The sequence below is a fragment of the Pelobates fuscus genome, chromosome 3 (assembly GCF_036172605.1).
Source record: "Pelobates fuscus isolate aPelFus1 chromosome 3, aPelFus1.pri, whole genome shotgun sequence".
In the NCBI taxonomy this organism is placed as follows: domain Eukaryota; kingdom Metazoa; phylum Chordata; class Amphibia; order Anura; family Pelobatidae; genus Pelobates; species Pelobates fuscus.
In genome coordinates this window covers 170,901,988-171,163,695 of record NC_086319.1, presented here as the reverse complement: position 1 = coordinate 171,163,695, position 261,708 = coordinate 170,901,988, and the positions used below count along the sequence as shown (strand labels likewise).

Sequence of the window (261,708 nt, the reverse complement as noted above, 5' to 3'; positions counted from 1 at the left end):
ATAAGGAATGCATTGTATGTTTCTGTGTGTGTGTGTGTGTGTGTGTGTGTGTGTGTGTGTGTGTGTGTGTGTAAGGGGTGCAAAGTTTGTTTCTGTGTATGTAATGTAGTTTCTGTGTCTAAGAGAATGAGTGTTTGTGTGAACGTAAGGGATGCATTGTGTGTTTCGGGTGTGTGTGTGTGAGTAGGAATGCATTGTATGTTTCTGTGTGTGTGTGTGTGTGTATGTGTGTAGTGTAAAAGAAAGGGTTTGTGGGGTAGGATAGGGACTGAGATAGGGAGCAGCTCTTTATTTATTTATTTTTAAAATTCATAGTGCTCTCCCCTCCGGTCAATTATTGATTTCCCCTTCCCTTCTGTCCCTCCATGTTCTCCCCTTCTGTCCCTTAGTGCTCTCCCTTGGCCCCCTGTCCTTCTGCAGTTCCCCCTTGGTGGTCTTCTCACTCCCATCTCCCCCCCCCCCTCTTAGTGGTCCTCCCTCTCCCAAACCCCTCAGTGGTCCTCCCTCTCCCAAACCCCTTAGTAGACCTTCCCCTACTCCCCCCGCCCCCTTAGGGGTAATCTCCCCCCCCCCTCAGTGGTCATTATCCTCTCCCCCCCCTTAGTGGTCCTTACCCTCCTCCCCTCTCCTTAGTGGTCCTCCCTCCTTACCCTCCTTTGGTGGTCTTTCCCCCCCTTAGTGGTCCTCCCTCTCCCAAACCCCTAATGGACCTTCCCTCCTCCTCCCTCAGTGGTCCTTACCTCCCCACCCCCGTTCCCCCTGTGTTCCTTCACCCCCCTCCCCTAGTGGTCCTTACTCCCCACTCCGTTCCCCTTGTGGTCCTTACTCCCCCCTCCCCTCCCCTAGTGGTCGTTACTCCCCCCTCCCCTCCCCTAGTGGTCCTTACTCCCCCCTCCCCTCCCCTAGTGGTCCTTACTCCCCCCTCCCCTCCCCTAGTGGTCCTTACTCCCCCCTCCCCTAGTGGTCCTTACTCCCCCCTCCCCTAGTGGTCCTTACCTTCCCCTCCCCTAGTGGTCCTTACTCCCCCCTCCCCTAGTGGTCCTTACCTTCCCCCTCCCCTAGTGGTCCTTACCTTCCCCTCCCCTAGTGGTCCTTCCTCCCCCCTCCCCTAGTGGTCCTTAACCTCCCTCGTGGTCCTTATCCCCCTCCTCCCCTAGTGGTCCTTATCCCCCTCCTCCCCTAGTGGTCCTTATCTCCCCTCCTCCCCTAGTGGTCCTTATCTCCCCTCCTCCCCTAGTGGTCCTTATCTCCCCTCCTCCCCTAGTGGTCCTTATCTCCCCTCCTCCCCTAGTGGTCCTTATCTCCCCTCCTCCCCTAGTGGTCCTTATCTCCCCTCCTCCCCCCTAGTGGTCCTTATACCCCCTCTCTCCCCCCTAGTGGTCCTTATACCCCCCTCCCTCCCACCCCTAGTGGTCCTAATCCCCCCCCCTCCCACCCCTAGTGGTCCTTATACCCCCCTCCCTCCCACCCCTAGTGGTCCTAATCCCCCCCCTCCCACCCCTAGTGGTCCTTATCCCCCTCCCTCCCACCCCTAGTGGTCCTTTCCCCCCCCTCCCTCCCACCCCTAGTGGTCCTTCCCCCCCCCCCCGCCCACCCCTTAGTGTCCTTATCTCCCCTCCTCCCCCCTAGTGGTCCTTATACCCCCTCTCTCCCCCCTAGTGGTCCTTATACCCCCCTCCCTCCCACCCCTAGTGGTCCTAATCCCCCCCCTCCCACCCCTAGTGGTCCTTACCCCCTCCCTCCCACCCCTAGTGGTCCTTTCCCCCCCCCTCCCTCCCACCCCAGTGGTCCTTCCCCCCCCCCCCCCTCCCGCCCACCCCTTAGTGTCCTTATCTCCCCTCCTCCCCCCTAGTGGTCCTTATACCCCCTCTCTCCCCCCTAGTGGTCCTTTCCCCCCCTCCCTCCCACCCCTAGTGGTTCTTTCCCCCCCCCTCCCACCCCTAGTGGTCCTTTCCCCCCCCCCACCTCTAGTAGTCCTTACCCTCCCCTCCTGCCTTTGTAGCGTGGCCGGGCGGCGCGGAACGCGGGCCAGGAACCTTTGTTTCCTGTACCCGGCCGTCGGCGGACTGAAGGGAAGCGCTCACTGAGTGAGCACTTCCTGTCATTCCACCGGCGGCCGGGTACAGGAAACAAAGGTTCCTGTCCCGCGTTCCGCGCCGCCCGGCCACGCTACATGGAGAGACGGCCGGGCGGCGCAGCACTGCAGCATGGAGGGCGGCCGGGTCACTCAAACCCGGCCGCCCTCCATGCTGCAGTGCTGCGCCGCCTGAGGCTTGCAAGAGCGCTCAGGCGGCGCAGCATGAGGAGTGACACCGGGTGCAGGGATCCGGCGCCCCCTGGTAAGTTGCCCCTAGTAAGGTGGCGCCGGCCCTGCTTGTTGTACAAGCCGCGTGGCCTGTTGCCACTGGGTCTTTTTCCTGTGGGTACAGAGGCGTATGAGGTGACCTCGGACCATGCGTTTGTGTGCCTCCCATATTGTCGGAGGTTCCACTTCTGGTGTGGAGTTCTCCTCAAAGTACCGTTGTAGCGCTTCTCTCATCTCCGTGGTCGCTTCCAACTCTTCCAGGACTTGCTCGTTGAGCCTCCATTGCCTTTCCCTTGGTTTGTATAGCGGGGAGGCGATGCTGGTCAGGACCGGCGCGTGATCGGACCAAGTGGCCGTTCGGATCTCGCTGGATTGCAGGAGCGTGAGGAACTCTAAGGGGAGGAATATATAGTCCAATCTGCTGTAGCGGTTGTGTATTGTGGAGTAGTAAGAGTAGTTCCTTTCTGTCGGGTGAGCTACCCGCCACGAGTCAGCCAGCCCTGAGTTTCTGAGGGCCGTAAGAGCCTTACGTTAGTAGGAGGCTGGTAGTGAGCTAGATCCTAGGGATGTGTCAAGGCGTGGAACTAATGCTAGGTTAAGATCCCCTGCAAGGATCAGTATACCCTCCCTAAAGCGTTCCAGGGTGTGCAGCGTGCAAATCAGGAATTTATGTTGCGCCGTGTTGGGTGCGTAAACGCACGCCAGGGTGTAGAGGTGTCCAGCGATCGTGCCCTTCACGAATATATAACGGCCTCCTGGGTCTGCTGGCTCTGCGTGGCTCTGGAAGGGTACCGTGCGGGCAATGAGGACCGCCACCCCGGCCTTTTTAGCGTGTGGATGGTTTGCAAAGTACCTAGTAGGGAAGCGGGAGTCCCAGAGCGCCGGGGCATTACGCCCCTGGAAGTGCGTTTCCTGGATAAATGTAATCGATGTGCGTGCCGACAACAGGGTGCATAAGAGATGAGAGCACTGTTCTGGCACGTTCAGGCCCCTGACATTGTTGGACCATAGGCAGAGTTCAGCCGGTTTGAAGTTACAGGTCATTTTCTGCGAGTGTGAGGGGGAGGAGGGAGGGAAGAACGAACAGAGAAGAGAGATAGAAAAAAAAAAAGGGGGGGGGAGATGGATTTGAGTGGGGATAGGGTGCCAGTCAGGGGTCAGACCCCAGCGGAGGCCGGGCCACGCGGCCAGGAGTCGTCCCACAGGTCCCGGGTTCCCGACCTCCCTACCGCCCCTGTCCTCACGTATCCTCGGGGTTGTGAGGCGTCGTTAATAACTCAATGCACTGGGTGTGCCTGAGGGGTATGAATCCAACTAAAGTCGGGTGTCCCTAGATCTCACCTTGTGGACCTGTATAGGTGTGCGTCTGTTAGTAGAGCGTGACTACTGTCCAGGTTCTGTCACACTATGTTCAAAGTATTGTCTGGCGTGTGTGGTAACAGGTTCCAACTAGTGTATCGCCAGCGTCCCGTGTCTGTCACCGTCCCTCAATTATGTGTACTACCCTCTTAGTTACTCTGTCGAAGTGCGGTTGGTGGTTACGAATGTGGGACCATTGGGGTCAAACTTGGACTTCAGGTGGGGTTTGAACTCGGGTGTCTCGGGTGTTCCCTGGAATTCTTCCCGCCTCTGTGTGTCCCTATTGCTGGTAGTTCATATGGGTTGGGCTCCACTCCGTCAAAGGCTTGCATGTCGGCATCCAGACCAGGGGCAGTTTCTGTACATTGGCATAGCGGGGCCGCGGGGGGGGGAAGAGGTCACTTTCTCTGGTTCATCAAGTCCGGTCTGGGCCTGCAGGTGTCTGTCTGCCTTCCGTGACATCTGTGCGGGTTATTCCGTTGTACAGGCTGTCCAAAGGCCACATGGGGAGGGGGGGATCCTATCCGTCTGGGCATGTTATGCGGTGTGTCAACCTTCAGCGTTGGGCATCCCTGTGACAATGGCATTCACCCACCGCCCCATCCACACCATCTACTAGGGATCGACCGATTATCGGTTTTACCGATATAAATCGGCCAATTTTCGGTATTTTCGGCAATATCGGTATCGGCCAATAGAGATACCGATATTGCCGATAATACCTCCTAGGACTGCCAGGCTCATTACAAGCCCGGCGGTCCTGGGGGGGGGCCGGCAGCAAGCGTTTACTCACTTCCCAGCAGCTCCTCCAGCTCCCCAGAGTAAATCTCGCGAGACACGCGACCGTCAGAGCGTTGCCATGGGTTACCGTGGCAACGCTCTGTGAGGCACGCTGGCTGCGAGATTTACACTGGGAAGCTGGAGAAGCTGCTGGGAGGTGAGTAAACACACTGCATTATATACACACACTATACAAACAAATACTATACAAACACACTGAATTATATAAACACACTACACAAACACACTGCATTATATAAACACTGCATTATATTCACAGTGTGTTAATGTAGTGTGTTTATATAATTCAGTGTGTGTTTGTGTAGTGTTTTTATATAATGCACACTACACAAACACACTGCATTATATAAACACACTACATTCACTATACACACACTACACAAATACACACACACTACACAAACATACACACTTTGCATTTAGTATATACAGCATTCACTTTACACACACACTGCATTCACTTTACGCACACTACCCACACACTACACAAACACTCTGCTTTCATTATATACACACTAGACAAATACACACTGCATCCACTACACACACACTAGACAAATACACACTGCATCCACTACACACACTACACAAACACACACTGCATCCACAACACACACACTACACAAACACACACTGCATCCACAACACACACACTACACAAACACACACCGCATCCACTACACACACATTACACAAACACACACTGCATCCACTACACACTCTACACAAACACACACAGCTCCCCTGTCTAAACACACTGCATCCACTACACGTGGCATGTATATTTTGTGCATTTACCTTTAGAAATAGTTTTTATTTTCCAAAATGGTAAATGTACAGAATATCGGCAAATTATATCGGCTATCGGCCTGAAAGTTCACAGAATATCGGTATCGGTATCGGCTCTAAAAATTCAATATCGGTCGATCCCTACCATCTACCCCCGACAGTAGTTAGGCGCACAAGAGTCTTGTGTCCCCAGAGGCGTGAGGACCACCCCATTCCGGAGACTTGGCGTCGGGGTCCCTCCCCCCCACCAACCCCACAACCCCCCCACGCCCGGGCACAGGTATATCCTAGCAGTGTTCAATTATCCCCGCATGGCGTACCGGGCAGAAGTAGGGCGTCAGGATGTGTCTCTACCCCATCCCGACCCCCCCCAAACCCATGCCCCCTAGAGGGCTCTGGTGTGAGGTGTTGGTGGTGGCTCCACAGAGTGCCCGCCCCCCCCCCCCCAAATGCATGTGAGGTCTGGTAGCTAGGATTAAGCTGGGGGGTGCGGACGCCCAGGCCAAGGACACCCCGCCGGGACCCCTCCCCGGGGGGGGGGGGAGACCCACCGTTTGCTGCAGTTCATGCGGTGAGGTCGCAGGGTGCCCGGTTCTGTGGTGTGTTAGAAGAGTCCAGACTCACTCCTCCGCTCCCGCTGGTCCTCCCCAGCGGCGTGGTGGTGACATCCGGCCCAGACTGGTGGTGGAGGGCTGCAGGCCTGCATCTTCTCCTCTTCTGTGGCCCGTGGGCTCCTCCAAGAGCCAGTTGCGAATTCTTGTGGGTGGAAGGTGGAGCGCCCTGAGAAATCTTGGGGCGTCATCTGGCATCTTGATCGTGTGCCAGGTGGTTCCCTGCTGTGCTTGGAGGCTGAAGGGGAACCCCCATTTATAGGGTATCCCCTCATCGCGGAGGGCCGTGGTGATAGGCCACAGCGCACTTCTTGCGTCCAGCGTGAGGCCGGAAAGGTCCTGAAAGAGCGCCAGGTCTGCTCCCTGAAATTGGATGGTCGGCAGATTCCTGTCATGACCTGCTCCTTCAGCGGAAAGGAGTGGAAGCAGCACACCACATCCCTGGGTCTGCCGTCTGGTCTGGTCTGCCCCAACGCTCAGTGGGCCCGGTCCAGGCGGATGTCGGGCGGTGCGTCAGGGCCTAGGATCTGGCGGAATAGCTGTGTCAGAGAGGCCGCCAGGGGTTCTGTGTCCGGCTCCGGGAGGCCTCGGATTCGGATGTTGTGCCTCGTGCTTCGGTTCTCCAAATCTTCCACCTGGCGTCTTAAGGTCAGCAGCATGTTCCCCTGTCGGGTGGCCGCAGTCTCTGCTGCTCGATTTTGCTGGCAGCAGATTTGCCTCAACCGAGTCCATTCTTGCTTCCAGGGCCATTAATCTCTCTATTTTTTAGAAGGTAGTCAGCGAGTTTCCATATTGGAGGGACCATGTTCTGCCCATCCAGCACTTCTACTATTAATATATCATGGTCTGACCATGTGTTTTCTACTATAGCAATAGCAGATATTGCCTTGGAAACAATCAGATTACCGAAAATCATATCTATTCTGGCAGATGAATTATGAGGGATTGATCTGTGGGTAAAGTTCCTTTCATTAGGATGCACTAATCTCCAGCAATCAAACAGTTCTGCTTTCTTAATCACTCTATTAAGAGCTGCTGCCTGTTTTTTTTAGGACTTTATCTGTTGATGCTGCGCCAATTGCTTATCCATTAATATATCCATAATACAGTTAAAATCCCCTGCAATAATGATTCTTCCTTTTTTAACTTGCTATACCAATCTGAGAATCTTAACCAACGTTTTTATCGGATCTTTATTTGGTAAGTATACATTGACCAGTGTATATTCTATTCCATTTAATTGTCTTACTAATATAATGAACCTCACCTCAGGATCCAGATAATTATAATAACATTCAAATTTGACCATCATAGCAAAAGCAATTAATACCCCGTATTTTTTTTCCCCTTGAACAGATGCCGAATATATTATCGGATATTTCTTATAATGCCATAAAGGCTTTGACTCCCTAATCCAGTGGGTTTCCTGGATGAAACCCACCTGAATATTTTGCCTAATTAAGGTTTCATACAAAAATCATCTTTTAATATATGTTTTAAGGACCTGAGCATTGAGCGAGACCATTCTAACCATACCCCTCTTTTAGGCTCTCTGTCCACACTTTCCAAGTACCTGACCAATAGCACATAAAATACATAACATAACACATCATACAAACATTCATATCCCAACATCTACCTGGATCACTATACATAATCCAAGTACTGAGTACCCATTCGGGAACCCACAGGGAGGGACTTAAACATTAAGGTGGCCTTCGAGAAGTAAACAGATATTAAGTTTAAAAACTTATTTCTAAGAATATTCTGTTATTTAAGTGAGTTCTATATAAACATAAGCCTGCTTCCCTACTATTCAGAGGTATTAAAATTTATAATATTAGTGATTTGTATACATAACTCTTTATATTAAGTCCCCCAATCGGTGAAACTCATAAGAATAAAAAACAAAAAAAAAAAACTAACTTTAAATTATTATATCCTACGTATTTTTTTCAATTACATTAGAATACATTTTAGAATATCTTGTAAATCCACTCTAAAAATTGTGCCCTAATTCTTGAAGAACTATGCTTTCCGTAATAAAATCATCTTCATGCATGACAATGCACCATCTCATGCTGCAAAGAATACCTCTGCATCAATGGCTGCAATGGGGATGAAAGGAGAGAAAGTCATGGTGTGGTCTGCATCCTCCCCTGACCTCAATCCTATTGAGAACCTTTAAAGCATCCTCAAGCAAAAGATCTATGAGGGTGGGAGGCAGTTTACATCCAAACAGCAGCTCTGGGAGGCTATTCTGACATCTTGAAAACAATTTCAAACAGAAACTGTCCAAAAACTCACAAGTTTTCGCAAGACTTGTGAAGCTGCTATTAAATAAGGGGTCCTATGTTAAAATGTAACGTGACCTGTTAAAATGTTTAAAAAGTTTAAATGTTGTTATAAGTTTGATTGAAATGGCTTTTGATTTCAGTAAATATGCTGCAAACACAACAAATGACAATTTTCGGTTCTTTACAACCTATAAAGTGTTTTGAAACTTACTGTGCGTAATAATTAATTTGGAACAGTGCATTGTAAGTTTTTTATGTTTAAAACAAATACTGTTATCATTAGGAGGTTTGTTCAATAAAATTTGAATTGTACTCTTAAAGGACCACTATAGGCACCCAGACCACTTCAGCTTAATGAAGTGATCTGGGTGCCAAGTCCATCTAGGATTAACCCTTTCTGCTGTAAATATAGCAGTTTCAGAGAAACTGCTATGTTTACATATGGGTTAATCCAGCCTCAAGTTGCTGTCACAGTGATTTTCACAGTGAGAAGATGCCAGCGTCCATAGGAAAGCATTGAGAATGCTTTCCTGTGCACTGGCTGAATGCGCGCGCAGCTCATGCCGCGCATGCGCATTCAGCCGATGACGGGGAAAGGAGGAGGAGAGTCCCCAGCGCCGAGGGAGCCCGGCGCTGGAAAAAAGGTAAGGGATTTACCCCTTCCTCACCCTGAGCCTGGCGGGAGGGGGCACCTGAGGGTGAGGGGGACCCAAGGATCCTATAGAGCCAGGAAAATGAGTATGTTTTCCTGGCACTATAGTGGTCCTTTAATAGTTGGTCCTTTAATAGTTGATAACATGAACATTGTTATTTACATCAATTATTTAGGTAAATGAAAAAAATATATAATTTGCATAATAATTTGGAACAGGGTGTAAATTTCTTTTATGGCCTTTATATTGATGAAACAGCTACCTTACAATATAGCATCATGTATCTCATAAGTGGGGATTGTACCACTGTATGCTATTTATACTAGAGCTGGTTAAAAGCTCGAAAAAACGTGAGCTTTTTATACTGGTATTATCTATCTCTGCACGCTTAGTCTTTCCTTTTTGTTTTTACATACAGATTTGATGAATACTCTGATCTGACACTGCCTTAGAATAATTATTCCGGACATATTTGAGGTTATATCTTCTGGCAAGTTTTTTTGGGACTTTTATTCTTTTTATTGTATTATTCATATATTGGTCCTTCTTTTTTACTTCTTATTGTTATTTGTACCTATACATTGTCTATATTGTTTTGGCACAACCTTATCTCCTCCTTTGTCTAGTTTTACTTACCTGTGGGGCTTAGAGGGAGCCCTACTATTTTAGGTGTGCTGCCTCAATAACATACATTCTATTTTTTGTTTTTGCTTTTTAGAGCGCTTATCCTTTTTCCATTTAGTTTAACACTATAATGTTAGGAATACATGTTTCTGTTCCTGACACTATAGTGTTTCCTTTAATTGCATTTGTTTTGGCATTATATTTATTCTGTGTATTTCTCCACGTTAAAAATAATTGAGGCTTTCTGCAGTGTAACTCCAACTTTAGCAAGGTTACTTTTTTTTAAAGGGGAACTTATTAGATTAGATTTACTTTTGAGTATAATTTTTATTTCAGTCAATGAGAGATCAGCAAGATATCACTGCTGATATCACTGCTCCACGTCTAATCAATATCCTTACTATCTCTATCCTTTTCCCTTTGTACTTTTGAGATATTCTACACTTAAGAGTGATTGGTCATCATGGTGGTCTTCTGAAACTTTTGAGTGTCTCCTGAAAGCTGCCTATCATTGGAGTTTATGTTTGTTTTTTACCTTGGGATTTTTGACTGTAGATAATAACCTCTTGGTTTCTCTGTGAATTCTATTAAATAGCCCACTTCTAAAATTGCTTACACATGTATCCTTGATCAGGTCTCCTCAGATTTGAAGATAGATGAGTTATCTTGCCCCTTTGCTATCCCTTTGGGTTCCACCACATTTAAATTGCTTGAAAGTGTTGAATTATGTTATATGTCTGGTCTGACTATGAGCTTAAAAGTATTCTTCCTTATCAGTCTAATGGAAGCATAGCTTTTCTACCTTCCACTACCTTCTGTTACTTCACCAGTGACTTTCTAAATAGTAAGTTTCCCTAAAATGGTAATGCATACATATTGGATTTGGATAAGGTATTTGACACTTTGATCTTGGCTAAAGAGGTCTCCTTTTTGTCATCAACAGCCATTTCCTTTGGAAGTATATAGCATTGTCAAAAATAGCCTCTACGGTATTTTGTTTTACGTTTGACATATTTTACTTTTTCTAGAAGAGAAAGCCTTTGGACTACTTATTCCAATATCCTTTGCCATGTTATTTGGCCATACTCTATTTGCTGTATAGAGGGATGTAAAAACTACTGTTTAGTGTATGGCAGACCCTAATGCCAAGTGTTATCCATCCATTTATCCTTTGGGAGAACCATTATAATATCAGATGTGTACGGATGTCCTGAATTTTGAATCTTTACTTTGAAAGAGGAACAGTTTCCTAGTCTTCCCTTTAAGAGAAATTATTCTTTCAGGCCTAAACCCATTCTGACTCATTAAAGTCTACTTTTTATCTAAATGTTGAATTTGACCTAACACAGTTTCACATTTAAATGAGATTATTGACTATCTTATAAATCTAAATCTTCTTCTTTTCTCATGTTGTCCTAGATATAGTGGCCTAAATATTTTGGAATATCTATTTGGTGAGTTTCATGGTGAGCCTTGTCATGTTTAGATGATTTTGTGGTCTGCATTTGTTCTTTTCTACTAGATTATTGGGTAGTCTTCTACATTAGCCTCATTATCTGCTTACTAGGAATGCTCTTTGGATTACAATTTGCTAGGAAAGTAGATATCATATTCCCTTTCTAATTAGGATGTGATTCACTTCTAACAGACTGTCCTCTTGATCAAACAATTGGCTCTCTGCTCATTCTTTTTGAGGATTCTTGTACTTCATAGCTTGTCATGTGACGCCCATTTGGGGAAAAGAGCTTAGTACCTATTATCTGATACCTGAACTCCTTGTATTATGTATCCATCCTATTTTTGTAGCCAGAAAGGTCACCACTCTGAGCTGTATGCTAACAGCTACTATGACTATGGTGTGCCTGCATGGTTTTACTGCCCAAACAATTATCTCAGGTAGTAGACATACTTAGAACTGTTACACTATAAAATAGGATAATCGTTTTCACAAAACAGAGCACTATTTAACTAGCATCTACAAAAAATATTCTTTTCAATTATTATTTTTTTCTCTTTTGTAATGGAACATTCAATGCAACGTAATTGCAACAGCCCTATAGGCATCAAATCATCTTTGACTTAATAAAGCTGTTTCGGTGTATAAATTATGCCCCTGCAGTCATGGCCGCCACCAGAAATATTGGGGCCCCTAACTCAGCTCAGGGTCTGGGCCCCCTGGGCCCCGCCTCCAACCCCGCCCACAGGGTCCGCCTCCAAATCCCACCCACAGGAATACACACACAGAAACAAACACACACACTGATACAAAAGGACACAGATACACACACACAGATACATACTAACAGACACACATACTAAAACAGACATACACGCATATAGGCATACATACTGACACACACATACTGAGACATACACACATATATAGACACACAGGCATACATAGTGACAGACAGACACATACTAACATACATACAGACACACATGCATGAGGACATACAGACACATATATACATACACACAGACCTACATTCATAATGACATACAGACATTCATACTGGCATACATACATACTGACACACATACATACATTCAGAATGGCATACATACAGACATACATATATACATTCATACTGACATACATGCATATATACAGACATACTGACAGACATACACACATTCATACATACTGACATATATGCATACTGACATCCATACACACATACACAGAGACATACGTTCATAATGACATGCAGACATACATTCATACTGACATAATGACATACAGACATACATTGATACTGGCATACATACATATAGACATACATGCATACATTCATAATGACATACAGACATACATACATACATTCATACTGACATACAGACATACTGACAGACATACATACATACATTCATACAGACACTGACATCCATACACTCATAATGACATACATACAGACATACACACACAGCTCATTTTTCAGCCACCCTTCTGTTTCTTACCTTTTTTTGCAGGAGAGAGGCTGGGGCTGATGGGAGTTGGCGCAGCTCCCTCTTGGCTGGCGCACGCTCCTCCCGCGCGGAGTGAGCTCGGAGGAAGTGACCACTACCTTTGATCAGGGTCATTATTCTGGACAGGGACTGTTGCGGTTGTGCAATATGTAGAAGGATGTCATCTTGATCTCTCTACCTTGCAGAGTGACACCTCTAATGTTGGGGTCATCACTAATAGATTGTAGGAGGAGTTCTAAGACCAAAACAAATAAGAGTGGGGACAGTGGGCACCCCTGCCTCGTGCCGTTAGTGACTTGGAAAGTGAGGAAATAAAAGCCGGTTGTTATACCTGTGCTGCTGGATTGGAGTAGAGGGCCAAAACTTGTTGTGTGACCTGAGGAGGGAACCCATACTTTTGTAACACTTTCTTTAGGAAGGACCAGCCGAGCCTGTCAAACGCTTTTTCAGCTTCTAGCACTAATAACAGACCTCACTGCTCAGCCCCCCTCATTCTATCCATTAGTAAGGACATGTTTCAGGTGTTATCAATGCCCTGTCTTCCCTGGATGAACCCAGTTTAGGACCTATTATATTGGGCCAGATCTTGGCATATAGTTTAGCGTCAATGTTTAAAAGAGAGATAGGGCAGATAAACAGTATTTTTTTTTATACCCCCCATACCTGCATAGCCAGCACAGAGGGGAAAAAACTTTCCTGGCCTCTCAACTAACTCACTCACGGTTTGGGAACAAATATGCATTAACAAGCAGTTACCACCCCAAAGCAAACCGATCTCTCTATGCTACAAAATACTGTCAGAACGAATCTCATACGCCGATTCATCACCGGGTCTAGTTACGTTTTCTACCCATTTGGAACAACACCGGAAACTGCTGTACAAACTACATAGTCTATACCACACAACCTCCCAGATCTGTTGGAGAGAGAGGCACAATGCTACATGTGTGGTGGCAATGCGACACCATACATAGTTTTTGGGAGGAAGTGAGACAAATGATCACACAGGTGGCTTCAAGCCCACTTCAATTCACGCCTCTGACTTCTCTACTAATAGACATGCCAACTGCTACACCATGGCACCAACAGAAAATAATAATGAAAATATTACTGACAACACACCAGTCACTAGCATGGACTTGGAATTCCATCCACGATAGCCCCACAGATATTGCGCATTATTGCTGCACTGGATACGCAGAGAGTATATGAAAAAAAAACTACACCTTTCTTCTGAGACCATACATAAAGGCCTGGGAGGCATGGGTAAATGGAGGAGGTCATGGGCCCAGGCTACTTAATACTTACTACCTAAAGCCTTGTATGCTGTCTCAAAAATAATGTAATAAATACGATGTGTAATGAATATTGATTTTTGATGATGCTTCCTTCCCCCCACCTTTTTTCTTTCTGTACCCCCAAAATATTTTTTTTATTTTTTTAAATTCTTTGTTTTATTGAAGCAATGTGAGTTCGTTACAGAAAGGAAGAAAAGGAAGAATAATATATCAGTGAGTTTACATACATATGCAATAACCATTAACATTGATATACATTTTCCGGTGTGTCTGCTTTATTTTATTTTTTAGGGTGTCGCTGTGTCTGGTTAGTTAGGCACATGTGATTGTGGTAATGTAGTACTAGGCATAGAGAATAACATGAGGATAAATTCAACCTAACAGATTATTTGAACTGGCACAGTGTGTCATATAGCGCAGAACTAGGGCTTTAGACGATAACTGCTTATTACTACGCTACACGACCCGCTGAGTTACTACAGCTTGGAAAACTGCTGCCACTGAAGCTCAATTAAAGATTTGGCAACCACTCTTTCAACAGTACGGCTGAGGTGGGAACACTATGGCAGCTGTGATAACAGGCTAGAGCAGTTGGTGTGGCTGGGTAACATAGGAGAGATTGCCGGCTAGTTAGCTAGGGTCGCTTGAGAGATGAACCGCTGTGGCCCCATAAATTTATGGTAGTGGGCAAGCTGAGGAGGCCTGTTAAGGTTATGGTTGTCAATTAAGTGTGATGGCCAGGGATACATATTTCAGCTATAGAGAAAACCGTTAAGTATAGCATAAAACCATCTACAAGATTCAAGCTAGGATTAGGGCATATTGGTTATGTATTGGAAGCCATGGTCAAACCGTGTGTAACAAGTCCTGGATCTAGGGGACAACTTGCAGCTTTAACCAACTCCCAGGCTCGGGAACTCCTGGGTATAGCTTGGTGTCAGTCCATTGCGTTGCTTGGTAAGATTGCCGGTCCAGTCTCGTTCCTGCAGAAAGGGCTGTAGCACCTTGTGGGAGATTTGTAGTCCTATAGGGCTCTGATGGCTAGCAGGTCCCTGATGGGACAGCAGTCGGAGCACAGCTCTCCGCTTCCGCCTGTGTTGGTGCGTGGTCTCTCTTTGCTGCTGGAGTCGGAGCTTGACTCTGTGCCCCTTCGGTTTGCGAGGTGCGACTCTTTTCCCTCTAGGTGGTCGGGAAGGGGTCGGGCCCCTGTATTGCGGCTTGGGTGAACACGTTAGGAGAGAGGTAGGATGCTGTCGGGGCTTGCTTCTCCGAGGCAGTTTGACCGAGAGTGACGTTTTCTTTCGTGTTTGTTTTTTAGGTTGTGGGTCGGTTGTCGCCATGAGCTTTTCCCATTTCGTCCAGATCTCCTGGAAGATTGCTGTCAATCTCTGCGAGGTTCTCTCTACGCTGATGCCCTCTTCCCCACTGGTTGGTGTCAGGCTCAGTTCCGTCATGGAAGACCTTCCCGCCATTTTGTCAGGCGCGGGTGTGCACTCTGTGGGTAGTGGTGCCGTCTGTGATGGACTGAGTGGGTCGGTTTGATAGGGACCGGGATAACCCATGCCGGTCCAGGGGGGGGGGGGAAGATGTCGGAGCTGAGGTGGCCTGCTCAGCAGACTTGGGAGCGGGGGAGTCGGCCGTCCCCCCCCAGCTCTGTCGCCCGCAGGCCTCAGCAGGCCCCCGCTGTCTCACCGACGTCGGAGGGTTTCAAGTGAGGTATTGGTGGGTTCCCCACGGCACCCCTAGTTCAGGCTGCTTGGAGTCATCCCATTTTGGGCACAGTGGTGGGCGATTTTCCCCGGCAATCGGTGAGCCAAGCGGGAGCTCGCCCAGTGCACGTCTATTCAGCATGAGGCTTAGGCTCCGCCCCCAAAATTTTTTTATTTGAAAATCAATAAAATTTAAAATGGAAAAAAATCCTGTTTAGAACTTTCTCTGCCACAAAACGACTTCATGTTTATTAAACTTCACTCCAGCAATTTCCCATTTCACCAGCAGTCTTTTTGAAAATCCTTACTCACTAATACACACCCCTTTACTACCTCACCCCACTACAGCTATAACCATACCCATCCCCTAACCTCCATAATGCTTGCCTACCCTCTTTTCCGTGTGCTTTTTCCTGATTCCGTTTGTTGCCACACTCCTACCCCCACTACTGGAGTAAACTACAATTTCATGTCATTTTCTCACATTCCTGAAAACACACATTATATTTCATTGACACTTCTGGAATTTCAAGGTGCAATTCCTCTTGTGTTCAGTAGAGGGCCAACTGTTTCTGCATTTCTTTTACAGCATGTTGTAGTCAGCTCAGTGTGAGCAGGTGTTGCAATATCCTCTGAGTATAGAAAAGGTGTGTTGCAGAATGGGATAGGTTCCAGCTTCCAGAGCGTCTTCCCTGGGGATTGCAGGCACATCACAACAGCACAATTGTCTAACACGGCTTTCTCTGTTTGCTTACTTCAAATACTCTTATATCACAATGAGCTGGGGTTATCTTTGGAGGGCAGACCACACTCATTTGGGAGCTATCAAGTGATCAATTGAGTACTAAATATTGCAAGTGATCCATGAACAGGCCGTGCAGTCTCAAAGAAACCAAGGAACTAGCACAAAAAGCATCTCTAAAGCATTCTATTTAAAGGGTAATTAGCTTATTAGCTTCCATAGACACATAACAAAATTCTTTTTACAGAGAATTCTTTTTGAGTAGGCATCTAAAAAGTCATATATAGGTATGTGTAATGCCACAGACCAATCTTAATGCAAGGTCACACTGGGCAGTTGCCCATGGGCCCCATAAGCATAGTGGCACATAGGCTTGCCAGCTTTACAGTATATTATTCCCAGACATTTATTCAGAACCATCAAACCCTCTATTTTTTTTTTTTGAGAAATAGATCAGAGTGGTATATGACTATATGCTGATGCCAATCATTGATTATGGGGATGTAGTATATGCATCTGCACCGCAATCCCACATTAATAAACTTAATACATTGTATAACTTGTTCTGCCAATTTGTGCTACAATGTAATTATAGGACCCACCATTGTGAGATGCTAAAATAACTAAACTGGCTGTCGCTGGATTTCAGACGCACCCTTCATCTTTCCAGCCTCTTCTGGGAAACTTCCACCGTACCTGAGCAGAATGCTCTTCTCGGTTGTTCCCACCTCCTATAACCTCCGATCCAGTACCAGCACTTTATTTAGTCTACCACAATACAAAAAGAAAGCGTCCCGATCCTCCTTCTCATACAGAGCGCCGCAATTGTGGAACGACCTCCCGCACACTTTAAAATCTTCCCCGAGCCTAAAGTCCTTTAAGAGATCCCTCTCTACATACCTCAAAATAGAATGCACCTGTCATGGTTGATTATATATTTCCTACCTGTTCTATGTTCAATTTTGTATATATTGTATATTAATATTATTTTTGTATTTTATTGTACCATAATGTATCAATGAAATGTTTTGTGGACCCAGGACATACCTGAAAACGAGAGAAATCTTAATGTATCTTTCCTGGTAAAATATTTTATAACTAAATAAATAAATAATTATTATTATTTAAGGGTATACCTTTTTCATCATTTTCCTTTCTCCTTTCCGCCTACCTTCGTTTCCCTTCCCCTTATTTCATCTCATTATATTTTAGAAACCCATATAAATGAGGATACAGGAAGAGGAAAAAGAGGGTCGAATTTGTCAAACATCACGGGATATCCATTAACAAGCAATATGGATATACAATGGATCTCATTATGTCAGTCAGACAAAAAAAATATACAATATCCCAAACTGAAAGGATCTCTCTATTTTACAATATAACCTCTGATATCTATATCATCAGTATCAAATATGTGGTGGAAAAGAAAGAGAGAAAGAAATAAAGGGGTAAGGGGAGGTTAATGGGGGTGGGGGGTTGGGTCTGCCTATTACAAATTCTACAACCAAGTCATTTACCTTCTAGGGTCTAATCTAGTACACTATTTCTGAGGGGTCTCTTGAGTGTAATAACCAGGGCTCCCAGACCTTGAGGTAGTCATCTCTCTTCCCTTGGACCGACCAATGGATTTCCTCCATCTCCCTCATTTTCTCAACTCTCTGGACCCATTGTACTCTGGTCGGTACAAGGGGCTTGCACCAATGTACCGGAATCAGAGCATTTGCTTCGTTCAGTATAAGGTTTAGCAATTGCTGCTTGTGTTTCTCATGAAAAGAGGAGGGTCAACCCAACAGTATCTGGGAAGGAGTTAACTGCGTATATGTAGGTAAGATCTTGTGTATGTCTGCTAAGACATGCTGCCAAAATAATCTGATGTGCTTACATTGCCAAAAGATATGTTCCATATCTCCTTGCTCAATATTACATCTCCAACATTGATCACTAACAGTTGGCCAATATTTGTTTAGTTGAATTGGGGTCCTATACCATCTAGTAACACTTTTATGCTTACTGGTGTTTTCATCCCCATTTTAAGGACGTAAGACCAATCCCTATCAGTCAAGTGGATGTGTAAACCCTGCATCCACTTCCGTTGGAAGGAGGGCACCTGCACTTCCATAGCGCCAGTCTGTATTAGGTGGTATATACTGGACAAATAGCATTTATGAATTCCCCCTGGGCCACATTGTAGCTAAAATTGTGTTTTATCTCTCGGTTCCCAGTGTAGTAAGACTCCCATTATATCTAAAAGTGTCACCCTTCTATTCAGCTGGGAGAAATCCCTCATCTTTGGAGGGACATCCTCTGTCAGAACCTGTCAGGGTGGCGGTCCGGTGCCCGTGACCCAGACACTGTCCGGGCGGCAGTGCAGGACCGGGACCCAGTATGCCTGATGTTCAAAGTAGGAGTCACAGCATGGAGGTGGATTAGCAGGGTCTGGTGCAGGGTAACCGCACGCCCCCTGGTGTTGAGCACCAGCGTTTGTGCAGCCACATACCAAGACCCTGAATCAGCTTAAGCGGATACCAGGAACTAGGAGCTTGGAAATTAAGCAGACCTCCCAGGAGCTGAATAGGAAAGCTCTGCAGCAAGATTGTATCCAGTACTAAAAACAAGGAAAGACTAGAGATAGACACCAAACATGAAAACAAGACAGAACTAATAGAACCCAGAACCAGAGAAGGATAGAAAGCTAAACCCAGAACATATACACAAGACATGAGGAAAACATGAACATAACATGGGCATGACTGGACTGGACAGGACTGTACATGGACTGGGTATACAAACTAAAACAAGACAGGATAACATAGGCAAAACAAGAGGAGAAATAACTAAGTACTACATATGGAAATCATGGGGATTTAGTCACACTATATGATCATACATTGCATAAGCCTGCCAACAACGCCAATGTACCCCATATCTGGCAGGTCCTACACTGCCTAATGTATGCTAAAATAACCACAGATTCAGAACACATATATAGCACTTACCTGCAAGAAAGGGCAGAAGCTTTGAGCAGCTGCCTGCAGGAACTGTGACACATAATGAATGACTGAAAACAAACAGGTGTGGCACCATAAAACAAACATTTAAATGAATCCAAGAGACTGGGAAATCCAGGGGTGGATTATAGGAATGAACCCAGAAACCCAGCATAAAGAAAACCAGACATAGAATAGAAAACCAAAAAAAACAAGAAAAACTAAACAAGAATTAAAACAAGAGTACTGGATACTAGAAGCCAAGGCCAGACATCTCCACAGATCAGAGCAGGACGTGACAGAACCATTGGTTAATCTCCGGGTCTGGGACCCCCGTTAATCTAGTTAATAAATTACTACCATGTGGTTCTTGAAATCAGGGTTAAATGCTATGGGAAAGTATGCAGATAGACCTAGTGCCAGTCCCCAGGCGTCTTTAAAACGTCTCCATATCTGTTTGATGGATAATTGGGTGTGTAGTAGGTGAGAGTGCTCTTAGTTGGCATGTTTACCATGGGAGTGTGTTTAGCCTAGCTTTTGTGAAGCTCTGCTCCAGAACATGCCATGTTTTTTTCTTATCCTTGGCAGTCCACTCCCTTATTCGCATAAACAGCACAGCCACAAAATATCTATATAAGTGTGGGAGGTCCAATCCACCTCTATCTATAGGAGATGTGAGTATATTGTAAGCGATGTGTGGAGTTTTATTACTCCAGATAAAAGAGGTGAACAGAGACCGCATTCTACGGAAGAACTCTCCCAGTGCCAAGATAGGCATGGTCTGGAACAAGTAGAGAACTTTGGGGAGATCCATGGTTTTTATGATGTTTACTCTACCCATCTTGGAGAAAAAGGGCATATCCCATTTTTTTAAGTCTTACCGTATGCTTTCTACTAGCGGTCCGTAATTTAATTTATATAGTTCTTTATAATGTGCTATCAGTCGCACACCTAAGTAAGTTAACCCAGTGTCTGCCCACTTATATTTATATTTTCTCTGTATTTGCTCTTTCAATCTAGTGTGTACAGAAATCCCCAATAACTCACATTTGCCTATGTTAACCTTAGAATTCAAAAGTACGACAAATTTCTCTAGTTCCATCTGTAGTGAAGGTAAAGTATGGGTCTGTGATCGTGAGTAAAACATCATCTGCAAATGCGGAAACCTTAACCTCTCCACCAGTGAATCTGTATCCATTAATACATATGTTATACCGAATGGCTGTAAGGAATGGTTCTATTGCAAAAACAAAGAGAAGAGGAGGTAACCGGCATCCCTGACGGGTGCCATTGCTTATGGCAAAAGATGTAGATAATTGGCCATCAACTCGAATACTAGATGTGGAGCCTCTATAGAGTGCCTGTATCCAGTTCCGGAGTCTAGGCCCAAACCCCAGAGCCACTAATAAAGTAAATAGATAGGATCAATCCACCCTGTCAAAGACCTTGTGGCAAGGAACAAAAACCCCTTGATCAGAGTGGATCAGCCCAGGCATAAGGGGCTTGAGCCTATTTCCTATTAATTTGACAAATATTTTTAAATCAAGATTAATAAGTGAGATAGGTCTATAACTACTACAGACCTCCAGGTCCTTCCCTGTTTTATGTAGAACTGTAATCGCAGCTCTCAGCATCGTGGTGGCAGGGGGGCACCTGGAGTGAATCCGTTTCCTAAGTAAGTGTGGTCCAAGGGTAGTCTGGAAAAGTTGACAATAGCGTGCAGTTAGACCATCTGTGCCTGGGCTTTTGCCCTTAGGCATAGTTTTAATTACTGAGGAGTAAACTGAAGTAAACTGAGTTTCTAATTGGTCTGTTGTCAAACTAGGTACCTTAAATGGGATGTTCGTGGAAAGATGGTTCTCTAGGTCGGAGGGCGTGCGATCAGAAAGAGGTAGATTGTAAAGATCCTTAAAGAAGTCCCTAAAGGATGCAGCCATAGAGTCAGTGGTGTTACATCGATTCCCATCTTTATTTTTAATTTTAGGTATAAATGTTTTCAGAAGTTTCGCTTTCAGTGCCCTGGCCAATAATTTCTCACAAAAAAACAATATGTGCTGGCACTCAATTAAGTGTTAGGTGCCGGTATTCGAGGTATAACCCCACAAAAAACCTCCTAATCAATATCATAAACAAAATATGAATACCGCACTCAATCAATGACAATAAGTGATAGTTAAACCTATGTTCAATTTCATAGTATTTATTGAAAAGCTTTTAAGAATAAACCATAAAGATGGTGGTATTTCATCAAAGTAACACAAAATTCATCCTATATACACCAACTATATACATATATCTAGACACAGTATCCTCCTTTGTTCAATGAATAGTTCAAAGTCTGTATATCTGTACACGTTAATTGGTGATCTTAAGCGCAAAAGAAAAATAAAAAATCATGTGGGAAAATGAAAAAATAAAATAGTGAAAAAATAAGAGAAAATTCTAGGAGAAAATAGCAAAATCGAAAAAAAGTGTAAAAAAATGAAAAAAGTTGAAAAAAATTGAGAATAAGAAAAATGAAAAAATGGAAAAAATGCAAAATACTAAAGTCCTGATAAGTAGCAGTCCAGTATATAGTGCACTATATGTTACCCACTATCCGTGGGTTGATCTCACCAATGTCGTCTATTTCTTTCTGCTGTGTCCTGTAGGAAGATTCTGTAGTCTGTGAAAGATGGTCTGAATGGAGTGGATGGAACCAATTCCTGATGGTTGTAAAAATGATCGCCACACTGTATCAGCGGGTAGCTGGTCAATCCTGCTGTAGTGAATGAAGTCAATCGTAAGGCTCTGCTATAGGTAGGCTGAAGTCAATCGTAGGGCTCTCCTGTAAAAGGGCTGCGCGCTCGGGACATATGAGTCCCTTCGATGGCCCCAGTATCCGTGCTGTGTAATTTCTCACTCTGATTGCCGTATGTGTAAAAGAAGCTCTGTGTCATCTGTGCCGCTCTCTGCGCCTCCAGTGCAAAAAGGGATCAGAGTTTTAATCTATTTACTGTTCGGCGAAATTGTCTTGTGATGGGATCTGTTTGGGGTTGATTTCTGAGTCATGCATTACTCTAGTGAGGGAATGTATTTTTTCTCTTTCTCCCTTTTAAGTCAAGATCCCCATTTAATTAGAATACCCCGAGTCACCCCTTTGTGTGCTTCACATATCCAAGGATCAGTCATATCTGGTGTATAATTTTCTGTAAAGTAGTGAGAGATTGTTGTAAATAGGTCCTCAATCATCTGTGGGTCATCAAGGAGAGTCTTAGGCGCCAATTGGCGTTCCGCCTGAGGAATATAGGGGCATGATCTGACCACTTGATATTTCCAATTAAGGCTCCTTTAAAGGGACACTATAGTCACCAGAACAACTACAGCTTTTTGAATTTGTTCTGGTGAGTAGAATCATTACCTTCAGGCCCTTTGCTGTAAACACTGTCTTTTCAGAGAAAATGCAGTGTTTACATTACAGCCTAGTGATTACTTCACTGGCCACTCCTCATATAGCTGTTAGAGATCCTTCCTGGGTCATGGCTGCCAAAAATGCATCCACACATTCAGTATCTCCTCCCTCTGCATGCAGACACTGAACTTTCCTCATAGAGATTCATTGATTCAATTCATCTTGATACCGGAGAAACTGACGGAAGCCAAGCACAGAGAGATGGACACAGGTTTCTTCAGGAAGGAAGAGATTCTTTATTGGATCACCGATCGGGACTCAGAGGGACTAATGTCACCAAAATACAGCAAGTTCTGAGCCCCGGACAATAGTGCAGGCTCCTTATATAGGCACATAACTCCTCCCATATTAGGCTCCACCCGCACATTCTCTTAACCAATCAATACAAATAAGAATTAACTTCCTGCTTGACCGCATAGCCTGTCCAGCACAATGGAGGAGGGGAATACTACATCCTGTATTCTTGCACATGCTCCGTACACTACTGATCGTATCTTGCCTCGTGCAATCAACTGATCGATACGTCAGCATATGCACGTACACATGCCACGTGGTAATCTCGGCCTACTAAATTTATTTTTACCGAGATTCCACCACATTCCCCCCTTTGATGCCTCTTGATATTTCACAATTACTTGAGGCATCACTTAACCTTAGTTTGCATACACCGCAAGTTACCATGAACCAGATCAGACTTATCTATGATGTGAATCTTCAACACTCATCTTCCTGCATTGGTCCTCCCTGATCTAGAGCCTTATATTTATAAATTGCCATTATCTGTGCAGCAGCCTTCCTCTCTGCTATATTTTCGATCAGGCTTTGCACAGACCTAACTACTAAGGGTATAAGACACGGCAGGAGTAGACACAACATTAAAATCAGTAGGACTCCACCTACCACTGCCTTAAGCCCTCCAAACCACTCATACCAGCTACCAAACCAACTACTTGGATTGTACCCTTTCCACACCTGAGTAGGCACATGCGCTAGTTTAACCATATGGCTAGTAAGCTCAGCTATTGCTTGCCCTTCGTCATCTATTTGAAGACAGCAATTGCTCAGGTTAAACTTCCCACATACACCTCCCTCTACTGCCAAAAGGTAATCCAGAGCTAATCTATTTTGGTATACTGCTGTCCTCGTCCTGGTATTATGCTTTGCTAGAAGATTGAGCGCTTGTGATGTCTCGTTAGTAATGATCTCAACCACTGCCTGTAATCTTATAATACGGTTGAGCATATAAATTGGGGTTCTATAACCAAAGGTACCATCCTCTGCCCACGTGGCTGGCCCATAGTAATCTATAATACGCTGGGGAGGCCATTCATTATCTTCCCAGGTGCCTATCTCTATGGGTCCCCTTTTCTTCCTATGATTCACATCATACACTTTAACACCTAAAGTCTCACCTGTTTCAATAGGTAACAAGAAGAAGGATGGCTTGAGCATACCCAACACACATGCCCCCTCCCAGTCCTGTGGCAACTCTGAATAGGCTTTCTTACCACAGATCCAGTACAAATTTGCTGGGGCTCTCCAGTTAGATGTGATGGATAGATCAAACCACACATCCTTTAAATTGGCGTATTTTGCAAACGGGTTAGATGGTTCTGAGACATTTGAAGCCGACCACCAAGTTGTATTCTTTGTATCATCATCATAAGCTTTTTGCCCTAGACAAGTTAATTCTCCTACAGAAGTATTATACATCATTCCTTTCCTTGCTATGCAAACATAACCTATGATGGAGGTCTTTAATCTCCACTCAGATTTACCTCTAACACTCATATGATAATCGGCTTGTGTAGATATTAATTGGTCAACTGCCTCAGAACCGGACATTACCTCCTTTGCTTCCCAAGGCCATTGGTCTCCCATGTTAGTACCTCCACACACATAGCAGTTGGTAACATTAAGACTACCGGCAATACTTTCGGCTAAATCAATGAACAGGTTTTTAGCATTATGGGGGATCTTATTATCTATGCTCATCTCTTCATAAAAGGAATGGTATACTTGATGAGTTTGGGAGGATACCGTATCAGTCTCTATCCCTATAAACAATACTGTCCCAGGATCTAAACCCGTCCCATATATTTGAAACCCAAATAAATTACCATATTTATCTAAGAACTTGTCGGGGTTATTTATAAGTATATGGACTGGATTGCATTCCATAGACTTACAATATGGACTGGTAGGCAACTTAGTCACAATCATGTCCTTGTCTACTGTCTGTCCCCAAGTTGCCCACCCCACACAAGACCAATATGGGCAAAAGTTATAATCTCTATTTGTGCATCTAGGACTCACATACTTATTTTTACTACTGGGACAAATATATTTATCGTTAGACCCATACGTCCTCTCCCATCTAAGATCCCCACATACATTCCACGGCTTTCTACCACTTGATATCGCTTTACACGCATCAAATAGCAGAACACCTGAAGAATATACGGATTCTAATACCGTTTTGTTAATTAGGGTCCCCTGAGGATCTCCATTCCTGAGAGTCAACCAAATTGTACGGGGTTGATACTCTGGACTGAAGCACTTAGGTTCTCCTACTCCTAAATGGCACACACTATATTCTATATTTAAGTATCTACATCTTGATACATCTCCTTTACACTCGTATTGCGAATGCCAAATTAGGGTCTGGGAAATATGGTTACCTGTTCTTGTAGTCTTAATGCATACCTCACAGCTAGGAGTGTCGGTACCTCTACCTTCCTGAATATAAAAATACTCATAGAAAAACATTATTAAGAATACATCTTTCGTCGTCATCCTCAGTCTTCGTCCGTGCGAAGGCACCTCAGCTTCCAGGATGTAAGGGCTGCAGGGAATGGAGTTCTGCTCGTCTTCACAGGGGTCCCTTCGAGACTTTTCCTGACTTATACACTCGTTGGTGAGCGGACAGGCTTTATTATGGCCTTCTCACTCACTTACCAAATCTCTGAAACAATAAAATTTGTAATCCACAAGGTTCCTCGTCACTCCGACTGAGTCGTGCGCTTTAACCGGATCTTGCAGGGATTCTCTGGATCTGCTGTAGCGTGCCAAGAATCGACTGCTGCTGGTTTAACCCTGGAGTGATGTATCCACGGAGTCACTTCGGCTACTTTTATCGCTGTAGGGGTAGACAAAAGAACAACATAAGGACCTCTCCACTTGGGCCCTAACGGTACATTATTCCACTCTTTAATCCACACTTGGTCTCCTGGGTGGTAACTATGAACTGGGGGATAAATATTCACAGGTAATCTATCTTGTATCCATTTCTGTACCTCCTCCATAGTCTTACCCAACTCTACAACCTGCTGCCGGGTAATTCCTTCTCCCAACTGACTCAAATCCCCCCTTAAGTTACCAAGTAACCCAAGTAACTGGTCGCCCATACATGATTTCAAAAGGAGAGAGGCCCATCCTTCTGGTAGGTGTACTGCGGATTCGCAATAGAGCTATGGGTAAGAGAACGTTCCACTTAAGTTGGGTTTCCTGAAACATTTTAGCCAACTGATTCTTAATAGTTCTATTCATTCTCTCTACCTTACCAGAACTCTGGGGTCTATATGCCGTATGAAGCCTCCACTTTATACCAAGCATATGAGTCAGTTGTTGTAGGCACTGATGAACAAAAGCTGGACCATTGTCCGATCCTATAGAGCAGGGTAGTCCATATCGGGGTATTATTTCTCGTAGCAGGAATCTCACAACTTCTCCTGCTTTCTCTGTACGAGTAGGACATGCTTCTACCCAGCCTGAATAGGTGCACACAACTACCAGTAGGTAGCGATGTCCACCAGATTTAGGCATTACTGTATAGTCAATTTGTAAATCGGACATGGGGAGTCCCCCCATAAACTGGACTCCTGGTGGCTTTACTGGTCCTTGCCTTGCATTATTTTTAGCACACGTTACACATCTTCGTACAATGGCCTGAGTCAAGTTGGACAATCTTGGTATGTAGAAATGTTTTCTGAGAGATTCTTCTGTGCTGTCTCTCCCAGAATGTGTCCCGTTGTGATAATTTTGGACAATTTCTACCGCTAGTGATGCTGGAATGACTATTCTTCCATCTTCTAACTGATACCATCTGTTCTCCAAATATTTTCCAGGTTCAGTTTTTAACCACTCCTCTTCTTGAGCTGTATAAACTGGAGTCCATTGAGACAGTGGAGTTGGTATAAGAGCAGCTATATGCTCCACATATTCCTGTCTTTCTGATTCAGCGGCACGCTTAGCTGCACTATCTGCCATCCGATTTCCTTTGGTTACATCACCATCTCCTCTCAGATGCGCTCGACAATGTATAATACCGACTTCTTTCGGCTCCCACACTGCTTCCAGTAGTTGTAGGATTTCAGCTGCGTACTTGATTTCTTTGCCTTCTGAATTCAATAGTCCTCTTTCTTTATACAAAGCTCCGTGGGCATGAGTGGTTAAAAACGCATACTTGGAGTCCGTGTAGATGTTCACTCTTAAACCTTCAGCCAATTGTAACGCTCGTGTCAGTGCTATCAATTCTGCCTTTTGTGCTGATGTTCCTTTTGCCAGTGGTCGAGCTTCTATCACCTTGTCTATCGTTGTTACTGCATATCCTGCATAGCGGATCCCTTCTTTCACATAACTACTGCCGTCGGTGTAATATTGAACATCGGGGTTCTGGATGGGAAAATCACGAAGATCTGGTCTACTTGAAAATACTTCATCCATCACTTCCAAACAATCATGTTGACTTTCAGTAGGTTGTGGCAAAAGGGTAGCTGGATTTAAGGTATTTACAGTCTCTAAATGCACTCTTGGGTTTTCACACAACATTGCTTGATACTTGGTCATACGGCTGTTACTAAACCAATGATTTCCTTTATAATCCAACAACGTCTGTACTGCATGTGGAACTCGTACATAAAGTTCTTGACCCAGAGTGAGTTTATCGGCTTCAGCTACTAGCAGGGCGGCTGCAGCTACGGCTCTTAGACAAGGTGGAAGTCCGCTGGCCACTGCATCCAGTTGCTTAGACATGTAGGCAACAGGTCTTTGCCATGATCCCAAGTACTGTGTCAATACTCCCACAGCCATTCTTCTTTGCTCATGTACATACAGGTAGAATGGTCGTGTGTGATCAGGTAGACCTAATGCTGGGGCACTCATCAAAGCCTTCTTCACATCTTCAAATGCCGTTTGCTGTTCTTGAGTCCATAAGAAGGGGTCATGCTCTGTACCTTTGATAGCTGCATACAGAGGTTTTGCCAATATCGCGTAGCTGGGAATCCATATCCTACAGAAGCCTGCTGCCCCCAAGAATTCTCGCACTTGTCTTCTATTCTTGGGTATCGGTATTTGGCACACAGCTTCTTTTCTCTCTGGCCCCATAATTCTTTGACCTTCAGAGATATGGAATCCCAGATATTTGACAGTTGGCAAACACAACTGAGCCTTCCTTCTAGACACCTTGTATCCTGCCTTCCAGAGAATGTGTAGTAGATCGTGCGTTGCTTGCTGACATATTTCCTTTGTAACTGCTGCTATCAACAAGTCATCTACATATTGTAACAATACACACTCTCCTGGGATGGACTCGAAATCCAGTAGATCTTGACTTAGAGCTGAACCAAATAGGGTAGGTGAATTTTTAAACCCTTGGGGCAGTCTTGTCCAGGTCATTTGGCGTTTTGAGCCCGTCACAGCGTTTTCCCATTGGAAAGCGAAGATACATTGGCTTTCTGCGGCAATTCGGAGGCAAAAGAAGGCATCTTTGAGGTCTAAAACTGTAAAATAGGTAGCCCCGCCCGGAATTAAAGCAAGCAGGTTATATGGATTGGGCACAACTGGATGTATACTAACAACCGCATCATTGACTGCTCTCAAGTCCTGCACAGGTCGATACTCATCTGTACCGGGCTTTTGAACAGGCAGCAATGGGGTGTTCCAGGGGGAAGTACAGAATTTTAGGATACCATACCGTATGAACTTATCCAGATAGGATTGGATGTTCTTCTTAGCCTTCTGCGGGATGTGATATTGCCGTAGGCTCACTGGATAAACCCCAAGTTTTAGTTCGATTTTAATAGGTGGAATATTGCGGGCCAGTCCTGGTGGGTTGTTCTCTGCCCAAACTCCTGGTATGTTGAATAAGGATTCATCACTCCTAGGGTTTTGGATAGTCAACGCTGTATAAAGTCGCCACTCTTCTTCCTTTGGTACGGATAATGTCATAATACCTGAAGGTCCATTAAACTTTAAGGATGTTGTTCCATTTGGTAGGAACGTAATCTGCGCTTGTAATTTGGATAGCATATCACGTCCCAACAATTGGACTGGACATTCAGGCATGTAAAGGAATTGATGTTTTACTACGTGGCCTCCCAATGTACAGAGTCGACTTTTAAGAACCGGTTTTGCAGCACTTCTTCCAGTTGCTCTTATTACAGTAATAGTTCTTCCAGATGGAGGAGCAACTAGGTTAGTCACCACCGAATGTTCAGCACCAGTGTCGATCATGAACGCACTCCTTTTTCCCCCTATTGATACATCGACCATAGGCTCCGCTCGACCAAGGGGGATGGAGCCCGGTCGGTATCAATAGTCCTCCATGACCGTGTCAGCCAATCCTACAAAGTCCCTACCTTCTCTATCGCGGGACCTTTGCGCTGCTGGATAGTACCTGTCTTCCCTTACACTTCCTCTATTACCATTACTTCCTCCGGGGCCTCCTCTACCTCTCGCTCTGCCTCTAAAGTTTCCGTAACCTGCCCTGGGTAGGTCTCTCTCGTACTGCTCTCTTTGCGGACACTCGTTTTTCCAATGCCCTTCTTCCTTGCAATACACGCACTGATTCCTACTCAAAGGCTCCCTATTCCATCTACTATCGCCTCTATCTGTTCCCCGTCTATCTACGCCTGCGATTGCTACCGCTAGCATATCTGCCTTTCTACGCATCTTGCGCTCTTCCTCTTTCTTACTTTCTGTTTCCCTGTTCATGTACACCTTATTTGCTACCTCCATTAGTTGGGTGATAGACATACCTGCGAACCCTTCTAACTTTTGTAGCTTGCGCTTAATATCTCCGTAAGCTTGGCTGACAATGGCGGAGTTTACCATTCGGGAATTATCAGCGTCTTCCGGATTAAAGGGGGTATACAAGCGGTATGCCTCCAATAATCGGTCATAAAAGACACTGGGCGCTTCATCACTTTTCTGAATCACCTCAACTGTCTTCGACATATTAATAGCTTTCTTCCCTCCGGCTTTCATGCCAGCAATTATAGCGTCTCTATAGGCTTTTAGTTGAACCATATCTGCGCCATTAACATTCCAGTCGGGATCGGTGTTAGGGTAATGTGTTGCGGCCCATGCTGCTGGATTGGCTTGGTTTAAAGCACGGGCTTCATCCTCTAGCGCTTTAATGGCCGCTTGGTTAATCCTAGTCCTTTCCTCATTATTGAACAATGTCATTAATAACTGCTGGCAATCAGCCCATGTCGGATTATGTGTCTGAACTATCGAGGTGAACAGATCGGTCATAGCTTGTGGTTTCTCAGTGTACGAGGAGTTGTGGGTCTTCCAATTCAAGAGATCGGTAGTCGTGAACGGGACATATACGAAGACTGGGTCAGCATATGCCATTTGACCTGCGGCATCGAGATAGGCTGACCCAGGATTCAGACGAAGGGGCATCTGGTAATGTTTGAGTTGTTGGGTACCGGTCAGTTGTCGGGTTAGTATAGGGCTACGTGGAGGGGCGTCAGTTATGGGTTCCAGTCGGGGGGTAATAAAGCATGAGGATGTGGGAGCTTGATTTTGGGAAAAGTCGGTGAATAGAACACTCCGAGCCGAGCTAGAAGAAGCTTGACCGGAAGTTTGAAGTGGCGCCAAATCAGGATATTCAGATCTAACGGGGGTTGGTTCTGGTTCCGGAAGGGGAGGTTTAATACGAGGGGGGGTGGATTCTGCACTGGAGGAGGAAGCGGAAGTGGATGGGGGCAATGGGGGAAGGGGTGTAGAACTTCCTGTACTCGTACCATTTCCTCCTAAAGGGAAGTAAGGGGGCAGCAAAGGGATCTCGGACTCAGGGGGCGTGTCCAAAATGGGCCTAACCATAGTCCTAGTGGACAAACAAGTCCTGGCCACCATGAGGCGACATTGCTCCTCGTGGCATATCCGAATCCATCTTGGCGAGTCGTTTACGGCCTGTCTCCAACAATCAATATATGGAAACTGTCCGTAAAGTTCAGGCCTACCTGATACAGCCACGTGTACACGCTGTACCAGAGTTGGATCCAAACTGCCACGTGGCGGCCATGCCGCAACCAAAGTAGGCCACTCCCTAGTGCACAAAGTGACCAAACGTACAGGAGACATTTTAACCCCAAAATCACATGTTTTAAATCCCTTTTTAAAATTCTTTACCATACATCCTAAGGGATCCAAAATCGTTGACTCCGACGCGCCCATACTTATCAATGGAACGTCGTTGACAACGAATACTATGCACGCGTTCTATTCAACAGTCACACCCGTTTCCTCTGGCAACAGCACCACGTGGTACAGTTACCAAGTGAAACGTACACAATAACACAATAAACACTCAGGGAATTCCCGTACACACACAGCTGTTACACCAGTCACTAAATAATCAATATTATGCCCTTTGGCGAAACTATACAGTCACCCACGCTATAATTCTCTATATATGAATTACCCGTCTATAACACACCCCAGTAACATCGTCTTTTACAAATAGCGGTTACAGTACGGTTAGCATAGGTCAAAGCACAATTTAAGGTCACAATACAATTATTAGTGGTTATGGTGTTAAACATGCAATAGACGACAATGATTAGTACTTATATACAGTGTCAGTAAATATACAACAGAACCCTCTTAGTCTTTCTACTCTATCAATAGTCTAGTGGGTTCCAAATTTACACGCCTTCCCACTTAGCCAAGATAGGTTGAGATCTAGCAAACGATAATGTACATCAGAGTCTGCTTAGTCTCCCGGTCCCTCCGACCTAGCGAACAAATTGTACACCCTAGAACGCTAGTCTAGACAAGACACCGGTGTCCGGCTAGGGCTATTTACACAGAACCCCGCCTGACTCCAAACCAAATCAAACGGTCTTACTAAAGAGCGTTCGATTGAGCGGTGCGCCTTCGCTCCTTCCCTCCGACAGAGGGGGCAGATTCCATACACAGATTTAAACCCCTTTTGGGCCTACCGCACAATCGGTATACCCCTAGTGGGTCCGCCGTCTAAAACAGCAGTTGTCTTACCTCCTCGTTCCTGAACCTGAGTTCACACTCATCGACGGGGACACCCCAGCACTTCTTACGTAGAGGCCGATGATCTCCTGGACAACAGACCAGTGGCGCCGAGACGAAGGGAGGTCCACGCAGAAGTTTAGGGGTGCAGCCGTAGAGAACGTGGGCAAAGATAGACCGTCTCACGCCTCTGCCTCTCAGCTACCGTTGAACGATGGGCTTCCCGGCCAATGCACCAAATGATACCGGAGAAACTGACGGAAGCCAAGCACAGAGAGATGGACACAGGTTTCTTCAGGAAGGAAGAGATTCTTTATTGGATCACCGATCGGGACTCAGAGGGACTAATGTCACCAAAATACAGCAAGTTCTGAGCCCCGGACAATAGTGCAGGCTCCTTATATAGGCACATAACTCCTCCCATATTAAGCTCCACCCGCACATCCTCTTAACCAATCAATACAAATAAGAATTAACTTCCTGCTTGACCGCATGGCCTGTCCAGCACAATGGAGGAGGGGAATACTACATCCTGTATTCTTGCACATGCTCCGTACACTACTGATCGTATCTTGCCTCGTGCAACCAACTGATCGATACGTCAGCATATGCACGTACACATGCCACGTGGTAATCTCGGCCTACTAAATTTATTTTTACCGAGATTCCACCACAATCTCTATGAGGAGATGCTGATTGGCTAGGGCTGTGTTTGAATCATGCCGACTCTGCCCCTGATCTGCCTCTTTGTCAGTCTCAGCCAATCCTATGGTGAAGCATTGAGATTGGATCAGGCTACCACTTCTGATGATGTCAGCAGACTGTTTGTTTTTCTGAGTCTAACAGCATGCAGATTTACAGCTTCAGGCTTGCATACAGTAAGATTTTTATTATATTTATGGAGGCATGAGAGGCCCAGGGGGGCTAGATGGTGGTGTTAACACTATAGGGTCAGGAATACATGTTTGTGTTCCTGACCCTATAGTGATCCTTTAAGCAGGTGTAAATGTTTATGACTAACAAAAAACATATCTATCCTTAAATAGCTACCGACTGCTGGTGAATAAAATGTGTATTCCTATCCTATCCTGTGGGTGAGTAATTCGCCAGGAATCAATCAATTGATGGGAGTGCAATGTAGTTAAAAATAGCGACCTCTGGTAATACTGTGTATCTCTAGCCTGTGAAAAGCTATCAAATGTATAATCTAGCACCATATTCCAATCCCCACCAACGACCAGTGTCCCCTCTGTAAAAGCTTCTAATTTTTTCAAACAGGAGCCTATAAAGGATACCTGGCCCGAGTTAGGTGCATATATATTTGCTAAGGTGATTGTCACGACTACTAATGTGATCCAACATGCAAAACTATGTAACATCTACATAGAATGGAAAAAAAGACAGAACGTAAACCGGTCCTTAGAATGGCCTGATTAATAAGTTGAAAGACAGAATGGTCAAGGGAAAGCCGAGGTCAAGGAAGCTGAAAGACCTAAATTGGTCTTTCAGCCAAATTTACTAATACTAAGTAAAGATTACTTAGTATTAGTAAATTATGCCCCTGCTCGCTATACTGCGAGTAGGGGCATGTCTATTAAACAGTGAGCAGCCTATGCTGCTCACTAAAAAAAAAAAGTCCCCCCCCCGAGCCCCCACCCGTGCTGCGTGAGTTGGGGCTTCGGACCTGAAGGCGGGACTTATTGCCCCCCCCCGAACGGCGGGTGGGGGCTCTACAGTAAAATAAGGGGGGGAACCTAATGTCCTCCCCCCTGGTCCCCACCCCTGAGCGGTGGGTGGGGGCCCTAAATACTAATAAGGGGGGGGACCTAATGTCCTCCCCTCTGGTCCCCACTCCTGAGCGGTGGGTGGGGGCCCTAAATACTAATAAGGGGGGACCTAATGTCCTCCCCCCTGGCCCCCAACCCTAAGCGGTGGGTGGGGGCCCTTCAGTAAAATAAGGGGGGGGAACCTAATGTCCTCCCCCCTGGCCCCCACCCCTGAGCGGTGGGTGGGGGCCATAAATACTAATAAGGGGGGACCTAATGTCCTCCCCCTGGCCCCCACCCCTGAGCGGTGGGTGGGGGCCCTAAATTGGAATAAGGGGGGTGACCTAATGTCCCCGCCGCTCAGGGGTGGGGGCCAGGAGGAGGACATTAGGTCCCCCCCCTTATTCTTGTTTAGAGAGCCCCACACACCTCTCAGGACAATAGGTCCTCCTCCCTTTTTTACTTTAGGGCCCCAACCCACCGCTCAGGGGTGGGGGTCAGGGGGGATGACATTAGGTCCCCCCCCAAATTTGTAATTAGGGGCCCCACCCACCGCTCAGGTGTGGGGGCAAGGGGTGAGGACATTAGGTCCCCCCCTTATTCTAGTTTAGGGCCCCCACCCACCGCTCAGGGGTGGGGGCAAGGGGGAGGACATTAGGCCCCCCCCCTTATTTTTGTTTAGGGCCCCCACTCACCGCTCAGGGGTGGGGGCCAGGGGGAGGACATTAGGTCTGCCCCCCCAATTTATGTTTAGGGCCCCCACCCACCGCTCAGGGGTGGGGGCCGGGGGTGAGGACATTAGGTCCCCCCCTTATTCTAGTTTAGGGCCCCCACCCACCGCTCAGGGGTGGGGGCCAGGGGGAGGACTTTAGGTCCCCCCCAATTTGTATTTAGGGCCCCCACCCACCGCTCAGGGGTGGGGGCCAGGAGGAGGACATTAGGTCCCCCCCCTTATTCTTGTTTAGAGAGCCCCACCCACCGCTCAGGACAATAGGTCCTCCTCCCTTTTTTACTTTAGGGCCCCCACCCACCGCTCAGGGGTGGGGGCCAGGGGGGAGGACATTAGGTCCCCCCCAAATTTGTAATTAGGGGCCCCACCCACCACTCAGGGGTGGGGGCAAGGGGTGAGGACATCAGGTCCCCCCCTTATTCTAGTTTAGGGCCCCCACCCATCGCTCAGGGGTGGGGGCCAGGAGGAGGACATTAGGTCCCCCCCCTTATTCTTGTTTAGAGAGCCCCACCCACCGCTCAGGACAATAGGTCCTCCTCCCTTTTTTTACTTTAGGGCCCCCACCCACCGCTCAGGGGTGGGGGCCAGGGGGGAGGACATTAGGTCTCCCCCAAATTTGTAATTAGGGGCCCCACCCACCGCTCAGGGGTGGGGGCCAGGGGGAGGACATTAGGTCCCCCCCCCTTATTCTTGTTTAGAGAGCCCCACCCACCGCTCAGGACAATAGGTCCTCCCCCCTTTTTTTACTTTAGGGCCGCCACCCGCCGCTCAGGGGTGGGGGTGGGGGGGCAATAGGTCCCCCCTTTAGTTTAAAAGCCACCACTCGCACGTCGACGTGTATATGGCAGCCATTTTAGGAACCGCACACCTGGGACCCGAGCAAGGTCACCTCTTTCAACAGGCGACATGATTTGGCCCTGTAAAACTATCCTGGATATTCTCTACAATTTCTATGGATATGGCATTGATTTATGTAACAGGGAGATGGAAGAAGATGCTTGGTCGGTCCTCTTACTTGAAATTTGGGGCACTGCGCGGGCAAGCTAATGTGCCACCAGATAGGAGTGGTGAGTTTAGTATTGTTCTGATCAGTTTAATACCTTCCGCGTCTCCTATCAGTGGACGTGTAAATGGCAGAGATTTTTAATTGTTGAATCACCTCCCCTTTTTTAGACCAAGGTGGGAAGATGCTTAGACCACTGGTATATTGGTGCCATCTTGGAGGATTTTTTTTTGGTTTGGTTTTTGAAGCCACAGTGCTGCACCAGTGGGCCTAAAAATTAGGCATGTACACATGCCTGAAAAATTTGGTATTGTTGCAGCCGCTGCAGTAGCAGCGGCCAGAAAAATTGATGTTTGTTTCACAGGCAGAAAGTGCCCTAAAACATTGCGGCTTGAACCCTAGTTGGTGGCGGATAAGTCACGCAAGTCAAACGTCATTCAGAGCTAAAATACAGCAGCGTGTGGACCATTTTTAGCCCAAGGCAGCTCATCTCATCAGGCCTTTTTTAATCGAATGTATCGCCCAGTGTCAGTCCCTTCGGGATCCATCCCTCATTCATCTTAATAAAGGTGAGGTAATCTAGACTTTTTTGACCTAGGCGACTTCTCTTCTCAGTGACAATACCTCCTGCTGCACTGAAGGTCCTTTCTGACAGGACACTTGAAGCGGGGCAGGCCAGAAGTTCTATCGCAAATTGGGATAGCTCAGGCCACAGGTCAAGCCTGCACACCCAGTAGTCAAGGGGTTCATCGCTCCTCAGAGTGTCGATATCTGCAGTTAAGGCGAGGTAGTCTGCTACCTGTCGGTCGAGTCGCTCTCTGAGGGTGGATCCCGAAGGGCTGTGGCGATGCATAGGACTTAAAAAGGTCCGCATGTCCTCCATCAACAACACGTCTTTAAAGCGTCCTGTCCTTGCCGGCGTGGTCGTGGGAGGAGGAGGAGGAGGATGACTTCCACCTCTCCCCCTGTTAGATTCCCGTTGTGCTGTGACATCACCCTTATACGCTGTGTAAAGCATACTTTTTAATTTATTTTGCAAATGCTGCATCCTTTCTGACTTGTTGTAATTCGGTAACATTTCCGCCACTTTCTGCTTATACCGGGGGTCTAGTAGCGTGGACACCCAGTACAGGTCGTTCTCCTTCAGCCTTTTTATACGAGGGTCCCTCAACAGGCAGGACAGCATGAAAGACCCCATTTGCACAAGGTTGGATGCCGAGCTACTCATTTCCCGTTCCTCCTCCTCACTGATGTCATTGAAGGTATGTTCTTCCCCCCAGCCACGTACAACACCACGGGTACCAGATAGGTGACAACGAGCACCCTGGGATGCCTGTTGTGTTTGGTCTTGCTCCTCCTCCTCCTCCTCAAAGCTACAATCCTCCTCTGACTCCTCTTCCTCACAATCCTCTTCCAGCGTTGCCGCAGGTCCAGCAAGCGATGCTGATAAGGCTGTTTCTGGTGGTGATGGTGACCACAACTCTTCCTCTTCACGCTCATCTACAGCCTGATCCAGCACTCTTCGCAGGGCACGCTCCAGGAAGAAAACAAATGGTATAATGTCGCTGATGGTGCCTTCGTTGCGACTGACTAGGTTTGTCACCTCCTCAAAAGGACGCATGAGCCTACAGGCATTGCGCATGAGCGTCCAGTAACGTGGCAAAAAAATTCCCAGCTCCCCAGAGGCTGTCCTAGCACCCCGGTCATACAAATATTAATTAACAGCTTTTTCTTGTTGGAGCAGGCGGTCGAACATTAGGAGTGTTGAATTCCAACGTGTAGGGCTGTCGCAAATCAAGCGCCTCACTGGCATGTTGTTTCGCCGCTGGATATCGGCAAAGTGAGCCATGGCCGTGTAGGAATGCCTGAAATGGCCACACACCTTCCTGGCCTGCTTCAGGACGTCCTGTAAGCCTGTGTACTTATGCACAAAGCGTTGTACGATCAGATTACACAATGTGCCATGCACGGCACATGTGTCAACCTGCCCAACTTCAATGCCGCTATCAAATTTTTTCCGTTGTCACACACCACTTTGCCGATATCCAGTTGCTGCGGAGTCAGCCACTTTTCCACCTGTGCGTTCAGGGCGGACAGGAGTGCTTGTCCGGTGTGACTCTCTGCTTTCAAGCAAGTCAAACCCAAGACGGCGTGACACTGCCGTATCCGGGATGTGGAATAGTACCTGGGGAGCTGGGGGGGTGCCGTTGATGTGGAGCAAGACGCAGCAGCACAAGACGACTCAGCCGAGGAGGTTATGGAAGAGGATGGAGTAGGAGGAGTAGAGGAGGTGGCAGCAGGACTGCCTGCAATTCGTGGCGGTGTCACCAACTCCTCTGCAATGCCACGCATTCCTTGCTTGTCAGCCGTCAGCAGGTTTACCCAATGCGCAGTGTAGGTGATATACCTGCCCTGACCATGCTTTGCAGACCAGGTATCAGTGGTCAGATGGACCCTTGCCCCAACACTGTGTGCCAGACATGCCATGACTTCCTTTTGCACAATCGAGTACAAGTTGGGGATTGCCTTTTGTGAAAAGAAATTCCGGCCGGGTACCTTCCACTGCGGTGTCCCAATAGCTACAAATTTTTTGAACGCCTCAGACTCAACCAGATTGTATGGTAAAAGCTGGCGGGCTAATAGTTCGGACAAGCCAGCTGTCAGACGCTGGGCAAGGGGGTGACTTGGTGACATTGGCTTCTTACGCTCAAACATGTCCTTGACAGACACATGACTGTGGGCAGATGAGCGGGAACTGCTCAAGGCGGGAGACGGAGTGGCAGATGGTTGAGAGGGGGCAAGAAGGACAGCAGTGGTTGACGTGGCTGAAGATGCTAGACCAGGAGGAGGATGGCGACTTAGAGTAGGCGTGCTGCTTGTACTCATGTGTTGATCCCATAGGCGTTTGTGATGTGAGATCATGTGCCTACGCAAAGCAGTTGTACCTAGGTGGGTGTTGGACCTCCCACGACTCAGTTTCCTTTGGCACAGGTTGCAAATGGCATCGCTGTTGTCAGAGGCAGACACACAAAAAAAATGCCACACTGCTGAGCTCTGCAATGACGGCATTCTGGTGGTGGACACAGCATGCGTTGATTGGCGTGCTGTCGGGCTGACCCCGGGCGCCGATGCATGCTGTCTGACTGTGCCACTAGCTCCTTGCGACGACCCCCCCCTGCTTCCAACTCGTCTCCTCCTCCTCTCTGTCTCCCCATCTGAACTTTCGCCCTGTTCTTCTTCTTGCCGAGCGGCACCCACGTGACATCCATGGACGCATCGTCATCTTGTATCTGACAACTCAGAAAAGGAAGCAGCAGCGGGTACAACATCATCATCATCACACCGTACCTCCATGTGTTTAATGCTGCCTGCCTGAGACATATCCCTGTTATCTACATCCTCTAGCAATAATGGTTGCGCATCACTCATTTCTTCAAACGGGTGTGTGACTAACTCCTCTGACATGCCAAGTAAAGCGGCTGTGGTGCTAGTTTTGGTGGTGGCGGCAGGCGGGTGAGTGGTATCTTGAGAGGTGCCTGAAGCTAAGCTGGAGGAGGATGGTGCGTCAAGGTTCCGAGCGGAGGCTGTACAAGATTGGGTGTCCTGTGTTAGCCAGTCAACTATGTCCTCAGAACTTTTCAAGTTCAGGGTACGTGGCTTCTGAAAACTGGGCATTATTCTAGGGCAAAAGGGAATCACAGCACCACGACCACGACGGCCCCTGCGGGGTGGCCTGCCTCTGCCTGTCATTTTTTGGGGGGATTAGTGGTACTATGCGTGCAAGCTACTGTGAGACCAGATATGATTGGCAATGTGAACTGTAACAGTTCTGCAGAGCACACACTGTAGGCCTGACACACCCGCTTGAAGACAAGTAACTGCTATTCAATCTATAACAGTGAAAAACAAATTTTCTTTGTAAAAGCACGCTATAGAGACACCAGATATGATTGGCAATGTGCACTTGAACAGTTCTGCAGAGCACACACTGTAGGCCTGACACACCCGCTTGAAGACAAGTAACTGCTATTCAATCTATAACAGTGAAAAAAAAAATTTGTTTTTAAAAGCACGCTATAGAGACACCAGATATGATTGGCAACTGTCAAAGCACGCTGGCACAGGTCTGCAGAGCACATGCTGAAGGAAGGACTGACAGAGCCGCTTGAAGGACACTGACTGGCTGCTATTAGCTTACACTAGAAACCTTTTTTCTTTGTAAAAGCACGCTATAGAGACACCAGATATGATTGGCAATGTGCACTTGAACAGTTCTGCAGAGCACACACTGTAGGCCTGACACACCCGCTTGAAGACAAGTAACTGCTATTCAATCTATAACAGTGAAAAAAAAAATTGTTTTTAAAAGCACGCTATAGAGACACCAGATATGATTGGCAACTGTCAAAGCACGCTGGCACAGGTCTGCAGAGCACACGCTGAAGGAAGGACTGACAGAGCCGCTTGAAGGACACTGACTGGCTGCTATTAGCTTACACTAGAAACCTTTTTTCTTTGTAAAAGCATGCTAAAGAGACACCAGATATGATTGCCAATGTGCACTTGAACAGTTCTGCAGAGCACACACTGTAGGCCTGACACACCCGCTTGAAGACAAGTGTGGTGGAATCTCGGTAAAAATAAATTTAGTAGGCCGAGATTACCACGTGGCATGTGTACGTGCATATGCTGACGTATCGATCAGTTGGTTGCACGAGGCAAGATACGATCAGTAGTGTACGGAGCATGTGCAAGAATACAGGATATAGTATTCCCCTCCTCCATTGTGCTGGACAAGCCATGCGGTCAAACAGGAAGTTAATTCTTATTTGTGTTGATTGGTTAAGAGAATGTGCGGGTGGAGCTTAATATGGGAGGAGTTATATGCCTATATAAGGAGCCTGCACTATTGTCCGGGGCTCAGAACTTGTGGTATTTTGGTGACGCTAGTCCCTCTGAGTCCCGATCGGTGATCCAATAAAGAATCTCTTCCTTCCTGAAGAAACCTGTGTCCATCTCTCTGTGCTTGGCTTCCGTCAGTTTCTCCGGTATCATTTGGTGCATTGGCCGGGAAGCTCATCGTTCAACGGTAGCTGAGAGGCAGAGGCGTGAGACGGTCTATCTTTGCCCACGTTCTCTACGGCTGCACCCCTGAACTTCTGCGTGGACCTCCCTTCGTCTCGGCGCCACTGGGCCGTTGTCCAGGAGATCATCGGCCTCTACGTGAGAAGTGCTGGGGTGTCCCCGTCGATGAGTGTGAACTCAGGTTCAGGAACGAGGAGGTAAGACAACTGCTGTTTTAGACGGCAGGACCCACTAGGGGTATACCGATTGTGCGGTAGGCCCAAAGGGGTTTTGAATCTGTGTATCTGCCCCCTCTGTCGGAGGGAAGGAGCGAAGGCGCACCGCTCGATCGAACGCTCTTTAGTCAGACCGTTTGATTTGGTTAGTCAGGCGGGGCGCTCTGGTGTAAAATAAGCCCTAGCCGGACACCGGTGTCTTGTCTAGACTAGCGTTCTAGGGTGTATATTTTGTTCGCTAGGTCGGAGGGACCGGGAGACTAAGCGGCGTCTGTGTAAATCCGGTTCGCTAGTTCTCATCCTATCTGGGCTAAGTGGGAAGGCGTGTAAATTTGGAACCCACTAGACTTTTGATAGTACGACTAAGAGGCGTCTGTGTAAATTCGGTCCTCTAGCTCGTTGTATAGTGCGACTAAGAGGCGTCTGTGTAAATTCGGTTCTCTAGCTCGCTATATATGTGGTGATTGGGCAGTGTGGCTAACCAAAACGTATGTAGATTGTTTTTAGGTAGTCCATTCAAGGTACTGGCCAATAGTTTAGTTGGGAATTGTAAATGTGTTAGCGATTGTTTAGTAAAGTGTATATCTGGTTAGATAGCGCGAGCTCAGCCGTCTAGCGAGAGTGTTAATAGTGTGTTGCTGTATTATAGTGCACGGTACCATAACCCTGTATATTTACTGACACTGTATATAAGTTCTAATCATTGTCGTCCATTGCATGTTTAACACCATAACCACTAATAATTGTATTGTGACCTTAACTTGTGCTTTGACCTATGCTAACCGTACTGTAACCGCTATTTGTAAAAGACGATGTTACTGGGGTGTGTTATAGACGGGTAATTCGTATATAGAGAATTATAGCGTGGGTGACTGTATAGTTACGCCAAAGGGCATAATATTGATTATATAGTGACTGGTGTAACAGCTGTGTGTGTACGGGAATTCCCTGAGTGTTTATTGTTATTGTGTACGTTTCACTTGGTAACCGTACCACGTGGCGCTGTTGCCGGAGGAAACGGGTGTGACTGTTGAATAGTACGCGTGTATAGTATTCGTTGTCGACGACGTTCCATTGTTAAGTATGGGTGCGTCGCAGTCAACGATTCCGGATCCCTTAGGATGTATGGTGAAGAATTTTAAAAAGGGATTTAAAATTTGTGATTTTGGGGTAAAGATGTCTCCTGTACGTTTGGTCACTTTGTGTACTAGGGAGTGGCCTACTTTGGTTGCGGCATGGCCGCCACGTGGCAGTTTGGATCCAACTCTGGTACAGCGCTTACACGTGGCTGTATCAGGTAGGCCTGAACTTTACGGCCAGTTTCCTTATATTGACTGTTGGAGACAGGCCGTAAATAACTCGCCAAAATGGCTCCAGACATGCCACGAGGAGCAGTGTCGCCTCATGGTAGCTAGGACTTGTTCGTCCACTAGGACTGGTGTTAGGCCCATTTTGGACACACCCCCTGAGTCCGAGGTCCCTTTGCCGCCCCCTTACTTTCCGTTAAGAGGAAGTGACGCAAACGCAGGAAGTCCTGCACCCCTCCCCTCATTACCCTCATCCACTTCCGCTTCCTCCTCCAGTACAGGATCCACCCCCCCTCGTACTAAATCTCCCCTTCCGGAACCAGAACCCACCCCCATTAGAAACGAATATCCTGATTTGGCGCCACTTCAGACTTCCGGTCAAGCTTCATCTAGCTCGGCTCAAAGTGTTTTATTTACAACCTTTTCCCAAAGCCAACCTCCCACATCCCCATGCCCTATCTCTCCCCGACCGGAACCCATGACTGACGCCTCTCTACGTAGCCCCATCCAAACCCGACAGTTGACTGGTGCCCAACAATTAAAGCACTATCAGATGCCTCTTCGTCTGAATCCCGGGTCAGCTTATATCGATGCCGCAGGTCAAATGGCACACGCTGACCCAGTCTTCGTATATGTCCCATTCACCACAACCGATCTTTTAAACTGGAAGACCCATAATTCCTCGTATACTGAGAAACCACAAGCCATGACTGATCTGTTCACCTCAATAGTACAGACGCATAATCCGACATGGGCTGATTGCCAGCAGTTATTAATGACTTTATTTAACAATGAGGAAAGGACAAGAATAAATCAAGCAGCCATTAAAGCATTAGAAGATAGAGCCCGTGCTTTGAACCAAGCTAATCCAGCAGCATGGGCCGCAACACATTATCCCAACACTGATCCCGATTGGAACGTAAATGGTGCTGATATGGTTCAACTCAGAGCCTATAGAGATGCTATAATTGCTGGCATGAAAGCAGGAGGAAAGAAAGCCATTAACATGTCGAAGACAGTTGAGGTGATCCAGAAAAGCGATGAAGCGCCCAGTGTCTTTTATGACCGATTATTGGAGGCATACCGCTTGTATACCCCCTTTAATCCGGAAGACGCAGACAATTCCCGAATGGTTAACTCCGCCTTTGTCAGCCAAGCATACGGAGATATTAAGCGCAAGCTACAAAAGTTAGAAGGGTTTGCAGGTATGTCAATCACCCAACTAATGGAGGTAGCAAATAAGGTCTATATGAACAGGGATACAGAAAATAAGAAAGAGGAAGAGCGCAAGATGCGTAAAAAGGCTGATATGCTAGCGGTAGCGATCGCAGGCGTAGATAGACGGGGCCCAGATAGAGGCGATAGTAGATGGAATGAGGAACCTCTAAGTAAAAATCAGTGCGCTTACTGTAGGGAAGAAGGGCATTGGAGAAATGAGTGCCCGCGAAGGGAACAGTCTGAGAGAGACAGACCTAGGACAGGTTATGGAAATTTTAGAGGCAGAGCGAGAGGTAGAGGAGGCCCCGGAGGGAGTAATGGTTATAGAGGGAGTAATGGGAACAGAGGAAGTGTTAGGGAAGACAGGTATATTCCAGCAGCGCAAAGGTCCCGCGATAGAGAAGGCAGGGACTTCGTAGGATTGGCTGACACGGTCATGGAGGACTATTGATACCGACCGGGCTCCATCCCCCTTGGTCGAGCGGAGCCTATGGTCGATGTATCAATAGGGGGGAAAAGGAGTGCGTTCATGATCGACACTGGTGCTGAACATTCAGTGGTGACTAATCTAGTTGCTCCTCCATCTGGAAGGACTATTACTGTGATAGGAGCAACTGGAAGAAGTGCTGAAAGACCGGTTCTTAAAAGTCGACTCTGTACATTGGGAGGCCACGTAGTAAAACACCAATTCCTTTATATGCCTGAATGTCCAGTCCAATTGCTGGGACGTGATATGCTATCCAAGTTACAAGCGCAGATTACGTTCCTACCAAATGGAACAACATCTTTAAAGTTTAATGGACCTTCAGGTATCATGACTTTATCCGTACCAAAGGAAGAAGAGTGGCGACTTTATACAGTGTTGACTAGCCAAAACCCTAGGAGTGATGAGACATTATTTAACATACCAGGAGTTTGGGCAGAGAACAACCCACCAGGACTGGCCCGCAATATTCCACCTATAAAAATTGAACTAAAACTTGGGGTTTATCCAGTGAGCCTAAGACAATACCACATCCCGCAGAAGGCTAAGAAGAACATCCAATCCTATCTGGATAAGTTCATACGGTATGGTATCCTAAAATTCTGTACTTCCCCCTGGAACACCCCATTGCTGCCTGTTCAAAAGCCCGGTACAGATGAGTATCGACCTGTGCAGGACTTAAGAGCAGTCAATGATGCGGTTGTTAGCATACATCCAGTTGTACCCAATCCATATAACCTGCTTGCTTTAATTCCGGGCGGGGCTACTTACTTTACAGTCTTAGATCTCAAAGATGCCTTCTTTTGCCTCCGAATTGCCGCAGAAAGTCAATGTATTTTCGCTTTCCAATGGGAGAACGCTGTAACGGGCTCAAAACGCCAAATGACTTGGACAAGACAGCCCCAAGGGTTTAAAAATTCACCTACCCTATTTGGTTCAGCCCTAAGTCAAGATCTACTGGATTTCGAGTCCATCCCAGGAGAGTGTGTCTTGTTACAATACGTAGATGACTTGTTGATAGCAGCAGTTACAAAAGAAATCTGTCAGCAAGCAACGCATGATCTACTGCACATTCTCTGGAAGGCAGGATACAAGGTGTCTAGAAAGAAGGCTCAGTTGTGTTTGCCAACTGTCAAGTATCTGGGATTCCATATCTCTGAAGGTCAAAGGATTATGGGGCCAGAGAGAAAAGAAGCTGTCTGCCAAATACCAATACCCAAGAATAGAAGACAAGTGCGAGAATTCTTGGGGGCAGCAGGCTTCTGTAGGATATGGATTCCCAGCTATGCGATACTAGCAAAACCTCTGTACGCAGCCATCAAAGGTACAGAGCACGACCCCTTCTTATGGACCCAAGAACAGCAAACGGCATTTGAAGATGTGAAGAAGGCTTTGATGAGTGCCCCAGCATTAGGTCTACCTGATCACACACGACCATTCTACTTATATGTACACGAGCAAAGAAGAATGGCTGTGGGAGTATTGACACAGTACTTGGGATCATGGCAAAGACCTGTTGCCTACATGTCTAAGCAACTGGATGCAGTGGCCAGCGGACTTCCACCTTGTCTAAGAGCCGTAGCTGCAGCCGCCCTGCTAGTAGCTGAAGCCGATAAACTCACTCTGGGTCAAGAACTTTATGTACGAGTCCCACATGCAGTACAGACGTTGTTGGATTACAAAGGAAATCATTGGTTTAGTAACAGCCGTATGACCAAGTATCAAGCAATGTTGTGTGAAAACCCAAGAGTGCATTTAGAGACTGTAAACACCATAAATCCAGCTACCCTTTTGCCACAACCTACTGAAAGTCAACATGATTGTTTGGAAGTAATGGATGAAGTATTCTCAAGTAGACCAGATCTTCGTGATTTTCCCATCCAGAACCCCGATGTTCAATATTATACCGACGGCAGTAGTTATGTGAAAGAAGGGATCCGCTATGCAGGATATGCAGTAACAACAATAGACAAGGTGATAGAAGCTCGGCCACTGGCGAAAGGAACATCAGCACAAAAGGCAGAATTAATAGCACTAACACGAGCGTTACAATTGGCTGAAGGTTTAAGAGTGAACATCTATACGGACTCCAAATATGCGTTTTTAACCACTCATGCCCACGGAGCTTTGTATAAAGAAAGAGGACTACTGAATTCAGAAGGCAAAGAAATCAAGTACGCAGCTGAAATCCTACAACTATTGGAAGCAGTGTGGGAGCCGAAAGAAGTCGGTATTATTCATTGTCGAGCGCATCTGAGAGGAGATGGTGATGTAACCAAAGGAAATCGGATGGCAGATAGTGCAGCTAAGCGTGCTGCTGAATCAGGAAGACAGGAGTATGTGGGGCATATAGCTGCTCTTATACCAACTCCATTGTCCCAATGGACTCCAGTTTATACAGCTCAAGAAGAGGAGTGGTTAAAGACTGAACCGGGAAAGTATCTGGAGAACAAGTGGTATCAGCTAGAAGATGGAAGAATAGTCATACCAGCATCACTAGCAGTAGAAATTGTCCAAAATCATCATAACGGGACACATTCTGGGAGAGACAGTACTGAAGAATCTCTCAGGAAACATTTCTACATACCAAGATTGTCCAACTTGACTCAGGCCATTGTACGCAGATGTGTAACGTGTGCTAAGAATAATGCAAGACAAGGACCAGTAAAGCCACCAGGAGTCCAGTTTATGGGGGGACTCCCCATGTCCGATCTACAAATAGACTTTACAGTGATGCCTAAATCGGGTGGACATCGTTACCTGTTGGTAATTGTGTGCACCTATTCAGGCTGGGTAGAAGCATGTCCTACTCGTACAGAGAAAGCAGGAGAAGTTGTGAGATTCCTGCTACGAGAAATAATACCCCGATATGGACTACCCTGTTCTATAGGATCGGACAATGGTCCAGCTTTTGTTCATCAGTGCCTACAACAACTGACTCATATGCTTGGTATAAAGTGGAGGCTTCATACTGCATATAGACCCCAGAGTTCTGGTAAGGTAGAGAGAATGAATAGAACTATCAAGAACCAGTTGGCTAAAATGTGTCAGGAAACCCAACTTAAGTGGAACGTTCTCTTACCTATAGCTCTATTGCGAATCCGCAGTACCCCTACCAGAAGGATGGGCCTCTCTCCTTTTGAAATTATGTATGGGCGACCACCTCCCGTACTTGGTAACTTAAGGGGGGATTTGAGTCAGTTGGGAGAAGGAATTACTCGGCAGCAGGTTGTAGAGTTGGGTAAGACTATGGAGGAGGTACAGAAATGGGTACAAGATAGATTACCTGTGAATATTTATCCCCCTGTTCATAGTTATCATCCAGGAGACCAAGTGTGGATTAAAGAGTGGAATAATGTACCGTTAGGGCCCAAGTGGAGAGGTCCTTATGTTGTTCTTTTGTCTACCCCTACAGCGATAAAAGTAGCAGAAGTGACTCCGTGGATACATCACTCCAGGGTTAAGCCAGCAGCAGTTGATTCTTGGCAAGTTACAGCAGATCCAGAGAATCCCTGCAAGATCCGGTTGAAACGCACTACTCAGTCGGAGTAACGAGGAATTATTGTGGATTACAAATTTTATTGTTACAGGTGTGAGTGAGAAGGCCATAATAAAGCCTGTCCTCTCACCAACACATAGTGTATAAGCCAGGAAAGTCTCGAAGGGACACCTGTGAAGACGAGCAGAACTCCATTCCCTGCAGCCCTCACATCCTGGAAGCTGAGGTTCCATCACACGGACGAAGACTGAGGATGACGGCGAAAGATGTGCTTTTGATTGTGTTTATTTACATGTGTTTTTATATTCAGGAAGGTAGAGGTACCGACACTCCTAGCTGTGAGGTATGCATTAAGACTACGAGAACAGGTAATCATATTTCCCAAACCCTAATTTGGCATTCACAATACGAGTGTAAAGGAGATGTATCGAGATGTAGATACCTAAATATAGACTATAGTGTGTGCCATTTAGGAGTAGGAGAACCTAAGTGCTTCAGTCCAGAGTATCAACCTCGTACAATTTGGTTGACTCTCAGGAATGGAGATCCTCAGGGGACCCTAATTAATAAGACGGTGTTAGAATCCGTATATTCTTCGGGTGTTCTGCTATTTGATGCATGTAAGGCGATATCAAGTGGTAGAAAGCCGTGGAATGTATGTGGGGATCTTAGATGGGAGAGGACGTATGGATCTAACGATAAATATATTTGTCCCAGTAGCAAAAATAAATATGTGAGTCCTAGATGCCCAAATAAAGACTATAACTTTTGTCCATATTGGTCTTGTGTGGGGTGGGCGACTTGGGGACAGACAGTAGATAAAGACATGATAGTGACTAAGTTGCCGACTAGCCCTTATTGTAAGTCTATGGAATGCAACCCAGTCCATATACTCATTAATAACCCCGACAAGTTCTTAGATAAGTATGGCAATTTATTTGGGTTTCAGATATACGGGACGGGTTTAGATCCTGGGACATTATTGTTTATAGGAATAGAGACTGATACGGTATCCTCCCAGACTCATCAAGTATACCATTCCTTTTATGAAGAGATGAGTATAGATAATAAGATCCCCCATAATGCTAAAAACCTGTTCATTGACCTAGCTGAGAGTATTGCCGGTAGTCTTAATGTTACCAACTGCTATGTGTGTGGAGGTACTAACATGGGAGACCAATGGCCTTGGGAAGCAAAGGAGGTAATGTCCGGTTCTGAGGCAGTTGACCAACTAATATCTACACAAGCCGATTATCATTTGAGTGTTAGAGGTAAATCTGAGTGGAGATTAAAGACCTCCATCATAGGTTATGTTTGCATAGCAAGGAAAGGAATAATGTATAATACTTCTGTCGGAGAATTAACTTGTCTAGGGCAAAAAGCTTATGATGATGATACTAAAAATACAACTTGGTGGTCGGCTTCAAATGTCTCAGAACCATCTAACCCGTTTGCTAGATACGCCAATTTAAAGGATGTGTGGTTTGATTTATCCATCATATCTACCTGGAGAGCCCCAGCAAATTTGTACTGGATCTGTGGTAAGAAAGCCTATTCGGAGCTGCCACAGGACTGGGAAGGGGCATGTGTGTTGGGTATGCTCAAACCATCCTTCTTCTTGTTACCTATTGAAACAGGTGAGACTTTAGGTGTTAAAGTGTATGATGTGAATCATAGGAAGAAAAGGGGACCCTTAGAGATAGGCACCTGGGAAGATAATGAATGGCCTCCCCAGCGTATCATAGATTATTATGGGCCAGCCACGTGGGCAGAAGATGGTACCTTTGGTTATAGAACCCCTATTTATATGCTCAACCGCATTATAAGATTACAGGCGGTGGTTGAGATTATCACTAACGAAACATCACAAGCGCTCAATCTCCTAGTGAAACATAATACCAGGATGAGGACAGCAGTATATCAGAATAGATTAGCCTTGGATTACCTTTTGGCAGTAGAGGGAGGTGTATGTGGGAAGTTTAACCTAAGCAATTGCTGTCTTCAAATAGATGACGAAGGGCAAGCAATAGCTGAGCTTACTAGCCATATGGTTAAACTAGCGCATGTGCCTACTCAGGTATGGAAAGGGTACAATCCAAGTAGTTGGTTTGGTAGCTGGTATGAGTGGTTTGGAGGGCTTAAGGCAGTGGTAGGTGGAGTCCTACTGATTTTACTGTTGTGTCTACTCCTACCGTGTCTTATACCCTTAGTAGTTAGGTCTGTGCAAAGCCTGGTAGGAAGTATAGCAGAGAGGAAGGCTGCTGCACAGATAATGGCGATATATAAATATAAGGCTCTAGATCAGGGAGAACCAATGCAAGAAGATGAATGTTGAAGATTCACATCATAAGATAAGTCTGGTCTGGTTCAAGGTAACTTGCGGTGTAAGCAAAACTAAGGTTATGTGATGCCTCAAGTAATTGTAAAATATCAAGAGGCATCAAAGGGGGGAATGTGGTGGAATCTCGGTAAAAATAAATTTAGTAGGCCGAGATTACCACGTGGCATGTGTACGTGCATATGCTGACGTATCGATCAGTTGGTTGCACGAGGCAAGATACGATCAGTAGTGTACGGAGCATGTGCAAGAATACAGGATATAGTATTCCCCTCCTCCATTGTGCTGGACAAGCCATGCGGTCAAACAGGAAGTTAATTCTTATTTGTGTTGATTGGTTAAGAGAATGTGCGGGTGGAGCTTAATATGGGAGGAGTTATATGCCTATATAAGGAGCCTGCACTATTGTCCGGGGCTCAGAACTTGTGGTATTTTGGTGACGCTAGTCCCTCTGAGTCCCGATCGGTGATCCAATAAAGAATCTCTTCCTTCCTGAAGAAACCTGTGTCCATCTCTCTGTGCTTGGCTTCCGTCAGTTTCTCCGGTATCACAAGTAACTGCTATTCAATCTATAACAGTGAAAAAAAAAAATTGTTTTTAAAAGCACGCTATAGAGACAACAGATATGATTGGCAATGTGCACTGGAACAGTTCTGGAGAGCACACGCTGAAGGAAGGACTGACAGAGCCGCTTGAAGGACACTGACTGGCTGCTATTAGCTTACACTAGAAACCTTTTTTCTTTGTAAAAGCACGCTATTGAGACACCAGATATGATTGGCAATGTGCACTTGAACAGTTCTGCAGAGCACACACTGTAGGCCTGACACACCCGCTTGAAGACAAGTAACTGCTATTCAATCTTTAACAGTGAAAAAAAAAATTTGTTTTTAAAAGCACGCTATAGAGACACCAGATATGATTGGCAATGTGCACTGGAACAGTTCTGGAGAGCACACGCTGAAGGAAGGACTGACAGAGCCGCTTGAAGGACACTGACTGGCTGCTATTAGCTTACACTAGAAACCTTTTTCCTTTGTAAAAGCACGCTATAGAGACACCAGATATGATTGGCAATGTGCACTTGAACAGTTCTGCAGAGCACACACTGTAGGCCTGACACACCCGCTTGAAGACAAGTAACTGCTATTCAATCTATAACAGTGAAAAAAAAATTTTTTTTTTAAAAGCACGCTATAGAGACACCAGATATGATTGGCAATGTGCACTGGAACAGTTCTGGAGAGCACACGCTGAAGGAAGGACTGACAGAGCCGCTTGAAGGACACTGACTGGCTGCTATTAGCTTACACTAGAAACCTTTTTTCTTTGTAAAAGCACGCTATTGAGACACCAGATATGATTGGCAATGTGTACTTGAACAGTTCTGCAGAGCACACACTGTAGGCCTGACACACCCGCTTGAAGACAAGTAACTGCTATTCAATCTATAACAGTGAAAAATAAATTTTGGTTTTAAAAGCACGCTATAGAGACACCAGATATGATTGGCAATGTGCACTGGAACAGTTCTGCAGAGCACACGCTGAAGGAAGGACTGACAGAGCCGCTTGAAGGACACTGACTGGCTGCTATTAGCTTACACTAGAAACCTTTTTTATTTGTAAATGCACGCTATAGAGACACCAGATATGATTGGCAACTGTCAAAGCACGCTGGCACAGGTCTGCAGAGCACACGCTGAAGGAAGGACTGACAGAGCCGCTTGAAGGACACTGACTGGCTGCTATTAGCTTACACTAGAAACCTTTTTTCTTTGTAAAAGCACGCTATAGAGACACCAGATATGATTGGCAATGTGCACTTGAACAGTTCTGCAGAGCACACACTGTAGGCCTGACACACCCGCTTGAAGACAAGTAACTGCTATTCAATCTATAACAGTGAAAAAAAAATTTGTTTTTAAAAGCACGCTATAGAGACACCAGATATGATTGGCAATGTGCACTGGAACAGTTCTGGAGAGCACACGCTGAAGGAAGGACTGACAGAGCCGCTTGAAGGACACTGACTGGCTGCTATTAGCTTACACTAGAAACCTTTTTTCTTTGTAAATGCACGCTATAGAGACACCAGATATGATTGGCAACTGTCAAAGCACGCTGGCACAGGTCTGCAGAGCACACGCTGAAGGAAGGACTGACAGAGCCGCTTGAAGGACACTGACTGGCTGCTGTTAGCTTACACTAGAAACCTTTTTTCTTTGTAAAAGCACGCTATAGAGACACCAGATATGATTGGCAATGTGCACTTGAACAGTTCTGCAGAGCACACACTGTAGGCCTGACACACCCGCTTGAAGACAAGTAACTGCTATTCAATCTATAACAGTGAAAAAAAAATTTGTTTTTAAAAGCACGCTATAGAGACACCAGATATGATTGGCAATGTGCACTGGAACAGTTCTGGAGAGCACACGCTGAAGGAAGGACTGACAGAGCCGCTTGAAGGACACTGACTGGCTGCTATTAGCTTACACTAGAAACCTTTTTTCTTTGTAAAAGCACGCTATAGAGACACCAGATATGATTGGCAATGTGCACTTGAACAGTTCTGCAGAGCACACACTGTAGGCCTGACACACCCGCTTGAAGACAAGTAACTGCTATTCAATCTATAACAGTGAAAAATAAATTTTGGTTTTAAAAGCACGCTATAGAGACACCAGATATGATTGGCAATGTGCACTGGAACAGTTCTGGAGAGCACACGCTGAAGGAAGGACTGACAGAGCCGCTTGAAGGACACTGACTGGCTGCTATTAGCTTACACTAGAAACCTTTTTTCTTTGTAAATGCACGCTATAGAGACACCAGATATGATTGGCAACTGTCAAAGCACGCTGGCACAGGTCTGCAGAGCACACGCTGAAGGAAGGACTGACACAGCCGCTTGAAGGACACTGACTGGCTGCTGTTAGCTTACACTAGAAACCTTTTTTCTTTGTAAAAGCACGCTATAGAGACACCAGATATGATTGGCAATGTGCACTTGAACAGTTCTGCAGAGCACACACTGTAGGCCTGACACACCCTCTTGAAGACAAGTAACTGCTATTCAATCTATAACAGTGAAAAAAAAATTTTGGTTTTAAAAGCACGCTATAGAGACACCAGATATGATTGGCAATGTGCACTGGAACAGTTCTGGAGAGCACACGCTGAAGGAAGGACTGACAGAGCCGCTTGAAGGACACTGACTGGCTGCTATTAGCTTACACTAGAAACCTTTTTTCTTTGTAAAAGCACGCTATAGAGACACCAGATATGATTGGCAATGTGCACTTGAACAGTTCTGCAGAGCACACACTGTAGGCCTGACACACCCGCTTGAAGACAAGTAACTGCTATTCAATCTATAACAGTGAAAAATAAATTTTGGTTTTAAAAGCACGCTATAGAGACACCAGATATGATTGGCAATGTGCACTGGAACAGTTCTGGAGAGCACACGCTGAAGGAAGGACTGACAGAGCCGCTTGAAGGACACTGACTGGCTGCTATTAGCTTACACTGGAAACCTTTTTTCTTTGTAAAAGCACGCTATAGAGACACCAGATATGATTGGCAACTGTCAAAGCACGCTGGCACAGGTCTGCAGAGCACACGCTGAAGGAAGGCCTGACAGAGCCGCTTGAAGGACACTGACTGGCTGCTATTAGCTTACACTGGAAACTTTTTTTCTTTGTAAAAGCACGCTATAGAGACACCAGATATGAGTGGCAACTGTCAAAGTACGCTGGCAGGGTTGTGCAGGGCACACGCTGAAGGAAGGCCTTACAGAGCCGCTTGAAGGACACTGACTGGCTGCTATTAGCTTACACTGGAAACCTTTTTTCTTTGTAAAAGCACGCTAAAGAGACACCAGATATGATTGGCAACTGTCAAAGCACGCTGGCACAGGTCTGCAGAGCACACGCTGAAGTAGGCCTGACACCCAGACGCTTGCAGACAACTAACTGCTCTTCTATTACAGTGAAAAAAAATTATTTATTTTAAATGTAAAGCTTAACCTATTGTTAAAACAGATATGAGTGGTGGCACTGACTGTGCAAATGGGCAAGGCATCCAACCTGACACAGAAGCTGGCAGGCAGGCAACTGCTCTTCTATTACAGTGAAAAAAAATTATTTCTTTTAAATGTAAAGCTTAACCTATTGTTAAAACAGATATGAGTGGTGGCACTGACTGTGCAAATGGGCAAGGCATCCAACCTGACACAGAAGCTGGCAGGCAGGCAACTGCTCTTCTATTACAGTGAAAAAAAATTATTTCTTTTAAATGTAAAGCTTAACCTATTGTTAAAACAGATATGAGTGGTGGCACTGACTGTGCAAATGGGCAAGGCATCCAACCTGACACAGAAGCTGGCAGGCAGGCAACTGCTCTTCTATTACAGTGAAAAAAAAATATTTCTTTTAAATGTAAAGCTTAACCTATTGTAAAAACAGATATGAGTGGTGGCACTGGGCAAGTAGGCACAGTATCCAATGTGAACCTCACACAGAAGCTGGCAGGCAGGCACCTGCAATTACATTACACACGCGAGCACGCTAAGTTTGCCGGGAACTGTTCGCCGGCGGACAGTTCGGTACATCACTAATTACCGGTCACAGCAGTAGTTTCTACCTGTACTGAGGAATGCTCAGTCTTACCCACAGGTCCATTCTTTTTAGGAATATCTTGAACTGTCAAGCGGGAACTAGTGGTCGGCATCTCATCAGTTAACCCTTTCAGGTCTGGATCCTGGAAGCTAGTGGCTGCTGGGGCTACTTAAGCCTTTGGCTGAAATGAAAAAACAGAGGAACACGTTGCGCCTCCTTCACCCGGAAGTGAAGTGACGGGGTAGGCAATAGGTTTCCTAACACAACTATTGTTTATTTTACTGTTAGTACCTGGAAAGGAAACAGGGTTAGGTATTATATCTATTGACAACCTAGCCTGTTTAGTCACTGTAGCTATATTTGCTGCGGCACTTGTTGTTGCTGCTGCAGTTGCACAGGTGGCTCTGCAATTGGAGCTGTCCCTAAAAAAGGATTATTGGCAAAGACTTGGTTAATCTTTGTTGTGACGAAGTGCCCTTCGCCACTTTGTCCTGGAGAGGCCTGCTTGCCTGCCTCCTCCCCTGCGACTATGGTCCTGGACTATATTGCACTGTAAACCCTGTATTCAGGCATATGGACTTGTATTAGACTGTCTTTTTCCCTCTATCTATGCTGTAGGTTTGGACTACTAATATAACCTAACAGCCAGGAGATTTAGGCGAATATATTGCATAAGAATCACATTACTGGAGAATACAGCCGTTCGCATGATTTCATGCGAATTCTTTGTGCTCTGAATAGGTGGCCGCCATTTCGGGACTTTTCCACGTGTTCGCGGCCATCTTGCGTGCGAACAGCGGTGTTTGCCTGTGAACGCATGGAACTGAAATCGGCAGCGCAAACAGGCGAATACCGCTAAGACCTCCAGACATCCAGAACTTCGCACGGAAACTACCGAACGACCGGCCGTTCGGTAGTTATACTTAACTTAGTATGGGGATTCTAGCGACCACAAAGATGCGAATGGATGGCAAGAATTTCGTGTGTTTTACCGTGCGAACGGAGACCGACCGCAAGGCCAAAACTCATGGAACTATTTTCGGCTAGTTGGTCTGTGCGGTCGGTCAAAACTTTGGAGCCCTGTATCTCCCGAACCATCCATCCGAATGGGCTGATTTTTGGACAGACTGTTCCCCTGAACAAGGGCTATTTGGGGATACCAGATTTAAAGCTGTACCCCCTGTTTTTGGGGTACATCCAGAACTTGGGTAAAATAATGTATGTTTTAATTGGGTTATGTGCTTATCTGAGGGGAGGAGACGTGGGGGTGTTACCATGCATGTGATTGGTCAATTTCATCCTCCCCCTGGGAGTGTCCTGTATGTACCTGATCCTAATAAAAAGCAGGCTGGGTGTTCCAGTCCTCAGAGACCTCTTCTGACCCTCAATACGTAGCCGTGTCTCGTTATTGGAGGGAACTGCTATATCACACTGGGGATTGCTATGCGCTGCATATTCCCCTGAGCTCTTAATCACTTAGCTCTTGTAAGAGCTTGTTCCGGATACGCTCTCCTGGAGGAGAGGTCTTCCCCACACGGTCCTGGAGGACAGAAGCCGATCCAGGGTGGAAGGAAGACGGCGCGGCTCCAGTTAAGCTACGGTGGTTGTGGAGCCTGCGGTGGTTGTGGTGTCGTCTGCAGTGCTTGGAGTCCTCTGAGAGCGCTAGGAGCATCCATCAACGGAGGGTACTCGGTCGGAGTACACGGAGCTCCGTTACATTGGTGGCAGCGGTGGGATGGCGTCCTAGTGCGAGGAGAAGCAGCTCAGAGACACGGGTAACGTTTGGAGTTACAATTGAGGGCAACGCTAGCCATTGGGCAGCGCCCCTGGCTACAACAGGATGGCTTCCCTAGTGCGAGGAACAGCATCCTGGGAACACCAAGCAAAACTGGACTATTGGTATAGTCACGTACAGTTTGACGCTATGCTGAAGCGGCGGTTGGCTATCTACGGGCCCCTCCTAACAGAGGAAATTGTACCAATAGTGAGGAGAGAACTGGCGGAGTATCTGCAGATGGAAGCAGAATATCGGGCAGTGAGGGCAAAGTATTCCGTCCCTGCGCCCCAACAACAGCGTGAGTTACAGGGGGCCGAAGGTGCCGTCCTTCCCCCCCAGCAGCAGTGTGTCCTACAGAGAGCAGAGACAGTTGGTCCCTCTCTACAGCAACAGGACCATGGTAAGGGAGTGGAGACAGGCGGTCTCCCTCTCCAGCGGCAGTGTGTACCCCAGGGGGCCGAAGGTGCCGTCCTTCCCCCCCAGCAGCCGTGTGTCCTACAGAGAGCAGAGACAGTTGGTCCCTCTCTACAGCAACAGGACCATGGTAAGGGAGTGGAGACAGGCGGTCTCCCTCTCCAGCGGCAGCCTGTGTTTCCGGGAAGGGAGCACAGCACCCCCTCTCCCCAGCGGCAGCTTTCCCCAACAAGGGGAGACACCAATCCTCCAGACGGCGCAGATGGGACCGTGGTCTCTGTGCCTGACCTACAGGGATGCTGGACAGCCTTTCCAGATCCCCAACTACCCTCACCGGGACACCCAGAGGAGGGGGTAAGTACAAATTCCCCTCCCCAGCTAACTCCTAGCGTGGCACCAGGGTTAACGGAGGCGATGCTAACCCCTCCTGACGTCCAGGTTCCCTTAACTACTGAGCCGGATTATGGTCTCAGTACCCCAGTAGAAGAGCTGGCAGCTGGGCAGAATGCAGTCGGCCTCTGCCCTACCTTTGTCCCTGGTCCAGAGCCTGATGTCCTGCAGGCTACCCCAGCAGAAGAGCTGGCATCTGGGCAGAGTGCAGTTGGCCTCTGCCCTTCAAGTACCCTCGGCATGTGGCCTCATTACCACAGCCAAATACCCAGGTGCAGTGACTGTGTGTTGTGGGTGGGCTGTTCCTGTACTTTGATGTTGTGGGGGGGCCACTCGGACATCTGTTTATTGTGGGTTGGTGGATCAACTAACGGAGGCACTGACCGACAGAAGGTCAGGTGCCTGGTTAGTCTTCCCCCCAAAGGGGAGATGTGTGACGAAGTGCCCTTCGCCACTTTGTCCTGGAGAGGCCTGCTTGCCTGCCTCCTCCCCTGCGACTATGGTCCTGGACTATATTGCACTGTAAACCCTGTATTCAGGCATATGGACTTGTATTAGACTGTCTTTTTCCCTCTATCTATGCTGTAGGTTTGGACTACTAATATAACCTAACAGCCAGGAGATTTAGGCGAATATATTGCATAAGAATCACATTACTGGAGAATACAGCCGTTCGCATGATTTCATGCGAATTCTTTGTGCTCTGAATAGGTGGCCGCCATTTCGGGACTTTTCCACGTGTTCGCGGCCATCTTGCGTGCGAACAGCGGTGTTTGCCTGTGAACGCATGGAACTGAAATCGGCAGCGCAAACAGGCGAATACCGCTAAGACCTCCAGACATCCAGAACTTCGCACGGAAACTACCGAACGACCGGCCGTTCGGTAGTTATACTTAACTTAGTATGGGGATTCTAGCGACCACAAAGATGCGAATGGATGGCAAGAATTTCGTGTGTTTTACCGTGCGAACGGAGACCGACCGCAAGGCCAAAACTCATGGAACTATTTTCGGCTAGTTGGTCTGTGCGGTCGGTCAAAACTTTGGAGCCCTGTATCTCCCGAACCATCCATCCGAATGGGCTGATTTTTGGACAGACTGTTCCCCTGAACAAGGGCTATTTGGGGATACCAGATTTAAAGCTGTACCCCCTGTTTTTGGGGTACATCCAGAACTTGGGTAAAATAATGTATGTTTTAATTGGGTTATGTGCTTATCTGAGGGGAGGAGACGTGGGGGTGTTACCATGCATGTGATTGGTCAATTTCATCCTCCCCCTGGGAGTGTCCTGTATGTACCTGATCCTAATAAAAAGCAGGCTGGGTGTTCCAGTCCTCAGAGACCTCTTCTGACCCTCAATACGTAGCCGTGTCTCGTTATTGGAGGGAACTGCTATATCACACTGGGGATTGCTATGCGCTGCATATTCCCCTGAGCTCTTAATCACTTAGCTCTTGTAAGAGCTTGTTCCGGATACGCTCTCCTGGAGGAGAGGTCTTCCCCACACGGTCCTGGAGGACAGAAGCCGATCCAGGGTGGAAGGAAGACGGCGCGGCTCCAGTTAAGCTACGGTGGTTGTGGAGCCTGCGGTGGTTGTGGTGTCGTCTGCAGTGCTTGGAGTCCTCTGAGAGCGCTAGGAGCATCCATCAACGGAGGGTACTCGGTCGGAGTACACGGAGCTCCGTTACATTTGTCATTTCCTCCATTAATTTGCCCATCTGGTCTGTCAATTGACCAACCTGACGACGCAAATTATTTCCCCCATTGCCGTTTTGTCTTTGCCCATTTGAATTTGGCTGGGATGGCTGAGACTGTTGGGAGTTATTGGAAGCAGATTGGTTGTTTGTTTCCATATCTCATATTTCCCTGAGGATTCCTTCTCCATTGGGAATTGCCTTGGTTCTTATTAACCCAGGGGCGTTTATTCCCATTGGCATTGGATTTTTCAGAGTTATCAGAGGAATTTGCAGAATTGCTTCTTGCGTTTTCCTGTTTCTGAGGTTTTCAAAACCTCAGAATAGGTCCTCTTTTTCTGTTGGGTTTCTAAACCTAACTGTATTTTAGTCTCTGACACCATTTTATCACCAGGTTTCTTAACCTTTGGCTGATTTTCGTCATGTGCACAGTGTATAGTATACAATTTCATGCACTGACTGACTAGCCATTCTAATGGTAACTTACAATCGTAATCTCTTGCGAGATTCATTTGTATGTTTACTGGCATGGCATGGAAATACAGATCTTTGAAGTCTGTACTTTCATACCTGGGTTTTCTTTGGGCCACGGAGTATGCATTTTTAAGAATTATTAAAAATTCTCTGGGGCTTTGATCTGGACGCAACTTTAAGTTATAAAGCGCTTTCTTTGCAGAAGCAATGGTTTTATACTTAACATATTCCATGATTATTTCATATTTCATCTTGGACCAGGACATTAACTGTATAGCTTGAAGACTTTCTAGATAAACACGGCACATTGAATCAAAGGTCCACGTGATGAACCATTTCTTATGGATGTCATCATACATGCCCAATGAATTCATTGCTCTATCATAAATTACCAGATGTTCATATATGTTTCCTGAACCTCTAGAAAATTGTGGGACAGTCTCTCTAAGGAATTTAATAACCTTTGGCGTTTCATAAACAGGCATCATTAATTTACGATCTCTGTTTCTGTTTTCCCTGTGTAAACATCTATGCGATCTGGCTGCTGGAGAGGAATTAGATCCGTACAACAGTGCAGATGGCATATCAGTCACATGGCCTTCAGAGAGGACAGTGCAATCACTTTCACTCCCATCACTCTGAGCTTCTCGTTCACTGTCACAATTCTGATCAGCATCAGAATTCTGCCAGTGTACAGAACCATGTCTGTTTTCATTCCTATCACCTTGAACTGGACTCTCCCTCTCAAGTTTGGCCAAGGCAGTCTTTTCAAACTGTTCTGCCCAAGATTGCCAAGAATCTACAGGTGTTTTCTCAGAATTACTCACATCTTTACTTTGAGACTGTTTTATGAAAACCTGGTGTGGGAAAAACATAACAAGGAGGGGATTTACAGATAGTCTTTTCTTGCCTTTTTGTGCAACTTTTTGGCACAGAATGATGGCTGCTAACTTCCCTGTCTGATTTCTGACTCTCCTCTTCATACTTATCCAATTGCATTTTAAGCTGATTTATTTCCTGTGCACATTTATCCGTCAAAGCTTTCATTTCTTTTTCATGATCAGCCTGACGAGTATTATGCTCAGCAAGTAAATCTTGGTATTTCCCATCCTGAATGCCCAGATTGTCACTGTACGTGTCCAATTTGGCATTCAGTAACTTGTTTTCATCGAACGCCTTAAGAAGTGCTGTCATAAAGAAAGGCCAAGAGTGTATTATGAACGCCATTTTCCTTTCTATGTTCTTTTGTCCAGCAATTTCTTTAAGATATGTTATTATGTGTACATCACTTAGAATGGTGTGTTTAGCTTCCCATTCTATGCTTTTCAACAAAATCTCATAACTTGAATCATTTTTCATATATTTATGAATATGGACTAAAGCATTTTTTCTTAGGTCTTCAATTATTTCAGTATTATCTGTTACAGATGCATCGCTGCCACTGGCCATATATTTTTATTTTTTTTTATACACTGAATCTCAAAACAAAACTCTTTTCTATATCAAGATTAATATTGCATGAATTACACCAATATCATTGTATATGGAATATAATTTCAACTTAAACGATCTCAGCACCGTGCCTCCAATTTGTGGGGATATTTATGGGATAATAATAGTAAACAGTTGAGAATTGCCCACTATTTCAATTCTCAGATCCCAAAGATCGTTATCGTGTAAGTGAAATGTATTCCATATAAATAAAATCACAATTTGTTATAAAAATAGATACAATTTATTGTGACAATTAAATAATAATAATAATATGTAACATGCGTGATAATAATCAATGAATATTCAGTATAAAATAGTATGCAATACAATATGGTAATGTAAAAACATTTCCCAATGGCTAACACAGCCAATTGTCAAACAAGATTTATGACTGTACTTCACAGAGAAACGAAAGTGAAACTTACACACACAGAGCAGCTTGCAGCTTAAGGCCATAAAACTTTAGCTGACGGTTAGAATAACCCTTTCAATGCTGGCTAGACCTCCTAGGTGATTAAGATCTATTCTCATGTGATTTTAAATAAATAACATTTAAACCAGCTCATTAGTCATTTCCTGGAACCATCCAATAAGAGTAATCTACCATGTTCTATAAGCAGAATCTTAACTTGCCTTAACAGATATTTTATCTTATTTTAGGGCAAATCAATACACCTGGATAAATATCACGATATGCTAACATGTGATAAATCACATAAATACATCATTATTCTGATTCCATCTGCAGAATGGAATGGTTATAACTATGTACTTCTTATTTAACTAAGATTTCTAAATATCGAAATCTGATCGTGATTTATCCAGTCATATATCATGCTATTAGAAAATTTTAATTAATTTAGATTAATTAAATGAAACCAGTATAATTACCAGTTGAGTCGATATTTTCATCAGAGTAGTAGGTAGTCTCAGGAACTAAATGGATGTGTGATGGTGTGCAAGAAATTCTGAGTGCCCTGGAGTGGATATCTGTCATGGATTTCTCTGCATTGCCCCTGACTGCTCAGTCACCTCTTTGCTTCTTTGCTTCCTTTGCATACCTCCCTCTTCCCTTTGTCTTAACTTTTTAAAGGGAAATTCACTAGGTGATAGACCAATAGAAAACTGGAGGTGTGGTTACCTTCCAGATAGCAATTTAAGTGTTTGGTCTGTAGAGGGCAGTCTCGTCCCACTAAACATTCCTATCCAGGAAAGAGTTAACTTTTCCTGGTGGCTATTTTGACGTCATTTACCTTATCTTTATGGTTACCTATAATTTAAGTTTTCTGTCAGTTCAAAGAGTTTCTTTGGGCTTTCTTCAGACTATGTGTCTGGCAATTCTGCTATAATTTCTAATATGACAGTTATAACTAAATATGACCCCTAAACTTACAATGGGATGTTATACAATATCAAAAGTAACATTAAATTATTTAATCTTCTCTGTCACAAATGTCTGGGTTTAGAATTAATTATATTCCATTAGCATTTAGACAGTCTGTCCATCCCCCGTTCTCATTTCTTATCAACAGGTTTGTATATACTAAGCATTCCTTTACCTCTGGCAAAGTGGTTAGTTTTACAGAAAGGATAGAATCTTGTGTCTTTTGTTAGCTTGAAGATGCTCTGTTCAGAATGATTTAGGCAATATACACTTTAATTTCTATCATAGCACAATATGTCTGCCGATATAAATACCCTGACAATGTGTGCTGTATTTCTGTAGTGACAGCTTGCAATTTTTCAACGAAGCTGTCTTCCATCTTTTTAATCATAGTCGTTAAATCAGACTTTGAGGGTAATTGAGCCAAAATGGCTCTAAGATCTAAACCCTCTGTGGAACATTCCGAGGCTTATGGGCTCAATGGCGGGCTATTTTGCTTATTTATTTAAGGAGCCATTGTGCCATGCTGCTTTTCGTGATCTTGTTCAGCCTGTTCAGTAAGGTAACTCCGTAGGGGGGATTTTAAAGGTGCTGCATTGGAGCCAGAGGGCGCTGCCTGACAATGCTTTTTCGGCGCCATTACTCCCTAGTTAGCCGGGTTTAGTCAGTTTTACCCAGAGGATAATGGGGATCAGCTCCCATGTTTATTTGCACTGAATTTCAAACCCTTAATTCAGATGTTGTAAATATTTATTGTTGTGGGAATTTATCTTATATACTAGCTTGGTTGCTACTCATATATAGCTTGGTTGCTACATCTAAGTGCTGCTTCTAAGTGTGTGGTTGGAGATATTCTGGAGAGTGTTACTAAGATTTTGCTAAGAGTTTTCTTTTTTTACTGTTACAGTTAAGATTCATCTGTAGGAAAAAGTTATTGATTGCACAAGGTTTGATTTCCTGTTGGTAATTAGTAAGGCATTTGATTTGATTAACTAGGTGCTTGCTATTGATTGATTGTTGGTTAATTAGCTATTGTTTGCAAATAAGCATAAGCCTACCCAGGTGTTAAACATTCCTAGTGGGTGGTTTTAGGAGTTATATAAGGGTTGTGGTCATTAGCTTGGCTAATATAGCTTGGTTGCTACTTCTAAGTGCTGCTTCTAAGTGTGGTATTGGAGATATTAATTTAAATCAAACAAATATAAAAAAAAAAATATCCTCCTGTATACCTCAGATTAAGTCCAGTTTCTCTGAGGTATACATGAGGATAAAAAAATAATAATATTTGTTTGATTTAAACTATTCACCTCATTAAAATGGCAGAGTGTAATAGTGTAATAGTTGTTAGTTTAGTGTAATAGTTGTTATGCATTTCCACTTTCCACTTTTTGGAGATTTGGATGCTGTCTAATCTGTAGACAGTTCTCTATATTGCAGCAGGAAATTGTATTTTTGAAGTCTGAGATTTGTCTGCCTTTAACTGTATGTTTGGCTCTGTGACTGTCTGCCTGTAACTGCGCATGTGTGACTGTCTGCCTGTAACTGTGTGTGACTGTCTTTCTGTAACTGATCGTGTCTGACTGTCTGCCGGTAACTGAGCGTGTCTGACTGTCTGCCGGTAATTGAGCGTGTCTGACTGTCTGCCGGCAGGGCCGGTGCAAGGATTTTTGGCTACACAGGCGAATATGCATTTTGCCCTCCCCTTCTCCCCCTCACCCCCTAAAAAAAAAATTTATCTTCACCTGTGTGCCTCGTAACTCCTTTTTTAAAATGTTCTTACTCCCTTTAGTATCCCCTCTTGAATGTGTTATCCCTGTGTGTGTTACACCCCCTTTAGTGTCTTACACCCACCCTGTGTCTCTAACAAAGTGTGTACAGCTGACAACATACAAAGAATACAGTATTCTACTGTATATATCCTACATTCACATGCATACACTGAATGACATTGCAAAGTGTGTACAGCAGCCAACATACACATACATACTATACAGTGGTTAATATATACTGCATGCCATAACAAAGTGTGCACTGCAGCCTCCATACACATCATGCAAAGCAGACTATACACTATTCCACATAGTGCATGTCATAAAGTATGTACAGCTACCCTATGAGAGCCTTTGATCTCTTGTACAGGCAATCTTTTGTGTGTTGAATGTAAAGAATATTTATGTTATAGTAATTATATACATTTGGTTAAGGAGACCACTAGGTAACAAATGCAGTAAGATGCCCTACACAGCTGGCAGTGAACGAAATACTGTTTATAATTAGGAAACTTTATTCAGTTTCTGTCATAAAGACATTTAGTAAAAAAAAAAAATTATGTGTTTCATTGTTCACACAATATTTATATTTGTGTTAAATTTCTTGCACTGCAGTTAAATCGTTAAGTACCTTATATTGCAGTTGCTTAAATCTATACATTAAAAATTATACTTAAATAGCCATTATTACAAGTAAACTTTTATTTTCTGTTAATAGCAAAAAAAAGGTAACCGTTTTTCTTTCATTCCCAATCCATTTAGCATTAAACTAAACCGATGTTTATCAAAATCAGTGTCACTCTGCTTCTTTTATGACACACTATCAACACCACTACAAGAAACAGAACATGTGCATTTACTGGGCTGATGTAAATCCAAGCATGAGTACTCAACACTGCATACATAACATAGGTGTCATATCCATTGCTATATAAAATATGTATAGAGTATAATGTGCCAAGACAGTACTCCATTGTTACAAAGTAACCATTATTTATCCTGCTGCACTCTTACTACTCTACGAACTACAAACAAAAAACTCAGTCTCTCACATTCACCAAATTCCTTCCATCCAGTATCAGTAGAAGTCCCCTTTCATTTGCAAGATTGGATGGATCAACAGTGGCTGTTAAGTGAAACATCTCCATACAGAAAACAACAAACGATCATCATGAGAGGGATTGGGGGACACAAAGAAATAAAGTAACCAAATTCCTAAATAAACACACACACAATCCCTACCTTCTGGGGTCCACTGGGCTGCTGCACTGCTCCGAGGAGGGAGCTCCGTTCCAGATCTGCATTTCCTGTAGAGGTCCTGGGAGCTGGAATATGACGTCACATTTCAGCTCCCAGGACCTCTACAGGGCGCGCGAGGGAGCTATACATACAGGAGATGCGGAACTTGATCAGTTCCCTCGCGCGCCCTCTCCTTCTGCGCCGCACCGGACTGTGGAGACAGTGGAGGTACTGGCGCTCAGCCACGCTACAGGAAATGACAGGCAGGAGAGGAGTGCTGTGCACTTCTCTCCTGCCGGTCAACTGGATATTTGCGCCCCCCCCGGCCGGTGCGCCCTAAGGCGGCTGCCTGTGCCGCCTTATGGTAGCGCCGGCCCTGTCTGCCGGTAACTGAGCGTGTCTGACTGTCTGCCGGTAACTGAGCGTGTCTGACTGTCTGCCTGTGCCTGTGTGTGTGACTGTATAGAGACAACTTGGTGAGGGGGTGTGCGTCGTGAGGGGGCACAGGGCGCCTAATGGCCTAAGCCCGGCCCTGACCCTAACCTATACATAGGTGCCTTGAATGTGCCACAATCCTATTAGAGTGCCATACCTCACCATTCTCATCCAATAACTATATCATGCCAAATCAGCAACTGCTAAACAGATATTACTCCTCCCATGTCAAGTCTGTTTATGTAGAGACTAATAAATCCCAAACAGCATAGCAAAAGTAAATTTTAAATTAACCCCTTAAGGACTGAGCCAAATGTACACATTGTGAACAGAACAAAACGTAAACAAAACCTGGCATTTGCGCTATATGTCTGTCCAACCGTAATTCACCTCTTTCATATTAAATGCACCCCCCTTATTATATATCATTTTATTCAGGGCTTTCATTTAATATCAAATATTTAGCTATGAAACATAATTTAATATGAAAAAAAGGGAGAAAATAAGAAATGTTATTTTTTTTAGTTCTACATGACATTTTAACTGTCAATGTCATAATACTGTTTGCTTTTACTGCAATAAAATACACATATTTGTATTCAGCAAAGTCTCACGTGTAAAACAGTACCCCCTATGTACAGGTTTTATGGTGTTTTGGGAAGTTACAGGGTCAAATATAGCGTGTTACATTTGAAATTGATTGGTTACGTTGCCTTTGAGACTGTATAGTAGCCCAGGAATTAAATTTACACCCATAATGGCATTTGCAATAGTAGACAACCCAAGGTATTGCAAATGGGGTATGTCCAGTCTTTTTTAGTAGCCATTTGGTCACAAACACTGGCCAAAGTTAGCGTTAGTATTTGTTTGTGTGTGAAAAATGCGCTGTGGCTACTAAAAAAGACTGGACATACCCCATTTGCAATACCTTGGGTTGTCTACTATTGCAAATGGTATGCCATCATAGGGGTAATTTTCATTGTTGGGCTACCATAGGGTCACAAAGGCAACGTAAGCAATCTGGCGAATTTTAATGTGAAAAAAATGAAACACAAGCCTTCTATTTAACACTGTAACTTTTGAAAACACCATAAAACCTGTACATGAGGGGTACTGTTGTACTCGGGAGACTTCGCTGAACACAAATATGTGTTTCAAAACAGTAAAAAGTATTGCAGCAATAATATCGTCCGTGTAAGTACTGTCTGTGTGTGAAAAATGCAAAAAACGTCACTTTTACTGGCGATATCATCGTTGTAATACATTTAACTGTTTTGAAACACTAATATTTGTGTTCAGCGAAGTCTCCCGAGTAAAACAGTACCCCTCATGTACAGGTTTTATGGTGTCTTGGAAAGTTATAGGGTTAAATATAGTGCTAGCAAATTAAATTCCCTATACTTTCAGCATGGGTTGTCAGGCAGGTCCTGCTAATTGTAATTAATTAGGATACCTAATTATGTAAAAATATTACATAAATATATGTGTAGAATTAATATATGTATATATATATATATACATATGTGTATATATATGTATATATACACATATCATTTTTTTTATATTTTTATTTATATATAGGTATATATATATATAGTGATATATACGTATATATTTATGTATATAGATATATATATATATTATTTTGTTTTACATGTATTTTGATATAAATATATATATATATTAATATCACAATACAGTTAGAACGAAATAACACACATCTATATATTTTTTAATTATTTATTTTTAATTATTTTTTTAATTTTATTTTTTTACGTATTTACATATTATTTATATTATATATAAATATATATATAACAATAATTATATATATATTTAATCAGTATCAGTCTACGTGTAATTTGAAATTAATATATATATAATTATATATAAATTAATAGTAAAATACACCTAGACAGTGTATGTGTTTGTATGTATATGTGTATATATATATATACTTAGATCATATATATATATATGATCTAAGTATATATATATTTTTTTTTACACTGATTTAACTTTTTTTATTTTATTTCCAGCCAGCAGGGGGACTAACTGTTATTACAGTTAGTCCCCCTGCTGGCAATGCAGCAGGCAGCTAACCCGACCATGTGATTGTGAGGTCCTCGCAAGGACCTCACTCTCACATGGCCGGGGGGGGGGGCTGCTGGAGGGTGGACGTGCCGCAGGGGGCTCCCTGGGAGTCCCCCCTACCGCGATCGCCGGCGTGGGATCGCCGGCGTGGGATCGCCGGCGACCGGGTAAGTAAGAAAAAAACGGAGGGCGTACAATTACGCCCGGCGGCGTTTAGAGCCGCTCAAAATAGGGCGTAATTGTACGCCCTCCGGTCTTAAGGGGTTAAAGGAACACTCTGGGCACCATAACAACTTAATCGGAATTAACATGTCAAATTGCAAGGAGTTATCTAGAGCTGGCTTATCTGAGGTTAAACTGTTAACAAGCGGTTTAACCCTTTCAGGTAAGGTGGTGCCTGGGACCTCCTCGTATAATCATATCATAATAATTGTATTCCCATAACGTTGTTATGGTTCTCAGAGTGTCCCTTGAACCCAATGGTTATTGCAGAGCCCACTGTGGCATGAAATGCCTCTATAGTCATGCTCAGCAGTGATTCTCAGGGCACACAAATAGTCTAGGTCAGGAATAGGCAACCTTCAGGACTCCAGATGTTGTGGACGTCATCTCCCTTAATGCTCTTACAGCGCTAATGCTGGCAAAGCATCAGGGGGGATGAAGTTCACAACACCTGGAGTTCCAAAAGTTTCCTAACCCTGGTCTAGGTTTAAACAGTATCTCCCTAGGAACAGAATTGGATAGGAATGTAGGGTCAGACTCTATTGTCAACCAACCAGGTTCTGTTCAACCTAATATGCTTACTGCATGTTAGTGGCTGCCTATGAACCTACAACAGCAAGCAAGTTAGGTTGAGCCGCAGTTGGTCAAATAACAGCAGTCTCACTAAACATGGTTACTCAGCCAGATGAAACCGAGAAATAGTTTAACCCCTTAAGGACCAAACTTCTGGAATAAAAGGGAATCATGACATGTCACACATGTCATGTGTCCTTAAGGGGTTAAAAAAAAAATCATCAAGTTTCGATACTCTGGATCTATTTTTTATATTTTTCTTTTGTAGTATTTTACCAACCTTCATTAAAACATGTTAATTACAAAACAAAATAATATTAAAAAGTTATGTTTCATTAAATATAATCAACATTAAAAAAGCAAGAAGAGAAATTTTGATGACAGTTGTCCTTTAAATTGTACAAAATAAAAGACTTGAGAAGCTTTAATATCTTACAACTTACAACAAGATTGCCTCAAAGATGTCCTAGCAATACATGCTAAGGACAGGCTCACATTTAATTAAAAAATAAATAAAAAAAACCACTGACATTGTGGTAGACTCTAGTTTCCATGCTCCTTTCTCTTTACACACAATCTTACACACAATGAAATCCTTTCTCCAATCTATTGTTCTTATTAGAACCAGTTTTCCAACCTTGGATCCTCTAAAGAACACAGCTTAACATTCACCCAAACAATTTAGTTTCCCTCCCCCCATCATTCAGTACCTCCTGTCACGAACGCACCCTACTTCAAGAGTGTGCGTGACGTCGTTGTGGTGGTAAAAGGGTTAAAGTTCACTATTTGTCTGCACTAGACCGGAAATAATGATAAAATTCCACTTAACACAACCTAACCATAATAATATAAATAATACTATTTTAATGCTGCCACCACCAAGACAATTTATAAATGGGGTGCCTTGGTCCCCCAGGTAACTTAATAAGAAAAACCCACCAAATATAACTAAGCACAATATTTTTTTTTTTAAATTCTTTATTTTTGCGTGCTGTTTAACATAGGGTAAAGTAACTACATGCAATAGTGGACATCAACATGTATATATCAGTTTCAGAGTTACAGCGCATATGTTGTAATTTAGCACAATTTTTATATTTTAGGAAACGTCGTAAGACTTAGGAAGTGGGTTGGTATTATACTAGGTGTGGTGTACTATTTGGTTTGTGGGCGTCCATTCCTAGGGCCTAGATTAGAAGAGAAGGGGTGCTCCATATTGGGTGGTTTGTACCAAGTCAGCGTTAGGCTTGGAGTCGAGGTTTTATATGGAGGTAATGTCCCCTGAATGGATCTGTGATTCTGGTAAGTGGTCTGTGGTGACGGTCGGGTCGTCTTGGGAGTAGTTTGTCTAGAGGTTATTGTTTGGTCTGTTTAAACTACTCTTGAGGTGTAGTACCCCTAACCTAGGGGCTGTCGGGGGGGAAGGTGTGTGCCCTGGTGCAGCACACATTCTCCTGGTGCACTAGCGTGCCGGCGCCATCCCTGGCATGCTCTTAGGTCGCCACTAGGGTCGTGGTACTTAAGTCGTGGAGAAATCAACAGAACGTTAACATTAGAAGGTAAAAAGTAGTAGAGGAAAAAGGAGAAAAACCATAGGTAAACGGCAAATTACAATTTTTAGCCTGTGAGCAGGTTGGGGTAGGAGACTTCTCCCCCCCATCCCGTCAAGTGGCCTGGGTGTCCATTCTCTGTGTCCTCGGGACGAATGGTTCGATCGTCTCTGGGTCCCAAGCGGGAGAAGCGATCTGGGTGGTCTTGGTTGGTATACCCAGTTTTGATAGTAGCGAGGCAGCTTCAGTCCCTGAAGTGATTTTGTACGTGTGTCCTTGGTGTGTAACCAGGAGGTAGCGTGGGTTTCCCCACCGGTATGGTATGTCCACTGAGCGTAGCTGGCTGGTGTAGTCGTTGAGGGTTTTTCTCCATTGGAGAGTGGCTCTAGTTAGGTCCTGGTAAAAAGTCAATTGGGACTCTTCAAAGTCGAGTGGCGTCTTGCCCTTGAGTGCCGACATTATGTGTCCCCTGTCTTGGGGAAGGGCGCAGCGGAGTATTACGTCTCCAGCGAGGAGTGTGGATGCCCGTGTTGGAGTGGGTAGTCGGTATATTCCGGCAAAGGTGAGTTTCCTTGCCACCCCGGGGGGAAGTATGGACTGCATGAGACGTCGCACATAGTGAGGTAGATCTTCCCTGGAGACTGATGCAGGGATACCACGTATTTTGATGCTGTTGCTTCTGAGTTTGTCTTCTTGGGCTGCCATCTGTACCTCCAAGTTTCTTTGAGTATGTTGCATTTGGGAAAGGGATTCCTGCAGCGAGGTGAGTTCTTTTTGGATCCCTTTTACTTCTCCCTCTGTGTGTAATACTTTGTCAGTGATTTGTTGCATGCTGGTTTTGAGGGTGGGCAGATCTGCAGCCAGTAGGCTTTGTATTTCTTGCAGCATGTTTTGCATGTGCTGTAGGTCTTGTTTAGTGGCAAGTTCAGTGGTAACCTGCTGGGGTATGAGGTTTGACTGTTTAACCCCTTGAGGGCTATGTTCCACTGATTGAGGCTCTGGAGGGGGAACAGGGCCTTGTACGGCCGCCATTTTGGCGAGTGTTTGTTTTAGTAGCAGTGTGCTGATATCAGGCTGTGCTGTACCTGGTTGGGGTTTCTGCGATCTGCGCCCCATTCCGAAGGTTCCGTGGTCGGAGTTGTGCTGGGACGTGTCCCACGCGTCGTCCAGGAAGTCCCCGTCAAACAAATAATCCAGGCCGTGGTGGGCTGATGGAAGGTAGGCCCGGGTTCTAGTTTTGGCCTTTGCCTGCTTCGGGGTGTACCTGAATGGCATCGGTCGGTTCCGGGGGTTCCCCTCCGTGAGATGGTGCTATTTGCGCCGGTGGATGGTGATGCTTTTATCCGATAACCGTCGGATTGAGCCCGTGGTTGTCGGAGCTCGCGGTAATGGCGACCGGCCCGTTTCTCTGCCAGGCTCCGCCCCCCTAAGCACAATATTTAAGCAATTGCAAAACACTAATTAGTCTCTTCAGGTAACATGGTTCTTTACCAGACAAAGACAGAACTTAATAAATTAATATTTTCTTATGAGCAAAAAATAGCCACAGTGCATACAAAAAATAGATGATAAATCATTTATACCAACAGATAAAAACAAAAGGGATAAAATAACATAAGTCCTAATCACTTACTCAGGTTTTCAAAGTAAACTTCTGCCCAAGGGGTCTCTGGTAAGAAAGGTGGTGACTCACTTAAAATTAGATTCTGGCCCCCAAGCAAGAACAAATACACATCTAAGTATCATTGGATGTATACCCTGTAGATTACTAAGCCTCGCCTAGAGGTGTAGATAAGACGTACCTATAGTAACTATAAGGGACCACCCCCTTGTGTTCCAGACCAACATCAATCCAAATGAAAACATTTGGTTCAATCTGCTCTTATGTACTTGCCACAGAAATAATAATTGCATCTATAAATTTGTTACCATTTTTTCCAATCCATAGATATGTCACACTTCTTACTTGTGACCCAATATAGCAGACATCCCAACCCCTTCCCATATGGTGAAGTTATGCCAATCATGTTTGGGTTTGTTTAGAAGGTGGTGCTTGTCCCATTTTAAATATAATAAAATGAGGCTTAATTATTATACTGTGGGTACATATTAATGCTTCTTTTGGATATGATACTTGAACACAAGCTAATGATCATTAACATATCAAAGACATTAACTCATCAATTAAGAGGCAGAGGGCATATGGCTGAAGTCAGCTAGTTTACATCTGGACTAGACATTCAGGCATCTCAAGTGTAAAATCTCACACTTTGCAGAGCTTGTAACTAGATAGCCAGGCATCTCCAGTGTAGAATCTCACAACCTTCAGAGCCTTTGATTAATTCATACAGATAAATCAACACAACCTCACAATTTGCTTAAATAGGAAATCCAGTTATTTATATGTAATGATGAATTATATTATTCATTTATATTGTATATTCCAATGTGTCTTTGCCCCGTTTAATACATAGCTGGCATAGCTCAATGCTCCGCACTCATCCCAATTAAGAGAGATTAATTTAGAAAGCCAAAATACTCTGTCAAAAGCCCTACCAGCAGTTTTATATAATAACCCTTATGTTACAATTCCTGTTTTAAATCTATTAGCCCTCAGAAAATATATTCCATTTTAAACTTTTCCCAAAAAATTATGAGAATCATAGAGGCCGCAGATCACAAAACAATCCTCCATCTGCGGTTCTTGTATCATTTTTGACGCAATGCATCATTTTCGAGTAGATCTTAATGGCAATAGTTGACTAACTTCACACCTGCATCCTTCTGATGTCAATACATGATGCCAGGACATTCCTATTCCTATATAAGTCCTCCCAGCTTATGGGGTTTCCCTTGCGAAGATTCAATATTTTGTTTATATTGTTTGACTCCTGGTTTGTTTCTGATTATCCTTCTGTTACCCATGATCTCGTCTTGTATTCATATTATTGTTACTCTTTATTTTACTTGACCATGGCTACTTATTGACCATTCTCTCTTATAGCTGTTGGGCAAACTTAAAGGACCACAATAGTCACCCAGACCACTTTAGCTCAATGAGGTGGTCTGGGTGCCATGTCCCCTAGGTTTTAACCCTGCAGCTGTAAACAAAGCAGTTTTAGAGAAACTTCCTGATAGCCGCTAGAGGTGCTTCTGCGACGCTCGATGCGAAAATCACATTCGGCTCCACTCGGGAGTTGACATCGGAGGGGGAGGAGAGGTCACCAGTGCCGAGGGAGCCCGGCGCTGGATACAGGTAAGTGGCTGAAGGGATTTTAACCCCTTCAGCCAAGAGGAAGGGGGGCCCTGAGGACTATTTAGTTTGTTTTACTGACACTATAGTGATCCTTTAAACCCTGCCAGATCTAAAGCCTCTCTCCATTTCTATTTCTACCTAAGCTTGATGTGGCTTAAGCTCTGAGAGTTTGACCTGAGGTTATCATGACACATACCGACTCATTTATTTTTTCCAACAGTATGCATTGACTGAGAGTTTCAGCAGATAGTTTGCAGTCATTGAATACAGTGAAAACCTGGTATGATAATTCAGACTATGAACGTCTGCTTTATCACAGTTGCCAGATAGGAAGAATCGCAGGCACAGCAAGATTCTGTAAATGTCAATGCATTCCTAAACAGTTTGACACTTTACTGGAGGATAGCAATCAGGGGCTCCTGGCTCAATGACCATTACCAATGCTGTATTAGCTATAGTGCTTAGACTATTCCCTTAAAGAAAATGTGCTTTTTTATTTTTTTCGCTTAGGATAGATTCAACATAGATATTAGAAAATGAGATTAATTTTCCAATACGTTCTTTGAATGTGGAAAACCCTATAGGCATATCTTGATCAACCTATCTGACAAAAAATTCAATCAATCTGGGATATTACCTTATGATACATGCATAAAGTCTTCCTGGTTCAACAACCTATCCCATAGGGTTCACGCTTCTTATTATACAATTTTCCTTTATTGATATATTTGGCCTACAGGTAGTATAGTATAATAATCCTGTTAACTTCCTTTCATAATTATCACTCATTTATTGATTTTGTGAGGATATTTATGGGATGATAATATTAAACAGTCGAGAATTGCCCACTATTTCAATTCTCTTAGATCGTAGAGATCGTTATCATGTAAGTGAAATGTATTCCGTACAAATAAAATCACAATTTGTTATAAAAATAGATATAATTTATTGTGACAAATAAAATAATAATAATATTAGGCAGCATGCATGATAATAATCAGTGAATATTTAGTATAACATAAGTATACAATACAGTGGAATGGCTATACACGTTCCAATGGCTAACAGCATCAACTGTCAAGACTTTAGATTTATGAGGGTACTTCACAGACAGAAAGTAAAACTTCAGCGAACAGTCATAAAACCTTGGCTAACAGTTCAACCGAGTAACCCTTTCAATGCTGGCTAGATCCTCCTAGGCATATAATATCCTATTCTCATGTAATTTTCAAATAAAATAACATTCAAACTCAGACAAGAAAACCTACAAAATTAAAGAATTCATTACATGCTATACAAAGAACATAATATATCTACTAGAATGCCTGTGTGGGCTTAAATATGTAGGGAGAACAACAAGAGCATTACATACACGTATAGAGGAACATTTTAAAGCGCTATGAGAACCATAGTGTTTCGGCTCACTTTGGAATCTGTCATCAAAAAAATCCTATAGGTATAAAATTTGTAGGTATAAAAAAAGTTCGGAAAGATTGGAGAGGAGGGGATTTTAATAAGACTATAGGGAAAGCAGAGATGGAATTGATCTTTAGGCTAAATACAATGATCCCATATGGACTAAATAATGATTTCGAGATCTGCCATTTCCTAAAATGAAAAAGATAATAATCCACTTTTTAGAAATAATTAAATATTAGACCTTCTAACTTTTAACTTAATTACGGATCTTTCAATGAATGAAGAAGTATGGAAAACTGCTATTTTTTATTATTAAGTTAATTTTCTATTGCAATTTTTAATTCTCTATTTCAAGAATTTAATAGGTATAGATTGGATATCTAAATTTTTTTAATTGTAGTTATGTCCTATAAATCATACAAATTAGAATACAAGTGACACTTATTATACCTAAATAGCATAAGAGAGAAAAAATGTACTCTATGTAAAGTGTTAAATCTACTTATTTGGCTAAAATATAGATAAGAGAAAACTTGAATCAAACCTTCATGAAATATATGTTGCAATAATAAAATATGATATTAAGTATAGTGATGTTTGATTTATTGTACAATGTATATAACAGTATTTATTTTCTTTTCTCTTTTTCATACATATATAATGCACTTATAAGAGGGATACTCTTTCTTTTCTCATTGTAAAAACTTTCAAAATAATGAATTGATCTTATATAATTTTTATAAATCATTTTTTTACTCCGAAAAATTGAACTTTTAATGGTGAGACGCATAATGGAACGCAGATTCCAGGAAGGAGGGAGGAGCGATATAACACGTCCTCTCGCAACATATCAGGTGTCCCACGAACTTTCACCTCTACGTAATGACGTCATGCGGTTCATGTACTCATGCCGGAACTGAGGCGTGGACCGCAAATACAGCGCGAAAAAGAAAACAAACGAGCGACAGCTGCTGATAAACGGATAGAGAAAACATTTAAAAAGCGGAGACCCACGAAGTCACAATTAGAAGACTGAGGAAGCCGAATTGAACGGTGAAACGCGTTTCTTTATTGATAGACTTTTTCTATATTTGGTATTTGTATTTTTATACCTTTATTGTTTTTTATAATGAAGTAATACTTTTTTACCTATTTGAGTCTCCTGCATCTACACAGATGGGTGTGTAGTCCCAAACTACACTAAGCTGTTTTACTGAGCCAGGACACAGGCTCTACACTTGTGAGTATACTCCTACTTGTAATAAGTTGCAACTCACTTCTAGTGGACCTTCACTATATATATTGTTTTCTTTTGAGAGGTAACGTTGGATATACACCAGCACTGGAACAAAAGAGGGGGAGGTCGCCCACAACGGACCTAAAAGCAGTCCACACCAGAGCTAGGTCATATTAGCTCTGGAATATGTGAGTTTTCAAATTTTTCTCCCTTATACCTTTACAAAAATAACAATATCACACTATATGCAATCCTTTTTTTTTTTTAAAGGTACAGAAGATACCAATGTAATAACCGAAAAATCCCAGCTAAGTGCTATAATATTTCATTTTGGTGCACAATATAACACTGGGTTAATATATAAGCGCTCCACGGTTTTAAATTTTGTATTTCATGGATTTGTGTGTTTGGGGAGAATTACACATTCAGTGTGGAAGCAGCTTGATTTTTAATAACAACTTGATACATTGTATCTATATAAACGTTCTCACTGCACAGATTTGTTTTTCTGTTATAACATTCAAACCAGTTCATTAATCATTTCCTGGAACCATCCAGTAAGAATAATCTACCAGATTCTATAAGCCGAATTTTAATTTGGCTAAAAAGATATCTTATCTTAATTAGAGCAAATCAATACACCTGGATAAAAACAGCGGTATGCTAACACGTGATAATATCACACTAATATATAATTATTCTTAATTCCACCTGCAGAATGGAATGTTTATAACTATATATTCTTTAGTTACCTAAGATTTCTAAATATTGAAATCTGACCGTGATTTATCCAGTCATATATCATGCTATCAGATTTTTAATTAATTTAGATTAATTAAATAAAACCTGCATAATTACCAGTTAAGTAGATATTCGCATCAGATGAGTAGGTAGTCCCAGGAACTTGAATGCGTGTATGATTGGTTGTATGGAGGTATGTAGTAATAGTAAAAAGTACGTGTTGCTTAGAAAGTAAGAGTAAAATTCTAAGTGTCCAGGAGTGTTTCTTGAGTGTTAGTCCCAGAGTGAATACCTGTCATGGATCCCTCTGCATGTCAGAATCTGAAATCCCAAACTCCAACTCCCCTCTCTCTTCCCTTTGTCCTAACTTTTAAAGGGCCAGACTCTCTGTACGTCATTAGTTGATAAGGCCAATAGGAAACTGAAGGTGTGGTCAACCTGCAGATTGCAATTTAGGTATTTGGTCCATAGAGGGCAGTCTCGCCTCACTAAACCTTCCTATCCAGGAAAGAGTTAACTTTTCCTGATGACAATTTTGACGTCATTTGGCTTATCTAAAAGGACTACCATAAATTAATTTTACTTGTCAGTTCAAAGCGTTTGCCTCAGTCTTTGTGGCAACGATTTCGTAATTTCTAAAATTGACAGTTGTAAACTAAATTTCACCCCTACTTACAATGGGACCTTGTAAAATTTAGAAATTAAAATTAATTACTTAATCTTCTCTGTCACTAATGTCTGTGTTTAGAATTATTTCCATTCCATTAACATTTAGACAGAGCATTCCATCCCCCTGCTTCATTGCTTATCACTTGGCTTGTTTATATAATGCATTCCTTAGCTCAGGCTCAGTGGCTGAAAGCAAGGAAATTATGTGTCTTTGTTAGCCTAAAATCCAAAATGGAGTCTGCTCTGTTCTGAGTGACTCTGACAATATACAGTTTTAATTTCTATTTTAGCACAAAATGTCTGCCGATATAAATATCCTGACAATTTTCGCTCCCTTATTTTCTAAAAAGTGAAAACATACTGTGCAGCTTTCCTGACTATATTGCTTGTTATCCTTTGACACATACTTTAACATGGATTGTATTTTATTGTACTATTTCCTGCTCAAAAAAATGTTAAAAAAATACATCTGGGGGCAGGGCCTGAACTGCATGGCGGACAGACATGTTGTGGGAGAGCTCCTGTCACAGCCTGGACTTTAACAGTCTTTACTCACTCCCATCCCACCGATCCGGCCTGTTTCAGCTCCACAGACCTGTGAAGCTGTGCATGGTCCTAAAGGGTGCTCCACGGAGAACCCTGTTTTGAATAGCCATGGGGTACCTGTGAAGCCTTGTGTTCCTGGTAATCAGGGGAGACGGCCGATCTCCCAAACCACGCAACAAGACTCCCACACAGTGGGCTAAAGCTACCTGTGACGAAAGCAACTTCACCACTGGTTTTTGGAGAGGACTAATGGCCAGCCTCTTGCCCTGTGACTATGGCCCCTGTGATAAACATGGCTAAAATACTTTAAACAGGTTCTGTTCATGTGAGTTATGTACTTTTGTACTCCAGACAGAGAGACCGACCATTAGCCATGATTCTATGGAACTGTTTCGGGCATGTGGCCATGCTTGCGGTCGGTCAAAACTCCAGGAAATCCATGATTTCCAGTAAATTCCTGAACCCCTGCTCTGATCTGGGTGATTTTTGGATATGTTGTTCACCCAAATCAGGGCTATCAGGGGATGTGATTATACTTTATGGGGATATGTGGTGTTTTGGGGTGTTTTCCAGACTTTGTAAAAATGTATGTTTTTTCTGCTTAGAGTTAAATGAGTTAGTCCATTGTCTTCGTTAATTGTATCACAGGCAGAGGGGAGGGATTGTGTACACTGTATGGGAGTGTCTGAATGTAAACCTGTTTTTATTGGCTTGTATGTTTTGTATTCGGTGCCCAACTAGGTCCACCTGGGCATCACCTTTGCTGTAAAACTTGTAAAAAAGACCAGTGTGTGCCATTACACTTTCTGTTCCTGTTTGACCCTCAACACGTAGTCTTGTCTCGTGATTGGAGGGGAACTGCTACAATCACACTGGGGATTGCTACACTTTGTATACTCTCCTGAGCTCTAATCACTTAGCTCTTTTAAGAGCTGTTCCTGATATGCTCTCCTGGAGGCGAGGTCTTTCCCACACGGTCCTGGATGTCGGAGGTTCATAAAGGGTGGAAGGAGGACGGCGAGACCCCAACCAAGCTGCAGCGGTTCGTGGGGTTTACAGTGGATATGGTGTTCCAGTGTAGTGCTTATGGTACTCGCCAGTACATGGAAGCAGCGATTGACGGAGGTAGGCCTCTATACCGGCTTGGGGCTGGGAGCAGATTCTGGCTCGCCCCTTCTACAATGCCTTCCTCCGCATAAGGAGAGTCTGGGTCCGGCAATCTACCTGTGGTATCGGATGAACACCTGATGCCCCATAGATATACTCCTGTCTATAAAGCAGGGAATTATGTTTATCTGTCCTATACCTTTCTGGAGTGTGTGGGGTCTGGTATAGTTTAGCATGTTATATTTTTCATCTTTTAGTCTTTGTCACTTCATTAATGGGCTTTTACTATCCTTCCTTATCACACATTGACATCCTACTGCCTTTATACACAGTTTTCATGATCACACTTAAACTTCCCACAACTTACTTGTATAGCCTGCTTAACACTAAACAATGTGCTGATCCACCTCTATGATCCATCTCATAATGCAAGATGTTTGCTGCACTCAACCTGACACACATTAGCTCTTGCATCTGAGACATCTTCCTACCTGCCTATTTCTGAAGCCCTTTCTCATACATTATAAAAAGTGCAGAAATCTCATAACATTCCTTAATACCCCTCTATTCTCTCATGGTTATATATAATCTTGTGACATGTCTATACAAACTTGTATTGTTATACCATGCACTGCAAAAATAAAGAATACAAAAAAATACCTCTGTGTAGGTAAATTTAAATTATGGGGTGCTAAACTAAAGCAAATGGAAGCCGGGTGCTGTAAAGATTAATAATCAAAATACACATCTCCCAGATATGGTCTAACTACTACTATCGCTGTAGTCAAATCCCCTCCCACTCTGTAGATCAGTGTGCTGTCCCTACTGATCACACACTGGTGTTGGACACCATGCTCAGCCCTATGCCAATCACTGTTCACAGGAAGGCATGAATAGAGACCTGATCAGGGTCATTTTGGACCTCAAGCGTATCCATCTGTCTCAGTGGAATCTCTGTGCATTCCAAGAGAATTACCATAGCTCAACGCATCCATTCAGCCACAGTCATTTAAAGACCAGTATAAAATAAAAAATTAGGCTATGCACACACTTAATTCCCAAAGACCCTAACTTGGTGCCACTCAGAGGGAGGTGGCAAATCCTCAAATCAAATATGAAAAATAAAGCAGGTTTGGGCACACAGGATGCATCCTATACAGAGGTTTATTTGGAACCATAAGGCAATGTTTCAGCTAACAAGAGTCTTTATCAAGCCATCCTTAGATCAAAGCAGAGACAACATACTCTATGTTCAGACCCTTTGGATAAACGGAATCCAATTTCCCTATCTAAAAGGCCTGTCCCAGTTTAAGCAGTCATATCCTGTCACATGTTGAATTTTTGGGAATTTGAGTTGCGCAATGTTCTCTTTTTTTCTAGGTAGTCTCTACTACAAAAGCATTTTAATATATATACAACATCTTTAATCTTTTCATCCCCCTTCATCTTATAAAAAAACCTAAAAAAAACACTTTTAGCATAAGGTTCAGATAAAACCGATCTAAATCAATGTCTAGATTAACTCTATTTACCATACTTGTCGGTGAGCAGGAAAGTCCTCGCGACAGTACAGCAGACTCTTCTTTAGAGAAGAGATAGTCCAATAGATTAATTATTGGTACTTCTTGCATTTGTGGCTTGTTTGTCTCACATGTCACCAGTTGGGTGACAAAGTCGCTCCCATTTGGTTTACGTTTTCCTCTGTGTGTTTTCTATCTCTAGATGCCCCCCGATGGGTGGGATTCATTAAAAAAAAAATGTAAATATAAAGTGCAGTCTAATGAATAATCAGATGACATATCTTTTGTGGAACACAAAAGTTATTCCATCTGATAATTCTGATATGTCATCAAAGATAAAGACTCAATCGACCTTACGTGCCATCCTTGGGCTTTAAAGTAACACTCCACGTTTCACAAGCACTGCAGTTCACCATAGTGGTTATGTTGCAAGCAGTCAAACCATTTAAGAATAATTTGACAATTTACCATGTCCTTCAGATGCCCGCCATTGCCTCCCCTGCTGCTGGAAGCTCCTGTAAGTTTCCAGTTAGCTCCACTAAGCCAAGCCCAGGCAATCAGGGCCATGCTCCAAAGGTGGAATAGGTGGCACTATCTATCTATCTATCTATCTATCTATCGATTTCTCCATCCAAAGGCTGAGAGAAACAGGGGTATAGGTTATCTATCTATCTATTTATCTATCTATTGATTTCTCCATCCAAGGGCTGAGAGTAACAGTGGTTATCTATCTATCTATCTATCTATTGATTTCTCCAACACAGTCCAGTCTCTGTGTATAGGCTAATTGTGTTACTGAATAATTGTTAAAGTGGGTGGTTGTCAATAGAGAGGATTAAGAAGGCTTCTCAAAGCACATTAGCCGATCCCAATCCTGTTCTTCTAGATTTAGACAATTGTTTCAAATCTATAAACTTCACTAACTAACGCTTTGACAAAATTCTTTATCCAGATTAGGTTGTAGCAGCTTTGGCTCACTGCCTGTCTATATGTCCAGCAACTTTCCAAACATGAAGTGATAAGATTTTTGACACTTACATGCATAGGCGTGCGCAGCCTATTGCATTAGGGTGTGCACCCTAAAGCACAAACACACGCCGCATGTATATGTGTGTGTGTGTGTATATATATATATATATATATGTGTGTGTGTGTGCTGTGTGTGCTGTTAGTGTGATGTGTGTGCGAGGGTGCTGTTAGTGTGATGTGTGGGTGAGGGTGTTTGTGTGTGTGTTTGTGAAGGTGCTGTTTGTGTGTGAGGGTGTTTGTGTGTGTGTGTGTGTTTCTCCTGTGAGGGTGGAGCTTGTGTGAATGTCGTGTATTTGTGAGGGTGCTGTTTGTGTGTGTGTTTGTAAAGGGGCTGTGTGTGTTTGTGAGGGTGCGGTTAGTGTACTGTGTGTGTGAGCGTGCTGTGTGTGAGCATGCTGTGTGTGAGCATGCTGTGTGTGTGAGGGTGCTGTATGTGTACTGTATGTGTGAGGGTGCTGTGAGTGTGCTGTGGGTGCTGTATGTGTGTTTGTGCTGTATGTTTGGAGGGATTGTGGAGGTGGGGGCAGATTAGTAAATATCCCCCCTCCCTTCTGACCTTATGTAGGGAGGGGGGATCCTTGCTGCCATGTGCCATCCCTGGTGGTCCAGTGGAGAGTGAACTCTAGCCTGCGGGGCTAGAGTTAACTATCGCAAGATCTGAGCGTTGCTGCGGCAATGCTCAGATATCGCGAGAGGAACCTGGCGGAGCTGCTGTCTAGAGCTCCCTAGGTCCTCTCCTGTTTGCCTCCATGCTGCTGTGGGCCGGTGAGGTAGATCTTTGATCTCCCCGCCGGCACATGGAGGCTTAGAGCAGAGCCGTCACTCAGATAGCGCCGGCTCTGCATGAGCCGACAGGGGAGATCGGGAGGGTACAAGTCCTGTGGAATAATGTGTGGGAACTCTCCCAAGATTCCCACCCCCCCCAAAAAAAATAATGTACACGTGTGTGTGTACAGGGACGTTTTAGCCGCGAGGCAAACAAGGCATTTGCCTTGGGCGGCATTTTCCAGGGGGCGGCAAAAAAAGCCGCCCCCAAACGCCCAAGGCAAATGCCTTGTTAGCCTTGCGGCTAACTGACATGCCGGCCGGCCGGGCGTGCAGGCTGCTGTCTGCTGGGCGGCCCGCGAGGGAGCACTTCCTCTGAGCTGTCTGCTCAGCTCCCATGATGACGTCATATTCCGTCTCCCAGCCTCACTCTGAGGCGCGCGAGGGAGCTGAGCAGACAACTCAGAGGAAGTGCTCCCTCACCAGCCGCCCGCCAGCACTGCCCAGCAGCCACTGGACCACCAGGGAGAAAGATACCCTCCCCCCAGCATTCCCAAAGGCAAGGAGGCTGGGGGGGTTAAATAAAAAAAAAAGTGTTAAATATGTGAGTGAGTGTGTGTGTGTCTGTTAGTGTGTGTCTGTTAGTGTGTCTGTTAGTGTGTCTGTTAGTGTGTGTCTGTTAGTGTGTGTCTGTTAGTGTGTCTGTTAGTGTGTCTGTTAGTGTGTGTGTGTTTCTGTTAGCTAGTGTATGCGTATCTGTCAGTGAATGTGTGTGTGTGTATTTAGAAGGCGGGATGGGGGAAGGGTTGGGTGGGGGTGGTGCGGGTGTGGGGGAGGCGTGGGCGGGAGGGGGATGCCTGAGTTTTGTCCTGCCTAGGGCAGCACAAAACCAGGATACACCACTGTGTGTGTGTATATATATACATACATATATGCGTACACACACACACACACATTCACGGACACATACAGAGACACACACACATTCACAGACACACACAGACACACACACACATACAGAGACACACACACATTCACAGACACACACAGACACACACACACATACAGAGACACACACACATTCACAGACACACACACACTCACATACACACACACACATTCACAGACACACACACACATTCACAGACACACACTCACAAATTATTATTTTTTATTCAAAAAATGTCCACCCAGCCTCCTTACCTGGAGAGCTGGTGTGGATTTGTCCCTGGGGTCCAGTGGGGCGGGTGCCTCTCTCCATATCAGCCGCGGCATGGGAGCTGTGTGCTGTCTGCTCTCTCTCACCGCACGGGCTGCCTGCTGTAGCGGGGAGCCGGAATATGACGTCATATTCCGGCTCCCGGCATCAGCAAACGGTGCGCGGCGAGAGGAAGCAGACAGCACACAGCTCCCTCGCCGCGGCTGATATGGAGAGAGGGGGGGGATCCATCACCTCTTGCCCCCCCCCTTCATGACAGGGGGAACACGGGGAGGAAGGGGGGCATTTGGGGCGCTGAGTGCCTGCAGGAACAGCGTTCCTGCTAAAAAAAAAAGTGCAGGAACGCTGTTCCTGCAGGACTCAATCCATAGTGCGTGCCGCGGGGATTAGGGTGTGCCCAGGCACACCCCGTGCGCACGCCTATTCTTGCATGTGCTTTTACCCATGTCTTGCTTTAAATTAGGGATTCAATTTTGCTGACACCGAGCAACACAAAAAGTTAAAAGAAGTATTTTTGTTAGAAATAGGACATGATATGACATTGGATAGTGGACGACTCTTTACACACTCGCCAGCTATCCTCAAAGCTGATGACAGTCAACACTCTTTCATCTCTTCTCATCCATTGGATGCCTTGTCATTGCCGGATTAACGGTGTGGGCTTTGTTAATGATTGCAGGGCTATATTATAACCACTGCAACACAGGCCACAAACAGTTTAAATCCTAGTAACTTGAGTCTTTTTTAATTCCTTTTGACACGTGCAACATACTGACATCTAAAAGATGTCCTTTGGGGGGCGGAGCCTAACTGCCAAGCAGGACAGACGTGCTGTGAATCAGCTCCTGCACAAAGCGACAAAACTGGGGATAAATACCCCGAAAACAGACACGATTCTGAGCCGGAGGGCACACAATGAGTCAAGGGACCCAAGGGGCATCGAATGAACCTACTAACGAGATTTACACTGCCCGGGAACCCGACCAACAGCACATGGGGCCTACATGCGACCGAGCCAGGGAGAGGCGGCCGATCTCCTGGATGGTAAAGCCGAGTACAGCCCCCTATGCACACTTGGCGTTTCTATTCAAGTTTAATGGGTGGGAAGATGTTACTAAACATTTTTTGGTTCGGCAGGCAATTAAGCGCTTCCGGAGAGGGAGGAAAACAGTTGATTCGAGACGACCAGTGTCTTTTGGGATACTTCAGGGGTTGGTGAAGCTGCTGCCCTCAATATGCCGCTCGCCTTATGAGGTAGCGTTGTTCGCAGGAGCGTTTGTCTGGGCCTTTTTTGGGGCTTTTCGTATAGGCGAGTTGGTAAGCGGGAACAAAGCAGGGGTTGGGGGGCTGCAACAAGAGGATGTGGTGATCAATACTGACAGGGTGAGTATCAAGCTGTGCCGATCAAAGACGGATGTTTTTGGTAAAGGCTGCACAGTGGTATTGTATGAGCTACCGGGGTCAGAGGTATGCCCAGTGCTGCGAGGAGCGGGTTACCTTGCGCTCCGACCTGAGGGTACGGGCTGTTTTATCGTACACGCTGATGGGATGACGTTGTCACGTTTTAAGTTTACCAGGGTCTTTCGGATGGGACTGCTGAGAATGGGCCTAGAGCCTATGCAGTTTGGTACACACTCGTTCCGTATTGGGGCCGCAACGGAGGCGGCGAGGTTGGGTTTGGGGGACGAGAGGATCAAAAGGATAGGTAGATGGGAATCCTTGCGCTTACGATCGTACGTGAGGCCCGACAGGTTGGTGTAAGAAAAGGGGGATGGTGTGATGATAATGGGAATGTGTGTTTGAGGCCAAGGCACTAACATTTGTTTCGTTGCAGGTTGGAAGGTGTGGTTGATCTGCCATTCATTTGTTTATTGGGCGCAGAAGAGAGCTGCAGCTAGAAGAAGCGGAACACAGCTGGGCTTTCCTCGGAACGGGTGGCGATCTCGTGGTTTGGTTTTAGGGGATTTGGTTGGCAAGGTTTAAGCAGTGTATTGTTTAGGAAGCTGTCAGAAGGGGCGAAGCCAGACGTGGTAGTGATCCATGGCGGGGGGAACGATCTCGGGCTTGTCCGCCAGAGGGAGTTAGTGAGGCGAATGAAGAGGGACATGGAGCGGCTATTGGAGCTGGTCCCTGGCGTGGTGGTGGTTTGGTCTGAGATGGTCCCCCGTTTTGCGTGGAGACACGCCAGGGACCCGGTTGCAGTGGCGCGCTGCAGGGGCAAGGTTAATAGGGCCATGTCAGTGTTTATTCCGCGTTTAGGAGGCGTAGTGGTTCAGCACAGGGAGTTGGAGGGCATGTTGCCAGGTTACTTCAGGAGGGACGGTGTCCATCTATCAGATGTGGGGAGCAATTTACTTAATCTAGGCTTTCAGGAGGGTATTGATAGGGACCTGTTTTTGTGTGGTGGGGGTCGCACATGTCCTTAAGGGGTCAAGGCATGTGCTATGGCGGAACAGGGCATGGTAAAAGTCGGAAGTTGGCTGGAATTGGAAGTGGATAGGCCAAGGCCTAGGCTGGAGTAGGCCAGATGGATAAGAGTGTTGGTAGGTTCAAGCTCTTCGGTGGCTACGAACCTAAGGGGTAGGGGTGTCTGGGTACACCCCTACAGTAACGTTTGGTTGGGGCCTCTTTGGTAGGCCGTGTGTTATAAATTAAATGTTATTGGAATGTTATTTATTGTTTAAGTGCTAGGGTCATTGTCAGGGGTATTGTGCGGGGGGATAGTAAAAATAGTAGAAATGTCAGAAAGGACAATGACCCTAAATATGTTAATTTGTTTAAGATTTAATAAAAGCTGTGGACGTTATACTCCAACAGAATAACTGGTGTCCGAGTCTTATTGAAGGTAAATTAAACTAACACCTGCCGAATAACGACTGTGCCTATGTCAGGGGAATTCCAGAGAAAATACTGAAACTGTTGGAAGACAAGCAAAATGTATAGACCAGAATATTCATTTTGTTCACAGATAGCTTCATTGAAGTTTTTCGTCTCTTTGTCATAACATTCAAACTTTCCCTTTTTAACCCGGCTTTCTAGATTTGACATTTCCTTATCTTAACTTTCCAGTTATACTCTGCCTTTCCATAGCTTTCAGGATTTAATCTTGCCTTCCAACAGGTTTCCAGTTTTAACCCTGTTTTTCTCTAGCATTCTTTAATTAACACCTGCCTTCCCTTAGCTTTCCATTTTTAATTCAGCTTTTCCCTAGCTTTCTTTCTTTAAACCTGCCTTCTCCATGATTAATTCTGCTCCCCCTAGCACTTATCTCAGTGCAAGAGCATCCAATTACCAAGGAGGTGCACATGGGTTTTGAAGTTCCACCGTGTGAAAATAGGATCATTGTCCATGTATGTATTATATCAAGTTGATGGATTTCTTTAGTACCTATGTCCTATTGTGTAGTTGTTCCATGCATTCACTCCCATAACCAGTCTGTAAAGCATGCATATTTATTTTTTCCTTAGAGCTTTAACTATGTTAATTAACAGAGAAGAATCCCAGACTTGTCATACAATGTACAATGTCATACAATGTGGCACATAGTTTTCCATAGTCTCTGGGGTGATCACCCAGGTCCCTGAATCTGGATCTGTTACCTGGTCTTGAGAGGACTGTTGTGCAGAAGAAGCATATGTTTAAATGTGATAATGTTGCAGTGAAATATAGGGCACTTAAAGGACCACTGCACACACATAAAGCACTTTGACGTTGCTGAAGTGCTTTATGTTTAATGGCACTTTATAAAAGTGACTATTTCCATGAGAAATCATGACTTTTAGAAGTCAATTAGCAAATGCCTCCCTGGCTATGAATCAAACTGCCAGGGGGGGGGGGGGTTCTTTTTCTCATATAGGTGAAGATGTTATTCAAAAATAACATCTTCACCTATGTGCCTCTTAACCAGCCCCTCTCCCCATCCATTATTGGTCCCCTCCCTTCCCTGTCCCTTAGTGTTCTTCTGACAGTCACACACACTCAATGACAAACACAGAGACTCACTGATCTGACACACACACTGATTGACACTCATTGACAGACACACTTATAGTCACACACAGACTCAATGACAAAGATACTCTCACTGATTTGACAGACACTCACAAACACACACTGACAGACACACACATACACTGACACACTCACATGCAACACTCATACAATCACTCACAGACACACATACACTCACTCACTCACGCACACACTCACAGTCACTCACAGACACACATACACTCACTCACGCACACACTCACAGACACACATACACTCACTCACGCACACACTCAGTCACTCACAGACACACATACACTCACGCACACACTCACAGACACACATACACTCACTCACGCACACACATAAACTCACTCACGCACACACTCACAGACACACATACACTCACTCACACACTCACAGACACACAGTCACTCACAGTAACACATACACTCACTCATGCACACACACAGAGACACTCACACACAGACACACACTCACAGACACTCACTCACACAGAGACACATACACACTCAGACACACAGACACTCACTCACACACTCAGAGACACATACACACTCACAGACACACAGACACTCACTCACTCACACACACTCACACACAGACACTCACAGACACACAGACACTCTCACACAGAGACACATACTCACTCACAGATACACACACAGACACTCACTCACACACACACTCACACAGACACACACACACACACACTCACACAGACACTCACACAGACACACACACACACACACACACAGACACTCTCACACACACTCTCACACACACTCACACAGACACTCACACACACACTCACACAGACACTCACACAGACACTCTCACACACACAGACACTCACACAGACACACACACACTCACTCACAGACACTCACACACACACTCTAACACAGACACTCACACACACAGACACATCACATACATTCACAAATTATTTTAATAAATAAATAATATCCACCCAGCCTCCCTACCTGGAGAGCTGGCGTGGATCATTCCCTGGGGTCCAGTGGGGCTGTTGGGCGGCGTGCGGCAGTGCTGCGATCAGGCGCTGCGAGGGAGCTCTAACCTCTCTGCTCTGCTCCCTCGCGGGCTGCCTGTCTGCTGATACCGCGGGAGCCGGAATATGACGTCATATTCCGGCTCCCGCGGCATCACTAGACAGCGCGCGAGGGAGCAGAGCAGAGAGGTTAGAGCTCCCTCGCAGCGCCTGATCGCAGCACTGCCGCGCCGGGGGCGGAGATGGTGGCCGGCAGGAGGGATAGCTTCCCTCCTGCCGGTCACTGAAATCTTGCGCCCCCGGAGCCAGTGCGCCCTAAGGCGGCCGCCTGTGCCGCCTTATGGACGCGCCGGCCCTGCATGCGCTGCATTCTCTACTTCTGGTCTTCACCTGGCTCCTCTGTCCTCCCCAGTTCTCCCTTCCAGTCATGACTGAGAATCAGCAACTACTCAATGATAAGTCTGAATGGTCATTTCCCTGGCACAGACTAAAAGCCTGTGCTGGGGGAAAAGGAGAGGTTTGCAAAGTCTGCAGGGATAAGATCTGCAGCTTTAGCAAGCTTTTTGTTTAGATACAGGGCCGCCTTCAGGGCATGACAACCATGACGGTTGTCATGGGCCCGGCGGTCCTGGGGGGCCCGGATCGCTCAGGGAGTCCCGGGCCCCACATTAGCTATGTGCACACATATATAGCGATTAACGCTATATACATGTGCACTGCAGACCCCCCACTACCTGTATTGTGCAGGGGCCCAGCACACTTGAAATATACTGCCCAGATGCTCTGCTGTGTCTAAGTCTCGCGAGCAACGCGATCGTCGGAGCGTTGCCACGGGTTACCATGGCAACGCTCCGCACGGCTCGCGAGACTTAGACAGAGCAGAGCATTTGGGCAGTATATTTCAAGTGTGCTGGGCCCCTGCAGAATACAGGTAGCGGGAGGCTGCACCATGCCTCAGGACCTCCGGCTCCAGACAATGTGACCTCCCCCCTCCATGGCCACAGGGAGGGGGGAATAAAACATTACAATTAATGGAGGGGAAAAAAATACTTTAGGCTTTTCTCCCACATTATGCAGCCCCATATATTTACACATACTATTCACTAACATTTATACACACTATACACTAACATTTATGCACACTATTCACTAACATTTACACACACTATACACTAACATTTACGCACACTATTCACTAACATTTACACACACTATACAGTAACATTTACGCACACTATTCATTAACATTTACACACACTATACACTAACATTTACACAAACTATACACTAACATATACACACACTATTCACTAACATTTACGCACACTACATCCTTACACAAACATACACTCTGCAGTCACTACACACACTAGATCCTTACACAAACACACACACTCTGCAGTCACTACACAAACACACACACACTCTGCAGTCACTGCACACACTACATCCTTACACAAACACACACTCTGCAGTCACTACACACACTATATCCACTACACAAACATACACTCTGCAGTCACTACACACACTATATCCTTACACAAACACACACTCTGCAGTCACTACACACATGACATCCTTACACAAACACACACTCTGCAGTCACTACACACACTACATCCTTACACAAACACACACTCTGCAGTCACTACATAAACACACACACACACTCTGCAGTCACTACACACACTACATCCACTACACAAACACACAGTCTGAAGTCACTATAAACACATTAAATACTTACACAAACACACACTGTGTAGTCACTATACACACACTACATCGACTACACAAAGACACACTCTGCATTCACTATACACACACTACACCCACATACTCTATTCACTAAACACTACTTCCACTACACACACACTACATCCACTACACACACACTACATCCACTACACAAACACACACTTTGCATTCACTATACACATCGCATTTCTGACTCGAACAATTTCGCCACATTGCATTGGATGAGCCTGGTTGCCCGCCTGCTGCCTTTAGACTATGGCCCCATGTGGGAACGCTTGATTTTTCCCTGCAAAGACACGAAAGCCGGGTCATTCGGTGCTTGCCCTGTTTGAGCGGTGATACCCCAGATAGCCATGCCATGGAGCCCATTTGTATAATGAAAGACTATGGGAAAGACTTTAGCTCCATGGCAATTGAACTGTATGTGTGTGATCTGAGCGCCATTCAGTAATAATGTGCGCTCAGATCTGAGCTATCTGGGGATATGAATTTACCTGTTTTATGCAATGGCTGGCTGCACAGTTGTATATTTTTATGTATTTTATTGTCTTTTGCTGCCATGTGTTCAGTGGAGTTTTGCCTCTGTCCTTGGAGATAATTGGATTACTTCCCAATTATCTCCAGGATAGAAGACTCTGTGGAACTGGTTTTGGGCAGAAAAGCCATGCTTCATTTGGTCACAAAGGACTACGATCTATCTTTTGAACCACTGGACCAATTTGTATGATTTTGACGTATGTTTGTATTTGGAGTATGCTGATTCTGAAAATGTAAGTGAATGTGATGCATACTTTTAAAGTTATGAATAATGTGGAAAAACTGTATTTCTCTGCCTGTGATAATTGCATTACCCATTGTGTAAGGTAATTGTATCACAGGCAGAGGGGAGAATTTTTTGTGGGAGTGTCTGAGTGTATTGTACATGTTTATTGGTTGTTTTCCAAAACCCTGTGGGTGGTACTAATGTGTATATAAGAACAATAAACCCACAGCTCTGGCTGTTCACTGCTTGACCCTCAACACGGAGCTTTGTCTCGTTCTTGGGGGGATTTATTGTATGCTGTTCCAGTTCGACTGCTAGGAATGTAAACCTTTTGTATGGTTTTTCCTATTCGGCTGTTTACGGCATTCATATGGTTTCCTGTTCGGCGGATTGGTGTCTTTGGTAGCTGCCTGTATATCTCGAAGGGGAATATCTCCTAAACGTCTTTTAACCCCTTTAATGCCTGGGGGTGCCGTTACAGCATTTAATACACACAGACACTACATCCACTACACTCTGCATTCACTACAAACAGACACTACATCCACTACAAAAACACGCATTCTGAGAGGCGGGGTTTGGACGCCATGCTGAGCAGCCGCAAGGGAAGAAGGCTCCTCACGTTGATCCCCTAATTCTCGAGAAAACTATCAATCCCGGGGTGAAAACGATTCCTGAACTCACCTAAGCTACTCTAGAGCACCTCGGGCGTCTGTTGATACACTCCAACAGCGGAGTTTTGAGCCCGAGTACCTGCGGCCTAGTGTGGTCTCTGCTGGGAGTGACGGACGACCTCCTTGGTGGGTTCCCGCAGGCAGAGCTGAGTCTGTAACCTGTTCCCCCCCCTTTGGACTGGTGGGGGTCATCCCGGTCCACACTGTGTATCCCACAACTCTGTCTCCTGTTACACCAAAATCGTGGAGGACCTCCTTCCTAGGCCTACGCTGACACTGACTGTAACGGATCGACGGGCACCCCGACTGGATAGCTCCATTGAAGAATGCTCCTAGCGCTTCCTGAGGACTCCAAGCACTGCAGCAGACACCATAACCACTGTAGACTCCTCCAGAGAGCAAAACAGGAACCAGCGCTTACAAGAGCTTAGCAGTGATTTAGCAAGGGAGTATGACAAGCATAGCAATCCCTTGTAGCAAATTCCCCCAATAAGAGACGGCACTCCAAATTGAGGGTAAAGTAGAACTCATGTTTAATGGCAGGTACTCTGCTTTTATGCAGTGCTCCCCTGCAAGGGAGACGCCCACAGACAATTAGGCATTAACCAACCAGATAACGGTTACATCCCACAGATTCCCTCCCCTCTGCTTGGGAGATAATTGAGTTTCTTACTGTATCTCCTCAATTATCTCCAAGCTAAAACTTGTAAATTTTTATACATTGTTATAATTTTCTCATTTTACATCGTACATGAATAAAACTTACATTTTTATGAACAACACAACTTGTGGAACAACATATTCAAAATATGTGAAAATCCGTCCAGTGGTTCCAGAAATATTAAAAATTCTCTTTGGACCAACTGCACAGATTCAGGCTGTGTGGTCGGTCTATTTCTGCCTTAAATAATTAACAAAGTCCCATCCAAAGGCAGCTTTCGAATAGTCGAACGCACTTCGACTTCTGTCGAAGTGTCGAAGTGAAACCGGGGTTGCGTTTCCGTGGTGTTAAATTGTCTACCAGAGGTCTATTTTACACTCAAAATGACAAAGTCCCGTTCGAGCGTGTGTTCAAATCTTCGAACGGGACTTAGTCTCCAGCCGCAGATTAAAATGGCCACCGCCACGTGTTCGACTGCTTCGGCACTTCGGCTGTATCTGAAGTGCCAATTTAAAGTTGCAACACTGCTCCAAAGTTTTTAAAGGGCCAAGAGCAGCATTATACAAATCCATTATGCCCAAATACCGTTCTTAAAGGGGTAATACATCCCAGGGGCATGGTCGCAGGGCAGGAGGCTAGCAACCAGGCTTCTCCAGTGCACAGTGGCGAGGTTGGTTCCGCCACACTGATGGCACAGAATCAAAATAACGCTGTTGAGACTTGCCTGTGGAGACTGGAGATTCGCTCGCATGGCATCGCCCCCACCAAGAACCCAAGCTTGAGATCAGGGGACTCGAGTGCAACGGAAGGGTGGAATCCTGGCGGCCACTGCTCTACCTCAAGCAGACGCTCTGCGCTCTACTTTCAGGTCGAAGGCCACCAGGGGTCACTCCCCAGCGCACCAACAACACAAGCAGAAAACTCGTAGACGGCGATTAAAGCCGTCAGCAACCCACCATTCTCCTAAGCAGGAAAAATACTTGGAATACCCAAGACTCCAAGCCAGCGCGCGGAGGCTACGGTCCTGCAGGAAAATCCAAGGAGACTTGCCTCAAACCTCTTGCAGAGGAATGGAAGCGGCACTACAGCGCCCACAAGCTGACCCACTGCACAAAAGCACTCCGCAGACGCTGCACTTATAACTCAGGCCGATACCCCAGACCTCCAGAATGGGCATAGGCTGACTGCTGTGAACTGTCATGGGGACTTGCACCACTCAGTAATGATGCACAGCACAGTCCGACCGCACAACTAGTGGTTAATGCCTCTGGACTGTCTTTTCATTTATATTTAACTTATATTGTTTTTGGTTTGCGCCCTCAGGTTTCCTTTTACTGCAAAAAGCTATGCATATCGCATAAACCAGACCCACTTACCTAGCAAACACTCCTTCTGACTGTCACAGAAGGTTAGAAAAGCTTCGTACAATATGATCTGTTCACATCCCATGGCGGAGGTGCTAATCCTGTGAATTCTCAACTTACTTAAAATTGCTATGTTAGAGATATTTCAGTTGCATGCTAACTTACACTATGAACACTAGACAGCCTTTTGAAACCTTAAGGTAAACTAAGGGTTAACCAGTTGCTACCAAACACATTAGTCTTCATGACACAGCACCGCAGAATGGTACAAATGCTTATGCCATGTCACGATATTATTTCTTATGTTCAACTCTGAGTGCCAATACTGTCAGGATGCTGCAAACATGGTCATTCTCAAACAGATTGTTATCGTTTAGACATCTCTGCCTACCTTATTATAGTTACATAGTTACATAGCTGAAAAGAGACTTGCGTCCATCAAGTTCAGCCTTCCTCACATATGCTTTTGCTGTTGATCCAAAAGAAGGCAAAAAACCCAGTCTGAAGCGCTTCCAATTTTGCAACAAACTAGGAAAAAATTCCTTCTTGACCCCAAAATAGCAGTCAGATGTCTCCTTGGATCAAGCAGCTATTATCCCACTAATTAGAAATTGTATCCCTGTATGTTATGTTTTTGCAAGTATTTATCCAATTGCAATTTAAACATCTGTATAGACTCTGACAAAACCACCTCTTCAGGCAATGAATTCCATATCCTTATTGCTCTTACTGTAAAAAAACCTTTTCTTTGCCTTAGATGAAATCTCCTTTCTTCAAGCCTAAATGTGTGACCTCGTGTCCTATGTATAGCCCTGTTTATGAATAGATTTCCAGATAATGGTTTGTACTGGCCCCGAATATATTTGCATAATGTTATCATATCCCCTCTAAGGCGCCGTTTTTCCAAACTGAAGAGATTTAAATTTTTTAACCTTTCTTCATAACTAAAATGCTCCATTCCTTTTATCAATTTTGTAGCTCGTCTCTGCACTTTTTCTAGTGCCATGATATCCTTCTTTAGAAAATTGCACAGCATATTCAAGGTGTGGTCTTACCAGCGATTTATAAAGAGGCAAAATTATATTTTATTCATAATTATATATTTATAATTATATTTTATATTATGTTTTTAAAACAAAACTGTGCAAATTTTCCATGCCACTGTTTAACCTATCTATGTTTAAATATAAATGTACGCTGTTGTGGCGTATGACTATGCTTTGTATTCACCTGCACAACAAAAATAAAGAATAAAAAAAAACACACACTCTGCATCTAATATACACCTCATACATTACACAATTTTACAATCTGCATCCACTATACACACTGCATCCGTTAAACACACACCGCATCCACTTTACACACAAACTCTACATCCACTACACACATTCTACATCCACTATACACACATCAGAATCAGTACAGACACTGCCTCCCTGTGGGCGGACTCAGGGGGTGCAGCACTTTGGCCGGACTCGGGTGCAGGCACCGGGGGGCCAGACCTCTTGCTGTGTCAGGGGCCCCAACATTTCTGATGGCAGCCCTGTTTAGATATATAATCAATGCCAACATGCATGGATAAATGCATGCATATTTTCATGAAAGTATATCAACTAAATAGCTCCTCCCCCCCCCCATGGGCCTTACATGAAACTTACAAAAACCCTTCAACTGTTTGGGCAGCCTGTAATTTTGAAAATCCCACCCACCATCCCTGTCCATCCTTCCCTCTCCTGATTTGTCTTTCAGACTTGGGGCTTATTTACAAATGTTTGTTAAATATTAGCCAGTAGCTGTTGATATTAACAACCTGTAGACATTTAAGACCAAAAAATACCAGCAGGTCCATGTTGTGTGGAATAACATCCACTGTAACAAAGCTTCCTGCACCTCAGTTGGGTACCTCTGCCGACGGATGCTCCTAGTGCTCACCTAGGACTCCAAGCATTCCACCAGACACCATCAGTACCGCAGTCCCCACATCCAGTGTTACAGCTTTGCTGGGAACTCACCGTCCTCTACCCACCCTGGACCTACAACAAGGCTCCAGGTTCCAGTAGGTGAACCTCTCCTCCAAGAGAGAGTAGCAGGAACAAGCTCTTAAAAGAGCTTAGTTATGACTGTGTGTGATATGTATGCGATGTGTTGGCTGTGTGTGATATTTGTAATGGGTGTATTAATAGTGTGTGAAATGCGTGTATTGGTTGTATGTGATATTTGTGCTGAGTTTATTGGCTGTGTGTGATGGTTATTTAATTTAGATAAAAACATGCATTTAGGCCTGTGTGTGAATGCAGGTGTATATTTTTGCAGAGTTATGTGCACACAGTCCCACAGTCAGATGCACACAGTTATACATATACACTGTCAAATCCACCACATGCACATAGTCGCAGGCAGATAGTCACATACACAGGATCAGGCAGAAACACACAGGTACAGGCAGTAACACACTACATAGTTACAGGTAGATAAACACAATCACACACAATTACAGGCAGACAACCACACAGACAGGCAGACAGCCACACAAACAGTTTTACACACACACACAGTCTTACACACACATACTTACATGCAGACAGTCACACACACACATACTTACATGCAGACAGCCACACACACAGGCAGCCACACACATACACACACAAGCAGACAGACACACACACAGGCAGACAGGCACACACACACATACACACAGGCAGACAGCCACACACAGGAAGACATCCACATACAGAGGCAGCAGTCACACACACACACAGGCAGACAGCCACATACACACACAGCCACACACACACACACACAGCCACACACACAAACAGACAGCCACACACACAGAGGCAGATGGCCATACACACAGGAAGACATCCACGCACACAGAGGCAGGCGGTCACACACACGCAGGCAGACAGACACACACAAACAGGTAGACAGCCCCCCACACAGGCAGACAGTCACACACAGGCAGACAGTCACACAAACACAGGCATACAGTCACGCACACACAGAGGCAGACAGTTACACACACACACACAGTCAGACCGTCACACACACACAGGCAGACAGTCATACACACAGACACACACACAGGCAGAAAGTCATACACACAGAGGCAGACAGTCATACACACAAACACACACACACACACAGGCAGACAGTCATAAACACAGACACACACACAGGCAGATAGTAACACACACACACACAGATAGAGGCAGACAGTCATACACACACACACACACACACACACGCAGGCAGACAGTCATACACACACACATACACACACACAGGCAGACAGTTACACACACACACACACACAGGCAGACAGTCATACACACATACAGGCAGATATTCATACACACACACACACAGACACACACACACACACACACACACAGGCAGACAGTCATTCACACACAAACACACACACACGTAAAGACAGTCATACACACATAGACACAGGCAGACAGTCATACACACACACACACACACACAGGCAGACAGTCATACACACACTGACAATCATAGTTACCTCTCTTCAAGGTGGAGGCAGTGCAGCCTGTTTGTTGGGGAAGCAGGGACTCCTTCCTGCTTCCCCTGCAGCAGTTATCCAGCAATTATGGCTCTGCCGCCACCACCCGGGAAGCTCCGCCACTGCTGCCCGGGAAGATCCACCCCGCCGCAATTTTATTTTTTTTTTTAAATCCTGCCGGCCATGTGTGAGCTGTGTCGGCCGTACGGCGCCCCCTGCTCCATGGCGCCCTGTGCGGCCGCACAGCTCGCACACCCCTAAGAACGGCCCTGTTAGTTATTATAATCCCTGGGGAGTATAGTGACAGGGCCGGACTGGGGATACAAAGCAGCCCTGGAAAAAAAAAATCTATGCCAGCCCCATAAGTCATTGCCCCATATATTGCCGTATGTAATATGTAAGGCAATGTCTTGCCACCCCAGATGGTTGAGTAATATATATATATATATATATATTTCTTTTTCTAATATATAATATTCGTCCTTTTAATTTAATAATACATTACGCATACTCACATGCAGTGTTTACATTGCTTCCTAGTGACACCTCTAGTGACAGTCACTCAGACAGTCACTAGAGGTGCTTCCTGTGTCAGTGCTGCACAGCGTGATTGCACAGTGTGCAGCACCTTTGCAGCCAATCCTATGGCAGAGCATTGGATTGGCTCAGATCATCATGCTTGATGATCTCAGCCATAGAGGCAGGGCCAGTCGAGGGGAGACCAGCACGGCGTGGGGAGAAAAAAAAAGGTGAGTAAAAACACTTTTTAAATACACACAGACACACGGATACACCATGACACAGACACACAATGACACAGACACACACACAATGACACACGCACACACCCACCATGACACAGACACACACCATGACACAGACACACACCATGACACAGACACACACAATGACACAGACACAATGACAGACACACACACACACACCATGACACAGACACACAATGACACAGACACACACACACCATGACACAGACACACACACACCATGACACAGACACACATAATGACACAGACTCACACATAATGACACACACACACAAAATGACACAGACACACAAAATGACACAGGCACACAAAATGACACAGGCACACACAATGACACAGACACACACACAATGACACAGACACACACAATGACACAGACACACACAATGACACAGACACACAAAATGACACAGACACACAAAATGACAGACACACACAAAATGACAGACACACACAAAATGACAGACACACACAAAATGACACAGACACACACACAATGACACAGACACACACACAATGACACAGACACACACAAAATGACACAGACACACCATGACACAGACACACACACAATGACACAGACACACACAAAATTACACAGACACACACAAAATGACACAGACACACACACAATGACACAGACACACAATGGCACAGACACACATAATGACACAGACACACATAATGACACAGACACACACACAATGACACAGACACACACATAATGACACACACACAAACACACACATACACTCACACTGACACTGACAGAATTACATATTTTACTTGTTGGTGACCGGCTGGGTGGGCTAGTGGAGGTCTGCTGGGGAGGTCTGCTGGCCGGCGGCCGCTGGCTGGGGAGGTCTGCTGGCTGGGGAGGTCTGCTGGCGGCCGCAGGGGGAGCAGGCTCTTCTGTGCTCTTCTGTCTCTGCTCCCCCGCCCTTGCGCGCTAGCAAGAGACCGGCGCCGGAATATGACGTCATATTCCGGCCCCGGTCTCATTAAGCTGCGCGCGAGGGAGGGGGAGCAGAGACAGAAGAGCACAGAAGAGCCTGCTCCCCCTGCGGCCGCCAGCAGACCTCCCCAGCCAGCAGACCTCTCCAGCCAGCGGCCACCGGCCAGCAGACCTCCCCAGCCAGCGGCCCACCGGGAAATTTCCCGGTATCCCGGTGGGCCAGTCCGGCCCTGTATAGTGATATAGCAATCCCCAGGGTAGATGCAGCCTTTCCACCCCACACATAAGACAGGCTCTATGTTGAGTTTAAAACAGGAACTCAGCAGATCTGAGGGTTTATTGAACAGCTTGGTCTTTTAAAGTTTTCCCCACAAGGTTACCACCCAAGTGGACCTTGTGGAGCACAGGACACAAAGTCACAAAACCAATCAAAACAGTATCTCACATGCAGACATACAGTGTACACAATCCCTCCCCTCTGCCTGTGATAGAATTAACAACGACAATGGGCTAACTCAATTAACTCTAAACAGAAAAAACATACATTATTACGAACCCCCAAAAGTACCCCAAAATACAACATATCCCCCCCAAAATCACCCAGATCAGTTCAGGGGTTCAGGAATTTCCTGGAAGTCTTATTTTTGCCCCACCGTGCACATGGTCCCATGCCCAAAACAGTTCCATACACTCGATGACAAAACACTGCTGGACAATTTAAGATGGCCGCCGCCACAAGTTTGAAAGGGGCATTGTGCTAAGTCCCAATATGCACAAATAGGCAATATACCCCAGGGGCCGTAGTCACAGGACAAGAGGCTGGCAAGCAGGCCTCTCCAAAACCCAGTGGCGAGGTTAATTTCTCCACATAAACTATCTACAGACTTCAGGTGGAAGGGGTTTTCAATTACAATTTTTCCCCATGACAGACATACACACATACACACACACAGACCATGACACATATATATACCATGACACACACACACACACACACACACACATACCATGACAAACACACACACATGCCTTGACAGACACACACCATGACAGAGATACACACCATGACACAGACAGACACACACACCATGACCAATAGGCACACACACATACACACACACACACACCATGACAGACACACACATAGACACACCAAAACAGACACACATATAAAATATATAGTTTTATTTAAGCATTGGTGTTCTCTAGTTTATTTATTCTCAGATCATTTAATCATACATTCTCTCTTCATCACCCTATCAATTAAAATAGGAATTTTCAATTTTGTGGATACATAGATTGCACAGGGTAGTAGAAAATCCCCTACTTGCTCATTAGTGCATGGAGGGTTACTTTGCCCATGCATAATGTTTATACATAATCTCACAGTTACTTGTGGAGTAAACTCTCTCAGAGTCTCATGAGTCCATGCTACAACAAGGCAATTTGCAGTCATGTATGTCGTGATTCTATTATTATTTTTTTTAAATTATTGTTCTGTGCATATGTCTTATTGCGTAATTTATCAAATGTTAAAAAAAAATCATCAAACAAGAAACAACAAAACACTGTGATCTAATGACAGGTCGTCTATACAGCCTTTTTAAGAAGAATAAAACCAAAGCCTTACTAGAATATCAGGACGCAGCTTAACATAGAACACACCCTGACCACTGTGCAGATGCTTTGAGCGAACATTAAAATGTGTTAATGGACAATGTAGCTAGATCCCTAAACAGGGCTAGGCAACTATTTTAAGAGAAAGCCAACAGAATGGACTCTTAACTTGCAAAAAGCCTTCATCCCAGACCTAAACATCACCTCATTACTACCATATGTACATAAAAGGGTGACCTAGCCTCATCTCCATCCCAACTTCTAGACTCTTTTGCTACCTTTCTTAGTTCCTCATATAAAATCATATTTCTGCCCATGATCTTGCCAATCTGCCATATCGGAAGGCGCTAGACTTCTTCTGTGCTGGGTCTCAGCACTCAGCATGAGTGTCTCTTTCAGCATTGGCAGCTGATGTAAAAATCTTACCCATTGCAGGCAGAGCACCTGTATGGCTGTTTTGCACGCATGGACTCTGAGCCGATGAAAAGGTCTGATCACAGACTTCTCTACCAAGTCTCTGTGGTCTCCACTGGTTCCATGCAGGGGAGACCACAGAGACTAATAGGGTTATTAACTAAAGTCCATATGGTCTCATACCAAATAGGGCCATCGGATGGCTAAAATCCATCCAAATGTTGCAAATCTGGACCCAGAGGCTTCAAACACAGAAAGCAAATTGTTAAAACTGTTCATTATAAAAATAAATCCTATGGGCTCAATTGTCAATATTAATATAATAGAGGTACTATCAGGTCCTTGTCCCCTTACCTACCTCATCCTCCCATGCTGCGTCTCTCACTCACTCCACGAGGACGCCGTGTCAGAGTGCAACCCCCCAGGCAGCGTGGTCTGTTCAATCACCCTCGCCGACCGTTCACGTTCATGCGAACAGCACCTCTGTTCTAACGAACACCATTTACCAGATACAGAGGGAAGAACTCCATGTGTACGAGCGCCACCTCTGTTTCATGCGAATGCTACTCACCTATACTGCAGACAGAACTCCATTCGTACGGATGCTGGCTCCCGAACACAGCACGAACAGAAGTCTGTTTGTGAGAAGGCTGTTGCTTCCACATGCAACCACACAGAAGGAAGAACTTCAGGGGAATCAAAGGGGGCGCGCGCGCTGACACAGAGCCTTTTAAAGGTAAAGGAGGTGGAGGTATTTAAGTCGCACACAACCTTCACTCTTCGCTCAGTTGTACTGTGCTCCTGATTGTGTAAAGACCTTCAGAGATTCTCCTGTTGCATCCTGATCCTGTTCCTGATTTTGACCCTTTCCTGTATCATCGCTTCTGAACCTGTGCCGCCTGTCCTGACCTTTTGGCTTCCCCGAGTATTCTCTTCATCTAATCCTTTGGTACTGCAAACTTGGTTCTTTGCCTTCAGCATCTATCTGCATCTTGGGCTCTGTCCACTAAACTGTGTTCCCAAAAGAACAACTGAGCCATAAAATGGAGCTCGCAGACGAGGCAGAAAGGCTAAATTCCCTAATGAGACAAGTGACCAGGGCCGGATTTAGATGAAAAGAAGCCCTAGGCTATTCCACTTATGAGGCCCTTTCACCTCCCATTTTTAAGTTTGTAAATTACATGAGAGACATGTTAAATTAAACATGTTGTGATTGGTACTAACCTTTATAAAAAATATGGCACGGATAATGTCCTGTGAGTTGCTGTTCGATTTACAACCACGCACGTACCACTCTGAGGTACTTTGATATCCCTCCTTTCAGGCCCTCCACAAGAATGGGCACATTAATTGCTATGGGATAATGATGCTATGGGACTCCTTCATAGCACTTATGTCCTCCATGTATGACGACCCCAACAGGCAAGATACTGCCCAAACAGCCATCAGAGCCCTGCAGCAAGGACGCCGGCCAGTAGAGGAATACATCACCGATTTTAAACGTTATGCCAAAGATACTAAGTGGAATAAAAGTAATTTTTTTACTACATTATATGTTATCATTAGTGATGTACCGAACTGTCCGCCGGCGAACAGTTCCCGGCGAACTTAGCGTGTTTCTGGTGGCGGCCATGACTGCAGGGGCATAATTTATACACCGAAACAGCTTTATTAAGTCAAAGTTGATTTGATGCCTATAGGGCTGTTGCAATTACGTTGCATTGAATGTTCCATTACAAAAGAGAAAAAAACAATAATTGAAAAGAATATTTTTTGTAGATGCTAGTTAAATAGTGCTCTGTTTTGTGAAAACGATTATCCTATTTTATAGTGTAACAGTTCTAAGTATGTCTACTAGTGATGTACCGAACTGTCCGCCGGCGAACAGTTCCCGGCGAACTTAGCGTGTTCACGTTCGCCGCGGCGGGCGGACACATGCGCAGTTCGATCCGCCCCCTATTCGTCATCATTGGGCAAACTTTGACCTTGTGCCTCTCGGTCAGCAGACACATTCCAGCCAATCAGCAGCACTCCCTCCCTTCCATACCCTCCAACCTCCCTCCCAGCATCCATTTTCGATTCATTCTGAAGCTGCATGCTTAGTGAGAGGAGGGAAAGTTTAGCTGCTGCTGATTAGATAGGGAAATTGATAGCTAGGCTAGGGTATTCAGTGTCAACTACAATCCTGAAAGACTCATCTGATCTCTGCTGTAAGGACAGCACCCCAAAAAGCACTTTTTAGGGCTAGAACATCAGGCTGCTTTTTTTTTTTCCCCCTGTGTAATGTAATCGCAGGTGCCTGCCTGCCAGCTTCTGTGTGAGGTTCACATTGGATACTGTGCCTACTTGCCCAGTGCTACCACTCATATCTGTTTTTACAATAGCTTAAGCTTTACATTTAAAATAATTTTTTTTTTCACTGTAATAGAAGAGCAGTTGCCTGCCTGCCAGCTTCTGTGTCAGGTTGGATGCCTTGCCCATTTGCACAGTCAGTGCCACCACTCATATCTGTTTTAACAATTGGTTAAGCTTTACATTTAAAAGAAATAATTTTTTTTCACTGTAATAGAAGAGCAGTTGCCTGCCTGCCAGCTTCTGTGTCAGGTTGGATGCCTTGCCCATTTGCACAGTCAGTGCCACCACTCATATCTGTTTTAACAATAGGTTAAGCTTTACATTTAAAAGAAATAATTTTTTTTCACTGTAATAGAAGAGCAGTTGCCTGCCTGCCAGCTTCTGTGTCAGGTTGGATGCCTTGCCCATTTGCACAGTCAGTGCCACCACTCATATCTGTTTTAACAATAGGTTAAGCTTTACATTTAAAAGAAATATTTTTTTTTCACTGTAATAGAAGAGCAGTTGCCTGCCTGCCAGCTTCTGTGTCAGGTTGGATGCCTTGCCCATTTGCACAGTCAGTGCCACCACTCATATCTGTTTTAACAATAGGTTAAGCTTTACATTTAAAAGAAATATTTTTTTTTCACTGTAATAGAAGAGCAGTTGCCTGCCTGCCAGCTTCTGTGTCAGGTTGGATGCCTTGCCCATTTGCACAGTCAGTGCCACCACTCATATCTGTTTTAACAATTGGTTAAGCTTTACATTTAAAAGAAATAATTTTTTTCACTGTAATAGAAGAGCAGTTGCCTGCCTGCCAGCTTCTGTGTCAGGTTGGATGCCTTGCCCATTTGCACAGTCAGTGCCACCACTCATATCTGTTTTAACAATAGGTTAAGCTTTACATTTAAAAGAAATAATTTTTTTTTCACTGTAATAGAAGAGCAGTTGCCTGCCTGCCAGCTTCTGTGTCAGGTTGGATGCCTTGCCCATTTGCACAGTCAGTGCCACCACTCATATCTGTTTTAACAATAGGTTAAGCTTTACATTTAAAAGAAATATTTTTTTTCACTGTAATAGAAGAGCAGTTGCCTGCCTGCCAGCTTCTGTGTCAGGTTGGATGCCTTGCCCATTTGCACAGTCAGTGCCACCACTCATATCTGTTTTAACAATAGGTTAAGCTTTACATTTAAAAGAAATAAATTTTTTTCACTGTAATAGAAGAGCAGTTGCCTGCCTGCCAGCTTCTGTGTCAGGTTGGATGCCTTGCCCATTTGCACAGTCAGTGCCACCACTCATATCTGTTTTAACAATAGGTTACGCTTTACATTTAAAAGAAAAAATTTTTTTTTCACTGTAATAGAAGAGCAGTTGCTTGCCTTCCAGCTTCTGTGTCAGGTTGGATGCCTTGCCCATTTGCACAGTCAGTGCCACCACTCATATCTGTTTTAACAATAGGTTAAGCTTTACATTTAAAAGAAATATTTTTTTTTCACTGTAATAGAAGAGCAGTTGCCTGCCTGCCAGCTTCTGTGTCAGGTTGGATGCCTTGCCCATTTGCACAGTCAGTGCCACCACTCATATCTGTTTTAACAATAGGTTAAGCTTTACATTTAAAAGAAATATTTTTTTTTCACTGTAATAGAAGAGCAGTTGCCTGCCTGCCAGCTTCTGTGTCAGGTTGGATGCCTTGCCCATTTGCACAGTCAGTGCCACCACTCATATCTGTTTTAACAATAGGTTAAGCTTTACATTTAAAAGAAATATTTTTTTTTCACTGTAATAGAAGAACAGTTGCCTGCCTGCCAGCTTCTGTGTCAGGTTGGATGCCTTGCCCATTTGCACAGTCAGTGCCACCACTCATATCTGTTTTAACAATAGGTTAAGCTTTACATTTAAAAGAAATAATTTTTTTTCACTGTAATAGAAGAGCAGTTGCCTGCCTGCCAGCTTCTGTGTCAGGTTGGATGCCTTGCCCATTTGCACAGTCAGTGCCACCACTCCTATCTGTTTTAACAATAGGTTAAGCTTTACATTTAAAAGAAATAATTTTTTTTCACTGTAATAGAAAGCAGTTGCCTGCCTGCCAGCTTCTGTGTCAGGTTGGATGCCTTGCCCATTTGCACAGTCAGTGCCACCACTCATATCTGTTTTTACAATAGGTTAAGCTTTACATTTAAAATAAATATTTTTTTTTCACTGTAATAGAAGAGCAGTTAGTTGTCTGCAAGCGTCTGGGTGTCAGGCCTACTTCAGCGTGTGCTCTGCAGACCTGTGCCAGCGTGCTTTGACAGTTGCCAATCATATCTGGTGTCTCTTTAGCGTGCTTTTACAAAGAAAAAAGGTTTCCAGTGTAAGCTAATAGCAGCCAGTCAGTGTCCTTCAAGCGGCTCTGTCAGTCCTTCCTTCAGCGTGTGCCCTGCACAACCCTGCCAGCGTACTTTGACAGTTGCCACTCATATCTGGTGTCTCTATAGCGTGCTTTTACAAAGAAAATATACACGTCCACTGATAGGAGACGCGGAAGGTATTAAACTGATATGAACAATACTCCACTCCTATCAGTAGGTCCGTCCCATTGTGATTTATGCCCCCCACCCGCCGCGCAGGGATGGGGGCTGGGGGGGAGGAAAGTAGGCCCCCCCATTGTGATTTATGGCCCCCACCCACCGCGCAGGGGTGGGGGCCGAGGGGGGAAGAACAGTAGGTCCCCCCATTGTGATTTATGGCCCCCACCCACCGCGCAGGGGTTGGGGAGGACAGTAGCTCCCCCCCAGTGTGTATCATGGGCTTTGAGGACAGGTGTCAATCCATACCTGCCAAGTGACCCTATGTAGGGGTAACAGTCCCTATTCTGCTCTGTGTCAGTGTGTATCATGGTCTCTGTGGACGGGGAACAGTCTCTATTCTGCTCTGTGTCAGTGTGTATCATGGTCTCTGTGGACGGTGAACAGTCTCTATTCTGCTCTGTGTCAGTGTGTATCATGGTCTCTGTGGACGGGGAACAGTCTCTATTCTGCTCTGTGTCAGTGTGTATCATGGACTCTGTGGACAGGGAACAGTCTCTATTCTGCTCTGTGTCAGTGTGTATCATGGTCTCTGTGGACGGGGGAACAGTCTCTATTCTGCTCTGTGTCAGTGTGTATCATGGACTCTGTGGACGGTGAACAGTCTCTATTCTGCTCTGTGTCAGTGTGTATCATGGTCTCTGTGGACGGGGAACAGTCTCTATTCTGCTCTGTGTCAGTGTGTATCATGGTCTCTGTGGACAGGGAACAGTCTCTATTCTGCTCTGTGTCAGTGTGTATCAGGGGCTTTGAGGACAGGTGTCAATCCATACCTGCCAAGTGACCCTATGTAGGGGGAACAGTCCCTATTCTGCTCTGTGTCAGTGTGTATCATGGTCTCTGTGGACGGGGAACAGTCTCTATTCTGCTCTGTGTCAGTGTGTATCATGGTCTCTGTGGACGGTGAACAGTCTCTATTCTGCTCTGTGTCAGTGTGTATCATGGTCTCTGTGGACAGGGAACAGTCTCTATTCTGCTCTGTGTCAGTGTGTATCAGGGGTTTTGAGGACAGGTGTCAATCCATATCTGCCAAGTGACCCTATGTAGGGGGAACAGTCTCTATTCTGCTCTGTGTCAGTGTGTATCAGGGATCATTAGGATAGGTGTCAATCCATATCTGCCAAGTGACCCTATGTAGGGGGAACAGTCCCTATTCTGCTCTGTGTCAGTGTGTATCAGGGATTTGACTATCTTTATTCAGATTCAAAAATTACAATTCCAGGAAAAATTTAACAAACATTTACAAGAACATGTTATGCACATCATAGAAACAACGTAAACCTCTTTAAAGCCACAAACTTAAGACAAAAAATACGTACACACAATGTGTAAGGGTTTGAAAGAATATTCTGAATCCTTACATGTTTACTTTATCGTTTGTTTGATTTTTGTGAACCATATATAAACTACAAGCAGCGTGAAAACTATAAAAACTCAAGTGGCCATGCTGATCAAATTAAATAGTATGCTTTACACAGCATATAAGGGTGATGTTACAGCACAACGGGAATGTAACAGGGGAAGAGGTGAAAGTCATCCTCCCCCTCCCACGACCCCGCCATATCTGCCAAGTGACCCTATGTAGGGGTAACAGTCTCTATTCTGCTCTGTGTCAGTGTGTATCATGGTCTCTGAGGACGGGGAACAGTCTCTATTCTGCTCTGTGTCAGTGTGTATCAGGGGCTTTGAGGACAGGTGTCAATGTTAGGTGATTTCTGCCCTTTATGGATTAAAAGCAGACTCTGCATCAACTGTGCAATTTTCCATGGGAGTTTTGCCATGGATCCCCCTCCGGCATGCCACAGTCCAGGTGTTAGTCCCCTTGAAACAACTTTTCCATCACTTTTGTGGCCAGAAAGAGTCCCTGTTGGTTTTAAAATTCGCCTGCCCATTGAAGTCAATGGTGGTTCGCGAGCATTTGCGGAAGTTCGCGTTCGCGTTCGCAAACCGAAAATTTCGGGTTCGCGACAACACTAGTTATCATATTTAATTCCAAAAGAAGTGATTGCAAGTACTTAGAAAAGTCATTATTTTACAAGCATTGTTGACATTTTTTCGCCTAATGAGCTTGTGGAACTCATGCCAAGTACTACAAGCAATACATTATTCTCTTGACAAGACCTGAGTTCAAAGATGAAATAGTCATAAAGTACTCTGACACACAGCTGGCCTGCAGGTGTAACAGACATACAACTGGCTGTAGATTAACCCTATTTAGCCTATACGTTTAATTAATATATAAATGTGTTAAATTAGTTATTGCTCATTAGTCATTACTAGTCTGTCTGTTACCTAAAGAAGAAATGTAACTTACCATATTTTTTAATATTGAATTTATTTATATCCTATTTTTAATAAATGCATATTTGTGGGGTGGAAGAAAAAAAATTAAAGGGACACTCCAAGCAACATAATAACTTCTGTCCTGGCACCTTCCCACGCTAAGATGTCAAACCATCTTAAAAAGTAACTTACATGGATTCCACCAGACACTGCCGCCACAAGGTGCTTTCTTGCTCTGAATAAACATCTGATTTCTGCTGCTGGAGAAGAAGGGATGTTAATTCAGAGCAAAGCAGCACTGCATTCTTTGGCTGAGAGCACCACCTAAGAGTTCTCAGCTAACAGTTTCAGTACTTCATTGGTCCTGCTTTGCTCTAAAGTGACATCTGGCTTCTCCTGCTAGAGAGGACCAGATGCGGCAGATGCGGTGCCGGCACCGGGCAGGAGTCAGATCATTTGTCAAAGCATTCTAAAATAGTTTAAGATCTTACCATGGAATGACACCAGGGCACTCCTGGCACCATAACCACTACAGCAGTTACAGTGGTCATGGTGTGTGAAGTATCTTTTTAAATTTAGAAATTCTCACTTCTTTATCTTGCAATTGTTCACATATGTATTGGCTCCTTATCATTCATTATGCTCTGTCCTTTGCAATCTTTCTATATATCCTCATTTGCAACATTTAAATTGTGAAGTGATGGCTCCCCCTTAAAGATCTCATTTACATATCTGTCTCTCTTTTATAACGGCAATCTTTATTGATACCATTATTATTACCATCTATTCATTTTTTTTTTTTTTAATTCTTTATTTTTGTAGTGCAAATAAGAGAACAACATGCCTGGGGTACCCCGAAGGCATTCCCCATGCTTTTTCAAAACATTTATAACAATTAGGAGTATGTTAGAGCTTGCACATTTTTTATATTTAGTATTCAGTTGATCAAGATAATTCACAAATTAACTTTTGTGGAGCATAAACGCAACTTAGATAGGTCATATAAAATAGGCAAAACATTGCTAGTAATAAGGTTGCTTAGGTAATAGTTAAGATTGAGTAACATGCTGGACAGGGCACCACTGCGATTACTTGTGTCGTGACTGTTTGGTTACATGCTAGGTATTGCGCAGTTGGCCTTGTTTAAGTGTTAGTCGATTACATAGAAGGTGAACAAGATTATTGTATTGACCCCTGGGGTCGAGCCAGCTGCGTTTAGGGTAGGTAGATAATGCTCGCAGGAGGCTTGTAAAATAAAGAGGTATACGTTCCGGCAGTTGGTGATAAAATAAAATTATGAGTGATTATGAGTAGGCAGGCTCGTCTAGACTTTGACTAGAATCTACGCTTGATCATTAAAAAAAATTAAATTCTATCTAGACTAGAGAGGAACGATAGCAAAAGACAGAGTGGCAAGACTTAACAGTTGTTTATTCCCCCTAGGAGGCCCTCCTTTTGGATATTAGCAGACACTCTTTGGTTTAATTATAGTGCCAGGACAATCTGTTTAATGTATATAAGTTGACTAGTCAAGGCAAAGGTTTAACCCATAAAATAAATAATGAGCTGGATTACTAAACAAAATAATAATAAGTTATTGGGTGAAGAAAGAGTCAGCAGTCCCGGGTCCCACCATGCAGCCTCGCTCAGCCTGCTCCCTCCGTGGGCAGGGTACAGTCCAGTGGTAAGGCAATGTGTTACTGCTGCCGCGTGTGTTGCGATTGCCAGCAGTGAGTGGGCCAATCAAGTCCCGTTCTGTCCCTCAGGCTGTGGGTGAGTAGATGGTGGTCTGTCTTCCAGTGTCCTCTGGGGCTTTCTGCGTCTGCTATGAGTGTAGCCCTGTCCTGCTGCGTGTCTGCGGGCTGGGTGTTTCGTGGTTCCGGGGTTGCTGGGCAGGAGGCTCCTTACGGTGGGTGAGGGGAGGGTGCCTTTTTGTTCCGGACGTCAGCTCCCTGGGTCTTTGTGCGGGCAGACAACTTCAGGTTGGTCGCTGGTGACAGGTACTATGGTGCCGCCGCTTACTTGGCGTTTTCCCTCCTCCATCTCCATCTGCATCAGCTATGCCACACATGGTCTCCGCCATCTTAGGTTTGGGCCCTGGGCCTGTGTGATGGCCGGGCGTCGTTGCCGGAACTCCGCTGCCACGCTGTGAGTGCGGCTATGGGGCGAGGAACGGGATCACCCCCCGGTCCAGAGGTCGGAGAAAACAGGGCCGGGTCCGCGGTGAGTCAAAGTGCCATTCAGGCTCCGTTAGGCAGGATAGTGGGGTGGCGGCCGTCCACCCCACTCACCGCCGGCTAAGTTCCCGCTGTGAGACGCGGAGATCTCACCTCCGAGGGACTGAAACTACAGGAGCCAGCCTCTCCACGGATCCGGTAGCCTTTGTGCGTCATGGGTCGCAGTGGTAGGTAGCTGTGAGCACTGTAAAGCTTAAATTTCTAGCTTAGTTGTTTGTATTTTGCAGGAGCCGAGCTCTCCTGCGACCGTCCATCTTGGCGGCCTGGCTCCGCCCCCCCCCCCCCCATCTATTAAATTTTTACTTGAAAAGATGTAGTCTAACGCAACTTGTACATTCTAGAAGTACTGAGCACTTTTTAACCTACAGGATAACAGATGACAGATCTTTTGTCTGACCCAGAGCTCCTTCCATATCCTCAGTCCAGGGGCATCCAAAGGCAATAGTGTCCTGACTGCCTTATATAATGATTTTGCTCCGGAATGTTTCTGGTGTAGACAAAGAATGTCAAACTTCTTACGGCTTAATAACATCTATTTGAATTCATCTTGCAGGTGGATATAATATCATTATCTGGCTATTTTTTTTGTATTTTTTGGTATATATTCTGTATTTGGCTTACAGGTGAAAAGATGACAGGCTATTGATCTTCATATACACTGTTTCCGGTGCTTGTCATTGAATGCTCTCCTAGAGCAAAGTAACCTGTCAGCCTGCAGGTGTTGTCAGGTATGAATGGGTTACACAATCTATTGTGAATGTTTCAGTGAATAGACTGCTGAAAGGGAGGAGTTTTTACAGGTTGGGAGTTACCTTTTCCCTTGGAGTGAGGTGTGCGGACCCTAGGGACAAAGTAGAGCCAAGGAAACAGAAGGCAGAGAAAGTAGAAAAAGGATAAGAGACCATCATAGGTAGGAAAGGGCTGACATGTTCAGAAGCCAGATGGGCGGTTATGGGCAGGTCACACAGGTGAGGCAAGGCAGGTAGGAGCAGGAAGAGAGCACAGACAGACAGTAAGAGAGCAGACACAGAGCAGGTTCACCAGACAATATCACTCACCCAGACACCTGCGTGCCATTAACCAAATATTGTTTTTATAGTGGACTAGTCATTACCTGATACAACAAAAGGAGGTACTTTTTTACACTTTAGCATAAGGAAACTTAATACTGGATGAAAACAGATAATATAGTTTAAGATCTTGTAAGGTGTTTCTTATTAGCAGGGTTTTTATAATGGAGCACTAGCTAGTACTGAATACTAGCATTTCTTTCAAATCAAATAGAGAATATAGGAGAGTGCCAGACCTGTATCATTACTGTTTTCTCTTGGTATAGAAGAGAAATGAACATTCGTTCTAAATAAAGAACTGGTGAAAAGCGTAGCCTCAAACATGTACTAACATTAACACAATAAGGAAAGGGCATGTCTATTATAATTAAAAAAGGCAGTTAACGTAGTTAGTTTTTTAGATATTGTAAACTCCAATATTAGGGATTTTTAGAATATCTCTCTGTATAGATATATAAATTCTTTAAATGCAGCATTTTTAACCAAGTCACTCAAATGGAGCCAAGACAGAGTTTGACTTTTAATTTGTGCTGATGGAAAACCAAAGAAGCACAATGGCCACTCAAGAAAAATTGCCAAAGCTGGCTTCGCGGAGGCGCTCAGCCAGGATGAGGGTTCGTCCACTACCAGTAAAGATGCTAAAGAGACACTTCTGGCTGTTTTTGTTGGCTTCAATCCTGTTTTTAGGAATGTGGATGATGTATACCAATCTAACAACACCTTCGAATGGGAACCCTATTAACCAAAGTAAGTAACCCATCAATTATGGTTATGAGAGATCAAGTCTTGATTAATGTTACTGGGGTAGACAATCCCGGAATTGCAACTTCTGGGAAACGTCACAAAACCCATAATGCTCAAACATAGTGGGACTCATACTTCACTGTAGAACAGCTAGTGGGTCTAATTTAAATACAACTCACATCATGCTCAGACCACAGCCAATGGTTTTTAGGCTTCTGTATTGCTGCGCTATCTTATTTATTGGCTGAGAGTAATGGGAACAGGACTATGACATAATGTTCACACACCCTCATAATTTTATTATTAATCTAGTCTCTTAATATTATTTTACTCATTACAAGACTTGTTTTAACTGTACATCTTGCTGGATAATATAGGTGTACATCCATGGTTTATATTATTGTATGTTTCATGGGCTTACAGCTCCGTCTTTTGTTACTGAAAAGCATTAGTCTCCACATTTTATTACAATGTCTGTGGTATAGTAGGGATGAGTGCTAATATTGCAATTTACTTTATTTTGTGATAGTAATGTGCTTGGATATTTTTCTCATTAAAATTATATTTAACAACAGAAGATACACCTATATTATGTAAGTATCATTTTATACGCTGCATAGCAGTTTAATAATAATAAATATATTTACACACTCACAACATATTGATCAATGCTGTTGTGCTGTGTGCTGTGATGTGACATTGTACCCAGGCATGAGAAAGACAGAGAAAAGAAGGTGCAATATGATGGTGATTGTTTAAACATTTAAACCTCATTTCATTTAAATTGGAAATGGAAAATAATGTAAATTTTGTGCTGCATAGATTATTTCACCTGAATTTCATAGTTCGCTGTTGCTTTGGGTTTTGAATGTCCCACATAACATTATGATGCTGTCAAAAGTTCTTAACTCTTATGAGAAGATATTACTGAATGCACCCTAGTAACTTCACTCAGGCTATACAGGGCATGACAGATGCAACTTGGATAACAGAGTACGGTACTTGAACATTCATTCTGTTGCTTCAAATTCCAATCAATGAGAAGCTAATTACCAATGGGCCATAAAGGTGAAACAGGCTTAACAGAACAACCACCAAAACTGTTATTAGCATGTATTTGAAAGGTGTGCCCATTCTGCATTGTTCTTTTTAGATACATGATTGATACCCAACACCTATGGGGCCCAGCTGGCCTGCTCTGTAATGGAGTCCCTGTGAGGATTAAGTTTCCAAAACCTCTTGCCAAGTTCAGTTGGAAGGTCTCTTTTGAGTTCTGGAGATTACTGTTTTGATGGCTTCAATTAATTGTTAAAGGTACACTATGGGCACTGTAACAGCTTCATCTCATTGAAGTGATATTAGTTTCTGCGGCCCCTGAAACTATACTTTAGTATAGGGTTGATTTAATGTTAATGCTTTAATGCAAAACAAGCGTCTCCACCAGCCCATCTGTAGAAATGAGTGTGCGTTGCTGGCATGAATTGGTAGCGATGGAAGAGTGTAGTCTCAGCCTTAGCCATCTCTCCAGTGGGGACTGGACTGTTTGGAGCCATGGACCCTCTTTCAGTGTTAAAATCATTGGCAATGGCTTAACACTGAATGGAGTCACAGTGCCAGGGTTCTCGAGGCACTAAAACCATTTAAATGCAATGAAATAATTATAGTGCCTATAGTGTCCCTTTTAGTCTTCCTCTGGCTTTAAAGCATAAAGAAAGATGATCGGACCTATATTCCTATATAGAACATGTGAGATGCAACTCCATATCCCTCAACATTGGCATGCTGAGAAGACATTAGTGGGAGGGAGTTAATAGATGGCAAACTAGTGAAATGATTGCACTCCAAGTGTCTCCAAAAGCAAAACATCAGGGAACAAAGTCGGGACAGGACCCGAAAATCTAGATTGTCCTCCTAAAATCAGGATGTTTGAGAGGCATGCAAATCAGGTTTTTTTTTTACCTTCAGTCTTTTTGCTGTAAACAATGTATTTTTACAATACAAGAAAATATATATATAACACACGTGCGCCCCAGTGGGTAGACAAATATAAAATAAAATTTACCCAAATAAGATTGTAAGAAGATCCCCTCGGTCTTCTAATTCGATATATAGACAAATACAATCTATAGAACAATGTAGCAAAAGAATGATGTAGAATATTTAAAACACCATAAAGTGGGCAAATATGTAATGCACTCACAGGATGGAATAAAAATGCAGACAGATAAAGGTTTCTTTACAGGTCAATGAAGGTCAAAATCTTCTTTTTAAACAAGATACGAGGTAAAATGCCAGCATATCACAAAACTCCTGGAAGTTCAGCTCCAAAGGTGACCTCCTGGATGGACAGATTGGACGCAGCAGTAAAAATAAATCAAACGAAAAATCACAAAGTAACAAAATAAAATTAAATAAATAAGAAAATAATAAAAGAACATACAAATTAAACAAAAAATATATATGATTAAAAGTTAAAGTCTTGGTCTCTCCGCCCGACGCGTTTCGTCCTAAATAAGGACTTCCTCAGGGGAAAAATGAACTTCATTTTTCCCCTGAGGAAGTCCTTATTTAGGACGAAACGCGTCGGGCGGAAAGACCAAGACTTTAACTTTTAATCATATATATATTTTGTTTAATTTGTATGTTCTTTTATTATTTTCTTATTTATTTTATTTTGTTACTTTGTGATTTTTCGTTTGATTTATTTTTGCTGCTGCGTCCAATCTGTCCATCCAGGAGGTCACCTTTGGAGCTGAACTTCCAGGAGTTTTGTGATATGCTGGCATTTTACCTCGTATCTTGTTTAAAAAGAAGATTTTGACCTTCATTGACCTGTAAAGAAACCTTTATCTGTCTGCATTTTTATCCCATCCTGTGAGTGCATTACATATTTGCGCACTTTATGGTGTTTTAAATATTCTACACCATTCTTTTGCTACATTGTTCTATAGATTGTATTTGTCTATATAATGTATTTTTACAGCCTAGGGATACCTCCACTGGCCACTCCTCAGATTGCTACTAGATGTACTTCCTGGGGCACTGCCATTCAGTGTCTCCACCCTCTGCATGGAGACACTGAACTTTCCACATAGAAATGCATTGAGGAGATGCTGATTGCCAGGGCTGATTGCCCCTGATCTGCCCCTTAACAGCCAATCCAGTTGCTTTCCTATGGTAAAGTACTGTGATTGGCTCAGAACACCACTTCTTATGATGTCAGCCAAGCAGGCAGATCAGGGGAAGAGCCAGCAGCAGAAAATTGCAATAAAGGTAATATTTTTACTATATTTAGGAGGGGAGGAGGCAAGATAGTGGTTTTAACACTATACGGTCAGAAATACATGTTTGTGTTCCTGACCCTATAGTGTTCCTTTCATTTTAGCCTGGAGTGTGGTTTTTTTTTAACTGTGACTTTTTTTTTTGTGTTATGCAAAACAGTTTTTCTTCAAAGTTGCACTGTCGCCCCTAATATTAGTGTTTTAGAAAGATAAAATATTTATTAAATACTCACATTGATATTGTTCAACCAATAACAAAAAAATTTAATATTTGTCATTTTTCCATGATAGATGCTATTTTGAAAACGTAAATTGGCAAGATGCTTATAACTGCAGCAGGCAGAAAATCTCAGTAGTTTTAAACGTAACTAATGTATGTTACTAGCTGACGCTGTGCCATATCATTTACTCTGCTCACACTGACAATAAGGAGAGAACTATTGTTTGCTGAAATGTTTCAGACATCCCTGGACTGGTGAGATCTCTTTGCAGAAGCTGTAGGCCTTTTAAACAACTTTTTGAATAATTATTTTAATTAATATAACATGCATTACACAATTGAAGTCTGAAGTGTACCTTTAAACTTTGTCCCTCAAACAATTATGGATCACAAATAAAGCTCATTATCAGACCATCAATAAAAGCAGTTTTTATTTCCCGGTTACCAACATTCTCTTTTCAGAAGGGTTATAATAATAAACATAGAGAAATTAATTGCATACTAATGCAGTCAAATAATTCTAGTTTTTGCTATTTAAACAATGTCCATGTAAGTTTTTCATAAAGATTGTGTCTTTCTAAAATACTCATTTTGGAGGCACAGGGGATGGCAGTGCCGCTTTGAAGACAAACAGTTTTGCATAACACAAAAAGGTCACTGTGGCTAAAATGTAGCTTTTTTAAAAAAAAAATTGCATATGATTTATTAATATTAAAAATATAAGCAAATGGTTATAATTGCAGGTATTGTTCTTTAACACACACGTTTCTTTTAATTATTTCTTCTCTGACATGTTGCACTTGGCAGCTTCCCAGAGTTTAGAAATCATGTTTGTATAAGGGTAACGCTACTGAGCAGCATATTCATAGCAATGTGCTCTCACAACACTGGACTATGAAAGTGCAGTTTAGTAGAGATACCCCTGCACAAGCAAATGTGATATCTAATGCTCAACTGTATTTTGGTTTGCAATCAGTATCATAGCAATGCAAACTGAAATGCTTATAAACTAGTACAACAAACAAACACACACACACACACACACACGCACACACACAAATTACAGCGCCTTCCCAACACAAATGGGTATAATAAACACGGAACTCTGCCCACATGACTAAATTCTGCTTGGATTGGCATTTCTCATATTTAGCAATACCAAATCTGGTCACAAATTGGTTATCCTGACTAAATCTGCACCATTCAGCCAGACTTAGATTGTAAGCTTGTTTGGGCAGGGCCCTCTTTTTTTTTTTTGTCAATCTTTATTTTATTTGTGCTTAGAGAGAACAGAGATGCCTACATCGCCACAACAGCAGGTGTAGGTAGGCATATAAACACATCGTAACATAGGCATAACAATAAAAGACTTTGCATACTTTGCAGTAAAGCTATCATATTGTAGTACAAGTCGTTAGGTATAGTGAAAGTAACTATGCACAAACATTTTTTTTTTTATAGTGGGCTAGAACGTTATAACGAGTTATGGGCAGGGCCCTCTTCACATACAGTTTGCATATGTCATACATGGTTTGTTAGAATTAAATGTTTGTCTTGTTTCCTATTGTACAGCGCTGCGCAAAATGTCGGTGCTATATAAATAATTGTAATTGCATTCAGTGTCAATTTTAAAATCGGTGCATTTCATATCTGAATCCTATATAAAGTAAAGGATCCAGACATTTTTACAAAGCAACAGCTTTATACAAATCCACAAATTATTGTTTACTTGCTTTATACGAGAAAGCAATAAAAATCAAACGTAGTACTTCAACCCCTCACCAGACTCGCCTGTTTGAAAGATATCCAGTCTGAGCACTTTGAGTCATAAATGAAAGCGTGGCCTTTCTAAGGCCTTTGTTGCTTTGAATTATCAATTGTTGCCCTGCTTTGGAAATGATGTATTAATTATTTGTGTCAGGTTTTTATTTTTTTTTCACAATTTTTAGATTAATGGCCTTTTTATTTTTCATAGTTGCATTAGCCAGCTGAGACTCTAGTTGAATGATGATTTCCCAGGTGAAGTTACACTTCTGCAGCAGAGGCATTAAAGGGGCAATATGTCCCCTCAAGGCACTTAAACTTGCTAAAGTGCTTTATGTGAGAATAGTGTGTCCCTTTATTTTTCATTTTACAAGAAGTGCAGATTTCAATAGAAATTGGCACTTTGAAAAATTTACCCCTTTAAGGGTTACTCCAGCCACCTTAAGCTGTTTGAAGTGGTCATGGTGATAGGAGCCTGGATGTGCCGTCATGAAGCTTGAACACGACACATGCAGAAACATTGGCAATTGTGTGCTGGGGCAAGTTACACTCTTAGGCAGTCCAGTACTCTGTTCCAGGTTGCCTAACATCAATTCTGTACATATATTACATCTGTTGTGAGCCCTCACTGCACACTGCTGACAGACGTAACTGTATTTTGGAAGCTCTTGTCTGCCTTGCCTCTAACAGTAAATTTAGCCCTCCCTGCCACCATATCCGCACTGCTGATATTTTTTTCCCGTCCTCCCTCCTCCTCTTTTCCCCTACCCTTGCGGTAAATGCTCCAATCAAAGTCCTCTCTATAAGAAGCCTTTGACTTGACCATGGTGGGCTCCCATGACATCAGACTGGATAAAGGTGAGTAAAAACTTATTTTGAAATACTCTTTTTTTCAGGGGGACTAAAAGAATAACGTCAACAGGGAATTGTTCTAATAAAATACAAAAAGGTTTGGAGAAATCTTTCCAGGCAGGGCTCGACAAATCCCAGCAACTAGGACAAAATTCCAAGTCGCCTTGCCGAACCTGGGTACTTGTCAGTATATTAAGCACTGGCCACATTCGGGCCTCCCCAAAGCCGGATGACCGTGCAATATGGAAGCAGGCAGCAAGAGAGCTGTAATCTTCATGCTCTTCTTGCTCTGCTCCCTCGTGCACATTGCAGTGATGCCGGAAGCCAGGTTATGACATCACCCCGGCCCCAGCATCACTAAACGACGTGTGAGGATGCACAGCAAAAAGAGCAGGAAGGTTAAGGCAACCACACTGGACCTCAGGTACAGGATCCACTCAAAGCTCAAATGTGGTTGCTGGGTGGACATTAATTAAAATAAAGCAAAAAATAATCTGTGAGTGTGTGAGAGAATGTGTGTCTGTCGGTGAGTGTGTGTCTGTCAAATCAATGAGTGTGTGTCTGTCAGTAAGTGTGTGTCTGTCAAATAAATGAGTGCGTGTCTGTCAGTGAGTATGTGTGCGCATCAGTAAGTGTGTATGTCTGTCTGTCAGTGAGCGTGTTCCTGACACAATAGTGTTAAACAGGCCCCCTCCGACCGCATGGGAAAGGTATTCTTATTTACCATTTTTTCCCACGGTGTGCTCAGTCGCGCTGTGGTTGGCCCATCAGTCTTCAGTCTTGAGATCATCAGTCTTAATAATGTGAGCCAATCCAACGCTTTTCCATGGGAAAAGCCAATTCAATGAACGGCAAAACACTGTGCTAATCAGTATCTCCTCATAGAGATGCATTGAACAAATGGGGAGCGTTCAAGCCTCCATGCAAAGTGTGGAGACACTGAACATAGGTGCTGCACACTGGGAAGCACTGGACTAGCAAACACCTCTCTGTGTATGTGTCAGTGTGTATCTGAGTGTATGTGCCAGTGTGTGTATCTTTGTGTCAGTGTGTATCTGAGTGTAGGCGCCAGTGTGTGTTTCGATCTGTGTATCTCTGTGCCAGTGTGTATCTGATTGTGTGTGTGTGTGTATAATAGCGCGTGTATATTTGGTTTTCATATATGTTTGGTGGCTGTGTGTGTGGGGGGTGAGGGGGCGCGGATGGATATATAATCTTTTTAAGGAGAATTATTTTTTTTATACCCTATATGTAATATAACACAATCAAGTACAAATAAAGAAAACTAACTCAAAATAGATTTACCAAAAAGTTAATTTTTAGATTTAGTTTTTAAGGTGCTGAAATTTGAAGAGTTATTTGCATAGTACTCACCCTCCTATGTCTCTGTAGACCAGTCAGGTTAATACATAGAGAGCTGCAGCAGTGGTTATACAGTGTGTATAACTAAGAGCTTCCCCTGCATCTCCTGCAAGGTAATTCCTGTATGAGAGGTTACTAAGGGGAAGATGGGAAGTGATCCCCGCCTCTTCCTGTCCAGCCTCATACACAAATTCTGGAGGAGCTGGTTGTAACGGCGCAGGGGGTCTGTATCGATGCAGTCGCGTCTGATCAGTGCGGCCGCGCCGATACTTCAGATAAAAGTAAGTCAGCACATGAGCAGGGAGGTCACGCAGCACTGAGAGGCATATTTAAACCCTATAATGCCTTTTCTCAGTGCCCTGTCGTGGTTTCCACTTGTTGGTTGTCAGAGAGCGTGTTCTTGGTATATTTTTCTGGTTATTGACTTTGGCTATTGTTTTTGACTTTCCTTACTTCTGGTATCCTGACCCTTGGCTAGTTTTTCGTATTGTCTCATTCTGTATCCCCGACGTTGGCTTGTTCTTTCACCAAGTCCGGCCATTCTAAGGTCCGGTATACAATGTTTGTGCGTATACAGTTTTGCGTGTTGGGTCACAAAGTAATCGTGACCCTGCAGAATTGTGTCAACACATGTTGGTTTGCAAAAGGAGACTGGTGGAAAATGATCACCGCATGGATCAATTTGCCCAGGCCTTCCAAACGCTTCTAGCCCGTATGGCTCATCTTCAGGCCGATGATCCACCCTTAGTTCCTAACCGTCCTGTTGTAAGTATTCCTATTGTGTACAAGGCTCCTTCGATACCCTTATCACCTCCTCCTCATTTTGGAGGCGATGCTCAGGAGTGTCGTGGATTTCTTAATCAAATAGAATATCACTTTGAGGCGTCTTCTGGATAATTCCCTTCTGATAGATCCAAAATAGGTTATCCAGTAATGAACCAATTGCCAGGTAAGTCCCTAACATGGGCCAATCCTCTATGGGAGAGCAATAAATGTATAGCTTATGACTATAAATAATTCCTTGCTGAGTTTAAACTGACATTTGAGCCATTGGGTAAAGAGAAAACCGCTGCCAAAGCATTAATGCATATAACACAAGGCAATGGGTCTGTTGCAGAGTACGCCATTGAATTTCGTACCCTTGCTTCAGAGGTCGACTGGACTAACAGCGGTTTAATCAATGCCTTTTCCGAAGGTCTGTCTGATGCAGTACTTGATGAGACTGCTGCTAAAGAATTACCAGAAAAACGTAATGAGTACATCACTTACATGATGCATATTGATAACCGTCTAAGACAGGGGTTCCCAACCTGTGGTACGCGTACCCCCAGGGGTACAATTCAACTCCCCTGGGGGTACACAAAAATAATTTCTGTAATGGCAGAGCTGAGCCGATCCATAGTACATTGCCCCGAGACTGGCTGCCCTAGATTTGTTTCTTTTATGCTTCATGGCTGAAACGGAGTGACAGGATGGAGGAGCCTTACGCTGCTTCTCCATCCTGTCAGTAACATGCAGGAATCTCACAGCGCTCAGTCCCGCCGCCCACGGTGTGCTGTCACTCTCAGCTTGAGAGGCTGGGACTGACAGCATCGCGTGGGAGGGCGAGGCACAGAGCAACAGGAAACTCAGGAGCTGTGCACACATGGTGGAAAAGGTAAGAGATCTTCCTTATGAGCCCCCTCCCCACTGCTCCCCTCCCACACTGCCACTGCCCCCCCTCCCACACAGCCACTGCTCCCCTCCCCACTGTCTCCCTCCCACACTGCCACTTCCCCCCTCTCACATAGCCACTGCCCTCTCCCCACTGTCTCCCTCCCACACTGCCACTGCCCCCCCCACACTGCCACTGCTCCCCTCCCACACAGCCACTGCTCCCCTCTCACATAGCCACTGCTCCCCTCCCCACTGTCTACCTCCCACACTGCCACTGCCCCCCCACACTGCCACTGCTCCCCTCCCCACTGTCTCACTGCCACTGCTCCCCTCCCACACAGCCACTGCTCCCATCCCCACTGCCCCCCCACTGCCACTTCCCCCCCACACTGCCACTGCTCCCCTCCCACACAGCCACTGCTCCCCTCCCCACTGTCTCTCTCCCACACAGCCACTGCCCCCTCCACACAGCCACTGCTGCCCTCTCACATAGCCACTGCCCTCTCCCCACTGTCTCCCTCCCACACAGCCACTGCTCCCCTCCCACACAGCCACTGCTCCCCTCCCCACTGTCTCCCTCCCACACTGCCACTGCCCCTCCACACACTGCCACTGCCCCCCTCCCACACAGCCACTGTCTCCCTCCCACACAGCCACTGCTCCTCTCCCACACAGCCTCTGCCCCCTCCCACACAGCCACTGCTCCCCTCCCACACAGCCACTGCCCTCTCCCCACTGTCTCCCTCCCACCCTGCCCCCTCCCACACAGCCACTGCCCCCTCCCCACTATCTCCCTCCCACACTGCCACTGCCCTCTCCCAACTGCCACTGCCCCCCTCCCCACGGTCATCCTCCCACACTGCCACTGCCCCCCTCCCTGCTGTCTCCCTCCCTCCCACACTGCCACTGCCCCACTGTCAATCTCCCACACTGCCATTGCCCCACTGTAATCCTCCCACACTGCCACTCCCCTCCTCCCCACTGTAATCCTCCCAACTGCCACTGCCCCCCTCCCCACTGTCTCCCTCCCACACAGCCACTGCCCCCTCCCACACAGCCACTGCACCCCTCCCCACTGACTCCCTCCCACACTGCCACTGCCCCCCTCCTCACTGTCTCCCTCCCTCCCACACAGCCACTGCCCCCTCCCCCCTGTCTCCCTCCCACACCTGTCCTCTTCCCATACGCTGCCCCCAAATTGCCACCCTCTTCCCATACTGTCACCCTTCCACACACTGCCCCCTCACACTGTCACCTCCCTCCCCTCACACTGTCACCCCCCCTCCCCACACACTGTCACCTGCCCTCTCCCACACTGCCCTCTTCCCTCCTCACACTGTCACCCTCCCCACACACTGCCCCCCCCACTTTCACCTGTCTTCCTCCAACACTGTCACACACATCCACATTGTCACCCCCTCACACTGTCATAAACCTCCCCAAACTGTCGCCAACATCCCCATACACTGTCAACCTCCCCAAACACTGCCCCCACGCTTTGTCACCTGTCCTACCCCTGTCACCCACCTCCCCCACACTGTCACATGTCCTCCCACACTATCCTCCTCCCACACACTGCCTCCTCACAATGTCACCTTTCCACACACTGAACCCACACTGTCACACTCCCACACCCACTGTCAAAAAGGGGAAATTAGGCAGAGAAAAACGTATACATTTGAAACAATATATACTATTATTAATTAATATACTATATTAATTACAAACATTTTGGTAATATGGGGGTACAATTTATGGAAATGGTCTGCCATGGGGTACTCAAGTCAAAAAAGGTTGGGAACCACTTGTCTAAGGGATAGAGACAGAACCAAAAATAGAACAAGACGTTCCAACTTGTCTATTGCCCCCGTTTCTCCATTCCTATTTTACCTGCTCCAACTCCCCCTCCTGAACCTGACCCCATGCAATTAGGGGTGATGAGATTATCTGATGCTGAAACACTATATAGGAGAAACAAAGGACTATATTGTGGAAAAAAGGATCATTTGAGAATAGCTTGTCCTATTCGGCAGGAAAACTTGCGCACCTAAGAACCGTCCAGGGACTGGCCTTAGCTGTGATGTACATGTCTCCTGGTATGCCTCATAATAGGTTTATGCTTTCTGTTTTTTGCCGAAAGCAATAATGTAAATTTGATTCTGGTGCAGCTGAAAACTTTATAGACCAAATGTTTGTTACCAACCATGTAGTGCCGTTCAAAGAAAGTACCACACCTTTGGCCGTTGAGGCCATAGATGGTAGACCAGTGTCCCAACCTTTGATCACACAGGAAACCTTACCTCTTACCTTAACGGTAGGGGCTTTACACAAGGAACTTATCACCTTCCAAGTTATTTCATCTCCTTCTTGTCCCATAATACATGGTTTTCCATGGCTTTTCAAACACAATCCACGTATTGATTGGGTTAAGGATGAAATTATACACTGCTCAAAAAAATAAAGGGAACACTTAAACAACACAAGTCAATCACACTTCTGTGAAATCAAACTGTCCAATTAGGAAGCAACACTGAGTGACAATCAATTTCACATGCTGTTGTGCAAATGGGATAGACAACAGGTGGAAATTATAGGCAAGTAGCAAGACACCCCCAATAAAGGAGTGGTTCTGCAGGTGGTGACCACAGACCACTTCTAAGTTTCTATGCTTCCTGGCTGATGTTTTGGTCACTTTTGAATGCTGGCGGTGCTTTCACTCTAGTGGTAGCATGAGACGGAGTCTACAACCCACACAAGCGGCTCAGGTAGTGCAGCTCATCCAGGATGGCACATCAAAGAGAGCTGTGGCAAGGTTTGCTGTGTCTGTCAGCATAGTGTCCAGAGCATGGAGGCGCTACCAGAAGACAGGCCAGTACATCAGGAGACGTGGAGGAGGCCGTAGGAGGGCAACAACGCAGCAGCAGGACCGCTACCTCCGCCTTTGTGAAAGGAGGAACAGGAGGAGCACTGCCAGAGCCCTGCAAAATTACCTCCAGCAGGCCACAAATGTGCCTGTGTCTGCTCAAACGGTCAGAAACAGACTCCATGAGGGCCCAACGTCAACAGATGGGTGCTGTGCTTACAGCCCAACACCGTGCAGGAAGTTTGGCATTTGCCAGAGTACACCAAGATTGGCAAATCTGCCACTGGCACCCTGTGCTCTTCACAGATGATGTGGCGGATGGTCTCCTGAGGGGATCTCCTCCCAGACCTGGACTAAAGCATCTGCCAACAACACAATTTTTGTCTAAAGTTTGCAATTCGACATTCAATTCATAACTGCTTTACAGACTGTTTGCTGCTGTGTTTTACTCTGCTGCTTCCACATTCAATTATTTGAGTCTTGATTAAAATGGGAACTCATTGTGACAGAACCTTGTTTTACTCCATAGGTGTGTCTAAATTACCTAAATTCTCAAATATTTTGGCATCTAACTTGGGCCTTAGCAAATGTAGTGAATTGCAAAATGTATTATATAACAGACTTGGAGATTCTTTTATTTTTATTTTTTTTTAAATCATCACTTTTTGTCTAAAATTTGCAATTCGACATTCATTTCATAACTGCTTTACAGACTGTTTGCTGCTGGTCTAGTACAATAGACATGGCAGAACCTAACTCGTTGCTTGTTGTCCTATAGGAGATTTATACTTACGTGAATTTGTATGGATTTCTCATTAATGGTTTAATTGACTCTTTGTGGTCTCATTGCACATCCCTGGCTCTTTCCTAGTAAATGTAGTCCTGCTTTGAATTTAAGTAATGCCTGTTTCACACTCAATCTCTTGGCCCAAAGTTCTTGTTCAATGGAAAGTTCCATAAAAGGCGACGCAAGGCACAACACATAACAATATTTACATTTCACAATTACAAATAGAAATTGTTGATTTAACACTCTAAATCTGTATAAGTACATAGACTGTCACTCACATTAGATGAGCTATGTTTTTCCTAGATCGGAACACCGGCAGTCCATTCTTCACTGGTCATTTCATATTCCAGGCTATTGACAAGTGGATAACTTGGCAAAGTGTCAATAGATAAAAGTCAACAATTTCTACTATCTGGCACTTTCTCGTGAATATATGCATCAGCTCTTGCAAATGTCTTCTTCTTATCACAATGTTATAGAAGAAGTCTTTATGGAGCTGCCCACAATGTTATTGTCCTTAAATGTACAGATATCCAACTGTCTACACCTTGGAGCAGTCCGTGATTAATTGGCCCAGTATGTATTCATTATTCTTCCAATTGTGAAGGAAAGAATTAACTCCAGGCCAACGTTGGTTGGTTATTGCAATATGTGTGTGGGATTCTATAGACAAAAGGCACAGAATCAGTGGTTTGGGTGGCACTAGATATAGAAAAGAACCATTATCAGTGAACCTGAAATCTGCTCTGTCCAGAATCTCCAGGATACATCTAACGGGTGCTTGTGTGTTCCACCACCCCTGCAGGTGGGATGCTAGCAGGATGAAGACATAAAATGATAGGTACTGAGTTGGAGTGTCAGGTTTGATGTATGAAACCCAGAATGCAGTACTCAGAGTGGCAAAATAATAAAGTCCAAGGCAAACAAATCCAGATAAGAACAAGGCAAAGGCAGAGTCAAGGCAGTCCAAAGGTCAAAATCCAGTCAGCAAGGTTCGGAAGTAGAGAGACAAGCCAAAGGTCAGAAAATCCAGATAAGCAGGGCAATAAAGCACAGTGTTGACCGAGAAACAGTACGAAACAACTAAGCAATGATAGCACAGCTGTTCACTGTTTATAAATAGGGCAGCTATTACAGGCCATATCTGGTCTGCTACACCTCTGTACCACCCATATTGGTGTATTATCTGTCAGAGGCTTTGGGTTAGCTATGGGAGTTTATTTTTATTTAGTCATGTCCACAGGGCTGTCGTGCAGCATAGTACAAGCGTGCACGTCTTCCTGGTGTCTTGTGTTGCCTGGCGACATGAATCAGGTCAACAATCGTGGTTCTTCTCTGGGATTCGCGCATGCGTGCGTTCGAGCAGCAGCAACGCCAAAGGCTTGGAGAAAGGTTTGCATGAGGGACAGAGAGGGCATACTAATTTGTTCATAGTGATATCCCCCTTTCTCACTATCCATTGTCTAAGTGGCCAGATTTCCCATTAGGCACTTGACCACTAAGGGACGCCTGTTGTAAGTACTTATAATGTACATTTTTGATCATAAAGAAGATGACAGGATGAGAAGTATCAGGAGCCTTGGCCAGTAACCTTTGCAGTCTAGTCAGCCTTAATAGAAGATCTGCAGGAAGAGTTATAGAGGGCGTAGAGGGCCGCCATCAGGGGGTGACAACCATAATGGTTGTCACGGGCCCGGTGGCCCTTGGGGGCCCGGCCGCCCGGGCCCCATGTGGAGCAGCGAAACTGCCGCAGGTGCATCTGCACCGGGGCCCATCAGGTGGCCCAAGGATTTAGGGCCACCCGATGGGCCCTATATCTTCAGGGGCCTGGTCAGCGCTGCTGCCGGGTAATTGTGCGCCCGGGCCCCTTTAAAAAAAAAAATCGCGGCTACACTGCAAGGGCTGCTGGGAGGAAGTGACGGACGGTCACTTCGTCCCAGCTTACTCCACGCAGTGAGAGAGGCAGAGCAGAGGGAGAGCGGAGGAGAGGAGAGGACACTAGAGGGCAGAGGCATCCACTCCCATCATCCCCAGCCACCCTCCTGCAACTTAAAGGTAAGAGGAGGGTGGCTGATAAATGAGGTGTGTGTGTGTATGCAGGGCCGGCCTTAGGCATTTAGACGCCCTGTGCGAAAAATCTTCACAGCGCCCCCCCCCGTCATCCATGTATGCTGTAATGTTTGTGTTGTCTGTGTATGTGATGACTGTGTGTGATATGTGTGCTATGTGTGCTATTTGTAATGGGTGTATTAACAGTGTGTGATATGCGTGTATTGGTTGTATGTGACACACACACACACACAGGAAGACATCCACACACACACACACACAGGCAGACAGTCATACACACACACACAGACACACAAAGGCAGACAGTCTCACACACACACACACACACACACAGACACACACAGGCAGACAGTCAGTCATACACACAGACACAGACAGTAATACACACAGACACACACAGAGGCAGACAGTAATACACACAGACACACACAGTCATACACACAGACACACACAGAGGCAGACAGTCATACACACATACACACACGCAGACAGTCATACACACCGACACACACGCAGACAGTCATACACACAGACACACACAGGCAGTCATACACACAGAAGCAGTCATACACACAATCACACACACAGAGGCAGACAGTAATACACACAGACACACACACAGAGGCAGACAGTAATACACACAGACACACAGTGGCAGACAGTCATACACACACACACAGACACACATGCAGATAGTCATACACACAGACACAGACACACACATGCAGATAGTCATACACACAGACACACAGAGGCAGACAGTCATACACACAGAGGCAGACAGTCATACACACAGACACACACACAGAGGCAGACAGTAATACACACAGTGGCAGACAGTCATATACACACACACACACAGAGGCAGACAGTCTCACACACACACAGGCAGACAGTCAGTCATACACACAGACACAGACAGTAATACACACAGACACACACAGAGGCAGACAGTAATACACACAGACACACACAGTCAGACACACAGACACACACAGAGGCAGACAGTAATACACACACACACAGAGGCAGTAATACACACACAGAGGCAGACAGTCATACACACAGACACACAGAGGCAGACAGTCATACACACAGACACACAGAGGCAGTAATACACACAGGCAGACAGTCATATACACACAGACACACAGAGGCAGACAGTCATACACACACAGACAGTAATACACACAGGCAGAGAGTCACACTCACCTGACAATCACACAGTTACCTGTGGAGTTCATTGTGGAGGCAGTGCAGCTCCTGGTGACTGTTTGGTGGGGAAGCAGGGACTCCTTCCTGCTTCCCCTGCAGCAGTTTTCCGGCACTTTTAGCTCCGCCCCCGCCGCACGGTAAGCTCCGCCCCCGCTGCAAATTTAAAAAATAAATAAATAATTTTTTATTTATTTTTTTAATCCCGGCCGGCTGTGCGGCCGCACGGCGCCCCTGCTACATGGCGCCCTGTGCGGCCGCACAGCTCGCACACCCCTAAGGCCGGCCCTGTGTGTATGTATGTGTCTGCAAGTAAGTATGTCTGTCTGTGTGTGTGTCAGTATGTATGTCTGTGTGTGTGTCAGTATGTATGTCTGTGTGTATGTCTGTCTGTGTATGTATGTCAGTATGTATTTCAGTATGTATGTCTGTGTGTATGTCAGTATGTATGTCAGTATGTATATCTGTGTGTATGTCAGTATGTATGTCTGTGTGTATGTCAGTATGTATGTCTGTCTGTGTATGTCAGTATGTATGTCTGTCTGTGTATGTCAGTATGTATGTGTGTGTGTATGTCAGTATGTGTGTATGTCAGTATGTATGTCTGTCTGTGTATGTCTGTGTGTATGTCAGTATGTATGTCTGTCTGTGTATGTCTGTGTGTATGTCAGTATGTATGTCTGTTTGTGTATGTCAGTCTGTATATCTGTGTGTATGTCAGTATGTATGTCTGTGTGTATGTCTGTGTGTATGTCAGTATGTATGTCAGTGTGTATATCTGTGTGTATGTCAGTATGTATGTATGTATGTATGTGTGTATGTCAGTATGTATGTCTGTGTGTATGTCAGTATGTATGTCTGTTTGTGTATGTCAGTATGTATATCTGTGTGTATGTCAGTATGTATGTCTGTGTGTATGTCTGTGTGTATGTCAGTATGTATGCCTGTGTGTGTATGTCAGTATGTATGTGTGTATGTATGTATGTCAGTATGCATATATGTCAGTGTATGTCAGTATGTCTGTATGTATGTGTGTATGTCAGTATGTATATATGTATGTCTGTTTGTCAGTGTGTATGTATGTATGTGTGTATGTCAGTATGTATGTCTGTGTGTTTGTGTCAGTATGTATGTATGCATGTATGTCTGTGTGTGTGTATGTCAGTATGTCTCTGTGTGTGTGTTTGTCAGTATGTATATATGTCTGTATGTATGTCTGTGTGTGTGTATGTATATATCTGTCAGTTTGCATGTATGTCAGTATGTCTGTATGTATCTGTGTATGTATATATCTATCTGTGTGTGTGTATGTCTGTATGTATGTATATCAGTATGTATATGTATGTATGCCATTATGTATGTATGTATGTCAGTATGTATTCATGTGTATGTATGTATGTCTGTTTGTATCTATGTCAGTATGTATGTATGTCTGTATGTATGTGTGTGTGTGTCAGTATGTGAGTATGTATGTACGTCAGTGTGTGTGTGTGTATCTGTGTATGTGTCTATGTGTGTATGTCTGTTTCAGTATTTGTGTCTGTTAGTATGTGTGTATCTTTCTGTGTGTGTGTCTGTGTCCTTTTGTGTCTGTGTGTGTGTATTCCTGTGGGCGGGATTTGGAGGCGGGCACAAGGGGGCCCAGACCTTGAGCTGTGTTAGGGGCCCCACAATTTCTGATGGCGGCCCTGAGGGCGTAAACTTCAGTGGAACTGTGCTATCACCACAAAAATAAAAGTGTAGTTAGTGTGATAAAGTATAACATATACTTATCCTAATAGTAAACAGGACAGCCCCCCACTGATCACCTCCCAGATGGTGATCTTACATCAATAGGAATAGAAACAACAAAACATGGGAAATGTCTGTATAATCTAAAAGAGAACACAAAACAAAAAATAGTGTGATATTGTTATAAATTATATATGTGCGCTAATAATCATTGCACTCATAGAATCAAAGATGTAAATGCATTCAAAGGGTGCCTCCCCTGATGGTGTTGGGGGGCTATGGACCCACGCCTCGGTCCGTATGTACTCCTTTGAGAATTCTGGCTGTTCTATATATACTTAGGGATTCCATAATATGTGACATCTTAGACACCAATATGGATTTTATTCCCAAAACATTGAGTTGTAGTGAGTTGACAATATGCATCTGAATTAAGACCATGGTAAAGTTTGTTTTTTTTAAATGCAATATGTAGACATAACTTATGCAACATGGTTGTCACCTCATCACAACTCACTGTTGTCTAAACTGCAGAAGTGTTCAGTTATTGTTAGAGGTCTTTGAAACTCTCACTCATCCTGCCCTAAAAAATGGTGCATTTTTCCATATTCTACAAAAAATAAATGTCACTCCGCTGGCTCTTGTCAATGATAAAATCTCTTCTCTCCCTAGGACCTTGTGAATCAGCCAATCATATAGCTTCATTTTTCTGTAGACTAAAATAAACTACAATATATGAAAAAAGAAAGAACAATGTGATCGGCTGAATTGAGGAGCTAATTTTTCACATCAATGAAACTGGGTAAATCTCACAAACATTGACATAGTTGACCTTTACCAGAGTCTGGGACTAGCAGAGCCAGTTTTTCAAGTTTTAAAATTTTCTTATCTTTACATGAAATAGCGCATGGAAATACCATCTCATTAGTATTGATGTTTCTGCAGCCACCATTGAAATAAGAGGAGAGATGGCATTTCTCTATTCTATGCTCCTATACTAGCACCATTGCAGAGATATTTTTGTGCAATGATTACACGTTACTAAGATACATTTTGCAAGTAGTATGTACTCATATTCTATCAGGGTTATTTACTAAAGTGAGGATTTAAAGTACATTTCAAATTTAAGACTATGAATAGCTGAACTGAAACCATAGCTATGTTTCCAGCATGGCTATTTTCACTTTAAATGTGAAAGTCACTTTGAATTCTCACTTTAGTTAATAGCCCTGTTTGTCTTTCAGATATGTGGTTGACTGCAGGTCCAAATTTTCATCCTTGCACAGTATAATTATTTTGTGCTTGGTGTACTGATCTATTCCTGGTTTTAGTGAGAAGACACCACTTCATGTACACATATTTTTGGGGGCTGTCAGGGATATCCATCCATCTATCCATTAGCTCACAAATAGACCCAGATTTGCCATAACAATACCGTGGCCATGACCGTGTGATGGCAGTCGAGATAGGGGTGGCACTTACCGCTATCAGCTGCCATTTCTTTATGCATCTATTTTATTTGAAGTATAGTGTAGATAGCTTTAACCGGCACCATGTGAGTCAGTATGACCCCAGGTCTACTCGCTTTGGATCACCCCCCAATGACAGAAACACCACCCTTGGTGCGAGTGCAAGGATACCCTTGGGAGGAGGAGTAATGGTGGGAACTTGTGCTGTACTCATGCTGTCCTGTGGCTACTGCCCACTGCTGAAAACAGTATCTTATTATCCTCCATGCATGCTCTGTATGTGTGGAGAAGCAGGACGAGAATGGGGAGTGACATGATGAACGATGGCTGATGAAGATCTATATCCACCCACTACAGCCTATGTCCACACTCCAGCCCCATCGCCACCAAACATACACTACAACCCCTATCCCTCTAAATACACACACACACACTACCACTGATATCCATATACAGCCATTATTTACATGCATACTACACTGCAAAATGCCACATCCACAAAATCCCACAACAGTCTCCCTCCCATTTTCACAGCTCTATAAGCAGCATTCCTCTCACACCCACAATCACAATCACACAAACAGCATCTCCCCCACACATGCAACCTTACAAGCAGCATACCTTCACACACACAACCCCACAAACGGCATCACCAGAAACAAACAACACCACAAGCAGCCTTCAAACAAATTACCTCTCCCAGACAATTATCTTCCAACCATGCACATAGCCACATTATTTATTTAGTTTTACCCCAAACTAGTCACATCACCCATCTAATCACATACTCCAATTTTTTGTATCTATGTAAATGTATGTGTATATATAAATAGTGCTTGGAGGAAACTAACCTTGGGGCAACAAGGAGGGTAAATCCGGCCCTGCTATTCAACAGCCCCAACCTCATAATACAATAAATGGGGAATGGATGATTAGCCATCTGAAAAGTCATTCCTACCATGGAGCAAGTATGGAAAAAGTTGGGAACCATTTTCTCCTTGTTATTGCGTTTCCCTAACTCTAACTTGAATGTCACATCCTACTAAATGGTCATCTGCAGGATTCCTTGGTCAATATAAAATATTCCCTAGTGACAGCAACATTGAACTGCCTTAAAACACAAATATTGAACAAAAAGTTGAATTCTGCTTCTTCATGAGGAAAAGGTTATTTGTAGGTATAAATACATTGTATAAAACTTCCCTCTCTCTCTCAACTCAATAATTATAATAATGTTGTAATCCCGAATGTATGGATATTCTGTTCTCATACACTTATCACTAAAACTGTAATGTTATTGCATAGATAAAATTATTACAATATCTTTTACTATATTTCTCTGTTTCTCATTCTGTCAGGATACAACAGCTGGATAGAGTTGGGTAAAGCTTTGGCCCACAAAAATATACCAGCCATGGACCCCAACGTAGAGTTTTACAAACCTGCACAATCAAATGATCTGGTGAGAATGCATTATATTTTAGTAAGATATTGGGTATTTGTGTTATGTATATATATTGACACATATGTTTCTTGGACCAGACATGACTATCAGATTCAGAGCATTTATAAACATAAAATTGAATGTAGGAATCCACATAAATTCTAAAACTCATCACCTCCATCTTGGCTCCCTCTCAATCATGGTTATAGGCTCCGCCCTTGTATGTCATTGAAAATAGTATGTGGAGTTTGAGAAGCCTCTTCCTCCACGGCAATGTGTGTCCATGGTATGTCTGGACTAAATTGGATTTTGAAGTAATTTGCTAAATGGTTTGTAGCGGAATGGGCATGTGCAAGTTACTTTTTATTCCCCCCTTGTTATTTTGTGTGTTTTGCCGGTTATTTTGTGTGGTTCTCCTTTGGCCGTTCGGGAGACTTCATGTGAACTGTAACGGACCGTTTCAGCAGACAAGGGGTTAAAAATCCATTTAGGCGATAATCCCCTTTCTGAGACACAGGCACAGCTACTGCAGAACACCAAAACTCACGAATTGGATATAAGTGAATGCACCAACTCCCGAACTGCATACAAGGGAATAAGGTAGCACTCCAAACTCCCGAACTGGAACCTCACGAATAGCTGCTAGCAGACGAACAGGAAAAGCTCCCAAGCGGCTTACACTCCTGGCAATCAGTCTCTATCAGCATACAGTGAATCCCCCCAAGAACGAGACAAGGCTCCGTGTTGAGGGTCAAGCAGTGGTCTCAGGTGCTGGCACACCCAGCCTGGTTTTTATTACAGTCTTTTCAAATACAGGACCGCCCACAGGGAGGTATAAAAAAACCAATCACATATCAGTTACATCCCACATATTCCCTCCCCTTATCCTGAGAGGAAACTCAATTATACATACAGTTAAACATACTTTCTACCCAACTTTCATAACTCTAAAACCATACATCACATTCACATAAAAACATATTCACAATCAATCCATGCAGGGGAACAACATATTAAAAAATGGCCTGAATCAGACCAGGGGTTCAAAATTTAGTAAAATATCTTTTGGGCCCTGGCTGGCACATGGCTATCTGGCTCAAAACGGTTTTACAGAGCCCTCTTTCCTGGAGACAATGGGAAAATAATCCAATTATATCCAGGGATAGAGGCAGACTCCATTGAGCACATGGTTGCAAAAAGACATAAAACTACACAATGCCACAATTACTACATAAAACATATACATGCAACATATCCCCAGATAGCTTAGGCCTGTGCGCACATTATCGAATGGTGCTCAGACCACACACATACAGTTCTATTGCCATGGAGCTAAAGTCTTTCCCATAGTCTTTCATTATATGAATGGGCTCCATGGCATTGCTATCTGGGGTATCACCGCTCACACAGGGCAAGTACCGAATGACCCCACTGTATTTAAAGGGCCAGAATGAGTGACATACCCTCTGGTATGGCCGAATACTGTTTTTAAAGGGCCCAATCTCCCAGGGCCATAGTCCAAAGGCAGCAGGCGGGCAACCAGGCTTCTCCAATGCAATGTGGCGAAATTGCTCTCGTCACATGAACGGAATACATTTGTCTCCCGAATGAGGACCACACCTGCACCCTATTAGAATGTTAACACCAACCACTTAAGTGCGAAACCACAAGGAAACAATTAATGAATGCTCTCCTGGGTGGTCACCATTTCATATAACCAAACACGTGGCTGGGAGAATGGCGGCCATCCTGTCTCCCGAACGAGGGCAGTGGTACTTGGTTGTTGAGTGCCTGGAACTCTTTTCGGCTTGGCACTCGCGCAAACACCGGTAAACTGCCGACCGCTGCCTGTTCCGTTTCCTGACCTCCCACACAAACGGCGTTCGGGAGATATAAAGTACCGAACAGGGGGAGCATTCGTATCGTGAAAGCAAGAGATTCCCTTGTATGGTTCTCGCACAGGAACCTCACGAACAGAGACCGGCCAGGGCACCTGGAACTATTTTCGGCTTCCACCTCGTGCCTGGCCGGTCAAATCTTCCACACAATGCCGTTCCCGTTCTACTGAACTGATCTGAGTGATTCATGGACATGTTGGTCACTTAGATCGGGGCTATCAAGGAAATGTACTTTTTGTGGGGTTCCTATGTATGACTTTTGGGGTGCAGGATATTTTCAGGGTTTTTTGTGCTTAAGAGATAATTAAATTGGAGGAGTTTACTCAGGCAATTATCTCTCAGACACAAAGGACCCTGGAATTGAAACCATTGCATTTTCTGCCTGTGAAACCCCTTGCATGGGAGATGGCATAAAAGCCATAAATGTGACAATAAAAATCAGTTATACCCCCAGAGCTGAGTATCGTCCAGTTGCTGGGGATGAGGTTGGAGATTCCTGGATTATTTCACTGTGTTTGGGTGTTCCATTGGAGTGTGTTGCTTGTTCCTGAGTATATCTTGGAATACCCAGCAGAGGAGAGTCCCTGCTAGGACTAGGGCTCCACTACATGGTTAATATACATTTAAACAGGGCCAGCGCCACCGTTAGGTGAACTAGGCATTCGCCTAGGGCACCGGCCTGCTGGGGGCGTCCACCGGGATATTTCCTGGTGGGTTCCTCCTGTCTGCGTCCGCAGCACTGGGCGAGCAGCTCTTGAGCCGCCCCCTACCCAGTGCCAGGCTGATCCTCCAGGCACCCAGAGGATCCCTGTCACAGGGGGGCCAGAAGGTGGTCATCTGGCCACCTCAGGCCGCCCCTGAAGCGCTGCTAGGTAAGGCAGAGCAGGTACCAGTGAACGGAGGAGAGGGGGACAGGAGGCAGGCTGCTCTATTGTGGGCGGCGAAAGAGGCTGTTCTTGCAGCTTCCCACTCCTCCCTTGCGCGCCCTCTGTGTTGCTGAGAGCCGGAATATGACGTCATTCCGGCCCCAGCATACTAAACGGCTCTCTGGAGGAGTGAGGAGCTGCCCCACGCTGGACCCCAGGGAGGTAGGAAGGCTAGATGTCTGAGTCTGTGTGTCAGTGAGTGTGTGTGTCAGTCTGTGTCTGTCTGTCAGTGAGTGTGTGTATGTCAGTGATTGTCTATCTGTCTGTGTTTCTGTCAGTGAGTGAGTGTATGTCTGTCAGTGAGTGTCTGTGTGTGTGTCTATCAGTGAGTGTGTGTGTCTGTCTGTCAGTGAGTTTCTGTGTGTGTCAGTGAGTGAGTGTATGTGTGTCAGTGAGTGTGTCTGTGTGTGTGTCAGTCAGCATGTGTGTCTGCCAGTGTGTGTCTGTCAGTAAGTGAGTGACAAGAGGTGGCGGCAAAATAGATATATGCCTAGGGCTGCAGAAATCCTTGCACCGGCCCTGCATTTAAAAGAAAACATCACATTAAAAATAGTTATGTTTTTTTAATTAATTCCCAGCAAAGTGATGATTCACATTTAAGCCTCTGCTACTATAGCCACAATAGCTCAGAGAAACCCCTCAGTAATTACATGCAATAGATTAGTATCCACTGAGACACTATATTGAGTAGAGTAGAAACATATTAAATAGCCTCTTCATTGGTAACAGTGTTATTAAATGTCTCCCTGCACCTATACAGGTCCCTCATAAAAGATATCTCCTTCACCTGAGAGAAGCCGACCCCATTTTCAAATGATAGTCTGTATCTGTAACAGCAACCATTTGCATATCGTGACACTGAGCATTCCCATTTAATTACCACCTTGTGCCCTGCTTAATATGAACAAGGAACACAGCGTTATTCACTTAAAGCTGAACTGTAGTAAACTGAAATCCGATCTGCAACATGCAGGGCAAAAGTGCCAGTTGTAACTATAGATCATATTATGAATTCTAGATCAACTCATTTTACCTACATTCTTTTATTTGGATTTCGATTTGCTACAGTTCAGAGTATTTGAATAAACACCCATCACATCTGAGGGAGCTGGAGAGTGCAATTTCTGCATTCCACTTTTGTAAATTGTGATATCTAGGAGTGGGTGTAAATATCTGTGTGGCAAACCTAGCCACTGTGGAACTATAATCTGGGAAGGTTGTCTGGAGGCTGTATTATGTGCCATGTATATTTGCTGTGTATGTGTTATGTTAGGGCGATTCGCATGCTGGCAGCCGTAAGCTACCAGCATACAAAGACTTCGTTCGACGAACAGCGGTGACTTAAGCCGTTCGCCGAACGAATAAGGGCTCCCCTGATAGACCACACACTTAGGGTCGTGTGGCAATTGTTAACCGATTGCAACAATGTTGCAATCGGTAATTATAGACTATTCTGGGTGGCCGTCGTTCGACTACCGACCATGCGGCGGTCGGCCATCTTGGATTCGTCTATTTGGCAGCGGTGCTTGGTCGTCGAGTGCCTGGAACCAAAAACGGCTACTCGATGATGCGAGCACCGCTGCACTTCCAAGCCATTCGGGAGCCCGGTTTTTCGGTAGAATCGTTCCCCTGGATATGTTCGACAGATTGAGGGGAACTTCTATGTAAAGTTATATTTGTGCGGCGTTCGGTCAATTCCGCCGGGATCTGAGCGGTATTCTCACGAAAGGTGCGCTCAGACCCCAGCTACCTGCCGAACGTTCGGTCATTTAAATCTACCGAATAAAATGTGAAAACCGTATTTTAATATAGATTGTCAGTTCTGCTGCACGAGGGGATAATCCACTTAATCGTCCATTTTAGTGGGTGTATCCTTCTCGTGCAGCACAGCCTGTTGGGAAAGTTACAATGTATGATGGGAGAAATCCCCTGGATTTACTGTCTGGAAACCCCTTGCATGGGGAACTGTATAAATATGCCAGCTGTGAATAAAACGAGTTAGTTGACTCCCAGACTGTGTTTCGTCCGGTTATTAGGAGGATTTGGGGATTTGTCTTACCCTTCAGCGCTGACTGTGGATGTACTCGTGGAACCAGCGGAGATTGTGGTCTTTAATACCTGCCCTCCGCTACAATCTGGTTTGTTTGTTTTGCATTTCTTTGTCTATTCTTTGTCTACAACTCTCTCAAACACAAGTTTTATACAATGGAACGGCAGTATTTATGTGTAATTTAGAATGACTGCATACCAGCATGGAGGGAAAACTCTTCCTTCTATGCAGCAAAACAATAGAGATGATGGTGCTCTGTATACTATAATGTTCTTTACAAATTATAGCTTTTTTTACAAAAAAATGAAAAATTAAGCTGACATTTAAATGACTTTCCCCTATTGAGTCATACATGTTTGTGTTTGTAAATAGGCATAATAACAGTCTGACACACAACATTTGCTGATTACTTAATGCAAATTCATATAAAGACTTGTTCTTGGGTGGTGTAGCGTTTCCTTGTCTGTGTTTCTACCTGCATGCAGTAAATGGTTTTCTTTACCTGTGACTTAGTTCATACAAGTACAGAAATGTGGCCATTTCACCTGAATCGATGTATACCATACACCATAGATACCTTTCTGTGTGTGTGTGACCTTGATAAATGCTTTGCAGAATTCTGCATAGTCTCTCTCTATCTCCCGCAATCTCTTTACCAGGTGTATCTCTCGTGACATGAGATTTCTAGTTTCAAGGTCATACACCCACCCCTTCCTAACCATCTCAAATTTCCTATTATGGGGACACTGTGGTCTCTGCTATTCTTCCAATTTTCTCGGGTTTGTACTAATTTAAAGATGCAGCCTCATGGAGAAGAAGAAACATTCTCCATTCGGTGCTTGATTTACTATTTTATCCTAAATGGTCCAAATTGTTCTATTGCTCTGCTGTGTGAGGCAAACTGTGAAAAGCCACCACTCTATAGATTAACATTTTATCAAGGACTGGGGTACCCGTTAAAGAAAAGCATGGAAAAATAGAAACACACACACGCAGACTGAAAATTTAGCCCAGTGACTATTCTATGGACTTTCTTTGCTGCAGTCATGAGTAATATTTTATCTACTGTTAATTTAAGTAGTAAATGCAAAGGGACGCTGTAGTCACCAAAGCAAGTTTAGCTTAATGAAGCAGTGTTTACATATAGATCATGCATCTGAAGTCTCACTGCTCAAATCACTGCCATTTAGGAGTTAAATCACTTTTGTTTCTGTTTATGCAATCCTAGATACACCTTCCCTGGCTGTGACTGACACAGCCTGCACGAAAACAAAAATGGTTTCAACTTCAATCAGATCTAACATACTTTAAAAAGTTTTTTATCTCCTGCTCTGTAAATTTAACTTTAATAATATATAGAGGAGGCTCCTGCAGGGTCTAGCAAGCTATTAACAGAGTAGGGGATAAGACATTCTAAATTAAACAGAATGTGCAATAATTGAGGTATAAACATTAGATGACTCTACATTAAGTGTTTAGGAAGGCTGTGCAAGTCACATGGATGGACGTATGCCTAGGGCTACCTAGGGCTGCAGGGGCATGATCTATACACTGCTTAATTAAGCTAAAGTTATTTTGGTGACTATAGTTTCCGTTTATTATATACTGTCTGAGTTGAAAAATAATATAGAGTTAGAGAACAGATTACATAATCTAGAATATAATAGCAGAGAATAAGTGAGTGATTGAGTTGTCCAGTACAGTATGCCAGGGTTCATTATCAGGGAATCCGTCCAGTCAAATTAGGAGTAGTTACATAGTTACATAGTTACATAGCTGAAAAGAGACTTGCGTCCATCAAGTTCAGCCTTCATTATGTTTTTGCTGTTGATCCAAAAGAAGGCAAAAAAATCAAGTCTGAAATTCCTTCTTGACCCCAAAATGGCAGTCAGATATCTCCTTGGATCAATCAGCTATAACCCCACTAATTAGAAATTATATCCCTGTATGTATCCAATTGCTGTTTAAACATCTGAATGGATAAAACCACCTCTTCAGGCAGATAATTCCATATCCTTATAGTTCTTACTGTAAAAAAAAACTTTCCTTTGCCTTAGATTAAATCTCCTTTCTTCCAGCGTGTCCTCGTGTCCTATGTATAGCCCTGTTTATGAATAGATTTCCAGATAATGGTTTGTACTGACCCTGAATATATTTGCATAATGTTATCATATCCCCTCTGAGGCACAGTTTTTCCAAACTAAAGAGATTTCATTTTTTTAACCTTTCTTCGTAACTAAATTGCTCCATTCCTTTTATCAATTTTGTAGCTCGTCTCTGCACTTTTTCTAGTGCCATGATATCCTTCTTTAGAACAGGTGCCCAAAATTGCACAGCATATTCAAGGTCTGGTCTTACCAGCGATTTATAAAGAGGCAAAATTATATTTTCATCCCTAGAATGTATGCCCCTATATAAATGACAAAACCTTACTGGCCTTAGCAACTGCAGATTGACATTGCATATTGCTGCCTAATTTGTTATCTATAACAATTCACAAAACCTTCTCGTGTGTGGTTATCCCTAATTCACTACCATTTAGGGTGTACGTTGCTTGTGCATTCTTGACCCCGAAGTGCATAACTTTGCATTTCTCTACATTAAATGTCATCTGCCATTTTAGTGCCCAGTCCCCCAATCTATCTAAATCCCTCTGCAGCAAAGCAATATCCTGCTCACATTTTTTTACTTCACAAAGTTTTGTGTCATCTGCAAACACTAAAACATGGCTTTCAATGCCTATTGCAAGATCATTTATAAATATGTTAAATAGAAGCGGTCTCAAAACAGAACACTGAGGGACACCACTTACCACTTTTGTCCAGCCTGAAAATTTACCATTAATTACAACTCGTTGTACTCTATCCATAAGCCAATGTTCTACCCGAGAACCAGAATATTCATCTAGACCAATTTCCTTTAGTTTGAAGACTAACCTATTGTGAGGAACCGTATCAAATGCCTTGGTAAAATCCAAGTAGATCACATCCACTGTAAGACCCTGATGTATACTTCTACTTACTTCTTCATAGAATGCAATCAGGTTAGTTTGGCATGACCTTATAACAAAGTTCTTCCCAATGAATTCCTGAATATTAGCCCTTAATAGCCCTTCAAATATTTTCCCAGTCACAGAAGTTAAGCTCACAGGTCTATAATTTCAAGGCAAGGATTTTGAACCCTTTTTAAATATAGGAGCGACATCTGCCTTCCTCCAATCCTCCAGTACAATACTTGAAACAAAAGAATCTTGAAAGAATAAATACAGAGGTTCACCTATTTCCCCACTGAGCTCCTTAAGCACTCGTGGGTGAATACCATCAGGCCCTGGAGCTTTATTTATATTCATTTTCTACTACTGCTGTAGCACCTTGTCTCGAGTCATCCAATCACAAGTTTATCTGCAAGTTTTTTGCAGCAATCATTTGCATATCTCTTGCCATGGGATTCTCATTAATATATATATATATATATATATGTATATATATATATATATATATATATGACTTGTCCTGGTCTTCATTAACTAACAGACCCATCTCTGTTTCCAGTGTATCTACACTTTCATTTTTTTGTTTTTTTAGGATTGATGTACTTGAAAAAACTTTGGAGATTGGTTTTGCATTCTTTGGCTATCAATTTCTCATTGTCGAGTTTAGCCACTTTAATTGCCTTTTTGCAAGCATTATTGACTTCCCTATATCTTATTTGTCCGATTTAAATGCTTTAAATACCCTTTTCTTATTTTTAATCTCTTGTTTTACTTTTCTACTAAGCCACATTGGTTTCAATTTGTTTCTTTTATATTTATTACCCAATGGTACATACTGAGATATGTACCTTTCTACTACTTGTTTGAAGAGCTTCCATTTATCCTCAGTGTTTTTTTTCACTAAGGAGTTTATGCCAGTGGATATGTTGTAGAGCTGCCCTAATCTTATTGAAATTGGCTTTTTAAAAATTATATGTTTTAGTATACACCACATGCTTTTGCTTTTCAGAGTTTATTTTAAAAATTACCAAATTGTGATCACTATTTCCCAAATGCTTGAATGTTAGTCAAAAGATCAACATTGTTTGTTATAACAAGATCCAGACAAGCATCCTTTCTAGTTGGTGCTTATATAAGTTGTGACATGAAGGTGTCATTTAACACATGGAGTACAATGGAGCAATCCATGAGCATGGTGAAGTAAGCAGAGCCGAGGTCAGAACATAAAGGGTTGTGCCGTAAATGTAGTAGGTTTAACACAGCCAAAATCAGAAACCAGAGTGGCTTTAACGGAGCCAAGGTCTGAAGCCAAAAGAAGTAGAGTTGTGGTACTGATCAGTAACTCTAGGAAAGATCACAATCAGACATTGAAAGGGACTGGTATTAGTAATGAGCAATACAACAACAGACTCAATAATAGAGCCAATGGGAGTTTACAAAGCACATCTTAACCCCTTAAGGACTGAGGCAGTTGTACAAGTTCAGATCAAAACAAAATGTAAACAAAACTTTGAATTTGCGCTATATAGATGGTCAACCATTATTCACCTCTTTCATATTAAATGCACTCACACTTATTATATGTCATTTTTTTCAATTGAAACAGGGCTTTATGAAACATAATTTAATATGAATAAAATATACAAAAAATGTGAGAAATTAAGAAAGTTTGTTATTTGTTTAGTTCTAGCATTTTAACTGTGAATGTCATTATACTGTTATACTGCAATAAAGTACACATATTTGTATTCCGCGATGTCTCCCAAGTAAAACAGTACCCCCAATGTACAGGTTTTGTGGTGTCTTGGAAAGTTACAGGGTTGAATATAGGGCTTGCGAACCAAATTCTGTGGACTTTCTGCCTGGGTTGCCAGTTAAGTCCCTCAAATCGTAATTAATAATTACGTAAAAATATTATAAAAAATATATACCTATGTGTGAGTGTGTGTGTATATATATATATATATATATAAATCCAAATGAAATAGGCTGCTCTCCGGGCTTAAAAGTTCCAATTTTTATTTAAAGTTGATTAAAAATACGACCAACGTTTCGGTCCCCATTGGGGACCTTCTTCAGGGTCAAATTCAACAGGACAATTGTCCTGTTGAATTTGACCCTGAAGAAGGTCCCGAACGGGGACCGAAACGTTGGTCGTATTTTTAATCAACTTTAAATAAAAATTGGAACTTTTAAGCCCGGAGAGCAGCCTATTTCATTTGGATTTTTATCTCTTTGGAGCCTTGGCCTGGCGCCCAGCATTGGCTTATGATAAACGTGAGTGCTGGGGATTTCAAGTATATATATATATATATATATATATATATATATATATATATATGTGTGTGTCATTTTTTTTACATTATTTTTAAAATGAAAGATTAAAGATCTAAAATTCTATGATTAATTACATTTGAAATTAAAGATCTTAACTCACCCCTTAAGCAGCATCTCAATCAACTGTGTGCTTAAGGGGTGAGTTAAGATCTTTGTTTGTCCTATATAAAGCTTGTATCAGTGCAATACTTTACTTGTGATGCCCTAATGAAAGATCCCTTGAGGGACTGAAACGTTAACTTGCTGGAATTCGTCAAATAAGGAACCTACCTGAATGAAAACCGGTGTAGATATTTATGAATTTGTGACTGGGCATCAGGTATTCATTTCTTTTTTTCACTGTTGGAGTGCACAAGTTTGGACTTGTTTATATATATATATATATATATACAAATAATATTCTAATCCTTGCACTCACGCTCAAAATTCTTATGCATTAAAGCATTTGGTATACTTGCCGGGTGCCGGTCCTTATGGGGATGTAGACAAACACCAAAGGTATATAGAAGCATGGGCTGCACTCACGGTCTTTGCATTGAAAAATTCTTTATTCCATTAAGTGAAAAAGATCAACGTTTCGGTCCACGCAGGGACCTTACTCAGGATCAAGTGACATAGCAATTGTCTTTTTAAAAAACGAAACGTTGATCTCTTTCACTTAATGGAGTGTCTCAGTGTCTGGCTTGGTATTCCATTGTGTGACTACATGTGAATTAAACACTTTGTTTAATTGTTGGGTCACAATTTTTTTTACAGAGCGCCCCTTGCTTTAATGCTCATCTTGTTATGGTTCATCCCAAATTAGGCAGCACAGGAAGCTCCTCCCGCCATGCTGTACTACCGGATCTGATATTCTTAATCATTTATTGTTATTCATTTTTATTTATTGTTATTTATTATTAAATCATCAGCTCTATCAACACTACACTAAACAACTCAAAGAAATTTAAATAATACAAAAAATTGCAATGACACTTTGTAAATATAATGAGTAAAAAATATACCTCTTTAATCTACACCACACAAATGTATAAATTGTGCAAAGTGCAGTGATAAACATATAACTTGTGCTAAGAATGTTTATATATCCATTGAATGAGTACAGTAGCTGTAGGGAATTGCATAAACCAGTAATAAGCTAGGGCCAGATTGTGCGTATATTTCGCCTTCACTGTTGATTCAGTTTTGTTTGCTTTTTGTGAAAGTACACTTACAGAAACCACTCTCCTAGTCTCCTTTTGTACTTTTCTTTTATTATTCATTGCCTCTCCCTTTGTCTCTTCAAATGTCTTCTAGTCTCCTATACTGTGCTAATACAAGCAGCCACTTCTAGCATTCTGCTTCTGGTTTCTCTCACTGCCCCACTTATAGCCTTTTCTAGTCCCATTCTTCTTGTCCAGGGGTAGGCAACCTTTGGCACTCCAGGTATTGTGGACTACATCTCCCATAATGCTCTTACAGTCATAATGCTGGAAAAGCATCCAGAGAGATGTAATCCATAACATCTGAAGTGCCGAAGGTTGCCTTCCCTCATCTAGTCTTTTTTAACACAATTTCTCTAGCATTATGTGCTGCTCTGTTGACCTCTTTAAGCATCACTCCTCTAATGTCTGCTAGCACCATTCTTCTGGCATTTAATGCCACCTTTTAAAACACCACTTTTCCAGTTTCCTATAGTCTCATACAATCACTTGTCATCTGTTGGTATCAATAAACCAGCCTGTTTTAGCACTATGTTTCTGGACTATTTCAGTGTGCTGCTGTTCTACCAATCTTTGATAGTCTTCGTGTGCTACAGTTCTAGCCTTTTCTAGGACTTTTATATATTTTTTCTTTAGTCTTTTCTAGAGCATTTCTCCTGATTCCATTCTTGTAAATACATCTAGCTCTTATATTTTCTAGAGCCTCTTTTAGAGATTCTTAGAATACCATCATTTCATTTCATGTCCTTTTCTTCTAGCACCACTCTTCTAGTGTGCTTTACTACTATCTCACAAAAGCAAACTAGAAACGAGTAAACACTGTTATTATGAATGATCCCCTCCAAAAAAAAACACTGGAAGTGAAATAAATAGGATAGTTTGCAAAAAAAATGGAGTACAAGCCAAAATAAGCAGATTGTATAAAATCTCCAAATGAGCAACATTAGGGATTTGTTTTCCAAAGCATTTGAAGTGCATTTTACCAGCTGTATTTAATTCCCTACAACTGTTTAATGCATAAAGCAAGGAAAAAGAGGAACACTGTAAGTTAAAGATTGCATAAGCAATCCAGGTGACATAGTGGAAACGCCTAACGAGCAATACAAATTGTGATGCAAATTTTGCAGCATTCTTATCATTATAGTCATTTGGCACACATATATATTTCATAGACAGATAATGGAAAACAGAAGCAAATTGACGTATTCCAATACTAATAGAGCCACTGGTATTTAAAACCATGGCAATTCTTGTCCCAATTGCCTTGCTGTGGTTCTTGTTTAGCCCAATAGAGTATTTGTGATATTTCTGATCTCCTGTTACTGAATGTAATGGATCACCTGTACTCCGACCGAGTACCTTCCGTTGATGGACGCTTCCTAGCTTGCGCCGAGTTCTCTGAACTCTCTCTAAGGTATCAATATGCTTCTGGAGATACTATCTCCAGTACTGCGTACAATACTCCAAGTGAGGTTTTGCCAGTGTTCTGTACAATGGCATGAGCACTTCCCTCTTTCTTCTGCTAATACCTCTCCCTATACAACCAAGCATTCTGCTAGAATTTCCTGCTGCTCTATTACATTGTCTGCCTACCTTTAAGTCATCAGAAATAATCGCCCCTAAATCCCTTTCTTCAGATGTTGAGGTTAGGACTCTATCAAATATTCTGTAATCTGCCCTTGGGGTTTTTACGTCCAAGATGCATTATCTTGCACTTATCCACATTAAATGTCAACTGCCACAACTCTGACCATTTTTCTAGTTTACCTAAATCATTTGCCATTTGGCTTATCCCTCCTGGGACATCAACCCTGTTACATATCTTAGTATCATCAGCAAAAAGACACACCTTACCATCAAGACCTTCTGCAATATCACTAATACAAATATTAAAGAGAATGGGTCCAAGTACAGATCCCTGAGGTACCCCACTGGTGACAAGCCCATGGTTCGAATATACTCCATTGACTACAACCCTCAGTTGCCTGTCACTCAGCCACTGCCTTACCCATTCAACAATATTGGAATCCAAACTTAAAGATTGCAGTTTATTGAGAAGCCTTGTATGTGCGACAGTGTCAAAAGCCTTACTGAAATCTAGGTAAGCAATGTCTACTGCACCACCCTGATCTATAATTTTAGTTACCCAATCAAAAAAATCAATAAGATTAGTTTGGCATGATCTCCCTGAAGTAAACCCATGTTGTCTCTGATCTTGAAATCCAAGAAAATGGGCCACTAACTTGGTACCAGCAGTGATTTAACCCCTGCTGGTACTTTTACTGCATGGCAGTCAGGGGCGTATTTGCCGCGAGGCAAACAAGGCATTTGCCTTGGGCGGCATTTTCCAGGGGGCGGCAAAAAAAGCCGCCCCCAAACGCCCAGGGCAAATGCCTTGTTAGCCTTGCGGCTAACAGACATCCTGGGCTGGTGGCTGCCTAGGGCAGCACAAAACCAGGATACACCCCTGATGGCAGTCTATGCTTTTACAGGATGTTAAAGCCCTGCACTTAGAGTTAAAGCTCTAGACAACATAGACCATCATGAGGTTCTTAAAGGGGCATTATAAGTACCCAGACCACTTCATTGCATTGAATTTGCCTGGGTGCAGATATCCCCTTAACCTTGTAATGTAAAACATTGCAGTTTTAGAGAAACTGCAATGTTTCCATTGCAGGATTAAGACTGCCTCTGGTGGCAGTCTTCCATAAGTTCTCCCTCTCACTGACATCGGAGAAGGTGGAGATGGAGCCAGCACCGAGTTGCTGGAATCAGGTAAGTGTTTTTCTTTGATTGCGGGGGGGTGGGGAGGTGTACAACTTTGTATTCCTAACACTGTGTTCCTTTAAGATGAGATTAAATAAAACATTCTTTATTTTTGTCAATTTTTGTGTGCAATTGTCTTGGCTGCTGTGATAAGCTGATTTGTTTCCTATGATATGCTTCTCAGTGTTTTGTATTGGAAATCAGGGCCGCCATCAGGGGGTGACAACCATAACGGTTGTCACGGGCCCGGCGACCCTGGGGGGCCCGGCCGCCCAGGGTGGCCCACACACTTAGGGCCACCCGATGGGCCCTATATCTTCAGGGGCCCGGTCAGCGCTGTGGCCGTGGTAAAGTGCGACCGGGCCCCTTTAAAAAAAAAAAAGCAGCCACAAGTGCTGCTGGGAGGAAGTGGTCACTTCACTGACAGATACGCATACACTAGCTAACAGAAACACACACACACTAACAGACACACTAACACTACTCAGTAACAGAAAAACACACTCACTAAAAGACACACACTCACTCACTAGCAGACACAAACTAGCAGACACACACACTCACAGGCAAACACACACACTAACAGACACACACATTCAGACACACACACTAACAGACACACACAGTCAGACACACACACTCACTAACAGACACACACACTCACTAACAGACACACACACTCACTAACATACACACACGCACAGGCAAACACACTAACAGAAACACACTAACAGAAACACACTAACATACACACACTAACAGACAAACACACATTCAGACACACACACTAACAGACACACACACTAACAGACACACACACTCACAGGCAAACACACTAACAGACACACACACTAACAGACACACACACTCACAGGCAAACACACTAACAGACACACACACACTAACAGACACACACACACACACTTACTAACAGACACACACACTAACAGACACACACACTAACAGACACACACACACACTCACTAACAGACACACACACTCACAGGCAAACACACTAACAGAAACACACTAACACACACTAACACACACTCACCCACATTAACACGTTTTTTAAAATTTATTTAAACACCCCCCCCCTCCAGCCTCCTTACCTTTGGGAATGCTGGGGAGGGGTGTCTCTTCCTCCCTGGTGGTCCAGTGGCTGCTGGGCGAGCGGCACTGACTGGCGGGCGGCTGGCGAGGGAGCACTTCCTCTAAGCTGTCTGCTCAGCTCCCTCGCGCGCCTCAGAGTGAGGCTGGGAGCCGGAATATGACGGAGCTGAGCAGACAGCTCAGAGTAAGTGCTCCCTCGCCAGCCGCCCACCAGCGCTTCCCGACCGCCCAGCAGCCCAGCATTTTCTGCAGATATGTGCCAATATCGGCTGAAATGGATTAGGTCCATTTTCGGCCGATACTTTCGGCCGCCGGAATTTCGGTGCACCCCTAGTCTGTATGTATGTCTATGTATGTATATATATATGTCTGTATGTCATTATATATGTATATATGTATGTCAGTATGAATGTATGTCTGCATATCATTATGTGTGTATGGATGTCTGTCAGTATGTCTGTATATATGCATGTATGTCAGTCTGAATGTATGTATGTCTGTATGCCATTATGAATGTATGTCTGTATGCCATTATGAATGTATGTGTGTATGGATGTATGTGTGTGTGTATGTATGTATGTGTCTTTATGTCCTCGTGCATGTGTGTCTGTATGTATGTTAGTATGTGTCTGTCTGTCACTATGTATGCCTGTGTGTATGTCTCAGCATGTGTCAGTATGTATGCCTGTATGCGTGTATGTCTGTTTCAGTATGTGTGTCTGTTAGTATGTATCCATGTCCTTTTATATCAGTGTGTGTGTTTGTGTCTGTGTGTGTATTCCTGTGGGCGGTATTTGGAGGCGGACCCAGTGGGCGGTATTTGGATTTCTGGTGGCGGCCCTGTTGGAAATGCTTGTGTTGCACCACTTTCTGCATTTCTAGCTCTCCTGACTAACTCACCTTTAAGACGTGCTGTGACATATTTTACAAAAAGATTCTCTATAGTTTCTAGTGAATTTAATAATAAATTGAAATGAAATAATCAATTTCTGGAAGACAAACAGATACACAGACATACAAACACTGACACACATGCAGATACAGACACTCCATACATATATATATATATATATACAGCAGGAGGGTGGATTCTGCTGACTGGGGCTCTTGGGAGCTATGGGATTGCTCCTCTCCTAGTCTGCCGCCCCTCTTGTCTTCTGGCCATGCCCCTCCCATGTGGCTTGGTCTGTGTTAGCTGGGAGGAAGTGACAAGCTCTCACTTCCTACAAGTATTTCATATAAGGTAAGAGTCCCTGAAGACACATGCGGATAGCCTGGATCTGAGCTCCCAAGTTGTCCAAATAGCTCTCAGATCCCACGAACACAGCCGAATCGCCACCAGGGTAAAGTTTTGATCGACCGCTCATGAGGAGCCCAAAACAGTTCCATAGTTTAACGGGCAGTGGTCGGTCAATTTCGGGAGTCCCAAACTGAACAAAACCATGAACGGATCCCCTGGCTCATAAGTAGCGTTTGTTCACTGGGTTCATGTGAACAAACCTACCGAACATCGCTCTCCTGGCTTGCCCGTGAAAAGAAGCAGGCGTTTGCGAAGTTGACCGGTGTTCACGGAGTCAAGTGTCCGACTTGGAGTTCCAGACACTCAACGACCAAGTCCCGCTGCCTCTTTTCGTGCGACAAGATGGCCGCCATTTTCTCCAGTACGTGTTTTATTTCGTACGGGTTATACGAACGGCGGCCACAGAGGTAGAGCAATAATTTCTGTGGTTTTCTTTGAGCTTAATGAGCCAGGGAGGTGGTCGGTGTAAGTAAAGTTTGTGAACCAAAGTATGTTTTTTTCTTCACAAGAATAAAGACAAGATAATATACTTCCTCTCCAGCACCATAGAGACCACAGAGCACACAGCAGGTCCTCCAACACATACACATCATGCATCAGTGACTATTTATATAATCAGAAACCCTGTTTTAATGATCTCAGTGTGTATGTTGTTGCTTAGGTAAATGTAGGCCATGGTGCCCTTCTTAAATGAAGTGGAAAATTAAGCTCAACACAAGGGTTATCTTTGTGTGTTCTCTGTGTGTTCCAGAGAATTTATATGTGTGTCAGTGTATCTGTATGTGATATACAGATAATAAAAATAACTGTGCTATGTTGGTATATTTAAATTTCTTCAGCAGTTTTCCAGGAATTTTTTATATGGTTTGAAATAATTGCCATGAATCTCTGCTACGAGAAAACCAGGTATTTCAGACAAACGTTTCACTTTAACAAACGTTAAACGTTTCACTTTAACAGAGTTAAACATTAGTAACCTAGCCTGATCAATGCACGACTCTGTATTCCAAGTGCTTCCAAAGATGCTATATAGGTGATACTCGAAAAATTTGAATATCGTGCAAAAGTTAATTTATTTCAGTAATACAACGTAAAAAGGGGAAACTAATATATGAGATAGATGCATTACATGCAAAGCAAGATAGTTCAAGCCGTGATTTGTCATAAGTGTGATGATTATGGCTTACAGCTCATGAAAAACCCCAAATCCACAAACTCAGTAAATTAGAATATTACATGCAATCAATAAAACAAGGAGTGTACATAGAACAATATTGGACCTCTGAAAAGTAAAAGCATGCATATGGACTCAGTACTTGGTTTGCACCCCTTTTGCAGCAATTACTGCCTCAATGCAGCGTGGCATGGAAACTATCTGCCTGTGGCACTACTGAGGTGTTATGGAAGACCAGAAAGAAGACTCATCTTTCTCTTGGCAATGCCCCATATATTCTCTATGGGGTTCAGGTCAGGCGAGTTTGCTGGCCAATCAAGCACAGTAATCCCACGGTCATTGAACCAGGCTTTGGTGCTTTTGGCAGTGTGGGCAGGTGCCAAGTCCTACTGGAAAATGAAGTCAGCATCCCCATAAAGCTCATCTGCGGAAGGAAGCATGAAGTGCTCCAAATCTCCTGGTAGACGGCTGCGTTGACCCAGCAGATGACATGGCTCCCCAAATCAACACAGACTGTGGAAACTTCACACTGGACTTCAAGTATCTTGCAGTGTGTGCCTCTCCATTCTTCCTCCAGGCTCTGGGTCCTTGGTTTCCAAATGAGATGCAAAAGTTGCTCTCATCAGAAAAGAGGACTTTGGACCACTGAGCAACAGACCAGGTCTGTTTTTCTTAAACCCAGGTAAGACGCTTCTGACGTTGTTTGTTGTTCAGGAGCGGCTTGACAAGAGGAATACGACATCTGAAGCCCATCTCCAGGATCCGTCTGTGTGTGGTAGCTCTCTTGATGCACTGACTCCAGCCTCAGTCCACTCCTTGTGAAAATCCCCAACACTTTTGAATGGCCTTTTCCTGACAATCCTCTCAAGGCTGCGGTCATCCCTGCTTCTTGTGCAGCTTTTTCTTCCACACTTTTCTCTTCCACATAACTTTCTATTAATGTGATTTGAAACAGCACTTTGGGAACATCCAATTTTCTTCGCAATTACCTTTTGAGGCTTTCCCTCCTTACGCAGGGTGTCAATGATGGTTTTCTGATAAAAAGGGAAATCTGTACTACACCAACAAGTGACAGTACAGATTAAAGGGGTAGCAAAGCAAATATCATGAAAAATACAACCTGTGTATAAAATAACACAATTGCTCCAGGAAATCTAAAATATATAAAGAAATCACACAATAGTGAAGTATGTACAGAAATGAGTGGTTCAATCCCGGAGGTAGAGAACTTACAAGAACATGCTGGAGATCTGCGCCTATCTCCCTTCCAAAGAGTATACATATGTAGAAAAACGTCTCCTTCAGAGTGGATATGCGGCGTGGTGCAGCAGCATATATTAGGACATCCAATCCTCAAAGGAAAAGAGATATATAGAGCAGTATTGTAACAAAAGGAGAATTTATTGATACAAAATGCACTTACATCAATGAAAGGTAAAAACAGCTTGTCTCCACTAACAAGTGGTACCCAGGAGAAAGGAGTCCCTCTGTGGTAAATTGAACAATAAGAACAGGAAAAAGCCAAAAACATAAAAAGTCTCTAGCTGGTCTCTAAAAGTCTCTATGGTTATGTTTTTGTTTTTTTCCTGTTCTTATTGTTTTTCCTGTACCTCCGGGATTGAACCACTCATTTCTGTACATACTTCACTATTGTGTGATTTCTTTATATATTTTAGATTTCCTGGAGCAATTGTGTTATTTTATACACAGGTTGTATTTTTCATGATATTTGCTTTGCTACCCCTTTAATCTGTACTGTCACTTGTTGGGGTAGTACAGATTTCCCTTTTTATCATATAAGATTGGTGTATGTGAGGTACACTTTTGGGTGTTTTAGCATTGTTTCCTGGTCCTTTTGGGATTTTATACAGTACATTTTTTTTTTCATATCAATGATGGTTTTCTGCACAACTGTCAGGTCAGCAGTCTTCCCCATTATTGTGATTCCTACTGAACCAGACTGAGAGACCATTTAAAGGCTCAGAAACCCTTTGCAGGTGTTATGGTTTACTTAGCTGATTAGAATAGAACACTGTGAGCCTAGAATATTGCACTTTTTCACAATATTCTAATTTACTGAGATTGTGGATTTGGGGTTTTCATGTGCTGTAAGCCATAATCATCGTACTTGGCATGACAAATCACGGCTTGAACTATCTTGCTTTGCATGTAATGCGTCTATCTCATATATTAGTTTCCCCTTTTACGTTGCATTACTGAAATAAATGAACTTTTGCACGATATTCTAATTTTTCGAGTATCACCTGTAGTCCGCGGGTACCATACCGTGTCTGGAATGTTAATGAAACAGATAACTGGACAATATGCAGAATGAAAGCTTTCAGCCTTTTGTCATCCTTGGCTAACACTCATTCCTCCTGCCTTCTTCAGCTCACTTATATTTTATACATGCTTTATCTGCAGCTTAAACGCTTTGAAGGCAAGTCCTGGAACCATTCAGTGCCCTGGAAACCAGAGGTAAGCAAGAAATGATTGGTTGTTTTATCCACCTTGTATGATCACCTAAGCTACTTAAATCCTACAAACTGACAGGAGACCGGGAACATTAAAGTCTTCAGTATGTAACATTTAAATAATGGCATGTGATACTTAATTCATTTAAAACAGAATGATGTGAATAAAATAATGTATTCTGCTAGCTTGTGCACAGTATATGGATACATTAAAAGCAACAATAGGGTTAGTCACTGATAAATAAAAATAATTATAATAATTTACGGTATATAGCTTCTAAGTGAACACATAGATCTTTCCACATGTTACATTTGCAGGGAGTGTAAAGAGTGAATTTTCAGTTATTCAAAGGGAATTTCACATTCCAAGTCAGTTTGAAATTAGTACAATGTGGTATTTAGTGAATAGGCATCTATGTTTGCTATACACTTACTATTTGATCAGCAGTTCAGACCAGCTAGACAAGGATTTGACAGTTTCACAGAGGGTGTGTCAATGTTCAGTGTGTATAGGTGTTGGGAGGAAAACAGTACAATGCTCCTATTATGCAGTAAAATTAATCCCCCATTGATTCATTCCCCTGTGAGAAATAATCCCAGCTCTCAGGATCAGAGGGGCCCCACTCTTAATTGTATTAACCAATCCTCTGTATATAATAGTTTTTCCTCTAACTTTAATGTTATTTTTTGCTCTATTCAAGTTTGCAAAATCACAGTCCAATACTTTTAACCCCTTAAGGACACATGACATGTGTGACATGTCATGATTCCCTTTTATTCCAGAAGTTTGGTCCTTAAGGGGTTAAAGGGTATAAGATTGTAAAAAACAAAACAACAACAACAAAAAAACTTGTTTGACAGGCTAAAAAAAATAGCAACTATGTTGACCTTTTATTATAATAAAGAGTCACTTTTCAGATGATCAAATCATAATTCCCATCTGATGTAGCTTGATTCTAGCAGAGACAAATTCTTTATATTTAGACAACATTATAGGACCTTAAAAACATTATGTTTGGTTAAATATATTGTCTTCATGATTGAAAATACCCAGACTCAACAAAAGTAAAACTAAAATTTACATTTGATGGCTTGCGAATTTACATATGTTTAATTTTCTTAAATTGATAAAGATTATTTCTAACATTGCTTTTTTGTATACCTTTAAAGAGCAGCTAAACTATATGTTTTATAACTATGAATTAATAGATTTGTTAAAAGCATAATGGTCCCTTAAAGGGGATCAAATTTCATATATGTTTTAGACTTTTGAGGTGCATGTAAATAAATGTATCCTTTGCTGTGCCCTGCCATATTTGAATTTGAAACATTACTAGCTGTTCTGGTAGCCAATAGTCGTTGCAGCCTGTTGTGTGTGAAACATCATATGGAATCAGTAGAGGGGACCCCATATTGATTTCATATCAAAACAACATGTGTTTTCACGCCATGTGTTATTGACTCTATATAGTTGAAAATCTTTGGTCCAGATTTTGTTTGCCCCATAGCATCATATTGTTCTTGTGTCTGTAGCTCAAGGGCAAGGTCAACCTCCATGTCTTTGAAGACTGGTGTGGAAGCACAATTAAGCAACTTCGACGGAACCTGCATTTTCCTCTGTACCCCCATGTGAGTATTCACTGCCCTACAGTCACAACTCCAACCATTTCTTGACATGGAACACATTAATATAAAGGCTATACCCTACAATGACTTGGACAGAATGATATAAAGAGTTTGACTTAGTAGGTTTGCATCACCAGGATATATATTAATGGATATAAGTTAGTAAAAGGTTAATAGTTTCTATAGTTTCATACTGTGTGTAACAGATATGCCTTATTGTTTAGTATGCCTGTATTAACAATTGTAAAGGGTAATTAATGGATAGGGAGACTCAACAACAGTAAGCTCCTCAGATATAACAGGATAGAGAACCATCTTTCGCTACCATGGCATGACTCATTTGTCACGGCTTTGAAGCAACACAAGAAATCATGTTTTACAGTTAAAATATTTACATATATAGATAGTGGGAAAAGGGAACTTAAATGCTTATACCTTACTTCTTCCTTGTAATGCTTGTTCTTTATTGCCACTGACCTTACTGTAAGTTCTTTAGCACAAATTTCAAATCCACCTATTTTTATCAGAGGAGGAAGCTATGGATTAGTAGTCATACAGGGCTAGTGTTTGAAGCATTCTGAGTTAGATATCAAGAAATGACAGTGATATCAGATATCAGGAAATGACAGTGATTTCTCCAATCATGGCCTTCCATTGTATTTTTTGAGAATTTCAAGATCATCTCATAAAGCGCTGTTCAACAAAGACAAAATAAGTTGTTTTTTTAAGTTTTAATATTAGTGAAGTTAGTCTCATACTTTTTCTCAAAGTCTATAAACTGTAGCGTGTACTTTTATATTGTAGCAGAATAGTGGACCTAACTACACTTTTATTCCCTGTTCATTTACCGGACTAACTCTGTGTGGGTCCCCTTGTTCGCACCTTCTATCCACCGACCACCCCTGACTGCTAACCACAAACTGGTCATTAGTGCAAGTGTTTTCCCTGTGTGGCCTCTGTTCGTATAATTAAACACACATGTTTCAATAATTGGTGTCCATTTTGCCTCCCGAATGCAGGCAGCGGTACACGGTTGTCAACAGCGTGGAAGTATTTTCGGATACATGTTCCTGCAAACATCTGGGAAACTAGTACCGCTGCCCATCCAACTTCCCGAACAGTTATGAGAACGGTGTTCGGGAGACATGAACTACCAAACAGGGGGAACATTCACTCCCTAACAGCCAGGGGATGCATTCGTCGCTGTTTGTGCGAGAAACCCTGAAAGATGACCGGTTGTTGCCTTGTTTTCTCTGGAACTGTTTTGGGGCATCACCTTGTGGCCAACCAGTCAAAACTTCTTCCAGAACCACCAAAGGGATCTGAGCGATATTTTGACAAAGTGGGCTCTCAGAACCAAGCTATTCGGTGATGTGACTTTCATGTGGTTATTATGTTATTAAAATGTGTTTTTGGAGTGTTTTAGAAATATTGTATGTTTTCCTGTATCTGTTATGTATTGGGGTTTATGCAGTCCACCTTCCAGTAGATGGCAGCATAGTGAAGTTATGCACTTGTTCTGTTCTGTTAGTCTCTCTTGTGTTATGTCACTGTGACGAGAGCAATCACGCCACATTGCATTGGAGAAGCCTGGTTGCCCACCTGCTGCCTTTGGACTATGGACCAGACTTTAAAAGGCTTTATTTTTCCCTGCAGAAAGGCTATTTCGTGCCTTTCTGCCAGGGTGTTCGGTAGATTTTACCTACCGAACAAACTGCCGAAGGAACGACCACCCGGGAGCTGGAGTGTGCCGCCAATTGACCGCCCTGAAGCTGCGGTTAACCGCAGCTTAATTGAAGAATGCAGGGTGGTCTTTGTTCATTTACCGAACACGTGGCGGCGGCCATTTTAAAAGTCCCGTACGGCCAGCAGTGTTCAGCGCTTAAACTTTGGAACTAAAAACAGACACTTATTTGCACAAACACCGCTGAGCCATCCGCCGCCTGGTTCTTATTCGTACAGATCTAACAAATACATGTTCATCCGGTACTTTTGTTATGTGAATGTGTTAACCCAGATAGCTATGCCATGGAGCCTATTCGTGTACTGTAATTAAAGACTTTGGCTCCATGGCAATTGAACTGTGTGAATAGGATCTGAGCGCTATTCGGTAGTTTTGTGCGCTCAGATCCCAGCTATCTGGGGATGTGTGACATGTCTGTGTTTTAAATTGATACCTAAATTGATACCTGTCTGTCTTTTGTTACAGTCTCCCATTTGGTCCCCTAGGGGAGTGTCCACCAAGTGGGAGACCTGCATAAATACTGGGCAGGTAGCCCATAATAAACTAGACCACTGCTTGACCCTCTTGGGGGGGGATTTACTGTATGCTGTTAGAGACTGATTGCCAGGAGTGTAAGCCGCTTGGGTGCTTTTCCTGTTCGTCTGCTAGCAGCTATTCGTGAGGTTCCAGTTCTGGAGTTTGGAGTGCTACCTTATTCCCTTGTATTCAGTTCGGGAGTTTGGTGCATTCCCTTGTATCCAGTTCGGGAGTTTGGTGTTCTACAGTAGCTGCCTTTATATCTGAAAGGGGAATAACGCCTAAACGGATTTTAACCCCTTGTCTGCTGAAACGGTCCATTACAGTCATTATGTGTGTGTACTGAAGTAAAGAGAAGTTCTATTTTACTACAATGTCTGAGAGCCATTTGTGAATATATAACATGCTAATATTTTAAACTGGCAATGAGGATCGGATGTCAGTAAATGAACACTGCAGAATATATATAGAGGAAGTAAAACTTTTCTGTTGGAATTCCATTATCTACAAATATCTCCAGCATGGCTTCTCTGGGACACATGGAGGAATTTGGTCAGGCTAATCCAGCCTCATGGGACTCATATGCTGAGTGGTTAGTGTTTTTCCTGGAAGCTAATAAGGTGGTTGAGGCTATTCAGAAGAGAGCTGTGTTACTGAGTGTTATTGGATCTAAGACCTTTGATACTGTCCGCTCACTGATATCTCCTGCTAAACCACAAGACTACTCATTTGAAGGAATACTGGCACTGTTAAAAAATCATTTAGCACCCACCCCATCTGAAACAGTGAGGGGTTTCCATTTCAATAGACGAAATCAGAAACCAGGTGAAAGCATTGCAGCATACATTGCAGAACTGCGCAGGCTGTCAGAAAATTGCAATTTTGATACCAGCTAAGAATCCTTGTTAAGGGACAGGCTTGTGTGTGGGGTGCAAAATGAAGCACTGCAGAGGAGACTTCTTGCAAGACAGAATTTAACTTTTATTATTGCACAAGAGGAAGCTCTTGCAAATGAGACTGCATATGTCCATTCAAAAGAGATACAATCCTCCTCCAGCAAAGAGAACTCACCTGAAATAAATCTAGTGAAAAAGACTGATGTTAAATCAAAAGACTTATCACCACGCACTGATGTCACAGCTCCAAAAAGGAACTTGTTATGGTTGCGGTGGAAAACACAGGCATAATACATGTCGTTTTTGAAATGCAGTTTTCCACACATGCTGATGGATTAAGCCTTTGCCTTCTCCTGATTTCCTTGTTCCTCCTATGTCTGAGGTACTCATGTTGGAATCCATTCCAAACCCTCCAGTACATGCAAGTGACATTGCTTGTATGTCTGACAAGGATCCTTTGCTGTCCCGTGTGCTCAACTGGGTTTTGTAGGGGGTGGCCCAAATCAAAAGTGGAAGACAAGTTCAAACCATTTGTAGTGCGCCAACATGAACTATCTGCCTATAAAGGGTGCCTATTATGGGGAAACAGAGTGGTAATTCCAAATGCAGGACAAGCTGGAGTATTGCATGCTCTTCATGAAGGACATCCTGGAATAGTTCGCATGAAAGCTTTAGCCAGAAGTTATGTTTGGTGGCCTAAAATGGATGAAGTTATTGAAAAGTGGGTGAAGAACTGTGTACCATGCCAATCTACTCATCATGCTCCACCTAAAGCCTCAGTACATCCTTGGGAAGTGACTAGGTCACCTTGGTCCCGTTTACATATAGATTTTGCTGGCCCTTTTCATGGACAGATGTTTTTTTTTAGTTGTTGACTCCTTTTCAAAATGGTTAGAAGTTGTTCCAGTTACATCTGCTACCTCAGTCACAGTCATAAAGATTCTAAGGAGGCTGTTTGCTACACATGGGTTGCCAGATACAATGTGTCTGATAATGGAACACAATTTACCTCATCAGAATTCAAAGTTTTCATGGCTAGTGAACTTATTCAACATGTTACGATTGCACCATTTCACCCATCATCAAATGGTCAAGCTGAGCGTATGTTTCAAACTACCAAAGACTCATTAAAGAGAATTATTGAAGCAGATTGGAATTGTAGACTTGCAAATTTCCTTATGCAACAACATATGACACCTTGCTCAAGCACTGGTAGGAGTCCAGCAGAGCTCCTTATGAACCGGCGTCTTAAAACTTGTCTGAATCATTTACATCCTGATTTGACATCTGAGTTACAAGAGAAGCAGGAATTGCAATTCAATAAGAACTATAGTCTATGCTGTCTACGTCAGGAACTATGTTTCTGGGCCTAAATGGATACCTGCAAAAGTACTTGTGGCCACAGGACCTTTGTCATACAAAGTACAAATTCCTGATGGTAGAATATTACGAAGGCATGTCAATCAGATTCGGGAACAGAGTGATGAGATTGTGCCTGCTGCCGGTCCCAGTCATACTGGGCTTTCTGTCATACCAGATGATGTTGAACCACTGGATGATGCAGGTCTCAGTTCTCCAGGAGTTGTTGTTGAAGAACCAGTTCTGTGCGGTCCATCTGACAGAGCACAGGAAGAAGGGAAGGGCACAACTGAAGATCCAGGTGAAGCAGTTCTAAACATGGTTTTGGGGCGCCCAAGGCGAAATATTAAACCTCCCAGTTATCTCAAAGACTTTGAGGTCTAGGGGGGAGGAATGTTATGTATTGGGGTTTATGCAGTCCACCTTCCAGTAGATGGCAGCATAGTGAAGTTATCCACTTGTTCTGTTCTGTTAGTCTCTCTTGTGTTATGTCATTATGTGTGTGTACTGAAGTAAAGAGAAGTTCTATTTTACTACAATGTCTGAGATCCATTTGTGAATATATAACATGCTAATATTTTAAACTAAGAGATAATTCAATTATAGTTTTCTCACGCAATTATCTCTCAGAAACAGTGAATCCTGGGAGGGAATCCCTTGTATTTTAGATAGGGAGACCCCATGCTAGGGGTCAATACATAAAGGCTGTGTGTGGCCAAAACAAAATCAGTTGACTCCCAGAACTATGTGTCGTCTAGTTGCTGGGGGGGAAAGTGTCTTGGATTATTATACAGTTTGGAGGAAGGTATAGCGGAGATACCTATGCTTGGTATTGGAGCTCCACTACATATATCATACATGATCTGTGCATGTACACTCTGTGCAAGTACTTGTAAGAGCAGGGGAACTTCGATACTCCCTGTGACATGACTGAGTTTATTCTTAGTCTATAATATAATTCTAAATCTATAATTTTAGTAAATCTTTGCAACCACATGGAACAGATTGCAGGGAGATGGGATCATTTTGTATCATAAACTCTTAAAGAAGCATAGGTGCTTGGAGTGTACTTTTACTGATGGAGCAATATAGTTTGGGTCTGTTTTATATGAGAATTGACTGTACTAGAAAAATGTTTTTATTTTTGAATGGAACTCTGCCTCTCCCGTGTGAGGGATCAGAAGTGTTCATGAGTTAAATATCAACATTTCCACTAATTATACAATTAGTAGACATTAGTTCTAGTGCAGACATTTATCATCTAAACTTGACTCAAATTACACTGCTCCAGCATTAACCAGTTAAACCTGATGAGGGGAGCATCTATGTCCCAAAAGGACTTCATTAAGACACACAGGGTTATTCACTAAAGTGAGACTTCAAAGAGGATTAAAAGTGAATTTCAGGGGGGGGGGGACCTAACTATCATGGCGGGTGGACGCATCTTGTAAGTGCTCCTCCGCTACTTGTTATCTCCTGCAACATACAGTCTTTGGGAGCTGTCCCCAAGCACCCTCTGGGACTTACCAGAACTCCGCCAAACGTTGTGTACCCTATGAAGGGTCCACATAGCGGCCCCAGCTGTTTTTCCCGAGGAACTGGGTGAGGCCTACTGGAACCTCTGGATGGGTGAGGCGGCCGCTCTTCTGTTCCATGCAGAGCACCCTCAAGACAGAACTCTCTATGCTGCCACGTTCCCCACCCCCTTTGGACCGGTGGGGGCTATCCTGGTCCCCATCTGAAGGGCTATCCACGACTGCGGGAGACTTGCAGTAATGCCATGACACAAACTGCAGGAAAGAACAGCATATCCAACATGGCGGCGGCCGCGTGCTCCCAGATACACATGGGGGAGAGATCCAGACTGCTACTCCAGCTGGACAGCCACTTTGCAGCACTCTGGTTGCAATTGAAAACCAAGTACTTCCTGCCGGTCACACATGTCCCGCCCGGAAAAGCACCCACACAGGCATACTGAGACCTTCACGACCAACACGCCACTACCGGCACTATGGCCTCAGGCGGCACAGACGACGTTGGCAGCGCTGGGGAAAAGCAACACACCGACACGGACTGCGAAGGGACCGGTCCAAACCTGACCAGGGGTCCCCCGAATGGGCTGAGCTGAGCAGCAGCCAGCAGATCACCATGCACTACCTGACCTACCAACCAAGTACCACCTTGTCAGCCTTCACCATGCCTGCCTGGCAGACCAACCCCACTAAATGGGACTGTGCCCTGCCACAGAAGGGCATAGGTGGAGAGGCAGGAAACCCACGTTAATGCATGATGCATATTGTCTATAGCATGTCTCCAGCCACTCTGGAGGGTCTGGAATATCACTCTTACTCATATTACACAGAGCCACTCTGGGTGGAATCACAACTCTCATGAGAGGCACTAAGCATATTTTTCCCATGTCTTTCAGTTAATTAATACTGTCTCCTCCTTATTACTTTTCTAACTCACCTCAGCATGTCTGCATAGTGTTATCTGTTAGCAAGCTCATCTAACGTTACTCCTCTAGTTTACTACAACATGCTAAATTGAGTATTGACCTTTCCTTTCCATTATAGTTAGCCATAGGTATGCACAGCCTATTGCATTGTGTATGTATGTATGTATGTGTATGTGTGTGTATGTATGTATATGTATGTGTGTATATATATATATATATATATATATATATATATATATATATATACCTATATATATATATATACACACACATACATACACGGGTGTGTGTGCTGCTAGTGTGCTGTGTGAGGGTGCTGTGTGTGTGTAAGGGTGATGTGTGTGAAGGTGCTGTTAGTGTGATGTGTGTGAGGGTGCTGGTAGTGTGCTGTGTGAGGTTACTGTTTGTGTGATGTGTGTGTGTGTGAGGGTGCTGTTTGTGTGATGTGTGTGTGTGTGAGGGTGCTGTTTGTGTGCTGTGTGTGGGTGTTGTCTGTTCGTGAGGGTGCTGTTAGTGTGCTGTTTGTGAGGGTGCTGTTTGTGTGTGTGTGCTGTTTGTCTGTGTTTGTGAGAGTGCTGTTAGTGTGCTGTGTGTGAGGGTGCTGTGTGTTTGTAAGGGTGATGTGTGTGTTTGCTCGGGTGCTTTTAGTGTACTGTGTGTGAGAGTGCTGTGTGTGTGTGCTGTGTTTGAGGGTGCTGTATGTGTGTGGGTGCTGTATGTGTGTAGGTGCTGTGTGTGTGTGTGGGTGCTGTTTGTGTGCTGTATGTGTGTGGGTGCTGTGTGTGTGAGGGTGCTGTATGTGTGTGGGTGTTGTTTGTGGGCTGTATGTGTGCTGTGTGTGAGGGTGCTGTATGTGCGAGGGTGCTGCTTGTGTGCTGTGTGTGTGAGGGTGTTGTGTGTGTGTGTGGGTGCTGTGTGTGTGAGGGTGCTGTATGTGTGCTGTGTGTGTGAGGGTGCTGTATGTGTGTGTTCTGTATGTTTGGGTGATTGTGAGGTGGAGGCAGATTAGTTAATATCTTCCCTCCCTTCTTACCTTATGTAGGGAGGGAGGACCATGCTGCTGACATCCCTGGTGGTCCAGTGGAGAGTGAACTTTAGCCTGCGGGGCTAGAGTTCACTCTCGTGAGATCTGAGCATTGCCGCGGCAACACTCAGACCTCGCGAGGGGAACCTGGCGGAGCTGCAAGCTAGAGCTCCCCAGGTCCTCTCCTGCCTCCCTCCATGCTGCTCTGGGCCCGGAGGGAGAGCTTTGATCTCCCCACCGGCCCATGGAGGCTTAGAGCAGAGCCGGCGCTCGGATAGTGCCAGCTCTGCATGAGCTGGCAGGGGAGATCCTGAGATCTCCCCTGCCGGTCTCAATCCATAGGCGTGCCACGGGGATTAGGGTGTGCCCAGGCACCCCCCGTTCGCACGCCTATGTAGTTAGCTATAAAAGATGAGCCTGTTCTACTCATATGTTGATTTACTGGGAATAAGCATGTTTTATTACAAACAAACAAAAAAGTGCAGTACATATTAACCTTATATGTTTGAACATTGAAATTATCCATCTTATCATCTGCCACTACAATAGCCTGTACTGATCACTGTACTATTAAAATAAAGAATACATTTTTTTTAAATAAAAGTTCTTAATATATTTAAAAGTTAATTTTAAATGTAAAACCAACGTTAGCTGAACTTAAAGCATAGCTGACTTCGAGAATTTTTCCAATTCAGCGATCTTGGCCCTAAAACAACACCCCGGGCACCATTACAACTTTGTCAAAATTCAGTTGTTATGGTGCCAGGAGGTCTTTGGCACTGGCTCACCTTCAGGGGTTAAACCATTATTTAAGAGGGACACTGTAGTGTTGGAATACAGTATTGCACTTCTAACACTGTAGTGTTCTTTTAAGTCACTTTCCTATCTATTTCCTGGCAAAAGTCAATACTTAGGGCAAAATTGCAAAGCTTAAAAAAAAAAAAAAGGTCTGCCTCTCCTTTATTTACAACTTAACCTTTTTAGTGTAGATATAGCAAAGCTGGTGCTCAATTCACAGGTTAATAAATACACCTCCACCCCTGTGTATTTTTTACTCCTCAATAGCCTCCAGCTGGCACCTACAGAGTGTTGTAACCAATTTTTCTTAATATCTGTAGGCAAACACTAGTAATCACACAGTATAAATATAAAGGAAGGTGAGACTGCTTACTCTTCAAATTACATCAGAGTCAACGATAGCAAAGCAAACAGCCACAGAGCCACGCCTAAATCTTGTTCATAATCCCAAACCCAAACATTAGGGAGTAGGTAGGGTAATTAATTATATATAAGGCACACTATTTTTTTTGTGTAATATGATATCAACTAATAATATGTCATTAACTAATTGCAATTATTTTTTATGGGAATAAACCCCAAAGCAATAATGATGCCAATCATAAAATGGTGTCTTTGCTTTATTAACCCCTTAAGGACACAACTTCAGAAATAAAATTGAATCATGATGGAATATTTCCATCATGTGTCCTTAAGGGGTTAAAACTTACTTGTGTATACATCTGTTTATCTTGCTACCAAAATAAGAAAGATCCTATCAATTGTATTTGCTTACTGCATTGTTGTTTGAAAAAGTAAAATTTGCACGTTCAAGGGACACTATAGTGACCAGAACAACTACAGCTTAATGTAGTTGTTCTGTTGTGTATAGGCATAGGATGTTCCTGCAGGCTTTCTAATGTAAACAATGCCTTTTCTCTGCCTAAGAACAACTCTAGGGGCAGTCACTAAGATGACCACTAGATGTGCTTGCTAGGTCAGTGCTGCACAGTGTGCTCCCCATAGAGAACGCTCCCCATAGAGATGCCTTGATTCAATGCATTTCTATGAGGAGATGCTGTTGGCGCATAAAAGCATTTTGCTGCACAATAGCCTCCCAGTTCGTTCCTATGGGGAAGCATTGAATCGTCTGAGATCGTCAAATTTGATTATCTCAGCCAAAAAGGCAGAGCGGGGCTGGGCAAGGAGCAATGAGAAAGGCGCAGCACAAAAAAAAAGGTGAGTTTTACCTAGTAATGAGACGGGGGCCCACAACCTAAACAGTGCTTTCAAAACTATGGATACTAAGATATGTAGAAGGGTTGATGTTCAAGGAGGGATAAGCCAAATGGCAAATGATTTAGGTAAACTAGAAAAATGGTCAGAGTTGTGGCAACTGACATTTAATGTGGATAAGTGCAAGATAATGCATCTTGGATGTAAAAACCCAAGGGCAGAGTACAGAATATTTGATAGAGCCCAACCTCAACATCTGAGGAAAGGGATTTAGGGGTGATTATTTCTGATGACTTAAAGGTAGGCAGACAATGTAATAGAGCAGCAGGAAATGCTAGCAGAATGCTTGGTTGTATAGGGAGAGGTATTAGCAGTGGAAAGAGGGAAGTGCTCATGCCATTGTACAGAACACTGGTGAGACCTCACTTGGAGTATTGCACGCAGTACTGTAGACCGTATCTTCAGAAGGATATTGATACCTTAGAGAGAGTTCAGAGAAGGGATACTAAACTGGTTAGTGGATTGCAGGATAAAACTTACCAGGAAAGGTTAAAGGATCTTAACATGTATAGCTTGGAGGAAAGACGCGACAGGGGGGATATGATAGAAACATTTAAATACATAAAGGGAATCAACACAGTAAAGGAGGAGACTATATTTAAAAGAAGAAAAACTACCACAACAAGAGGACATAGTCTTAAATTAGAGGGACAAAGGTTTACAAATAATATCAGGAAGTATTACTTTACTGAGAGGGTAGTGGATGCATGGAATAGCCTTCCAGCTGAAGTGGTAGAGGTTAACACAGTGAAGGAGTTTAAGCATGCATGGGATAGGCATAAGGCTATCCTAACTCTAAGATAAGGCCAGAGACTAATAAAGTATTTAGAAAATTGGGCAGACTAGATGGGCCGAAAGGTTCTTATCTGCCGTCACATTCTATGTTTCTAGTGTCAGGAATACATGTTTGTATTCCTAAGACTATGGTATTGATTTAAGGACAAGTGCATTGTTTACGTATTTGCTATGTATTTAGTCAACAATAATTTCCCTCTTACTCATTTGTTCATAAATATGTATTGTGCTCTGTTTTATAAAATACATTGGGCTTTCCGTTTAAACCTCCTTATTAGGAAAGAGGAAAAAAAATGAATGCATTTTCAAACGTGATATATTCTGGACTTAAGTTGAATAGTGGTCACTTGACTCAGACTATCGAAACAAAAGCAAGTTTAAAAAACAAAAAAACAAAAAAAAACACACTCAGATCTATTTATGGAGTTTTGACACTTTTAGTACAGCTGTTTAACTACTAGTCTCTAATTTAATTTTAATCAAATTTCATTATTATCACATACATACAAATTACAAACTTTTTACTGTGATTTTACATAGACATGATTTAATGTGATCTTGACATATTGCACTATAATGAAATCAGGACCCATTTTTATAATGTCTTTAAATGGGATATAATGGAATTTATTCAGATTTGTGCAGTTACATTGTTAATTGATACCCTTGGGATTTATCCAATTTCAGAACTAGTATATGGGATTTCACCTAGGTTAGACAAAGACGGAAATGGACAGCAGTGGTGGCTATAATAAAGACAATTTAATTTTAACAAAGAAGACTTCAGACCTGATTGTCTACGTTTATTCACATTGACATGATCTACTTAAAGCACTTTAGCAACACTGTATCTGACTATAATTTGTTGTCACCAAACACTCTAAGGAATGCCTCTTCTCACTGTTTCTAGACTCGTACCACAGTTGACAAGCTGGCTGTCACCCCCCAGTGGACAAACTACGGACTGCGCATATTTGGATACCTGCATCCAGTCACAGATGGTGAGATATACAAATGTATCTATTATTGTGATAATTGTCCGTAATTCAGTGAATTCAAAGTGAATTTCAAACTTCAGGCTAAAATAGCTAAACTGGAAGCATAGCAGACCAAGGGATTTTTCCCAATCTGGCTATTTTAGTCTTAAGGTTGAAAATCACATTGGATTCACTTTAAATTCCCAACATTTCTCATTTTAGTAAATACCACCGTAAATCTCATGTGGTTCACTAAACTATGTCAAATATATTGAAATCAAAGCCAATTTTCAACTCAGGAGTTTATTCATAATAAATGTATTGATTTTAAAAGGATTGCAACACAAACATAGAATATGAGAGCTCTGAAAATGGGATAACGCTTAGAGAAATCCAGTAGCTTGCTCTTGGGTAAATCCCCACTCAGGTCTCGAAAATGTTTTAACTCATTTGTGTCTTTGCAAAGAGAACCTATACAATTTGCATATCAGACTAATTTCACCCATAAAGGCAGTCCAGAACCGAAATGCTGGTGAGTTCTCTCTGCATGAGAGATACAGCAACCACAGATGATCGTTTTGGCTTTCTTTTGGCCTCGTCAGCGAGACGCATCTGGGCACTGTAAGCATGGGGTCCACGTCTGGATTACCGTTTTGACTTGGGCAGAACCTCAGTAAATGCATTGCAAAAAAAACAGAGAATATGAGAACTCTGAGACTAGGCAAAAGCCGAGGGACACTCAGTAGTTTGCCCTTCGTTAGTCCCCAGTCTCAAAAATGGTTTTGAGAATATGAAAGCTCTGAGAACGGGCACAAGCTTAGTGAGTTCAGTAGCTTGCCCTTTGGTAATCCTCGCTCAGGTCTCTAAAATGCGTTTGCTCATTCGTTCCAATTACAAAGAGAATCTATGCATATCACACTGATCCCATCCATGAGGGCAGCCCAGAATCAAAATATTAAAAGTATGTAAAACTGACTTTTCTACTTTACAGCTGATATTGTACTTACATCCATCTCTACTGAACAGAAAATAAACTCTGCATACTATATAACAATACACAGTGTGAGTAGCACATTTAGTAGTTAGGGTTCTGGTTATAGGACCTTTTCAATTTTCTGCATGTATATATTAATATTAGTCACAAAATATGTTATTGATTTGGTAAGCATCTTCCCCTGCCTACCTTTATTACGCCATCAGCTAGACAAACGTCTCTACTTTCATGCCCCAGTTCTTTATTTAATGTAATCTCTACCCTCTGGGTACCTTCTGTATTAATCTACTCATTGTGTCTGACATGGCATCGCCCATTCCACTTCCTGAAATCTCTTCTGCTCTCCAATGATGGTACCATTTCATGACATGTCTATTATTCTGCAGTCTCTTTTCATGCTTTTTTTAATGCCGTATCTTTCATCTTCCTCTTTGTGTCCACCTTCTCCTTATCATGCCACTCTTGATCAATTTCATACCACTTCCCTATCCCTTTTAATACCACATCTACCTCTCCCCTTTATGCCATCTCCCTATAATACTTCTCATGCAATTTTTCCACTCACCCTGCTTTTACTACTTAACTTTCTTAGCCTATGTTGCTATGTCTTCAACATAGTGGATCCTGCAACACCTACCGTGTTATGTACTAATGTATGAGTTCAAAGTGAGTTCCAGATTTAAGGCCAACGTAACTTAACTGAAAGCATAGATTACTTAGAGAATCCTTCTAGGTTAGTTATTGAGACCTTTAATTGCAATTCTCTGTTAATTAAGTTTGACTTTTCATGTTATGAATAACCCGGCTTGTGTGCTCCCACGTTAGGAATTGTCAGATGTTACACAAGTAATTTGTGAGCAGAGTGACTGCCAATAACACCAATGCCAACACAATGGGTATTGAAAAGAACTGCAATACTGTACTTCGTTATTTTGATTCTACTACTGGACTAATACAGCAACTCAAATATCATTACTGGACTTATTGTAAATAACAGGAGCTATCTGGAGCTATTTGGTCATATTAGGGTTCGTTCAGTCAACATTCTGGAAACATTTACAAACTACTCAACCTTTGGCTTCATGATTTATTACAAAACATCCAGAACCCCTTGTATGCATTATTGTCCTATAATAAACTATAAATGGTGCACACAGAAATAACATACCAGGTTTTCTGTATTAAGGTCTCACACTTACATCCCTGATAACCTCCTGTTTTGTCTTTTTGCAGGTGACTTCCAGTTTGCAGTGTCCTCTGATGATAACTCAGAGTTTTGGCTTAGCGATGATGAAACAGTGGGAAAACTGAAACTGCTGTGCAAAGTTGGCCCGGTACAGATGCACAATCACTGCAACATAGTATACACTGTTGGTTTAAATTGACATTCTAAGCATCCAGACCACTTCACCTTGAAGTGGCCTGGGTGCACTTTCCTTGTCCCCTTAACCTTGCAGCTGAAAATATTGCAGTTTTAGAGAATCTACATTGTTTTCATTATGGGATTAAGAGGGCCTCTTGTGGCTGTCTATCAGACAGCTACTAGAAGTGCTTCCTACTGTTTCATAGAGTTTAACGGAAAAGTGTAACAAAGCTGGACATCCTCACACTTTGCATAAGGACATCCAGCGTCTTGCAAAACCTCATAGGAAAGCATTAATTCAGTACTTTCCTGTGGGGAAGGCCTAATGCATGCATGCACAGCACTAGCCATACATGCGCATCAGCCTCCTCCTCACGATGACATCGGAGGAGACGAGATTGGACCAGCACTGAGGTCTCTTGGTTAATGGATTTTTAACCCTTTAATTGCCAGGGGCATGGGGTAGAGGGACACTGGAGTGTTACGAATACATCTTTGTATTCCGAACACTATAGTGTTCCTTTCATAATGATATAAAAGCATCATTCATACAAATACACACACTTTAGAAGCAGTGATATATATTATATTAAAAATAATCATGGTTGATAAAGTTACGAGCCAACCTTGATCAGGTATTACTACTGTCCTTGGCTGGATAAACCTAGCACAGCAAATGTACCTGGACATGGTCCAAGTTGCCTTAAACATGCCATGAACAAATGCTGCCCTCATTGAGATGAAGTTGCTATGGTCTCTGGAGATTTTCTTTACAATATAGATCAACTAGGACAGGCGTGAACTTGCATGAACGTGGGTACATTGTAGTGGACTGGTTGTCACTGTTAATAATACAGTAAACTGCCAAGTTATATCGGACTTAGAAGAGCCCTACAAGCAGTGTCAAAGCGGAGGTTAATTCCATGGGGACTCACGTGGCCATGTGGAACGTGTTAGGAATTTTCAAATACCAGCTATAGTTCTACAGTGAACCTGTAAACAAACTTTCCCTGTGAAGACAATGTCAAGACATACAGCAACTTACTGAATAATGAATCCTGTACATAATCCACAATCCACGACGTGTGTTTTAGCTGAATACAAGTTTAGATCTGCATAAAAAAGAATGTGTAGAGTAATTTAGTGTAAATATTCATGCTTGCCAGAACAAACTAGATAAAGCACGCAAATAAAATGTCATAATGAGCCAACCTTTAGTTTTGGTCCAATCTTTTAGCAGTTCCATAGAATCCCAATCATCAAAGCTAGTGGGATCTTTGCATATGATTAATTATTTTATACCGTGGTGTATCCTGGTTTTGTGCTGCCCTAGGCATGACAAAAGTCAGGCGCCTCCCCACCCCCACGCGCCACCCCCACCCAACCCTTCCCCCCCTGCCCTGCCTTCTAAATGCACACACACACAGGAGCTGAGCAGACAGCTCAGGGTAAAGTGCTCCCTTGCCAGCGCCACCCGCCTGCCTGCCTGGCTTGTCAGTTAGCCGCAAGGCTAACAAGACATTTGCCCTGGGCATTTGGGGGCGGCTTTTTTGCCGCCCCCTGGAAAATGCCGCCCAAGGCAAATGCCTTGTTTGCCTCACTGCTAAAAGTCACTGATTTTATATACTAATATTGTTATTTGTCAATATGCTGTTGTTGGTATTTTTTGTTTTAAATCAATATAAAGCTTTTAACAATAGAGGTGAATTATGTATTCAAGTCCTCATTTTGATGCCTTTGCTATGTTTGTGTCTTTGTCTAACACCCCCAGCCTGGGAATCATTGGACAGTGCCAGGAGAATTTGATAAATTTCAAAGTCAGAGCTCCCAGTTTGTCAGGTGAGATACGAGAGCGCAGAGGTTCAAATGAATATCAGCTGTCATGTACTGTATCTCGGCCATTTTATAGATTGCCTTTTCTTGTCATGCTTTACTTCTTAAAGGACCACTATAGTGCCAGGAAAACAAACTTGGTCATTAGGGTCATTAGGCCCCCTCACCCTCAGGACCCCCCTCCCACTGGGCTTAAGTGGTTAAAACCCCTTCAGCCACTTACCTTTCTCCACCGCTGGGCTCCCTCGGCACTGTTGACCTCTCCTCCCCCTGGCGACGTCAGATCCGAATACGCATGCACAGCAAGAGCCGTGCGCGCATTCAAACCGCCCATAGGAAAGCATTACTCAATGTTGGATTAACTCAAAGGCTGGATTAACCCTGCAGTTAAAACTGCTATGTTTTCAGCTGCAGGGTTAAAACTAGAAGGACCTGGCACCCAGACCACTTCATTGAGCTGAAGTGGTCTGGGTGCCTATAGTGGTCCTTTAAGTAAATATCTTAATATGCACTTTTGATCAGTAATACCACAGCTCTGCTATACTGTATATTATTTATCAGTAATACTAAATCTCTGCTCTGCTGTAAATTGTTTGATGAGTAATATATATCTCTGCTTTGCTGTATTGTATTTTATAGCTTTGCTATATCATTTATTATTATTCAATAAGACTGTTTCTCAACTCTGTTCTACCATAATATACTGTCAGTAATAGCATTTCTCAACTTTGAAAAATCATATATAATTGATTAATAAGACTGTATCACAGCTCTGCTATTTAATATTATACTTGTCAGTAATATTGTATCTCGCTTTACTATAGCACACATTATTGATTAGTAACATTATTGCTCAGCTCTGCTGTAATTTATATTCATGCTCTGCTATACTGTACCTCAGCTTTGCTATAATATAAAATATTGCTTTGCCATAATGTATATTATTTATCTTCTTTACTCTAAATTAAACCTCCCACACATTCTATCCCCAACTCTTTTTATACTATATTAAATTGCTCTTGTATACTGTATCAACTCTTATACACTATTATTATATAACTCAGGGCTTGACAAATTTGCTTTGACCTAGCGGACAGTTATAAAAAGTTAGTAACCAGGATTTTTAAACTAACGACAAAAATACAATTCTTAAAGGGACACTACAGTCAACAGAACCACGACAGCTTAATGCAGCGGTTCTGGTGTCCACTATATCCGGTATCTGTAGGCTTTTAAATATAAACACTGCCTTTTCAGAGAATATATTCTAAAGATGCGTGGAGCCAAGGATAAGGTATATGGCTGGGATGCAGGAGACCCAGGTTCAAACCCAACCAGGACCACCAACACAATAAATGCGGAAGGCGTGACATGTTGGAAGGATAATCAATCTTCTAGTTGAAGATAATAGAGACAAACAACCTCTTATAACAATTTCAATAGACACGTCGTGTGGTCTGGAAGTTTCAGTCTCTAAATAGTTTTAATACAGGAGGAGACTATATTTAAAAGAAGAAAAACTACCACAACAAGAGGACATATAGACATAGTCTTAAATTAGGAAGTATTACTTTACTGAGAGGGTAGTGGATGCATGGAATAGCCTTCCAGCAGAAGTGGTAGAGGTTAACACAGTGAGGGAGTTAAAGTATGCGTGGGATAGGCATAAGGCTATCCTAACTATACGATAAGGCCAGGGACTAATGAAAGTATTTAGAAAATTGCAAAAAGAGAGAAGGAGGAAGAGGAAAAGGGAAAGATCTGTTCCTGAGAGGGAGTATACACCAAATGTAATAAGAAAAATAATAGAAGGGGGGCGTGGTTTGGCCGCAAGCGAGAATGGCTGCTTAGGGGAAGAGCTCCGTCCCACACAGCCTTAACAGCAAAGCTAACACCGCAGCACGGCACGATAATGGGGCGCACAAAACGCCCAGACGGCTCACAAACCCCCAGGACTCACCCGAGCAATCCCCAAGCTGGTCCTATGGACGGGTACCTGGCACCGTCGACGACCGGTCGCCACGTGGCAGCGGGCGCAAACATGGCCGACTCCCCGGTCAGCACACATGCCTCTGAGCCGGCTGAACTCTCGCTGGCTGACATCAGCGCCGATATAAGAGCCCTGACAGCAACCATGGCAACCATGGTTACCAAGGAGGACATGAAAGCTCTATCTGACACCCTGCATGCGGCGATCCGCACAGAGGTAACCACGCTCAGGGCTGAACTTACAGCACAGGCCACCAGGGTGCAGGCTACTGAACACTCTGTGCAAGCTATAGGGGAGAGAGTGGAAGCTTCAAACCTTGCAATCCACAGGCAAGGTAATATGCTTTTACATTTAAGACGCCAAACGGAAGATCTTGACAACAGGGGTCGCCGATCAAACATAAGGGTCCGCGGCCTACCTGAACCAGAAGGGACAGAGGACGTCGAGGCCAAATTACAGACGCTATTCCGAAACATATTGGGACCGGAAGCGCCGGAATCCATGGTGTTCGACAGGGCACACAGGGCTAATAGAGCCCGCGCAACCGATAATTCGCCAAGAGACATTATATGCTGTATGCATTCCTACAAACTAAAGGAGAAGATAATGCACAGAGCCCGTTCGAGACCCACCTGGCAATTCAGTGGCGCTGAGGTGGCCCTCTACCAGGACCTGTCCCCCCTTACGCTAGAGGCACGTAGGGCCCTGAGACCTATCACTACGCTGCTCAGGGATAGAGGGATCCCATATAAATGGGGTTTCCCCTTTATGCTCTTAGCCAGACACCACGAAGAATGGTTCCCGTTAAGATGGCCAGAGGAAGTTCCACGATTCCTGCAGCGCCTTAACCTTCCACCCACAGAGGTCACCGACTGGATCCTGGGGCCAACAGAACAGAGGCAAGGGATCCGAACCCCAGGCCAGCAGCGCAGAAGAAGAGACAACACACCACAGCGCCCGCAAGCCCGCAGACAACTAATCCCCACGGACCCTGAGGAGTGAGGCTAGGCACCCCTCCCACTCCCACCAGGCACGAATGGCCGACCACGACACGTGCACCCTACCAGAGCAGGCAGATACCTTCGGACGCCAGCGTCGTCCCGAGCACCACAGAAGACAGATAAGTACTGTTTGCACGCATACACAAGCAAGGGGTATTCACATGGTCCCCTAGACCAGGCATGGCAGCACAATAATAGCACACCCCTTGGACCGGGAGGCTACCCTGAGTTAACTGGGGTGGGGGGGCCTGTTGGGGGAGGGACACATGGCACACCAAACTCACAGGCTGCGGCCCATGGTGGGACAGATCCGAATGTGCACATGTCCTGCAAGCTGCGGCACTCCACGGGACTGTTGACAGATTCCGGGACACTTGGGCTCAAGCTACAGGGTAACACTTCTGGTACTACGAAAGCGTTCCTGTCGTACCAAGTTGGCACTCTAGAGACTACCTGAAGATTTGCCAGTGGGATGGTCGGGGGGGTGGGAGGTGCCTAGAGAAACCTAACCATGGGTCATTGTATTGTATTGAATTGTATTATATTATATTATTTTGTTGAAAATGTTTTATCGGGCTTTATTAGATGAGGTGGTCCTGCGGGTGGGAACAAGGTAGTGATTAGTGTATCTATGACTTAGAAGGAAGTGGGACAAGGGGGGGGGGGACAAATCGGGACTGAAACTATGTCACTCTGGGCTATACACTGTTTTAGTAGTGGAATATTGAAGACAAGCCTGGCAGAGAGAGGGCATAAATGGGTTCCCGGACAATACAGATGAGTAACACAGTATACTTGATGTAATGTATCTCGTGAGAGCATGTGATCCCACAACACAGCGCGATCACCGCGCGCGTAGACGCACACATATGCCGCAACCAGATATACGCACACACGCAGGAACTTTTACACCGCGGACAGGTAACTAGACCCCATACTCTTGACGCAGGGGACACTACCCAAGGACCTTTATGGAGGGACACGGGACCACATAATGCACCCCCCCCCACCCTCAACCCTACACACCACGACCCAAAGCGCGCGATAGCTCAACGATACACTGCGCTGACCACACAAGCATAAGATAAGGCCAATAGCCACTCATACCGCACCAGCCTACTGGACACTAACCCATGCCCCACTATGACGTGACCGTACAGATCGCTTCCCTAAGAGACTTAGCTACAGACATATGACTGGAAACATGTGGGAAACGGACATCTCACTGAGCGAGCCACACACACTTTTAAGTTCCTAACCTTTGAGCTCCTGCAATATTGCAGGCAGAGACGTTGGACTCAGCAGGTCTCGCCACTACCCCAGACTAGACCTGCGTAGACCGACCTACTGGGGGACCCAATTCCGCGGCTGCCCTAGCCTGCTAGGAGACGGTGCGGTCTTGTAATCCACCCAGCTACACAGGACCCCCCCATATTGGGGGAACGTTTAACTTCTGAGGGAAAACTACTGTGACCCCTCACCAGGGACCTCTCGGGCCGGGCCGAACCGGGCGTGGATCGGGCCGCAACTTATTTTTTAGGAGTCCTAACACCTGGGGGCTACGACCCTCCTCTTCCTTACCTGTAACTGCACACTCTATAATCTCACCTTCCCCTCCTCCCTCCCCCCCCCCCCCACCTCAACTACCTTTCTCCTACCCCTCCATCTCCCATCCCTTGGCAGTTGGGGTGCGCACAGGCATCTAGACCTAGGACCCCAGAACTTGACCACGGTGAGGGCTGCGCTCGTACCCACACTATCACAATGGCGTACACGGCTGCACCCCTTTGCGTCCTAACGCAGAACTGCCGAGGCCTCAACACGCCCGAGAAGCGATCACACCTCCTGCGAGAACTTCACCGCAAACGGGTTTCAGTAGCGATGCTGCAGGAAACACACCTTAAAGCATCAGACACCCACAGGCTGAAAAACAGCAGATACCCAACCAACTACCATAGCACCCACACAGATACCCGAAAAGTAGGCGTAGCTATAATGGTAGCGGCTGATATCAAATTCACCCTGACGGACCAACTAGCTGACCCTAACGGCAGATTCCTTTTTATCAAAGGCACGATTTCGGGAAGAGGATACACTTTCGCCTCCGTCTATGCGCCAAACGCAAAACAAGCAACGTTTCTGAGCAAAACGATTCGCCAACTGGCAATTTTTACAGAAGGAACGCTTGTCATAGGGGGGGACTTCAACGCACCGCTTGACCCACTAGTTGACTCATCGACAGGACACAGTAGCATACCACAAACCGCGATAAGGGCAATAAGGAAGACTCTGCGAGACCTGAGATTGGTGGATGCGTGGCGAACCCTACACCCGACGGTCCGAGATTATACACACTACTCGGCCATCCACAGGAGATATTCGCGTATTGACTGTGTTCTCATACAACAGGAAGGACTGCAACGTTTGCAGTCGGCTGAAATCACACCGACGCCATGGTCGGACCACAGTGCAGTATCCATAAATATGGATTCCCCGCTATTCAGACCAACTAAGACGGCATGGAGACTGAATGAATCGCTCCTGTCAGACCCGGAAGTGAAAGCGCTTCTGACAGACCATTTAAACAACTACTTCGCAGAGAACGATACGGCGGATGTGTCGAAGGTAACGCAATGGGAAGCGCACAAGAGCGTGCTCCGGGGACATCTCATACGAATTGCCTCGCGAAAAAAGAAAGAATCGCAGCAACATACGCTGGAACTCACCGAACGGATATCCAAACTGGAAGCACAACACAAGCGATCGCAGCTTGAGGAGCAGTATCGCTCACTACTGGATGCCCGCCGACAGTTAGCGGAACTCGTGGCCCGCAAGCACCACAGAGCGACACAGCGGTCCAAGGCGTTCTTCTACATTCACGCCAACAAGAGTGGGAGACTCCTAGCCCGCACGATCCGACCCCAACAAGCCAGGGCGCAAGTACACGAGATACGGAAGACTGATGGCACCCTCACACAATTCCCGGAAGCAATAGCCACTGAATTCCGTAACTATTACCAACAACTGTATAATATATCACCGACGTCCTCTGATGCCCATCGAGTAGAGCTGCAGAACGCAACAACGCGATACCTACAAAGATTCAGTCCAGACGCCCTAACACCTGAGGAAGCAGACCACCTGGAAGCCCCAATTACCACGGAAGAAGTACTAGCAGCAATTAAGGTAGCGAAAAAAGGGAAAGCACCGGGACCGGATGGACTCTCAACAGGATACTACAAGTTGTTTAAAGACATCCTGTCTCCCCACCTCATGGCAGCCCTCAACCGACTCCAACAGGGCGACAAATTTCACCAAGAAACTTTAGCAGCCACAATCACAGTGCTGCCTAAGCCGGGCAAGAACCCCGAAAACTGCAGCAGTTACAGGCCTATTTCGCTCCTTAACACTGATGTGAAACTCTTCACTAAAATCATCGCCACTAGACTCCAAACATTTGTGCCACGCTTCATTCACCCAGACCAAACGGGCTTTATACCAGGTAGGGAAGCCAGAGACTGCACACTTCGAGCATTTTCCATACAAGCCTTGGCGCTAAAAGAAAAAACGGGATTGCTTCTGCTCTCGACGGATGCCGAAAAGGCATTTGATAGGGTTACTTGGAGCTTCATGCTGGCAACACTGCGTAAAGTTGGCATGGGGAGGGGTATGATGACCTGGATAGAGGCACTCTATACCGACCCCAGCGCTCGAGTGAGGGTGAACGGCGCACTCACGGACACCTTCACTATCCATAACGGCACTCGGCAGGGCTGTCCACTGTCGCCACTCCTGTTCGCCCTTACCCTAGAACCATTTCTGGACAGGGTTAGGCGGAACCCGGAGATTCGGGGGTATAACCACGGAAACCAGGAACATAAGGTGGCCGCATATGCGGACGATATGCTCTTCTTTGTGAGCAACCCCGCTGACTCTATGCCAACCCTGATGAGGGAATTCGACGCATATGGCCAGTTATCAGGGCTGAAGCTTAATTTGACTAAATGCGAATTGTTGAACGTTTCGACCCCCACAGATGTACGAGAGCGGATCAAACGCGAGTATCCCTTCCATTGGTGCCAGAATCAGATGCGATACCTGGGAATTTGGATACCCAGCAACCCAAAAGAACTGTACACTAGGAACTATGCTCCCCTATTACGCACAATACTACTCGACCTTAAAAACTGGAACTACGACCACATCTCCTGGCAGGGACGCATAGCAGTGATTAAGATGAACATCCTCCCAAGACTGCTTTACCACTTTCACACCATCCCCTGGCACATCCCACCAGAATTCTTTGCAACCCTTAAGTCAGCAGTAATAAAATATGTCTGGAAGGGAGAAAGAGCACGACTTAGCTATGACAAGCTGTGCCTGCCTAGGAATTGGGGTGGCCTAGCATTACCGGATATACGCAAATACTTCCAAGCCGCGGTGTTACAGCGGATCAGGGACTGGCATGCGGCATCCAACAACAAATTGTGGGTCGCACTAGATAGGGTAAGCACAAACAATGCCCTTCACAGATTCACATGGCAAGGCTCGGCAGACGCGACATCGAAATTGGGCAATGAATCACCCATTACTCAAACACTAAAGACATGGTCTCACTTAAGGCGGAACCAACTCATCTCTCCTCAACCAAGCCCCTTGATCCCGATAACACACAATACTGGAATAGGTGGGGGACTACGCAGATCGGCCTGGCCAATCGAGGGAGATGGGGACTGTTATGTCCCGATATCCGAGGTCCTTAGCAATACTGGAATGAAAACCATAAGGGAATGGAGTGAGGTACCACAACTGACGCTGATGCACAGATTTCATTATGCGCAACTACGTCATTTCTATTACAACCTCCCAAACCGAGTAGCAATCCACAGAGAACAGACGTGGTTCGAACACCTCTGCATAGCCGACTCTGGGGTAGAGGGTAGAGTTTCAACTATCTACCAACAACTGATCACAGGTGATCACACACGGAACACTGCGTTTAAGAGGCAATGGGAGGAGTTGACGGCTAGAACGTACACCGAAGCACAATGGGAACAGATACTGATCTTACAACACAAAAGTTCCATAAGCACCAAGTATCAGGAGGTCAACTTTAAGCTACTCTCCCATTGGTACAGGACCCCGTCGCTACTGCACAGAATATTTAGGGATACCACAGATGTCTGCTGGAGGTGTGAGTCACATACTGGTACCCTTAGGCACATCTGGTGGGACTGTGCAAGGATCAGGCCATACTGGGAGGACGTACGAAGGGAAATAACGGCTATCCTGGGAGACCTACCGGACTTTAGCATAGAATTGGCCCTCCTTCACTGCACGGAAAGCTCGATAGCCCAATACAAACGATCAATATTGAGGCACCTGCTGAACGCGGCGAAAGCGTCTATACCGGTTAGATGGAAACAAACCCAACCACCGACAACTGCAGAATGGCTACAGAGAGTGGAAGAAATACACACAGCCGAGGCGCGGTACGCGGACCTACTAGGGAGGAGCACCAAACACGTCGAAATTTGGACCCCTTGGTATGTCTACCTATCACGACCAAGACATGGAGGGTCTTAGCGCACGCCACAACCCCTGGGGATTGGGGGGTGCCTGGGCGCACTCTGACACATGTCGCTCTCCACACTCTTCCCCCCCCCCTCTACCCTCCCCACCCTCCCCCCCTTCCTCTTCCCCACTTACTCCATCTCTTCTACCTACCTACATCCATTATGTTTACTCGAGCCCATATGACTTCTCTGAAGGGCATCGCTGGGGCGGCCTGACCTGCGCCTGAGGAGGTCGGGGCGGGGAGGACCCGATCATGCTGAAAGTACGATATACCGCCATGACACGAAGTGATGCGTACTGGCTTGAATCATTGACCTAATAAACTGTCGACCGACGGAGGTAATAAGGAACTGAACATATGGAGAAAATAGTCTCCAAAATATGACTCCTTCGACCGACGGGAGGAAGGGGATGTAGCACCAGATAAGTGACATCATGGGGCGACACAACCCACACCTGACCAGCGGGTTACACTATTAGGCAGACACAACCAAGCTTCTATCTGTCACACACGTGACCCGTGGAACAACTCCGTACCCGAATTCTTGACCATATAACGATCCAACCTACCAAGCGACCAATTTCCCTTCATACACTCAACCTCATAACCCGTAGGACAGGGGTCTCTAATGATGGTCGAGAACACTCTCCTGCTCCACCTGTCACATAATTTCGATACTGAAGCTACATCCTTCATTTAAACTGTCCGATTTATAAGCACAACTCTCCAGAAGACCCTTAGAATAGGGTTCGGAAACGGCTCTTTTTTTTTTTATTTTTTTTTGCATTTAACCAGTTATTGTTACTGTTATTGAAACTGCTCTAGCTATGAGACAAGCACCCGTCTAAACTTGTTACACTTGTTTATAGCCTATTGATTGACAGCTTTTACGATGCTTGACACATGTGAGATTGCTCAAAAACGATAATGCCTACTGTTTACACTATTGATGTCATTGTTCAACTTGTTTTACAACGCATATATGATGTAGTGGGATAAGCATGTGTTACAGCACTCACTTGAACATCACAATAAAGAATTTACAAAAAAAAAAAAGAAAAATAATAGAAAATACTTTATTGGTAAATAAACATCAAAATAGCTATCCCGGCTATAGTTGTCTGACAAGGTACAAGACAATGGTAGCAGTCAGGAAGCCGAGAACATACAAAATTATATACAAGATAGAAATTATATACAGGATAGATACAAGTAGTACAGGAAGAGAATAAAACAGTGAGAGTAGATATGTGCTGGACTAGGTGACAGACCCTCTCTATGGGAATAAATGAGAGAGGGGGGAGGGAGGGAGGGGGGGTGGAAAGAGACTGGGGTAAAGAAACCTCCACAGTACTTCAATTCCACGGTCACCTAGTGGATTACACCAAAAAACCTAGATCACTGAGCAGTGTGGTTTGCTGCCATGCTATAACCAGGCGGCCACCAGGGGGCCGAGCAGCGTATGGCTGTAAGCTAAGGTCCTGAACATCCAAATGTCACTAACAGTGTTATGAGATACAAAAGTATCAAATGTATCAAAGACTCAGTCTGATACTGTGTGACATATACACATGGGAGGAGACAAAACCACAGTCAATGATATAATAATACAAAAAGCTAGTTCATTTGACTCATGGTGACTGAAGGTCTCCGTTTAGCTGAGCAGTCTAATCAAGTGTAAAGTAATCAAATTAGATGCAGAGCAAATTGTCTAGGTGCATTGTAATACAATTGCTGAATACTATCGGATGCCAAAAGCCCGTTCCCTCTAACTGCCTATACATATATCTCATGCTAAGAATGTAATAAGGTAAACCAGCCCAGTTATACTCAAGGGAAATATTAATAATAAAAAACTGATAATTCTCAAGGTTTAGACAGAAAGTCTAATGCGCTGCGGACGGTTGCCCGTCGCCCCAGATCTGAATAGTTCACTAGTTAATCTGATAGTGAACTGTAGTAGCTAGTCTATTAAAATGACGGGGCAAACGTATAGGCGGCACATACAAAGTAGTATCAATTATGCCCTGATCGGCTTGCGGGGCACACAAAAGAAATCGCGTCCCGCCGTTATGCCCTGGTCGGCTAAGAGACCTGAAGTGCCCCGGATAGCTAAATGCCGTCTGCTTTTAGTGCTGGAAGTATATTCTGCACAATAATATAACGAGTAGCCTTGAGGAGCACACTATGCCTTGGTCGGCTGGAAGAACTAGAGTGCCCCGGATGGCTTAATGCCCCTACGCGCGTTTCGCCTAAATCCCAGGCTCATCCCCCTGATGAGCCTGTGAGTCAGGCGAAACGCGCGTCGGGGCGCGATATTCTCTGGGTGCTCCTCAATGTTACTCGTCAGATTACTGTGCAGGATATACTTTCAGCACTAAGAGTAGACGGCATTAAGCCATCCGGGGTACTCTAGTTCTTCCAGCCGACCAAGGCATAGTGTGCTCCTCAAGGCTACTCGTTATATTATTGTGCAGAATATACTTCCAGCACTAAAAGCAGACGGCATTTAGCTATCCGGGGCACTTCAGGTCTCTTAGCCGACCAGGGCATAACGGCGGGACGCGATTTCTTTTGTGTGCCCCACAAGCCGATCAGGGCATAATTGATATTATGAAACGAAAAAATAAAGTATATACACTAAGAGAAAACACGTATACTGAGATAGTTCCAGGTGAACTTCACAACCACCTGTGGAAATATGTTACAAAAAGACAAAAGTGGAAACCACCCAGAATACGTATAATGAATGAAATACAAAGGGACAACCTGATAAGGGTCCAATTCCCTAGAATGGGATCTGTGTGAAAATGAAAAACACTTTCATAGCGTAAAAAAGTAAATATAAATGGTGTTTAAAGTGAGATTAGAAATGCACTCACAAACAAACGATTATTCAGGCCTTTCACCCTCTCAGGGGTAATAAGATGAGCACAGAAGGTCCTCCAACACGGTATATGTGGATATAAAAAATGCAATAATAGTGAAGAATGTTTGGAAATATATAAATTCACATTTATTTATTGCACTTACAAATTTTCAGCATAAAAAAGGCATCTCTCCATAAACATATGGAACTCCTGGTGATGATAATCGAGTATCCACAGTCCAGAGTCAGGAAGAAGATACAGCATACAAATAAAATAAATAAAAACAATAGTACATAAGTAAATGAGAAGTGTAGTGATGTCCAACGCGTTTCGTCCTATTCAATAACGGACTTCTTCAGGGATAAAGATAGAACCACTTCTGAGGGTTTATGTACCCTTCAACATCATTATTTTCATCCGGTACAGCTGCTTACGGACATGCGGTTCACTGTGAAACGCAAAAATCCGGCGCGAATACAGGAGGCTTCTCCAACAGTTCCGGGTAGTAGTGCGCATGCGCGTAATGTCCGCGCATGCGTCTATTGAGAGGACCACTGCCTGTGAGGGACAAAAAGCATAGAAAGGCGAAAAACGCCTGAGAACCAAACCCACAGACTGTAATACAGCTATCGAGTACTCCAGTACTCATTATCCTCCTTGGCTCTCAAACATTCCTAAGAGCCAATTTACCCGGCTCAGAAGGAATTGTACAGACAACCATATGTTCCTAGAACAGTCTAAGATTGTACAACAAAGATATACTGATAAAGGATACAATGTGAAAAAAATGGAGACTTCTAAATCCGAAGTATTAAATTCTGATAGATCACTACTATTGACTAACAAAAATGAAGAGGGTCTGGAACTATTAACAGCTGAGCAAAAAATAAAAAATAGGTTCAAATGGAAAAACAGAAATAAGGAGATAAGTGACAGTACAGATATAAGAAAAAGTAAAAGTAACAAAAATGATACTAAAAGCAAATTTGAATTTGCGTTCATTACACAATACAACTCTCAAGCCAGACAGGTAGAACAAATCCTCAAGAAGCATTGGTACATCTTAAAGAGAGATGAGATCCTAAAAGATATATTACCAAATTTACCCACAGTAATCTACAAAAAATCTAGCAACCTAAAGAACAAATTGGCACCCAGCCTATTACCCACCACTCCTCCCTGTAACCCCTTTTTTAAGACCCAAGTACAAGGGTTTTACAGCTGTGGCCATTGTTCTACCTGTACACATCTCAAAAGAAAAATCCAAGATTTCACTGGCACATACACGAAAAAAACATACAAAATAAAAAATTATATTCATTGTTCCTCCATTTTTGTAATCTATTTACTGCAATGCAGTTGTGGTGCTCAATATGTCGGACGTACTTCCAGGAAGTTACACATCAGAATATTGGAACACTATAACAACATACGCAAAAATAAAACTGACCACAGTGTGCCAAGACACTGTAATTCCTGCCCCTTATTCTCTTGGAATACTCTACAAGTCTATGGAATAGACTCGGTTCAATCAGGATGGAGAGGGGGAGATAAATTACAGGAACTAATCAGGAAGGAAGCTTGGTGGATTTTTAATCTAAAAACCTTGAATATGGGTCTTAACCAAGAAATAGATTTACAGGGTCTCATCTAATCATTTCCCTAAGGGTTCTCTTTGTTGTCCAAATATCTATAACCAGATGTCATCAATTTTCTCTATTTTCGTTGTTGATATGTCTATATGTATATATTAGCCTATATGTAAATATATAGAATATACTTTTATATTCTTTAAGTATATTTATTCCTCAATATGAATGAAATAATAACACATTCCTTAATTCACGTATAAAGAAGCTCTTAAACTAATTCAAGCTTCAATCAATTTAATCTATACTTTTTCTTTATATATCAACAATATATGATGGGTATACATGGCCCTTTAATTGAGTTTTACTCTCTATTTTTCACATAATAATTCTATAATAATAATCACATCCAGTATGGTGTATACTAATTAATTCATTATGGGGTTATATGTCCCCCCAAGTAAGTTTATATCAATTGGATTTGAATTCAATTTCATGTATTAATTTATATTAATTTATATTTACATATGGTTGTATACATATATATGTACAATCCATATTATATAATTTATTCTGTGTCTACATGTACATTTGTATACATATACTTTGTTAGGAGAGATATATTCAATATATATAATTAATCTGTATGATGTAATAATTTCGGTAAACACCTTCACTTCATTAGAAGCTGTAACAATAGGGGTTCGGTTTGGTTCTCAGGCGTTTTTCGCCTTTCTATGCTTTTTGTCCCTCACAGGCAGTGGTCCTCTCAATAGACGCATGCGCGGACATTACGCGCATGCGCACTACTACCCGGAACTGTTGGAGAAGCCTCCTGTATTCGCGCCGGATTTTTGCGTTTCACAGTGAACCGCATGTCCGTAAGCAGCTGTACCGGATGAAAATAATGATGTTGAAGGGTACATAAACCCTCAGAAGTGGTTCTATCTTTATCCCTGAAGAAGTCCGTTATTGAATAGGACGAAACGCGTTGGACATCACTACACTTCTCATTTACTTATGTACTATTGTTTTTATTTATTTTATTTGTATGCTGTATCTTCTTCCTGACTCTGGACTGTGGATACTCGATTATCATCACCAGGAGTTCCATATGTTTATGGAGAGATGCCTTTTTTATGCTGAAAATTTGTAAGTGCAATAAATAAATGTGAATTTATATATTTCCAAACATTCTTCACTATTATTGCATTTTTTATATCCACATATACCGTGTTGGAGGACCTTCTGTGCTCATCTTATTACCCCTGAGAGGGTGAAAGGCCTGAATAATCGTTTGTTTGTGAGTGCATTTCTAATCTCACTTTAAACACCATTTATATTTACTTTTTTACGCTATGAAAGTGTTTTTCATTTTCACACAGATCCCATTCTAGGGAATTGGACCCTTATCAGGTTGTCCCTTTGTATTTCATTCATTATACGTATTCTGGGTGGTTTCCACTTTCATAATTGATATTACTTTGTATGTGCCGCCTATACGTTTGCCCCGTCATTTTGATAGACTAGCTATTACAGTTCACTATCAGATTAACTAGTGAACTATTCAGATCTGGGACGACGGGCAACCGTCCGCAGCGCATTAGACTTTCTGTCTAAGCCTTGAGAATTATCAGTTTTTTATTATTAATATTTCCCTTGAGTATAACTGGGCTGGTTTACCTTATTACATTCTTAGCACCTCTGCATCCTTTTCTACACTATCGCCTTTCCTATCCCCGGGCGCCCTCGAAGACACTATTCTATTCCTTTACTCTCTATATATACCTGATATCGCATGAGATATATGTATAGGCAGTTAGAGGGAACGGGCTTTTGGCATCCGATAGTATTCAGCAATTGTATTACAATGCACCTAGACAATTTGCTCTGCATCTAATTTGATTACTTTACACTTGATTAGACTGCTCAGCTAAACGGAGACCTTCAGTCACCATGAGTCAAATGAACTAGCTTTTTGTATTATTATATCACTGACTGTGGTTTTGTCTCCTCCCATGTGTATATGTTACACAGTATCAGACTGAGTCTTTGATACATTTGATACTTTTGTATCTCATAACACTGTTAGTGACATTTGGATGTTCAGGACCTTAGCTTACAGCCATACGCTGCTCGGCCCCCTGGTGGCCGCCTGGTTATAGCATGGCAGCAAACCACACTGCTCAGTGATCTAGGTTTTTTGGTGTAATCCACTAGGTGACCGTGGAATTGAAGTACTGTGGAGGTTTCTTTACCCCAGTCTCTTTCCACCCCCCCTCCCTCCCCCTCTCTCATTTATTCCCATAGAGAGGGTCTGTCACCTAGTCCAGCACATATCTACTCTCACTGTTTTATTCTCTTCCTGTACTACTTGTATCTATCCTGTATATAATTTCTATCTTGTATATAATTTTGTATGTTCTCGGCTTCCTGACTGCTACCATTGTCTTGTACCTTGTCAGACAACTATAGCCGGGATAGCTATTTTGATGTTTATTTACCAATAAAGTATTTTCTATTATTTTTCTTATTACATTTGGTGTATACTCCCTCTCAGGAACAGATCTTTCCCCTTTCCCCTTCCACCTTCTCTCTTTTTGTTATATTCATAATATTGGGTTACCCCCTTCTCTGTTCCTGGACTCTGTGATATTAATCGCTTGGCCACCTTTTCAATGTTATTTAGAAAATTGGGCAGACTAGATGGGCCAAATGGTTCTTATCTGCCGTCACATTCTATGTTTCTATATTCAGGGGTTATATTTCTTTGATTATACTTTACATTATTACTATAGATAGTATATCAGCTCTGCTGACGGTATCTTATCTCAGATGCATTAGGCTTATCTTCATGTTGTTTTATCTTATTGCTCTTATTGCTCTTTATACTGTTTCAGATGTGTTACATTTTATCTTGTTGCTCTGTCTTTCTGTGTCTAAGCTTTATTATAATGTACCCTATAGCTGCATTTCTGTTTCTCACTGCCCTGTTGCAATGTACCTAATTGCTCTGCTTCATTGTATTTAATTTCTATGTTATATCCATAATCTGCCCATGAACAAAACATTTAATGCAAGCTGCTTTAGACTATAGAAGTTATGTATTGAAGTTGTTCCTCTTTTTGTTTCTGCCATATATATTTTGTTTGTAGCTCAGTAGCAAACATGGTATGCGTGCAATGCTATAGGTAAAGCTATAAGTAGACTGGATATTACAGAACACATTGCAATAAAATGGAGAAATCTATCACATCTGCTAACTGCATAAATATGAGTAGTGATAATAGAAATGCTAGTTGCTCAGTTCTAACCATATTCTCATTGGTTGCAAACTGTGTGTGTGGACCTCAAAGCATTCACCTTGGCATATACAATAAAAAGGAAACACAAATAAATGATCTGTACTGCAAAACAGCGTTCTCCATATTTCAACCCATATGTGCAGTCCAGCTACATGCTCCATTGTACTGCATTTCTAGGTCCAGGATACAATGAACTGGAGCAGAAAAGTATAGGAAAAGGGTCAAACAAAGATATAGGTCAAGCTCCTGAATGTGGTCTATAGTGAGAGTTTATTATTCCTCTGCTCCCTTGGGTCTCCTATAACTATGGTTTGTAATTATTGAGACCCCACACACCATTTTATTGGGTTTAATGTTGTTTTCATAATGAGGAAGGGTCACCAAGCTAATTCCATATATATAATTTGAGTTTCTAATGAATAACAAACTTGTTTTCCTGGCACTATAGGGTCTTTAGGTCCCCACCTCCCCCTCAGGGTCCCACTCCTGTTGTGCTGTAGGGGCAGTGGTGTATCCTGGTTTTGTGTTGCCCTAGGCAGGACAAAACTCAGGCGCCCTCCTCCACCTCCTTCCCCCCCCGCGCCACCCCCACCCAACCCTTCCCCCGCCCCGCCTTCTAAATACACACACACACATTCACTGACAGATACCTATACACTAACAGAAACACACACTCACTAACAGACTCTCACTAACAGACACACACACACTAACAGACACACACACTAACAGACACACACACACACACACACTAACAGAAAACACACACTAACAGACACACACACACACTAACAGACACACACACTAACAGACACACACATTAACAGACACACACACTAACAGACACACACACACTGCCACACACACACACTAACAGAGACACACACACACTGACACACACACACTAACAGACACACACACTAACAGACACACACACACTCACACACTAACAGAAACACACACTAACAGACACACACACACACTAACAGACATACACACACACTAACAGACACACACACACTCACTCACATTAACACTTTTTTACTTTAACCCCCCCAGCCTCCTTACCTTTGGGAATGCTGGGGGGGTCATCTTTCTCCCTAGTGGTCCAGTGGCTGCTGGGCGGTCGGGGGGCGCTGGCGGGCGGCTGGCGAGGGAGTACTTCCTCTGAGCACTCTGCTCAGCTCCCTCGCGCGCCACAGTGAGGCTGGGAGCCGGAATATGAAGTCATATTCCGGCTCCCAGCCTCACTCTGCGGCGCGCGAGGGAGCTGAGCAGACAGCTCAGAGGAAGTGCTCCCTTGCCAGCCGCCCGCCAGCGCCCCCCGACCGCCCAGCAGCCCGCCGGCATGTCTGTTAGCTGCAAGGCTAACAAGACATTTGCCTTGGACATTTGGGGGTGGCTTTTTTTGTCGCCCCCCTGGAAAATGCCGTCCAAGGCAAATGCCTTGTTTGCCTCGCGGCTAAAACGTCCCTGTGTAGGGGTTAAAACCTCTTCAGCCACTTACCTTTCTCCAGCGACGGGCTCCCTCGGCGCTGGGGAACTCTCCTGCCGACGTCAGATCCGAATGCGCATTCAAACCGCCCATAGGAAAGCATTACTCAATGCTTTCCTATGTACATCAGCGTCTTCTCACTGGGATTTTCACAGTCAGTGAGACTGCCTCTAGCAGCTGTATTAATTTTAGTGTAAACATAGCAGTTTCTCTGAAACTGCTATGTTTACAGCAGGCAGGGTTAACCCTAGATGGACCTGGCACCCAGACAACCTCATTAAGCTGAAGTGGTCTGGGTACCTATAGTACCCAGCTATAGTACCCAGCTATAGTACCCAGCTGTAGCTCATGGAGTAGAAACATGTCCATTTGAGAGCATCCTGCTCTAAAAATGTAGTTTTCATTCAGTGTGTAAAATTCAGCACGCTTTGTGCACAACGCTTTAAGCTTTGTTGTTGGTCTTCCCTTGTATTGTTCCAGATCAGTATTTATCACTCCGAATCAAATAAATTTCCGTGATTGCTTGTTTTCTTTTTTCTTGTGCATGTGTGTACATCTCCACCTGTGATATCCATGGTAATGCATAGACTACCAACAAGCAGGGAAAGATTAAGAGCCTATTGGGCCTGGCGCTGACAATTATGATAGATCTAATTACAGGATGTTATCGACAGAAAACACTAAAGCAGTTACATCTCCCAAGCGTCATGTATCTGGTGGAGGTGGTGCTGGAGGGAAACTCACAGGATATAAAAAAACACATACCCTATGCTAATCTCTCGCTTTCATCTTTCAAATCCATACCCTCTAACAGCAGTGAAGCAGGATTTCGGTGGGCGGGGAAAAGAGTGGGCCACTGACGCGAATCACGTAACCAGAACCGCCCAAAGGGACAAACATGCCCTAAAAGAAGCTCCTGTTCTTCAGTCTTGGAGAGAGAAAAGGTGGATGTAGTGAGTGTTGAAGAAAGGGAACATGTCACAGTGTTAGAGAGACTGAAGCAGCAAGAGCATTCGTAAAGTTAGCTTTACCTTAAAGGACCACTATAGGCACCCAGACCACTTCAGCTCAATGAAGTGGTCTGGGTGCCAGGTCCCTCTAGTTTTAACCCTGCAGCTGAATTTTTTTATCAGGGAGACAGCCACTAGAGGCGCTTCTGCGATTCTCAATGTGAAAATCACAGTGAGAAGGCGCTAAGGTCCATAGGAAAGCATTGGGTAATGCTTTCATATGGGCGGTTTGAATGCACGCGTGGCTCTTGCCGCGGATTCTGATCTGACGTCAGCAGGGGGTGGAGAGTTCCCCAGCACAGAGGGAGCCCGGCGCTGGAGACAAGTAAGTGGCTGAAGGTGTTTTAACCCCTTCAGCCCGGCAGGAGGGTCGGCCCTGAGGGTGGGGGGGACCTAATGACTCTATAGTGCCAGGAAAACAAGTTTGTTTCCCTGGCACTATAGTGCTCCTTTAACTAATTTCATTGTCAGGCAGTCCACCACTTTTTTCCCCTTACATCCTTCTTAAGTTTCTATATGTAAGCAAGTGCATGTAAAGAGTAGTAAAAAAAACAAAAAACTTGATATAAAATAAAAAAATAAAAAATCCAGTCCTGGCAACAGGCTTGCTGGAAATGATAAGGAGTGGTGTAAAACATATGTTGGGATGCAAGAGGTAGTGTATAATTATTCACTGTTTTATCGGCTGATATTATGTTATAATCATCCTAAAACATGAGCATATTGCATAGTGCTGTAAAACATGGGAACACAATAATTTGAGAACAAAAAAACAATTATCCTGCAAGAAAAGAGCGCAAGTGTGTAAATTGTTTCCTCTCAATGTTATCTCTGCAGGTTATCAGCATCGCAAAGATATTATTTTGAATTGCTACACAAACAAGATGATACAGGGACTGACCACGTGGAAATCGGGGTGAGAAATCTTTCCACAGATTTACAGCCTTACTGAAAAGATATTATGTTTAAATGTCTTATTGAGTTTAGCTAACAGAAATAATGCACACAAAGTCAGTAAAAAGTATCATGCACATATTAATTTAATTCTTTAATTCTTAGAATATGAACCTTGAGCTCTATGTAACAATTTCTTCATTTTCAACTGAAAAGTCATTTAATTCATAAACAGGCCCCTTGAAAGATTGGTAGAATATTTTCAATTTTGAGTAATAAGTATTTTAATGACCATCAGGCAAGAAAAGATGGATAGATATTTATGTTGAAATTGATATGAATTTCAATGAAGCAGATCTTCGGGAACTTGGGTATCTGTTTGTTTATTAACTTCTCCAAACATAAAAAGCTTTGTTGCTCAATTTTTTATCCTATCGCATTCCCACCAGATATGGAGAAAAGTACCTGATTGCTTATCGCACCTCCAATAGGTTGGAGAATACCAAGTTGACATCTTTGCCAATCTGGTGGGAACTAAATACCATATATTCATTATTTTAAATTTAGTTTCAACCATGTTCTAAGAATGTACAGTCTGGCGCACTCTCGAGAGAGCTGAACACCAACTATCTCTATTGATGTATAACTTCAAGTCCTTCTCCAATTTCTATTCTGCAGGCATTCTGTCTGAACTAGCCAACATTAAAGGACCACTATAGTGCACTGAGGGTGCCCTCACCCTCATGGCCCCCCTCCCACCGGGCTCTAGGGGGTTGAAGGGGTTAAATTGACCTATTTTTCCAGCGCCGGGCGGGGAACTCTCCTCCTCCTCTCCTCCTCCTTCTCGTCGTCATCGGCTGAATGCGCATGTGTGGCACGAGCCGCGCGCGCATTCAGCCAGCCCATAGGAAAGCATTCTCAATGCTTTCCTATGGACGCTGGCGTCTTCTCACTGTGAAAATCACAGTGAGAAGCGCGGAAGCGCCTCTAGCGGCTGTCAATGAGACAGCCACTAGAGGCTGGATTAACCCTATTATAAACATAGCAGTTTCTCTGAAACTGCTATGTTTATAGAAGAAAGGGTTAATCCTAGCTGGACCTGGCACCCAGACCACTTCATTAAGCTGAAGTGGTCTGGGTGACTATAGTGGTCCTTTAACAACCTCTTCATTCCGTTAGGTACCACCTTATCTATTATTACACAATTAAGTATCAGGTATATTTTTCCAACAACCTCTGAAGGATCTGTAATGGTATTCTGTGTAAGAACGTTTTGTACTCTTAGACACATGTATACTTTTTTGGGGAATTGAATCTCCTATTCCAACTGGGTAATTTTTTTTATATTTACTGTATCAATTATTTGCGCTATTAGAGAAATAGGAAAACAGAGAACAAAAAGTTCAGTGTCTCTGGGTGTACACCTGTGCCGACAACCCCGGATAACCCGAGGAAGTAATGCCGAGTGTCTACTCAGAGACTGGTGTACCAATTAGAGACTCCAGATGTCTCAAGAAGGGGCATAACCCCATATATACAAAATCAAACAACAAAAAGGACAGATGTGGTCAGATTCAAGAAATCAAATGAAACTAACCGCATCTCTGGAAATAACTATAGCGGCAGTGTCTAGGATTATAATGCTGGCTGTCGGTAACAGGTGTAGCTGTGAACCGCTAAGGGTGTCACTATAGACCCATGAGCAGAAAAAATGCTATTAAATACCAAAATGAAGTATATACAAAAAGTTACTGCTAAATGCAAAAAATAAATAAAGTATATACAGTGGTACTAGGATTCCACGCCTGTCAATAGAAGGATATGTATAGGTAGGGATATAATGAGCCAAATGGCAACAGCAACTCACCCCTAATTATCAGCTTTAATATAGTGCACTATAAGGAGATGAGAAAAATCCCCAAGTCCCAACCATAAATACCTCCTATAGAGATAGTAGTAGATACAGGGTAAACAGAGGCTCCAAATGAGGCTAGTACAGGGGTGAAGGGAGATTGAGGAGGGTATGCAGTGTTAATAGCAGTCAAATTCGGACTGCTAGTTTTAAATTTAAACAACCTCTCTCCCTGTAAATCCTGTACAAAAAGGATTATAGGTCCCCAAATCACAACCATAAATACCTCTTACAAAAAAATACTAATGATAGGTAACAGGTGTAGCTGTGAACCGCTAAGGGTGTCACTATAGACCCATGAGCAGAAAAAATGCTACTAAATACCAAAATGAAGTATATACAAAAAGTTACTGCTAAATGCAAAAAATAATAAATAAAGTATATACAGTGGTACTAGGATTCCACGCCTGTCAATAGAAGGATATGTATAGGTAGGGATATAATGAGCCAAATGGCAACAGCAACTCACCCCTAATTATCAGCTTTAATATAGTGCACTATAAGGAGATGAGAAAAATCCCCAAGTCCCAACCATAAATACCTCCTATAGAGATAGTAGTAGATACAGGGTAAACAGAGGCTCCAAATGAGGCTAGTACAGGGGTGAAGGGAGATTGAGGAGGGTATGCAGTGTTAATAGCAGTCAAATTCGGACTGCTAGTTTTAAATTTAAACAACCTCTCTCCCTGTAAATCCTGTACAAAAAGGATTATAGGTCCCCAAATCACAACCATAAATACCTCTTACAAAAAAATACTAATGATAGATACAGAGTAGACAGAGGCTCCAATTGGAGCTAGTACAGAGGTAAAGGGAGATTGAGGACGGTAGACAGTCATAATAACAGTCAAATTCGGACTGCTGGTTTAGTTTATAAAGCCTCTCTCCCTGTTAATCTAGCTAGACAGGCATAGAAAAGAAAGAGTAAATCAAATATACATTAAGTGATTAACATGGTGCTAAAACCACCAGTGCCCAGTGCTCATATCCGTGATATGAGGAAAAAACAAATTGCCCAACGTACGTTTCGGTGCTAAAAAGGAGCACCTTCGTCAGGGGCTAGCGGTTCACAGCTACACCTGTTACCGACAGCCAGCATTATAATCCTAGACACTGCCGCTATAGTTATTTCCAGAGATGCGGTTAGTTTCATTTGATTTCTTGAATCTGACCACATCTGTCCTTTTTGTTGTTTCTATTAGAGAAATACCTTTTTTATTCCACCTTTCCAAATCTAACTCATGTATATATTTCTCTACATGCCTCAATGTGTATTTTTTGCAATTCTACATTTCTGCTTGACATTTCCTCAAAGATCTAATATATGGTCCAAACAAACACCTGACGTTTTGGCCTTACTAAGTTGACCATCTTTTTCCTCAAACCAGAGAAGGATACCCAAGTCAATGAATCCACAGGCTTCGCTTTCTAGGCTGTACCAACCTTCTTTTTTTACTATTTCGAGGTAGAATCTAGAGATGGGAAATATGGTATTAGCATGATATACTCGTTCAACAATTGGGAATCCCAGATCAATTTTTTTTTTGTCCTGTTTTTTATTAATCCTTGGCATTTTTCCTTTCCAATAACTAAGTAATTTCAATGGTAGCATGCAAAATAAATAAGACCATTTAGGTAGCACATATGAATCGATTAGATTAATTTTGCCATAATGCGAGATTTCCAAGTTTTTCAATTTTTCAATGATAAGTTTATGGACCTTAAACAATCTAAAATGTTTATCTTCATTACTTTGGATACATCTCTTGTGAATATGAAGATGTTCCAGCAAGATCATAGAGTCATTTAAGGTTAAGAGGATGTCATTGGCACACATTTATTTTTAATTCCCTTTGGGTATATATATTACTGTAATATAAGTTAAAGCATTGTCCAATTGATTTAGGAGTTAGATACCTTTTGTTTTTATCGTCTTTATCTTAGTCGGTTTTAAGCAATTTTATTTCTTGGCTTCTGGGAAAGTAATTTGTCTTCCATATTACCTTTACTGTTTGAATTTTTATTTTTTTCAGTAATTTACAAGTATTCTCTAATAATTTTGTAATTACATTTTTTTATCATTTTTTATTAAGGCATAAATGTATTTTGCATTACAATCATAAATAAGGTGGAGCATCGATCCTCATATATAACAGTTCACACAGATTGTAGATACTTCATTTTATGTTTAAATATGATATAAAGGACGATTAAGTTGCCTCAAAGGCAAGAGAAAATAAATAAATAAACTGTTCCACTGCACTTTTAAAATAAAACAAATTAAATAAATAATGATACTGCACATATGGTAGATCTGCACATTTCAGGAAGCAATTGAATTATCTCTTAGGTAGTGCTTAAGTGCTTTAATTACTGTGTGCCTAGTAATATGTGAAATGCAGCAAACAGATTATAGTGTAATAGGTAAAGAGTTGTGCTGAGCAACATTAAGAGTTATTTTTTATAAATTGAGGCATATAAAACGAGAGGTCTATCATCACATGTCTAACAAAAAGAGGCAGTTATAGAGCTGTTTATGAACCACAGGATAGTCTACCAAATTATGCCAGTCACATACAGGAAGATTAAAAAGAACTAGTAGTGGTCTATATCTGTCAGAATCGGGATTAGAATACCCCAATTTAAAAATAAGTACAATGGGACAGTGCTGAGTTAATATGCCTAATTTACTATAAAACAAAAACTGCCATATTTAAGCTAGTGGGGTCCGAGCATAAGATAATTTGCTATTACGCAACAGGGATGGCCTATTTTACATTACAGTAGCCTGAAAGCCCTAAAAGCACTAGAGGAAAGCTTCTAGTCGATAATTACCCTTAACCCATGGGGCTGTAGGGAGTGGTTGCATTTTACTAACATATACTATAATATAGCATCTTTCTGAGGCAGCAAATGCAGATGGAATGCATATTAAATATTTAGTTAGAAACAAGATTAAAATTAATTTGCTTTGAGCTGCTAGAAATGGTGTCTGCTATGGTGTGCTGCTAGGCTCTGCCGCTCCCCTCTTTCCCCCCAACTAGGAACTGAATTGAGGCACTCACTATTTACCGGTACTTATTTATTCAGCTGTCTTTAGAATCCCAAACTTCAACTTCAATACTCTAATTATAAGCTGTTAAATGTGAGCTATAACTGCTAAATAAAACAAGTGCATTGGTTTATTTAAATAAAATAAAATGAGGAGATACTTGGCTTTTATCTCCAAACAGCCTTTTATCCATGTTTGTATGCTTTAGTATTGAAGCTTCCTCATTTCATGTGTCTACAAGGGAGACCTCTCTTGTGATATCCCCGTTCTCAAGTAAATTTTAAAAGGATCCAGGTCGTCTTCCTTTTTCCCTTTACCAACTGTACAAGTCTCCCATATTTTTTTTTTTAATTCTTTATTTTTGTTGTGCTTGAAGGTTACATATACGCTTGCACTGCCCCAACAGCGGTAGCAAGAGAATCAGCATACATTGTTTAACAGTACAGGGCAGGTAATAAATCAGCACATTTTGTTTTTGTAGCAGTAAGATCTGATAACACATACGCTTGATAACTATTACACCTGATAAGGCATTCTAAGCAGATATTTAGCGTGGTCAGACGTGAGAACAGAAAAGTATTTGTGAGAGTGCATGGCATTGGCATACCCGGTCTTATATTGCTCTAGCAGTACTCGTGGGTACAGGGTTAAATATAACGCATGAAACCTAATTGCTAGGCGGAGAACTATGCACATAAAAAACTTAGGGTAGACGTACATACAAATTGCTTAGGTAAGATATGGTAGGCCGCAAGGCTTAGTTTATATGCTAGGTGAACAGAGTTTGATTGTAGTTCAGCATATAACCAACATTAAACATAACATTAAAACAATATGGGGATGACGTGTTTTGGGTAAGTAGCTGTAGTACAGTGTGAGTGGAGCTGGGGTGGTTGTGGTGGGGGGTGAGCGATAACTGTCGGCTTGGGCATAAGTGCCACAGTCTTGTCTTGACCTATAATGTTTCACTGTGGATAAGTTAGCCAAAGAGTTTTCTATGCTGGTGTGAGTGGTGCCGTGTTGTGTGGTAGGCGGTTTTTGCTTTGTGAAGCTTGGTGTGGTGTGGACTTCGTTGTGCGTTCTGTTTGTGTGGTGTCAGTCTATAACAGGTAAGTCTGTGCCCTCATTGGTGTTGTTTAAAGATCCCCTGTTACCCGGGGGAGGGGAGGGAGATTTCAAATGGCTTTACATAAATGGCTATAACGTGCCCTTGGTTGCCGGCACTAGTGTGAGTTCTAGCATAACATTTCGGCAATAACCTTTTAACATATATACATCGTAACTGGTTCGTGAGTCCAGGGGGGGCAGTGTGTAATGCTGCTGAAAGTAAACTGGTCTGGATACCGGGTAGCTTCAGGGCTGAGTCAGGTGTTGGTTGCCGCGGTGATCACCGTTTCGGCTCTTCTAGGGACGAATGGGACAGCTGTTGCGGGATTCCAAGCGGTGCTGTGTGCATGCGTGGTTCTGTTCTCCGGTGGAAGATGAGTGAGCGGGGGAAGTCCCAGGGTCGGTAGCAGTTCATTTGTCTCTTGTAAGTCCAGGATGGTAGAGGTCGCATTCCCGTGGTGGATTAACAGTGCGCGCGAACCTCTCCTATGGTAGGTGATTTTATGTTGGCGTAGGAGGGCTGTAAAGGGCTGAAGTGTGCGTCTCCACGCCAGGGTGGGCCCCGACAAGTCCGTGTAAAAAGATAGCTGCATATTTTCAAACAGGTACGGAGATTGGTTCCGCGTGGCCTGCATCACCGCCGCCTTGTCTCTGTCATTTTGGAAGCAAGCCAGGAGGTCTCGTGGGGCCTTTGGTGGGGCCTTGGCTGCTCGTGGTAGGCGAAATACATTTTCGATGGGTACCTGTCTGGCTTGCTTGGGAGGTGAAAGTGACTGCATTCGTCTCCGCAATGTGTGTGGGAGTTCAGACTCCGGTATCTCCTCTCCAATGCCTCGGATTTTTATGTTCCGGCAGCGACTCCGATCCTCTAGGGTTGCTATGCGTTGCTCGTATCTGGATTGCTGTAATTTGATCTCCTGGACCGTTTGTTGCAGGACTTGAGTGTGTTGTTTGGTGCACTGGGAGTCTGCCTCCAGTGTGCCCAGACGGCCCGTTAGTTGCGCAGTTGGGCCATGTTGGCCTGTATTGTTAGTCGGAGGTCTGCTAGGAGGTCTTTTATGACCGTAACAGTCACAGGTGAGGAGTTGTCAGGGTACCTGTGGTCTCTACCTCCAAAAGAGGTAGAGACTTAGCTGTTCCACCATCCAGACGGTCTGATGACTCCCTTCGCCGCGGTCTATCCGGTCATGCAAGGCCGGCCGCGAGGGAGTGACTGCCTTTTACACCATCTAGGCAGGAAGTCATCATCAGGACACTCCCCCGGATCGACCTGTCAGTCTATTGCTGCAGGACCAATCAGGACGTCTCGGAGGTGTGGTTACTGCTCTGAACAGGGTATTTAACAGAGCTTCCTTCATTAGCTCATTGCCCTGTCGTGGTTCTAGCTTGTTCTAGTCAATCAGTGCTTGTGTATTCTATTATCCCTTTTGGTTTTGACCCGGCTTGTTTACCTTACTCTGCTTATCTCTGTTACCCTTGATTCGGCTTGTCTCTCGCTTACCTGTCTTCTGTTACCCTCGACCTCGGCTTGTCTTTGACCATTCTATACGGTACTACTTACGTTAGTCCGGCCATTCTAAGGTCCGGTATACGTATCTGGCTACTGTTTGTACTCTGCGTGTTGGATCCCTGTCCCGATCCTGACATTACGACAGGGCCAATGGATCCTGCAAGTACAAACAGTCAGCTGGCTTCTCCTGATCCTAGGTTTGAAGCCATGGATCACAGAATGGATCAGATGGCGCTTGCGCTACAGGCTCTATTATCTCATGCCAATAACCCACCAGAGGAGATACGTAATACTCCTGTTTCTCCTGTCAGTTTAGCTCTAGAGGTAGCCACAGTTGGTGCTTCTTCTCGCATTACCCCCCCAGTACGCTATGGTGGGGCTCCTGAGAAGTGTCGTGTTTTTTTAAACCAAATTAGTATCCACTTTGAATTGCAACCCCGCTCTTATCCTACAGATAGGGCAAAGGTAGGATTTATTATCACCCTACTTATTGAGAAAGCTCTGAGATGGGCCAACCCACTATGGGAGAACGATAACCCATTAGTGTATAACTATAACGCATTTGTAGCTGCTTTTAGAAGAACATTTGATCCTCCAGGTAGAAAGGTTAATGCAGCCAGATTACTGTTGCGCCTGAGACAGGAGAACCGAACACTGGTGGATTATGCACTAGAGTTCAGGTCTCTGGCGTCAGAAGTCAAGTGGAATGAGCAGGCGTATATGGATGTATTTTTGAATGGCCTATCTGAAGTAATCCTTGATGAGGTTGCTACCAGAGAACTCCCTGAGAATTTAGAAGGTTTAATTTCGTTCATCTCTCGTATAGATGAACGTTTAAGAGAGAGACTGAACACTCGAGAGAGGAACCGGAGACCTTCTTTTAGGTTAGCCCCCGCTTTTCCAAGTCCTGACTCCACGGTATCTTTGCTTCCTGAACCTATGCAGATAGGTTATACCCGCCTCTCTGAGGAGGAAAGACAGTACAGGAGAAGAGAGGGTTTGTGTATGTATTGTGGAGCCAAGGGTCATTTACTCTCGAACTGTCCTAACCGTCCGGGAAACGCTCGCACCTAAGTCTCTCTAGAGGACAAGCCTTGGGTGTTTCTATTTTGTCCTCTACTCCTAATTATAAAGATCACAGGCTTCTGCTACCAGTTTCCTTAACTTGGGAGAAGGAAGTAGTAAGGGCTATGGCATTGATAGATTCCGGTGCTGCTGAGAATTTTATCGACCAAGCCTTTGCTATTAAGAACAATTTCCCATCCCAGCTAAGGGAGACACCCTTGGCCGTTGAGGCCATAGATGGTAGACCACTACTAGACCCTGTTATCTTTCGTGAAACCATACCCATTAGTTTAAATGTTGGTATCCTACACGTGGAGAATTTATCTCTTTTGCTCATTTCATCCCCTTCCGTTCCCATAGTTCTGGGGTACCCATGGTTGAAGAAACATAACCCTATTATCGATTGGGAGTTAGGGGAGATACTCTCGTGGGGCCAGGGTTGCCAGGATAGGTGTTTATGCAAGGTTTCTCCATTAGCTAATGTTAACATACCTGAGACTCCTATTCAGTCCACAGAAAGACAGATACCAGACCTTTACCTAGACTTAAAGGCAGTATTTGACAAGAAGAATGCCGATTCTTTGCCGCCACACAGGCCATTTGATTGTAAAATTAAGCTTCTACCTGGGACTATGCCTCCGAGGGGCCATGTATATCCTTTGTCTGTTCAGGAAAACTTGGTTCTAGAGGAGTATATTCGGGAGAATTTAGAAAAGGGATTCATTAGGAGGTCTTCTTCCCCGGCCGGGGCTGGGTTCTTTTTCGTTAAGAAAAGGGATGGCACGCTGAGACCTTGTATCGATTACCGAGGCTTGAATAAAATAACTGTCAGAAATGCCTATCCTATTCCACTTATTACCGAGTTATTTGATCGTCTTAAGGGCTCCAAAATCTTCACCAAGTTAGATCTCAGAGGGGCATATAATTTGGTGAGAGTCCAGCAGGGACACGAGTGGATGACGGCGTTCAATACTCGGTACGGTCACTATGAATACACAGTTATGCCGTTTGGACTTTGCAATGCTCCTGCAGTATTTCAGGATCTGATTAATGAGGTACTTAGGGAGTTTCAACATGATTGTGTCATTGTCTACCTAGACGACATACTGATACACTCTAGGGAGATTGAAACTCACCATAGACAGGTCAGAGCGGTATTACAGAAACTTCTGCAACATGGTCTATACTGTAAATTGGAAAAATGCAGCTTTGATCAGTCTCAGATAGATTTTCTTGGTTACGTGATTTCTGGGGAAGGTTTTAAGATGGACCCTGACAAACTCCAGTCTATTTTAGATTGGCCATTACCTAAGGGACTCAAGGCTATTCAGAGGTTTATTGGTTTCTCCAATTATTATAGGCGCTTCATTAAGGGTTACTCGTCTATTATTGCGCCCATTACCAATATGACCAAACAGGGGGCAGAAACTAAGACGTGGTCTCCTGAAGCTCTCGCTGCTTTCAAGAGGCTCAAAGAACTTTTGCTTCTGCTCCAATATTAGTCCATCCTGATACGACTTTGCCGTTTCTACTCGAGGTCGATGCCTCTGAGACAGGAGTAGGTGCGGTTCTGTCACAAAGATTAGCGGTAGATAAACCATTACACCCGTGTGGTTTTTTTTCCAGGAAACTTTCTGGGGCTGAGAGCAGATATGACATCGGAGACAGGGAACTGTTAGCAGTCATTAAAGCCTTAAAGGAGTGGAGACATTTGTTGGAGGGGACCCTACACCCTATTACGATTTTGACAGACCACAAAAACTTGTCATATATTGGGGAGGCTAAGCGCTTATCCTCTAGACAAGCTCGTTGGTCCTTATTCCTGACTCACTTCAATTATGTACTGACTTACAGACCTGGTTCTAAAAACTCTAAAGCCGATGCATTATCTCGCCAATATGAACCTTCTACTGTACCTGAACCAGTTCTTTCTTCTATAGTTCCGAAGTGCAATATCATTGCTAATACGAATCTCAGGATTCATTCTCCATTACTGGCCGAGATCATTAAGTTGCAACATCTCGCACCTAAACAGACCCCTGCGGGTCGTCATTTCGTTCCTCCTGCTTTTCAACTGGAACTTTTACAGTGTTTACATAATAGCAAGATGGCGGGACATCCTGGTATTCGCAAAACTTACGCCTTGATCTCTACGGACTTCTGGTGGTCTACTTTACGGAGGGATGTTGAGGAGTTCATCGCTGCATGTGAAGTTTGTACTAAAACCAAACAACCCCATACGCTTCCATGTGGACTCCTGCAACCCTTGGAGGTTCCAGAGAAACCATGGTCCTGTTTGGCCATGGACTTTATTGTCGATCTACCTATCTCTAAAAGACAGACTGTTATCCTCACCGTGGTTGACAGGTTTACTAGGATGGCACACTTCATTCCCCTGCCTAAACTTCCGTCTTCTCCCGAATTGGCAGAGATATTCGCCAAGGAGATTTTTCGCCTACATGGGATACCCTCTCAAATTGTATCGGACAGAGGCTCCCAATTTGTTTCCCGCTTTTGGAGGTCCTTCTGCTCTCAACTTGGTATTAAATTAAACTTTTCTTCTGCCTATCATCCTCAGTCTAACGGAGCTGCTGAACGTACCAACCAGAAAATTGAACAATATTTACGATGCTTTGTTTCTGAACACCAGGATGATTGGGTCGGTTTGATTCCTTGGGCGGAGTTTGCACACAACAATCTCGTTTGCGATTCTACTCATTCAAGCCCCTTCTTCATGAATTATGGTTTTCATCCGTCTATTCTTCCTTCGGATTCTCCTTCTCAGGGGGTGCCGTCGGTTGATGTTCATGTTGCCAATTTGAGGAAGTTGTGGGATCAAACTCGACAAATCCTTGTGCACAACTCTATGTTGGTCAAGAAACACGCTGATAAACGTAGAAGGGCGGCTCCGGTCTTTGTTCCAGGTGATAGGGTATGGCTGAGCACGAGGAACATCCGTTTAAAAGTGCCCTCCATGAAGTTCGCTCCTCGTTATATTGGACCCTACAGGGTGCTGACCCGTATCAATCCGGTTGCGTATCGTTTAGCTCTTCCTAATACCTTACGCATTCCGAACTCGTTTCACGTTTCATTGCTGAAACCACTCATATGTAACAGATTTTCCTCCACAATAGCCCCTCCTCGCTCCGTTCAGGTGGAGGGTCAGGAGGAGTATGAGGTCAACTCTATTATTGATTCTCGAATCTCCCGGGGGAGAGTACAATATCTGGTTGATTGGAAGGGATATGGTCCTGAGGAGAGGAGTTGGGTACCTCAGGAGGATGTTCATGCTCCCCGTCTCCGCAGGGCGTATCACTCTCGCTTCCCATCTCGTCCCAGGTCATTCCGCCCGGTGGGCGTATCTGAGAGGGGGGGTACTGTCAGGGTACCTGTGGTCTCTACCTCCAAAAGAGGTAGAGACTTAGCTGTTCCACCATCCAGACGGTCTGATGACTCCCTTCCCCGCGGTCTATCCGGTCATGCAAGGCCGGCCGCGAGGGAGTGACTGCCTTTTACACCATCTAGGCAGGAAGTCATCATCAGGACACTCCCCCGGATCGACCTGTCAGTCTATTGCTGCAGGACCAATCAGGACGTCTCGGAGGTGTGGTTACTGCTCTGAACAGGGTATTTAACAGAGCTTCCTTCATTAGCTCATTGCCCTGTCGTGGTTCTAGCTTGTTCTAGTCACTCAGTGCTTGTGTATTCTATTATCCCTTTTGGTTTTGACCCGGCTTGTTTACCTTACTCTGCTTATCTCTGTTACCCTTGATTCGGCTTGTCTCTCGCTTACCTGTCTTCTGTTACCCTCGACCTCGGCTTGTCTTTGACCATTCTATACGGTACTACTTACGTTAGTCCGGCCATTCTAAGGTCCGGTATACGTATCTGGCTACTGTTTGTACTCTGCGTGTTGGATCCCTGTCCCGATCCTGACAGGAGTCTGCTTTCGGGGGTGACTTGCGAGGTGGTATTTCCTCGTGTGGGTGCTCCATCTCAGTCTCCGTGGTGAAATCATCGGAGATATACGAGCCGTAGTCGTTGTAAGTGACCATGTTGGGGCCTTGGGCGCTAAGCGCCTGCTTTCACATGTCGCCGATGCTGTGGTGCTGCCGCGGGTTGTCGGGCTTAGATTTTTTTGTTTTGCGGCCCATATCGTTGGTGGATGCCTGCAGGTCGGATTGGCACCGGTTTCGTTGGACTGGGTTCGTGTTAGCTGGTCCAAAGTACTCTTTTGCAGTCAAGTCTCCCATATTTAACTGGATGAGTGCTTAGATCTCCATTGTGGGATAGTCTTGGAGTACAGTTCTTGACATGGTTAGCTTGTACCGACTTTGCGGCAAAAGCCTAAGCCCTGCCAACTGACGTGCCCGTGATCACATCATCACATCCCCCATTAATCTATATTTTCTTTCATATTTCCATTTTAAAAAAGGGATTATGAACTCTATTTACGCTTCATCAGTACATATGTTACCTTTCTTTTTACTCTATTTACAGTTAGGTCTGCAAATACTTGGATACACATTTTGTTATTTCTGATGTTTACCAAAATAAATTCAAGTTAGAGCTAAGTAATGAATATGGGCTTAGAGTGCAGTCTGATGGCTTTAATTTGAGGGTGTTCACATACAAATTGGAGGAAGGCTCATGTAGTCCTCTCTTTTTCCAAGGGACCAAAAATAGTCGGGCGATTGACTCAAACGCTGTTTCATGGACAGGTGTGGACTATTCCTTTATTATTTCTTCATCAATTAAACAGGTAAAATTTATGGAGTTAATTCCAGGTGTGAAATTCACATTTGGAAGGTGTTGCTATGAACCCACAACATGTGGTCAAATGAGCTCTCAATGTAAGTAAAACAGGCTATCCTCTGGCTGCCAAAAAATGAGAGAGATATCAGAAACATTAGGAGTGGCCAAGTCAACAGTTCTGTACATTCTAAGAAAAAAAATAATGCACCTGTAAGCTCTGCAACACAAAAAGGCCTGGACATCCACAGAAAAAAACTATGGTGGGTGATCGTAGGATCATTTCCATGTTAGAGAAAAACCCCTTCACAACATCTAGCCAATGGAAGAACACACTGTAGGAGGTAGGAAATGGCATATCATTATCCAAATATCCAAAGACTTCACAAGAACAAATAAAGAGGGTTCACCACAAGGTGCAATCCATTAATAAGTGTCAAGAATAGAAAGACCAAATTAGACTTTGCCAAAAAAAAAAAAACATCTAAAAAAGCTAGCCCAGTTGTGGAACAACATTATTTGAACAGATGAAATTAAGATCAACCATGTCATGCCTTAACTATGGTATCCTCTTACTTCCTGGTTCCACGGAGCCTAGCCACACCCCTTTATGACACGGTCTCCTTATTTAATCCGACCGCACCAGCTGATCGACGCTGGATTATTGAACTACGTTCCGTACTCACGAACCGGCTACAACATCGTTGTGAAAGCCCTCTGTTACCGGACCGGACTGGAAGACTTCAAGTTCCCTTCACCTCTCCTCATCCACGACTAAAGCTGAACTCTCTCCATTCAGGATAACCGCCTCTGAGGAGATCTCGGGAACCAGTGTTCTATGTGCCGGAAGCTAAGTAAAACCTCTGTGATAAGCGTTGCATTTCAAAGCTGTTATTTCCTGTCTCTAAAGTCCTTCGATAAAACAAACCCGTTACAGCTAACTTCAACTCATACTTTATATCAGTTAGCTGCATCTGTCTTGCTTCAGTTAAAGCCTATGGAACAGCTATTGTAACTTCTTATCACCTAATGCATTAACACTACTAAGAGACTCTTTCTGATTCAGTGTCTGCTAATTACTACCGTTTACTACTTAAAGCTACAGTGCCTGTAATTGTGGACTTCAGTTATCGTTTACTACTTAAAGCTACAGTGCCTGTAATTGTGGACTTCAGTTATCGTTTACTACTTAAAGCTACAGTGCCTGTAATTGTGGACTTCAGTTATCGTTTACTACTTAAAGCTACAGTGCCTGTAATTGTGGACTTCAGTTATCGTTTACTACTTAAAGCTACAGTGCCTGTAATTGTGGACTTCAGTTATCGTTTACTAATTAAAGCTACAGTACCTGTAAATTGGACTTAAAGTCAATACCTTTTACTTTTTATAATAAATATTCAAACTATAAGAAATCTGCAGTTGTGTTCCTTCATAACAAATGTTTAGACGTGACAGAATAATCCAGCCCTTGTAATGGATCCAGCAGATTTCGATTCTACGATAACTACGCTGAATCAAAGAGTTGATACACTAGCCCAAGGTGTGCAAGACCTGCAAGTTACTAACGAAAGAATTCTCACTTATGTCAGAGATTTACAAACTCATACTCCTCATACCATTCTGCACTCGGCTAGCGATCCTGCTGTATGTAACCCTAAAAAGTTCTCTGGAGATCGTTCTAAATACAGGGAGTTCCTCAACTCTTGCAAACTATTAATTGCTTTGAAACCTAGATCTTATCCTACGGAAAGAACTAAGGTTTGTTCGGTTATTTCCTTTCTAAGAGGTGAACCTATGTCATGGGCCCATTCCTTTCTGGAAAACGATGACCCCATCTTAGACTCACTGGATGAATTTTTTGAAGCCATGTCTCTTCTCTATGAAGATCCTAACAAACAAGCAACAGCTGATTTAACAATCAGAACTATACAGCAAAGACATAGACCCGTTGAAGATTACATTGCTGAATTTAAAAGATGGGCAGTAGAAACGCAATGGAATGACATCACATTGCGCAACCAATTTCGAATTGGTTTATCTGAAGCTGTAAAAGATGAACTATCTAGAACAGAACTCCCTACTACTTTGAACGCTCTAATTCACTTATCAATCAGCATTGACAGAAGATTAAGAGAAAGAAAGGCCGAAAAAGCCCTCTTACATTCTAAATACCGCAAACCTTTCACTCCCTCAAAAGCTCCTGAAAAGACTTCCTTACCAAGTGAACCTATGGAAATAGGGGTAATAAGAAGTCCTCTCACTCCTGAAGAGAAGAACCGAAGACGTAATTTAAACCTATGCATGTATTGTGCTTCTCAAGATCATTTAGTTCCAGATTGTCCCTTATTGAAACGGACAAAGGCCGGTAGGCAAGCCTATACCTCTGCGATCTTCAGTGCACTCCCTTCTACACCAACCACTCAGTTCACTCCTATATCTCTCATACTACAGTGGGATAAGGTGAGAATTATGACTGAAGCTATCATCGATTCTGGTGCAAATGGAGTATTCATCGATTCAACCTTTGTAACAAAGAATAAAATTCCTTGTGTTCGAAAAAACATTTCTGTTCCTATTAAAGTGATTGACGGCTCCCTTATCTCCTCGGGACCGATTCTTCATGAAATCATCCCTCTAAAGGTAACCACCAATCATATTCATACTGAATTTCTAGTATTTGATGTTATTCCATCACCTCTCTATTCCGTTATATTAGGGATCAACTGGTTAAGGAACCACAACCCTCAAATTTCTTGGTCTCCCTTCTCTCTCACCTTTAACTCACATTATTGTAAAGAAACATGTTTACAACAAATTCCCATTCTTCAGATCTCCAAAGAACCAACTATACCTTCTTGTTATTCAGACTTTTCAGACGTATTCAGTAAAAAAGAAGCTGAAACGCTCCCACCTCATCGTTCCTACGATTGTCCTATAGACCTCATACCTGGTGCCCCAGTACCTTTTGGGCACATCTACCCTCTCTCTGAGGCTGAATTGCAAATTCTCAAAGAATATCTGGATGAAAACCTACGGAATGGGTTCATTAGACCCTCTAGTTCACCTGCTGCCTCAAGTATGTTTTTCGTGAGAAACAAAGACCAGACTATACGTCCTATCATTGATTACAGAGCCTTAAACAAAATAACAGTTAAAAATCGTTATCCTCTTCCCCTCATCAATGAACTGGTTGAACGATTGAAAACTGCTACCATCTACACTAAGCTTGACCTTCGCGGGGCATATAATCTCATCAGATTAAAGGCTAATGATGAATGGAAAACTGCTTTCCGAACAAGATATGGCCTCTTCGAATATCTGGTGATGCCTTTTGGCCTCTGCAACGCCCCTGCAACTTTTCAAAATTTCATAAATGATATCTTTAGAGACCTATTGGACGTCTGTGTCATCATTTATTTAGATGATATTCTCATATACTCCAACACTCCTGATGAACATAGAAAACATGTCAGATGGGTGTTATCCAGACTCAGAACTCACAAACTATTCGCTAAACCCGAAAAATGTATTTTTCACGTCAAAGAAATAACCTTCTTAGGTTATGTTATTTCCCCTCATTCAATAAGTATGGATAATTCAAAAGTCGATTGTATCATCAACTGGCCTGTTCCCTCTACAGTAAAAGAATTACAGCGATTTCTAGGGTTCGCCAACTTCTACAGAAAATTTATTAAAAACTACTCTGAGATAGCTCACCCACTCAATCAACTTAACAGTAAAAAACATCCCTTCAATTGGAACGAGAAGGCTCAAACCGCCTTCAATGAATTAAAGAGAAAGTTTACAACAGCTCCTGTTCTTCAACTTCCAAATCCTTCATATCTTTATGTCCTTGAAACGGATGCTTCGGAAATTGCAATTGGAGCTGTCCTTTCTCAACATAAAACTCCTCAGGAACCTCTTCATCCTGTCGCCTTCTTCTCACGATCATTATCTCCTGCTGAAAAGAATTATCCTATAGGGGAAAAATAATTATTAAGTATCAAAGTGGCTTTAGAAACCTGGAGACACCTTCTTGAAGGTGCTCAGAACTCTTTAGTCGTATATACTGACCATAAAAATCTCGAATATCTTCACTCCAATAAAACACTGTCTGCTCGACAAGTAAGATGGAATCTCTTTTTTTCCCGGTTCAACTTCCAAATCGTCTTTAGACCTGGGTCTAGAAACAAAAAGGCAGATGCCCTTTCCAGGATCCACAAAGACACTATATTTGAACCTCCTCCGCCTTCAGTCATTGGAATTTTATCTTCTCTTATTGACGACATTAAAGATCTCAGTGAAGATGCTCTTGAACTTCCTAAATCAATTAAATTATCCAAGAAAAACGGTCTCTACTATTTTAAAGACCGGATTTATGTACCTCCCTCTTTCAGAATTAAAGTACTCAAATTTATTCATGATTCTCCTCTGGCAGGTCATCCAGGTATAAAAAAGACCCTTGAATTGTCTAAAAGATACTATTGGTGGCCTCGTCAAGACCAAACTATTGAATCTTATGTCAAATCTTGTTCTATATGCCAAAGATCCAAACATGTCCATCATCAACCATTCGGTCAATTATTGAATTTACCGATTCCTGAACGACCTTGGCAATCCATTTCTATGGACTTCTTGGTGGAACTACCTCCTTCTCATCATCATACCACCATTTTAGTGGTAGTAGACCGCTTCACGAAAATGTCTCATTTTATTCCTTTAAAGAAGTTACCCTCATCCTCTGAACTTTCAAAAATATTCCTTGACAACATAGTTAAACTTCATGGACTGCCAGACGAAATCATTTCAGATCGAGGAACTAAATTTACCTCCAAATTCTGGAATGCATTATGTGCTACTCTTCATATCCAACGTAAACTATCATCTGCATATCATCCTCAAACAGATGGACAAACTGAAAGAGTCAACCAATGCTTAGAGCAATATCTACGATGTTATTGCTCTCACTTACAAGACGATTGGATAACATGGTTACCCATGGCAGAATTCGCATACAATAACTCTTTTCATACCAGCAGCAAAATGACTCCATTTCTATCCAATTATGGATTTCATCCTTCCTCATTTCCTGCTCAGACAGTTTCTTCATCTAATCTCTCCGATTCGAATCAAATCTCTCATATGTCCTCTTTATTCAAGAAATTGCATGAAAATCTAGAATTGGCCTCCTCCAATCAAAAGAAGTTTTTTGATACAAAAAGACAACCTTCACCCTCTTATGAAATCGGTGATCTTGTCTGGCTTTCCTCAAAGAACATCTCTACAAACCGTCCATCAAAGAAGTTAAGTTCCCTTTTTCTTGGTCCTTTTCCAATAATATCGGTTATCAACCGTAATGTTGAGAGAAAAAATGGGTCGCAAGAGAATACTGAGAACGGGCAGCAACTGAAATAGCCTGCCCTTCGGTCGGTCACCGCTCAGTTCTCAAGCTGTTTTTTGCTCATCTTGTGCCATTACAGAGAGAACTTCTCTGAAACATATCAGACTGGTCCCACCCATACGGGCAGTCCAGATCCGAAATGCCAGCAAGTTCCCTCTGCACGAGAGACACAGCAACCCCAGACGATCGTTTCAGCCTTGTAAGGCATCATCAGTGAGGCATAGCTGATATCTCCCTAGGCACCGTGAGCAAGGGGTCCACGTCTGGATTATCCCTTAAACTTGTGGAGAGAAAAAATGGGTCGCAAGAGAATACTGAGAACGGGCAGCAACTGAAATAGCCTGCCCTTCGGTCGGTCACCGCTCAGTTCTCAAGCTGTTTTTTGCTCATCTTGTGCCATTACAGAGAGAACTTCTCTGAAACATATCAGACTGGTCCCACCCATACGGGCAGTCCAGATCCGAAATGCCAGCAAGTTCCCTCTGCACGAGAGACACAGCAACCCCAGACGATCGTTTCAGCCTTGTAAGGCATCATCAGTGAGGCATAGCTGATATCTCCCTAGGCACCGTGAGCAAGGGGTCCACGTCTGGATTATCCCTTAAACTTGTGGAGAGAAAAAATGGGTCGCAAGAGAATACTGAGAACGGGCAGCAACTGAAATAGCCTGCCCTTCGGTCGGTCACCGCTCAGTTCTCAAGCTGTTTTTTGCTCATCTTGTGCCATTACAGAGAAACATATCAGACTGGTCCCACCCATACGGGCAGTCCAGATCCGAAATGCCAGCAAGTTCCCTCTGCACGAGAGACACAGCAACCCCAGACGATCGTTTCAGCCTTGTAAGGCATCATCAGTGAGGCATAGCTGATATCTCCCTAGGCACCGTGAGCAAGGGGTCCACGTCTGGATTATCCCTTAAACTTGTGGAGAGAAAAAATGGGTCGCAAGAGAATACTGAGAACGGGCAGCAACTGAAATAGCCTGCCCTTCGGTCGGTCACCGCTCAGTTCTCAAGCTGTTTTTTGCTCATCTTGTGCCATTACAGAGAAACATATCAGACTGGTCCCACCCATACGGGCATTCCAGATCCGAAATGCCAGCAAGTTCCCTCTGCACGAGAGACACAGCAACCCCAGACGATCGTTTCAGCCTTGTAAGGCATCATCAGTGAGGCATAGCTGATATCTCCCTAGGCACCGTGAGCAAGGGGTCCACGTCTGGATTATCCCTTAAACTTGTGGAGAGAAAAAATGGGTCGCAAGAGAATACTGAGAACGGGCAGCAACTGAAATAGCCTGCCCTTCGGTCGGTCACCGCTCAGTTCTCAAGCTGTTTTTTGCTCATCTTGTGCCATTACAGAGAGAACTTCTCTGAAACATATCAGACTGGTCCCACCCATACGGGCATTCCAGATCCGAAATGCCAGCAAGTTCCCTCTGCACGAGAGACACAGCAACCCCAGACGATCATTTCAGCCTTGTAAGGCATCATCAGTGAGGCATAGCTGATATCTCCCTAGGCACCGTGAGCAAGGGGTCCACGTCTGGATTATCCCTTAAACTTGTGGAGAGAAAAAATGGGTCGCAAGAGAATACTGAGAACGGGCAGCAACTGAAATAGCCTGCCCTTCGGTCGGTCACCGCTCAGTTCTCAAGCTGTTTTTTGCTCATCTTGTGCCATTACAGAGAGAACTTCTCTGAAACATATCAGACTGGTCCCACCCATACGGGCAGTCCAGATCCGAAATGCCAGCAAGTTCAACCGTAATGTTGTTAAATTGAAACTTCCACCTACTTTGAAACTTCCACCTACTTTGAAGCTACATCCTGTTTTTCATGTGTCCTTACTAAAGCCTCATCATCCTGACCCTTTCCAAAGAAATGTCACTATTTCTCCTGATCCCATATTGGTCCAGGGTGAAGAAGAATACGAAATTCAAAGTATACTGGATTCAAGGATCCATCGTGGCTCTTTACAATACCTCATCAGATGGAAAGGATATGGAATTGATGAAGATACATGGGAAGACTCCTCTGTCGTTCATGCTGACAAATTGATTTCCAAAATTCACAAGCGTTACCCTTCTAAACCAAGTCAATAGCACCCAGAGGTTGCTCATTAAGGAGGGGGTACTGTCATGCCTTAACTATGGTATCCTCTTACTTCCTGGTTCCACTGAGCCTAGCCACACCCCTTTATGACACGGTCTCCTTATTTAATCCGACCGCACCAGCTGATCGACGCTGGATTATTGAACTACGTTCCGTACTCACGAACCGGCTACAACATCGTTGTGAAAGCCCTCTGTTACTGGACCGGACTGGAAGACTTCAAGTTCCCTTCACCTCTCCTCATCCACGACTAAAGCTGAACTCTCTCCATTCAGGATAACCGCCTCTGAGGAGATCTCGGGAACCAGTGTTCTATGTGCCGGAAGCTAAGTAAAACCTCTGTGATAAGCGTTGCATCTCAAAGCTGTTATTTCCTGTCTCTAAAGTCCTTCGATAAAACAAACCCGTTACAGCTAACTTCAACTCATACTTTATATCAGTTAGCTGCATCTGTCTTGCTTCAGTTAAAGCCTATGGAACAGCTATTGTAACTTCTTATCACCTAATTCATTAACACTACTAAGAGACTCTTTCTGATTCAGTGTCTGCTAATTACTACCGTTTACTACTTAAAGCTACAGTGCCTGTAATTGTGGACTTCAGTTATCGTTTACTACTTAAAGCTACAGTGCCTGTAATTGTGGACTTCAGTTATCGTTTACTACTTAAAGCTACAGTGCCTGTAATTGTGGACTTCAGTTATCATTTACTACTTAAAGCTACAGTGCCTGTAATTGTGGACTTCAGTTATCGTTTACTACTTAAAGCTACAGTGCCTGTAATTGTGGACTTCAGTTATCGTTTACTAATTAAAGCTACAGTACCTGTAAATTGGACTTAAAGTCAATACCTTTTACTTTTTATAATAAATATTCAAACTATAAGAAATCTGCAGTTGTGTTCCTTCATAACAAATGTTTAGACGTGACAAACCAGTACCAGAACTACGGGAAGAAAAAAGTTTGGTGAAGACTTGGACGGGTCAGGATCAACATACCACACCATCAGGCAGTATGATGACATGGGCATGAGTTGATTCCAATGGCACTGTGTCACTTGTGTTTCTTGATAATGTGACAGAAGCAGCCAAAGTATTAAGTGATATATTGTCGGTTCAGATTCAGTCAAAGTCAGCAAAGTTGATTCAATGGCGCTTCAATGTAACGATGGACAGTGACCCAAAACATACTGCAAAAGCAACCCAGGAGTTTTTTTTAAAGGCAAATCCATTAAATATTCTGCAATGGCTGAGTCAGTCACCTGATCTCAACCCAACCAATACACAATTAACAACACCAGCCCCCAACCACTTTTCCCAAAAGGTCACACAATTTAACAATTCCATATCATGGTCATACACAATTGCTTCCCTGAAATGATTAGACACACAATCAGATTCTTCTCAAATCGATACATAATTATTGAGCAGTAAGTCTGAAGTCTAAGTTGTCTGTAGGACCTGAGTGGAATCCCCAGTTGCATCCCACTAGTATTCCTTGGGGACAAGAACACAGAGACTGCCGCTGTGTCTTCGACAATGAAAAGAGCTGGAAGAAAAAATGCATACACACAGAAAGAACAGTAGCTCTAACAGAGGGTCGGCAGAATGCCAGATTTTCACAAAACGGCCAGGTGGAAATGACAGGAGGGTGGAAAGAAAGACACTATTGGATGCATAGAAGAATATATATCTACCAGCTGCTTTATTGCCTGGTATAAACTAATTTAATTTAAATAAATTGGCACCCATCCAAACCAAATACACTCTCTAGTTAGTTCAAAACACCAGTGAAGGAGCTTGGATGTGCTAAAATATTGTACAGCCTTAAACTTTCTGCCTCCTAAAGTATAAAGAATAGCAAGGGTGCAATGGTACTCTGACATGCCCGAGAGCACCATTTATGCCTTTGACATGCTAATACTCACTGATAGCAAGGAGTAGGGATGGTTATCCTTGGCTGCCTAGATGTATGTGAAGGACCATAAAATTACTCTAAATTGTAAATAAAATGTTGTCTAAAGACCTTAGACCAGGCCTGCACAATCTGCGGCCCCCCAGATGTTTTGAACAACAACTCCCATGATCCTCTGGCTATCAACTGGGTTGAAATCTCTCCAATGATTCTGTAGCAGAATGGCCCTTTTTTTCCCTTTATTTGTTCGGCTATCCGTACCCCCATTTGTTTACCGAATTACCCTTTGTGTGGTCCCTGAGTTTGGCTATTCTAACAACCGTCTGGCTGTGAACTCCAAAATGGCTCATTAAAAGAGGGTTCTCCTGGGTGGCTGCCATTCTTCTATTCGAATACACGCGTGCAAACAAACAGCAGCCATCTTGTCTCTCGAACGTGGGCAGCAGTACATGGTCGTCAACAGCCTACAACTAATTTCAGCTACTGAACTCCACGAACACCTGGTGAACTATTACTGCTGCCCATTCAACTTCCCGAACCAGTAGGAGAACGGCGTTCGAAAGACCTAAACTACCGACCAAAGGGGAATGTTCGTATGCTAACAGCCAGGGGGAGCTGTCATTGACATTCGTATAAGAACTCCCAAAAGGAGACCGGTCCAAAGCATACAATCTTATGGAACTATTTTTGGGGCTTATCTTTAGTCGAATGGCGTTCCTAACGGATCTGAGTGATATTTGGACAAAGTGGGCACTCAGATCTCTGCTATTCGGTAACTTTCGTGGAGTTCTGTTGTATAAAAATATATAGTATATGGTTTTACAGTATTGTATATTTTCTGTACCTGGGAGATAATATAATTAAAGAGTTGTCCTTGCTCAATTATCTCCCATGTAGAGAGGAGGAGTCTGGGAAATGTTGCTTTGTCCCTTGTCCCCTGGAATGTAATTAAAGAAACCCCTTGCATGGGGAGTTGCATAAAAGCCAGCTGTGGCTCAATAAAAAACAGTTGACTCCCAGAATTGAGTGTCGTCCAGTTACTGGGGGTATTGTGTCTTGGATATTCTATTGCTTCCGCAGCTAAAAGGGATCTACAGCGGAGATATTGATACTAGATTGTGGAGCTCCGCTACAGATTCCTTACTTTTTCTTTGCAGGGACGGCATGTCCTATAGGCCAGCTAGGCGGCCGCCTAGGGCGCTGTTTAAACGAGTGCGACCGCAGGAACTTTACTGCTCTGCTCGTTTGGCTGCCCCTCTATGTTTTAATAATACTAGAAATCGTGCCACCGGCCATGTTACCGGGCACTAGGGACACTTACATGTCTGCTGACTAGCGCCCGGTGTAACACTAGTCTGACGGTATCCACTTCAGCCTGCTCAGCCAGGCCCCCCAGAAGCACTCCCATTGCCGCGAGGGCGCTTCAATTCCTCACTCCCGCCCCTTGCCCTGTTTGTGGGGACAAGTGGGCAGGAGCATAGCAGGGGCAGGGCTGACACGCAGTGAAGGCGGCCAGGCGCAGGGAAGCGGCCAGGAACACGTGACAAGCCGTAAAATATTAAGAAAGGTAAGTGGGTCAATGGGGAATATGTGTTTGTGAAGAATTTGTGTATGTCAGTCTGTATGGGTCAGTGTTTGTCTATATGGGTCAGTGTGTGTCTGTATGGGTCAGTGTTTGTCAGTATAGGTCACTGTGTGTTTGTATGGCTCAGTGTTTGTCTGTATGGGTCAGTGTTTGTCTGTATGGCTCAGTGTTGGTCTGTATGCGTCAGTGTGTGTCTGTATGGGTTAGTGTGTGTCTGCAAGGGTCAGTGTATGTCAGTGTGTCTGTATGTGTGTGCATGAATCAGTGTGTGTCTGCATCGGTCAGTGTCTGTCGGCATGGGTCAGTGTCTGTCGGCATGGGTCAGTGTCTGTCGGCATGGGTCAGCGTGTGTCAGTATGGGTCAGCTTGTATCTGCATGTATCAGTGTGTGTGTCTGCATGTATCAGTGTGTGTCAGTGTATGTGTCTGCATGGCCAGTGTGTGTGCGCGCTTCAGTCACAATTCATCAGTGTGTGTGTTTGTCAGTCTGCATGGGTCAGTGTGTGCATCAATCTGTGTGTGTCAGTCTGCGTGGGTCAGTGCGTGTGCATCAGTCTGCTTGGGTCAGTGTATGTCAGTCTGCATGAGTGGGTGGAGCAAATGGGGTGGCAAAAATCCTTGCACTGGCCCTGTTTCTTTGCATTTATTTATTAATATTTTATTATTTATATAGCACCATCAGATCCCATAGCGCTGTACAATGAGTGGACTAACAGACATGTAATTGTAACCAGACAACTGGACGTACAGGAACAGAGAGGTGGAGGGCCATGTTCAATGAGCTTGCATTCTGGAGGGAGTGGGGTATAGTGACACAAAGGGTAAAAGTAGGGGTACGAAGTAGGTTGTTAGAAAAGTATTCATCGAGGGCTTAGTAGGTAATTTTGACAGTTGCAGGAGAGGAGTCATGGGGAGTGGGGGATTAAAACCTGCTAACAGTTTAATTGATATGCTTTCTTGAAGAAGTGAGATTTCAATGATTTTTTGGAGTGGAGACTGGGTGAAAGTCTTACGGAGAATGGAAGGGAGTTCCACAGAGGAGGTGCAGCCCTGGAAATATCTTGGAGGCGAGCATTAGAAGTGGGAGTACCGACAGAGGATATACGTAGGTGTTTGGCAGAACGTAGGGGCCTTGACGGGACATACTTGTGTATTAGGGAGGATAGGTAGGTTAGGGACTTGTAAGCAAGCACCAAAATTGTAAATTGAGCCCTATATCTAACTGGAAGCCAATTCAGGGACTGACAGAGCGGGGAGGCGTGGGAGGTGCGAGGGGACAGGAAAATGAGCCTTGCCGCCGCATTCATTATAGATTGCAGCGGTGCATTCTGGGAACACGTAAGACCACTGAGAAGGGGATTGCAGTAATCAAGGCGAGCGAGGACAAGAGCATGGACCAGCAACTTAGCTGCATCTGGCGTCAAATAGGGGCGGATGCGCGCTTTGTTTTTGAGATTGAAGCGACAGGATTTGGCAAATGATTGGACATAAGGGGTGAAGGAGAGGTTGGAGTCAAAAAGAACACCCAGGCAGCAAGCCTGCAAGGTTGAGGTGATGGTAGCATCATTGACTTGGAGGGAGACAGACACGGGAGTGGTAACACTTGAGGGAGGAAAGACCAGAATTTCTGTTTTGGACAGGTTGAGTTTAAGGAAGGGAGCTGCTATCCAGTTGGAAATTGCAAAGAGGCAGTCAGAGACACAAGTCAAGATGGGCGGAGAGAGATCAGGAGAGGACAGGTAGATTTGCGTGTCATCTGCATAGAAATGATAATGGAAGCCAAAGGAGCTGATGAGTTTACCAAGAGAGGCGGTATAGATAGAGAACAGTAGGGGACCAAGGATGAAACCTTGGGGGACGCCGACAGAGAGTGGTTGGGGGGAAGAGGCAGAGTCAGAGAAAGAAACACTGAAAGAGCACTGGGAGACGTAGGAGGAGAACCAGGAGAGAGCGGTATCCCTTAAACCAAAATTATGGCGAATGCGGAGAAGCTGTTGATGATCAACAGTGTCAAAAGCAGCAGAAATATCAAGGAAAATTAGGATAGAGTAAAGGCCGCGAGATTTAGCAACAATTAAATTGTTGCATACTTTGGTCACAGCCATTTCGACAGAATGACCAGCGCGGAATCCAGACTGAAGTGGGTCAAGCAGAGAGTTGAATTCGAGAAAGTCAGTCAGTCTGGTGTACACAACTCTCTCGAGGATCTTGGAGGCAAATGACAGTAGCGAGATAGGGCGGTAGTTGGATGGGGAGTTGGGGTCAAGGCTGGGCTTTTTAAGAATTGTGGTTAGAGTTGCATGTTTGAAGGGTGAAGAAAATGTGCCAGAGGAGGGGGAAAGATTGAAAATTTTAGTGAGAGGAGGAGCAAGAGAGGGAGACAAAGTGTGGATAAGATATGAGGGAATAAGATCGAGGGAACAGGTGGTGGGGCAGGAGGACTGGAGCAGAAACATCTTCTGCTGTAACAGGTGCGAATGAGTGTAGAATGGAGGGAGTGGGGTTGGGTGATGTATTGGTAGAGGAAGGAGAGAAATTAGAGATCTCTTCTCTGATTGTAGAGATCTTCTGAGTGAAGTGAGATGCAAAGTTTGTGGCGGACAAGGTGGTAGAAGGAGGGGGAGTGAAAGGGCGAAGAAGTGGGAAATAGGTGTTTGGGTTAATGGGTTTGTGTTTGGGTTTGCTTGGGTTTGTGCTTCTAATTCTATACCCCCAATCTCCACTTTCATTTATATTTATTTATTACTTTTGTTATTAATTTGGATAATATTTAGAATTGCGAATTGATTTAAATTGAATCACAATTTGTCCGAATTTCGGGTGATATGCAATTCATCTATAACTTTCTATAACTCTGAACTGCCATATGACTGAATCATGAAACAATCCAAATGAGGAAAGAACGAGCCATATTGTTTGCTCCGTGATTCAGAATTCCATGTATGGCACAAAAAAAGAGGCTTGTTAGGGGACAGCCACTCTTTATTCACAGATCAAGAGAGAAATAACAATAGAGGTTTTTGTTTTTTTTGCTGTATTGGTTTGTGCATGTTTGACTGTGTCATAATCTCTTACTCTTGCAGTGGCGTCTTGCAGAAGTAGGAGCTCGCTTCACTCTTATAGACTCGCAGTTCCTGTCTCTATACTCAAGTAAGTAGTTTGCAATTACAATAAAGGATTTATTACTATGTAGTATTACTATACAGGCATGATAACCACTACAGCACTCTGCAGAGGTTGTGGTACCTGGATTGCCCTTGCACCCTCACATGGTAAGTACCATTTTCAAATGGGATCTGCTGGGCTCTTGGCACAGCTTCCAGGAGAGAAAAGCTCCTGCACACTATCAGCCAATGAACTAAGTCAGCCAGGGTACCTCAGTATATGGAAATTCTGGCTCTCTTGGAAGACGTGACTGACACCCAGTTTGTTGACAAATATTTTCCAAACAGTTTGACTAAGAACCCTGTAAGCACGCTGTAGTGTTTATGGTGCTGGGATTGTTTCTCTAATGCAATTAACTCAAGATGAAAATCACTCTAAACAGTTAGATAAACCCACAAGCAGACTTGTTGAACCGTGCAGTGCAACATGTTGACTCTTGTCTAACAATATATCCAAAACCTTCACCAGTAACCAGACAATATGCATGGTGACAAAATCAATGGGAAAGTCAGCATTCCTCAGATCACTCTCCAGTTAGGAAGTGACAAGAAAACGCACTCTTGGGAACAAGGATTGGAAACCACGACAGGGCAACGAACTGGGAAACTTAAAGGATTTAAATATCCCTCCTTTGAATGTGATTGGTCAGAGGATGACCTCTGACCCCAGAATGTGTGTGTGCGTCGATGTCGTGGGTGCAGAGCTATCTATGGCCGTGACCGCACGGTCGACGCCATCTTTATTTTGGGCAGGTGGCCAGGAGAACCCGGCGGAGCGGCTCCCGACTCGCCGCTGAGCAGGTAAGCTCAGTTCGACGGCGCAGGGGCTGTGACAGTAATACAGTAAAGTCAAAACGATATGCACTACAATAAGGTTGCACTCACAAGATTTAGAATTAAAAGCGCTTCAAGGGTGCCTCCCCCGATGGGAGGGGTGGAGCTAAACTCTCCTTTCAGGATCTGTAATCACAACTGTCAACAGGAACCAACAAGACTCCAAGTAGTAGGTTACAAGGTAGTTTTATTTGATAAAAAAATTAATAAAATATAGCATGTAGCAATAGGTCCTACTCGTTTCGTCCCAATAAAAGGACTTCCTAAAAGGGCTTCCTCAGGGACCAATAAGTTAAAAACAATCACAACAGTAATGCTACAAAACCCACCCTTGAGTCCCTTTATATAGCTAGTCCCAAAAATGAATTGGTGGTCCAGTAGGCATCCTGCTTCTGCTGTGTTCCATTTGTCAGATTTGAATCCTCCATCACCTGTTCCATGATTCTAGTTGAGCTGCTCTATCTTCACAGCTGTCACTTGCTGTCCAACCGTTGAGGGACGGAAATGCGCTCTATTAGTAACATCCCAAAAGACGGCCATGTGTTCCACTGTAGATCGATGTGGGAGATGAATGAATGGAAGATCGCCCCCTGGTAATCATCTTGGATCCAGGACAGTTTTCTTAAACAAAATCAGCAACCTCATATAACATAATAACGGCTTAATATGTTAAATGAAAAAAATCATTAGCGATCTGAACAACTTATAACGAACCTAATTATGTGATTAATGGTTCTCCAACCTGTATCTAAAAAATGTATTTCGGGAAAATGTTAGAAGTAATTTTATTCGAAAAAAAAGTATATTTTTAGAGTAATAGGTGCTTCGATAGGCTTTCTAAAAAGCCAATAGATTGCTACAAATGGACATAATGGTATTTCATAACTCAAAATGTGCTCCCAAAGTGCATTAATATTATTTTGTTGTACATTTTCAAAAATTCGCCACACAAAATTCTAGTGGATACTTTTGTCAAATGTCCTTTCAGATTTTTATAAAAATAACTCTTATTACTACAATGTCACAGATATTCCCAGCATTTCTAGGTTAAATAATGAACAAATAAACTAGTACATAATAATCACTACCACACATACCCATATTTTAAACAATTATCATATATATTTATAACCACTTATTCTTGTTTACAAAACATAAAATCTCTAATGTAAAAATAAAAAAGTGACATTTAAAAAAAAAATAATAATATGAAATTTGTAAAATGTAAATAGATAATAATAATAGATCAAATTTACATAATACATAATGAAAAACAAAAATAAATAAAAATGAATAAAAAACGTGGAATAAATGTATGAACAAAATTAAATAAATGGATGAAAGAATATGATAATAATAATACAGACATAAAAAAGAAGAAATCCAAAAAAACAGCCTACAAGAAACAAACCAAGTCTATGTCTACATTCAATCCTCTGGGTTTCAGTGTTTGGAGCTTATGAAGCCAGTATGTTTTCTGTTGTGCCAGTCTTTTTAAACTGTCTTTTTAAACTCCACCCTCCAGTGTGGCAACACTTGCTCTATACCCGCAGATTTAAACACGCTAAAAGTGAAAGAGGTGCAGCAGTTGCAATGGACAGGGACCAAATGTGACACCAAAACTTTATTGATATTATTTATATGCTCCAAAATTCACACTTTTAAGGCTCTCTTAGTACGACCAACATATTGCTTTCCGCATGGACACCCAATAACTGACTTGATATCAAAATGCTCCCCAGTGGTGGCACTCACAAAATTGTCCACTCTATCAAACTGAATGGTACAACAGGTCTTACAAGAGTTACACCCCCTGGAGTTCCCAACATGTTCACATTGCCTAGTTGTATCTGTTTTAATGGCATAACTGGGTACCAGAAGATTGTTAAGATTTCACGTTTTTTCTATAAATAAGAGTGGGATGTTTAGGTAACATAGCCCCTAATACTGGATCGTGTAATAAAATTGACCAGTGTTTTTCCAAACCTTTTTTATTTTCCAATGGTCAATGATATATTGCATCATAAATGCATATCTATTTGTATTGTTGGATCTTCTAGTGTTGGATTTATCCATCAAAAGGTTACTCCTATCTCTTTGTGACATCAACCTGATCTCTCTCTCGAGGCTATTTCTCTTATATCCCCTCTCCACCAACTTGTTTTTGATGTGTACTGACTGAGATCTGAAATCTTGGAGGTTGGAACAACGCCGTCTAACACGGGTGAATTGTCCCTTAGCTATTCCCCTAGGCCATGATTGTTGATGGCAACTTGTCCGATGTACATAACTGTTGCTATCAGTCAGTTTAAAGAAGTATTTAGTCCTTACACATCCATTTTCACAGAATAAAGTTATATCCAAGAAGATCATTTCAGTTTTATTCCAGACTGGTGTAAATTTTAAATTATATTGATACTGTTAAGATAAATAACAAACTCCTGAAACAAAGTATGCGACCCCCTTCCAAATAATAATTACACAGGAAAGATTTACCTAATCCACAATAAAGTGGACGAGGTAAAAACTGGAAAAATTTAATCAGTATCCTGAGATAAATGGGATTACAGTCCATTCTGCGTGCATCAATACATACACAAACCACATACAGTATATCTCCAGTGCAAGTGAAATATACTAGCCGTGTAAGGCTACTCCTCTACCTAGTATAGATAATGGATAACCATTGGATTATCCAGACAGGTGCTTAAAATATTAATATACACGCTTTATTAATTAGGCTTATTTGTAGCACTTATGATAACCCTTTGTAGGTAAGAATGTGATTGGTTTCTCTGGAGTTGGAATGAACCAAAGTAGAGCTATTGCTTAAATTATTTCTTGGGTTGGTTCCTGTTGACAGTGGTGACTACGGATCCTGAAAGGAGAGTTTAGCCCCCACTTCCATCGAGGGGAGGCACACTTGAAGCGCTTTTAATTTGAAATGTTATGAGTGCAACCTTATTGTAGTGGATACCGTTTTGGCTTAACTGTATTACACTATGTTCTGTATGTTTGCTTATTTCAAGGTCTCTCAGCCACATACCTATTCTTTTATATAGTTTGACTCTAGTCTAAGCCTTTCTAGTAGAGCTGCTCCGGACTGGTGGCATTGATTTTTTTTTTTAAATATTGACATCTGCCTTTTCAGTTTTGCATGAACTGCAATATTTAGGGGGGGAAGCTTTGATATTAAATAAATCTCCAACTCAGCTTTATATTTGTGAATAAACAACTAAGGCTCAATGATGAAAGTGATACAAATAAATAATATTTTTTTTTACAAAGTTCCCTCTTCAACAGCATATTTATAATGTTTACATGTATATTAATACATTCTGTAAATCATCTCCTCACATTTTCAGGCTTTTATTTAATTATTATTGTTATATAATCTGTCTAGACCAGGGGTTCCCAACCCAGTCCTCAAGTACCCCCTACCAGTCCAGGATTTAGGGATTTAAGCCGAGACCTAGTTAAAAGTTAACTCCAGCATCTGGAATAGTTGAGACAAGCCCTGAATTAATCACCCAAAACGAGTGCAGAGTTAAACTCTATGTCCTTGACAAAGGTGTCAGTGATTGATATAGCAATAGCATCAGAATTATGAATTGACTTTTTTTCAATGTACAACACTCAACGATCTTGGTGTGGTCCTATTCATGTGATTCATATGATGTTTGGCATATAGATAGCAGCTGCTAGAGAAAGAGATGTGACACATATTACTGCAGCCTCCATCAGTATGACCTACACAGCATGATGGAACATTTTTAGAAATCTGTGCATGCCTAACAGATGCAGACACTGTATCCTGTGAGTCAGTTGTCATCATGTGTGATTATTTTTTGTGTACTGTCTCATCTCCATTTGGTCAGCCCAGTGCTTGGCTTGTTAAATATCTGTACCTTCTCCTCTTATTACTCATCCTCCACAATGCCTATGTTTTTTGTTTGTTTTTTTATTGTTTTTTAATATCTAATCTTTATTGAAGATTGGAATTTGTGCTTTTTTTTCAAGAAGGTAAGTGTACAGACTCTGAAATTAAGCATTTCAACAACAGAGAGAGAAAGCATTATTGTACATATCAACACATTGCTAATGTAGCACCAAGATATTGCTGTAACAGTGTTGCACTACCGTTGCCTCAGAGCTGCAATATATGCATATTCTGTGAAGATCTCTCTTGTGAGTTAACCTTGTCATGTGTCAACTGAGAGATAAGAAAGCCAAGGATAGATAATGCCTTCCTGCTCCCAGTATGAAAATACCAAATAACTTTCTGCTCTCAATGACCTCAATTTATTAGTCAGATTAATAGTTTTTGCCAATTATCAGCATTTTCATATTCAGTTGCTGTATACACAGATTAGCAACAACATTAAAGGAACACTATAGACACCCAGACCACTTCATCTCATTGAAGTGTTTTGGGTGCAGTGTCCCTGTCCACCTTAGCGCTGCAATGCCAAACTTTGCAGTTTTAGTAAAACCACAATTTTTACATTGCAGTGCTAAGACTGCATCTAGTGTGGGAGTCTGGTAACTCTATGAAACAATGTTGGATGTCCTCACGCTTTGCATGATGAGATCCAGGTTCAATAACCCTATCAGAAACCATTGATTCAATGCTTTAATATGGAGACGTCCCAATGCATGCGAGTTGCATGCCCATTAGGTCCCCTCATCGACTAACGTCGGCGGAGGAAGACCTGGCACCGAGGGACCTCAGCTCTGGAATCGGGTAGGTGAATAACATTGTTTTTTTTTTTTTAAAAAAAAAGGAGTTGGGGTGTGTGATTTGGCTGCAAATTGAACAAGATGTGTGAGTGAGGAGCTCCGCAACTCTGACCCTTTTAGCCCAAAATAACAACAGCATGCTTTTTTATCTGATCACCAGCACTTTTTGTGTGTTCACTAGGTGGGGGAGGTAGATGGGAATATAGGAGACTGATGTGTATATCAGATTAGAGCAACTTTGCGCTTTACAGAGTATATGGCCGTGATGTTTTAGTCTAGTAACTCTTCAAACAGCAGTAACAGCCTGAACATCTGTAATCATCACGATTGATACGTTTCTTAAGGCTACGCTACAGAAATTTTGGAGAGACTACAAGTTCTTAATTACTGTACAAGCTTTCCATTTATTGGAAAGTTATATACTATAGAACATAAGGCATTTGGGGCAATCAACCCCCTATAGACAGCTCATCTTAGGCACTCTGATTAAGCTCAGTACTTAGAGGTAATAGCAATACACTACATAAGACTTGTTAAGCCTGGATAATATAATTGATACTCTGTCTACGACTTTAATGTCTAACTGTATCAATTCTCAATCCTATAACTGATTAAGTTAACACCTCTATTCATAAGAGATACTATCTTTCTTTATTCCATTTAAGGTCTCTTAGTCTTCTTTACAAGCAGTGGATATTGTCTATCTCTTACACAGACTACATGGATACTTAAAGAAACCCTTGGCTATATGGTTTCAAGTATTGAACTGTGTACGTCTTAATTGCTCACTCCTATCCCATTTGTATATATTACTACCTCCCCCATTTATAATTTATTAGATGTGTTAGTATTATTTATAAGTTTCCTTTACTTTTCTGGGGAATTTATACCCTACAATAAAGGTGTTTTTATTTTGTCCTTAAAGGGTAGACTCATAGAATCTTTCCTGGTGCCCCTGAGCTCATCTGGGCTTGGGACCTGTGGCGAAACCGACCTCGCCACGTGTCCTTGGAGGGGGCTGCTTGCCCGCCTCTTGCCTTTGGACTATGGACCAGACTTTATGTGAATGTGTTAACCCAGATAGCTATGCCATGGAGCCCATTCGTGTAGTTAAAGACTTCGGCTCCATGGAAAGTGAACTGTGTGCGTAGGATCTGCTCGCTATTCGGTAGTTTTGTGCGCGCAGATCCCAGCTATCTGGGGATAGGTGAAATGTCTGTGTATGTGTAAAAGGTGAATTTATGTATTTTAAAGTGTTTTACTGTCTTTGTGTCCCCATGTGCTCAATGGAGTCTGTCTCTGTGCTGGGAGGTAATTGGATTACTTCTCCAATTATCTCCAGGGCAGAAGGGAGGAAGCCAGGGTGCATTGTGGGGATGTTTTTACTTTTACTGTTTGCTGTTTTACTGTTTGATTAAAATACTGCCAGCCAGGGGGAACAAAAGATACTTTACTAACTTTTGAACCCCTGGTCTGATCCATGCCATTTTTTAATATGTTGTTCCCCTGAATGGATTGATTGTGGATATGTAATTTTGTGTGAATGTGATGTATGGTTTTGAAGTTATAAATATGGTGTAAAAAGTATATTTTAAACTGTATGAATAATGGGATTATGTGTCACACTAAGGGGAGGGGATGTGTGGGAGGTAACATCTATGTCATTGGTTATTTTATGCCTCCCCCTGGGTGTGGCCTGTAAGTGTACAATTGTAATAAAAGCCAGGCTGGATGTGCCAGTCCTCAGTTCCTGCTTAACCCTCAAAGCGATGTGTCATCTCGTTCTTTGGGGGAATTGGATTGTATGCTGACTGCCAGGAGTGTAAGCGGATTGTATGCTTTTTTTTTTTTTTTTTTGTCAATCATTTTTTATTGATGTACAGAATCGCATGGGGTACAGAAAGAAGATTGGGATACAGTACAGATTATACATAGCAGGTGTAGTCTAGTACATTGCATATCAACCCCAGTCTCTCATAGCTCATATAATGCAATAAACACTTGGAACTAAAACGCAGTAATATGTCTTAATATTGAGTTCGGCCGATCTCTCGGTTGAGGGATCATTTAGCTGCTCGTTAACCTACGTTCTTTTTTTTTTCTTTTATGTTCTCCTATGTTAGTGTCTTTCCTTCCCCTCTCCTCCCATTCCTACCTCTCTCCCCTCCCCTTCCTTCCCCTCCCGTTTCCACTCTCCCTCCCAGCTCCCTCTTCCTCCATTCCTCCCCTCCGTAGAAAGTGCCATCCCTGTGGAGTAATGCGTTCATGCGTGGTAGTGACCGAAGCCGCGTGTGCAGGGGTAGATTTTGCGTTCAGGTGATTAGTGAGCAGCTTGTGTGTAGGATTAGTGTTCTTCCCCGTGATCCTCCCCCCCTCCTCTTCTCCCTTTCTGGGGGAGGGGGGGGGAGGGGATGCTGTTCCTCCGTCTGGTCTGGCAAGAGTGTACCCATGATGAGAGGTCGCGCCACAGGTGAGGAGCGTTGTCAGGTGTATGTGGGTGACGGCTGGGACGTGTCAAGGCCGTCTCCTGGTGCGTGTTACTACGGGGCTATGTGCGTGTTAGGTCCGAGGCGACTACCCGATAAGTTACTGTTGCCTGTCCCAGTCGTCCATCCCGAGTGTCTCCATCGGGTGTACCCTGTCCCCATTGTACGGATCTCATTTTCACGTCTGCTCAAGTCATGAGCTCCCCTCTCGCTCCATATCTCCGTCTCGGCTCCACCGGGCCCCTATCCCTCCAATCGTGGGGGGGGGGGGGGGGCTGGGAAGCAGGGTTGGTGAGTGGGGCCACAGAGAAAAAAAAAAAGAAGGGGGGGAATTAAAAAGAAAGAAAGAAAAAGAGGAAAAAGAGGAAGAAAAATCCGGTATCTCCCTAGGTCTTGACGTCTAGGGAGAGGTATTAGCAGTAGAAAGAGGGAAGTGCTCATGCCATTGTACAGAACACTGGTGAGACCTCACTTGGAGTACTGTACACAGTACTGGAGACCCTATCTTCAGAAGGATATTGATACCTTAGAGAGAGTTCAAAGAAGGGCTACTAAACTGGTTCATGGATTGCAGGATAAAACTTACCAGGAAAGGTTAAAGGATCTTAACATGTATAGCTTGGAGGAAAGACGAGACAGGGGGGATATGATAGAAACATTTAAATACATAAAGGGAATCAACACAGTAAAGGAGGAGACTATATTTAAAAGAAGAAAAACTACCACAACAAGAGGACATAGTCTTAAATTAGAGGGACAAAGGTTTAAAAATAATATCAGGAAGTATTACTTTACTGAGAGGGTAGTGGATGCATGGAATAGCCTTCCAGCTGAAGTGGTAGAGGTTAACACAGTAAAGGAGTTTAAGCATGCGTGGGATAGGCATAAGGCTATCCTAACTATAAGATAAGGCCAGGGACTAATGAAAGTATTTAGAAAACTGGGCAGACTAGATGGGCCGAATGGTTCTTATCTGCCGTCACATTCTATGTTTCTATGTTTCTATGTTTCTATGTTTCTATGTCTAGGCGGTAGCCGTCCCTGCGGCCATGTTCTGCATCTGGGCCATGAAGGTACACCAGGGGAACCACGTGATGGCGCATTTGTCTCCTGTTCCGTGTAGCGATGCCGTAAGGGATTCCATACTATATATATCCTCTACCCTGGTCATCCACTGTTCCACTGTCGGCGGCTCCGTCGAGTGCCATTTAAGTGGGATGAGAGACTTGGCTGCATTAAGCAGATGTTTGGTGAGGGAGCGTTTATAGGTGGCAATGGGGCGTGTGGTGTGGTGGAGTAACATTGGCAGAGGCTGGAACGGGAGTTCCGGACCTGCTATGTTCGTGATTTTGGAGTGGATTTGTTTCCAGTACTGCTGAATTTTGGGACATGACCACCAGATGTGGATGTCTGTCCCTCCTTCGGTTCCACATCGCCAGCAGGTGTCTGGGAGCTCGCTATTCATGTGGTGTAGTCTTGCAGGGGTCCTGTACCAGTTGACCATAATTTTATAATTAAGCTCCTGGAGTTTTGAGCATACTGTGCCTTGGTGTGGGAGGACATGAATCTTCTCCCACTGTTGGTCCGTTATCGACTGTTCCGTGGCTCGCTCCCAGTGTGACATGTATTTCGGTGGCGCCCGTGGTGCGGTCGTGATCATCATGGTGTAGAGGAGGGTGATCCCCTTCAGCGGTCTATCTCTGGCTGCGCACATATGTTCGAAAGCGGTGAGCTCTCTGTGAAACAGGTGTTTGCCTGTCGTGGCCTGGTAGTAATGTTGTATCTGGAGGTATCGGAATCTGTCCATTAATGAGGTGGTGCCTTCCGGTCCCAGCTCCCTGAGTGGCTTCAGTCCTGTCGCGGAGCATAGGTGCCTCATGTAAGTCCAGTCCATGCCCCCGAGACCCGTCACGTCTGCTGGTCGCAGGCCGTCAGCGATTTCCGGGTTATGGGTGATAGCCGTCAGGGGGCCCGACGTCGTGGTAAGCCTGTCTGTCAGTCGGGTGGTGATCCATATCTGCATCGTGGCCCGAATAAACGGGTTTCGGGTCGTGGTGAGGCATTTTAGAGGGTATCTCGTCCACACCGCGGACGGTAGTTTATGGTTCGTTTGGTCGTCTTCTAGTTTCCGCCAAATTTTGTCCGATGTTGGGACGTGCCAGTCCACCAGACGTAGTAGATGGGTTGCTCTATAGTAGTGTATTATGGATGGGAGACCCAGTCCCCCCATTCGTTTGGGTAGGGACAGGAGCGTCCCGCTAACCCTGGGCCTACTCGTTTTCCATACAAATCATATTATATCGGTGTTGAGCGTCCGAAAGAAGGCTCTGGGTATCATGATCGGGATCACTTGAAATAGATAGAGGAGTCTCGGGAGCAGGTTTAACTTCAGTGCATTGATTCTCCCGAACCAGGAGATACATAGGCTACCCCAGGTCGTCATATCTTTTTGCAGTGTGCGGAGGATAGGTATGAAATTTTCTTGATAAAGGCGAGTCGTGTCTCTGGTGAGCCAGATCCCTAAATATTTGATCTTGTCCGCGCACCATCTAAAGGGGTACTGCGTTTGAATGTGGGATGTGTCCGAGGTGGGTAGATGGAGTGGGCATGCTTCTGATTTATCAGTATTGAGCTTTAGATTGGACAGGGTTCCATACTCTCGGAACCTAGCGAGGAGGTTCGGGAGTGAGACGAGTGGATTGGCCAGGAAAAAGAGGAGGTCATCCGCGTAGGCCGCCACCCTCTGTTCCATGCCATGGCAGTTGAGGCCCGTCTCTCCCCCATCCCGTCTGACCGGCCTCAGGAAGGGTTCCAGGGAGAGGGCAAACAGGAGGGGGGATAGAGGACACCCCTGCCTCGTGCCATTGCGGATGTTGAACGGTTGTGATAAGGCGCCGTTGATGCGCAAACGGGCAGTGGGAGTTGTATAGAGGGAGGCAATCCAAGTTAACATGTGCGGTCCGAATCCCACCGCACGGAGTGTCGCCAGCATGAATCGCCAGTCCACCCGATCAAACGCCTTTTCGCCAGTCCACCCGATCAAACGCCCACCACTAGCTTCAATCATGCGGTGAGGTCGTGGAGGCACCGGTCAGAGTCACTGTTTACTCCTCCGCCCCCGCCGGTCCTCCCCAGCGGCGCGGCGGCAACATGCGGCTCAGGCTGGTGGCGGAAGGCTGTAGACCCACATCTTCGCCTCTTCTGTGGCCCACTGGTTCCTCCAGGAGCCAGTTGCGGATCCGTGTGTGCGGCAGGTGGAGTGCACGGAGAAATCGTGCGGCGTCATCCGGCATCTTAATCGTGTGCCACGTAGTTCCCTGACGGGCTTGGAGACTGAAGGGGAATCCCCACTTATATGGGATTCCCTTGTCGCGGAGGGCCATGGTGATAGGCCGCAAAGCCCTTCTGGCATCCAGTGTGAGGCCGGATAGATCTTGAAAGAGCGCCAGCTCGGCCCCCCGGAACTTGATGGTTGTCAGCGTCCTAGCTGCCTGCATGATCTGCTCCTTCAGTGGGAAGGATTGGAGGCAGCACACCACATCCCTGGGCCTGCCGTCCGGCCTGGCCTGCCCCAGTGCTCGATGGGCCCGGTCGAGGTTGATGTTGGATGGTGCATCCGGGCCTAGGATCTGGCGAAAGACTTGTACCAGGGAGTCCGCCAGGGGTTCGGTGTCCGGTTCTTGCAGGCCCCGGATCCTGATATTATGTCTTCTGCTCCGGTTCTCCAAGTCTTCGACCTGGCGCCTTAGGGTGAGTAGCATGTTGCCTTGACGGGTGGCCGCTGTCTCTGCCGCTCGGTGTTGCTGGCAGCTGAGCCGTGCCTCCGCTTCAACCGCTTCTACTCTTGTTTCCAGCGCGGTGAGGTCTGAGCGGAGGCCCTGTAGGTCCTCCCGGACAGCCTCTCGTATTTCCCTCACGAGTGCCCCAGTGTCTGCCTTGGTCAGCATGTTGCTCCCGATTCGGGAGAGTTCCGCCCTGATAGAATGGAGGGCATCGTCTGGTCCACAGTCCAGAATGGAGTCTCCTCCGCTCGTTGCACTGGGCGAGACTGCCGCCATGATGTCCGATGGCGCGCTGTTTCGGGATCCCGCTGGGGTGCTGATAAAGTCGTCCAGCGTGCCCGTGCATCTCCTCGGTGAGCCCGGTATTGTGCTCCCAGCTCCATTGTGCTTCTTTGTCCGCACCATCTTTGTTAAATGAGGGTGTAGTGCTAATTATGGCGGTTCAGACCTAGGAGCTCGCCTAGTGTGCGACCGTCTCCATGAACAGTTAGGCCACACCCCCCGGATTGTATGCTTTTCCTGTTCAGCTATTCCAGGGTTCGTGTGTTTCCAGTTCGGGAGTTGGAAGATTTGTACAGTTTGCAGTCCTGGAGATTGGTGCTTGCAGCAGCTGCTGGTCTAGGAAAAAGGGGATTATCGCCTAAACGGATTTTATCCCCTTTTGAGCAAAACGGTCCGTTACAGGACCACCTTCAGTTCTTACATTTGTTATATACCCAAGTGTTATCCCCTACTTAAGATTCTGTGGACACACTATAGATCCTGTTTATTGGGAGTCTTACTACTTTACAATTAATCAGTGTATAGTCCTTTCAATTACTACTGTTCTTATAAATCGCATTAATAACTTTTCCTACTGCACCCTTACTCTTTGTATAGTTTAATATATCTACTAATGCTCCATGTAGCCTTTTTGCAAAAGTCGCTACTAGGTGTATAAAATCCCTTCCAGGATCTTCATATAAGATGTGAGGCTAGGAATGCATCAACACTTTAAATAATTTACTTTTTGCAAGCATTTTTTGTCTTCCCTGTGTCTGTTGCAGTTTTTCTTTCTCATCATGAAATCCTTCTCTTTATGTCTGACACGCTATATCACAGTAAATGTATGTGTACTTTGTTATCTTTATAGTAGCTTTAAATCTCCATTCTGACTCTTCTCCTCTTAGATGACTCTCAGGTTCCCTTAGGAAACACATCCCTAATACCACTGACAGAAGCAAGTCATCCCACTATATGCACCGAGCCCCACCAAGCTGACATGCTGAAACCTGACCCAAGGGATGACTTCTATAAAGGTGAGAAGGATTCTAGCTAACAAAGAATTTCCCCCAATATTTTCATCAGGAACCTTGTGAATAGTGATATCAGTCCATTCTATGGCACTAAAACTAAACTAAAGGTTGTCACAAAACATCTCATAATCTTGTGAGTTTAAGATAATTTTGGTCTCCATAATATCAGATCTTTGCTTTATATTAGCTGCATTCAAAGCACGATATAAATCAATATCGAAGATTCAAGAATACATTTAAATAGTTATTATAGCTGGCTTAATACTTTGATACATTGACAGCTGGCAAACATGACTGGAGCCCTTCTCAGTATATGTGCTCATGGACACCAAGAGATACTGTGTGCAGAAGCTGGCCAATGGGGGAAAAGGGGTAAACAGAGCTAGGTTAAGGAAGAAAGCATTGCAGAGGAGGTGATATATTGAGACTGAATAATTCAGATGGCTTTATGTTTAGGCTTCTAATCCAAAGGAAAGATAGATATCAGGTGTATTGAATAACAAATATTTGGGACTGGCAGCTACATACATACACACACAAGCGTCTAAAAATGAGTGGTAGCTCAAAAAAGTAAAAAAGTATGTGCGCTCAGAAATAAAAATATCAAAAAAAGAAACTATTGTATATACTGTGATTTAGCACTTATACAAAAAATAGATATATTTATTTAAAAATCAAACAAAACATTGAATCAAATAAAAAGTCACAATGTGTGCATGAATCCACTTTAGTGAACAATGTATCAATCAATTTTCTCTATATAATATGTAACACAATACAAAGTATAATGCAGACGCTAATCTGTCAACTAACTCTGTGTAGAGAGTACAAAGTATCACATACGGTATCAGAAGCAGCTGCCAAAAAAAAAAAAAAAACACAAATAAAAAACTAATATATAAAGAATATATATAATGGGACTAAAATGCATAAATAATAATGAAAAGTACCTGCCTCGGTGTGGGCCCCCCACCGAGGTAATAGAGGAAAAAAAAACCCGAGAAAAAAGGAAAGGGTATTGAAGAGGATTCTATGCCGCCGGTATCCGATTCACTTCAAAAAGGGGGTCCGTCGAGGAACGGTGAGATGCACCGCGGTCGGGATCTTCGAAAAAGACCGCGGTGAACGCTGTAACAGACCACTCACACAGGCACCTGGTAAGTCACTTGTAATATGACTATATATAAATATACCGCGGTCGGTATCTTCTCAAAAGACCGCGGTATGATTGAAATGGAGCAGCCTTGAATATAAAGCCGTCAGTTCCCGGCTTCTAATCCAAAGGAACAAAGTAGTCTACAGGTGCTAACGTTAGGAAATTGTAGAAAAGGGACTCAGTATTTTTTCTAAATTTTAACTAAAATATAAGTATTGGCTGGTACATCTCTAGTTTTATACTCCAGTATCAACAGTATTATAGATATTGTGTTTCACAGAATAATTAATACTTACCCCATAAACACCACTCATTATATCACTAATCCATGTTTTGAATATAATTGGCCCCATATGAATTACCACACCACCTGGCTGCTTTTCTTTCTTTTGAATGTACACTTATTGTTTATTACTGTACTAATCCAGTTTATAAAACTGACCACATTATTTAATGTTTTATTTTATTACTGTATCAAATTTGCATATGAAACTGGCAACGTAATCTAATATTAAAGTTAACTATTATTTATCGTACTGCAAATTAGCAATCAGCAAACTATTATTAAGGATTTAGTTGTCTTGTGGAAATGCAGACCTGGTTGTTGTTTTTTTTCTATACACCTCCTAGTGGTCACATGTGAAATTGCAAGTAAAAAAAAACCCTTGTAGAAGGCTTCTCTTGTTTTACAACCCCTACCTCTGAAAAAAAACATTTAATATAGAAAGCAATGGTGTGTGTTTAAATAGATTTTATTTGTAAAGTGTCCTACTTCTGCTGTCACCTATTCCTCTCTGTGTTTCAGTTCCATTTTTAGCTATGAAACGACTGCGCAGTGTCTTACCTTCTTGCCCCTACAACCCCAGCTACCTGGTGTCAGGATACCCATTACAGCGCTACCAGGGACTGCAGTTTGTAAGTAACTGTTTGCAAAGAGGAAAGTCCACAAAGTTAGGAAAAAATATGATTAATTGGGTTTGATTGTGAGCTAGTTTGGGTAGGCAGACAATGTAAAGAGCAGCAGGGAATGCTAGCAGAATGCTTGGTTGTGTAGGGAGAGGTATTAGCAGTAGAAAGAGCTCATGCCATTGTACGGAACATTGGTGAGACCTCACTTGGAGTATTGTACGCAGTACTGGAGACCATATCTCCAGAAGGATATTGATACTTTAGAGAGAGTTCAGAGAAAGGCTACTAACTGGGTTCATGGATTGCAGGATAAAACTTTCCAGGAAAGGTTAAAGGAACTTAACATGTATAGCTTGGAGGAAAGACGAGACAGGGGGGATATGATAGAAACATTTAAATGCATAAAGGAAATCAATACAGTATAGGATGAGACTATATTTAAAAGAAGAAATAATAACCTCAACAAGAGGACATAGTCTTAAATAAGAGGGGCAAAGGTTTAAAAATATTAGGAAGTATTACTTTACTGAGAGGGTAGTGGATGCATGGAATAACCTTCCAGCTGAAGTGGTAGAGGTTAATACAGTGGAGTTTAAGCATGCGTGGGATAGGCATAAGGCTATCCTAACTCTAAGATAAGGCCAGGGACTAATGAAAGTATTTAGAAAATGGGGCAGACTAGATGGCCCGAATGGTTCTTATCTGCTGTCACATTCTATGTTGCTATCTTTGCTCTCAGAAATACATTTGAAGTATATTTGTTTCTCTGTATGACAGGTTCACTTGGCATATGTGTACCCCAATGATTACACTCGTCTGAGTCACATGGAGAAAGAAAACCATTGTATCTATCAAGAGCCTTCAAAATACATCAACAAGTATGTGCTGGTAAACAAGACACTGTCAATGTTATATGCAAAATGTGTATGAGACTTTTATTGTTATTCACAAAAGTGAGAATTCAAAGAGACATTTAAAATGTAGGTTGAAGCTGGTGAACTGGAAAAAATATCTAAGTATTTAATTTGGCTTCTCTGGCCTTCACTTTGAATATTTGCTTTAGTAAATAACCCAGTTAGTGATTATAGCATATCTCAGACTGTTTTTTTAGCAGAATTCAGGTTGTGCATTATAGGTTTCTAATGGTATGCAAGGATTTAGGTTGTGTGTACTACGATCCAGGATGTGTTAAGTAAGATATGGGATGAATATCATAGTATTTAGGGTAAATATTTCAAGATTTATCTTGTGTATAGAATGATTCAGCAATACATGGTTTGGTAGAATTCAGGTTGTATATAGTAGGGTTTGGAGTATATATAGTGGGCTGTAAATAGTAGAGGTCAGGTTGTGTGTGTTAGCAGTCAGGTTGTGTATAATAGGATTAAATTTCATGCATAACAATGCTGAGGCCCTGTGATTAAGCTTTTCATTGCTGAGCCAAGGGCCTTGCTAGGCCAAAAAACAACTAGAGTTTGAGCCTAAAAATAATTTGGTGAACCGTTCTAAAGCGATACCCTTTCCCCTCTACAAATCCTCCCTTGCCTTTCTTAAACTTATTAACATGCCTCTTGAAACACTGACAGTAACTTACAGACATAAACAGACACAGACACACACACAAACACAGACAAATATATGCAGACAGATGCAGGTAAACAGACACACACATGCTCAGTAAGTCACAGACATGTACATGTACTACATCTGACTGCTAATTTGGGGTCAAGAAGGATTTTTTCCTAGTTTGCTGCAAAATTGGAAGCGCTTCAGACTGGGTTGTTTGCCTTCTTTTGGATCAACAGCAAAAACATATGTGAGGAAGGCTGAACTTGATAGACGCAAGTCTCTTTTCAGCTATGTAACTATGTAACTATGTACACACAGGCTTAGACATGCACAGTAAGGCAGAACCGGGCTCAGACAAACACACACTACCAAAGACCAGCACAGACAGGTAAACACAGGCTCAGAGAGGTATACAAAGATAATCTCACACAGACATACATAAACCCATAAAGTGGATAACCCTGGGGCCTTGTACCTTGGATGTTGGTTATCCAATTGCAGCAGGTGAGGGAAAATCAGGTTTTCAGCCACTGTTTCAGCAGGTCGGGTGGCTGCAAGTCTTCAGTAGGCAGGGAGAGCACACAGGCACTGTGCCGCCAGCAGGGCCAGATTAAGAGCCCTGTGGGCCTGGTGCTGACAATTATGATGGGGCCTAATAACAGAGTCTTATCGACCAAAAACACTAAAACAGTCATGCCTCTCAAGCATCATGTATCTGATGGAGATGGTGTTGGAGGGAAACTCAAAGGATGCAGCTATAAGAAAACACATACTCTATGCTAATCTCTTAATCTAATTTATGCTTTCATCTTTCAAGTAAATCCATACCTCCTAACAGCAGTGTCCAGTGAAGCAGGAAGTCAATGGGCTGGGTAAAAGTGTGGGCCACTGACGCAAATCACATGACCAGAACTGCCAAAAGGGGCGAACATGCCCAAAAAGTCCAGCCTGGCATCAGTGTCCCTATGTATCACAGTGTCAGTGTCCCCATTTGTCCCAGTGTCCCCATGTCTCAGTGTATCCCATGTCACTAGGATACTAGTGGACACATGACATGGGGACACTGAGAGACCCGGGGCACTGAGACACTTGGGGACACTGGGAGACATGGGGGCACTGAGACACTTGGAGACACTGGGAGACATGGGGGCACTTGTGGATACAGACATGGGGGCACTTGCTGATACAGACATGGGAACACTGGGAGAAATGTGGTCACATACACTAGGGACACAGGCACTGGGAGACATGGGGACACAGACATTTTGGGAAACTAAGACACTAGGGACACTGGGAGACATGGGGACACTAGGGACACTGGCTGGGAGGCATGGGGGCACAGTCACTTGGGGACACTGGCTGGGAGGCATGGGGCACAGACACTTGGGGACACTGGAAGACATGGGGCACTTGTGGATATAGACATGGGGTCACTGAGACATTTGGGGACACTGGGAGACATGGGGACACTAGGGACACAGATACATGGGGACACAGACACTGGGAGACATGGGGACACAGAGACACTAGGGACACTGGCTGGGAGACATAGGGACACTGGGAGACATAGGGACACATACACTGGCTGAGAGACATGGGGACACTGGGAGCCTAGGGGACACTGGGAGCCAAGGGGACAATGTGAGCCTAGGTGACACTGAGACACTAGGGATACTGGCTGGGAGACATGGGGACTCTGGGAGACACTGTGTCCCTAGTGTCTCTGTGTCCCAATGTGTCTCCCTATGTCTCAGCGTCCCCATGTGTCTCAGCGTCCCCATGTCTCCCAGTGTCCCCATGTTTCTCAGTGTCCCCACGTCTCCCAGTGTCCCCTTGTGTCTCAGTGCCCCCCATGTGTCCCCTAGTGTCTCAGTGTCCCCATGTCTCTCTGCTGCCTTTCCCCCCATTCTTTACATACCTGAGCTGTAGTCTGTCTCTGCAGGCTGGGAGCTGCTGTCTGGACTCTCTGTGCTGTGTAGCTGCTTCCCCGCGGATCAGTGAGTAGAGAGAGGCAGGGAGGAAGATGCTGTAACTTCCTATCCATGCCCCTCTCCATGCACAGTGATCTCTACTGGCAGGTGCTGCTATTGCAGAGTGATCTCCGTTTATACAGAGAAAAATTTTTGCATTTATATTGCCGGTATTACTGCAATACCGTCACGGCCAGGCAGCCTCAAATACCAGCTGTGCCTTAAAATACCAGTCAGATGGCAAACCTAAGAGTAGTGTGTAAAAAAAAAAAAAAAGTTGTTTATTTTTTGTTTTGTTTTTTTAAATGGGCCTATTCCATGGGCCTGGGCCTGGAGCTGCAGCTCCATCAGCCCCTATGTTAATCCGGCCCTGGCCGCCAGCCATGTGTGTCTTTATTAAGCAGCTCTCCAGTATACTGGTGCAGACAGGGAGGGCAGGGCAGAGTAATAGACAAAAAAAGTGTGGCTATAGGGTCCAACATTAGGTCCCCCCACCTCAGCGATGCCCCTGGTCTGAGCAATGTCAGAAAACTACACCACACCCATTAGCTGACTATATAAAAATATATATTAAAACCTACATATATAACAGTGTTGTTTTGAATGTTGTACTTGACCTCACAGATACACATATAGAAGATATATGAAGTTGGAGAACCCTGAACCTAGAGCAGACATGATTCCTGGTATGTAAGTGCTTGTAGAGTGTGGTTTTACATAGAGAAACACTAGGACAATTTTCATATATAACTGGTATTTATTGAATTGCAGGAGATGGTGAGGACTATAACCAGTCTGACTTTCAATATGAAGATGGACAGGCAAATGATGTGGATGAAGACAGAGCTGATTCACGTGATAATGATGCCCTGATGAGACATAGGAAGCTTTTTGGCATTTTACAAAAACACAATGTCTCAGATACAAGACACGTGAAATCTCAATATTACAGAAATGTCTATTCTACAGAGTCTTATCAGAAATTGACTGGGTCCCCTCAAACTGAGGCCAAGGTGAAACATGGGCTTCAGGATATAACCAAAAATTCTAACAACCAAGCCACCTCACAAGGGCAAATTATAAATTATGCTGCCAACCATAAATCCAGACTTAGAAGAAGTAGCCATATTACACCTCTAGACATAAATACTGTGCCCTTAAATGACAACAAAATGACAGATCTTAAACAGGATGCTATTAACGGCCATGAACAGCAGTGGCATAAGAGAAACCAATCGAGACAAGACTACAGTTCTGAGATTAGACAAGAGGATACACATTTTCCACAGGGAGAAGAGCAGCTACGGGCTAGGTTTAATGAGAAATGGCCAGTGCATCAGCTAAGTAGAGAAGGAAGTCAAGAATCTCACACAACAGTAGGTAGAATGATGGAGTTTAATTCAGGCAAAGTCAGGAAAATAACACAGGTGTCTAAGAGAGAGCAAAATTTGGGTCCTCAACAGGATGTCAGCTGGGAGCTAAAACCAGATAATGTGCAGAAAGCAGGAAAAAGGAAGAGGTATAATAGAGATGAACGAGGGAGATTGCAGTCACTACAGGGAAGGAACAAAACTGAGCAAGGAATGGAAAGGAGAAAGGAACCAAAACTACAATATGAGTACAGGAAAGGTTATGTTCAAGATAAGAAGGAAAGTCAGAGACTTGGTCAGGTTGAAGGTGAGAAGCAAATGCCTGCACATGGTGAAAAAGGAAAACAAGAATTATTACAGAGTGATGTTGTCAGACTGAGCAATGAACCAGCAAAGAGAATGAGACAGATTGATGGTGAAAGGGAGATGCTTAGCCAGGATAGAGAGATTCTGGAAAGCATTAGGAAAGAACAGGGTCAAAGTAGGAGGCAGGGGCTAGAGCATGATGAGAGGGAAAGGAAGGGTCCAGAACAAGGTGAAAGTAGGAGACAGAATCATGACCAAAGAAGGAGGAAATCAGGTGGGGATGAAAAACATGAATATGAACAAGTTGAAAGAGAAAGAGAGGGCTTTATGCAGGATATAGGTGAAATAAAGATGCGTGACCAAGGTGAGGAACTAGCTAAGGGTCTTGGACAGAATGGGGGCTCAAAGAAAAGGTTTGAACAAGGTGAAATAGGACAACAAAGACCCAAATTAAGCAGAGGTGAAAGACAAAAGTTTGGAAACGTTGAAAGAGGTGAGGATGAGATGCAGAGACTTGAGCAAAATGGGGAAGCAATGCAGGACACTGGACAGGGTGATAATGGGAGAAGAATAGCTGAACAAAGTTATATCAGAATGCCTGGTCAAGAAAACAATAGAAATGCAAGACAGGGGTCTAAAGATGAAGAGAAAATATATAACATTCCTGTGAGAGACAAACATAGTGAAAATGAGATTGAGATGGAACATTACCAAGAAGAGAATGAAGGTGATGAATATGAAGATGGTAATGAGGAGGAAGAACTGGAGTTTCCACTAATTTATGAGCAGCCAGTTGTCTGGAATAAGACATTTAGAGTGGGCCGGACAGATTTTCAAATTATGCGGTCAGACATGATTGATCTACAGTGTAACACATCTGGTAATCTGTTGCTTAGAGGCAATGAGGCCCTGATAATCACTAGAGCTTTCATGAAGAAACTAAACCAGAAATACAGAGGGTAAGACCACAAAGACAAATTAATATTAAAGTAAATATATAAGACAATGTAATATAATCCTGTGATATAGTAAAGTATTGACAAAAAGTACCAATGTATGTGAGCAGATGTTTAGACATGTAGCAACAAAGTGAAAAATGGTAGAACATACATGGAAAAATGGGGAAATGGGGAGACTAGACAATCTTCATTATGTAGGATATCCACTCATTTGAGATACTTTTTATATGAATACCATAGAATAATGACTTTTGTTTATAGAGTACCCATTTATTTTATAGTAAAGACATCAAAATGTCTTTGTAATAGATGTACCCTAACTGGAGATGGAATCCAGTACAAATGTGAAGGGAGGGGTGATACAATCAATGCTTTTTTCTTTTTTTAAATAATATATATTGATAATAATCGGCCCCCCAACACACAAGCCCTCCAATCTCCAAACATATTCACACAGCAGCACCCACACTGCACCCTTGACACTCACAGCACCCTCACTCACACACACACACACACACAGTGCATCCCTGAAGTTCACAGTACCCTCACTCACACACACACATACACTGCAAACCTGCCACTCACAGCACCCTCACTCACACACTGCACCCCTGACACTCACAGCACCCTCACACACAAACTCACTGCACCCGCACACAAACAGCTAGCTCACACACACATAGCACCCTCACTCAAACACAGCACCCTCACACACACTGTACCCATCACTCACACACAGCACACACACACAACACCCTTAATCACACACTGCACCCCTCTTGCACACACTACACCCCTAACACACACACAGCACCCTCACACACACACTGCACAATATTCTTTCCTGGCATTTTTGTCTCCTGGTATCCCATCTATGGAGACACCAGAGACAAATTTCAAGCAAACACAGTGCAAGCATGTTATTAAATTTGCCTGCGCTGTGCAGAACAAATACAGGGCCTTTTTCTCATGCTAGAGCTCTTCAGCAGAGCTCTGCGCATGGTCTGCCCTGGAAGAGCATTAAACCACCATGCTGACTTTGTGATGGGGCAATGCTTGGCATTGGTGATGACAAAACACACCCTATCTGGCCCCGCCCCCTTTTCAGTGGGCCACTGTAATTAAAAAATGCCCGGGCCATATTTTCTTCCCAGTCCGGCCCTGCTTGTTTGTAAAAGGGTTGCTGTTGAAATAGCTATTGAAATAGCTCAACACAACAAATGCTTAAGTGTTTCCCAAAATTCTGCTGAAAAGGCAACTTCTAATGACTCAAATTTATTCAACCATATGTGCTTGAGCTGGAACACTTGAAATACCCGAACTGGATAGTGTTTTGTTGAGTGTCATGTTTGACTGCATGTTAGAAATAATTAAAACATGTCAAATAAGTTAAAAGAATGGTCCATAAAGTTAAAAGAAGAGATCATCGCTCTTCACAAACAAGGAAGGGGATACAAAAAAAAAGCAAAGGCACTGAATGTTCCTAGAGACACCTTTGGAAGCATAGTTTGCAAGTTCAAAGTTAAAGGAATGGTGGTTACACTATCTGTACGGGTCAGAAAAAGGAAGCTATCAATGGCTGCAACCTGATTTTTGAGAAGGCAGGTTGTAAAATACACTTAAATGGCTGCAAAAGACCTGCAGCAAAACTTGGTGGCAACAGGAACTAAGGTTTTAGTGAGCACAGTAAGTCGCTTACTAAACACAGAAGGTTTCCATGCCAGAACTCCATGACGTACACCATTACCGATCCAAAAGCACAAGAATAGTTGGCTCAAATATGCTCAGAATCATATCAATAGTTCACAGAAGTCTGGGGATTCTGTTCTGTGCAGCGATAAAGCAAAACTAGAACTTTTCAGTTCAAGGAATCAGCTAGAGGAAGCTGAAGGAAGTAGAATGAAGCATACATTGAAAGGCACACTCTGCCTACAGTTAAGCATGGTGGTGGCTTGTGATGCTCTGAGGCTTTGCATCTAGTGCTGAGACCTGCAGCATGTGAAAGGCAAGATGGATTAATTGAAGTATCAGGGATCCTAGGAGAAAATGTAATGCCATCTGTGAGGAAGCTGAAGCTTGGGCGTCATTGGACCTTCCAACAAGACAATAATCCCAAGCATACTTCAAATTCCATCAAGGCTTGGTTGCAGAAGAAGTCCTGAAAAATTCTACAGTGGCCATCACAGTCACCTGACTTGAACCCCATAGGAAATCTCTAGTGGGATTTGAGGAAGGTGGTTGCAACATGCAAACCCCAAAATATTACTGAACTGGAGGGCATTGCTCATGAGCAAAGGGCTAAGATTCCTCAGGAACACGGCCAGAAGCTGGTGTCTGGCTATCCATCTCATTTGCAGCAGGTCATAACAGCAAAAAGGAGCTCTACTAAGTATTAAAGATGCTTGCCATTAATACACTGAATAATTTTGAGGCTGCAGAATTCATTATAAGTTGCATTTTCAGTTGAATTTGGGGAAAACATTTAAAACATTTGCTGTGTTTAACTATTTTAATTGTTTTCGTTTGATTTGTTCATTGCAAATAGCTGAACGTCTGTAAATTTTGACAATAAACCTGATTTTTAATGTGGGTTGAATAACTTTGATTACAACTGTATGGAATATATTCCCTAGCTATTGAGGTGTCCCACCTTTCAGGGTTAGTTCACTAGACACCAAATTGTTCTGCGTTAAAAAATGAATTGCAAATGTTTAGGCAAGAATTTATTTTTTCTTTTGGTAAATCTTTACTTAAGATTTTTTTTTTTTTATCAATTCTCAAACAATGACAAAACACATCAGTAGAAAATATTTCACACAGAGGAGGTGAAGAAAACAGATATAGTAACTAAGAAATAGATATCACAGAAATGTAATAGAGATTTCCAAAAAGAGCTAATAAGACAATGACAGACAAGTGGTGCTCATCATTCTATAGTCTCATATTGAAAGATAAAGTGACTTGAATAGAGCCCTGGACTAAATCCATAGGCAGATATGTTGCAGTAGGTAACTATGAAACATTTTCTTTTTTTAGAACCAGTTAGTATTTTAACATACACTACAATTCGGTATTAAAAATAAATATCTGCATTATCTGTCGCAGATGAAGCAGGATGCTAGCTTTCTGTAAACAGTATAGCCGTATTTTAAGACTTTGTAGTGGATAACAAATGCTCTACTTACATTTTGCATACAGGGTCTACATCCTCCAGCGTATCATTAACGTAGAGAAGCACTTGGATTATGTAAGAGGAAGCCGCTATCTCCTTGAGCTAGAGTTGAAGGACCGATCTAATCGCATCCTGCGTTTCTCTCAGTATGTCTATACCTCTAGTTGGCATTTGCTTTCACCTGAGGACCGAGACAATGAAAGGGAGATGAGAAATATGATGTGGAGTTCACAGAGGAGGCTAATGAAGGCTGAAGAGCAAATCGAACTGTGTTGGCCATCTGGACTCGTCTGGAACCCACAGGCAACGGTGCACTTTATTGTGCCAGGTGAATAACTAGTTAGGCTACAAGTATTCAGAATATTTCAAATGGAAGTTTGTTACATTATTGATATATGCCACTATAAAGAACTTTCCAGAAACATTGAATACCAGAACCAATGTGTCATGATGTAACATCAAGCAATGTGATGATGGGTAGCTATCATGAAAAATTGAAACATAACAACATTTTTGTTTATGTAGAACAGTTTATGAAAACAGTCATGTTTTCAGGGATACATCCCCAAAAATATTATATTGGATACATTTTTTGAAAAAAATAGAATGTATTTATTAGTCCATTAGCAGGGACTCTCAAGCATTTTTGACTACTCAGACGAAAATGCATTTTGCCACCCCCCACCTGTGTGTCTTAACTCCCCTTTTGAATTTCTTAACCCGTTTGTGTTTCTTATTCCATCCTTGAATATTTACCCCTTTTTTATGTTTATTATCCCCCCTTTGTGTCTCTTACTTTCCCCTTTTGTGTGTCTTACTTTTCCCCAATTCCTTTGTGTGTCTCTTACTTCCCTCCAGCCCCTTTGTGTGTCTCTTTCTACCCCAGCCCCTTTGTGCATCATTGTCCTCTTCCCCAGCTCCTCTGTGTGTTTTCATTGTCTCCTACCCAAGCCCCACTCTGTGTGTCATTGTCCTCTTCCTCGGCCTCTCATTGTGTGTCATTGTCTCTTTTCTATCCCCTCTCTGTGTGTCATTGTTCAATTTTTCAGCCCACTCTGTGTCATTGTACTCTTTCCCAGCCCCTCTGTGTCATTGTCTCCTTCCCCAGCACCTATGTGTGTCATTGTCCCCTTCCTCAGCCCTTCTGTGTCAATCTCCCCTTTTCCGACTCTCTGTGTTTTTATTGTTCCCTACTCCATCCCCTCTGTGTGTCACTATACCCTTCCACAGCCCCTCTCTGTGTCATTGTCTACTTATACAGGTGATCTGTGTGTGTCATTATCCCCTTATCTATCCCCCCTGTGTGTGTCATTGTCTTCTTCCTCAGACCCTCTCTGTGTGTCATTGTTTCCTTCCAAAGCTCCACAGTGCATGTCATTGTCCCCTTCTCAGCCCTTCTGTGTCATTGTCCCTTTCCCCAGACCATCTGTGTGTCATTGTTCCATTCTTCAGCCTCTCTGTGTCATTGTCCCCTTCCCCAGACCCTCTGTTTCATTGTCCCCTTCCCCAGCCTTTCTGTGTCATTGTCCCCTTTTCTGTCTCTCTGTGTGTCGTAGTTCCCTTCTCCATCCCTTCTGTGCATCACTGTACCCTTCCACAGCCCCTCTCTGTGTCATTGTCCACTTCTACAGCTGCTCTGTGTGTCATTATCCCATTATCCAGCCTCTCTGTTTGTGCCATTGTCCCCTTCCTCAGCCCCTCTGTGAGTCATTGTCCCTCTTCCCCTCCCCTGTCTGTGTCATTGTACCCTTCTCCAGCCCCCTCTGTGTGTGCGCCATTGTACCCTTCCTCAGCCCCTGTGCCACTGTCCTCTTCTCCAGACCCTCTGTGGGTCATTGTCCCCATCCCCAGCGTGTGTGTCATTGTCCCTTTCCCCAGCCCCTCTATTTGCCATTGTCCCCTAGTCCAGCCCCACTGTGTATCATATCTGTTCTCGTCTCAGCCCATGTCTAGTTGTCCGCATCTCAGCCCTTCAATAGACCCTTATGTGTGCCCTTCTCTCTTCACCCTTTGCGCACCTGTTTAACTCCCTTCTTGTAGCATGGCCAAGCGGACCATGGTAGAGGAGTCTCTGTTTCGTCTACCCGGACGGACAGGTAGCTGTTCCGTACTCTCACCGAGAAGTTCCGGTCAGACCAGATAATGGATAAACATATTCTATTGCAGGCCACGCTATATAACATATAAGGGATGTTTTTGGTGCCCCCTGCCTCATTTTTAAGAAGATCCTTAATTCTGAATAATTTGCATAAAACAACACTATTATTTTCAGGACATGCAGTAGTGATGACAGCATAGCATCATTACAAATCCGCAAATGCTGCATATCCTGGAAATAATAGTGTTGTTTTATGCAAATTATTCAGAACTTTTCTTAGGGATCATGAGAAAAGGGGCACCAAAAACATCTCTAGCTATTAAACTGCAGGATCACGTCATTAAACCAATGTTAATTTGGTGCCAATAGAGTCTCTTTAAGTTCAGAGCCCTATTTATCCACATGTATCTTGGAATTGCTACACTGCACATTATAACACTGAGCCTTGCAAGTGTTTGTACAGTGCAGGAGGTATTGTCACATATACTTTCTTTGCACAAAGCAGGAAGACTCAGGACCAGTTTAACATAGGGGCTACTGGAACAGCATACTCCCCAACTGTTCTGATATTAGTAAGCATGTCCAGATTTTGGACCACCAAATGCACAACACACTTGCATGTGCAGACAGCACTATGACTGGACATAGAGTATGTCAGTCAATCTGGTCTGTGTTCACAGTAGACACATCTCTTCTCTGGGCAGCCCCATCCCCTTTCAGGGTGAGACCGCCATTTTGAATATCTCCAGTAGAACAAGTGGTGTCTCTCATCCCACTTTAGGCCTCCCCACCTACTATCACGATTACATGAATCCCAGTGTTGGGAGGTATGGAGCTGAAACTCCAAGCCCATGCATTGAAGTAGGACTAAGTTGTGATCTACTGCCCTGCACTGCTGGGTGCCCTACTTCAAGCGTTTGACTATGGAGGAACATGCATCTTTCTTGTCTTGACTGAGCATCCTGGGAAATACATCCATAATGCTTTAAAACTGTATATACTAACATCTGTCCTGACAACTGGAGAGGTTTAAATGTGTTATTGGCCCTTTTGATCACCAGTAATAATGATTTCAGCAAGGTGCCAGCGAAATTGGCATGGAAATGGATGAAAGGTCAGTAAGACATCTTTATTTTAGAATCTAAATCATCAGAAAGAAACACAGAGATATGGATGTATAGTGACCATGACCAATACAATGAGTATCAAGAGCAGTATATTCAGAAGTATGGAATGGCAGAGTGGATTGTTTTTGAGTTTCTATCTGACCTGCACATAGTAGGAATGCAGGATCAAAGTCAACCACATGTGCTGAAGTTCTACATTCAGATCCACTGAGCTACTCAGTTTCAAAGTGTCATAGCTGGTGACTGCATAATTGAGCTCTTAGTAAAGATGTTTCAACTAGTGTGTGCAGGAACATGTCATGTTAAAGGCAGAATGTAAAGCTAATAATAACAACCCATTAAAACTAAATTTGCATAAAATTAAATAAAACAAACACAAACACACCTCAACCATCTGTACTATTGGCACACTTTCTGGCATGTGGCAATAAAATTGCTTAACCACTTGACACGATGGAATTAATTGTATGTTTGTGTAAACGTTCTATGGGAATTATAGTCTCCAGTTGCTGCAGAATTTGGGCGTTGTCGCCTTTTCAGTGTCAGACTGTAAAATCTACTGATTGCAACAGTTGAGCAGGTAATTACAGAAAGGTCTAGAAATGTGTTGTTGGCATTGATGGGCGATAAAATGCTGATGATCAATTATTGGCTGTTTTGCAACTCAGTTTGCCCTCACAATCAACCTTTTTTATACTGTTAGTCTGCTAGCACAAAAATTACTTACACTACCATATAATCAAACATTATGTAAGTAAATGTTGGTGATGGATTCCCATTGACTGCAGCAGGAATGATGTGTGTGGAACTGCCATGTCCCTCTCTAAACTGGAAATTGCCAAGAAATCACCAGTGCATTGCAAATTTTGGGGCAAAACTTACAAACTATTACAATTTTCTAACTCTGCTATGTTTCTACCTCTGCTATTAATGCCTAAAAAGTGCAATTCCCCAGTGAATCCCCAACAATTCCTATTATTCAGTGAATATCTATGTCCAATGCTAGATTGCTTGTCTAGTTCATGGCTTCTTTGTGCACTGTATCTTTTCATTTTATCTTTCATTTTCATTGTATCTTTGATTTTGTTAGTTAAGAACCAAGCACGTTGGGTACAGAAGTTCATATGGGATATGGAGGACCTGTACCGGACTACCTCAGACTCAAGATTCAATGTGATTATTGTGGATTTTAACAGCACAGACTTGGATATCAAGAGCACACTGAGACACTCACATATTCCCAGGTGACAGGATATTGGTGGTTGTACCTGTTTATTAATAAAGATTTTTTGTGAAGTTGTTAAGCAAAATTATTATCATATTGTTACTCTTACGAGTTTTCTCTCTCTTCTCTGTATTTCTATTCTTAACTTTATTCTTATCAATTCTTTCACAATTCCCAATAATCCGTACTTTAAGTTTGTAAGCATATGATTGATAAGGCTATTGACTAATCTGCTTTCACTGCTGTTCAGAACTACTTCCTAACTACAAGTGCATCAGTTTGTGTGACGGGCATTTATGACCAGATTCTGATTGACAGCACTGTAACTGTCGATTTATTTACTGGTGGTCTTGCAGGAGTAGAGCTTTAGAGAGATATATGCACCAGAAACCATAGTTCTTGTTGTTTACACTAGACCATTGAAAATATGGCAGCACCTTAGTCTTCTAGCAATCCTAAAAATATAAAATATATTGGGGTTTGGGAGCAAAATTATTTAATTGTGTCCCTCCCAATATGTTTTTTTTAGTCGCTCACCATCTTAAGACCTACATTGATCAGTACCCTTTCTTTTGGCAGTTTTGAGTTTGTTAGTATGGAAGGGAACTTTGAACGTTCTGCAGGATTACAGGCTGGAATTAACCTAGTAAGGGTAAGTCAAAGCTTCTACTTTCTAATGCAAATATCAGTGCCTATTCAATACCATAAAAACACTTCCTTACAATTATTTATGTAGCATCAGCATATTCCACCGTGTTGATAATAAAAGCATCGCTGTTATGGAGAATGCAATGTACTCCTTTAATGAGAAGTTATTTTATAATCAGTGTACTAGAATTCTTTTCCAACTCAGCTACAAATTTAAACTAAAATGTTCTAAGTACCCTTTACAAATAACATCTCGTAAAAAAAAAAAAAAGAAGCATACATGGTTGAATTGAGAGCTTGAGGGGTGGGGGGAACGAACCAGCACTTCGTTAAGTTAGTTTTTATTTCTGTTTAGATACATGTCCAGTCCACCACTTCCCAAAGTTGAAACGGACGACACAAAGTTAATACTCTACAATATTGACGGACACTCTGTCTAACCTATTCACACATTACTAACCAATAAACCCTAACCAGACATAACTAATTATTATACGGTCTGATGTGATACATTGTTGCAGACAGCGACAAAGCAATAATGCCTATATCAACCGTTGCCTCCTCTTTGTTAGATTGTTTGTTTTGGTGTTTTTTCCTTCTGATTTTTTAAGTTTTTTGTTGTGTTTTGTTATTTATGTAGAATAAAAAAAACAGTGGATGTACCGTATTTCCTTGCTATGTCAACTGTATAACTGCTCCTTTTTCACAAACGTTGGAGAATGATATTGTATATGATGTATGATATATTGTATATGCATATTATTTCCACCTGACATTCACAATAAAAACAGTATTGGAAAAACAAAAATATCTAAGTATATCATCCTCTCACTACAAATCATGTTTAGAAGATTAAATCTATAGCTTTAGCTCTCACCAGCTCAAATTCTGGTCAGTTCATCATCAAATTTGAACTCTAATGTGAGCTTCTACTTAATGCACTATTTTGCTGACCTTCTCTAAGTGCCGCTGAACATTCTCAGGCAGGAAGCATTAAATGAACTGGACGTCAGAGTTTCCCTAAGCTGCATCCTCATTCAGGACTTAAAATAAGTTGAAAAAATTCAAAGTGAATTTCAAATGTATGACCAGATTAGCTAAACGGAAAGCATATCTGACTTGAATATATTTTCCTGTGCGGCTGTTTTGATGTTAGATTTGAAATTCAATTTAAATTCTCTCTGAATTCTCACTTTAGTAAATAACTGTGTAAGTCTGCACGAAATTACAAAACTGGAATATTGAGCAATGTGATTGTAAACCCAATGACTAGCTATATGACAAACACCCCACACCTAATCGCTGCCTTGTTCCTTCTTCTAGAACCCACACAGCATCCTTTTCCTGTGCGATCTTCATATGCAGTTTCCTTCATCTATCATTGACTCTGTGCGCATGCATACAGTGGAGGGCAAGATGGTTTTTGCTCCCATGGTAATGAGACTAAATTGTGGAGCCTCTCCATGCTGGCCAGAAGGTGAGAAAACATAGTATTTGATGATTGTCTATGTATCATAGATCAAATGTAAGAGTAGAGGACAGTTTGTGTAAATTTATAAACGCAACATTTTTGTTTTTGCCCCCATTTTTCATGAGCTGAACTCAAAGATCTAAGACTTTTTGTATGTACACAAAAGGCCTATTTCTCTCAAATATTGTTCACAAATCTGTCTAAATCTGTGTTAGCGAGCACTTCTCCTTTGCTGAGATAATCCATCCACCTCATAGGTGTGGCATATCAAGATGCTGATTAGACAGCATGATTATTGCACAGATGTGCCTTGGGCTTGCCACAATAAAAGGCCACTCTAAAATGTGAAGTTTTACTGTACTGGGAGAGGGAGGTGGGGCGGGGGGGGGGGGGGGGGGGGGGGTCCGAAAACCAGTCAGTATCTGTTCAGTGTATTTACAATTGGAATACAAATACCTAGCTACCTGATGTTGGGAGCTGGAGTCCAAGAGAAGTGAAGCGCTAACAATGCCTTCCTCCGGTTCATGGATAATTGATATTAGCATGATAAAGACATGGGGGTAGATTGAATTGGGGTCTCTTCAGAGGCATCATTTGGCACCACTAGCCATACCTGTGTTTTTCCACCAGACAGGTAAAAATCAGTGCCAATTATATCACAAAAAATGTCTGCTTTTATATTTGGGAAAGGTTGGCAACTCCATTTAGTATGAAACACAAAATGTGTGACTTATAAATTCACATTCAACTATATTAGTGAATATACATATGTGTGTGCCAGGAAGGTGCAGAATCACAGCACACAATTACAGGACAGTAAGTATTACAGAGAACCAGAATTGTCGAGGAACATTCCGAGGTTAAAATAGTGACAGATCTGGTAGACCAGGGGTGCCCAAAAGGTAGATCCCCAGATGTTGTAGAACTACAACTCCAGTCATGCCTTTAGAATGACCAAGCTTCATGGATGTTGTGGTCAGAATTGGACAGATCAGGAAAGTCAAAATAAAAGTCAAGTCAATATGCAGAAAATCAGAGAACTACCAAAGACCACATCAGGGCATTGACCTCCTGCGGCCAGACCATTATAGAAGGTCGACTCCAGAATGACACTTTGCCATTTTTATTGCAACACTGAACTGGTCATTTTGACACGAGAATGGTGTACTGCCTCACTTTTGTAATGTTGGACTAAGCATCCTGCGTTAAAATTGTTACTGGAATGTCAAACAGCATCACGTAGAGTGCAGGAACAACCCTGGCTAGAAATTAAAACCCTGACTAAGTGTGTGTGTCTATCTGTACTTTTGAGCATAGGTGGTATCCTGCAATAGATATCAGTCAGCCTACAGATAATTAGGATTCTTTTAGCCAAAGTCTGCTATGTTGACTAAATGTCATCTGTGTCTCATTATTGGCCTCTGTGTCATGCTAGATTACTTCTTATTGTATACATTTCTTATGCATTTCACATTTGTGTGAATTATTACAATCTCTATAATGCAGGCTATTGGGAAGTTAATGGGTTTGGGCTGCTTGGAATCTACAAGTCAGACTTGGATAATATCGGAGGGATGAACACAGCGGAATTCCGAGATCGTTGGGGAGGAGAAGATTGGGAGTTACTGGACAGGTAAGAAAACATTATTATAGGAAACGGGATACAGGCAAGTCAACGAGAGAAATGTCAGATTCTGCAATGTTCTTTTTCTTATTTTCACGTTTTAGTAACAGACACAAAAGCAATGATTTTGAAATGAGGAGCAGTTATCTGGGATTCAAAAAATGTTGTTCTCTTTCAGGATAGTTCAAGCTGGACTTGAAGTGGAGAGAGTTGCTGTAAGAAACTTCTACCACCACTACCATTCCAAGCGTGGTATGTGGAACCGACGTGAAGCTCCAAGTGGACGATAATGCTTGGATTTAATTACAATAGAGATGTCGCATGGAGTGAGATCACTGTTCATATATGAAATAACTCATAAACATCTGACGAAAAGATGAGGGCAGAGGTCTTAAGTAGAGTTGGATGGATGTGGAGTCTTCCAAGAGCCCATCCATACCTTTTAATGATGTCATGAAGGAGACAATGACCAGAAATGTAAATCTACCATTTAAGTCTTCAATGTAGCTAGTTCTACTGCACTGGGTATCACTGTAAAACTTTTCCGAGTCTAGGCACAGCTTGGAAACTAGACTCTAAAGTTTTATCATTATTTATAACTATAATTATTCTAGAATATTTATAAATATAGTGGAGTAAAATATTCACAGGCTTTTTATAAAAGATGAAACTAACATAAATGTTGGATGTGCACAATGTGGCTATTGTGGTGGCTTTTCGGAACTTGTGTCTGGAAATCCCATCCTGACCTGCTCTGTGGACGAGACTTTATCTGAGCAATGTAATATGAAGAGGTTCCTGTGCACATGTTGTATGGAAACTATTCTGATTCTGTATGTCTAGTGCTTAGAGATAAAAGAAACAAATTTACTTTAATGTCCTGAGCTGCATGTCAGGGTGCTAGACTGATCATGTGTGTCAGTGTAAAGGATAGAGGGGAGGGAGAGTAGAAGTGATTCAGTGAAGAAGATACCTCAAGCCTGTTTCTAAGGACCAAATACTTAAGTACACGTGTCCGGGGGAAATGGGGGTAACACTGATTTTACACTAAACAAGTGAAAACTACACCAAAAATACCTTTTTGGGAAAGAAATAAAATACTTTTAATTTGAAGCACAACATTTATCCCAACGTGACTATTCCAGCCTTAAGTTGGTTGTGAATGCACTACAACTGTGTTTGCACTTTTTTATGGACTGATATGCTGCACCTACAGAAGAAGAAGGACTATTACTGATACTGTGGCTACTCTGTCATTATTGTGAATATTCTTTTTATTACTGGTAACAGCAACTTTGGAATCTTACAGCAGTTGTTCCACTATGAAGTGGAATATGAGATGATATGATATGAAGTAATGTTTTGGATTTACTTTTTGCGTTGTTCATTATATTTAAATAACACTATACAATTGAGCTAATGTCTTCAATATAGAGATGATATCTCAATAAAAAGAGATTTTTCTTACAAGTTAAGCAAAAATTTAATGCAGAGCTGAGTGCCTTCATCGTATGGTGATAAAGTAAAGCACCATGTAGTTTGGGCCTGGTGATGACAAAAGTTGGTAACTGATGATTGAAAGTGCAGACTCACAAGAACTTGGTACAGGGGCCTACCGGATGCTTGCGTTTCCCTGTCTTGAGAAACTCCTTCACAGGGGCTGCTTGGTACTGACTGTGCACTTACCATAAGGCACCGTTCACATAAACCTCAGCTTGGACCAAAGAGATATTGGGTCTTTACTCCAATGGCATACTCCAGCCAAGATGGAAATCCCAGCTACTACAGCAACCCCTCACTCACTAACTCAGACCCTATAACAAAGCAGGCCGCACTTCCTGTTATCCAAGTCATGACCATGGACACTCTAGGGGGCTCTGCCCTTGCAACTAAGCAGGACTTTGAAAACCTCTCACAAGACATCCAAAAGTTCCTGGCAGCAGACTTGAACATACTAAAAATTAAAAAAAAAAAGGTTTGATAAATGGTGCCACAATAATACCCAATAACCAGTAACCCAAAAAAAGCTAATTAACAAAAAAAAAGAACAAATCCTAGTACATATGTAAAAAATAAAATGTGGCTTTTATTAATAAAATTTAGATAAAATCAGAATATAAAGCTCCTAAATATAATCTGAATTAGCATCCTATATAATAAATAAAGAAGAGCCTATAATTAAGATAGCAATGGTAGAGTTATAACAAGTAAGAGAGGGAGCAGAGTGTAACAGTGTATCTAGTCTTGTTAAAGGGACACTCCAGGCACACAGACCACTTCTGCCCATTGGAGTGGTCTGGGTGCCAACTCCCACTACCCTTAACCTTGCAATTGTAAATATTGCAGTTTTCATAAACTGCAATATTTACCTTGCAGGGTTAACTCCTCCTCTAGTGGCTGTCTACTTGACAGCCACTAGAGGGCACTTCCTGGTTCATAGCACAGATTTTCTGTGCTATAGCGTCGCTGGACGTCCTCACGCTATGTGAGGACCTGCATCGTTGCTAAAATCCCTATAGGGGAGGGCTAATGCGCGTGCGTGGCATTGCCGCACATGCACATTAGGTCTCACCCCGCTGGCGGCTGCGCATGCGCAATCAGTCTCCCCCGCCGGATGACGTAGGAGGGGGAGGAGCGTGGGCGGACCTTGGACGAGCGCCGAAGGACATCGGCGCGGGACTCCGGTAAGTCACTGAAGGGGTTTAAACCCCTTCAGCAACCTGGGATGGGGGTGGGAGGGAGAGGTGACCAGCAGTGCCAGGAAAACGGTTTGTTTTCCTGGCACTGGAGTGTCCCTTTAAGCAATTGGTTCTAAAAAAAAATCATAGAAGGATCGTTGTTACGAACACTGGTATAGTAGATACCTTGTTCGCCTATTCCTCCCGAACTGCTCAGCATAAGTGATTATAGCTGCAGTTCGGGTGTAGATACGAAAAGTTTCAGATGAAGGCAGCTTCCAAGTAGTTTCTCCCCAGCAAGTAGATAATTACCCAAACATGAGCCTAGACTTCATGAAGGGTACAACAGGAAAGAATTTTAATGATTCCACACTGGCTTTTATGCAAGACCCCATGCAAGGGGCACTCCCACATGGACCTTGTGGGGGACAGGGACACAAAGGTTACAGCCAATAATATTACAGTGACAAAGATGAACACTCCCAATGCAAACAGACTATCCCCTCCTCTCTGCCTGTGAGATAATTGAGTCAGCTAACTTAATAACTCAATTATCTCCAGGCAGTAAAAACATATTTTCCCCAAAACTTGGAAAGTACCCTAAAATACATAGTATCCACATAAAAGTCACATTCCCTGATAGCCCTGATCTGGGTGACCAACATATCCAAAAATCCCTCAGATCAGTTTAGGGGTTTTCGAGTTTTATGGAAGTCCCATTTGACCGACCACACACAAGGCTCCTGCTCAGAAACAGTTCCATGAGTTTAGGCTGTGTGGTCGGTCTATTTCGAAAAGTCATAAAAACGAATAAATGCATGAACGGAGACCCCTGGCTCATAGTAGACCCCTGGTTAGTGGGAACCAAACTCCTGTAGAGCGCTCTCCTGGCTGTTCGGGAAAAGGAAGCAGGCGTTCGTATGGTTTGACCAGTGTTCGGAAAGTTGAGTGTCCAATTTTAGTTCCAGACACTCGATGACCAAGTCCCGCTGCCTCCTTTTGTGCGAACAAGATGGCCGACGTTTTCTCTCGCACGTGGCGTTCGGCTATACGAATTGTGGCCACACAGGGAGAGCGCTTAATCAACGGTTTTCTTTGAATATAATGATCCAGGGGGTGGTCGGTGTTCGGTAGTTACAGCTACCGAACCAATAAAACAATAAAAGTCTCGAATAGCCTGCTATTTTCTTCACAATTGTTCATACCAAATACCACTCAGGATAAACCAATAATATACAAAATATATCAATTTGATATTCCAAGATGCAGAGTCCAAGTTATAGATTTCAAGGAGAGTATGAAAAAAATTGCTATTGCTTTATTTATATCAAAGTACTTTGTCTTGAGAGAAGACATTAAACTTTGACTGTTTCATGATCAAGACTCTACATTGATCACTAAACCAAAAAAGGTACAACAAGGTCCGAAGTGCAAAATATAGATTAAAGTGTAACCCCATTAAAACACATAAAATACATAAAAAAGGAATACCAGAAGAGAGATGTAGACATGACAAGACTGGCCTTTGGGCAATTGAGCCAATTGCCCAGTGGGACCCTACCAGTCTTGCTGTGTGCCTTCACAGGTACTTCACTGCGAAGAAGAGAGGAAAGGATTAACCACGGTTATAGCCTGCAGCTCCGCCGGATTCTGGGCAATTCGGAGCATTGTTGTGGGTTACCACGGCAACACTCCGACATAGCATAGTGCTGGAGGGGAGTGAACTCACCACCACTTGACCACCAGGGTTGGCGATGTCCACCCTCCCAGGCAAAAGGAAAGATGGGAGAGGGGAAAGTACAGTTTTAGGATTTGTTTTTTTTAGTACAAATAATAAAAAATAATATATTTTTAATAATAATTTTTATTTTTTATTTTTTTGTTTATGTTTATGATGTTTCAATAAACTTATGGTTTTTATCAGTAATAGCTTACTCTGAATTATCCTACTTGTAGATCCTGGACATTTTGTCTCAGGTTCTCTTTCTTTTGTTTCTGTTTTAAGTCTAGCTATAGGGTTATCCTCTTTCATTGGATATTTTCAGGACACACTTTTTTTAGTCCCTGTTTTTCAGGGCTTTTTTTTTTATCTCTGATAAGAGAAAACAGCTTATTAACAGATTTTGATTCCAGGTTTTTAGGATAATATTCTGATTCATCTTCTTCTAAAATTCCATTAAAAAAATTCCATAATCTGCATCTGAAGAATAAGTATCTACCATTTGACACCATTTGACACTTGGATGGGAAATTGGGCTGTAAAAGTTAAAGTCTTCTGCAGTGGCTTGGTTAATCCAAGATTTGAATTCTTCTTGGGACAACATTTTCTAGTGTGTTCTTCAGCTACCTCAGACAGGCAGTTTATACACAGATTTTTTTTCGATCTACCTAATTGCATCCCATGCAGTGGTTAGATTTCTCCCTGTGCTTTCTGTGTTATTTACCTCGGCCTTTACTTGTTCATTGTGTCTATAGATTCAGTGTCTGGAGGCAGAATTAATTCTCTATGAAGAGAAAAAAAATGGCATAAGTATACAGTTAATAAATATATATATAAATAATAGAAGGAACAAAATGATATAAATTAACCTTAGCAAAAGCACTGATTTAACTATTGCAACTACAGTGCAGGGGAGGATGCACACAGGACTACATAGAAGATCACTATTTTGTAAGTTTAAATTCCCCAGGAAAACACATAGGGGGAATGTCTCTTTAATAGTTCAAGAGTTTTTTCACATGCCCAGAGAGTTTAGATTTTCCCAGTGCTGGAACTTAATGGAGGGAACGCGAACACATCCATGGGGTCCTAGCGCTGGACCTTAACGGAGGGAACGCGAACACATCAATGGGGTCCTTGCGCAGAGAATGAGAACAGAGGAGGGAGGATAGGCTCCAGCAAATGCAGAATCACAGAGAAGGATCGAGGGGGCAAAAATTGGAGGTCTTGATCTCTCAGGAGGGAAATTATGTCAGAAGTATATATAAAAAATAAATTAAAAACAACTCTACTCTGTAAAAGGAGACGCTTAAAGTTGGAAACAAATGAGGGACTTAACTGATAAAAAAAACAGCTCTATGCCAGTCTTCAGCCACACTTCATAATCTAAGTAATTGTGTATAAATCCCACGATGTGGTTCAATGTTAAATTGAACCTAACCCAGTCCTGCTCATGTAGGCATGTTTGTCATGTTGAAAGTTCCATATAGAAACTGAAAACGTCAAACTTTTTTATGGATAATATTGGATTAAAAGTGGTTTTATTTTTAACCAATATGTAGTGCCTGGAGTGATATCTTTCATCACAATTTTACATGTTATACTGATGAGCACCAGGCAAATAAAGCTCTACCCTGGAGTGCACATTTAAGGTTTGTTTTGTGCTATATTTTATACATATATATATTTATTTATTTTAATTATTTGAATTTATTTGTACATGGATACAGGAAAAACACTTAAGTATAATGTTATTTGCTATACAAAAGTGTACAAAAGCATAAACAGATTTCCTATTTACAGTTTGTAGTGGCTTTGTGCCTATTTAGTTTTTTCTTAAAAACTAACTAAAGTAATGTATAGAAGAATACATCCAAATGTTTTAACAGCATCAGTTGCTCTAGTTTGTTCACTTCAATTGCCATTGCCAATAATACAACTACCAAGGAACCCTCGTTCCAGCCAGGTGCCAATGGTCCGCCCCAAGACAGTCATCCACCCTCCATAACTATTCTCCTCCTAGTCCCCTATGTTGTTCCAAAGATCACATACCTAAGGATAGTGTGCAGTTGTGCAATATCACAGTGAGTTTGTCCATTAGATAATTCTCTTTAATTCTCTGTGCACCTCCGGCATACTAGGTGTGAACGTGCCTAATCATTTTATCACTGCCCTCTGTCTGGCTGCCAGTGTGATCCTATTCATGAGTTTCTGGGTTGTGGCCATTATGCCGTTTACCGGTCTGGCTAGAAAAAAAGCCCATGAACATGAGCTCAATTGGCCTCTCCAACGCCCTGGTCAGAAGATCTTTAACCCCCTGTTCCAGAGTGGCTGTAATTTCAAACAATCCCACCACATGCGGGCCTAGGTACCCTTCTCACCACAACCCCTCCAACACAGATCTGACGACCCCTTGCCAATTTGGTATATTTGGTCAGGGTAGCATATATATCATTGTCTTCAATGCCTGTTCTTGACGTCCCACACTAATGAACACCTTGCTGGTGGCCTCCCAAATATCTTGCTCTCTTGGACCTCTCCCAGCTCTGCCTCCTATTAGTTTGTGTATGCGAACCACCCAGCCCGCATATTAAAAAAAAAGGGGGCTTAATGTTTTTTGTTTTTTTTTTAAATGTTTAACCCCTTAAGGACACATGACATGTGTGACATGTCATGATTCCCTTTTATTCCAGAAGTTTAGTCCTTAAGGGGTTAAAGATGTTGTTTATTGTTCATCCAACAAGAAATCTGATTGTCATAATAGAGTCAACAAGATATTGTTTTTATTTTTGTAGGATAATTGTCCATTGCTTAACCATTGCTTCTCATATGCTTTTTGGGTTTTGTTGCGTTTTTTTTTGTTTGTTTTGTTTTTGTTTTTCCTTATTTGGATAAACAGCATAACATGATGTTTTTAAAATGTTGAACTTTACGAACTTGATTATTTTTTCCCCAACCATAGATTACTATGTATGCAAATAAGATCCATTGTTCGCAAAATGAATGAAAAATAAAAAAGACAGATTGTAGTAAGTAGAAATAGAAAATAAAGAAATAAATGCTACAATTAAATTCTAAAAACAAGTAAATAAAAAAATAAAAATACAAAGTCTGGAGAATGGTTAATACTTATTGTATCTCCTTCATGAATGCTTCAAGATGTTTGCTTGGTAAAGAGAAAAAAAGAAAAAAGGGCCACCAGATTCAACCAAGGTCCTATATGTGTTACATCTCTTTCCAGGTTTGCCCCCAAAATAGAAAAAATCTTCTCCAACCCAGGGAAACAATGAAATTGTTGGGAATTTAATGTGAATTCAAAGTAAATTTAACGTTTTAGGCCATAGTAGTCAAATTGAAAAAAATAGTAAGCTATGTTTTCAGACTAGCTATCTTGTCCTAAAATGAACAATTCATTGTCAATTCACTTTAAATTTGCAACACCTTACACAGTGAATAAAGTGTATTTCAAAATATTTAAATATGAAAAATCCAGTCAGAATCTTATAGGGTCTCAGGATGAAAAGGATGATTCTCATAGTCGCACAATGAACACTCAAAACTATATTTATAGTTGGTAAATCATTCTATCACAATATATACCCACCCTTCTAGTGGTGGAAATCCGCAGGGTACTAATAAGGTAATAAGGTGCCTCACCATGGTTTATATATATATATATATATCCTCAGGGCTGCCACGAGAAATTTTGGGGCCCCTGACACAGCCCACGGTCTGGGCCCCCCGGGGCCCACCCCCAAGTCAGTCCACATGACCCGCCCCAAGTCCGCCCACATGACCCGCCCCCAAATCCACCCACAGGGCCCATCTTAAGTCCACCCACAACGGTGAAGTGTGTGTGTACTGACTTTGTTTGTGTGTGTATAGTGGCTATAGAATGTGTGTAGTGGATACAAAGTGCGTGAGTAAAGTGGATATGCTGTTTATAGTGGATTCAGATTGTATGTTTGTGTAGTGGACAGAGTGTGTGTGTATAGTGAATGCAGAGTGTGTGTTTGTGTAGTGGATGTAGTGTGTGTGTATAGTTAATGCAGAGTGTGTGTTTGTGTAGTGGAAGTAGTGTGTGTATAGTGAATGCAGTGTGTGTTTGTGTAGTAGATGCTGTGTGTGTGTAGTGGATTATGTGTGTAGTGAATGCAGTGTGTGTTTGTGTAGTGGATGCTGTGTGTGTGTGTGTAGTGGATGATGTGTGTAGTGGATGCAGTTTGTGAGTTTATGTAGTGGATGATGTGTGTGGTTGTGTAGTGGATGATGTGTATGGTTGTGTAGTGGATGTGTAGTGGATGCAGTTAGTGTGGTTGTGTAGTGGATGATGTGTGTGGTTGTGTAGTGGATGCAGTGTGTGTGTTTATGTGGTGGATGATGTGTATGGTTGTGTAGTGGATGCAGTTTGTGTGTTTATGTGGTGGATGATGTGTGTGGTTGTGTAGTGGATGCAGTGTGTGTATTTGTGCAGTGGATGATGTGTATGGTTGTGTAGTGGATGATGTGTATGGTTGTGTAGTGGATGATGTGTATGGTTGTGTAGTGGATGCAGTTTGTCTGTTTATGTAGTGGATGATGTGTATGGTTGTGTAGTGGATGCAGTTTGTGTGTTTATGTAGTGGATGATGTGTATGGTTATGTAGTGGATGCAGTTTGTGTGTTTATGTAGTGAATGATGTGTATGGTTGTGTAGTGGATGCAGTTTGTGTGTTTATGTGGTGGATGATGTGTGTGGTTGTGTAGTGGATGATGTGTATGGTTGTGTAGTGGATGCAGTTAGTGTGGTTGTGTAGTGGATGATGTGTGTGGTTGTGTAGTGGATGCAGTTTGTGTGTTTATGTGGTGGATGATGTGTGTGGTTGTGTAGTGGATGCAGTGTGTGTATTTGTGCAGTGGATGATGTGTATGGTTGTGTAGTGGATGATGTGTATGGTTGTGTAGTGGATGATGTGTATGGTTGTGTAGTGGATGCAGTTTGTCTGTTTATGTAGTGGATGATGTGTATGGTTATGTAGTGGATGCAGTTTGTGTGTTTATGTAGTGGATGATGTGTATGGTTGTGTAGTGGATGCAGTTTGTGTGTTTATGTGGTGGATGATGTGTATGGTTGTGTAGTGGATGCAGTTTGTCTGTTTGTTGCGTGTGTGTCTGTGTGTGTGGTGGATGTGTGACAAATGCTGCTGGGATTTTTTTTTTTTTTATGTAGAATTTGTAGACGCCCGCCACACAGTAGAAAGCAGGCAGTAGAGAGACAGGCTCAGAAACTGGCCAAACCATCAGAGGGGGCTGCATCCTGGCGCTGAGTTACAGCAGCTGCAGCAGTTACTGCTACAGCAACGTTACGGTATTACCTACTTGAAGACCCCCACGACAGCGGTGTTCAGAGACTTTCAAATCAACCACTAATGCCTTATATATAATGGCACAGTTGTGTTTTACTCATGTTTATGTTACCCATATACAACACTGCAAAATTCTGTCTTACTCATGAAAATTCAATAAAATACAAAAAAAAAAAAAAATGTGCAATTCTCTTTTCAATTGCTGCACATTTCTGTTTTAGTGATTACAAATACATTTCAATGCTAAGTAGTCAAATCATTTTTGACCATTTGATTATTTACCTGGGGTTGACCAATTATCTCTCCCCACCTCCATTTCTAATGCCCCAGATAAGCCTTACCATGATTAGCTTATCGCTCTGAGCCCATGAGCTAAGCTCTGCATTGTCAGGAGAGCTAATGTAAGTTTCTGCTTAGGAACTTCCTCTTCCATGGCATTAGTAGTGGAAGCAGGAAGCAGCATTCAGTACCCCCCAAATAAGAAGTCAAAACATTCAATATGGCAGATGTCAGGGCACTCCTGGCATCAAAACCACTACTGCAAGCTTTGGTGGTTAAGGTGCTTGGAGTGCTCCTTTAAAAATATTTGTTAGTCAAGGGCTATTTTATCCATGCAAAGCACTGGCTTTTACCTTTTTAATTCACATACATGCACTAACTTTCTACTTTCTTTGAACTTGCCAGGCATGTTCACTTTAATTGTTTTAATTTTATTCATATGTTTATTTTTTTCTTTTTGCTTATCTCCAGTACAAAATGATGTACATTTAGATTTCATAGATGTAGGTGTAGTACTACCCAGAAACCCATTACAAATATAAACTCCTGTTCATTCACTAATAATAAGTTCTATAGATCTATATTTAGTTATTTAAACTACGATTTTAAACAGTATATCCAGTTTGCCCCTTGCTTGACACCTCCAATCCGGTTAAAACTTGCAATCACCTATGGACTTATATATTTACATTTAATTATTGGGTTTGGTAAAAACAGAAAAAAATTTATGCAATTCTTCTTTATCAATCATGAACATATCCAGTTTTCTGCTAACATTAAAAAGGTAATTATAGCTTTAAAAAAAAAAAAAAAAATGTATTCCCCCCTCCCTGCCTCTTACCTGTAGCCAGGGAGGGGGGGCACTGGATTCCCTGGTGGTCCGGTGGCTCCACTTGTTGGGGCAGCAAGGAGGAGCCCAGCAGACTCCCTCCACGTTCTCCCTCCTGCCAGCCACTGCTCTATGCGAGCCCAGCATGCATTGCGTGCCGCGGAGCATTGTCATGACAACCCGCGGCAACGCTTTACGGCTGTGGCTCGCGAGAGTGCTGGAGGGGAGGTAAGTATATCCTGGGCCCTGCTTGGAAGCCAG

General features: G+C 43.3%; 1 protein-coding gene across 1 annotated transcript; it reads left to right on the top strand.

The window, feature by feature from the left end:
• Positions 1–110,969: 110,969 nt before the first annotated feature.
• On the top strand, positions 110,970–251,309 carry B4GALNT3 (beta-1,4-N-acetyl-galactosaminyltransferase 3). The gene is made up of 20 exons (XM_063447700.1): positions 110,970–111,950; positions 132,576–132,679; positions 152,844–152,897; positions 154,427–154,522; positions 166,295–166,385; positions 168,589–168,689; positions 170,490–170,557; positions 190,227–190,305; positions 217,775–217,841; positions 230,867–230,995; positions 232,954–233,063; positions 233,835–233,935; positions 237,221–237,282; positions 237,368–239,231; positions 242,430–242,731; positions 246,719–246,872; positions 247,433–247,505; positions 248,825–248,978; positions 250,479–250,605; positions 250,775–251,309. Exons 1-20 carry the CDS (start codon positions 111,737–111,739, stop codon positions 250,884–250,886), a joined length of 4,062 nt encoding a protein of 1,353 aa, XP_063303770.1. The 5' UTR covers positions 110,970–111,736; the 3' UTR covers positions 250,887–251,309.
• The last annotated feature ends 10,399 nt before the right edge of the window (positions 251,310–261,708 follow it).

Coding starts and splice junctions, on each gene's coding strand:
- B4GALNT3 (XM_063447700.1), top strand. CDS start 111,737: ATGGAAAACCAAAGAAGCACAATGGCCACTCAAGAAAAATTGCCAAAG. Junction 168,690..170,489: donor TGCTGTGCAAAGTTGGCCCG/GTACAGATGCAC, acceptor TAACACCCCCAG/CCTGGGAATCATTGGACAGT. Junction 190,306..217,774: donor CTGACCACGTGGAAATCGGG/GTGAGAAATCTT, acceptor TTACTCTTGCAG/TGGCGTCTTGCAGAAGTAGG.